This window comes from Centruroides vittatus, unplaced genomic scaffold (assembly GCF_030686945.1).
Source record: "Centruroides vittatus isolate TY-2023 unplaced genomic scaffold, ASM3068694v2 scaffold_769, whole genome shotgun sequence".
NCBI classification, from domain to species: domain Eukaryota; kingdom Metazoa; phylum Arthropoda; class Arachnida; order Scorpiones; family Buthidae; genus Centruroides; species Centruroides vittatus.
This window is the reverse complement of record NW_027122717.1, coordinates 436,626-703,286: the sequence shown is the minus strand read 5'-3', so window position 1 is coordinate 703,286 and position 266,661 is coordinate 436,626. Positions and strand designations below refer to the sequence as shown.

The 266,661-nt window shown below is 30.5% G+C and overlaps 1 protein-coding gene and 3 long non-coding RNA genes across 4 annotated transcripts; 2 read left to right on the top strand and 2 right to left on the bottom strand.

Annotated features, from left to right (window-relative positions):
* Positions 1-20,482: 20,482 nt before the first annotated feature.
* LOC136989945 (uncharacterized) lies at positions 20,483-20,861 on the bottom strand. Its single transcript, XR_010882980.1, has 2 exons — positions 20,832-20,861; positions 20,483-20,677 (listed from the first exon to the last, which is right to left on the bottom strand). It is a non-coding gene; the product is annotated as an uncharacterized lncRNA (long non-coding RNA).
* Positions 20,862-23,187: 2,326 nt separating this feature from the next.
* On the bottom strand, positions 23,188-253,004 carry LOC136989937 (low-density lipoprotein receptor-related protein 4-like). The gene is made up of 35 exons (XM_067288244.1): positions 252,823-253,004; positions 163,355-163,504; positions 153,570-153,686; positions 124,722-124,835; positions 123,629-123,745; positions 102,561-102,692; positions 99,561-99,680; positions 83,029-83,145; positions 80,391-80,516; positions 77,440-77,565; positions 66,444-66,569; positions 59,203-59,590; positions 55,237-55,454; positions 54,988-55,164; positions 54,799-54,921; positions 54,511-54,719; positions 52,560-52,747; positions 52,283-52,484; positions 50,404-50,593; positions 50,199-50,330; positions 45,602-45,739; positions 45,270-45,528; positions 45,032-45,194; positions 44,723-44,945; positions 44,524-44,652; positions 40,700-40,877; positions 40,402-40,620; positions 35,550-35,793; positions 35,319-35,463; positions 33,767-33,880; positions 28,197-28,278; positions 28,054-28,112; positions 27,897-27,987; positions 24,113-24,233; positions 23,188-24,044 (listed from the first exon to the last, which is right to left on the bottom strand). Exons 1-35 carry the CDS (start codon positions 252,866-252,868, stop codon positions 23,763-23,765), a joined length of 5,565 nt encoding a protein of 1,854 aa, XP_067144345.1. The 5' UTR covers positions 252,869-253,004; the 3' UTR covers positions 23,188-23,762.
* Positions 68,055-74,485, top strand: LOC136989943 (uncharacterized). The gene is made up of 2 exons (XR_010882978.1): positions 68,055-68,246; positions 73,995-74,485. It is a non-coding gene; the product is annotated as an uncharacterized lncRNA (long non-coding RNA).
* On the top strand, positions 193,471-221,951 carry LOC136989944 (uncharacterized). The gene is made up of 3 exons (XR_010882979.1): positions 193,471-193,501; positions 202,791-202,879; positions 221,548-221,951. It is a non-coding gene; the product is annotated as an uncharacterized lncRNA (long non-coding RNA).
* Positions 253,005-266,661: the final 13,657 nt, after the last annotated feature.

Genomic DNA, 266,661 nt, shown 5'->3' with positions numbered 1-266,661 from the left:
TACGATATACCCGGACCAGACCACTCAAGTATATTTTATGAATCGAACCGTGAATCGGAATCTAAGGAATCTGGATTAAATTCGGATCCCAATTTCCTCTTCCAAAGGAAAAAATATGCCTTACAAAATTTTTTATTATCTTAAGTAGTAAAAATATTATAAAGCATATAGTTTCTTTTCTGCACCCCCTCAAAAGATTTATGGATCCACTATTGGATGATACCTAATGGAATATGTTACATTATGATATGCAAAATATATGCACTATTTAACGATACGAATATCAATGTTAATTTTAAAAGTAATCGTGGTCTTTTTTAGACCATGATTACTCTTAAGACCATGATTATCAGGACTAAAAATAATAAATATTCGGTATAATGTATGCATAACATGTTTCTACAGAATGTCAGTATTGGTTCCTACGTAGAAGAATAAGATTGATTTTTTAAGGCTTGGCAACAGCATACTAACGCTAGGTACTGGCTACAATTTCGCCCATTATATGCAGACTCTTCAGCTTTCTCTAATTCTGAACATCGAAAATAGAGTAGATAAGAGTTAGAGAGTGAGTGATTGAGAACGACATCTCGACCTGTATTAACAACCCTTATTCCTCATGGCGGCGAGCAAGATATGATAGAAGTTCCTATATTGAGATGTTGAATATCATCAAATTCAACTTTGGCATAATCCTAAAAACAAAAATCTTGTAATAATTATATTTCACACAATTAAATATTATAGTACTTATTAATTTTAAAGAATTTTTTCAAAATTAATATATTTTTCGGCTTTTTCCGCCTTGTAGGCACTGAGACGGTCTTTTCTAAAATCCTATTCATCATAGGTTTGGCCCAAAATTGAGACGGGTGGTGAAAAACGAGGGCTCGAGAAATCTCTTACTCGCCTGGATTTGATCTCGGATCCTCCAGGACAGTAGGTTGAAACTTTAATCGCCTTGGCTATCCGGCTGTCGAAAATAACGAAAAAAGATATTAACTATAGTTGCTAGTAAAAATCAGTCGCTACAGTCAAATTCTTAAAATAGGAATTAATTATATGTCGGCTCCCGTCCCTCACCACCCGATGAGGGCCGTCCCATTATGAGCCTGGCCGAATCCATAATGGGCTTGCTAAAAGAGGTCCTCTTAGTATATTCCCAAAAGGCGGAGTGTTTAAAAAAAATAGGAATTATAATAACAATGTTTGAAACTAAGTATCGTTATACCGTATATGAGAACATTAGATATAGTTAATCAAATTTATTAAGTTTTTATGTAAACAAGTAGAATCTCGTTATACTTATCTGTATATTTCAGTTTCATTCGACATCAATTTAGAAATAATTACTTTAGTTAGTGTCGTTTTATATCAAAATGAAGGAATAAGTATCAGTACAGTTGTTCACTAATGAAGTATTTGGCGATTAAAGTGTGAAAAGTGACTGTTCCGTAAATAAAAATAATGTTGAAGGTGAAGCATAATTTATGTAGAGTATTATTATAATATCTTTGAAACTAAAATACATTTGAAGAAATTAGAAAAGTTAGAATGATACTCTTGGATGCTGTCAGTCTACTGGTTATAAGGAGAGTGTGTGACACAATTCACCACGTGCAACCTCCTCACCGAATTTTTCATATTGCATATAAAAATCCGTTTAAGGCGCTGTGACAAATAACAACTGGCACAGGAGAGCCGAAGCAGCTAATACCCAACAAGCCAGTCGAACATTAACAAGAGGGCAAGATTCTAAGACCGAATGACGCGGTGGGAAGGGGGGGGGCAAATTGCCGACCCCCTCGGGGAGCAAAAAAGTCAAAGGAACCATACCTGTATATGTGCGCGTTCGCGAGATATAGCCCTCGAAATTTGCGCCTACGTTATGCGGGTTCGCGAGCAAAAAAGCCGGGTCACGTGACCCAATACTTTTTTTACGATTTTACGGGAGTCCCGTCGCTTGCCGTTAAAATTGCCTTTAGTAGACGTTTCCCCCATTTTTTTTACTTTGTTCAAGAACTACCGTGAATCGATCACTAGTTTAGCACATGGCGGCGTGTGGTGGCGCCCGTACGGGAGGTCAGTCGAGCCGCCATGTTCGCTGCCATATAGTCATTTTGGGGGGCCTATATCTCGGAAGGCGCGCTCGTACACCCATGGTTCATTAGACTTTTTTTGTTCCTATCAGTATGTTCTACAGTTCGGTTAAAGTCCCAACCGCGTCATTCGGACCTAGAATTGTGCTGAAGTGAGGGTTTAAATTAAACTGGAATTTATTATTTATTATTATAATACCCAGTGCCCCTAGGCATTTGAGTCCCGGTAGTGCTGTGTGATGTGCGGAATTTTTGAAATCGATTTTATCATCAAAAGCATCGATGCAAATCGATAAAAGTATATTGTGTATATATATATAACGAGTTCAGTAAAATTGCTAATATCAGCTTTTGCAGATATTTGTTTGATATAGTCATTTACAGTAACTTCCAATTATTTCTTACTACATACTAATTAAAAATTTCAGCAACGAGTTGCTTAACTTTCTCGACAACATTTAAAACTATGCGGCGCCATCTGTTATGATATTTTATTATTAAAAATTTGTATATTTTTAATCACTATAAAATAGCAAAAAGCTTAATTTTTAGGGTAGGGGCGTATTTTATTTAAAAATAATTGTAAATGCTGCGGTAATAACGTGTAAAATCGTTATTAAGTCCGGCCCTAACGAAGATACGACACACGACCCCCTTTATCTCCTCACTCCTTCGATCTTTTACCACCAAAATTTGGTAGCATCAATCCCCTAATACACAAACCTCCCTGTAAAATTTCAGAAATTTTCGACAAAAGGCACAGGAATTATTAAACTTCGAAGAGGGTGAACAAAATTATGCCCCCCCCCCACACACACACACGCTAACATCCATACAAATAAAAAAAAACTGACTTTTTTTGCATTTCTGATCGTTTCAAGGTGCCTTGAGTCCAAAAAAATGTAAAAATCTTGAGGTTCACCTTTTTGACTATCGCCATACTTTCCCTCTTATACATAACAGAGCCGGAAAGTAAAAATGAGAATCTCCGGAATTCTCATTTTTAAAATTGTACGGTTACTGGATTCTAATATAGGCTCCCTATATATATATATATATATATATAGTGAATATTTTAGGCTATATTATACTGTTTATATAATATGATTCTTTTCAGTTTTTAATTACACTTTTGGATTCCTCATAGAAATTACTGGAATAAGTCAAAGTTTAATCCAAATCGAATAATCAAATTTTAGGAACGAATACAATTCTGTAAGCCACATAGAAGAGGCCAACGCTTTTCTTCAATTATACAGTTATATAGTAAATTGAATATATATGAGTCACATCTTATACGGTATAAAATTGTTACATATTTATTTTTGATAAACTGAATAAGATGAACAAATTACTTTTGAATCACAAAATCTTTCAAAAAAAAAGGGCAAATCCAGATAGATATCACTCGCCAAATTGTGTAGAAATAGATAGCCCATTTGATGAGAGCTATAACGTCAAATCTGGCATTATATGACTGGTTTTCTAAAACATCACGGGCATGTCATGCCATCATATGGTCCTAAACACTGAATATAGTGTTCCTGTTCCTATTTACCGTATATAACTTTAGACACCGCCAATTAATTAAGTGTACAGTTTAAGGGAGATGGAAAGTCGAGAAAAGTATCATTGTATAAATGGGGCGAGGCGTTGTTTACATGGACTTTTTAGTTATATTTGTGGCGTACGAATTTGTTCTTATAAGTCTACTTACTAGTCATGAGTAAATAAAGTATCAAAAAATATTTGCGGAACTTCGTCTCGTTTCGTTACATCGAGACAAAGAACAAATTCGTTTCGTTATAACGAAACAAATTTTTAATCATTTACGATTATTGTCATTAAATTTTCGTTACAAACAGTAAAATCAATTCTTTGAGATGGAAAATAAATGCTGGAGGTCGCATACCAGCCCCAAATAGAATAATATTAACCGAATTATTTCATGTTTATGTTATTTAGCCTGTGGTAAAATTGGTTTCGTTATACGCCCTCCGGTTTAACGTCTGATTTCCAAAAATCTATCGATGTCATTTGAGAACTTGCTGTATATTTACCAGTCAGATTAATTTTACTTCTTCCCAAAAAATACAATGAGAGGCTTAAGTGATATGAACATACTTGCTCTAAAATTTCTGAATGCTCTGTAATGGAACATACTGTACTTATTTGTTTTTATACTGTATCTCTTGAAAGTATCTGGTCGGTAATCACTTCTTGCATAGTCCATCTCGAAATGTGATCTTCGCTATTTGTCCATGTACATTTTATATGATACCTTTTTAAATGTTATGTTATGTTGTTAAGTTATGGCAACGCAACACTTAAGCGATCTGCCAAGGGGAAGGCCTTCCGGGAGGAATTTTTAAGGGTATCTAGCCCCTATTCAGGCGTTACAGACGTGGAGAAAACCCGGAAAACTCCAAGTGGCCATCCCGTTCTGTCGAGGCTCAAACCTACGACTGAACTCCCAGTGTGTTCAGGGAACGAAACCGCTTGGCTGCTGGCAGCTTTAAATATGTAGGCTAATTTCTTCTCGCAGGTCCAGTAAAAGGCTTAATTTGAGATTAGAAATGAGTTTTTATTTAAAAAAAAAAAAAAAAAAAAAACGCAAATGCCAATAACGAGTAAAATTTTCGACCCCACGAGAGAGACGATCCTCTAAGTCAAGGGAGTGGGACATAAGATACGTCCCCACTCCCTTCACTTATAATCTCGAAAATTTAATAGCATTAATTCCCCATATATTGTATAAAAATAACCCTGCCAAGTTTCAAAATTTTAGGTTCATCCAGTTCTGATATATTTAATGCAAAATAAGTTCAACACATGCGCGCAAACTTGCAGAATTTTATAAGGTATTTTCTGAAAGTTTTGGCTCCTGGAGAGTCAAAACTTCGATAAATGCTCAAAGACCGAGCACATATGGCAATTAAACTATTAGGACCTACTAGGACGACAAAAGTTAAAGCACTTTTGTCGAAATTTCTCTCGAAAGGGATCTATTCTAATTAGAAAGAAATAAAAGCAATTTTACCGTTGCATTTGTATATAATAATTTATAAATAATTTTACAGCTACAGTTACATGTTATCTATTTATGACGTCATAAAATTATGTAGAACATTTGGGAATTCCTCTAAAAAAACTGGCCAATTGCTAAGGCATCAGTCTATTGTTTTGTAGGATCCGGAACAGAATCCGGACGGTTGAAAAACCCCAGGAATTTTTCGGAAGAATATTTTCTGACACATCAAATCATCCCTTACCAACCTGTTTCTTTATTGAGGGCTTGGGCATACCCATGATGAGTACAATTAAAGGTCCTCTTAGTGTCCACACAGCGAAGAGATCCTAAAACAGACATATGCAGGCACTATACTATTTAAAAGGCTTCAAAGTTTTATACAATAATTGGAGTAATAAAATAAAATAATTATAATTGACTTTTAATATAATACTCCTTTTACAATTTAATTAAATTATTTGTTTTTATTAATCCAATCAACGAAACTCTAGTTATAGAGTATTTTGTAATTTGCAAAATAATTATGGAAAAATATTATTATTAAAAAATTAAAATTTAAATTAATTATTGTTATCATCTATTTTTATTACTTTTATGTATCTTTATAACTACGAACGAATTTTTCTATTTGAGGTTAATTCATTTAAAATGTGCTAATGCTTCTCATAATTGCAAGGTCGTATGATATATTATACAGCTTTAAACAAAAATGCTCTTCATATAAGCAATATTTAATAAAATTCTTCTCTTTCTTTGTTATAACTAGATATATATTTATTCAAGGGACAATTATATAACGTTCTGATTATTTATCTTTATAGAGAAGTGTTTAATAAATGATAGATCATTCATCTTTATTTTATATCTTAATGCACTCCTCCTCAATCAAACGGTTTTTTTTACTCGATGATGATGAAAAACCTTACGTAATGACTTGCAAACAACTCTTGTAAATGTTTACTTAACGTTTATAAGATTTATCTCAAGGCTGTTATTGTTAATGCTTCTTTCATTAATAATTTAGAACTTTTTTCCAAATAGATTCTCTTCGTTGTTTAACGATTTATCTCTCAATTCTTTACTTTTATCTGTCTTTTTTTTTGCTTTATAAAACAAATCGTTTTTAATTTTTTCTCTCTAGAAAGTTTCGATCCTCAATTTTATCGTCATTTATCTTATTTTTACGTTGTTCTGTATAAAGAAAGGCACTTTTAAAATCGAGAAGATGGGTGTGTTAAAAGTTGTATTAAACAAAGTGTTGTAATTAAGATTTATCGCATGACATACAAAAATTAAAAACATCATATATATTATTTATAACAGAAATGGGGTGGCCCAAAAGTCATTGTAAAACTATAGGAGGCACATTTCTCTTTGGCATATTGTCCACGTGTTGTCTTGCCTTCCTCCATAAATTCAATTCAATTACCTGGCATTTCTTATATGTACAGTAAATAGGCCTACTCTTCCCCGTTGTCCACGGTAAGAGGACTTTTCATCATCTGTGTCCATTTTAAATTAGCCATATTATAAAACTTAAAGAGACGGGTCTATCTATGAACCACTAAGGTCATCACTATCGAACGTATCTGAGAGGACTCGAACTCAAACGCGGTTTTTCTCAGAGCGGAATATTATCTGTTTTAATATATATTATAGTCTTGTAAACGTTAACGAACAATTATTTATTGTGACATCGTCACAATTCCGCCGGGCTGCGATTTTTAATTATATTATTTAAAATATATGCTCTCTCCATTTTAGTAGAGCCTTGCCCCTGTACAGTATATCATACTTTTCCTGTTAGCAACAGAGACGTGCCGTCCATCTATCTAACTACTCTCAGCGAAAAAAATTTTTGAATTGAAGTAATGTGACTTCCGGAGCCAACCGGAAGTTCCTGCACTTAAGCTTAAGTGCAATCGGGGCTTCCTGCACTTAAGCTTTCCATATCTGGTCTCATATTTTATCTATCTAACTCTGTTCTTGAGATTATGGAAGAACAGACAAACAGACGACAGTGGTGATTTATAGGTCTACAATTTTTACAAATTGCAGCCCAATAATTAATTTTACTGCGGATGACGCAAGTATGCTGCATGTAAGTTCTGCAAGATGATGTGAGGCAAGTTTCCGTATATATACTTCTATATGATGAATATAGAGCAGACATACTGTGTTACGTTATTGATCTGTAGCTTTGTTCAGAAAGTAACTGTGATTCCAGGCATGCCACGGAATATTTTACAAAAACTATCTAAAACTCGCTATAATTTATATGCAACTAGGTTTAAAACAGAACTCGCCTTTTTTCTTTTATTATTGCTTAAATTTTAATAATACAATAGTAAATATATGAAAGGCGGTTATATTATCTTGCACAATTTTTATGAAACTTAGAATCTTATTGGGCTATAATATGGCTAATTTATTTTATTTTTATTAAGATACTGTATTATCTTATTTGGGCTAGAGATGGCAGCTTAATCGTCCACCCCTTGCCCAAATTAAATATAATTCTCAGAAATCAATTAATTTAGAATATTCAGGAAGAAATAACTGGCAATTCATCTGAATGGTAAGCAGGAGTTGCGGTTTCGAGTGCCGTTCCGGTCTGTCTTCGCTTCCAGAATATTCTAAATTAAATTATTTTACTTCTAATGACTAAATTGAATGCGAGATAGGCTGTTAAGCCGCCATCTCGTATTCAATTTAGTCATTTAAATGCCATACTCGTTCATAACAAGATTCAGCAATAATCAACATACTATATTTTGTAGTTTATATATTCAAAATATTGTATATGTTAACATTTAATTATATACATTATAATTGTTACTATAATCTTGTTTATGCTAAGATAATTTTGTATCTTTGTTATCATTCAAAACTGTGATTATCCACTGTCGTTTCAACTTTCAAATATCAAGTTTCATCATATTTGGGCTGCAATTTGAAAATTGTGGACTTATACATCGTTCGTCTGTCTGTCTATCCTTTGTTAATTTCGAAACGGAGTTAGATAGATGAAAATAGACCAGATATGGAAAGCTTAGGGTCCTGAAAACTCGATTGTTTTCAGGAGAAGTATTATGTACAGGCGCATGACACCACTAAAATCCAGATCAGGTATGGAAAGCTTAGGATCGGAAACCCGATTAAATGTATAAGAACTTCCGGTCTGGGCGGGAAGTTACGTGTTTTTTTAAATTAAAAGATAACTAAAAATTGCAGTTTTATATTGTGACGATGTCACATAAATTACTTTGTGTTATTACTTTTGCTGGTATTACTTTGTGTTATTCTTTGACCCACCAATGATCAAGTGGATAAAACCATTGAACACTGGTAGTCGGGGCGGGTCCGCGCCTGACTCTATGAAATTTTACGGGTTTCTGTGTCTGACACAAAAATAGGGATTAGTTTCCCCATAGAAAGTCTTTCTAAGAGCACCCTCTCTTTGGCAGATCGCTATGCGTATATAGTGATCTGCCAAAGAGAGGGTGCTCTTAGGAAGACTTTCTATAGGGAAACCAATATATATAGCAGGTTTTGTACAAATAACTTATAACCTAAATTTTGCCTACTGTAGCCTTATAGGGCTCGGGCGCAATATATGCTTGATATTCAATTTTAGTCTAAATGTAGGATTCTAGACGTACAGTACAGTATCAAATATCGTGAATGGGCATTGAATTGAGGTCTCCTTTACGTTGGTTTGCATAAATTATGTTTACCTAAGGCCTCTACTGTTTGAGGCTAAAGCGCGTAAATAATGAACAATATTGAACTATTAAGAGGTTTGTTTTGCTCATTAACTACAGAGCGATCCAATCGTTCTGTAGTTAACGAGTTTCCAGAATTCTGAATCCAGATCAACATTTAAGCTTTCTAGCAAAATGTTTTATTTTATTCTTCATAAAAGTTATATTTTTGGCCGTCGTATTTGTATCATTTTATTCTAAGTTTACTCTAAAACGTAAGATAAAAAAGAAAAATCTACTAGCAGATTAATTGTGTCGGTTTTTTACTTACAAATGACATTTGCTCTTTACTTGTTATTAATGCGTGTCGATGTTTAAAGATGATTTTCTGTTCCGTTAAATATCAATTTTCGAACCTGTAATTGAAAATAACAGAAGGGAAATTGCCTGAGCTCGGTTGATCGATTTATCATGTGACATTTCTCAGCGTATTTATCAAAAATAAATGTACTTCTACACAATAGAACAAGTGAGATTTCAAGTAAAGTATTATCATTATCCTTCAATTTTGTGACCATATTTCAAAAATATAAATGTGACACTGAATTTATAACTTATAACAAGACTTAGAAGAGATAAATTTCAAAATATAAATCATAAAAAGTATTAAATTTATTTTAAAATCTCGATGTATATGAATTTCTTATATGCTATTATTTTCTGCATAAATTTAAATTTTATAATTTTTAAACAAATTTTGCTTTTCGTGTGTAAGCTTAAATTAAATTAAATGAAAATTAAATTTTCGTATCTATATATTAATTTGGCAAGCTTCGATACTGTCCAGCTCGTTTAAGAGAAAGACTGAGGGTAGAAACATGTATCAAAATAAATCTCTTGCTCTGTAGATGAGTCCATTGCAAACAAATGAAATTAACCGTTCGGGCTTGGCGAAGTGGCAAAAGTACAATGTTAAAAAAGCCCTTTCACAGTCATTGGGACTATTGTTAGTTGCTATTGTCAGTACCATAAACTTTAGATCGCTCTGGTCGCTATATTTTTTTTTTTATCAATTTTGATTAGTTTTAGGTTCTATCGTTGCTCCAACTTCTTTTCTATCATCCAATGTACATTTTAGTCATAAATATAAACATTTTAGAGCCGTAGCGAAGTTTTTTCTTCAATCACTGTAGTAGTTGATGTCACTCATTGTCTACGACCTCATTTAATCGCCGTCGGTTTTTACTAACAAAATACAACTAAAACCCTCTTTTCTGGACGGTATTCTTGATTGGATATCTTGGCAACTCTAACGTTATTCTTCCAAGTGATATTAAATTTTACCTGGAGTCATCCTAACGACTATTTATACAGCCTTTGTGCCAAAGGCTGGCTATAGTCAGCCGTTATATTTATATATGTAGTTTTTGTGTTATTTGAAGTACACTATTAACTGTCTATCGTATATAAGTATTAGTTCATAAAAACTAGTGAGTATATTTTTTATTTTAATTTTAATTTACGTCTTTAATTCTTTCTTTGTTTATCAAAACATCGATCATGCTGCCACATACATTTAATATTACATTTACCTAAATTGTTTTATCCTACACTAGATTTAGTGTAACTTTTAATTTATAAAATGAAATGGTAATTATTTTTATAAATTAGGTATTTTTATAAATATTTTAATATTTTATTAAATAAATTCTGTAACGTTATATTTTGTTTTATATTATTTAATTAATATATTATCATTCTGGAGCATTATTAATTTTGTATTTCTATATTGTTATAGAAAATTTTAAGTTTATAACTGTCGTTGTGAAACTTTCCTTTGTCCTTTTAAACGTCCATTTAAAATCCAGTGGTCTTAGAGGAAAAATCTGTTCACGTTTGCTTATGCTTTTTTGTAGTTTTATAAAAATAACCTAAATTTTAAAAAAATTCATTTGACAAACAAAAGATATTAATTGCTTTTCATCAAAGAACAATATAATATAAATTTATTTTATTTTTTTTAAACTACTTTCATAAATGAAATATTTCAACTATTTAAACATTGAAACACTATTGTTTTTGTCATAGTTAAATTTATTGTTAATTTACAAGAATTTTAGCAAAATTTTCGTTAAAAATACATTTTATTTACGTCTTTTTAAAAATACATTTAAAGATGCAAGTTATTTGCAACAGATGGCGCAGCGTGATTCTAACGGAAAACTTTAAATTAACAAACCATACTGACAGCTTTTATCAAGTTTTATATCTATTTTTATTTATTTATTTAGTTAATATTTTAAATAAACAGAAAGGTAAAGTTTTTATAATACACGTATGAAAAGATCACGTTCATTTACAACTATTAGTAGTAGTTTTGTGTGGAATATATTTTAGGTACAGTAGAGCGTTGTTTATCCGAAAGCCGGTTAACCGAAAGCTTTCCGGTCGGACTGTGTCGTGCTGAATCGAACGTTTTTGATACTAGATTAACTTCTAAAGTATAATTTTTGTTTGTACAAAATAAAGAAATAATCTTTTTAATGACACAATAGCCTCGATTATTATTATAAAAATTTTCGTTAGGCTTAAAATCGACGAAAATTCGACACGAAGCGACACGCAACGGAGAAAAATTTCAACATGGGATAGGTTAATATATTTTTTCGTATATAATCGGTTATCCGAACAAACCCAGTCCCCAATTGATTCGGATAAACGGCGCTCTACTGTACTTGTATTTTAGATTTTTCAAAAAAAAATTTGACTGTTTTTATTTTACTTCTTGTAAATTTGAAGTAACTTTGAACTAATATAACATTAACCATATTGTTTAGATGCTCAGACTGATAGTTTTCGTTTTAAAACTTGACTCTACTAGCACCGAAATGAACGTTTCGTGGAAATGCGCCATCTGTTGAACAGTTCTGTAATTGTCGTAGAGTCAACATGGACGACGCTACGGATTTTGGCATGCTTTCTCTACATTTATTAACAAGGAAATTGTTAATAATCTTTGAATTATTTACATTTTTTGTCGTACAGACATCTGTATTTTCTAACTTCGACGAATAATTCCAAATCTATTGATTTGGAATTACTGTATTCGTCGAATTAATATTTGTTCTCTCATTCTTTTCCCTACACTTTACTCCGTTACGACAAACTACACGTGACTAGTACACGGTGCGTTTTTATTGGTTGCAGCACGACAGAAGCGCGGAACGAAAACGGAAAAGTTAAATAATTTTTAACTCTGCTTTCAGTCTTGTTTCTGTCCAACTGAACGTTTCAAACCTGAAAGTTTCGTTCAGTTATACGATTACGTCGCGGATTCAGGTAATGTGGAGTCCAGGCTTAATTTGAATGGATCCCGAAAAAATCTATGTTCATCATGAGTACTTGAACGTTGATGAAACCCTCACAGCAGATCTGTACAATGAACCGCTACAGGGTACATAACAAATTAAAAAACAGCCTTTGGCGAATCGACGATGTGTTTGTTTTTCAAGATAACGCTCATCTACACATTGCAGCAATTATAAGAATCAAAATAACGCAATTGGAATGGAAACTCTTACCTTATCCTTCCTATTCTTCTGGCTTACCTCTGTCGAATTAGCAAATTTTTTTTTAATCTTTGGATAATCATATGCGTGGAAAACAATTTACAAATCGCGCAGCCATAAAAAAGGAATTAATTCAATTTTTAATGCTAAAAGTAGCATTTTCAAACTGCCTTCCAATTGGGAAAGTGTAATTGAAGTGAAAGTGAATATTTTGATGAATAATATCATTAAAAGCTTTAAAATTTAAACTTTTTTCCCACATTTGAAAAAACGGCAGCATTTATTTGTTTACCTGATGATTAATTTAAATTATTAACGGAAAATTTACTTTTTTATTGGCGGATGATAAAATTTTATCAAGAGAAACTGAGAAGTTAATGATTCACATCCGTGCCCATTCGTAGAATGAGCGTACAGTACATGTCTAAAGTTAGGTTCACACTATGCGATTTTCGTGCAATTTTTGTTGTTCGATAATTGATCCAATGAATGTCGAGATCGTAAAACACGTAATGATCTACTATATTTCCAGTTCCTTAGTCTCGACATTTTTTTAAGGTACAGAAAATTTATTAAAACCAGATTGTTTTACGTTTTCATATGTTATATCCTCACAAGTATTCTGTAACTTTTACGTACAATATATGCAGTAAAAAGTAGGATACCTACTGCAAAGAGAAATAAAATGTTCGAAAATTTGATTATTTTATTTAGTAATGTTTAAAAACCAGTGCACACCAGAGAAATTATAAGAAGACCCTGAGCTCGGGGACGAGATGCAAAAACCCGAAAATTCCTTGTCAATACCGGAAACAGGGTCACTCTACTTCTGCGGGAGAATGGAATTGAATTATAATAGCCATGCGATGACGGCGATTCAAATTTTACTATATTGCTGTATATATAAAATTTAAGTTTATAAGTAAATTTCTAAAAATTCTTTCACAATTCTTTTTATTTCTTTTTTATTTGGACAGGTTTGCTGAAAAGACCCTTGTAGTATTCACGGGACAGAAAAGGTTTTAAAAACTTTTGCTATGTGTGTATATAGACCAATTGTCAAAATTGTTAGCGAGGTTGAGGCCGAAGTTTTAAACGCGAAAACGTGTACGTCGGACGTTTGGCGCCGCTTTCCCGTAAGCCTAGAAGTTTGACAATGGCGTTTGGAAAGTCAGTGGAATCATACTCGACATTCTAAACGCCATTGTCCAACTTCTAGGCTTACAAGAAAGCGGCGCCAAACGTCCGACGTACACGTTTTCGCGTTTAAAACTTCGGTCTCAACCTCGCTGTTATCTCCATCAAACATTAATCTTTGGAAGTGTTTGCGTGAACGTGAGGATATAAAATGACTTCTAATTTGATATTTATGATGCCAATAGTCTGTTTTAATCAGGAGACAGATCAATTCGTTTAAAACACTTTAATCACGCTTGTTATAGCAGCCGCTATAACAAGTATGATTAAAGTGTTATATAAGACGAAACTTAGGTTATTAGTCTCAGCGTATACTTTGGAAAATTTCCGCATATGTTCAAATATTTTTTCTTTTGAAGGCTTGAATTAGTCCAGACTTGATTTAGTTGCGTCGTAGAATAGTTCTGTCGTGTATTCCACATATTTTACTTCATTTAATCTCTTCGGGAATTCTTTCTTTTCTTTATTCCGATCTAACAAATTTCACATGGGATGTATATAATAGTTAAGCTATTGGTTATTTGAACTTCGCCAAGATGCGCGTTTTTTATACATGGCAAAACCGAAAATAGCCCTCTAGTGTATTTATTAATTTTACCATTGTGCCACCGCTAGAGCAGCATTTCTCAACCTTTTTTGGTCCGCGGACCGGTAAAATTTGTGAAAAACGTTTCGCGAACCGGTGGATTTTTAACAAAAAACTTTTACTAGATATTAATAATAATTTTACAATTTACTTCTGTAGTAATTTTTTATCATTTACTATTTATGAATGGTGATAATAGTTTATAAATGATGATAATTATATTTACATTTTAAAAATTATTGTAAAATATTATTTTATATAAATAAATCTTTGACAAAAATCACAGGAAACCATAATAAATTCACAAAAAACATTGCATATAGGACATAATAAAAAATCAGTTAGGATTACTAAAAAATTAAATTAATAGTATTTACTAAAAGCATAATTTTTATTGTTATTTTTAATTATACAGTAATTATTAATAAATAACAAACCCTTGACAAAAATTACAACAAAAAAATCGTAAAAAATTATTTAAAAAATCACAAATTTATTGCATATAGGTACAGTACACAACAAAAAAATCAATCCTTTGATTACTAAAAACTATAAATTTAAAATCTTTGTTTATTTGCTATACATTGCTATAATGAGAAGATTGTTGCTGCTCTTCTTCAATTAACTTTTCAATTATGGGTTCTAAATTAGTCAAGCCGAGTCAGAGCGAAATACTTGAAAGTCGATTTCTAAATTTATTTTTTATTACAGTCAGTTGAAAATCCTGCTTCACATAAATATGTTGTTGCCAATAGAACTAACATTCTCATCGCTTTCTCGTATGGAGATGGATATTCATTTTTCGTTTTAACCCAAAATTTATCTATAGACATGTTGAAAACCTAATTTTTAACATAATATCTGAAGTAATCTCAAGGATGGACTCGTATTCTCTGTTAATTAAATCTAATTTACTGCTATCATATATTATGAAAGGGTTTGTTACCCACAAATTCCTTTCACGTGTGGTTTTTTTCAGAGGGGAAATACTTAAAGATAATAAGTGTTGCTCAACGATTATATTTAATTTTGATAAGTTTATATCTTGCTGAGAAGTAACAAACTCAGAATAATTATTAAATATATCAATATTATTGTTTTTTGCCTTATCCATTCAAAAATTAATTATTTTTCTTAAATCCACCTATTTTATTAAATAAATGAAACGCATTTATTGTAGTCGCTTGTAAACTTAAGTTTAAATCGTTAATGCATGAAAATATAACACTTAAATATGCTAGTTTTGCAACCCATTCTAAATTAGACAAGTGAATTCTTAAAGGACTTTTTTTTTTTTTTTCTACTTCCGTCCTTAATTCAAAAAGCATGGCTTAAAATCTTAATAATCAGCAATAATTGTTCATATTCCTCACCAACCTCCCTACAAAATATTGCAAATAATTTACTGTTTAAACTGCTATTTTTTTAAAAAAATAAAATTAATAACGTTTATAGATTTCGCTAAAACCTCATTTAATTCTGTGGTTAAACTTTTCACTGTTAAATGTCTGTGAATCGCACAGTGGGTAATCAGTAAATCTGAATTAGTTACTTGCTGAATTCTTGTAGTAACACTGCAATATCTGCCAACCATACTAGCCGCCCCATCGGTACATACACCTACGCAGATTTTCCATTCTAAAGAGTGTTTAATAAAATAAGAATGAAGTGCGTTAAAAATCTCATCACTTGTTGTGTAGAATTGAATTCATACACAACACAAGAATTATTCTTTAATTTCTTCCAAAATTAAATCAATATATCTGACGTAGCAAAAATTAATATGACCTTTTGAGAAATATCGCACGATTCATCAATTTGTATGGCAAAAAAAATTTGATTCCTTTATCTTGTGTAGTAACTGATGATCTACCTTCAATTCTTCTTCCTATACTATCATTAGATAAGGGAATAGACCTAATTTTATCAGCAGCCGAGGATCCAAACATCTCTGAACAAACGTCTATTAAAACTGGTTTTATGAAATTTTCCCCAGTGAGTAAATGATTTTTTGGCTTTAGCAATTCGAAGTGCAGCTAGATATGAGCGTTTTAGCAATGACTTATTCTGAACAAAGTTTTGTTTAAAAGTTTTTCTGTATACTAATTCTTGTTTTTTTACGCTCAAAATATTCATACGGCTTATTTTCTAGCTCGAAATGTTTAGACTTCAAATGTCGTAACATTTTCGATGGTTTCATAGCATCGTTTACTAAAACTTCGTGGCAAATGATACACATCGGACGTAAATCTTCTGTAGATATGGACCAAAGAATAAAACCACATTTTAAATATTCATTGATGTAGTGCCTGATAAAATGTTTTTTTTTTTTTTTTTTTTCTGGTGGACATCCAAGTTCTGTTTCAGTCATTTTTCTGAGACTTTGAACTGGTATTCAAAAAGTGAAAGAGCGAGCCTTGTTTACGGTTCATGTTATTAAGGACTAAAAATTTTTTTATTAGCGCATAAAAAGCATTAAAAATTATGAATAAACTTACTTTTATATTTGCCAAATCCAGTTAAGCATATTGTAACGAACGTCTACTAATAAATGGCATCACACCATTGCGAGATATAAACAGGTGATGTGTGTACTTTGTACAAAATATCTTTTTTTCATGATTTAATAAATGAAAATTCTATTATCGTCATTATTTTTTTGGATAAGAAAATTTTTTACCGCTCTGCGTTAAAAATTCTCGGCGGACCGGCGGTTGAGAAACATTGAGCTAGAGGACTATTAACTTTTTTGCATTTGGAGGAGGACGAGTAACATACATAACATACAGTAAAAGGTCGACTCCAACGTGGAATCGTTATTACCTCAAAAGAGTGTGAAAGGACCGAATGAAACTAACTCATCCTGTAGGTATAGTCTATCAAGAAATATATTTTTTTTTTTGTAAAAGTAAATTCGTCCTGGCAATTTTTTAAAAAGTATTCTTCTTAATCCCCCTCGATTACGATTGAAATCTAGAAATCCTTTCTGGTTGGTTCCTGATCAATACCACATAGTTATAGAATGGAACGATTTATCCCTTCCCAATAAAGATTTGAAGATTGTAGCCAGACCTCCTGGTTTCAACCTGCAATGCCTTACCTGGTCCACCATTAATAAAATCCGGACCTCAGTCGGTAGATGCAACCATATTCTCGATAGATGGAATATGTTCAGAAATGCATGCTGCGACTGCGGTCAGATTCAAACCATTAAGTATATAGTTCAAGACTGCCCTCGGCGATCCTATGGTGGAGACTTGTTGGATATCCACCAGTGTAATAGAGAAGCACTGGAATGGATAGATCGCCTGGACGTTAGACTAACCTTTTGCTGTTCATTTTTGTGTTCGCTTGTTCCATTTTTGTGCTGTACTGACTACCATACACAATCTTATAATCGAGATGGGTTAATGATGATAATAATAATAATATTAAGCGCAGAGCCCAAACGGTTAGGGGTTGAAAATTGAAATTTGGTACACAGGGTATGTCATGAGAAGGGATTTTCCGAAATTCATCCCCCGCGGGAGAGAGGGAGAAAGAATTACCCTGAACTCTGATTTTACTGTACTATTTTAGATGCAGGGTTTCTTTTTTTGCAGGAAATCGAACATATTTTTAGACCAATCTAAAAATTTTCTAATTAGTCTCGGAAGAGGATGAATCTAATTCTTGCACCCGGTAAAAACGGGTAAGATTGGCTATAATCTAATAATCTTAATCTTCGCTATCGTTACTTTTTGCCGAGCAACGCCGGGCTCATCTGCTAGTATATAACATATATATATATATATATTCGGGAATTCTCTTTTTTTTTTTTTTTTTTCTTTATTCCGATCTGACAAATATTTCTTGTGGATTCACTTGTGGAATGGATCATAGTTAAACTATTAGTTATTTAAACTTCGCCAAGATTTTCGTACATGACAAAACCCAAAATAAAACTACTGATTTTCTTGTGGTGAGCTCCTTGATAGGTATCGGATTTTGCATTCTACATGAAAGAATATGAGATGTCTTTAATTACAATAGGCCTACTCTGAAAGTACTAAGCTCTACTATATGAAAACTTTGCTTTGTCTTCAGAGCAAAATTTTCATGTAATGGCTACTACGTCAATATATTTATTTTTGTTCGTCCAAATGTTGGATATTCTTTTCTTTCGTAATTTGATTTAAATTGAGCAGAAAACCATTCTTCCTAAGTTGTTATAAGTAAAGTCCAAGTAGACAATTAATAGGACTTTATACTGGTGTTTAAAGATTGGCACAGTAATGAGAGTTATTTCAGGAAAGAAAATTTCTTTATTATATCACCTGTAGTAATTATTACTACAGGTGATATAATAAAGGACTTTCTGGTCACTGAAATCATTATCTTCAGAACTTAGCAAGGGATAACTATAATCAAGCTGATCAAGAACACATTCTTCTTCAATTTCGCTAAAACTCAACATTATTGAAATCAATAAACAAATTTTGAAGAGAGATTTGATTACACTATCAGATTTTGACGTGTTTCCCGCCTCGCCAGTGTTGACACGTAGTTTTCGGGTTTTTGTATCTTTGTCCCTGGGTTCCAGGTCTTCTGATATGCGCTGGTTTTTAAGTTTTTTTCCGTTAACAATGGAGTAATCTGTCTAACTCTTTTCAGGAAAAAAGTTTTGAATTGAAATAACGTGACTTCCGGTTTGCATCAGAAGTTTATATCATCTAATCTTGACTTTCATGTATCTAACCGTGCTCGAGATTAAGGAAGGATAGATAGTAGAAATTTATAGGTCCACAATTTTGTCAAATTGCAGCCCAAAAGTTAATAGAATTTGTATGTCAGTATTCAGAACTTTATGACGGCTTATCCAATGTATAGCGCTAAAAGTCGAAAAGAAAACCTCTGGTTAGAAAGTCTGATATTCTCCCTCTATTTTGCGTTTATTCTACATTTTGTGTACAAAATATTTTCTTTTGTTTTGGGGTTCATCTCATCGAGTTATACCGAGTCATTGATAGAAAAATTTCTGAACATGCTTAAGAATTGATATGTAACTTAAACTGGCAAATTGTTTTGTTGCGTTGTGTCGTTACTAGGGATCCCTCATCCAGCAATCCAGCGCATTCTTCGGCCTGCTGGATCCAGTGCTGCGGATCCGCAAATACTCAATTAACTTTCTAAATAATGGCGAAAAAGTCTACGTTGTCGGCGTTGCCGCTTTACTGCGTGCGCTATCGTTCGGCGGCGAGAGTGATGTTGCCGTTCAGTGCAGCATGTGCTACACCCCCCTCTCTACACCGCACCTCCCGCCCTTTTATCTCTGCTGATCTAATTGCCAGTTGACTTTCCGCTCTCGCTAAATAAAATAAGTAACTCCTCTACTAGTGCTGGTGTATAATTCTAATTTACGATCGGTTGTGACGTCAATGAATCACGTGACGGAACGATTTATGATTATTTGATGACCCTGAAATCAACTAGCGTAGAGGCAGAAAGGGCCTTCTCCGAAGCGGAATATATATGCAATTAATTAAGAAGTAGGTTGGGAGACACCATCAATCATCAATACCATTTGTTTCTTGAGATCTTACTTCCAGAAAAGTAAAAAAAAAAATAACAGAAGTGATTGATTTAATTTTATTTAATCCTTTAAAATATTTTATTCAAGACAAGACTAATATTTTATAACTTCTACTCTAATTCTATTAAGTAAGAGTTTTTAACTTTTATTCTATAAGTGGTTAGTGGGCTAGGCTAGGCAATTTTATTGTGAAAATTAGTGAGAAACTGAGACTACCCAGTTAGTTAAATTGTTAATTAAATGAATGAGTATCTGTATCTTGGATATATGATATGAATGTATGTGATTCATGATTGTGATAATAATAACTAACTACCAGACTACTGCTAATTATTTACTCACTACTTTACTAACACTAATAATTAAATTACTTATAAATAACTACAGACTGATATGTAGAGCCTATATAAGAAAACTGGTAAGACTGATAGCCACTTAGTCACTGATTATCTGTCCTTACATTATCATAATATATTAATACAAATTAATTAGTAGAATTACCTTTGCTATTATTTAACTTAGATTAGTTAAAGATTACATTATAATTATAAACATTTAAAGTTAATTATCTCTATCTCAAGTGTTAAACGGAACCAAAGTTAACTTTACTACCTAAATGTGTAAGAAGTTTTACTGATTTATAGTGACCAGTCTAAATAATAAAAGCTTCTTAAGTATTTTTAAAAAATGTTTTATTTCTTTAAAAAAATCATTAATTGCTGGATAGATAGATAGATAACACTTTATTGCATAAAAAATACATCCGCGCTGGATCCAGCTGGAATGATGTTGGTCCAGCAAAAATCCAGCTGGATTGCAATCCCTAGTCCTTACATGGGTGATAATGTGAATATTCCATAATTTGTTGTCTTTGCCAAGATGTGACGTGTGGTTTTCTTGTCTGATAGTGTGAATTCCGCTTAATATGTTGGAATTTGTTAAATTATTATTACTGCAATTATAGCTAGTGGATATTCAGTAGTTTACATTCAAATTGATGGTACATCTTCAGCTTTAATTTATTTCTGCATTAAAACAAAATAACATGCAGGTGGCATAGAAAACTACTATACCTTCTAAAGGAAATGATTGGATCATGAATATGCAACTGCCCATACTGGTTCTAATGGTAGTATGAAAATATCTCCGCTATCTGAATTTGGGCCAACCTGTATAAAATACATGGATACCACATAAAAGCTTACGTTTTACTTAAAGATAAATACTTAAATGGCTAAATAAACAAAATATTTATATAAATTGTTTTATTGAATGAGATTTAATGTACAAATTGATATGTTTTCTTTTCCCCAATTGTACAAAGTATTTACAATTCTTAAATGTTTTTCAGTTTTTTTATAATGAGCAATTTTTATCAGCATAAAAACACCATTCCATATTTTTTCATATACAAAACACCAATGCTGAATATTTGGTTATACAGTATTATGGATTGTAGGATTGATTTTTATAGGGAAATATATTGCACATCATATATTAAATTGAATTAAAAAATAAAACAATGGCATTGGAGGTAATTGCGAGACATTGAATTACGTCAATGAATCTGAACATGCATTTGGAAACACAATCTATGGTGTAGAGCCGCCAGGAACGGGATTGAATAAATCAAGTTTTTTTTTTGTATTTTATAAAAATATTATCGCAGAATTGATTCAAATTCTACAAGCAATCACAGATATGGTCTACATATACATATATAAATTTGATCAAAGAACTCAACCGAATATCATGTTTATCACTGTTGAGTTAAATGGACATTGATCACAATGGAAAGTTCGAAAACACACTTATTTACAATTTACAATAAACACGCAAAATATTTACAGTCGTGCAGATAATTACAATCACAATAAAATAATCAGAATTAATCCATCCTAGTATTTTCCATCATATTTTTGATACTTTTCCTAAGAAAAATACCATTTTAAAAGAAACAATTAAATACATTTTGTGCCTTGTCTAATGTTAAAAGTTATAAATGATCAAGTTTATATATAAAATAAGAAATAAATTGTTCTAGCTTCGAATACACAATGGAACTTGCTTATAATAATGGGAGAGAATTTGTCATTCTGCAGAACCAACTTTATACAGTACTTATTGGATAACCATTTTAGCATGTTTCGTTTTATTTGAATACAAATAAATTATAATGTTTTAATAAAAGGCACTCTTGATGTATAGTTTTTAATTTTATACAAAAAATATTTCTTCTTAATTTTGATGAATTTTAACAATTCTTCGAAATGATTAAAATTCAATACACTGTAAAGTAAGTTCTTATAATATATAGTAAAATACCTCTATTTTCTAGGTAACAAATGAGCTAAGAATAACAACTGTTATTTAGAATTTTAAAAGTATGATTAAATAGATCGGTACAAATAGAAGAATCTAATGTGCATTGTAAACAGATTTGTTTTCAAAAGTATTTGCTATGTTTTGATATATTTATGACCGTAAATTCTTTAAATGAACTATTTGTCATATATCTGCATCTTTATTTTCCATTCTGCAGGCACTAAACTACAGCCTTTTTTGTACCGTGTTACAGGTGTTAGCTAGGTCTATATTGAGAGTTTGGGTGATGACAAATGGGAATCAACATATCCAGGTCTCTGTTGTGAAATTTTCAGGCTTATTGACCAAACACAAAAACATAGGTGCCTCGAAATGCCCCATTGCCTTTGCCATCTAGGCCATCTCACCATCCCCATTTTTATATAAAAAATGAATGCTGTGAATTGTTGATAGATCTACACCAGGGGTGGCCAACTTTTTTGCACATAAGATCTACTTTTTATCGTAAAAATGTGTCGCGATCGACTTGTGGTCATAGGCATAGTCTAAGTGGGGAGGGGAAAGTGTGAAATACATACTATGTTTATACACTGTTTCAGTACGAAGTGCACACACTGCTTATGAGTCAAATCATAATACAAATATAATACATTAAGTCAAGACATCGCTAGCGATCAACCAAAATTGGCTTGGCGATCGACCGGTCGATCACGATCGACTTGTTGGCCACCCCTGATCTACACCATGTGTGCATTTCTATTTACTATTGACAGTATATACTAGCAAATACGTTAAATTATCTTTATAGAGAATATCAAAATTGTTTCATGAGTTTAAAAAACAAAAACAGATCTGTCCACATTACAAATAAGTCTTCTATATTTGTACTGAACTATTAAACAAATTATTCATATATTTACAGATAACATAGCAAAATTGGAATGATTGAGATTTAGACAATTGATAATTGCTGATGTAAAAAGACTTCATAAAATCTTTCAAAGTGTTAATATAGTTATTTTCATTTTCTTTATTTAGAAGCATTGTGTGTAAATTTTGGAATGTAAAATATTTTTGAATGTGTTATCAAATTCGTACATTATTCAAAGTACACAAAATTTTGTTTATATGATTCTAGAAATTTGAATTTTGTTTAATAAACTATTATTAATCAAACTGATTTTTAAAGGCCCTATAAACTTGAACCAATTGCACTAGTGAATTCAATATTATAAAAATAATTAAATATTTATTTTACAAAAGATTTGATGATTTTTATGTAAATATATAGAATTTAATGAAGCTGATTCTATATAAAATTGATAAAATATGAATAATTTTTTGTAAATTATTTCTAAAATGGATTGGGGTTGGCCTCTTAGCAAAGAATGTGACTTCCCAAGGTGGGAAATAACAACAATGCTACTGAATGTATGTTCTCATTAGTAAGTAATCTATTTTTTAATTACAATGGGTGTGTCAAATGATTCACTAGAATCACAGTATCTTTGAAAATTCCCCCAGGGTCATTCAAATGGATTACATTTAGAGCAGAAAATAATAAAATCCATAAAACAACTTTTGTGCGATTTTATTTTAGTTTCCACCAGCAAACTAAATACTGAGCAATTGTTTTCTCTGATTGAATTTTAGCACCCTATTTACATTTGGCACAAATTTCAGATATCTGTTTCAATGGGATGATAACTAACTTTAGGGTGATCTAAATATGGAGATGAATGTTGGGATTGATTACGTATAGATGATGGAGAATTTGTATGAGAAGAAAGATGTGGAAGTTTAGATGAATACAGACATTCATGTTGACTGTCTATTCGTTGTGGAGGTAGAGGCGGAGGAGCTAAATTATCTACCTCTAGATCTCCAAATTTTTTGCTTACGAGTGCTGCCACTTCCAAATTATTTAATTTTTCTTCCACAGGCATATCAAATAATCTTTCCTGTAAAAAAGAAAAATTTATTTAATTTCCTTTGTCTAATTAAAAATATTGATCAAAAATAAACATACCTCATTTCTATTGTAACGTATATGTTTTCCCCAAGTTTTCTTATCCACTTCACCTGTTGAAGCACTATAAGTAGGATTGGAAAATGTCAAGGTATGATCTATATCTTGTCCTCGTCGTCTTCTAAAAAATTAAAAAACGGGATTAGTTAGTATTCTATTAAATATAATTGGTAAAAATCTGTGTTGGCTGTCTAATGTTAACTTTTTCCAGACTATTACTACTCAATTTAACGTTAAGGATTAATTTTTTTTAATGTGATATCAAGTGAGAAATAACAGAACACTAAAACAATTATTCTCATTTATGTGTATTAAAAAGACATCCTTTACAGATATATTTTAAATTCATATTGTTTAAATGCTGTCTGGAATTTAGTTTTGAAACAATAAGAATTGTAATCAATACTTTAAAATGAATTATTTTACACTAATAGTATACTATCTACTAGTGGCATAAATATACATGACTGCATCATTTCTGAAATATATATATATTTAAAACACACCTGACTTATGAAAACCCTGTATGAAAACATAGCATTTTTCATTTCACAAGTCATGTGCCATATGAGAATATGCAGAGAAACATCAGGTGATTGTAGCTAAGGTGACCAACCATACTCCAAAAATACTTGTTTTGGGTCTCCTTGGGTCCTTTTGGGTCATATCAATAATTTTTATTTCAATAATCTAAATTTAGTACTATTTTGCTGGATTACAGTAGGTCAAGACTATTTGCTAGATGGCAGTAAGTTCAGGTTTTCCTGTTTTCATATTATTGCTGAATGTATGTACTTTATTGTCCACAACAGTTTTTTGTTTTGTTTTTAAATTTGTTTTACATAATAATCATTTAAATTGATTCTTTTAAAAAAATAGTGATTTTTAATTATTTAATTTTAGTATTAGAATTTGTTTTACACAATTATACTTACTTTTTGAATACTTTGCATGACAATAATTATGTAAATCATATAAAACCTTTAAAAACAATGTGTCTCTAATAAGATCATTTAATAATAATTATCTCACAATCTATCAATTAATAGAACTAGTAAAAAATAAAAAATAAGGTTAAATTCTTGAATTATTGATGTATAAAAAAATAATGGTAATTTAACAAAACTTAAATTTGATGTCTCTATGGGTGCGTTTACTTCTGAGCTAATAGTGCTACTTCTGAACACCGGAATTGACATCATTGGTATGTGTATTCGTGCTTACATGTCCAGTTCAAAAGTAAATGCAAATGCTAACAAGAAATATGGTGATTTCCTGCAAATAATATTGTTAAAGCTGCTATTTTAAATGTTACATTATAGATAGAACTACTAGATTCTGAATTGGATGAGGATGATCTTATTGTGGATATAATTGTAGAAAAAATGAAAGAAGAAAAAAGAAAAGTAAGGTCAAATAAAAAAGATAGAAACTTTCATTGAAGAGACTATCTTTTTTATATGCCAACCAATTTTAAACAACTTTAGACTTACAAGAGAATGTTGCCCACTAGTGGCCAAGTGGTCTTTGTACCCTGAACACTAGGAGTTTGGTCATGGGTTCGTGCCTTGCTTGGATGGGCTGGCCAAGTGGAGTTTTCCGGGATTTCTCCACGTCTGTAATGCCTAAATAGGGACCAGTTTCCCTTAAAAGACCTCCCAGAAGGCATTCCCGCTAGCTAGGCAGATCGCCCAAGTGTTGTGTTGCCGTAATAAACAAACAAACGAGAATGTTTTGAAAGTCTCTTTTAAAAAAATAAGCCCAATTATAGACACAGAAAAATTACTTCTCTGGAAGACAACCTGTGTCTCCTCAAAAGCATCTTTTATGCTGCCTATGGACATTGGCTAATCAAGAATCATTCAGGTTTGTTTATATGAAGTAATATATGAAATTAGATGCAGTATATAAGAGAATAGCAGATTATACATATATATAATACATAATTAAGGCAATTGTTTACCCAGTGAATGGATGTGACATTGTTCTTTTATGATGTAACTGAGTTCAAATTAACAAATAATTGATATTAAATACAAAACATTTTTTTTCTTTCTTTTCTCTAAGGGTCTGATCATTTCTTTACGATTTATTTAATGCCCTGAACATAACACTACTGAAGTTTCCAAACGCATGCAAGGTAAACTTCACTTTTAATCATAAACAATGAATCAAACTTAATTTTTTCAAATTAACTATCTGTTTATGAAAAAAGTAATCTAAAGCTATTGAACCTTACAATGAAAAAAGATCATTGTAAACATTTTACAAACAAATAATTGAAATTTACCAATAAAAATACTTTCTGCCATTTATTTTTCCAAAACTAATTCCATTTTCATTGCTTTCTGTACAAAGTAATTTTTTTATGGAAGCAACCATATTGAATTTGCACAAAGCTCGACAACGTACTAGCTAGCACTTCGAGCTTATCAATGTCGCTAAACATGTCACATAGCTCTAAAGTAAACGCCAATGAGCATGGTGCTCGGATGAAAGTATACAGGCTGAGCATGCTGACAATAAAATTAGCTCAGAAGTAAACACACCCTATGAAATACGTCACATCTGTTTTTCAAGGTCTTATTTAACAAAGATTAAACTTTGCTACAAGTTTAATCTTTGTTAAAAGTTGTAATTATATTTATTATATTATTAAATATAAATTACTGTTGGCCATGTTAAATTTATTTTTAATTTTACTGATAATATAGATATTGACAAGATTTCGAAGTGTGCTTATTTGTAACATCCTTTACACTCTTGCCTTAACACAATGTTAGGAACAATTTGTTTGATCCTCGACACTACAGGCAATTGCATGGAGCCTGAACCAATCTTTTATAAACTCATTACTATAGTAAGAAAATTTAAATTTGAATATGGTGCTTTATCAGGCAACCTTACATTGCAAGTGTGGTGCAAACACAGCAAAGAACTTAATACATTCATGTGCATAGAGGATCACAGTATTAATGACATGGCATCAACAGATAAACTATATTGTATTGAGACAAGTTTTTTAAGAAGAGGTTAGGCTATCTGATCAGTTCCAAACCCCCTTTTCCCATTATAGAGGTTTAAAGTAGTCACTAACTTATCTCCTATCACCTTCAACTATTGTCTATATCCCTATAACCATTGTTGGTTACTACGGTGCTGGCTAGGGATGCATCGTTACACTATAACCATCATAGTAACCGACATTGGTTATAGCATAATGTTATATATACTGGAAGATAAGATTGGACCGGAGCATAATTGGCAATGCAACTGCAAAGTAAGTGGGAGTTGCAAGTTCAAGTCCTGCTCCGAGATGATTCTTTTCTTCCAGTAAATCAAAATTATTTAATTAAAATTATAATTATTAAATTTAGTAAGAGATTGCACCTAATGCCTCCCTCTAGTGTCAAATTGTTTGGTAATTTTATTAATATTATAGCTGTTATTAATATTATAGCCATATAATATAAAATAACCTGATAGCATATGACTTTGGTAGTACAATGTATCAGGTTTTAGTAGAGTTGTTTAATTTTATCTATAATATGTAGATGAATGACTAAATGTTTGCATTATGGTTCAAAGAACATTTATGTATATATATAAATACTCATAATAAACAAATATTTTTTAATATATTTCTACTAATTTAATATTTTTGAAAAATTTCTGATAGCTTGCATAATATAGGTTTGCAATTCAAATAATGCTATAAAGAAATTATGGATTAAAGAAAATAAATTTTATAGAGTAGAAATATTTATTAAATTCAGAAACATACCTTCTCCACATTACAAGGGCAACTATTAACAGAATTGCTAAAACCAATAAAATTACACTCAAAGCTATATAGGCACTCTGCAGAGCTGGATCTAGAAATAACATTAAAACTTTAATCATTATGATTTGAGATTTTATTAGTTTGAAAAAATTCTTACCAGATAAAGGGAATCCAACATAATGACATTTGCCATTTTGTACATCAGTTTTGGAGCACCTAAATTAAAATTTTTGTTACTTGAAAACAAATAAAAGTAAATTAAATAAATAATCAAAAATATTTATTTAGATATAAATATACCATGCCGTAGAATTCTTGCTATGTTGTAAATCATTTTCGTAATAATCGTCTTTTGAATCTTCGGATATTATTTCTGAAGGAACTGCATATAAAGAGTAATTAACCTTTTTATTTACAAACTCAATCTTTTAAAATAATGTTAAATAAGTATTTTTGACATGCTTTTCTTTTAAAAAGAAAAGAGAACCAATTTTGAGATTTGGAATTTTTTCAAAGTTTTATATTAGAATATATCACATAAGCAAGAAAGGATACAACACAATAGAGAAAATAAATTAAATTCTTTTCTTGTAACTTACTAGGTACTCTATCCTTACATGAAAGAATTGTGAAGTAATGCAAAATGTCTATATTGCAATTTAAAATTATTAGATTTTAAGCAATATTAGTTACATATTAATTAAATAAAGAAGAATCAATGGTAAGATAAAATGAAAATAACATTATTTAAAATAATATGAAGTAAACTTAAAAATAGACTGGTGATACTTAATCTTCCAGCAGATGTCATGACAAACTGAGGCATCAAAGGTCATATTTTCACATTTCATAGGACCTAAAATAGTTGAGGTTTGAGATTTCAGGTTTTCCTGGTAATATACTTATTATCTACTTTTGAATGTACTATTTCATTTTTCTGTAAGAAGTCTGCTTCTCTTCAAACATTTCAAGTGAGGTCAATGTAGCTTTATTATATATATGAGAAAAATATATTTTTTGTGTAAGACTATAAATTAAAGATATATAATCAAATGTGACTTAGATTCAATATAGGAAATCCTTAGCTTTCATATATTTTAATTTGAAACTTCTAATTTTTGTATGACAAATTTAGATTTTTTCACATCAACTGATGAACTACTTTTGCTTGAGCTTTTGCACAATGATGCTGCCTGCTAGAAAAATCAATAAACTTATCAAACACTTCAGTCTCAGTGGCACAAATGTAGATAATATTTCATTATCATTGTATTTATATTTCATTGCCATTTTATTCTGAAATATAGATGTTTATTGTCATAAACATATAGGAACTTAGAAATTTATTCAATATTTAAAGCATTGGAAACAAAATTCATATATACAAAGAGGTAGAGGGAGACAGAGTGTAGACAAAAACATTGCACAAGGGTATATCTTGCTTCTGTGTGCATATTATCTAAATATTGATACAAATGGGTAACAGTTGCTATCTGGAGCACACAAAACCAGGCAGATAATACAGTTTATCTATTATTTTTGAATAGTGTCCCGCAATTTTCCCTTTGAATATTTTAACAGGACAAAAAATATTTTGTACTAATTTTATGACATACTATGACTTTGTAACTGTGTGTCTATCTTTCATGGGAATCGAGACAGGAATTGGCCCATGGGAAGGAAGTTTGGAGGTTACAGCAACTAAGTCATTTGAATACCCACTGATTACCTACCTATACTCTCATGAACAATACTTTTTGTCTAAATTCTAAATGTACAAGGACAAACTGTATACATACAGTCCTTTTATATATATTTCAGGAATCTTATATACAGTAGAAACTCAATTTAACTTTTTTCAAGGAATCAGTGAAAAATTACATTAAATTCAAACATCCTTAAAAAACATGCCAGAACATACAAATACATGCACATATGCATTCAGAATGGATAAAATGACAAAAAATACATATATTACTAGTATAAACACTTCCATAAAATCCTGTATTTTGTGCAATATAATATATTACAATTGTCACCTCTAACATTTTTCAGATAAACATAATAAGCAGTTAAGCTTTTGAAAGTAGACAAGGATCCTTGTTTGTTTCCTGTTGAGGTTTTGACACGTCTTCTTCACTGCAGTTTCTAAGTTTGAAATATAAATAAATACATTTTTGTCAATATCATCACTGCTATTGTGCATTAAGTACTTTCTTTTGTATTTTGTACTTGCTTCCATAATCAAGGCCAGATTTCTAAATAGGCACAGTTTGGCAAATTTTGAGGAACAACAAAACTGGCAAGCAAAATATAAGAATTTCACAAGAAAGGTAATGACTATAAATATTGTAATATTTGGAATAATTTAAGTCATCAATTTAAATGGTTTAGCTATCGAATGTAATTAGATTATTTCATTTTGACAAATAATAATGTAAATCAGAGCTGCCTTGCAAAAATAATTTAATAAAAATGTCCAAAAACGTTTTAGTTATTAAGTTTTTGCTGTTTATTTAAGGTTATTTAAGTGTGTTTAATAATAATGTAATCATATATCAATATGCATGATGAAATTTCTAATTAAAACAAAAAGTACTCTGCAAAAAGTAACTATAAAAATGATACATTTTACTAAATAGTATACTTATATGAAAGTGTACCAAATTTGGTCCACTTTCTATATGAAAGTGCTATTCTATATTCTATAATTAAAGTCAAAAGCAGTGTCAGATGTATTTGTTTAGACTGTCAAAAAAAGTCAACATTCTAGAAATTTTTAGCCCATTCCTATAGTGGCAAAAGGGTTAAATTTGACACTGACCATAATGTCCTGACTGGTAACTGCACATATTTATTGAAATTATCTGGACTGTAGAATCTACAGTAACCTTTGAGACTGACATGATATTTCTTTACTCTAGTTGCTCTGAATCCAATATGGCTACCAAGATGCCAAAACTATAGAATGTGGCATCTTCTTATGATCATAAAGTAGTGAAACAATAATTCAATGAACTTTTCATAATTCTCTTGACTCATAACATGAAATGAAATATATATAATTTTTTTTTAATGTTACTTCAGATAAAAATTCATCTAGAAATAGTTTTTGATACATTAAAATTTGCATATTTTCAGGATTTAAAGATGCTAATGGGAGTAATGTTAACATTATAGTTTATGGAGAGATTTGAAGGGACAAGTAAAAATTATACTAAATGCAAAAATACATTAAATTGAGTTTCTATTGTGTAATGAACTAATTTCTATCAATCAATGAAATATAAATTTTCAAGTTCTATTTTATTTTGCAATTATTATTTATTGAAATTATGATAAGTATTTATTTTAGTTTCTTTGTTATCAATATAGTTATCAGAAATATATATACTTTTCACTGTTTTAGGAACTACTATATAATTACTGAATAATATAAATTCAATCTAGCTATGGAATTATTAATTAATTTATAATTTGAAATGGTCTAAAATAAACTCTGTGGAGCAGAATTTAAATTTGTAATGCTCATTCATATGATTCCAATAATTTATGTAGCAAAACTGGTGAAGCTTTGAATATCTATGAATTTAGATTTATAATGACATTTAATTCTTGTCATGTTGATAAGAGAGATGCTATTTTATCCAACAGTGGATATAGAAAGGAAATAATATGCTTTACAAAATTTTTTACTAACTGAGATAGTAAACGGTTTTGTTATAAAACAATTTTTTTGGAGTACAGAAAGGTAAGTTGTCTTGTACTTTTTCTATATTATTATTAGCCAAACTTCAACAAAAACTTATTATAATGAAACCTCTGTAAAAGATAAAGAACCACTTTTGCTTGAAACCATCAATGGTCACAAAGTAGCAGTTTTACAGTACTTATTTTATTGAGATCATCGACCTTCATATTGAACACTTCAGGAACTTTAGTCAAAATGGAATTTTTGTTGCCAACAATATAACTGAGTGGAAAAAAGGATGGCACCATTGAGCACTGATATATGATCAGTGTGCAATTGCCAGATTTCAGGAACTCTGTGGAATACAGATCAGATTTGTCTTTTACTCATGGTGGCAAATCATGTCTGCTTTTGTTCGGTACTTAAAAGAAGGGTCTTCTTTTGTGTGAGCAAGTTTGACAACTTCTTCACATTGCTGAAGTTAGTAGTCATCACATTACATCCCTTTCCAAAAAAGCTGTTAGATTAGAATGACACCTAACCACAAACCAAGTCTTGCAAAGCATTTAACTTATATTTTAAATTTATATCAGCCAAAATCCAAAATTTTATACCATACTTATCCAGTTTGTTTGCCATATATTGAGTAAACTAGCATCTTGCTTGATTAGAAACAACTGTTTGTCCACTGTCATATTTTCTCCAAAAACTGGAGAAAATAGAAGGTAGAAGCATAGAAGATAGTGCAGTTTGAGATTGTTCTAATCGATGGGATCCAGAAATGTCCATTGCCATTGCATGCTTATTCCATAGATGCTTGTGGTATATTTACCCCTCTTGGAGCAACTGCTCCAGTAGTATCACTGTCATCACCATCATTGATGCAACCATATCCATCTGCAACTGTCTTCCACTTCCATCTTGAGAAGAACTGTCAGAAATATTTATAGGATCCATAATTGACACATGGGAAAATGGGGAAGGGATTGATGCTGAATCTATGCTATAGCCATTCAGTGGAGATTGATGATGACAAATCTGAACGGTCAGGAAAGATATTAACAAAATGATTCTGGGTAAAGATGAAATTTTTCAATGTCTTAGTGTTCGTATTAGTGTGTATGACATACTAAACATACTCTGTTGCTGAATATCATCATGAGTCTTAAACACATAAATGTCAAAAATACAGGAATGTAAATATAACTGAAAACAAAATCAGTCTGTAATGAGCATAAAATCCTAAATACAGTAGAAAACCTAACCAGATGTTTTCCAGGCCATCAATGTAGGAAGAAGATATTTTTCTCAAAATCACCATGCGTAATTTTGATCCATAATTTTATGAAAGAAAATTTTTCCAAATGTCTTGTCCATGAAAAGCTAAGTAAAGTCAAACAACTTCAGGTCCCTCCTGATTATCATTATTGTATAAACATCATTCAAAAACCAAAATGGATAAAATAATCCATTCAGTCTTTCTAATGTTAATGGAGTAATCAAATGACAGTGCAGCCGTGGATGAGTTTATATTAGAAACTTCCTTAAAGTTTACTTTTTTTGAGTTTTGCATTTAGGTGACTTATCTAAAATCTCACCTGTATCAGTAGTGAATCAGTAGCAATTAATATAAAAGCAACAGTGATCTCTCATTTATTAAGATGATTTCATACACTCTTGGCTAAAAGCTAATGGTGTATGAAATTGTCTTAACTAAAAGAGCATCCCCAAAGCCAGATTACCACCAATTTGCAAGTCTGACAATTGCAAAAATCCATGTTACCAGACACCAACTCACTTCTAGTGCAATCTCTAAAAAATATAATAAGGCATGTGGTTCAATATTTGGCAAAAGTCTTCAATCAAAAAGGTGGTAAAAGTAGAAAAAAGTCACAAAAGGTGATTTGAGCCAAGGAATGCAGAAAGAGATTTTGCATTATTCAATTCCTGTCTAAGTTATTTAGAATCATATTATATTAGTATTGCTGTAGTAAATGTCTTGCCCATCAGTTTGTTATTATTTGAAGAAAATTAGAGTTTAATGTTCTCATAATTCAGGAGTCATGGAAAAATGATACATGTTGAAAAAAATGGTATCAAAACTTAAGCAAATTTCAAAACTACTCAAAAGCTATATCATGTACAGTACATTGAGTTATAGATATTCTGTAATACAGACCTGTAGAACATGGACGCAAATCTGGAGTTTTTGGACAAGCACAGATGTAACCTTGTGGACGGTAAAAACAAAGATGACTACATCCTCCATTCTGTATTCCACATGGATTAGTACCTACGTAATTGATTATTTTAAACTTAATATTTACGTTTTTATAAAATCATAATAGTGATTAAATATACTAAACAAAAAATTATATTTTATTAAAAGCTTATATTTCTTAAAATAGACAATATACTTTTGAAATATCCTGAATATAACAGAAATTTTTCTGCTATGCATGCTAGAATTAAGTAAGAATAAAAATTTAATGTTTCATTTAATTTGTAAGAGTCAATTAAGATCAAATGTCTAAAACGGATGCATATGCACAAGAGCAAATAATTTCAAACAGGCTAACAGCTGTTCGAAATTATTTGAAATAGTTGGAAAAATTCTGTAACTATGTTTACTTTCAAGTGTAGAATAACGAAGTGTAGTGCATTTTCTGATTACAGAAGGAATAGCTGGAAGAGAAATTAATTACAGAAAAAAATGCCTTATATGGCGATCACAAGAAATGGAACAAAAGTTGTCATGAAGCACACATCTCTGCATAATGTAAGGCAAGCTTGAATGAATGGATAAAGTGATTCATGAAAATAGAAATAGTGGGTATAAGCCAAGGAAAGGTTATAATACAGTGGATCAGTGGTTTTCATATTATCCAAGTAAAGAGTAGCAGATGGTTTATATGGGAACTATACTTAAACATTTGTTACTACATGGTAGAGTTCCTATAGAAACTCACCAGGTTCATCACCTATTAAGTATCATTTCAAGCCAAAGGAGTCAGTGAAACACTCCCATCACTGCTTTTCAAAAAATTCAAAACCATGCCCAGTGCTGGAAAATTAGTGTTAACAAGGGTCATTGCTTATTGACCTCATGGAGACTGATACCATTATTAAAACTGCAGATCTTGGCAGTCAAAAAGGTCAAGTTTACTGTCTGAGCTTTTTGAATCGCTCCTTCATGACAATACAAAGCATCACAAACAAAGATGAGATGGGTAATGCTCTGCTTATTATCTTGTGAGAGCTTAAAAAAAGTGCTAAACAGATGATGAATTAAAAGAAGCTGTTTGAGGTTGGTTGCACCAGCAGCCAAAGGAGTTCTATCAGAAAGCTATCTCCTACCAAGTAAAACAGTAGAATAATCACTTAAATTTCTGCAGAGAATGTTTAGGCAGCTTTGAAACTATGAGATTCATTTAAAAAGAAACTAATTACTTTTTTGACTAACCCTCAAATTCTTTTATTACTATGAAAGTATTAAGATGCATTACAAACAATACATACAGGGTGTATCAGTACAGTGGTTAAAAACTTTCAAGATACAAACTTTCAGGAGAGATTGTCTAGGTGTAACAGCTGTACTGATACATTCTGTATATAAATATAATACATTTTTCAAGTTCATTATTTCTAAAATAAAATATAAATCTATATAAAAAACATACAAATAACCTCTCACAGTTTTTATAAATTTAAATAAAGAAATTAAAATTTACCTGATTGGCGAAGAGATGACACCATTTTAATTTCCATTAAATATTCAATATTTTCAGCAATAATAATTCTATTCTGGCCAGTTTCTTTATCTGCTCTTTCAATTGCTTTTGTCTGCCAGTCAGTCCAATATATATATGGTCCAAACTTTCAAAATATGTGATTTATTTATTCATTATGCAAATTTGTAAGAGTTACAAAGACAAAAGAAAATAATCATAATAACAACTTACTTGAGTCAGACCAAATGGATGAGCAACGTCATGAATTATCTGAATGCGATTTTTGCCTGATAAATCAGAACACTCTATACGATCCAACTGGGCATCAACCCAGTACAAACGATGAGCATCATAATCGACAGTTAGTCCATTAGGCCAACCCAAATCTGAGGCTATGATAATTCTTCTACCTGATCCATCAAGAAAAGCTCTTTCAATCTTTGGTAATTTGCCCCAATCAGACCAATATAAATATCTGAAAAATACACATATATATATATATATATACTTCAATACATTTTAATAATAAAACTGTGGGACAGATAGATTTTCATTCTTTAATAAAAAATGAAATATGCTTTTTAGATTTATAATTTAAGCAAATTAATAAATTATAAATTTGTTATGATATATTTGATTGACTTTCCCATGCATTTGCTCATTACAGTTTTCAATCCATAAATCATAAATGAATCATCCAGAAAATCTATGCAGTTTATCACCAATTTTTTTTGCTGATAGTGGGAGAAATACCATGCCTACTGACAGACCTACAGGTCCTTCCATAGATAATGAGGTAGGAGAAATTACACAACCAAAACTGTCAGAAAATAATGCCACTCATTTAAGGACTAAAATTTAAACTGTCTTGGAAGTCAGAATTTCCATGGAACTATCTGTGAACAATGTTAATGTGGCCATTGGCCATGATATTGCATATTTTGTATATTTTATTTTGAATTAATCTTAGCTTTCCTTCCTGTTTCTTTGTTCCGAATTCTTTCTAGAACTTTCTTGTCTAACCCTTTTGCCCTTGGATAGGATTATCTTTTCCACGAAAATAAGAACAAAAGAGAAAGTGGGGCCCTGGGACCAAATGGACAGAAAAATAGTCATTCTGGGTGAGAATCCTGAAGAGATAGGTAGCAAAAAAGCAGTGCTCTAGAACTCGAGAAGGATGATCAAAGACTGCGAGTTGCCGAAGGATCATTGAGAAAAGACAAAGAAGTCAAAAAATAGACAAAAGGTCTACGACAAGAAAAGGGCCACAAATAAGAGGGAGATCCAAAGTTGTGTCCTACCCAAGAGCACATCGCTATGAAAACCCCGGGTATTTCTATTCCTTTCCTTAACCTTCCTTATTTCTTCTACTTTTCCATTTTCCTTAGTTTTAAGATAGTTAATTTGCACACGTGCGACAGTCAGACGAGGATCGTATTAACTTATACTAACTTATAACTATTTTGAGGACAAGTACTTTATGAATTTTATATACATAGACATTAAGTTGTAAAGAACCTGTTCAGAGAGAATTAAACTACTTTGTGCTGTGAATAATATCAAGTTTTGTACCATTTCGCTTGAGGAATTAAGTGCCTCTTGTTACGAACATCACAATATAACTTTTCATTGTGTTTTCCAGCTAGAACACAATATGTATATGTATTTACAACTGGATGTAGGTACTTTGTCAAAAAACATGCAAACTGAAAGAGCACAGAGATGATGTTCAAAATCCAACTACTCTGGGATATATATATAGGGTTACCAAATAACCAGATGTGAAAGGAGGACAATTCCTGTAGGAATAAGTCAAAAAGTAGGACACATGGAAGGACACACAAATTTTTGTAAAAAAAAATAAAAAGTAAGTTTTATGGAACCTTTACAAATACGAATGCCAATGAAACACACACTTAATTGTTTGTTTTAATTAAAATTGCTGCACAAAATAATATTTTTCTGATGTGCTGACTCTGTTTAGCAGTCGTTTGTTTTTCAAGATTTCATCATAAAATTCTAAACAATTACAATTGTTAAAGTTGAATTTCATAACCACATACAAATACCATAACCAGACTTTTTACTGTGTCAATTGCCATTCTGTTTCGTTCATCTGTCCACTGAGATTCCACCAGACTAAATATTCTTTCAGTGGTGGCATTGTGTCCGGGAATTAAAAACATATATTGGCAAATTTTAAGCAATTCAGAATGTAATTCTGGATTGTCTGTTGCCTGAAAGAAACCAAGCCATTTTTCACTTACTGATTTTTCATTTAAATTTGAAAAATTATTTAAAAGAAAATTCTAAGAACTACACTGAACAGTCCAATGATTTAAGTATTCCAGTCCAGTTTGATACATAATCAAGCAATTTCTTTTTATATTTTGGCATTCGTTTTCCATTTCTGCATTTTTCTTCAGAATTTTATTCACTGTCGATGGGAGAAAATTTGTTTCTAACCTAACTTTTAAAATATCAGAAACTTCTTCCAAAATAGACATTGTTTCTATAACACAATTAGATTCTTTTTCCATTTTTAAAAAACTTTGGTGAAAACTGTCGGCTAATGAATGTACAAACATTACTTATGCTTCATTTAATGGGTTTTCAAAGAATGATTTAAGCACAACTGGAGGCTTCTCAATAAATAAGAAATAACCTTTTAGTGGCTCATACATTTCTAATACTGGTGCAATTACTGGATATAAGGATAACCAATGGGTCTTGGAATGACTAAGAATTTGCTTACATTCAACTTCGACAAAAGAACAAAATTCTTTTAACTTTTCAACCTGGACAGTATAAATAGAGAAGTCTTTAAAAATCTTTACAAGAATGCTCTTAATATCAATGGGTAAAGAATCCACAGCATGTTGAATACAATTATTTAAAATATGCACTGTAAGCATTTAGAAGGAAGCAGATGTAATGTCTTGTCTTAGCAATGCAAACACATTATTTTTTCCGACATGTCCACATGACCCAAAATTTGTGTTGCAGTTGTCTCCTCCAAAAGCAACACATTTTTGTGAACAATTAATTTTTCTCAGTGTTTTTGTTAACAAGTCCTTAATGGTAGCTGCTTTTTCATTTGAGACTGTCATCTGGACAAGTTTATGTTCAATTCCAATAGTTTTGTGATTAAAATAATGAATTATAACTGGAAATATCTTTGCATCTTTGTGATTGCTACCATCAATTGCAATTCCTATGAATGGAATATTTTCTAACTCTTCTAATGTCTTTTCTAATGAATAGGGTGCCAAAACTCCTTTAATCAAAGCTTTTGTCTTGGTTCTGGCAGAAGAAATTTGGGTTGCTATCATTGAGTCATTGAAAATTTTGGAGTTCAATTTATTTGTGCAATCTACGGATTTAAAGCTGAAATGATGTATGGCTGTGTGGTTGGCTAATGTTAGTTCAGCAGCAGCAATCTTCTCCTCTAATTTGGAATTGTGTGGTGCAATAAATTTCTCAATCCGAACATTACTTCCAGTTGATGTAATATTTTCCTCATGACGATCTGTTTCTAAATGTTGCTCTAACAATGTCTTCCCTTTGTAAGCAATATTCAGAGTTAGGTTACAAATTGGACAAAATGCTTCATCATCCTTGTTAGTAGCTTTAAACATTTTAAAGCTTTTTTGAAGTTTTTCATTAAATTTACATTTTCACTTACTACTCATTCTGATTCTAAGATAATAAATATTTTGAATTAAAGTTTTAACGAGTGATGGGAATAAAAAAATTAAATTTCAGCTTACTTCTGCACTTCACTTGCAGCTGAACACGTCGTTTCACAGTGGAATCTGAGGAGGCCACTGAGCCGTACCTCTTGAGGAGATGGTCAGTTAAGTCGGTCATCGATTAGGCCTACATCCACGAGTAGTGTCGTAGTTGTGCCAGAGGAATGATACCGGACAGTGAAGGAGTCCAACGGTCATTGTCACGAGTTCATTTTACAGAAATATATACAAGGGTTTACAGTTACACCGACCGTGGAAAAAATGTTCGAAGTGTGCGGTGAGATGAAAGTCCAAACAGAAGTATGTCGAACCGCCATAAATCAAATAAAAAAACCAATAACTAACATGGTAATGAACATTTTACATTAAGTATTCAGATTTTAACTACTAAGTTTAATTTTAATTCTGTCATTTATGAAGTTATACAAAAGTATAGTGGTGACACATGGATCACCTCCAAAAGTAGGACATTTGCTGTTTTTGTTCAAAGGAGGGAGGATGGCAGACTGAAGGTCAAATTGCAGGACATGTCTTCCCAAAGTAGGACATTTGGTAACCCTATATATATATATTCCCTGAAGATGAATTTTTACCAGAATATAAAAGTACTTTATTAATTGGAAATATTTAAAAAGATAAAGATACTTTGATTAACTACTAACCTCTGCTTTATTATTGTGTAAACATTCATACTAATAATGTTATGCCATAAAAAAATTTTGTTTGTAGAAATACTCTACTTCTGTTATATTATACATATATGATGACTGCTGTAATCAGAGACAGGAATGAAAAACATTTCAGTCTTTTAAACACAAGGGAAACTGCTAACAATATTTGTTAAATCATATCCATAATCATATTTCACATTTATAACTTGAATCATTTTTATTTGGTATAATCAAACTTATTGAAGTGAAGAATGAGAATTATAATTGAAGAATAATTCTTTGGCCCTTTCTTCAATGAAAAGCATATTTAAAAAACTAGTAAAACCCTGTGCTTTTCACACTTCTCTTAAATCCACTCATGCTGATAAATTCAGGAAAAAATAAATAATTTAACAAATAACTGTTATGATAGCCTTATAAATAAACAGATACAACATTGTAACATTATATTTGGCATGAAGATCTCATGATGTTTTCAAATTTCAAGACTATGTATGTAAAATTTATTAATATTTACAGAAATGTCATTGAAATACAGACTACATTTAAGATGACATAATTAAAAATTTATTTTTTATTTATGTGTAATTCAATTATCTACTAAAAAATGTTAGTTAGTAAATTTGTATGCTGTTTTATGAATTTAATATGGCTATTTACCCTTTTCTTGGATATACAGCAACTGCACGTGGTTCATCTAAATCTAAATCAATAAGAATAGTTCTTGATGAACCATCTAGTCTTGCTACTTCAATAACATTTTGTCCAGTATCAGTCCAATATAAGTTTTTGGCAATCCAATCAACTGCTAGTCCATCTGCTATTTCTAAATTACTGCTTATAATAGTCTTCAAATTGCTACCATCCATATTTATGCTCCTGAAATTTGAATTGAATTGCAAATTAATAATAAAGATATTAATTCTAATAAAAAAGTTAGAACAGTGATTCACCAAACCTTATTACATCTAATCGCACGTCTGTATAGAATATCCTTTTGTTTTGATAATCATAATCGACTGCAACTGCATTGTATATATCGGGAATAGAAATAAATACATTTGAATTATCTGGTGTATCCATAGAAATACGACGGATGCTTTTTTGGCTTGCAAATAGTAAAAAAGTTGTAGGAACTGAAATACATAAAGGTTTACATTTATATACAAATTGTTTAAGTAAAATAATCTCTTAAATAATGAGTAAATCTTAAAATATTTTAAAATCAATACTGATTATATTATTATTATTATTAAATCTGTAAGATTCTCACTTTATCTTAATAAATAAAAAGGAATCAAATTTATTCCAAGTAAAGTATATAGAATTTTTAAAGTATTCTAACTTAATAATTTTCTATTTTTATTTTTGTATAAATGTTATAAATTTTATCTAACATATTATAAATTGATTTTGTTTCCTAATGCAACTTTTTCAACAAAGAGATAATCTTTATCATCAAAAGTAGGGGTTGCAAACTGGTGGCCCAATTAATCAGATATAGTCCATAAAGGCTTCATATTCTTTTCTAAAAACTTGTGGAATTAAAACAGAAAAAATTCAAATGTCTAACTGTTTATGTAAGTCATAAAGGTCTGGAAACAAAAGGGCATTTGTTAGAGCAATTTTTAAAAATTATAGTATATTTTGGTTTACTAAAGTGACCAGATTCTCTGAACTTCAACACAGGATGCTCTAAAAATTGAAGATAGGAAATGTAGGTTGTGAGGTTATTTGAATAATTTCACTTATTAATAATGTTTGGCCAGCATAACCATATTGATATCTATGAATTTTGAAATAACTGGAGGAAATAGTTTACGAAAAACTTGCACCTTTTATAAATCTAGTAACTCTTTTAATGAAAATAAAAATGTTTTTGATCTGTTTCATTGATTTTCCTCAGTTACAGAATATAATGAAATGGAAAAATAAAAAAATGTAGATACAAATTAAAAGAACAAGAATTTGAATTTAAGGATGTTGTCTTAAAAATAATAAAATATATGAAATAACAAGTACATGCAAAATTAATAAAATAAAAATAAACAAATAAATATCCGTTAATAAAATGAAGAAATAATTAGATTTCATAAATGGACTGTCATGCGTTAGACACATTGTCCACATCCCTATGGTTGATAGACCTGGATTTTTTTATGAGCCTTATAAATTTCTAGTTCTTCTAGGTATCCTATAGTATGTATATTAGATGTGGGTCTGATGATTTTTGCTTGCTCCCAGTTTACTTGTATGTCTTGGTGTTGCAAGTAAGCTGCCAGTGTCATTTATTGAGATTTTTTTTAAATTGCATACTTATGTTCCCTGAGTTGTTGTTGTAAATTATGTCCAGTGGCACCTACGTAGATTAGATTAGTTTTGATGGTATAAAACCATATATCCACAATTCAGCATCAGGGATTTACTCCATCCCAATACATGACCAACATTTCAAATCAAAACTAATTTATATAGATGCCACTGGATGTAGGAGATCAACGAAACTCCTCAGTTACAGAATATAATGGAACGGAGAAACGTTTTTACTTTTTATTAAAATAGTTGTTGGATTTATAAAAACATAAGTTTTTTGTTAAAATGTTGTTGTCTATATCAGAGGTGGTAAACCTACAGCACATGTGCCCAAAGTGGCCACATAAAGAGAAATCATCTGGCATGTAACATGTCATACAATTTAGATTTATCATCTGTCTTTTTCAATCATCCTTTTGGTTTATCACCTGATCATCTTTTTTTTAGCCAGCCTTCTTGCATTTGTTCTAATTAAAGCATATTCATATAATTTCTTTAAATGTTTGAAATCTAAAACTTTGGCATGCATAAACATCTTTAAAGCTAAGTATGCTTACAATAAGGCACACTGGTTCACCATCCCTGAGTCAATATTAATGACTAATATTGTGGGACATTCTTTTTGGCAGCACCATTTCACAGTATTCTTTTTTTAAATAAAAAAATGAATTAAAATTTGCTTATATTAAATTTTCATTTCTTTCACTTTTAAATATATATTAATTTTTTTCATTTTCATAAATTTAAAAAATTTAAAAAATAAATTACTTTTGGGCAAGATATCACAAACTCACCCATGAGTGAGTTTGCAGTGTACAATTTCACTTGTATTATGAAAATAACTTTAATATGTATTAAATAAAATGCTATAATTTTCTTTTTAAAAAATTGGCTGATGAATTTACACATATTTTTTATTAATGTAGAAAGTGAAGACATTTTAGTCTTTCTACGTATTTTTTATTAATATTAATTTTCATTGTATGAGATATGAAAACATGGCAAAAGTGTTTATACTTATTAATCTGATAAGTCCTAATTCTAGGCCAATATAATAGCCTTATTGGTCTGAAATCAAGACAGTTAGTGCTTAGTGTATGATTTATGCAACGGCACTATACTTAGCTGCATCTCTACATAAGAAACATTGTGGTAATTTACTAAGATAAAATATTCTATATATAGTAAATTTTAAAGAATTCTTCAAAGCAACTTTTAAAAATTTTAAATCTGTGAAAATCTGGGGTTAATAATTTAATTTGTCAACCAATATAACAAATTCTTGTTATAAGTATTTAAATAATTTTTACTTGTTTTTGAAAAAACTTGTATGAAGTTGAAAATGGAACATCCTGTTCAGTTGGAGAAAGATAACACAGTTCCTTCAAAACTGATAGTTTAGTGTGGGATTTTACACATCCTATTCATAAAACCACTCAATTTCCATCATGGGTCAGAAGAGTGGGCTTAATTCGATTGTTTTGATTAGAGGAGATTTTTGTTAAAAAGGGATAGGTCACCTCCAAAAGCTAGCTAGCTCAGATCAGTTCAGTTCAGGTTAGCTCACAACTCTCCTATAAAAACTCTGGCCTCAGTGTTCTCGTCCTCCTATGAGGCAAGTTGAGCGCATTCATTTACTCTCCAGAATAAATTAAAGATTCCTGTCATCTCTCATCTGTCAATTTAATAAAAATAGTTCATTTTAAAGTTCAAGGAGACCTACAGATGAAAAGAAACTGATAATCATCGAAGGTAATATGCATTGTAAACTCTCTCTCTCTACTGGAAACATTAGTGTTAGTTAGTAGGTCAAATTTTTGAATTCCTTTTTGGAAGAAAAAAATTTGTAATAAAATTTCAACTGTAATATCTAATTAATGTTTTTATATTGTTTTGAGTTTATATTTCATTTAAATTAAATATATATACAGTAGAGTATCGTTTATTGGAAAGCTGGTTAACTGAAAGCATTCCAGTCGGCAAATTTAAATTTCCACTAGTGCTGTGGCACTGCAATCTTTGGCATGTCTTGGGCTATTCCAATATTTTTTTGGTTGGTGTGTGTGTTTCATCTGGCATCACTGGCACTTTTATGTGGTGTTTTTCTGAGGACTGTGTGTCGGGGCGTGTGTCGTGCTGAATCAAAATCCATTTCCATCGGGGACATTAATTTTGGATCTGTGAATTTTATACTTGTAACAGGTCATGCTATAGGGTTTGTACCATTTGCAATGGCAACTGAACATAAATGCATTGTTCTCAGTGTTTCCAATAAACTTAAAAATCTACAAGAACATAGAGCATATATTTATGTATATAAACACTTTCTTTCTAAAAGATATTAAAAATTTTAGTTAAAATATGTGGATTATAAAATATAAGATGAAATATTATCAGTTCTTTGTATCAATTTTCATATTTAACATGAAAAAAATGTAAATTTTTACATCAAAACTTGAAAATATTTACCATCATCACAAGAGTATCCATCATCGTGTAATACTATGCCAGTTGGACAAGCACATGTATAACCATGAGGATTTCGTAAACAGAGATGAGAACATTTCCCATTATCATCACCACATTTATTATGACTTACTGTAAGATAAAGATTTTATTATATAATATCATTATTCAAATAGTTATATAATGTATAAAACAGCAATACTTTGATCATCTGGGTGAACTGCTCTAATATCCATTAGACCAGATAAATTATCACATACAGTTTCAATATTTTTATTATTTTTCTTTTTAATTCTTTGAATGGCACGAATTTCCCAATCTGTCCAATAAATGTAACCACCTGATACAGTCAAGCCATAAGGGTGAGGAACATGTTCGATAATAATTCGTCTATTTTTTCCATTTAAATCTGTTGCTTCAATTACCTGATATAAATATTTATAAAAATTAAACATGATTAATAAACTGATGTTAATTTTTAGTATCTTTTAATAATAATAATAAAACTCACATCTGTTTTAGCATCAGCCCAATATAATTGGTTACTTCTGCTGTCTACTGTCAAACCATTTGGCCAGCCTAAATTTTCTTTAATAATAACTATTCGATTATGGCCATCCATATCGGCTCTTTCAATACGAGGAATATTTCCCCAATCTGTCCAATACATATATCTAATGGAGAGTACATTTTAAACATCGTACAGAATTATAAATATAAATATATAACAATTTATGCAGTATACAGACCCCATTTGATATATTAGGGTAATTGCTCGAGGGCTATCTAAATTCTCCCATATGAGAACTTTCTGAAATTTTCCATTCAATTCACAAACTTCAATTGAGTTATGACCACTGTCAGTCCAATAAATTTTTCGTCCGTGGAAGTCTACAGCTAATCCATCAACTGTATCTAACCCATGAATAACAATATCTTCAACATGAGTTCCATCTAAGTTTGATCTTTGGATTTTATCTAATCCATTATCTGACCAATAAATCTTTTCTATAATAAGATATTAAAAATTTTTTAAATTCGTTCAATAGTATTTCAATACTAATGTTGAGTAATTTCTCACCTTCTACGCTATCAACATCAAGTGCAATAACATTATCTAAATTCTTTATGGGTAACACGACATCAGCCAAATAAGAAACGTCTAATGATATACGTCTTATATCAGTTCTTCGAGCTACAATAATGTATGATTGCATACCTATAATGTAAGCAAAAATATGATAATAAATTACAGCCAAACAGTTATACTGAAAGTAATTGGTTTCTTTAAATAAATTTTAGAATTTCACAGCCTAGAAATTACTAATGATCTATATAGAATTGAAGTAAACCTATTTCAATAAAATGGCAAAAGACATAAAAAAGTACATAGAATATTGTTAGTTTATTAATTTTAATATTTTGATATAATAAAAATAATTAGCTAAGATTTATAGCTCTTATAGTAAATGGCCTAGGCAGAAAGACAATCTGGAAGGCAAAAAAGGCAGTATTTTCCAGATATGTCAAGTTCTATTCCTCATTGCGGCCTGCAAAAATGTCCCACAGTGCCCACAGAGTGAAAATTAAAAACAAAAAAAGCTACATATTTCTCAGAAATTAACATCTTTTCAGAATTAATCAATTATAGAAATTTCACTAAATTGCTATAGCAAGTAAACAACAAATATTATGATTAAGACTTTTCTAAGATAGTAGCTTTGTGATTAATTCGAATGCCATTGCAAAGGCTGATAGGGCATTTTACATTAGAAAGGGACTACTATCACAAACCTAGAGACCTTCTCAATAAAGAACAACATTCAGATTAATCCAAACAAAGCTACCATCTTACAACCAACATGGGTTTTCCCTGTTTTTCATCTTGAAAAATTGGAATTATACAAGGTGACCAGAAGAGTGATGGTCATTAATTACAAGACATAGAGACCATCTGGAAATCTTTATACAAAGTATCTTAATCAAGATTCCTCCACCCCCTCAAAGGACAACACTTTTTAATCAATACCTTCACATCATACATTGATTTTCCTACATAGTTTCAATTTTTGTTACAAGTAATAATGCAAGCAGTTGTATCAATATTCTTCTTGTTTTTAAAAAGTACAGATAAACACACTGAAACACCAGAAACAAGAATTTTTGATGTAAAAACATAAAAACAAACATTTTCCAGCATATTAAATGGTCATTTTTTTAAATGGAACAAAATATAGAATACATATTTAAATTAAAACAAACCAAAAAACAATGTTAAAAACAATCATCATTTGTAAAGTCTTGCACATGTTTGATGTGGAAGGTGAGACAAGATTTAAATGAAATTAAGATACAAAAATTATTGAAGTTTGTAGAGTGCCTTCCATACAGATAAGACAGTGTGCCTCTTTGTAATTAATTGCAGTTCCTTTTCTAGAGACTCAATAACTTCCAAATATTTGATACATGCCAGGTTGAAAGAATGGTGTAAAAGGTATTCCTGATTGAAAGCAATATGGATATCATTGTCATAGGTAAAGGCAGCCAGGGCAGTTTGTGATGGAAAGACCTTTCTGATTGAGTATTCACAATTCATGTTCATTAATTTGAGTGTTTAGGCATCTAGCTGTTGCTACTGCATATGCTCAAGGATAGTTGACCTTGTTGTCCTGGATGGGGATAGTGTACTGTACATACATACGTATGTACAGTACACTATCCCCATCCAGGACAATACCCAGCATAAATTTTCTCTCAAATTGGGCCTTGGCATTCTTGATTATTGAAAAAAAAACAGTTGGACTTCTCCTGCAAGTGGTGTTATAATTACCTGTGTGGGTAATCTTGTAGATGTTAGAGAGGGTCTTATTTTAGGTAGCCACTTTATAGGACTTACAAGTTAGTGTGACAATTGGATCAGATCTAAAAAGTACGTTCTAATTATGATCACTGAATTTATTATGTTAAACCCAATGATGACTGTTTAAAGTGGTTGAAAACATTACTTTGTCTATTACAGTATGTTTTGATTTTGATCTACATCCAGTTTTACAATGATAGCAGGATAAGTTTCAATTCATCAACAATACTCAGAAATGATATTACAATTGATAAATAAATGCATTATCGTAAAGATTAGTGCTTGATGTGTTCATTATACCTTCCTCGGAGGCAAAAGTTTTACTTATTTATATATATGTGGTTTGCCAGTGCCAAAGTTTACAGGAAGACCATAATTCAAATTTTTCAAACTACATCAAAATTAGATTTCTTAATGGACTGTCATTCTGCAGGCCTTTTCCTTAAGTCCATATTCAGAATTTGTCTCTCCAAGTCTCTCCAAGGATTTTTATAGCTTTTTTCAAGAATGAGATTCCTTTGCCTCAGAAGAGCTGTCCACAGAAAAAAGTATTAATATGTGTCTTGGTCTTCTTGAAAGACATTTTTGAAGTCTATTATTCTATTTTAAAACAAGTTACATAATGAAAATCCCGAGTTACTACGTAAAATCAATGCTGACATTGTTATTCTAGTAGAATCTGTCGTCATCAGATTAAAATAAACCTACAATAAAAAGATCTGGTGGATTTCCAAGTTGCAAAATAAGCACATAGGCAAAAGATATGACAAAGGGCATATATGTTTGGATAACATCATACCATCAAAATAACTATTAGAGGTCATCAAATTTAGCCCAATGTATGATCCATCCCCTATATCAAATCCAAGTATTTCTTCCTGAATACAGTAAAACTCTTCAATGGAATGGATAATGACCACAAAGAGCAGTTTTCTATATGTGATACTCCAACCTTATGGAATAAAATCATCCAACCAGCCTGTAAGCCCATCTGGAACTCTATCTTCATGGATAAAAAGTAGTTAGCATCCAATGACAGTCACTGTTAAAGTGGTCAAATCTAAGGTTATAATCTTGTGACACTTGCTCATCATTTTTATGTCTGTATTATTCAGTTGTCTGTCGAAGCCTTTTGTTTGTAAGTTTCCTGAATGTTCCACTGCTCATTAGGCCTGAAGGGACAATAAACCCAGTGAGGGAACAAGAGGGGGTATATAAGGACTAAGGATGAACGAATGTGCTTTCTTTCCGACTCAGTGCTATTGGAAAAGAGACGAAGGTGATCGGCTACAACTGGAGATTATAATGGAAATGTCAAAAGCCAATGGATGGGATTTGAATCGACCCGATGGTTAGAAGACAGCAAATGTGTGACGAGCCTAAGGAACCCTTCTCTGTATTTTAATTGTATACAGTAGACTAATCTTGTAAATAATTTCATGGATCAGAAAATATATAATTGTTGCAAAAGCCGAATGAATGATTGATGGGAACAAAGAATACTGTAAAATTTGGATAGCCTTGTACATTGTACAAAAATCAGATTTTATGTTAACTCAACTTCGTGTTGAGGAAATAAAAGAAGACATTCCAAGAAGGTAAGTGTTTTGTTAAGAGTGTATCTTACAATACAGCAATGAAATGGAATGTGCACAGGTGCTCTCAGGGTTTCTCAGCATGCTACATAATATAGTGGTATGTTTCACCAATACAGAGTTCACACAAATTACATATGCTCAAGGCCAGCATCCTTGCACTGTCCACAAAAATCCAATACCTGGAACAAATATTCTTCAACAAGTCTGTCCCACTCACAATAAAAATCAAGAAGATCAGAAATTTATAACTAGTATATATAAGTTTATATAGAATGGAATGCAAAACAAAAGATAGAAGACAATTTGAAAATTAAAAAACACTAATGCATTATTTTTCATCCAATCAGATATAGTTGAGGTCATCACATTTAAGTGATACAGAAATGCATGTTAGACTAAAAATAATTTTTTGAACATATATATATGTGTGTATATATGTTATATATGTGTGCGTGTGTATATGATACAATGAAAGTAATCAAGATTTCACTCAAAGGAATACAATTAATTTATTATACAAGGGCGTCGCCAGCCAATGGGCCAGGGGGGGGCAAGATGATATAAATTGATAGAGGATATGAATTGTATGTAGGTAAAATAAAAACGATTCATAAATTTTAAGAAGCTTAAGATTATTTTAATTAAAACATAATCTTCTTGGGTTTTTCGTGCGGGAATTATAAATCGGGCAATAAATGACTTAGCATTTAAATAATTTTTTCGCATGTCTAGGGAGGGGCAACTGCCCCTCTGCCCCCCTCTGGCGACACCCTTGTTATTATATATAATAATATTTTCCAACATATATATGTATACTTCACCCTTCAACTTTGCCTATTAATTTTTACTGTTAACTTCTTGTTTAACAACAAAATAGTAGTAAAGGGATCAGCTTCCTATTCTAGAAGAGTTAGCTAAAATTTTGACCTGGACTTGCACTTATTTTCATAGGTGCTTTGACCTATATGTATTAAGGCCCCGTCTCACCACCTTGTTTCTCTCATTGTGGGAGTGATTAAAGTAAAAGACAAGCATGAATCTTCTAAACTACCAATGCCCAATATTTTTATCCTCTTTATCCAGAGAATAAAAATAATTAAATTAATATATTTATTTTACTATATCAATTTTTATCTGAAAGGATAATTAATTAAAATCTAAAGTACTTATACCAGTATATCATTTGTGATCATATTACAATTCAATAATTTTTTTCTTACTTTCTGAGCAAGTTTGCATATCTTCCTTAAGTAAAATTCCTGTAGGACAAGCACAGGTATGACCTATTGGAAGAGGAGCTATAAGGCATAGATGACTGCATCCACCATTTTGTGATTCACACATGCTACTAACTATAATATAAATAATTTCACATATATTTATTATTGACTTAATTAAAAATCAAAATATAGGAAGAATAAATACCAGCCAATCTGTTACTGTGAAAAACATGAATATCCATGAGACTATCAAGATCAGTCAAAAGAGTCACTCTCTCTTCTCCTGTCAGTTTGTTTGCACTCTGGATGCTTTGGTTTTCCCAATCTGTCCAATATACTTTATCTTCATACAAAGTCAATCCAAATGGATGTGGCAAATCAGTTGCTATAAGGATCTACCATTATTAATCAGAATCAGTTAAAAAATAAACTTTAAAACTTTATTACATTAATATTTAAAAAATTTTAAATGATAGAAAGTACTAAGTCTGAACTATCAAGGGACAAAATGGACCCTGATTTATCATTCTATTTAATCCATTCTCTACCATATATAATTAGAAATACAATTTTCAGATATTTAGGTAATAAATTCAAATTCATGATATTTATAATTTATCTTTTATGTAATTTTATTCAGGGTTGTAGAGAGGCAATCTGTATCACTCAAAGACAAAAGGCTCTATCTCCAAAAAAAATTTGAAAATCAAGTATGCACACTTGTTATTGTGCTTAATTAGTATTCTTTACTGATACCATCCAATGTTCTGTAATTATTATAGAACATTTTTCTGTAGAATATTGTAAACCTGCAATATCTATTTTAAAAATAGGAATTTAATAAATTATGTTTACAGCCCTGCATAAGACAGTCAATTAAAATTACAGAAACAAAATCAATTCATTAATTAATCTAATTCAAAATGTACTTAATATGTACTGTACAGTGTTCCAAGAAGGGCTAAGCCAGACTTATACAAGGTATGGTCAAAAAGTTTTTGGATTGTGCCCACAACTTTATAATATAAATAACCATTAAAAAAAATTATTTTAATAGTCTTCAAAATAGGATCCTTTTGCATTTAAACAACATCTCCAATCTTTATTCCCAGATCTGAAAACAGGAAAGAAAAATCATTCTTTTGCAGGTTTTTCAAAACTTCCAGCAAATTTTGATTGATCATTTCCTTCAAATCAAAATCTTTCAGTGTTACTTTTAATTTTGAAAAAAGGAAACATCATTTGGGGCTAAATCTGAAAACTAGAGTAGCTGAGAAAGTATGGGAGTCTTATTTCTGACTAGAAAGAAAGAATTGAATAGGCTTTAAGTGGCTGAGCATCATCTTTTGTCATACTTTGAAAGTCTTTTACCTCTCAAAGATAATATAAATAATAGTTTATCATTCTAGAAAGGGTTGCAGATATGTATGTTGCAATGTACACTAACATACCAGGCCTCTATAGACATTTGAAATCATTAAAAAACTGAAATAGCTATGAAAAGATTTGCTTCAATGTAGCTGTATGTCATATAGGGCTGTAGTGCTGTTATTCCCTGTAAGGAAGTTTTGGATGGAAAAAAAAACAAATTATATATGACATTTTTTAAATAAAACATTCAGTTTAATGATGAATTTTTATGGAGGTTTTGAAAAATTCAGCAGTGTGATTTCTCTTAAAAATTTCTCTAATTGTTGAAAAAAAAAAAAATGATTATTCATAATCAAAAATATATAATAAATAAATAAAATCAGCCCCAAACTTTTAAGGCTTCATCTAAACACATTTTTCCATTAACAGAAAAGCATGTGAATATTACTTTTTGATGTTCTACAATGTGTGTAAGAATCATTAATATTTGAAATGGAATACTTCATTTATGGGTGATGTTAGTTACATGTTTGTAATACAGAGTAATGAAATTGATTTATGGTATATGCTAAAATCAAACAGTTGTTGTAAAGTAAATTTAAATCTTAAAATAAATTTTTATTTAAAATTTGTTGTCAATATTTAAATTATCTTTTTTTACTAGTAATTTTTAATATAATATAAAAACAGAAGAATAACAATAATTTTTCTACCTGACGATTTTGTCCATTTAAATCGCTATATTCAATAGTTTTCATTCCTGCATCTGCCCAATATAATTTTTCTTTTTCATAATCAATGGCTAAACCATTGGGCCAAGTAAGATTATGGTCAATCAAAACAATTCTGCTTGATCCATCCATTCCTGCTCGTTCAATTTTTGGTGTCTGTCCCCAATCTGTCCAGTACATGAAACTAAAATATACTGCATGTAAATATGCTAAAAACTTTAATTAAAAAATTTTATAAAAATAATTAGCAATTTCTCACCCTCCAATTGGATCGACAATGATATCTCTTGGGCGGTCCAGGTTTGCCCAAATCAGAATAGTTCTCATGCTTCCATCTAGATAAGATACTTCGATGCGATCGGTACCAGAATCAGTCCAATATAATTTGTGACTGACCCAGTCAACAGCCAATCCTGCTGGACTTTCTAAATTTGTTCCAATCACAACCTAAAACACACAGTTACTTTTCAAACATTTTAGATATTACGTCATCATGATTTATAATTTGAAATTTGTGGAATATTTTCAAATTTTGCTAGTCAACATAATAAAATTTTTGTATTAGTTGACATTAAAAAGTGGATATTTGCATAAATAAAATTAACATGAACACCTTTTTTTCCTAGATCAATTTACTTAAACAAATTATGTTGCTTATTTCATAATAAAGATGCCAATCATCATATGATTTTAAAGACAATACAGTAGAGCATTAATTATCCGACCACCAATCAACTGTCACATTGGTTAACCGACCGCGTTCTGGTCGGCAAATTCAAATGTCCTCTAGTGATGTGGCACTACAATATTTGGCTGTCTTGGCTACTTTAAAATTACTTTTGTTAAATTTTTGCGTGTTTTAGCTGGAAACACTGGCTCGACCATGAAAGGGAGGCCAGTATTTAAACCAGGCTTAAATACAGAAATAAAGAAAAAATAGAAAATTATTTTGTGCAAAATAAAGAAATAATTTAATGATGATTATTATTTTTTAAAAAAATTGTTAGGCTTAACGTCAATGAAAATTCAATGCAAAGTAGGTTAATAGCGATATACTGTACTAATATGCTTATTACATGGGATATACTAATATACTATACTAATAATGTATTTTTCATACTTTTTGGTTATCCGTTTTTTCAGTTATCCGACCAACCTCAGTCCCCAATTGAGTCAGATAATCGATGCTCTACTGTATAACATAAATAAATAAAAATATATCATATATATTTATTTATTTATACATATAATGGAATGAATATTTGAATTTACAAGTTTTATATTTTATTGCATTTTACAAGGTGATTCAAAAGGTTGGTCTCAAACTTTGGGAGCATATAAAAAGGATAAAATAGAGGATCCTTCAAGTAGAAATTTGTGTTAATTGCTGATATATTCGTGGGTCAATACAAGCCATGGAAAGAAAGGAACTATAACACAGACTGCATGACAACATAAAACATACAAATGAATGAATGTTTAATACAGAAATAGAGTACATGAATGAAAATGTAGTGTATCTAAAATGGTGCTGCTATAAAAGTTGTTCAAATTGGTGACCCCCACTTGATCTTTGAAGGAAACTCTTCTGCCCTCTCTCAAATATCCCAGGTATCTCACAAACCACATCTGCCTCTGCAAGAATTCTGGTTAAGAGTTTCCTGGTTGCTCTGTGTCTTGTAAACAAGGCTTTTGATATGCCTCAAACAAAGTAATCCAAAGATGTCAAGTGTGGAGAGCTTTCCATGGTTTGTACTGACTCAGGATTATGTCAGCAAACACAAGATCTTATTCAAAAGTGACTCCATTTCAACCTCTTTATATGCTCTGAAGTCTAAGACCAAGTTTTTGAATCACTCTGTATAATTCATAAGTTTTAATAAAATATAATCTAAACATATACTTTATCATTTTCAACTTTATCTGTTTTCTAAAATAAATGTATACAATGAAGTGTCAAAAATCCAGACTAATTGGGGCTAGATGCATCTGATCTGGCCCCAATTAGTATATTTATATAACATGTATATTTAAAAATCCATGGATTTTTAAATATACAGTAGTGAATTAAATATTCTTTAATATAAAGTATATAATATAAACATTCTTCAAATAATACATTTTTATACAGTTATTTATTTTTTTAGTATTTTATTTGTAAATTCAGCATAAAAATCAAAAGTATATAAAATTATTTATAATAAATATACCTCTTGATTACTTCCATTGCAATTAGCTTTATTAATTGTATCACTGGTCAAATCTGACCAATAAATGTTGCCATGCTCATTTTCCCAATCCAATGCAACTGCACTACTGATATTTTTTAATGGAAGAACAATACTTATTCCTTCTTCACAATCCAAACATAAATAACGAATATCAATTCTTCGTGTGAATACTAAGAAAACATTTAAACCTAAAAAATATAACAAATTTGGAATAAAATTTTTAATAATTATCCAAAAATTAGTAAATAAAGTAACAAAGATATTTACTTTCTTTGCATGTCTTTCCATCTTCTTTAAGTGGTAATCCATAAGGACAAGAACAACTATAGCTGGAGTTATTAGGAAGACAGAGATGACTACATTCATTAACATCTTCACAATTATATTTAACTAGAAATTTTAATTTAAAAATTTAGTTATAAATAATAATAATTTATTAAAAAATATTAAACTCACCATCTGGTTGTCTTAATGAATGAATAACAATTAAATCCATTGGAAAATGTAATTTGGAATGAACAGTGGCTATGTTGCGTCCAGTAAATTTATTAGCACTATGGATGCTTTTTGTCCGCCAATCTGTCCAATAGATTGTATCTTCAAATACGGTTATGGCAAATGGGTGAGGTAATCCTAAACATAAAACATTTAAAATAATAATTTATTAATTTTATTTAATTTACAAGTAGTAATAAAATTACTTGCCCTGATCAATAACTCTTCTGCGTCCACTTCCATCTAGATTAGAACTTTCGATAACATGATGTTTTGCATCTGCCCAATATAATCTTTTAGTAGGATAATCAATTGTTAAACCATTTGGCCAGAAAAGTGAAGTATTGATAATAGGTTTTCGATAACTGCCATCAAGAAATGCTTGCTCAATTCTAGGTCTTAAACCCCAATCAGTCCAGTATAATGTCCTATAACAAGTATTAAAGTAAATTTCCAATTAAATTAGTCTGTATAAAAATATATTTTCAAAATTCAAATTTTTAAGCATGCATAATTAATTAATTGACACAAAAATATGGTAACTAAAAATACTTAGCTGATAAATACAATAATATCAAACTTAAGAAAGAATCTTTAGATATATCAAATAAAATGGGATTATAAATATAAAACAAAACAATTATTTATATAGAAATTTTTATGTATTTTATAAAATAAATTTAAATAAAATAGAGACATATTTGAATTTTTTTAACCAGTATTGTACTCAGTTATACATTTATATATTACATTTTTACAAAAATAATTATAATTTTGCACCATAATAAATCATCAAAATTATAGTTTGAGAACTTTCTTTAGTTACTGTATTCTATAATTATATCAAAATGACATGAAGTGTGCATAAGCAGGCAACTGTGGAGTGAGGGAGGTGTCATCATCACCAGATCAAAGAACCTAGCAAATGCAGGTAAAGAACAGTTCTTTCCAGCTTCATCAGCCATGAATTTTTGCTAGTTCAGAAAGCTACGCATTTGGAGGAATATCTTGCTGCTAAATCTTATTCAAAATATGTTTTGCATACGATTTATCAACTTTGATTTCCTGACAATAAAAAATCTTCAAAAAGTAGTGTTTATGAATTTATTTCAACTCTTCCAGAAAAAGAAGTGGATGCTCAAAACAATGGCATCAATATTTGTGGAATATGTTAAACATCATTTACTGCAATTACCACAAATCACTTCAATGTTTATCACAGCATTAAATGTTCTGCTAGACCCATGAAAGGTGTAAATTTATATAACTAGATATATGGCTATGATATATCAATCTGCTGTGATTGATATATCATAGCTATATATCTAGTTAAATAAATTTACGCCATTGATCATCTCCTGTTGGGGATCGAATTAAACTTTGATTTTGACCTCTCCCGCGATCTAAGTTGACATAGATTACACATAGTAATGACTAATCAACCACTTAGAAAGTGAAAAACAGAAAACGTGACCAATCAAAACCCTGGAAATTCAAGGACACAATGCCTTCTTCTCCTGAAAGTTCCAAGTATCGGACCAATTGTTGGGTGTGTGTCCCACACCCATCTTTGTCTCTGTCTCCGGACCTTGGATCGACATCTCCCCATCACCAGAAGTCAACTGCATTGTGCCAGAGTCATCGAGGGAACAGTCATTCATGAACCAGGGACAATCCTTCATTTGGAACTATCTTTGAAAGGAGAGGAAGATCCAGATGCCATTGCTAACTTAGACCTTCCAAGATTGCAGAAATCTTGTAAGTTTTTTTTTGTGTCAAATAAATGGTTTCTTGTAACTAGAGTTTCTCGGTACTGATCACCCATATACGACCCTCTTGACATTTCCACCGCTGTTGGCAATCTTACACAATTTAAAAAGTAGAACAACTTTTGTCCATTTTAAAATGGAAGAAAATACTTATTTGAGTAAAATGTTGGAGCTTATTTGCTGGTTTTGGGTGTCAATGTATAGTTTTTGAAGTTTTGACCATATTGGGCAATGATGAAACTACAATGAAAAAGTTGTTTGATTAAATGTGTCAAGCAAAAGTCTTAAGACCTATGAAAAACAGAATCACCAGATCCATGATTCTTTTTTCAGTCAAAGATTGAAGACTTACTGGACACTTTAAGGTTTCAACAATTCACATGTGACATTTCCATTTTGAATACTATGTATTTTACTAATGAGGTTCAGTTCCACCTTTGTGATTATATAAACTCTCAAACAACATGAATATCAGCAGCTGAAATTCCAAATGCATCACATCAAGTTCTAGTCCATACAAAAAAAAATTGACATGTGGTGCTCCAATTCCATAACAAAGATTAATCAACCAAAGTTTCTTTGAAACTACTATGATTGCTACTATGCAGACATTATGAAGCTACTGAACAAGATGGAGCAACATGCCATACACAAATGAATAACCAGATCACCAGCCCAAAATTTTTTTTCTTTAAGATTAACAATAACTGTTGGAGTACTGAAAGATGGTCTACAAGAACAATCTTTGTATTTTAAAAGATCTAAAGATCAATACTAAAAAAATAACCCAGGAAATCACTGCTGAAGCAATTCTGGATGTGTCCTGGAACATATCAGTGAGTGAACTTATATATTGAACAAAACAGAAGACACTTCCAACATCTGATATAAAGTTTTTAACAGGTGCAAGCAACAGATCTAATGTCATGAAATAAAAACTTTTAAAATTTGAGTCTGGAAACTTTTGTTATATACATTGATGTCCAAAATTAAGTGAACAAATAAAATTCAGAATTTTTTACCAAATATTTTATTAAAATTTATGAAATTTGGACACAAATAGTTTATTCAATGGGTAATCAACCTAGCTCTATGGAATTAAAAAAAAAAAAAATTTGATATAATTTGCATATTTCATATATATACAAAAATAAAGCAGTGGATCTCCCAAAAAGAAGGTGTTCAATAGGAACTATAGTCACCTCTAACTGTTACACAACTCTCTCAAGTTTTCATGCTGAATACCAGGTTGTGAAGGAGATCTTATGACAATAAATCCCATTCTTCCAAAAGAACAGATTTTAGCTCAGAGAAGGTTCTGGGAAGATGGAGATCCAACACATCTCCTTAGAGCATCCTGCTCTATCAGATTCAAATCAAGGATAGATGGCTGGTCAATCCATCCTTTGAATATCCTCACTCTTGAAGAATTCACTGATCAGCAATGCCCCACAAGGACAAGCATTATCATTCATAAAAATAAACTGGAGTCAATAGCACCCCTGAAAGTCTTACATAGGACTCAAGGATCTTGTCCCTGTATCTTTGAGCAATCAGGATAGCTCCCTTAAATACATGATATAGGTCCATTCAAAATAATGCCTATCCAGACAAAGTGACCCCTCCCCCAAAACAGTCTCTCTCCCTGATGTTAGTGGGATGGAAGTGGGTCCACATTCCCTCCGGATGGAGACTCATTGAAAATCAGTGTCTAGACTAAATCTCAACTTGGTCACTGAAGAGAACACAGGCCAATCAATTCTAGATCAATTAGTCTCTACTGTGAGGTGTAAGAGGGATACATGCCATTGGTTGTCTTGCATAAAGAGCACCATCCTGCAGCTTCCCAAGCTGAGAGACCACATTCTGTTAACATTTAGCCATTTTGCAAATTCAGCCTTGGATTGGCCTGTTTCCATTCTTCCAGTAGCTCTCCATCATAAATCACCTGTTAAAGATTATGTGGCACCATTATGTCAAAATTTATTCAAAAATGTGTGAAATTTTAAAGGAATAACAGAGGTACAATGCATCAACAGTGAGCGCTTATCAAGAATGATTAAAACTTTGCATATTTTCAATGTGTGCAAAAACAAATGATTATGATATATGGAAATTTATCTTGTAAATTTACCTATGTGCTAATTTGGTCTTTTTAGCTTAGATAATTTTAGTTTTATTCAAAAAAGCATTTATTCACTTAACTTTTGACACCAGTGTACAGTATTACTATATTTTAATGTTTCATTGTAATTCTAAGTATTTGGTTAATTAACATATAGTTTTTAATAATGCTTCAGTCAGATTGTTAAAAGTTTAACTTTCAACTGGTTATTAAAAATCATTCTACCACACAATCTTTTAACTATAATATTTAATTAAACAATAAAAATAAAAACATTCTTACGCTTCTTCTGGATTAACAATTATTGCCCTTGGTTTATCTAAATCCTTCCAAAACAGAACCTTTCTCATAGATCCATCTAAGTTAGAGATTTCTATACGAGATGTTCCAGAATCAGTCCAAAGAATTTTATTACCAATCCAATCAATTGCTAATCCTCCGGGACTAATCAAACCATTATTTATTATCTCTTTGACATCTGTACCATTCAAAAATGCTGAATGAATAGCATTTGCTGTGATATCAGACCAAAATATTCTTCCAAGAGTAAAATGAAAATCAATAGCAATGGCATTTTGCAAGCCAGCTAATACAGATGTATATTCTAAGTTATTAAGAGTGATCCGACGAATATCAGCACGGTTAGCAAACACCAAATATGGTTCTGAACCTAGAAAATTTAGAGTCGTCATTAAATTAATCCATATATAATAAATACTATTAGATAATAAAAATAATAAAATTACAATTAAAACTCTTATACAATAATAAATCTATTAGATTTTTTAAGCATTAATTGAATTTGTTCACATACCCTTTCCTATATTCTATGTGGATTGTCCAGTAGATATCCAAATTAATTTTATTTCAAATGAGCAATTATTTATTGTGACATTGTCACAATGCCAGTCTGCAATTTTTAATTTATTTAATTTAAAATATATGCTTTCCATCTCACATTGTTAGTAGTGGCTTGTCCCTGTACATCATACTTTTCCTTCAACAATGGGGTCATGCTGGTCATCTATTAATTAACTGCTTTCAAAAGAAAGTTTTGAATTGAAACAATGTGACTTCTGGTTTGCATCAAAACTTTGTATATAGTAATTGGGGCCTCTTGCCCCAAAAGTTTCCATATCTGGTCTCAGATTTCCTCTATCTGACTCCATTCTCGAGATTAAGGAAAGATGGACGGATGGATGGACAGAAGTGAATATTTATAGGTCTACAGTTTTTTCAAATTGTAGCAATGTAACTTAATCAAACATCACGTTCAAGTCATTGATTCATACTGGACAAAATATAATTTCCTGATTTTCTTTTCTGTCTTATTATTAAACACTACAACAGAATCAGAATATATTTGGAATATATAATTCCATATATATATTCCAGAATATACCAGAATATAATAATATAATATATATATATATATAATAAAATTTCCCATTAAAAAAATGTTAAACAGCATAAAAATTCCTCTTAGACTTAGCATTTGTGCAGTTAGCCTGCACACCTGTTGTTGACATTAATTTGGGATTATAATCATATAATGTATGTCAATTTTCTGAAGAAGGGAAAGATTTTCAATATAGCCACCTACTGTTCTAAATCACTAACTGGTAAAGTTCACAATGCCAAACAACAGAAAAGAATAGGAATGTTAAACAAAGATGTCATTTGATTGCAGGATAATGCAAGACTAAGCATGATTAAGATCTAAGTTCTTGTCAAAATAGAAGTATTGCCACATCCTCCCTACAATCTGGACCTATTGCTAAGCCATTGGCACACTAAGAATAAACTAAGGGCTAGTCCCCTAAATTCTTTGAAGTACTGTCTGAATATTACTTTAAATGCATTTGTATTTAAAATCTTTCACTTGAAAAATATGCATTTTTTTGCAAGCCCATCTGGTCTCCCCTCCTTTATGCTGATTTCAACTCTTTCACAAATCAACCTGAACATCCCTCAGGGCTCTTTAGTTGACTTGTCAACAGGCACACATGTTCCTGTTGACTGTCATACTGTTGTGTTTTGTGCATATCCAGGCAATTCTGTAATAATAGATTTTGTTTCCTGCGCTCATTGAAAACATTGCATTAGTGATTTCTGTATTTCTATTATCATAAAACACTTAAAGTTTTTGTCTAAAGTGTAAATCTACTTAAAAGAAGATATATGTGGTTAGAAAGCTTTGAATTCAACATGAAAGAGGACTTGTTAGGAGAAGCTGGTCCCTTGCATTGAAACATAACAAAGTTTGATTCTGTGATTGATGCAGCTGATATAGATGAATCATCACAGCAGAGTGAAGACAATCAACAATTTCCATGCTGTATTCTGGATTGCTTGCTTAGAACATCATTTGGAACCTTAAGTTTCCAAGAAAAAAAAACAATTTAGCAACAAGTTGCTTAACTTTCCCAGCAACATTTAAAATTGCATGCGGTACTATCTGTTATGATATTTTATTATTAAAATCTTTTTGTATTTTTAATTATTATAAAATGGCAAAAAGCTTAATTTTCAGGGTGGAGGTGGATTTTATAAAAATTTGTAACTGTCAACATCATGCCATCCATGGAAGCTGTGGAAGCACTGCTTTCCTTGTATTTTCTAAAATATAAATACATATTGCATGATTATTTTCATATTTTAATGTACTTTGAATTAATTAAAATTAATATTTTATTATAACAGCATTATGTATCTTATTACAAATTTCTGTACTACATGTGAAAACAATGCTATTGTATATTCCAATATAAATTCGTATATGCATATTTCCAATGGAAGCGCTGTATTGTTGAATATGGGATAATTTCCACAGCAAAAATATTTGAATTGTGTAAAGCAGCCAGATTACAGGCATTCGCACGTGTTTTACAGAGCACCAACCTCACATGGTTTAGCTCGTGGATACTACACACCAAAATATTGTATAACACTTTCAATAATTCTATTCAGGGCTGGCACAGCTCCTCTATCATCAAATGTCACTGCGTGCCACTGGTAAATGCCAATAACAAATAAAATCATCATTAAGTCTGACCCTACTGGAGATATGATACATGACCCCCCTTATCTTCCCACCCCCTCAACCTTTAACAACTAAAAGTATTAGCATCAATCCCCTAATAGACAAACCTCCCTGAAAAATTTCAGAAATTTTTGACAAAAGACACAGGAGTTATTAAGCTTCAGAAAGGGTGAATAAAATTGTGCCCCCACACACACTAACATCCATACATACAGAGAAAAAACTTTGAATTTTTGCAATTCTTAATGTTTCATAGTCCCTTGAATCCAAAATATAAAAATCTGGGGAGAGTCATTTTTTGACCAATTGCCATACTTTCCCTCTGTGATGTATAACAGAACCGGGAAAGTAAAATCTGTGCAAATAAAATGAGTTTTTCAGGTGTTTAAATAATAATTGTTATAATCCGTACATTTCTATATTCAACAGTTGACTCAACGGTGAGAAAACGATATTTCTAAATGGACCGTTGAGTTCTCCGTTGAGACTAGTGACGTCAGCACTGTTTCACCACTAAGCTCAATAATCTCAATGAGCTGATTGAGTATTCAACAAACTAACATGGCAGCTTCCATGAAAAAGTAAATTTCGCTTATAAAAACTATCCATTTGCTCTTGCTGTGGATGCTGTAATAGTGGACAGACTAATGAACGATCTGTATGTGATAAAATATGTTGCACGATTATGTTGGATAATTTGGTCAATAGTGAAATATTAATCTTTTTTTCATAAACAAACTACCTCCACAAATTTGTCCAAAATTGATTACAACCGATATTTGGCCCTCTTTGAGTCTTCCTAATGATATGCAAGAAATTCAAATTATTAAAGAAAGATCCAGTATACAAGAAAATGATACAGATAAGGGTTCATTTGAATAAAAGGATTTAACAATCTTCACTCCCTCAGCAGATTACTTACAATACCCAAACACCAAAACACTTGCTGAGCTTACTGCTATCTTTAATTTCTAACGTTTTCAACCTAATTTTTATAGGTCATCTTCAGGAAAAATTTATTACATTTCCACATTCGAACATAAAGCTTTCGAATGCTCGCGACATTTAAAATTTTTCGAATCTTTAAAAAATTTTTAACGGTTTAAATAATAAAGGATTAAATAATAAATATTAAACCAACCACAAACAAATTACTAATACACTACTAATCAACAAACATAAAAATAAATAAATAAATATTGCATCGAAAGTAGATTAAACTAGTTAAAGCTGCCATGTCCTTTCTACGGGTTTTTTAATCCCATTTCTTTTTCTATTATGTATTTCCAGGCCATTGAAAGAGTATTGGCGTCTTTTGCATCTAAACACTTGTCTTCTACCTTACTCTTATATATTTCTACTTTTTCCATCCCTAACGCAATCGTCGGGGAATGGACCGTCTTGACTATTCTCGCTTCATCCCATTTTACGTTCGCTCCTTCTGTTTGTCCCATGATCGCCAAAATGGTGTTATTATGCCCTTTTTTTACATCATATTTGTGTTCCTTTATACACGTTGCCAAATTTCTTATAGTGACTCCAACATAATCTTTTGTCACTCCTAATTGCTCATTCTCAAAGGGAATTCTATAAATTCCCGCCTTATCTTGCATTGTCATTATGTCCTTATCATTTCTAAGCAATCTGTATATGCTTGGTGCTCTTTTATATATCATTTTTGTGTTTTTATATTTACATAACTCTTCCATCACTCCTTCCATTTTCCTGTCGTATGTGAACTTGCCGATCCGATCCTCTCTATTAAATCCTCTGTCTCTATGCTGTTTGTAACTCTTAAGCAATCCTTTTATTACGTTCACTTTATATCCTAACTGCTTTGCCACTTTTTTAATTCTGCTAATCTCCTTAATTTGATCTTGTACGTTGGTGTAATATACGAACGCCCTTTTAATAAACGCCTTAAATGCTGACATCTTATACTTGAACGGATCATTTGACCATGCTGGTAATATATTATATATATATGAAGTAATAGAAGGATTGCTTAAGAGTTACAAACAGCATAGAGACAGAGGATTTAATAGAGAGGATCGGATCGGCAAGTTCACATACGACAGGAAAATGGAAGGAGTGATGGAAGAGTTATGTAAATATAAAAACACAAAAATGATATATAAAAGAGCACCAAGCATATACAGATTGCTTAGAAATGATAAGGACATAATGACAATGCTAGATAAGGTGGGAATTTATAGAATTCCCTTTGAGAATGAGCAATTAGGAGTGACAAAAGATTATGTTGGAGTCACTATAAGAAATTTGGCAACGTGTATAAAGGAACACAAATATGATGTAAAAAAAGGGCATAATAACACCATTTTGGCGATCATGGGACAAACAGAAGGAGCGAACGTAAAATGGGATGAAGCGAGAATAGTCAAGACGGTCCATTCCCCGACGATTGCGTTAGGGATGGAAAAAGTAGAAATATATAAGAGTAAGGTAGAAGACAAGTGTTTAGATGCAAAAGACGCCAATACTCTTCCAATGGCCTGGAAATACATAATAGAAAAAGAAATGGGATTAAAAAACCCGTAGAAAGGACATGGCAGCTTTAACTAGTTTAATCTACTTTCGATGCAATATTTATTTATTTATTTTTATGTTTGTTGATTAGTAGTGTATTAGTAATTTGTTTGTGGTTGGTTTAATATTTATTATTTAATCCTTTATTATTTAAACCGTTAAAAATTTTTTAAAGATTCGAAAAATTTTAAATGTCGCGAGCATTCGAAAGCTTTATGTTCGAATGTGGAAATGTAATAAATTTTTCCTGAAGATGACCTATAAAAATTAGGTTGAAAACGTTAGAAATTAAAGATAGCAGTAAGCTCAGCAAGTGTTTTGGTGTTTGGATATTGTTAAAAGGATTTATTCAAATAATGGTTAAGAGAGTTACTTTAATTATTTAGCAAAACAGTCACAATTGTTGCCTTCTCTTTAATTACGCTGGCCATCATGAAAAGTGCCCTTTCAATGGAAATGTTTCTTTTTTCTACAAAACATGACATCAGATTGTTCAACGGAGGTACTCAACAGAAAATTCACTGTTGAGTCAACTGCTGAATATAGAAATGTAAGGAATGTATGAAAAATGGGTTTTCTCACATCTGGTCCCTTTTGAAAATTGTCACCACACACTGCTGTGCCAAATAATTATTATTTGTTTTGTCCTGTAAAAGAATTTCTCAGTGAAAAAGTATGAGGACAATGATGAGATGATCAATGCAGTTCTTCAAATAATTTCAGGGTCAACCAAAATAATTCTATTGGAAGTAATCAAAGAATTGCTATGAAGAACTTATCACGGAGGAACACTGTTGACTGGATATGTTGTAACTTGATCTGGGCATCAAGTCAAAGGTTGAAATTCCAACATACTTTTCATTTGTCTGAGAGAGTCCTTGTGTAGTCATCACCTCAGTCAGTTGTATCTGAGAGTGAATAAAGTTAATTGTTAATTAACTATATGTTTTTATGTGAAACAGTGTTGAAAACAAAATCGATATAAAAGGTTATGTAGACTTTACTATATAAAAAGTAAATGCATTTCAGGCTATTTGCCCTCTTCAGTGCTTATTATACATATCGATGAAACAGAAATGATATATTTATTAGTGACAGGTAGAGTAACAAAAATTTTTTAAAACAAACCAGAGTAACACTGTAAAATATGAAAGTTTAAACTTGTTAAAAAATTGGCAACTAAAAAATCAACAAATAAAAACAGTAAAATGTACCAGTAAAATCCACTAAAATAAAAGGTGTAAAATTCTTCACTGTACTGCACATATATCAGATAATATAACTGCTGCTAATAAATATATCATTTCATCAGATACATATAATAAGAACTGAAGAGGGGCAAATAGCCTGAAATACATTTCATTTTAATATAATGAAGTCTGCATAACCAATCAACTGTGCTCCTGTATAACTTCTCCATAGCAATTCTGTGCTTCTTCCAAAGATCTAAATTGAGAACAAGAAGCAATCAACTACAAAAGAATTTTATGTTGTTAAAAATACAAAAATTAGTGGACCGATATAAAAAAAATGCCTGGAAATAACAAGCGACTGTTGAAAAATAGCATTCATAATTTCTTTCTATGCATAATATTTGTGTAGTAATAAAATCAGTACAGATATTTACAGGATAACCCTTATACTTTTAATATCTTCCTATGTTTACATCCACAAATTATCTGTATGCAATTTATGATAAAAATACAAAGTAGTTAAAAATAAAATATTTTTCAGCATTTCCTCTTAAACTGTTTGCATATAGTATGTAACAAAAGAAAGAATAAGCTTAATTAAGATTAAACATAAAAATCAGAAAAGTTTTTTTCTATTTCTTTTAATTATAAAAAAATTAAGTATGTTCAATAAATCTACAGCATAAAAGAAAAAATTAAACGTTTTAATCAATATTTAAAAAACTGAAATAATTATTTACCCATTGCTTTGCACCTGTGCCCATCTGCTCTCAATCTATAACCCTTTACACATGAGCAAAGGAAACTAGGCACAGTATTTTGACATTCTTGACTGCAGGTTCCTTCTTCTTCACATTCATCTATATCTGAAATTCGATAATTATTATTTAGTACAGTTTTATAAATTAATTTTTTTATTAAAATATTTTTAGTAAAACTTTATCATAAAGAATTATAAAATTTAGCTTAAAATTCTAACTGAACATATAATAAAATTCTTTTAGAAAATATACCTTTCTAATTCTGTTTTTGGAATATAAAAACAAATCAAACTATTTTTTTCAAATTAATTTAAAAGTCAATAATTATTTAACTGTCTTGTCTTGTCTTTTTATGTTGGGCAAGAGCTACTAAACTATATTGCCCCATGGTCAGTTGCAATGTACAATGTGACGTAGTTAATAATTATATATTTGTTATACTTGGAGAGCAGGGAATGATGCCTTCTGGGAGGTCTTTTAAGGGTAACTGATTCCTATTCTATAACTGAGTAACTGTTTTTTTTTAATCACTGCAGAACAGGCTATCTGCTCACTACACATAAATATGGCTATTGCCAAGTAAATTTGTAGCCTTTGTAAATAGTATATATTTTTTTTTCATCAGAAAGAGTTTTATTTCAAAACAAAATCAAAGAAATGTAAAAACAAGCAATTATTTATTGTGACAATGTCACAATGCTGGACTGCAATTTTATGTCACAATGTTCTCAACTTTTTAGTAGTGTTTTGCTAACAGAAAAAGTATGACTGTACTTTACCTGTTAGGAATAGAGTTGTAACAGTGATCTATCTAACTCTGTTCAAGGGAAAATTTTTGAATTGAAATAACATGACTTCCGGTTTGCACCAAAAGTTCATATATAGTTAATCAGGGCCTCCTGCCACTAAGCTTTCCATATCCGATCTCAACATTTTCAAATTGCAGCCCAATTAGCTTTCTTTGTGTTGGTTAAAATATTTGAAATGTTTAACTTCTGAATCAAAAGTTTGCCTTTAACTGTTTGATACGTTTAATCATTCTTAGTTATAATTATAAAATAACTAATAAATTATTCAGTAGCATACTAATATCATTGTAAGGGGACATTAAAAATAGATTTGTAAAAAATAGATTTTGTACAAAAAGTACAAAACATTTATGCACAAATAAATGTTTTTTACTTTTTGTACCTAAATCTAAAAGGATTTGTAAACACAGATACAGTGGAACCTCGCTTAATGAGCATAATTCATTCCAGAGTCTTACTTGTAATGCAAAACACTCATTAAGCGAAACAATTTTTCCCATAGAAATTAATGTAAAATACAATAATGTGTTCCACGCCAAAAATAATGTTCACATATTTTACGCAAATGTTGTATAATGTTCTGAGAGTTCACATGGATTTTTATATTTTAATAATAATATTTAAAAGAAAATATTATATTTCATAAATTTGGAAGAAAATTAGCCACAAAAATTAAAAGGAAAAGAAAGAGAAAGAAAGGAAGTTTACTTCCTTTCCAACAAGTTTACTTCCTTCAAAAGTAGTCAGTCATCCGATGACTACATGTTTAGTAACAATTAGATCATTGTCAGATAACAACATATTCCAATTTCCTTCGGAGGAGAAAATTTTTATAAATAGAGAGATATGCACTAAACTCTGTGCACAGCACATCACTATCACTGTATCCTCAAATTTAACTTAGTGCCATACTTTATAAGATTGAACTTCTGCCCAAAGGACAGAAAAGTTACAAGTCAAGAATAATATAGAGGTATTATAATCAGAACTTTTGTAAACTCTTTTTCTCAACCTTTAGGGACCTATCTAGTTTAAGGTGTAGTCATTAAGGTTTAATCTTAACTAGATGTTATTTAGTTTTGTTCATTTGTATTCTTTGTTATTCATTAAAGTTTTTGTTAATTTGTTAATGGGACTTAGGAGTTTGTGAGGAAACTAGAATTATCACTTACTCACATGTCTCCCCACTCAAAGGAGCTCTCCTAATCAAAATAATAGTACGAATTGCGAGTTAGGACGTGCATAATTATCCTAACTGGTGTCAATCCTGACGTGATTGAGATCACATGATCTTGATCTTGATCTTCACTTCCAATCAATTTAGCCCTCCTCTGACGTAGAGATCGGATCTCACAATCTTGTGCAGATTAAGTGGTCATTAAGATTCAACCTTGACGCCCTGCTTATCTCACACTCGTTTTTCAAGAGTGGGGTTTTTGTTCAAAAGATAGATTTGTCCTTCGTAAACCGGCTGTCCGTTTTAGACAGGTTTTGGCTCAGACAGGTTGTCCTTCTTAGACAGGTTTTGGCTCAGACAGGGCATATTCTCATAGAAGATAACCTATAAGTTAATTTTAAGTTAATTATAAGTAAATTGTAATTTTAAAAAAATGGCAAGGAAAATCCCAGAGCAACCTTGAGTAGTGTGGGCAGTTTTGTCCCACTCCTTCCTTCCTACTCAGGAAAATTCAAATGAACAAATAAAGGAATTTTTTGATTCCCTATAAGATGTATCTAAATTTGCCGATTAGACAAAGGCCCAAATGCCGTGGCCCGTCTCAAGCTGACAGGTATAGCTAGAGAATTTTCACACAAGGATAGGCGTATTAATGACAGATAATTACGACAAATTTAAAAAAATTATGATAGAACAATTTCAGAAAGTTCCATATTCATTCAGACTACAGAAATTTTACTCATGTGTGCAGCAGATAGATGAAGATGTCCAGACATAAGCAGTTAAACTTCAGTTTCTCACTTCTGAGATAGAAATAAACCATGTAGGAACAAATGCTGCAGAAGTAGCCATCATTAAGAGAATACAGAATAAAGAATTGGATGAAAGGTTAAAGGTACAATTTTTAAATGGAGTACATATAAGACTTAGACAGAGAGTTATGTCAAGGGAACCTTCAATGAAGTAGCCATAAGCGAAAAAAATATCAAAAGAATGATTTCTGGGTCCCATAGTCAAATTAGAATAGTTAGAGAAAATTTGCCTGACACATATTCCTCATTTCCAGATCCGTCTCCAGATAAAATACAGGAACTGCATACAGAAATAAGCAGATTAAAAAGGCTAGTAAAGAAATTAGAGAGGGATGATCCCATGGAAATTATAAACAGGATGTAGAGTATTTAAACTCCACTTTGGCGGAAAGTAGAAAATTTTAAATAATGTCGAAAAAACTCTCCGTACAAAAAGGAAACAACATTATAGGGAATCTGATAAAAATAATGTCCGCAATTATTGACCTGTTAAGCAGAAAGAAACAGATATTCAATGGAACGGTAGAATAGGCAAAGTAAGAATGCAACATAATCATGTAATCTTGGCTTATATCAATAATATACCTGCAAAATTGATCGTAGATCCTTGTTTAGAAACTACTGTCATATCAAAGGAAATAGCCAATAGATTAAAGGGCAAGATTCCTGCAAAATTCAGAATAAAATCAAAGTTAAATGTTGGTGGAAATCAGATTCATACTATTGGTATAATAGAACCAAATTTTAAAATTAGAGGAAACAAATTTACTTTACCATGCAGAATAGTGAGGTCTGAGAATACTTCCCCTTTGAAGGAATAATAGGTTGCAATTTCATCAACCATATAGGTTTAGTATTAGATTTTAATGATGGGAAAATAACTATGAAAAATGGAAAGATCATACACTTTTCTTCTCTAAAACCCCTCTTGTGACCGAAGAAACAACTGAAGAGGGAAGGAAAATCTAACCCAAGAGATGAACCTTAAACTCAAGCGACATTATCCGAAAGGTTGGACATCTCGTTAGTGAGATCGAGATGATCTATCTCTAAATTAGCATTATTCTCCTGAGTATCAGTTATACAACATTGGAACCTTCCTCTAAACCAATGGAGTTCACAAAAGGAGTAATTGTCATTCACTAGGGAAATTTTCTGATGAGCGCAAGTCATTGGACTTTGGTTAACGATCTCACTTTCGAACACTTGGAGTGACAAATTCAATTCATCTCACAATCTCTCTCTTATTTGGAAACTATGATTCAACAATGAGAACACACTCACCCAACAAACAGAAACACGCAAATGAAATGGAATCTCTCTACAGGAGGCTTCGAACTGATAAAAACATCTTTCCTTAATAACCACAGAGAATATCGAGAGCTTATTGCTCTAGTCACCCTAGCACATCTCAAAAAAGGAGAGGCATAATAGACCTAGGAGGAAAAGCTCTTAAATTCCTCTTCAGAACTGCTACGTCAGAAGATATTGAGGTTGTAAATACCAAAATCTCAAAAATTAAACAACGTAACAAGGGAATTATCCATTTATTACATTTGCAAACCACCCTACTAAATGATACCTTAAATATAAGTAGGAATAATCAACACCAAATCTATGTATTATTTAACCCTTTGTCCCCGAAAGTACCAATCGATCGTTACCCTGGCTTGTTTAGCAAAACTTTGAGGGTACCGATTCATCGTTACTTTGGGAATTATCGATTTTTGTAAAATTTATCAACAACAGATGTCAGCACTTGATGGCATCATCTTGTCTATCGTCTGTTTTACATATTTTAGTCCAGGTGGTGTTTTGTTGACTTAAAAAATTTTAATTAATGCCTTTTTTTCTTAATTAATTGTTTTCCGGTAATTTTTTATTTAATTTTTAGCATATTCATGCAATAATATTACTATAATAAGTTCATTTATGCTATAATAAATTTATTTAGCTATAATAAGTCAACGTGTTATAAATATTCAAGTTGTGGTCTTCAGTTTTGATATTTTATTTATTTTTTTATTTTTTATTTTAATCGAAAATATCTGCAAATGTTACATGTATTGCTATTGGTAATCATATGTTTACTACAAAAATATATAATTTCGTTCGATATGAAGTGAATAAAGTATATTAGTTCATTATATTAGTTGATAGCAGAATAAAATTTTGATTTCAAACACGTTTGATATAATGTGCGATAATTTTACAACGAATAAACGTACATGCATAAATTTTATATCGAATTGTACAAAACGATATTCTATGTCTTCCTGGCTCAGTGCCAGCAAACAACTAGGTAACTAGACAATGTTAATTTTCACAAAATGTTACAAATTATCAAGTTTGTGTGTCAGTTCTGATAGAAAAATTTATAAGAAAAAAAATAATATATAACAGAATGTATTGAAAAATATTGTATTTAAAACTAAAGATATTAATAAATGTACGTGATTTTTTTCATATAGATATAATAATAATTTGATTTTTGGTGAATATTTAAAATAATATCGCCTGACTGATCTATATTGCCTTAGGAGGGATCTCAAAATAAATGTAAACAAGATGTCGGGGGTAAAGGGTTAAATGACAAAAATCTTTTGGAGAGGTACTGAACGTATACCAGTATAACCTTGCTTTCGAAATAATTGCAACGAACAACAACCTGTATGGGCTAAGCGTTAAATTGGAACAAAAAAGCAACATCTCCGTGCATTTCCTCAACTTGGACATTCAAATAAGGAATAATAAGACCACTCATAGGGTATTTTATAAAAAATGCCATGTACCTTTGTTCATCTCAGCTATCTCAGAAGATCCATATTCGTATAAGATCGCGGCTTTTAGCGCACTAATTAAGCGCGCGTTCATGCACAACTCAAAATACAAAGACACATTGGCCGAGCTCAGCCATATCCAGGAAGTGACATCACAACACAGTTATGATAGGAACATAGCGTACAACATAGCCCACAAGTACACACAGGGAAATACTCGTAACAACCTAAACGCCAGGGTGGGATCCATTGATAATAATGTAAGAAAAATAGTAGAGCACAACCACCATCTGGATGCAATATACAGAGAAATCTCATCCATCACCCAAAATAAAGGATCGGAGGCCAAGGTCGACATACAGCTTACTTCGAAATGGGAAGGACAGTCTGGACATAAAACATGCACCGGGGTGTATATGCGGTTCCCCTTTGGGATGACAGATTTAATAGAAATTTGGTCTATGTGGGTTTGACCAAACGCTCTCTCCATCAGCGCCTCCAGGAGCACAAGTACGACATTTCCAACAATGAGCAATCTACCACACTGGCAACTTATGCCACAGAACCGAGAATCATAGCCGACCTCCAAAATGCTCGTATAATCAGAATGTCACACCGTACGGACCAACTCAGAACATTGGAGACTCTAGAGATATATAAGGCGGGATTGCAGAACACATGCATCAACTACAAGGACGCAATTAACATCTCGCACGCCTGGAAATATTGTTATGAGGGAAAGGCACACCCACAAATAACTTCACATTGATTTAATTCAATTTATATTCAAAGTTAGGCAAACGTAATAGTATGCATGCGTAAACAACATCCCAACACGAGCATAATGTTCCATCTTATCTTCCAATTCCATGATTCCAAATATGGAATAGAATTTGCTTCAGTTTTTTTGTTCCGTTCACTGGTATTTGAAATTTCTTATGAACTGTGCCTGAGGAAGACCCCAAAGGGGTTGAAAACATTAGCTGTTGTAGAAACACCTATCACTGGACTATAAAGGTTTTTTGTGGAGTGAAGAACTAGTTTATATTACTTTTTCCCGATAAGAAATATTAGAATTTCGCATATTTGTAAATTTAGAAGAGAAATATTAAATACCTTTAATTTACCTCTCCTTATCTATCCTCTTCTCCCTTTCAGACGAAAATGGCTTCCCCCGATCGGGATGCAGCTTTAATGGCATTATTGAGCTGCCCTATATGCTACAATTTAGTCCGACCACCGGTCTATCAATGTAGGAACGGACATATTGTCTGCTCCCAGTGCCAACCATGTATCTCCACATGTCACACCTGCCAGGAGAACCTTGGTCATATCCGAAGCTTAATCGTTGAACAGATCGCTTCGTCTTTAAGATTCCCCTGTGTGAACAAGCCATATGGATGCCCGGAAATGATGCAAGAAAATAGTAGAGAGGTGCACCAATGTAATTGCCCATTCCAGCCATTATCATGCCCCTTTGTAGAACTAGATTGCCCTTGGAAAGAAGAATTTACAACTCTCTCTTCCCACATATCCCGCTCATACCGCAGGTCTCAAAGCTACATAGATCCTCCCTACTCTTCCTTGGCGTCCACACAGAAAATCCCACACCCCAGATTTGGGCCACAATTCTAGTCTGTTACAACCAGCAATTTCTTCTCCAGGTCACGAAACAGGCCACCGAAAATCCAAGCTTTGTAATACAGGTTCACTTATTAACCACACCTCCCCCCCTCTACCACATTTACTTATTTCATTACTTTCAAAAAGAGCTCACACTCGCTTCAGTGGACTTCCTCTCATATCCCCTCATTTGGAGCCACAACTACCCCCAATCTCCATCCTCCGTTAAAACTATTTGCAGAAATCGTCTACTCCTTCAGTGCGCTCAATAATTTTAAATTCTTCCTGTCCATCACCTCCACTTAACCTCTATCTTCTGCTCGTTACAGATGACCGAACCCAAGGTCCCACCTCCACAACCTCCCCAGCCAGAAGTAGACCCGACATCGCTCCGAGCTGCCTTAGCCTTTGCCCGAACACAGAGACAGAATGGAACCACACCAGCTACACTCATTCTTCCTATTGGACATAGATGCCCCTCCGCACTGAAAGCTGCCTTCGAAGAAGAGACAAACCAAACAGAACAATATTATCAACAGCGGAACACCGTTCCCCCCTCACACATTTAGAATCCCTCTATTTTCCACCCCACCACTGCAAGGACAAGCCAGACCTTCTCATCCCCCCTCCAAACCCGTCACCCACCTCCTCGCTCGTAAGGCCTTAGAGCCCAAATTTTTCTTCTATTCTCTTCTTATATACAATGTAATCCATATATTGTTATCCAGTTATATTATAATCATCTGAAGTTTGTAATTATCCAGACATGGAAAATGTATTATTCCATAACTGTCTCTAATAAATGTTACTTTATTATCTATTAACGTTTACTTATTTGTTTCTACAAATCATGACTCAATTTTTAAAATTTGTAACCTTTTTTTTTTCTTTTTAGAAATTTTTGGCCTTAGTTATTGTAACAGTTAAAAATAAATTGCCAAGCAAGAGTATCTTAACTGCTTATGTGTAAAATTAGATACCTCTATTCCCACCCAAGTGATAAACTATGACCAAGATAACCTATTATTAACTCTTATTTTCCTTTGAATATAAGAACAGTACTCCCTTACGGAAGACTTCAAACTCACGTGACACTACAACCGTTCCACCAATTTTGAGTGCCAACAACCTCATCTAAGTCTTCACTTGTGAATTTTAAACCCATACTGCCTATAACAACGTGTTATCAACCTACTTGAGAATTCTTCAGCTGCTGAACAAGTTACATCCATAGATCCAACGGTATAACATCGTCCAACAAACCAACCTGCACCATATAGAACAAAGAACTGCGGATACACAGGCCCCACCTCAAACTCTGAACCATACCCTCATGCCAGGGCAACAAGACAGTCAACCAACCAATCAACTGACTGTGGATCTACACATCTAATGAGAGAGAGAGTACCTCTGATTGGTTTAACCTAAAACACATGCTTACATTGTAACTAATATTTGAAAAATTATAATTATTTTATCATAATTTCATTCTTATGTACACTAATCGTAATCTAACAAATTCTTTTGAATATGAACAAGATTAATTATCAGAAATTCATTGTCAGAATAAGAAATAATTGTACTGCATTACGATAGATAATTGTCGAAAGACGTTGGTTAAAGTGAAAATTGAACGATTTTCTGTTTTATGTTAAAGGTTATCCAATCAGGAAAAAAATAGAGCGCGAGCAACTTTTAGTGTACAAAAAGACTCCCACAACAACAGAACTGAAAATCAAACTTGTCCCTTTAAGAACAAGTACGATTTTAGAAAGCCCAATGTGATGTGAGTGTCGGTTTCACGAAAATGAGAAAAAAAACCTTCCATTTTCCCCCTCTTTCGAAATTTTTGTCAAGATCTTACAATCGGAAGATGATCGCATTTCCTTCTCCAGAGTCATTTCCTTTCCCCGGAACTCAGAAATGTAATCGGATCTAATTGCTAAATATTCATAATTGAAGAGAAAGGGTAACATGATTCGAAGTATAAAAGGGGGTTGACTCAAGAAGAGAGGGGGTCCAGTGTTGAAGATCGTAGAAAAGGTGTCAACCCTATCTATGGATGAAGCACAAAGAGTCTCTCTCAACCCAAGATACACCACTCCGTCCAAGCAACTGAAGAGGTATGACACCAAATTAATGTAAACTCTCTCTCGGCCCCCTCCCCTACGCGAATTAGGAACCTAGAGAGCCAAGTCGGACAATTCTCAATGTTAGCAGTTGTAATAGTTGCTTATGTTATCTAGTAAATTCTTGTTGCTTTGTTAAATGGTGTCATTTACTCATATATCGCCATCGCTTTACCGACGACCTCACCCACCTTCTCCATTTGACCTGACAAATTTAATCCCGACCCTTCGGGACTGTTAAAATTAAACATCAACCAGCCATTCCCTGACTAGCAGGTAGGTCTCACTGACCTGTTTGCCGACTTTGTCCTACCCCTTGGGCTACCCACAACGTTATTAAAAAAAATTGTACAATATACACTGTTAAGGAACATGAATCATCATTTTCTTCTAGCGTGGAATGAACCTCCTGGAATAAGAATTTGATTTGAAGAAACAAACAAACAAACAAAAAAAACACAAAATCACAGCTAAATATGTTTGATAAACACTCCAAACAATATGCCAAATTCTTAAGTTATGTAAAGGCTATAATTAAATATTAAAAATTAATTAATTTTACTAGAGGTAGGTAGTTATGTTTCCATCTTGTATTAAATTTAATAATTAATAATTATAAATAGTTAATTTTTAATTCAGACATTTCTAAAATTTAATTTGGAATCAATCATTAAATTTAATGACCCAAGAATTTGGCATATCGTTCAGCGTGTTCATTATATAACAGGCTATGGTTGTTGATGTTTATAAGTAATATGTGTGAACACAAGTTTGGAAAAATGTGTGATCATAAGCGACACTAAGATGCTAGCGGAACGAGTGTTAAACACAAACTGATGGAGCATGCTGCATGCACACAATTCGGGATTTCCCATCTCCTCATCACTCGTTATGCCAAACATTGCTCGTTAAGCAAGGAAAATTTTTACAATTTGTTTTGCTCGTTATGCGAAATATTTGTTGTGTGAGGTGCTCATTAAGCGAGGTTCCACTGTATACATAAATAAAATAGAGCAAAACAAAAATATTTTATTCATTCATTTTTAAGTTTTGGTTGAGGATATATGCCCTATGTCCTGCTCTAAATATACTTTTATTATATTACTGACCATCATTGAGAAAATTTATATATTAAAGGTTAAATTACTTCTTTCTAAAAGTAAGATTTTCTCTGAAAGAAATAATATAAGTAAAATAATAAATAATTATCAAGCAATGGGATCGGTTAGTGTATACGTTAAAAACAATAATCTTTAAAAATTGTAAAATTTTTAAAAATAAACGAGTTTCAAAAAATTAACTCTTTTTTATCCGATTTCGAATGAGCTAAGAACTGAGATGGACACTGAAAATTAACAAATAAAGTAAAGAATATTTGTTAATTTTCAGTGTCCATCTCAGTTCTTAGCTCATTCGAAATCGGATAAAAAAGAGTTAATTTTTTGAAACTCATTTATTTTTAAAAATTTTACAATTTTTAAAGATTATTATAATATAAGTAGTTAAAATTAGGCACTAGACTACTTAACATCTAAAAATTATTTGTTACTTTTATGCCAATTTCATATATTTTTATCAATCATTATGTTTAAGATTTATTCAACTAATAATCATTTCTTAAAACGATATAATAATTAATACATACCAATACAAGAGCGACCATCTGTAGCCAATCTATAACCATCTTTGCAAGCACATCTTTGTCCAGTTGTGGTCGTTAAACATAAATGCTGACAAGGAAAACCATCTTCTCTACAAGGTGAACCAGTTTCTATAAGAAATAATTAAAAGTTAAAATAACTGACAATGCCAATTTAGTTCTATTTTCAATTGTTGTTACAAAACTCTAAATAATGGTTAGGTGAAAACTGCTTAGGCGACCACCTGCATTCGACGGGCACCTATCAAAATGAGCAAATATTTCTGGCATGGAATACTTTATATATAAAGTCTTCGTTTAAGTTACCTGTATTAAACAACCATCTGTGTAACACGATTGCAAGCATCGATTTTTGGTCCAAAACAACATACAACTGTAATAAATGATCACTTCTGCAAATATATCTGGTCTAAACTCTTGTTCAAACCCACCTAGAGCACTTCTCCCATTCTTGAAATTAGGTGCAGATGTTAATGGATTAGTCCAGCTACATAGGAAATTCATTTCAGTTTGTTCGAAATTGTCCGAAAAATGAAAGAAATGCGAAGTGCTGTCGTTAGAAGATCATGTTAAAGTTATCAGAAAAAGTGAAAATCGTTTATCACAACAGCAATTAGAGGCAAAGTTTAACTGTGGAAAAACGCAATTTATTGTACTGTAGACCTACAGTATTTTCTTAGGAGTATAAAATATTGTGCACGATATAATTAATCGGCTGATCTCAACATTTGATATAATTTATTTTTTTATTTTATTTTTTGAAGCTCATATACACTACATGTGCGATAAACAGTTTCTGTATCAACCTACCTTATTTTTGCAATATTTAAAAAAAATAATATCCAAGTAATTTTTGCATGCAAAATATTCAAAAAAACAATAAACGCATTAATGCAAAAATCAGTTTTACAGGCAACTTCCTTTTTTGACTCTGCAATTGAATGAAATCGTATTATGAGAAGAAATAATAAAACTGTGAGATCGAGGGAGTAGAAGGAAGTCGTATCTCCCCTTTCTGGCAACAGGTCGTTGACCTTTCACTTGTCAAGATGGCTAAAGTTTCGATTTCGGTCCCAAGAGTCGGGACTCTTCTTGTTGGGCGAGTGGATAGGAGATGAGATGGGGTCGACGATAAGACGAAAGCGATATTCGAGTCAAAGAGGACACCATTTAACAATTAAAACAAGATTTATTGGTATTAACAAAGGACACAAATACAAATGTAGACTAAATTCCCTAATTCGCATAGGGTTTGAGAGAGAGAGCTTACAGTTTCAGGTCATACCTCATAATACGTTCCTTATTGAGTAAGCACTTTGATATCCAGAAAGTGGAAATCAGTATCCGAAAATGGCACAGTTTTATAAAGTCGCGACTGAGCGCGGAGACATTGGGACTGTAGGTCCAGAGCGGTGACGACCTGCGATGGCGTTTGTCCGGCAGATGATAAGAGACTCCCCTGAGGGGGGGGAAGAAGTGGCTTTTATAGCTTTAGGCTGGAAAAATTGGTCACGTGATCGATGGTTGATGGCGATTTGGGTCATAGGTGTTCCCGGGACTCAAAATATATGACGAATTTGGACGTTAACTATAAACTTAGGTTGCAAGATGATCTGTAGAAAGCTTAAGAACAATAGATAGTTGATAATTATATGGCCAGGGACGCATATTTTCTCGTCCAGGACCGTTTTTAAACAGGATGTTTATATCCAGGACCGTTTTTAGGCAGGATGTTTTTTATAGGAAAATTTTTCAATATAATAAAGGAAACAATTATTAAAAATTTTTACGTTTTTACGAATTTACGTTCAGGGGAATTTCCGGATCTCACAAAACGATTTTATTATTAATTAATAATTTTTCTTATTGTACTAAAGAAAATATTAAATATATAAAAAAATAATCTTATTTTAACTTAAAAATACTGTAAACTAACAAAAACCAAAGCCGAAGCGGTGGAGAGATACTGTGCACTTCTATATCGATAATGTAATACATGTAACTGAGGAGCGAAGGATCAAGTTGAATTAATTAAGTCGAAAAAAAGAAAGTGTGCATTATAATCGAGAAAATGCGAATACTGTATTAATCTTTAAAATATTGGTATTAAATCTGTCTTATAAAAGCATGATGATTCCTGTTAATTGAGTTATCCGATAAGAATGAAATACAATATCAATATAGCTCTGTCGTTGAAAAGATTCACTTATTTTTGCTCACCTCTAGTTTCGTTTAGTAGAAATGGCTAAAAACTGTACAGAAATACAATATTACAGCACTACTTGTATTGAACGGCCCCCAGTCTAAAAGACCAATTTTGAAAGGAACCCTGTGTGGTTGCTATAGACAGTTCTACTGTATTTTTAAACACAATAACACCAAAAATCCAGCAGTATATCACTAATATACAAACAAATACTTTCAACCATTCTAAATGATTCACATTATCATTAAATGCGACTGGATTTTTGATGTCAATATGTTTATTTGATCTTTATCCAGTTTTATAAGCTGTTTTATGACTAATTTTTTTACTAAATTAATCATGGATTGACTAGCGTAACATAAATCACTTGATAATTCATAAACACATTTACTAGCCTATATCAAAATACTTTCAGAATATGCTACCTGAGAAGATAAGTATTATGTATAAAAATTCAGAAAAACAACTAACTATATTAACTAACATATTACGACACAAAGAAATTAAATCAAAAATTTTTGCTTAATTTAGAAGAACAACCATTAATGAACCTTTAAATCCAGTAGCAAAAAATATTTAATAAAACATTTAAAGGTTTGTTAATGGTTGTCATTAGTTCTGGTAATTCAGTTAGAAGATATGTTTATTTAGAAAAGCACAAAAATTTTTCTATTTATTATTATATTTCAAAATATTATATAAAAGAATGTACATAAATGTAAAAACTTACTGCAAGTTTTATTAGCAAGTTCATCAGATCCATCTAGACAATCAAATTCTCCATTACAAAGCAATAATTGATTTATACATGTACCATCTGTGCAGCGGAATTCTCCTAACTTACAATCCATATTCTCTGAAAACATAAAAATAGTTTTAATTCACTGATATATAATGATATCATATATAAAATAAAACATAAAATTTTTTTTATGAAACTTAAATTATACAATTATAATACAAAATCTAACAATTTCATTATTTTGCCAATATTTAATCCATAATAACAACTTTTTCAAATGGAAATTGCTTTTAAGAGTGATAAAAACTATATTTAAATATTTTCTTGGCAAATAGAATAACTATAAGATAATGAGTATATTTAAAATCATTTCAGAACTCTTCGATATATTAATACACAACTTACTGGCTTCATCAAACATGTATAAAATCATTAAAAATTGAAAAATGATAAGTGTTAGTTGCCAATTTGAACCGTTAAACTTTAGAAAAATCTAAAACTCTATCAACTGAACTAATCTGATTTGATTCAAATTATTTGGCATTTTTTATTCCATACAATAACAACTACAGCAAAATTCTCAAAACATATCCATATCAAAATAAATGCTTTCTCCTTCTACAGTATCAAACGAAAAAATTTTTTAAATTCTAAAAAATTAGCCTCCCAATTTTAGGATTTTTTCTACTACCAAAAATGAGGATTCTGAATTAATTAAACATGCGTTCCTAAAAAAAATCATATAACCACAGTTTCTAATGCAAATGGCAATGTTAAGTTTGGGGCAATTTCCAGTGACCTTGAAAAGCACCAAACTATATTTCAAATTAAAGCTTATGATGAGAAGACAGTGGTATAGTTTGATGTTGGGGAAGTAGAAGAAATAGATTAGTCAGGGTCGGTTCTAGGGTTTTGAGCGCCCCGGGCAAAACAAAATTTGACGCCCTTTCATACAAGAATATACAAATTTACTGCAAATTAAAAAAAAAGTAAAAAAGGCAAAAAATCCAAATTACACAATAAAGAACTGTGTAAAAAATTTATTTATTTAAAGCACGGCAAGTGTTGTTAATGCAAAGTTTACAGAAAGACAAAGTTATTTAACCATTAAGGCGTATGACAGGCGCCAGTATCACTTTGATTATTCATAATTTTGCTGATATTTGTATTTTATAAATTTGATCTCGTCCATTTTTTGAGTAGATTGTTGTGATATGTGATACTGATTACAAATTATCTTTTCAAAATAAATAAAAATAAACGTTTTAGAGATTAAAAAGCATTTGTCTGCATCAATGTTGTGTGATAAAAGCCATAAAAATTCTTAGGTTTCATTATTTTAATTAGTAAATTTTTGTTTTTGTCTATTAATTTTTTTTTTGAGTTATTATGAATTCTGACTATACAAATAGTTTTCTTTGAATAATTATATTATTATTTATATCTGTTGACAATAATAAAATAATTAGCGTTGTGACCTTTATTTGGTATTATTAAAGAAAAAACAATTTATTGCTTGCTAAAAAAATCGATGTCTCATGAAAAATGATCAATTTTAATTTATAAAATCTAAAAAAATAATGAATGTAAAAAAATATTTTATTTTTATATCGGCGCCCCTCAAAATTTGGCGCCCCAGGCAGTTGCCCGGCTTGCCCGCCCCTTTATCCGGTGCTGAAAATAGTACTTTTCACATAAAACAGAAATTGCATCTTTGTGGCATGCACTTACACTTACTGTTACGCATACTACTTCAAATAAATGTAGACATTCATTACTGCTTACAACAGAGTGAAATTCAGGTTTTACATCTTCTACTATCAATTTAGTATAAGAATTTATAAGTTCAGTGCAAAATATTACAAGACTAATTATTATGATAGCTTTGAACAATCAAAATATCACATTCATTTACTACAGAACTAAGAAGGACACACTTAATTATTTATAAAATGTATGTTTTTGATAACATGAAAAATTTGGATAAATTACTTTAATTGTATTTACATAAAATTTCTACTTATTTTAACATTATTTTAAATAAGGATGATATAGCTCTCCAATAACCTTGATTATTAGTAAACTAATAAAAACTGAAAATAATGATTAAATTCTAAGAAAATTTTTCTTTTTCTGAAGCAATTGAGGAGTAAAAAAATAAAATAGTGTAATTTTCAAACTATTTCCTTGATTACCCAACTTGAAACTGATACCTTTGTTTTCCTTGGTAACCTTTAACAAATTTTTGATAATAAGTAGAAAATTACTGACTTGAAATAGTGTTTCATATTAGTTTCATGAAAATTACGGATTTTTTAAAATTTGAATTAATAATCAAAATTTATTATTGTATTTTTTCAAAATTTAAATAATATAGATCACATTTTGTATATTATTAAGAGATATATAAAAATACTGGTGAATAAATAGAAGTTAAGAAAAAACAGTGAAAAATTAGCTTTAATTTACTGAAAAACTAACAAAATCACTGATATTTATAATTTTAGAAATGAATAATTTATATTTGTTCAAAACTTTTCAAATTTTGATACAACTATAATATAATAAAATAGTTACTATTTTTCACAAAGCATTATATCAAATTATAAATTAATAATTAACTTACTACATGCTTCTTCATCACTATTATCTGAACAATCAACAGCACCATCACAACGCCAAGCTTTATGGATACACCGGCCAGATTTGCATTGAAACTCATCAGCTGCACATTCCACAGAACCTATTTTATTACAAATAGAACTTAATGTAATATTTTAAATTTTTCAGCTAAACTCTATTGTAGTAATTTTATGTAATATTTTTAAAAATTTAATGAAGTATAAAATAAATGTTTGAAATTTAAAAAATGATTAATTTTTGTGCATTACAGATCTTATATTTCATCTCTTTTTTTTTATGAGTTTTTAATTAAAGTAAACAAATTTGTATTTTGTATGAAATTTAATGTTCAACTTATAATATTGTTTTCATTCTCTTCAAATTGTAAAATATAAACTTAAACAAAGAATTTAAATTAAACTAATCTTGCAAATATTAATAATGTTTTATATATACAGGTAACCCTCATATAACATGGAAGTTACATTCCAAAAAATTGCTGTGTTATGCAAATCTGTGTTATACAAAACAAAGAACTAGTGCAAAAAGGGAGGGTTAGGTTCCAAAAATTAAAAAAACATGCTGTTAAATCCTTCTTTAAATTGGATTTATGCTTCACAAAAGGCCGATGCAGGCATCGGGGCATACAAAGTTACAAATAAAAATAATAATATACTGAATATTATACTGTAAAAATATAAAATATATATAAAATAATTTATATTGTTAATTTAAATAATTGCTAGGGCGCCCCTAGTGGCCATTTTTGGCATACAGTGATAGAATCCAGTTTTTCAGCTTTATATAGATTTTTTTATGGGTAAAATACTTATTTAAGTAATTATTCATCCTATATGATGATCTCAGCATGAGAATCATCAACTGGTAACAGTTTTTAATATATTTCATGTTGTACGAGGGTCTTACCTAATTCCCAAACCGTGTTAAAGTGAACCCGTGCTTTAAAAGCACCATGTTATATGGGGGATGTTCCCAATTCTCGAACCGTGTTAGAATGAATCTGTACTATAGAAGTGCCATGTTATACGGGGGGTTACCTATATACTAAAATTCAATAGATAAAAAGAAAAACTAACAGCTTCACATATGCTCAATTCCACAAGTTTAAAATAATTTGTATAATATTCACTTCATTATCAATTGCTTTTACATTTAATGTACAGTATATAAAAATTTAAAATTACAATGTATAAAAGATAAACCTTTATTTACATTATTTAAAAGTTAATTTAAAAACTACAATTTAAAATTAACATTAACATCATGTTTTAATTGAAACAGCTCAACTTTATTACTAATTATAAAAAATGTAGACAAATATTGTTTAAATTTTTTAATCTTATAAACCCTTAATTATAATTAATTCTCTTAATTTTTATTATTTTACTTTGATTATTTAAGAGTTTAATTTAATATAATTGCTACAAAGTCAATGATAATAACATGAAAATGTATCCTACATTGAAAAGCCAATAATAGAAAAGTTTTTATTCTAGCAATTATAAATAATAATAATAATGGTGGTAGCTAGATAATATATTAATTTTATTATTGATATGTTATTTATTAATTAAAACTAACTTGACTCTTTTGCAGACCAGACTCTTAAAAAAATTAAGTTACTTTAATTATAATTATGTAGTATACAGAATTTCATTCACAAAACTTTTAAAAAGAATTTAAATAAAACTATTATTAATGTCATATAAATCTTTATAAATCTACAAAATTACACTAATCACTAAATCACTAAAAATATAAATTTATACAAGTAATTGCAGATGATGATGATTCTAACAAGCATATGCTTACTACTTGTATTAAAATAACTTTCTATCACTACTACAAATATCAAGGTAGAGAAATATTTAAATGAATTTCATTTCACTTAAATCATTTATGTAAATTTGTAAGTTAAAATAGGTAGTTTTTAAAAGATTTGATCTCAAATGATCCTAAAACAGATATGGAATAAGGTTAGATAATTATATGGTGTAAGAAAGAGAATGTGGCTGAAGATTTTTGGATATGCTTTGCACTCATTTCACTTAAATAAAGGTAGAGTCAGTTCTACCTGAAGACAAAGATTAGGGCAACTGAAAGGGAAAGCTATGGATTTTTCCCTTTCACCCAAAGAAAACTGAGAGACCCATAATGGTTTCCACCCCTGTAAAATTAATGTTATTTTTACCCACAGAAATTAAATCTTTAAGATTGTTTTTATTGATAAAGAAACCTTCTATGTATTTCTTTGTTAAATTAAAAAGATTTCTAAAGGAGCATGCAAAGAGACCCACTATACCCCAAGCATCATACAAGTTCTTCACAGCTAAAATCTTTGTCAGGACAAAGATTTTAGCTTTATTGTTTTTGGTGTAACATGTTTTATGTTTGTACTGATGTAGAATAGTTAAACATGATCTAAAACTTTGTAAGCTCCTGCATGTGGAAAACCATTTACATAACTGGCACTTCCACAAAAATGCAATTTAGATTTTTAGCTATTCAAAGTAAAAAATTGCATTAATAAAAATATTCAATAAAACAGAAAATGGCATGTTCACTAAAATTTATAGTATTTAATACTTAAATTACAAATGAAATTCTAAAAATGTAGGCCATTTTTTTAAAAATAATTTTACTGAAAAATAAAATAAGAGTTTGGAGTCTTTCAAAAAACAATAATAATGAGATATATAAAATAAACATGAATATTCTAGTGAAAATTTTTCTTGCAGAACTTTCTTGATTATTATAACTAAGTTAAATACAGAAAAAAAGAAACCAAATTAAAATCATACAAATATATAATCAAAGTAAAAAAAATTCAAATATAACATAATTAGGTAATAAATAATGTTATTTACAACTTTTAGTGTTAATATTTTAATAATAATAATAATAATAATAGTAACAATAATAATAATAATAATAATAACTCTCCCACCTGGTCGTGGTGGGAGAGCCCAGTAATTTTACTGATCCATAGGGCAATGCAGGCTGGAGCACAAGCTCCTGGTAGGGACACCCATGCCAGTAAGGTCTATGGGGAGAAATGAAGCTAAGAGTGACCACACACCCACATTCTGTGGAGATATGTATCATGGTAGTAACCAGATCTAAATGTGATACCGGCTCGGACGTCGCCCGGATTAACAAGGTCCGCGTTCGTGAGTTAGGCAGAGGCTCACGTTCGAAAAATAGGCCACAGTCTCCCTTGGTTACCGGTGGCGAAAGCAGCACCGGCCCAAGCATGGCTACTGCAATGCCCTCAACAGATGTGAGAAACCAACCCAGCCTTGGTGTTTCTGTGGCAATGCATCCACAGACCACAAAGGCTGGAAAACCACGCCAACGAATGAAATGGACAGTAGAAATGAACGAGTTTATCATCCGTACTTACTACACGATCACAAAACTCGAAACAAACATGACAGCATACAGACAACAACTATACCATAGATTCACACAACAGTATCCTCATCTCACTGTCACCGAACAAAGGGTTGTTGATCAAAAACGAACGATTATACACAACAACCTTATTCCACAAACAACACTTAAACTTATCAAACAACAGGTTGCTGATCAAATACATCAACAGATAGAAACATCTGACATTAATGAAGATCATGTAACCTGTCAGGATAATCCAGTAACAAACATTGATAATAACACACATACAACAATTACCACTAATGATACTACAGACACTTCCTCATCCATCACTGATAACATAGACATGGATTTAGTTAATACGCTCTCACTTATATTTCAGGAAACACTCACTAAATATACAGGCACAGATCCCACACAACGACCACGAATACCAAAAATCAACACGTCGAAGGAAGTAGGAAAAACACTAAATTATGTAAACACTCACTTACTACCACACTACATCCATTCAATTTCTACACTCTCAGACATTCATACATTAGTTTATGCTGGGGCAGTCACAGTAGTGACACACCATGGACTGAAAGTACAATCACAGACAAATACACAGAAAACACAATTCTATCACAAGCCTGCCTGGCAGAGAAGAATAGAAACACAAATAAATGACATTAGACAGCAATTAGGCAGGCTGACACAATACACTAAAAACAACATAACACCCAAATTAAGGAAACAGCTCAAAAACATTTTCAAGAAAATAAAAACACACACAAAACATGAACGTCACAACACACACATTACAGAATACATTGATACACTAAAACAAAAACTTGCTGCCAAAGCACGTAGACTCAAACGATACAAAACATGTACACTACGAAAACAACAAAATAAATTATTTACAAACAATGAAAAACTCTTTTACAGACAAATTAATAACAAAGCAAACACTGATACACAGCACAGTGGCACACCAACAGAAGAAGAACTCACAACATATTGGTCTTCTCTTTGGTCCAGTGCTGTCACGCACAATGCTGAAGCAGGCTGGATCGAAGAGGAGAACAGAAACTTACACAACATACCAACTATGCCCTGTGTTGAAATAAGCATACATGATTTCCAGTACACTGTTAACAGAACACACAACTGCAAGACACCTGGTGTAGACAACATTCACAATTTCTGGTACAAAAAGTTTACATCACTACACCAGGAACTAGCTAAACACCTAACACACATCATCATCAATCCACAAGACATGCCAAATTTTCTTACTCAGGGCATCACCTACAAGAAACCTAAAAACAACAATACCACAGACCCCACACAATACAGACCAATTACATGTCTTCCAACACTCTACAAATTATTGACATCCTGTATTGCAAACAAAATATACAAACATGTTGAACAACACGACATTCTAACGGAACAACAAAAAGGTTGCCGTAGAAATCACAAGGGATGCAAAGAACAGTTACTCATAGATTCAGTCATTCTACGGCAAGCACACAAACAACACAGAAACATACACATGGCATATATAGACTACAGAAAAGCATTCGACAGTGTTCCACACAGTTGGCTGCTACATATTCTACACATGTACAAAATACATCCATCACTCATTACATTCTTCCAAAACACTATGCAGCACTGGAGAACAACACTACATCTCAGGGTTCATAACACTTCCATACAAACAAACCAAATCTTTATTAGGCGAGGAATTTTTCAAGGAGATTCCTTGAGTCCTCTCTGGTTCTGCCTAGCCTTGAATCCATTATCCAACATGTTAAACAACACACAATATGGCTACAATATCAGGCATGAAAAAACAACACAGTATACACTGTCACATCTCATGTACATGGATGACATAAAACTTTATGCATCCACACAAAAACAACTTCATCAACTCCTACAAATCACACATTCATACACCAAGGACATACAAATGGAATTTGGCCTAGATAAATGCAAAACACTTCACATAGAAAAAGGAATCCTGAAGAAAGAAGATTTTGCACTTGGAAATAGAGACATTGAATCCATGGAAGAGGGCGAGTTCTACAAGTATTTAGGATTCCAACAGGCCAAACTAACAGAACATGAACAAATAAAGCAAAGATTAATTAAAGAATACCAAACTAGGTTAAATGCTATTCTCAGAACACAGTTAAATGCAAAACACACAGTTAAAGCAATAAACACATATGTCATCCCAGTACTGACATATTCTTTTGGAGTTATACATTGGACTCACACAGATCTTGAGCAACTCCAAAGGAAAACAAGAACAACACTTACTAAGCATAAACAACATCATCCTAAATCCGCCACAGAAAGATTAACCCTTCCACGTAAAGATGGCGGACGTGGCCTGATTGACATAGTTAACCTTCACTACAAACAAATACAGTCACTGCGAGAGTTTTTCTACAAAAAACAAGAAACATCACAATTACATAAAGCAGTAACTCTAGCAGACTCAAATAACACACCATTAAACTTGCACTCACATCATATGGACACAACACAACATATAAAAAGCATAGACACCATTAAGCAATCGTGGGCTCGAAAGGCACTCCATGGCAGGCATCCTTATGATCTGGCCCATGATTTTGTTGACAAAACTGCATCAAACAGCTGGTTAGCTCGGGGATGCCTCTTTGGGGAGACGGAAGGATTCATGATTGCCATACAGGATCAGGTCATAAATACTAAAAACTACAGAAAACACATACTCAAAGATGCAACACTCACAAATGACACATGCAGAAAATGTCACATCATGCCAGAAACTATACAACACATCACCTCTGGTTGCAAGCTCTTGGCACAAACAGATTATTTACACAGACATAATCAAGTAGCAAATATAATACACCAAGAGCTTGCAAGGAAACACAAATTAGTAGACATCCACGAACCATATTACAAATACATTCCACAGACAGTATTGGAAAACAACACGCACAAAATGTACTACGACAGAGCCATAATCACAGATAAAACAATTTACCACAACAGACCAGACATCACACTCATTGACAAACACAATAAAATCACATACATTATAGACATATCCATTCCAAACACTCACAATATACAAAACGCATGCACTGAAAAAATTAGCAAGTACACAGAACTCGCCCAGGAAATAAGGCATCTGTGGAGGATGGATAGGGTGCTTATTGTACCTGTTGTTCTCTCCTCTACAGGTGTCATACCACACACACTACACAAAAGCCTGGGACATTACAATTGAATAGAAACACATACATCACACTACAGAAGGCCACTATATTGAATACATGTCAGTAGTAGTGGTTTGGGCCATACTGATCACAAAAATAATTTTCTAATTACAAATTTGAATTAAATTAATTTTATTTTAACAATAATGCAAAGTTTCTGTATTAATTATTAAATGTTTTTACAAATTTGAATAAATTATTTTTTTAATTATAAATATGACACAAATTTGAATTAAATTAATTTTATTTTAACAATATTGGGAAGCTTTGATCACAAAATTCATTTTTAAGATTTCTTTTAATATAAAATTAAGTTGCAGTGATAATTTAATTAAAATTTGTCAATTAAATTTAAAATATGACAATTTGAAATAATATTTTATTATTATAAAATTAAGTCGCACTGATCATTTTTAAAATAAAAATTTGTCGAATGGTATTATTTCAGATCACAAAATTAATTTTTCAGATAATAAATTTGTCAAGTAAATTAAATTAAGATCACAAATAAAGATTTGTCGAGTAATAGTTTTATCATCAATACCAGAATTAATTTTTTGAAATTATGTTTTTAAATTAATTATTTTCTCGATTGATATTTATTATAAAATTTATTGAGTAAATTAAATTAAGATTAGAAATAAAAATTTGTCGAATAGAATTATTTCAGATCACAAAATTAATTTTTCGACTAAGATTACAAATTATTATTTAAAATTATAAAAGTTTGTCGAGTAAATTAAGTTAAGATTACAAATAATTTTTGAGGATATAAATATTTTTTTAATAAAATTATTTTCAGATCAAACATTTGTCGAGTAAATTAAGATTACAAATAATTTGTCGAGTAATAGTTTTATTATCAATACTGAAATCAATTTTCTTGATTGATATTCGGGTACACAAATTAATATAACACCGAAATTATTTTGAGAAGGTTTTTACATTACAGTTTATTTAAGTGTTTCCACTTTTTCCTTCAGTTTATCTAAAGTAAGACATATTTCTGCAAGTAAATGCAGGAATGACTTCACGATTGCTGACGATAATTCTCGATTTAATTTTTGATATTTTAAAATGTGACACGAAGAAAGTTCGTTTTGAAAGTCGTCAATAAATTGCTGGTCAAGTATTTGGTAATGAGAAACATAATTCCAGTTTAGATAATCTTTTAATATGCGTAAAGTCATAGTTTTTAATCGTTGGTATTTTAAAATTTTTTTAATATCAAACGTATGTATGTATCGCCTAATAAAATTATCGGAAAGAATTTGAAATTCGGCGACTTTATTCCAATCAATTAATTTTTCAAGAGAAATCTTGTTCACAAAATTAAGATTACAAATAATTTGTTGTGTTTAATTTTCAAATTAATTTTTCGGGTTATAAATTATTTTCAGATCAGAAATTTATCGAGTAAATTACAATTATAAATAATTTTAATATTTAGAAAACTTCTCAATCCATACAATTTATTCTAATATAAAGGATAAATTAAAACACGACAACTTAAAATAATACTTTAACAATCAGGCAAAGTTTAATAATTTTTTTAATTATTAAATTATTAAATTAATTTGCAATAATAATTTTTACAATTTGTTCTAATATCCAAGTAAATTAAAACACGACAACTTAAAATAATATTTTAACAACAAGACAAAGTAAAATACGGAAATAGTTCAATATAATAATTATTTAAATTATGTTTCTTACTTATTTATTAAATACCTATACAGTGTATTCATTTTGAAAATATCTGGTTTTTGTTTAAGAACTGTTGGTAAGATAGCATATCGCAAAAGGAACATTTCTTTTTAATATTATCCAATCTTAAACACCCAAGAAGTTCGATGTCTAAATAATTGTAGTTCCATTAGTAAAATAAAAATTTCTATCTGTCCAATTTTTGAGGATTTAGGTACTCCCAACTTTTCAATGTCAAATGATGGAATTTTTATGTTATATATTGCTTCGGTTAAGTTTAAAAAATTAAATTCAATTTGCCCTCCCTTGTAATAAATTATATCGTACTTTTTTATATAAATTAAATAAAATTTCATATACCTTACTATGAATTTCTAACATCCAAAATTATGTTTTTTATATGATAAATACAGCTCATGTAAAGAAATTTCCAAATTTAACAGATTTTTTTTATTATCTCGTGGTGATAAATTATCGAAAGTAATGAATTGATTATAAAAATCTATCTTCCAAAAATTGTTTGTATGTCTTGCTTCAAACCCAATTTGTCTACATAAGATGTTGAATGGAAGATTTTCGTCTCGGATCGTGAAAGCTTCGAAGACATGGGTAACTCTTATATCAGAAACTATTACTCCATGAATGTTTCTTTTTTTCTTTTTTTGGTAGTAAAATTAACTTGCCATTGATCTTTCGCTCATAATTGATACTTTTTAACGGAATCCATATAAAGGTCTATTACAGTTCTATAGGAGTGTCTAATGTTTTTATGCCAACAGTCGATAAGTTGAAATGCTTGAAAATCTATTAACATCGCATTCTGTAATTTTATATAAATAAAAATTAGGATTACTATTATTTTATATTTAATAAGAAAATAACGAAAACATTTCATACATAAACATTTCTTACCGACCATATAGAATGTTCATTGATGTACCAAATGTTGTCTCGTCTTCCTATTTTTGATATTATATCGCGATTATATTCAATTATTTCATCCATTTTATCAAATTGTTAATGTGAAATCTATAAAAATATAATTTTTAAAATTTATATTGTAATTGAATTGAAATGAAACTTGTTTTTAAAATTTACAAAATTTAGTTACCATAATGAAATGAAAGTAAAAGATATATTACAAGAATTTTACTCAAATTGTACAGTAGCAATAATGATAATAATAATATTACAAAATGGTCTTTCTTCAAATCAAATTTGTACTGCGTGATTCAACCTATTAAACTTTGAATTACTATACGGTTTATACTAAACCATAATTTCTTTGAAATAATATTTATTTAACTGACAAACTCTAATTAAAGATATTAAATTTATAAAATGAAACTGTGATTACATACATTTTTTTTATTTATTATAAACTCATTTCACTTCAATGAAAATTATTATATATCAACGAACTTTAAGAATAAATTTTACAACAATAAGGTGGTTTATTTTAAAAACAACTTATTTAATTAAGCTAACTAAAAACAATAAAATTGTAACACTATCTGTATTAGTTATATATTATAGTACGTAAAATTTTGCAATAATATTATTATTGCAACTGATTTGCAATAATAATAATAATTTTTAAAACAGCAATTTAAAATAATATAACATTAAAGTTTCGTTGATTGTAACAAAAAATTACAGCTCTATTTGTACTTAAATTCAAAGGATATTGACAGGTTTTTTACTACAATAGTTATAGAATGAAGCTGATAAAATTTATAAAGCAAAATTTCAAAAATTGTTTGTGGAATAACATGGTTCATCTGAGTTTCATATTTTATAAACTCATCAATATAGTTTAAAATTCTACCACCTCCATAAATTGATGTTAAACTTGTGAATTTTCGAAATATTTACTTTTATCTAGAAAAATGTCTAACCCAAACTTTTGGTCTAAGGCAAACTTTTGCTTTTTCAACTCGTGATTTTCTATATTTCTAGGTTTGGCCTCGTTTATTACCGAAAATTGTAAACGAAGATAATGTCTATATCAAAAAACTATATTATAATACACTGTATTAATTTTAATGCAGGCTATTTGGGAATTTTTGAGAGTTGAAATCTAATTTATATTAAAGTATCTCAATTAAATATAGTCATACAAAGAAAAACGATATTTATTATAAATTATTTTAATACTTACTACAGGAGAATTTTATAGTACCAGAGTATATGTTGTCTAAAATTTAAAAAATGATAGATTCATTATAAAAATGAATTTCTGCAAGTAAGCGAAGTAATAAACTTTTGCTGACTTTAAGTAAATTATTCGTAATTCAGAAAATAAATTATATAGCATCTCGAAAACTCTATAACTCTCTAAAATTTTGTTTCTGATATGATAGATATAAACCATGCAAATAATTGTCAAATCTTACCGATTTTTTATGTCTAACTGTTAAATTAAAAAAAATAATAATAATAGACTCATTATAAAAATCAGTTTTCCCGAACTCTAGACTATCTTGTTACAAACCTAAACTCCCAGAACTATGTGTTAACAAAGATTTTCATTGTGAAGCGCAAATGCCTCAAAATCAATAATCACACATATTAAATAATAATAATAGTAATAAATACTTACCTTCAAAATTTATTAAAACAGAATTCAATATCACATGAAACTAATTCAGTAATATTTCAAAATAAAAAGTTATGCATATATTAAAATAATAAGTCAATGAACTTTACTAAACCTCTAAAAGACGTATTTTAAACATTTACACAATTGTCTAAATGGTCGTACATTGCATTAAATTTTACCACCTTACATTGATTCTCTTATATTTCTTGATGTTAAACTTGTGAATTTTTCGGAGATTTAGTTTTATCTAGAGTTAGGTCTAAGTCAAAGGCAAACTTTTAAATAAAAATACTTACTTTCGGAAGAGGATGATCTTGTATAAGAGGTTCTTGCAAAAGAAGTTATCGGCAAGGTATTGAACCAGTCTCTTATAACCAGTATTTATACCATCTCTTAATGCAAAAACAACGGAAAAAGGATATATCAAAATTAGCAACTTTGAAAAACAAAAGATATATATATATATAATATATTAATATTTTTAGATTATACCCTAAAAACAGGAAATATAAAAATGAATCGAAAACAGTTAATTTCCAATAATACACTATCTTTACACCATACCTTGAATAACAGAAATATAAAAACGGATCAAAAACAGTTAATTTCCAATAATAATTTAAAAATAAAACAATTTCATTTTTGTACTAATATATATATATCTTTTGTTTTTCAAAGTTGCTAATTTTGATATATCCTTTTTCCGTTGTTTTTGCATTAAGAGATGGTATAAATACTGGTTATAAGAGACTGGTTCAATACCTTGCCGATAACTTCTTTTGCAAGAACCTCTTATACAAGATCATCCTCTTCCGAAAGTAAGTATTTTTATTTAAAAGTTTGCCTTTGACTTAGACCTAACTCTAGATAAAACTAAATCTCCGAAAAATTCACAAGTTTAACATCAAGAAATATAAGAGAATCAATGTAAGGTGGTAAAATTTAATGCAATGTACGACCATTTAGACAATTGTGTAAATGTTTAAAATACGTCTTTTAGAGGTTTAGTAAAGTTCATTGACTTATTATTTTAATATATGCATAACTTTTTATTTTGAAATATTACTGAATTAGTTTCATGTGATATTGAATTCTGTTTTAATAAATTTTGAAGGTAAGTATTTATTACTATTATTATTATTTAATATGTGTGATTATTGATTTTGAGGCATTTGCGCTTCACAATGAAAATCTTTGTTAACACATAGTTCTGGGAGTTTAGGTTTGTAACAAGATAGTCTAGAGTTCGGGAAAACTGATTTTTATAATGAGTCTATTATTATTATTTTTTTTAATTTAACAGTTAGACATAAAAAATCGGTAAGATTTGACAATTATTTGCATGGTTTATATCTATCATATCAGAAACAAAATTTTAGAGAGTTATAGAGTTTTCGAGATGCTATATAATTTATTTTCTGAATTACGAATAATTTACTTAAAGTCAGCAAAAGTTTATTACTTCGCTTACTTGCAGAAATTCATTTTTATAATGAATCTATCATTTTTTAAATTTTAGACAACATATACTCTGGTACTATAAAATTCTCCTGTAGTAAGTATTAAAATAATTTATAATAAATATCGTTTTTCTTTGTATGACTATATTTAATTGAGATACTTTAATATAAATTAGATTTCAACTCTCAAAAATTCACAAATAGCCTGCATTAAAATTAATACAGTGTATTATAATATAGTTTTTTGATATAGACATTATCTTCGTTTACAATTTTCGGTAATAAACGAGGCCAAACCTAGAAATATAGAAAATCACGAGTTGAAAAAGCAAAAGTTTGCCTTAGACCAAAAGTTTGGGTTAGACATTTTTCTAGATAAAAGTAAATATTTCGAAAATTCACAAGTTTAACATCAATTTATGGAGGTGGTAGAATTTTAAACTATATTGATGAGTTTATAAAATATGAAACTCAGATGAACCATGTTATTCCACAAACAATTTTTGAAATTTTGCTTTATAAATTTTATCAGCTTCATTCTATAACTATTGTAGTAAAAAACCTGTCAATATCCTTTGAATTTAAGTACAAATAGAGCTGTAATTTTTTGTTACAATCAACGAAACTTTAATGTTATATTATTTTAAATTGCTGTTTTAAAAATTATTATTATTATTGCAAATCAGTTGCAATAATAATATTATTGCAAAATTTTACGTACTATAATATATAACTAATACAGATAGTGTTACAATTTTATTGTTTTTAGTTAGCTTAATTAAATAAGTTGTTTTTAAAATAAACCACCTTATTGTTGTAAAATTTATTCTTAAAGTTCGTTGATATATAATAATTTTCATTGAAGTGAAATGAGTTTATAATAAATAAAAAAAATGTATGTAATCACAGTTTCATTTTATAAATTTAATATCTTTAATTAGAGTTTGTCAGTTAAATAAATATTATTTCAAAGAAATTATGGTTTAGTATAAACCGTATAGTAATTCAAAGTTTAATAGGTTGAATCACGCAGTACAAATTTGATTTGAAGAAAGACCATTTTGTAATATTATTATTATCATTATTGCTACTGTACAATTTGAGTAAAATTCTTGTAATATATCTTTTACTTTCATTTCATTATGGTAACTAAATTTTGTAAATTTTAAAAACAAGTTTCATTTCAATTCAATTACAATATAAATTTTAAAAATTATATTTTTATAGATTTCACATTAACAATTTGATAAAATGGATGAAATAATTGAATATAATCGCGATATAATATCAAAAATAGGAAGACGAGACAACATTTGGTACATCAATGAACATTCTATATGGTCGGTAAGAAATGTTTATGTATGAAATGTTTTCGTTATTTTCTTATTAAATATAAAATAATAGTAATCCTAATTTTTATTTATATAAAATTACAGAATGCGATGTTAATAGATTTTCAAGCATTTCAACTTATCGACTGTTGGCATAAAAACATTAGACACTCCTATAGAACTGTAATAGACCTTTATATGGATTCCGTTAAAAAGTATCAATTATGAGCGAAAGATCAATGGCAAGTTAATTTTACTACCAAAAAAAGAAAAAAAGAAACATTCATGGAGTAATAGTTTCTGATATAAGAGTTACCCATGTCTTCGAAGCTTTCACGATCCGAGACGAAAATCTTCCATTCAACATCTTATGTAGACAAATTGGGTTTGAAGCAAGACATACAAACAATTTTTGGAAGATAGATTTTTATAATCAATTCATTACTTTCGATAATTTATCACCACGAGATAATAAAAAAATCTGTTAAATTTGGAAATTTCTTTACATGAGCTGTATTTATCATATAAAAAACATAATTTTGGATGTTAGAAATTCATAGTAAGGTATATGAAATTTTATTTAATTTATATAAAAAAGTACGATATAATTTATTACAAGGGAGGGCAAATTGAATTTAATTTTTTAAACTTAACCGAAGCAATATATAACATAAAAATTCCATCATTTGACATTGAAAAGTTGGGAGTACCTAAATCCTCAAAAATTGGACAGATAGAAATTTTTATTTTACTAATGGAACTACAATTATTTAGACATCGAACTTCTTGGGTGTTTAAGATTGGATAATATTAAAAAGAAATGTTCCTTTTGCGATATGCTATCTTACCAACAGTTCTTAAACAAAAACCAGATATTTTCAAAATGAATACACTGTATAGGTATTTAATAAATAAGTAAGAAACATAATTTAAATAATTATTATATTGAACTATTTCCGTATTTTACTTTGTCTTGTTGTTAAAATATTATTTTAAGTTGTCGTGTTTTAATTTACTTGGATATTAGAACAAATTGTAAAAATTATTATTGCAAATTAATTTAATAATTTAATAATTAAAAAAATTATTAAACTTTGCCTGATTGTTAAAGTATTATTTTAAGTTGTCGTGTTTTAATTTATCCTTTATATTAGAATAAATTGTATGGATTGAGAAGTTTTCTAAATATTAAAATTATTTATAATTGTAATTTACTCGATAAATTTCTGATCTGAAAATAATTTATAACCCGAAAAATTAATTTGAAAATTAAACACAACAAATTATTTGTAATCTTAATTTTGTGAACAAGATTTCTCTTGAAAAATTAATTGATTGGAATAAAGTCGCCGAATTTCAAATTCTTTCCGATAATTTTATTAGGCGATACATACATACGTTAGATATTAAAAAAATTTTAAAATACCAACGATTAAAAACTATGACTTTACGCATATTAAAAGATTATCTAAACTGGAATTATGTTTCTCATTACCAAATACTTGACCAGCAATTTATTGACGACTTTCAAAACGAACTTTCTTCGTGTCACATTTTAAAATATCAAAAATTAAATCGAGAATTATCGTCAGCAATCGTGAAGTCATTCCTGCATTTACTTGCAGAAATATGTCTTACTTTAGATAAACTGAAGGAAAAAGTGGAAACACTTAAATAAACTGTAATGTAAAAACCTTCTCAAAATAATTTCGGTGTTATATTAATTTGTGTACCCGAATATCAATCAAGAAAATTGATTTCAGTATTGATAATAAAACTATTACTCGACAAATTATTTGTAATCTTAATTTACTCGACAAATGTTTGATCTGAAAATAATTTTATTAAAAAAATATTTATATCCTCAAAAATTATTTGTAATCTTAACTTAATTTACTCGACAAACTTTTATAATTTTAAATAATAATTTGTAATCTTAGTCGAAAAATTAATTTTGTGATCTGAAATAATTCTATTCGACAAATTTTTATTTCTAATCTTAATTTAATTTACTCAATAAATTTTATAATAAATATCAATCGAGAAAATAATTAATTTAAAAACATAATTTCAAAAAATTAATTCTGGTATTGATGATAAAACTATTACTCGACAAATCTCTATTTGTGATCTTAATTTAATTTACTTGACAAATTTATTATCTGAAAAATTAATTTTGTGATCTGAAATAATACCATTCGACAAATTTTTATTTTAAAAATGATCAGTGCGACTTAATTTTATAATAATAAAATATTATTTCAAATTGTCATATTTTAAATTTAATTGACAAATTTTAATTAAATTATCACTGCAACTTAATTTTATATTAAAAGAAATCTTAAAAATGAATTTTGTGATCAAAGCTTCCCAATATTGTTAAAATAAAATTAATTTAATTCAAATTTGTGTCATATTTATAATTAAAAAAATAATTTAATTCAAATTTGTAAAAACATTTAATAATTAATACAGAAACTTTGCATTATTGTTAAAATAAAATTAATTTAATTCAAATTTGTAATTAGAAAATTATTTTTGTGATCAGTATGGCCCAAACCACTACTACTCATGTCATATTGTGAGAAAATTCCTGAATACAGACACACACACTGATACACTTCTTTAATTTCTGTTTTGGTTACTATGCCTTGACTTTGGTCCGGCATAGTACACAGCCACCAGTGTTAACCGAGTATATCTCACTTAACCCAACATAATAATAATAAAATTTTTGTTATATTTACCACAATCTTTTTCATCCGAATGGTCATCACAATCATTATCTCCATCACATTTCCAGTTCTTACTAATGCATATTCCATTTTCACATTGAAATTCTTCAGAGTTACATTTTATTTTTCTTTCTTTATAAAAATAAAATTCATATAATATAAATAATCAACATAATCAAATGCAAATTTTATTAAAGTTATATCATTGAATTCATTAGAAAAAGAAAATCATATTAATATTTATAATGTAAAACAGAATTTTATATTATTATAAATGTATTTAAAATAAATTCATTCTAATAAATATTAATAATATTTTCATTGAAATATTCCTTATTAATAAACATAAAAAAAACTTCATACATAATACAATTATTTCAAAATTATTGAGTTATTTTAACTTAGCTTTACAATTCCTAATAATTTAATTAAAAATACCAAATGATTCTTTCAGGATTCTTATAGTTTAAATTATTTATTTTTCCAAAGAAATAACTCTCTTCATTATTATTCTGGAGATAAAGCAATTTAGTAATTTGAAAACACTCAATAAATTTAAATATGCAAGACACTTGAAAGTAACAAAACTTGGCATTATATATAAATTCAAGGAAAATATACTACATGTTTAACAAAATTAAAAAATTACAATTTACTCAAGAAATATTTTCAGTCTACAATTAGACCTGCATCAACTAACTATAGGTGATGCAAGCCTAACTGTAGACTGAAAATATTTCTAGAATAAATTCTTTTGATTTATCTTAAATAAGTAGCATACTTTCCTTAAATTATATTATTAAATATTATTGCTATTTGTAGTATGATGATGTTATGAAATTAGTAACATACTAATATATTGATATCAATATCAGCTACAGTCATGAGCAACCTGCACTCTGAAAGGTTCTATACAGAGTTCTAAAATTGTTGTCAAAGTCCCTGAGGCTTGAACTTTTAGAACCCTGTATTAAATTTTCCTGTTTACTGTCTTGTGCCATTAGGAAACCCTAACTATTAAATTGATATCTGTGATGAAGAACATTCAAACTAAACTTGACTAGTGAAACCTTGAGAACAAACTATATATTATCAGTGTGCATATCATTAGCATTTATTATTTTAGTATCTAGTGTACTGACTAATTATGAAGTATATTGATATTAGGTAGGCTGAAAGCCTGCAACTCCTACAATTGAACTTTTGCAAAGTTCAATGTAGGATGTTGTCAGATGGCAATCTTATGTAAATTAATTTGCAAGACACAGCAAAGATTCATCACCAGGAAAATCTAAAACTCTACATTTACCAGTGCATTCTCCAGTGGATATAAAGCTCAAATATCCCTGAGTGGTATGGTAAAAATAAAAAAAGAAGATGTCTGTAAGACCTTCCAGTTCCAATTTTAAATTTGTAATTTTAATTGGATATTTTTCTGTTTTTAAAGCCATGAGCCTAAAAAGAAACGTCAGGTCGTCAAATGTTTTGTATTCTGGAATACAAGAAGTGAATAAATGGTGGTTCCCATTTTTAAACAGACTGTGTCTTCAAATTAATTTACATCATTTGTAGTGATAGCAGAGTAAGTGTATTCAGACCTCTGGCTGTGAATCAATACTATGCTTTCTTCAAATTTAGCAATTCACAATAAATAACTGTATATATCATAAGTTGCTAAATATAAGAAACTAACTTTAATAACTGTATTTATGCACTAAAGAATTGTGAATGAAACACTAATTAATAGCAAAAAATTGTTGGATACTTCAGTCATATAGTGATTACTACATAAAACTGAAACAATTCAAAAACAGTTTGGTATTATGAATATAAATTAATTCAGGATGTATCAGCTGGATAGAACAGCACATTTATGATGCTAGGAAAGCTATCAGATCTAAAAGTAATGACTATAAATTATTGTTTAAGCATACCAAATCTTCCTGTCTTTGATGCAAGTGAATGGGATTTAATTGTTAAGCTACTATGGTAAAATTGCTGAAAATTTTTCCAAAACAAAAACTGAAAGTGTATTTACTAAAATAGACATTAAACTTAAACATATTGTGGAGATTTTCAAAATATTAAAACAATTGGAAGACTGTCCTAACAACTTTTTTGATATTTTTTATTTTATTTCATCTCATGAATGCTTTTTAAATCATTAATGAATAAATTTTTAAAGTAAGTTTGATCTACCCTCAATCACTAATATTTAACAAATTATATAGTATAATATTCTAGCAAACAGTGAAAAAATTAATCTACACAAAATACAAATGGTAAAAGCAATTATTCCTTAATTTCTCCGATGGTGAAATTCTAATAAAGATGAAAGAAATGCTTGCCTTAAATTTATTGCTTGAAATGAAAATAGAGTTGTGATTGGCAAACACAAAAAAAAGCCAATGAATAATAAACTATAAAGAAAGAAATTGAAAGAAAGATATAGTTGCACTAAACCACACCAAAAAAAAAAAAAAATGATCTGTAAGAATGATAAAAATATCATTCAAGAGATTTTCCATTTTTAAATTTTATAATTAAAAAAAGCATTTAGCTGCTTCTCCTTTGTCAATTGGAACTGAAAAGTCATTTACCATTATAGATAATACATATAAAACCTTAAAAGAAATCAGATTTATTTTAAGGCTGAGAAACCTTGAGAACAGTAAAATTTACAAATTTATTTTTTCATTACTCACAGGTAATTTATTTTATGTTAAAATAAGTTTAATTTGGAATGTTAAAGGAGTATTATATGACAATGTTAATGTTTCTGATAAACTATAGAGTATTGGTATTGGTAAAGTTTTTGTACCTATGTATCACTAGTTATTTATAATTAAGATCAGTTTCTAGACTTTTGCATAGTAAGTGGCTTAATACTTACTATGCAAAAGACAAACAGAACTCCATAGCCAATAAATAACTTATTCATAGATTTTATTAATATAGATATTTTACATATTATGAGTATAATTTATTATTATTATTATTATATATATTTACCACATTTATCTTCATCTGACTTATCACCACAATCATTATCTCCATCACAGCGATATGAAGCTGAAATGCAACGTGCATTGGTACAACGAAATTGCCCAATAGGACAAGTGACAACTTCCAAAGGCTTAAGATCTATAAATAAATAATAAATAACTTTATCTGTATTTTTATCATTCATATCATTGCACTTGTTAATTTCAAGCAAACAATTATTAAAACATTATAATAAATTCTCAATAAAAATACTTGAATAGTTGATAAAAATTGTCAGGACAAAAATTTTGTAAAGTTGAATATTTAATATTTATTCTTGTCATTAAAGTTTAGCGTAAAAAGATCACTTTTCATCTAAACTGTTTAATATCTTTCATAGTTTTACAGTTTTGACAGAAAAAAAGTTAGTCAACATTAAAACTATGATAAACTAATGAAAATATTTTGAATATTTACTTCTGACTTTATAATTTGTCTTTAAATCATTTACAAAAGGTAACTCAGTATGTATATGTGCTTAATTCAATACCTACTCATATTTCAATTCACTTGTTATTTTTGTGGTATACATGAAGCAATATTCAGAATATTGATTCATGTACATAAATATAACAAGTAAAATCCAACATTTTAAATTCCAGCAAAAGGTTTTATTAGCATTATAACATCTCCAACCAGAACCTTTACTGGTCTTTTTCAGTTACAGAATATTCCAAAATACATATATACATACATACATATAAGAAAGACATAGGCCATACATGAGGTGTTTAGCCAGCAGAAAAGAGGGTAAGGGAAAGGGGGAAAGAAGGAGGGAGAGGAGATGGACAGTAGAGAAAGTAGGATCCCTCTGAATGGCATACATATGGCTACAGTACCCTCTATGTTTGATGTTGGCATGCAGTTTTTAGGCTGCAAGGCCAATAGTCCTCTGAGGGGTCTAAAAGAAAACCTGAGTGTAGCAAATTCCAATAATTGAGTGCTGCCACAAATAGCTAATTGCAGAAGTTAGTGCCAAGTGGCTGTTGGTAGGAAGACTTATATCTACTTAATACTAATAAACTGAACGCGATCACAAATCTAAATACTGCTTAACAGCTAGACAGACAGTGCGAAAAGCAAATGAACACAATGGCAAACTAGATGAAATGAAGGGGCCCACAGAGACAAACAAACAAGACCCCATTTTTTTGGTTTTATTTATTTATTTTTTATTTTATTTTTTTAATTTCTTATTATTATTTTTATTTTTTTTAAACATTAACTTACTCACTAACTAAACTAACCTACCATACCTAGGACAAACCTAACCAGATGACTAAAGCTAACAAAACCTAATCTAATTTCACTTAACCTATCATAACCTAACTGGAAGCCAAACTAAGAGTCCCTAATATAACTTACAACTAGGACTAACCAAATTTAGACTGAAAAAGATAGAAAATAAGAATTAAAATACAAAGTTGAAAAGCTGACAGTTGAAACAAAGCAAGAGAAAGCTAATTGCCATCCATGCTCTTGGAGTGAATGCTCTCAAGCGCCCCACTAAAAGATATGAATTCGAGTAGATGATGGAATATTGTACGTGTGTAAATGAGTTGGTGCAGGTTGCAAGGCCAATTGTACCTTTCAAGAATAGCAGCTCTCATTAAGCTATCCCTAATGTGATTGTACCTATTGCAGCAAAAAACTAAGTGAAGTGGTGTTTGATCCTCCTGAATACAGTAATACCCCAAACTTACGCGATAGGTGGGATCCAGCGATAACCGCGTAAGTCGAATTCGCGTAAGTTGGGGTATAATTTCGCATATAAATACATACAAATTATAAAATATATAAATAATGATAATGATAAAATGAACTGGTAATGATAAAATACTGAGGTCTTTTCTTTCATCATTGACTCATCCATTTAAAGTTGTATCGTTTCCTCGAAGTCAGAATAAGAAAGTAGTTTTTACTTGTTTTTAAAACTAAAGATAATTCCTTTATTTTTAGCAACATACAAATTATTTTTAATTGGGGCCGGAGACTAAAGAAAACAATAATTCATTAAAAACATGTTTAATAAAATCTTAGATAATACATATGTATAACAAATTATATTATTAAAATCGTAAACCGAAGTTCTTTTGATGTAGAAGGCTTCATAAAATCTAACAAATTCGTCTGACGGCTCAAAGATTTTCTTTCTCCCGCAAAATTTCCTCGTAGCGTGCAAATAATTTTTTATTTCTTGTTTTGTAGAAGAAATGCGCTCTTCGTTGGAGTCTATTTTCTAAAATCTGTAACCCCTTTTCAATTGAACTGAGGCCTTCTGTCAAGTTTTTGCAGCTTCAAGAATGTTTTCTTTACCTTTTATAATTGTTCTGACCGTCGATTCTGGTAGATCAAACTTTTTTGCCAATTCACAAATTTTCATTTTTGTATTGAAGTCTTTAATAATGTTAACTTTACATTCCAAAGATAAAGTTTTTCTTTTCTTGTTTGATGCAGAAGAATCAGTTCTACTTTGTTTGGATGACACAGTAGAGTCTCTCAAGTCTCCATAGATGTAACAAACACAGAAATAAATAACACAAAATAAATCGTAGCTATGCGTCGATTCCGCGCCCATGTCCGAACATGTAAGCCAAACAATAGTGGGGGGAAATGAGTAATCAAGAGTTGAGGGGCACTCAAACAAAAGACGAATCATCGAGATTTGAAAATCACGTAACTCCGGGTTTGCATAAGTCGGGGTATTACTGTACCACAATAGCATTGTGAATTGTCCTTAAGGTTAAATCTAAGCAAGTATTGCTTAAAGTTGCAGTGTCCTATAAGTAGCAGAGTGAGGGTGTAACTATGGTAAAAGTGGCAAAGAATCATAGTAGTGTCAACCTTGGGGATGAAAGTGTAGATGAGCCTACCAGTGGTGTCATGGTCCCACAGCTGTCTTGCCAGAGAATAAAGATTTGCTTCTTGATGTGATTGATGTACGAGGTAGGAATGTACCTGAAAGTACTAGTGACTAAAGACTTTGCAGCTTGTTTGGCAAGACGGTTAGCAGTCTCATTGCTGAGAACCCCCACATGACTCAGTACCCATTGGAAATCTATTCTAATGTTGTTGTCTGAAAATGTGGTGTATGAGATAAATGAGTTTTAAGCAGCTATCAGACTTTGCATCCTGTGTAAAGCTACCCTACTATCAGAATACATGCAATAGTTGTCATTCCTACACCTAATGTGAATTAAACTCATATAAATAGCTAAAGTTTCCACCTGTGCTATTGAGCAGTGTTGCAAGCGTTGCAAGATGGAAGCAAGCATTGTGAAGCTTGAGGCTTAAGTCAAAGTAAACTAAAAAAGCGGCACCCACGTTGTCACCCATCTTGGAACCGTCAGTGTAAATCCTAAACATGGGATGATCACCTGGATCTTTGAACTAAATGTCAGGGGCAAGCTGATGGGAGAGGTGGTAATCATAAGTCGGGAGGGTATTTTTGCCGATGCTGAATTTTTTGATATCATCGATCAAGATTCAATATTCAAAAATAGCATTTTAATGTTAAAGATCAAAAGATAAAAATTTAAATAACATATGTAAAAGAATATATGATATCAAGTTCAAAAAATTAAATACATAAGGTTTATAATAAAGAGAACATAAAAATAAAAAAAAATTTAAAATATAAATATAATATATATGAATAGAAAATAATCATGAAATAATATATGAAGTAATATTTAAAGCAAAAACAGAACCAGTTACAGTTCATAAAGTGATCAACATGCATTCGAGTGTGTTTGCATTTCAATGATTGATGCAAACAAATCTCTTAATGTGCTGCAATTTGAAAAAATTGTAGACCTATAAATTCCCAGTCATCTGTCAGTCTGCTCTGTCTGTCTTTCCTTCATCTTGAGAAAAGAGTTAGATAGATATATAAAAGACAAGACCAGATATGGAAACTTTAAGGGCAGGAGACCCTGATTAACTATATATGACCTTCTGATGCAACCAGAAGTCATGTTATTTCAATTCAAAAATTTTCCATGAATGGAGTTAGCTGTCTTGATTCAATCACTGAAGGAAAAATATGATGTACAGGGGCAAGACACTACTAATTTGAATATGAATAGCATATATTTTAAATTAAATAAATTAAAAAAATGTGATTAAAAATTGCAATGCAGCTTGTGATGATGGCACAATAAAATAATTACTCATAAGTTTTATAAATCACCAATTTTTCTATGTAGTTAATAGTACTGATATTGAATGTAGGGTTAATGATTCTCACTTGTTGCTAGTACACATGTATGTCATGATAGTGAGCTGCTAATATCATAGATAGTTCTATTAAATTGTGTATTTGTGTTCATTGATTTTTTGTCCCAGATTACATTTAATAGTGCCAACTAGTTTTGCCAGATTATACTGGCCTTTTATAATTTATGAAATTATAAAATGTCAGCTCTAAACTTAGTAGAATATTGCATCTTTAGTCTTTACCTATCTTTAGTTTTAACTATTCAAAAATTTAAACTTGTAATAAAACTATGAAATGTTTAAAAAAAAAAAAAAAACAGAAAATTAAATGATTTCCTGTTAACCACTCAGCAGTGAGGACATACATAAATGTTGAGGGCAATCGTGTGGCAGTGGTGAGGGACGTATATATATCTGCTAAATTCTTTTGAGGGTATCGCCAAAAACTATTGCAAAAAAAAATTCACATAAAAAATGAATTATGTAACAATAAAAAAAGACTTTTGTTTACTAGACATAACTGTTTACAAATACTTTTTCTGAAACAGAAATGAGAAAAATTGTGTGAAAAAATACTTTAAAAATTTTCCAGGTATATTCTCCACTACTAAGGGATAGAACCATACCTGACTCTCCCACTGCTGAAAGGTTAATAGAAATGTTCTTAGTTAAGATGATAAGATGTTCTGAATTATAAGTCCATGTCCACAGTGTCCCATTGTCCCACCAAAATGCCTCAATTTCTCATTTTCTGCTCAGAGAATAAAAATACAAGGCAACAAGTTTAGGCTAAATTTTAAAAATTGATTTGATCAGTGAACAAATGTGCAGATAACACTTGCCTCACTAAAACAACGTTCCCCTTGTGAAAATATGTTATTTTCTTTGTTAAAAGAGATACACGTGAAACCAAAATAAAAATGAAAAAGGAAACTTTTAATTAAGGTAAAAATTTAGCTACAGGTTTTTTTAAGGATGCCAGTATATTTTCTATCTCGACAGATGGAAATAATCATATAAGCAAACAATATTGTACAAAAAAAATCCCCAACTCATATATATTTTGTGACAAAGGGAAAATCATTAAAACTAATCTTACGCTAATATTATACTATCACAAATACAAATAAAAATGAAAATTAAAACTAATATTAAACTAAAGGAGGAGAATAAAGGACAGGTAAGAAAATGTTAGAAATTAGGAAAGGGGTACCCAGTGTTGGTCTTTGAGGTCTTCGAAAAATCGGTCTCTTTTATAACGTCCTTAGTGAGGGTCTTACACAAAATATATGGAGGGGATTTCTCTTCTTTCCAATTCAATCACTCATCAACAGATCGGATGCAAAAATTCACAGTTAATTATCATGAATCAATCGCAAATAAAATGGATCAATCACAACAAAATCCTTAGTCTGTCTATGAAACGCTACCCTTTCTCTTCTGCATGCTGCCAGAACGCACCAGAAGCTCGTCTCACTACTTTCTCCTCTCGAGTCCGAATCCCCTCTCTTCTCAAGTTCATGATCCTTCTGCCCCTGGTTTCGGACTTGTCCTCTCAGGGGTCATGCACCCTTCCATTGTTTTAGAGGATATATGATGACCATATCAGGAGAGGAATTTTGGAAAGAGACATTCCATAGAGGAATGACAATAGACAAAAGAAAGAAAGGGGAGAAAAGCACGTGGAAGCGAAAATAAAACTAAAAAATAAAATATAATATAAATTATATACAAACACGTGGCGTACAGCCACACCCTACCTCTGCCTTCCCAGAACAAAAATTCTAATGCCATTACTACTCAGATACCAAGTAGCCTGATAGTTCAATCAATGTTAACTCACTTATAATTAAAATTTTAAATAATTTTTAAAACTCAGGCAAATTTATAAAACATAAATAATAAAATTATTAAAAATAAATATAAATTTGATTATATGTTGTGCAAAACAACACAAACAATTTCTATAGTTATGTTGCAAAAGGAAAATAATTGTAATTAAGGTTCAAAAAAATGCAGGCAAAATTAATGCAAAATTAAAAATAATAATAATAAATGAATAAAAATTACTAAAAAACAATTATAAAAACTAAAACTAAATTAATACTAAATAAAATAAACTTTAAAATTAATTAAAACTAAAAATAATAAAATAATAATTAAAACTCTAGCCTTTACACCAAAATCAAAATTAAAATAAAATCAATTGAAAAATAAAGCATTATTTTTAAAAGCTGCTTAAAAGTTATTTTGAAATTTTAAAAATTAATTTGATTTACAATTTGAAATTTATGTTATTTGTATGCAGTGGTGACGAAACATTTTGCTTTTAATGTACTATACTGTACATACAGATTAGAAGTTATATTTAGCAATATGTAAAGTTATAAACTGCATCACTGAATCATTTTGATATTTTTGTAAATAGAAAATTTGTTAAAATTTACTGAATTAATCAATGCATCTTTAACAGTGAGTTACTATTAAAGGTGCATTGATCAATTCAGCAAATTAACTATAGCAACTAGTATCTTTGTTAAAATTTATATAAATTCAATTTCATAAGTTTGAAAATAAATAAACAACAAATGTTACATTTTAACTACATATTAATAAACTGTTAACAAGTTTAATAAAAGTTTATAAATATTGATTATTTATTTTATTGAAATTAATAAATTTTGACATTAATTACTGAATAAATCAACAAAGCTGTTTACCAATATATTAATTACATTTCTGTATTTAATTGTTAATTAAATACAGAAATAGTCAATTACTAATGAGTTTTTATTAAAAATTGTTAAAATTAGTCTAATTTTATATTCAAATACTATTAAAACTGTTTAAATATATTAAAATCTTAAAATTATTTAAAAGTTTTACTTTAATTTTGAATCTAAATCTGTTTATAGTCAGTAGAATTATAAGAAACAAAGTCCATTTAAAATCCATAAAGAAACAAAATTTTTTGTTTGTTATGTACAATTATAAGCTGTTTATATATAATAACTTTAATACTGAAAATAATGAAAATCTAGAAAGAAAATTGCATTATTCATACTTACTTTGTCTAAGACAAAATGTATAAGAATTACATTTTTATCATTTTTCTATGAAGTTTTCCCATAAAACATAAAACATCTTAAATTAAGTAGTAAGAATATAATTTTTTAATGTTCTTCAACATTAGAATACACAAGACTTTGTACTCAAACAGTAAAAAGAACAAATTTTTTAAATTACATTCATAATACCACAGTATGTTGTTATAAATTAAATTTTACTAAAGAATAAATAAACTATAATAAAAGAATTAATTAATAATAGAATATATATTTGTAAAACCAAAGTATAAATATTAAATAAAAGTCATTAATAAAAAATAAATGTTGAGAACTAAAAATCAGACAAAATGAACATTAAATGAAACAGATTAATTAATAACATAAATAATTCTAAGCTTGTGTATAACAAAAAAAAACACACACACACAGTAAATATCTGCACTAATTAAATGTTCACTTTTTGAAGTTGGTTCTATTCTCTATTTATTTAAACAATAAAGAAGAAAATGAATTAAATCGAGGTTTACTTTTAATTGATTTAAAAAGTAAAATCAGAAAAAAATATATAACTAAAAGCAATTTCTTGAATTTCATCCAATATAAAAATAAAAAGTTGTAAAAAGATCAATCACTAAAACTAGCTGAGCTTCAAAGTATGATTGAGCCCACAAGTTTTTTAAAATATTTTTTAAATAATTCAATAAATCTAAATATATATTAACTAGTTTCTTTTTATTAAACAAATTATTTTCTCCTTTAATTAAAAACAAATTCTTACAACTTTAATAATTATTTTTTTTCTTGGCAAACACCTTGTCATCCTAATAGATTAGTTCTAAATAGTATCTAACATTTTCTGACTTTTGTTATTAGATAATACAAATTTGACATATTTTTTCTTCTTTTATGCTCTTAAATCTTAATAAGTTAGATAATTTTTCTAATTTTTTAGCATATTTCTTTTGTGCCTCTTTGCTTTTAATTAAACTTCTACATCATAAATTTAGAATTTTTTAATAATGGAAATTTTTCATTCCTCATCAAATCAAAAATATTCGTGTTTTATTGAGCAAAACATCTCTTAATTCTCTTATCTAACTCTTCTACCATTTTAATTACAAAACCTCCAGATATGCCTATGTTCCTATGATTTTTATCTATCCAAACTTCTATATATTAAATATTAAGGAAACCAAATCTTTAACAAATCTCTCCAATGTAGCTACATTTTATTATTTTCATCCATAAAGTATTTGTAAGCTTTGTTAAATAAAACCATCAACAATGTTAATTTATTAGTCACTTAATCTAATAAGATTTATACATTAACACATACTGTATATCTTTTAAAAATCCAGAATGAAATACACTTTAAAACATTAAAGACTAAATACATATAAAAATTTGATGTCTTCATACATCCTTCACAACCACAGGAACACAACATGAGCAGAGTCAAGAAAGGTCAACTCTGCTCGTATATTCCTGTGGTTGTGAATGATGTATGAAGACATCAAATTTTTATTTGTATTTAGTCTTCAATTTTTTTAAAATACTGTATTTCTCTTTCTTATAACTCTATGAACTATCATCATTTAATCTCATTAAAATATCTAAAATGTAAGGCCTGTAAAAGTAATTCTTGTGTCTTCTTCATTGTCATTAATTACTGTTTCCACAAACTTATAAATCATAGTTTAACCTTTCATACTACAATTAAAATCTAGAATGGATGTTATATCTTAATACCTTAATTAAAATTCTTATCATAGCTTAACTAAAATATTAATGTTACACTGTTGGAATATTGACTTCTCAATACATTCTACTGATAAAACTGATAACTATCTACAGAGAATCTAGAAAAGCATCTCTCCTTTTAACATAATATTTGTTGTTTTGAAACAAAAGTAATAACCATGCATAATCATTCTTAAAGTCTTAAGAATAAGCTCAGATTATTCAAATATCTTCTTATTGTTAAAACTGAAAGAGTGTAAATATTTTTCAATTTCTATAATGAGAAGAAACTTTCATAATTGAGATTGTTACTACAATTCTGTGTAGAAATATCACTGCTTTCAAAATTACTTTTTGAATATTTTTCAGTTCAAATTGTAATTTTAAGTTTTAGGATATATTTTCATTATATTTTTAATTGCTTATACCTTAGTAAAAATGTTACTTGACATTATTTGTACGGTTAATATACATCTGTATTTAGTATGAACAGTCCATGCTTTAAAGGCTCTGTCCATGTCTGTACTGTACTTAGAAAAAATAAACAAAATGTCTGTACTTTTCAACTGATTGTACAGTGTGTGGCTGCAGCCGTCTGTCATATGTATATATATATATATTTTTATTTTTGTATTTTTTTTGGGCTATTTTCGGTTGTGGGGGTATGATGGTTGGCAACCCGTCGTGTACACGAAAAAGGGGTATTTAAGGCGGCACCAACCGGTTATTGGGCTTTTTGTCCTTCCTTGAGAAGACTGGTGAATCATACGGACCCGTGCGGTAAGCTTTTTCACGAGGACAGTTTTTACAGGCGAATAAGGGACAATTCGTAATCGTGATCCATCGACCATTCTACGCCTCGGACAAGTACGTGTGCTCCATATGTGTGTTATCCCCCAAGTGTCGTGTGTCACTCAATATTTATAGACAAACGTTAATATATTGTGAAATATTCATCTTTACTGTGATTTCTTTGTTCCCAGGACGAACTGAGTTACGGCAGGTTGAACCATCTATACTATAACTTTGTAACGGTGAGACTTCAGGTGCTCGTGAAATCGTATTTTTGTAAACCTAACCATATATATATATATATATCTTTAATTGTATCATCATCTCTAATATATATATATAAACTTATTGTCAACTTGTCTCTTTGTGTCTCTTCCCCACGTGGTAATTCACCTACACTCACAAATAGCGTGAACACTTGTTCCTGCAATTTTCCACATCTGGCGTCCGCGACAGGATTACCACGTGGTCTATAATGGAGACAAAGACTGTCGAGCACTTGAGTGACGGCACGCAACCTGAGTCGACCACGAACGTTACAGGAAACCACGACCCAGCAGCGGCAACCCCAGTAGTTACGGGATACCTGGGGATGATTCCAACATTCTCAGGCACTTCAGCAGATAATGTATCCATCAAGCAGTTTTTTGATATTCTGGAGGAGGTGTCAACAATCGCCGGGTGGACAAGCGGAACTCGCTTAGTGGTAGCCCAATCACGCCTGAAAGGAGAGCCATTCAGCCTGTTGTTGGACTTACGGGAAGTGTACCGAAATGACTACAACAGAATTAAGACATCCCTGCTAGGTAGCTTCCACAGACAGAAGTCAACTGAAGGAAGCACATTGAAGGACTTCATCAACATAAGACAAAGACGTAATGAGTCGGTAGGTGAGTACAAAGTTAGATTGTGTATATCGTTTGAAAAGATGGTCTGTGCAAACCCGCACATGGCCACGTTGAGAAATGAGATGTTAAGCAATCAATTTATCCAAGGGATAAACCCAGACTTAAGAATGAAACTGTTAGAGCGCGAACCAAAATCATTTGATGAGGCGGTCGAACTAGCCGAGAAATTAGCCAAGATCGAGCAAGCCTGCGGACTCAAGGAAGTTCAGGTAGGTGGTGTTGTTGTACCACCTCGCAAAGAATCAACTTCTCCCGATAAGAGTAACGTAACTGGATCGGAAGTTACGACTCGTTTAGCTAAGTTGGAAGAGACCGTACTACAGCTGTCTCAGGCTGTCATGGGATTAGCATGTGGGCCGGATAAATGCAACCCAAATAAACCTAAGGTCATACCTGGTCGGGTTAGGAGATGTTTCGCCTGCGGAAGTAGGGACCATCTATGTGCTAATTGCCCGAAAAATTTAAACTAGAATGGGACTATCGTGGCAGCCAGGACGGTGGTTCCGAAGTGAATATTCAACTGGCAAATGAACCGGGCATTAATAACCACAACCTCCCCTTCATTTCCGGTGAAATCAACGGCCATGCTGTGAACTTGTTATTAGACACCGGTGCGGAAAGGTCACTTATAAATCGTCATGAACTGGACTACTTAAAGGGTAATTCCCTTAATACCAGCACGGTCAATGTACGGGTGAAAGGGGTGTCAGGCGGTGTAATGAAAAGCAACATAGAATTATTAACTAATGTAGTGTTGAACGATAGGGCGTTCCCCGTGAAATTTATTGTGGTGGATTCGGTAATTTTGGTGGGTAATCAGGGCATCCTTGGTATGGATTTCCTGCGTGCTTACCCGGAAATGCTAGTTAAAGTAGCACGCCTCATGGATAGAGGGGACCCTCTGGCCGAACAAAATGCGGCCTTTGCAATTGCTTCTCTTCGTGAAGTACCCACACCACCAAGCGCCACTGCCCAAATTGACTTAACTCACCTTCCGCCAGAGCAGGCTGTAGAGGTACAGCAGATCATCAATGACTTCACTGATATCTTCAACGAAGCGGTCGAAGGGCTAACAGGTACAACTAAATACATCCATGACTTCGAACTGTGCACTAGCACCCCGATATATACTCGGCAATATCGCATTCCGCATGCCTTCCTATCGAAATTAAAGGAAAAAATCCAGCAGTATTTGGAAGCTGGCATCATTGAACCGTCGATTTCTGAGTGGAACTCCCCTATGCACATCGTCCCAAAGAGTAATGGAGACATCCGGATCACCCTGGACTTGCGGAAGGTCAACGAGGTCACTAAGGGACAAGACTTTCCCTTGATGAGAATAGATGACATTTTAGCACAGCTGAAAGGGGGCAGGGTGTTTTCTGTCCTGGATTTGAACTCCGGCTATTTTCAGATACCGGTGGCTCCCCATCTACGTGAGGTGTTTGCCTTCACGACCCCTTGGGGTAAATATCAATTGTGTCGGATGCCCCAAGGGGGGAAGAACTCGGGGCGCTATTTCCAGCGTGTAATGAACTCTATACTCTCCAAACATGTGGGTGTAAATTGCTTTGTGTTTCAAGACGATGTAGTCTTATTTTCTGAAAATATGCACGATCATATAGAATTGTTAAGGGAGGTACTCGACCTTATTAGGGAAGCCGAGTTAGTCTTGCGGCCCTCAAAGTGTAAGTTCGCCGTGACCTCGGTCCGGTATCTGGGTCACATGATTGACGAGGAAGGGGTGAGGCCGGATCCAGATAACGTAAGTGCCTTCTTAAAGATACCACAACCCAGGACTGTGAAAGAAGTGAGATCCTTCTTGGGAGCCTTAAGCTTCTACCGCCCTTTTATACAAAACTTCGCACACATAGCCTTGCCGCTCACCGAGCTAACAAAGAAAGGGCGTCGGTTCCAGTGGTCGAGCGAATGCGAGGATAGTTTTCTTAAGTTAAAAGAAACTATCACCACTCCTCCAACGCTGAAGCACCCGGATTTTTCCTCTGTGTTTCACCTTCACACCGATGCGTCTGAACTTGCCGTGGGAGCTGCTCTACATCAAGGGTATGGGGACCAACTCGCACCAGTTGGTTTCTTTAGCAAGAAACTCCACGGTGCGGAACTTAACTATTCCATCGTGGAGAAGGAGTGCCTCGCCTTACTAGCAGCTCTCCGTCATTTCCGGTTTCTGGTCCTAGGCAGACCAATAATCGTGTATTCAGACCATAAGCCACTTGTGTTCCTAAGGGACATGAATAATCATAATCGGCGTCTCATGCGGTGGGCTATTGAATTGACGGAGTACGATCTTAAGATGGTGCATATAAAAGGGAGTGAAAACAAGGTGGCGGATTTGCTATCCCGCGCTCGTAACAGTCGCAAAGATCAACCTGAGGAGGTGGGAGTAAGTATTAACGCTGTGTCACCACTGCCGAATAATAATGAGCAAAGTATAAGTGATTTGGTAATTGCATCTCAAGAAAGTGATGATCACATTTGTTCGACAAAGGGCAAGTTATTAAGTAGAGGGGCGATTGAAGCCCCCACCCACCTACATGACTTTAAGGTAAGGAACGGGATCCTAGTCAAGAGCGGGGTGAACCGACGGGGCGAACGTGTCAATTGCATTTGTGTAGGTGACGCTGCCCAGATCCCGGTGATAAAACACCACCATGAAATAGGGGGGCATATGGGGATCGAAAAAACACTAAGAAAACTTAGAGACAACTACTTTTTCCCTGATATGAGAACTAAAGTCAAGAACTATATAACATCATGTGGAACATGTCAGCGCTTTAACCGGGTCACCCATAAGGCCCCCGTCCAGGAGGTAACCCACCCCAATAATCCGATGCAGGTGCTTGCGGTTGATGTGGTTGGACCGGTGCCCGAGTCCCGGAAGGGGAACCGTTACATTCTTGTGTTCGTTGACATGTTCACAAGATTCGTCGAAGCTATCCCAGTACCTGAAATATCATCCAAGACAATAGCCGACTCGTTATTTGAGAACATTGTGTGTCGCTACGGTGGGGGGCAGACCCTCATCTCCGACCGTGGGACAAACTTGACTTCACAACTCATGACTGACGCATGCAGGTTACTTGGGATCGACCGTAAAACAACCACTGCATATAGACCCACATCTAACGGGACTTGTGAAAGAGCCAACAAGACAATTATCGAGATGATCGCAAAGATCTCGAATGGTGATAACGCCAACTGGGATGAGTACATCCCTGCCGCATTATTGGCATACCGGAATACCATCCATGGGTCAACAGGGGAAACCCCGGCTTTCTTAATGTACGGTTTCGATCCAGTTCTACCCGGAGAATTGAGGGTCGAAGATCCGAAAACAGGAAGTGGAGGGATCGTGGAATATCGAGAGAGGCTGATGAGCAAACTTAGGGTCTGCCGCAGGGCTGCTGACGAGTTTAATAAGGTGCAATTAAGAACCAAACGGGGGTACTGGAACAAGAACCGGAAGTTGAGAAGCTTTCAAGTGGGAGACTTGGTGCTGGTGAGAAGACCATCAAAAGTTCATCATAAAAAGTTCTCCCCGTGGTACTTGGGCCCTTTCCGTGTGCAGCGCATACTTAGTGACGTAGTAGTCCAAGTCAAAGGAATAAAAAAGAAGGATGAACAGACCATCCATATTGACCGTTTAAAACTGTTCTTTGGACCAAGAGACAAAGTTACACCATCTAGAAAGGAGAAAAGGTCAAGCAAATGGACTCAGGGTGATTGTGATGATGAGGATAATGAGGAAGTCGACCCTCGCCAAACCAGTCAACCAACTCGGTACTACTGCCCCTCTACAGGTGACCCACCTCAGACCTTGGAAGACCCGCACGACACATCGGAGAGTCGTGATCAAGTTCATGTGACGCAGCAACGGAATTATCCCTATAACTTAAGACGGCGACGGGTTGATTATGTCACCCTGAATCGAGGGTACTAGTGTTATAAAAAAAAAAAAATTTATAAGGGTGTTTCCTTTTTTCTTTTTTTTTTCCTCTCTTTAAGGGGGGGCATATGTGTGGCTGCAGCCGTCTGTCATATGTATATATATATATATATTTTTATTTTTGTATTTTTTTTTGGGCTATTTTCGGTTGTGGGGGTATGATGGTTGGCAACCCGTCGTGTACACGAAAAAGGGGTATTTAAGGCGGCACCAACCGGTTATTGGGCTTTTTGTCCTTCCTTGAGAAGACTGGTGAATCATACGGACCCGTGCGGTAAGCTTTTTCACGAGGACAGTTTTTACAGGCGAATAAGGGACAATTCGTAATCGTGATCCATCGACCATTCTACGCCTCGGACAAGTACGTGTGCTCCATATGTGTGTTATTCCCCCAAGTGTCGTGTGTCACTCAATATTTATAGACAAACGTTAATATATTGTGAAATATTCATCTTTACTGTGATTTCTTTGTTCCCAGGACGAACTGAGTTACGGCAGGTTGAACCATCTATACTATAACTTTGTAACGGTGAGACTTCAGGTGCTCGTGAAATCGTATTTTTGTAAACCTAACCATATATATATATATATATCTTTAATTGTATCATCATCTCTAATATATATATATAAACTTATTGTCAACTTGTCTCTTTGTGTCTCTTCCCCACGTGGTAATTCACCTACACTCACAAATAGCGTGAACACTTGTTCCTGCAATTTTCCACAACAGTTAATAGTTAAATCATAACCACTTAGATTTAAATCTGACAAAAGGTGCAAATTTTTGATAATTACAGTATTATTGTATTTGTTGGCTAGGTGACAACATTGTATAAGCAAATTGCTCTGTTGCTTGGAGAACATGTGCACATTCATTGTAACGCTTTTTTAATTCGATAGTACTTGTTGTTTAAATGATAAAACGCAGTAGTTTTCTTATACTGTATTTAAAATTTCATTCTGTGCTTCAAACGAAAGTGTAAATTGAAACTTTATATTATATGCATATATTTATTAGATTGAAAAATATGAATAAATTCCTTTCACTTTGCCTCACTGTCTGATTACTTTTAATGCTAATCTGTCCATATTTTGCTTTCAATTGTTATGGTAACCCTACTGTTTGACACATTAAAATGATTCAAAATGGTAGGAATAGACATTAGATGATACAAGAGAATTTGTCAATAAAACAAATTTGAACTGATTCATCATTCTTGCCATTTTTAGTGTTTGTTATGAAGTGAATAACTCAAATAAAAAAAAGATTAAATTAGTTAACACATATCTTCCTTGACTATGTCTTAAGGGAAACTCTCCTTGTGACTTTGTCTCTCTTATTTAGTACAGAATATCTTGGGTTACAGGTATTCTCTGAACTTCAGGAATCTAGTTATGACATCTATTGTCCATTATAATTTCCTAATTTCTAAAAAGTTTCATAATGGACATTAATGCTTGAGTTGTAACATAATTAATTAACAAGACTTTTTATCCAAATAATACTTAATATCATATATATGACAAACTATTATTCACAGGGGAGGACGGGGCAACTTCGGCATGTTAAGAATGAGTTAAATTTTTTGTAACAAATACCGCTGTAAACTGAAAGAAAAGCATTGTTTATTGTCTACTGGAATTTTACCTTACTATAAAACTGGTTAAAATCAGTTTGGAAATAAAAATAATCATAATAATAATAACTTTATAAAAAGATATCAATTGCCGAAGATGCCCCTGGTATAGGGGCAAGATAGATAGGTATATAAATTTGTGTTATTAACAATGTATAAGTTGGAATTCACTATTAAAACAAAGAAATACAAGCCCAAAAACTGATTTAATATTATTACAACAAAATGCAAGTTCAAAGACATATATAAATAAATAAATAATTAATTACAAAAAAAAATCAAACATAATAAATGAAAACATCCTAAAAAGCAATATAAAAGCATATTGTTTACTCTCTTATTCTCTACACATATCACAAATAAATTGAACATACTCATTTTCTACATCCATACAGTCCACGAGCCCACAGTTTGCATTTACAGCACATAATCCACTCCTCCTGAGCAATGCCATAGTCTTCATTACAATATGTACAATAAGTATTTTTACCATCATTTTCAGGTTCTTTACGACTTTTCTGCCTCTTTCTTTTAGTTAACTTCAAATCCGGATTCTCTAAAACTGTTGCCTTTCTGCAAGATCCAGATTTTTCATCCTTGGCTTCTAATGTGGCTTTATATGGAGATCCAGTTATTTCTTCTGCTTGTTGTTTGTGTCTCCAATTGGAAACCATTTCTTTGGGTTTCGGAAGTGGAGATATATCAGAAACTTTCAATATCGTTTCATTTTCTGTACAACTATTGCTTTCACCTGTGGGCATGGTAATTTGAGATGAAGAGGAAGATGGCAACGGCTCAGAAAAAGAGGAAGGAATCAGTTCAGAATTAGAAGACACTGCAATAGAAAATGCTGCATTTTGAGAATTCAATATAGCACTTGCACCCATAAAGTTGTCATCTTGGAAGATGTAAGGATTATATGGGGAGATTCCAGAACACTGAAACCCCTTCATTATGTTTTGTGGGATAAATGCCCTAATGTATGCCTCCTTTATGAGAGGTCCCATTGTAAAGTCGGTGATTCTTACACCAGGATTGTTTGTCATGTATTTGTCCATTTCCTGATAAAGGTAGGTTTTGAAAGGACTGTAAATAGCAACATCTAATGGTTGTATTTTATTGCTGGTGTGTGGAGGCAATGTTATTAATTTGATCCCATTGTCTCTGCATAGGGTAATTGCTCCTAGTGATTTATGACTTGTGTGGCCGTCCAATATTAGCATCACGGGAGCTTTTTTTGAAGGTCGGACACATTTGATGAAGTGCCTGACGTATTCTAAAAATAAATCAACATCCATCCAGCCAAGAAGGAGTGGCATAAGCAGCAGTTCCTGGAAATGAACCGAAGAGCAAATTCTGATTCATTCTTGTCCTTGGATAAATGACCATGGGTGGAAGGAATGTACCAGCAGCACTAATGGTTCCTACAACAGTTATGTTCCTACCTTTATCAGTAGAAGTTATTCTTCCTATTTGTTTTAATCCCCTCGTTGCAAGGATTTTCTTTGGTGTCTGGACATTTGACACACCTGTTTCGTCCATGTTAAAAAAAACCTTTCCTTGGAGATACTGTTATCAATCTTAACTTGCTGAAAGATTTTGAAGAATCTGTTTACCTTTTCTCTAGTAAAGCCCATTATTCTTGATATGCTCGTACCCTCTGGCATTCTCAGTGAGAGGTTTTCTTCCTTCATAAAATTAGCTAGCCAATCTGGACCGGCCATCTTCTTTTCTTCATTAAAGGGATGTTGGAAATTACTGGCCTCTGCATAATGAAATGCTAATCTTCTAAAATCAACTGTCAAAATGCCATAAAACATTTCCTGTAACATCACTACATGTTGTTTCAGCTGAGTTGTATGTTTGGAAGTGAACACAGCTTTAAATCGGCCTTTATTTTGAATATCAGGCACGGGAAATTCCTTGTTCATCCATTATTGTAACGTAGTCCGAGAAATTCCATATATCTTTGAGACAGAATTTAGACTTACTTTTTCATCCCAGTAGTATTGGATTGCTTGCCTTAAAGTTTCTTGGTCGTATTTATCATCCTTTTTTCTTTTATAATTCCTAACCATTTTTGGTAGAGTTCTGCAGAAATAAAATTAGTGTGTTTCAATAATTGGACCTAATTATTCTTTGAAAATTTAATCAAACCATAGCAAAACACGATCAGGGGCAAGATCAGCAGTGTTGTCGATCTTGCCCCACTAGTCATGATTTCAAAACATTAAGTAGAACCCTGAGAACAGGGTACCAAGCCATGATCTGGCCACGTGAATAAGTTGAAGTTCTATCCTTCTAACAGGAAAAGTAACTTTCATTATTATGGAATTATAACAAAACTTGCCAATTCTATATAAATGGAAGCAAAATATTATAAGAAATTAAATGAAACAGACAACTTACTTGATAATTCAACTACGCTTGTTGGAGAACAATACAAACACCACACTCAACAAGCCACCAATAAAACTCAACTGCCTAACCTCTAACCAGAGTCTCCTTTTATTTTGTTTCTAAGAAAATGCAATTGATGAATTTGCCCTGTATGCCAAAGTTACCCTGTTCTCCCCTACTTCATTTGTAAAGCTGATTTAGAAATGTCAATAATAAAGATTTGAATATATCATAAAACCAGTACATATCATCTAAAATGTTATAAATAACAAAAACCATTCACAAAATATAAAAAAATGATACAATAATTTAATAATAAAAGATCAAATTGACACTGCTTTTATTGCTTGATACTACCATGAATTATAACACTGTTATAAAAAGATAATTAGAGAGTTAATTTGAGAAATTATATATCAGATTTCATTATCTTGATTTATCAGTAAAAAGACTGATATAAAGGATAATTCTTTTACAATTTTCTTAATAGCTTCATTTAGAATGTTGCTTCTCAAATGAAATCAAAATCAAATTTTGCATTAAATTATATATTTCATACTTCTTTTGGAAAATATATTTTCTTATATTTTATTTTGATTAGAAATTTATATCTTCATTTTAAAAATGTCCTCAATGTGGGCCTAAATAATTGAAAACAAACAAGTTCTTTCTAAGCTACTTCGAAGGATTTAATAATATAGATGCATCACTATTTTCTGGTATCTGGTATCTGATAGCTCAGCATCTGTTTTAATCCAAACAGATTTATAAGCCCTTAAAATTCTGCTAAATCTTATTCACTGAATGGCCGCAGATGCATGTAGAGCACATTAATGGATTTCTACTGTGTATTGCAGTTATGGTAATATCTCTGTTTTATATGATTTTTTTGTTCTTTTTACTTAATTAAACTTTAGTTATGGCTTTTAAAATAAAGTAAGACTCCACTGAATGCAGGGGATGCATTCTTAGACGACAAAGCACTAAACGAAACAGAGTTAAATGAGGTCATTTTAACATAGAGTAAATAGGGATAAAGGAACACGTGACCAAAAATAAACAGATTTTACTTTAATTTTAAGTTATTTTTATATTAATTTGTATAATAATATATGTTAAATAGCACATAAACATATGCACACAGAAATGTAAAGTTCATTTTTTATGACGAAGGTCCTGACTTTTCTAAAATTCTTCTTTTTTTTACAATAAAGTCATGTGAAGTTTCATTTGTTGCTTTTTTCTTTCCTTAAGCAAATGTTGGTAGCAGAATATCGCATCCAAAATGCCTTGTTTTGCTTTTGCACTCCTTTCAAAATCTGGATCATTCACTACAAATTTGATCAACGATTTTGGTTATCGTTACCAAACTTTTACCAAGGAAATGTGTAGAGAAATTCTTTGGGTTCTTCATTTTCAGAATCTCTATTTTCCAGTTGTACATGAATTCCTCATTCTGTCAGTTCTTGAAAGTTGTCGTTGGTAAGACTCTCACCAGAAACCTGCGGTAACTCCTCAATATCCTGCTCGTCTAGATCTCCTAGTCCTGCTGTATCGATTAGGTTGGCTTTGGTCAACTTAACGATACAACAATAGGCTCTTCTTATTGAGAATTCTTGGATACCTTCAGCCATAACTTCTCCTACACTTCGTTCGTGCATTTATCAGTTAATTCCTGCCAAGGTAAACCGATATTACCTATGGCATCTATTATGTTATATTTTTTTTCCAAAGTTACACCAAATGAACATAGGTTTAAAGAAAGTACATCTTTTGGCCACCTTTTGATGATCAGTTCATGTTTGTAAATAATTGTATTATATATGAATCAATAAAATGCCGTGATAATTTAAATCAGTGTAAATTTTGAGCTTTTTTTTTAGGCTTCAAGCAGACCACGTTATATCAAATCAATGTTAAGTGAGGCAGCGTTAAGCAGGATCTTACTGTAAATGCAAATGTCAATGATATAAAGCATAAACACCAGTCCAAATTTAATATATATATTTAGTTAAGGTTCTAATATTCTGTAGTGCTGTAGAAACATAGAGGCATACACTGTAATTAGTGATCCAGAATGCTCTAGCAAAACCATTAATTCAGCAAGGTTTTGGAACCAGGAATGCTAGGAAATTGGTGGTGGATCGGAAAATTGGTGATATTATATATTATTTCCTAATCATCATTGGTAATGAAGCCAATGAGAAATTATGATAATTTATAATTTATTATCATAAGTTTAAAATTTCGTAATTATAAAAATATAAGGAATGATTACTATAAATTATCAACTAAATATACATACCACAACCATTTTCATCAGAGCCATCACGACAATCAACATCACGATCGCATTTCCAAGCAATAGATATACATTCACCATTTGAACATTGAAATTCATTATTAGCACATGGTCTTGTAGCTGAAATAAAATATTTATTTTTTAATTCTTAACATTATATTTTAGAATATATTTAAATATTTATTTATATTATACAAATTAAAAAAACAAGATATTTTTATAATGTTTTCTATTAAAAGTATTTTTTATATTGATATAATTATTAAATATTTAATATGTCAATACATAATGCTCATTTATATTATTAATGAATTTTTTAATCAAACACAAATCCGTGTTAATAACAACACTTGGCTTTATTTCACCTTTATTTAGTCAAACTAAATAAAGGTGGAAAAAAGCCAAGTGGTTTTCTATTAAAAGTATTTTTTATATTGATATAATTATTAAATATTTAATATGTCAATACATAATGCTCATTTATATTATTAATGAATTTTTTAATTGTATCAGTTAATCTAAATTACCAAAATTACAATAATTGTGTCATTGATATTACCTAATATGAATTATTAATTATAGTTATTTTATATTGTATCTGTTATTTAGGGGTATAACTATTAAATGGGGGTTTTATTTCACGCAAAAGCAAAATAATACTGCTTAGTATTTTTTGCATGAAAATATTTAGTCACAGTAAGAGTAAATGAACAAAAATAAACTTAAATAAGAGATATAGATGAACAGAACATTCTGAAAATGTGTTATAAATATATTGTATATTCAGTAAATACCAAAAGTAGGCCTATTTTCATCATTTACAAGTGATATGTCAATTATGTTTGTGAGACAGATTAATGGGTGCCATGGGGACCATAACCATAGTAGTGATCTCCAAACTAAAGTCCCCTAACCATATTTGGTTAGGGGTTACAGTGTGAACACCACTGTACTAATATATTCAATCTTGATTTGGACTAATAATAAATATTATAGGCTAATGTATTCCAATTTTACAAATCATTTACCCTTTTAATATTTGTTTTATTATTCATATTAATCTAATTGACAAAATTATGAAATAAAGATAACATACGACAGTCTTCATCACTATTATCTCCACAATCATTATGTCCATCACATTGCCATAAATCATTGATGCACCTTCCATTTTTACATTGAAATTCCTCTTTGGTACAATTTCTGGGAGCTGTAAAAATATTTTACATATATAAAGTTGTAGCATTTTTGTGATATATAAGATATATAAATAAAAAATATTTAAACAATATTAATAAAATTTTGAAAACTTAACAACATTGAAATCTCAAAAGTTATATTTCTATAAATACTTTGATGTAATTAAAAGTGGCAAATATATTAGTTTCATAACAATCATTCCTATATCCACATTAACTTCTAATCAACAACTTTCAATCTTTTTTGATTTATTTACTTTATTTTATTATTATTTTTAACCAAAACCTTAACAAGCTTACTTTGGCATGTATATATCTACTTTCGTATCCAATAATTTACTTAAACTTTATTTAAAGTATTGAGTATCTGGAATCTTGTGACAGCTTGTTGCAATCAGGGATAGATTTCGACAGAGGACAGAGTCAAACAACTTCTAATATTTTTATAAGGAGATTCATTATTTCTTTAAAACAATGTTTATATTTTAATATTTTTATCATTACTTTTTAATTTTACATATTTTTATTGTTTAAGTTTATGTAGTAAACATGTTAATTACATAAAAATATAAACATCTAAATCCAATAGTTATATTAATTAGTCAAATGATTGCCGAATTATATCGGACTATATTACTACTACTAGTACAGTATTAATTAAATGCTAAGAAATTTGGCACTAGAGGCAAACATTAGGTGTCATCTCTTGCTAAATTTAATAATTATAATTAAATTAATTTAGAAGGTTTTGGAAAAAAGAATCGGCCCGAAACGGATCTGAACCCACAACTCCCGCTTCATTTAGTTTCATTTTGCTTACTTAGAATTTAATTAATAATAGTAGTAGTAACATAGTCCGATATAATTCACCTGAATCCACCTCTGGTTGCAACATTCTGCATTGTCCTTAAAGCAAAACTGAAAACCTGTTCTAATAAATCATATGATCCTGATTGTCAAGATGACTTGAATCCTGCATAGACTTTGCATAATAAAATTTTACCCAAAACCAGAAGAAAAAGTCAAATTTTATATTTAAGATTATATCACATTTAACTTACTATCAAAATCAGTGCAAACTCGGGACAAGATACAAACACGTTGTATCGTAAGTTACGATAAAATTCCTAATAATTTGCCAGATATAAGTTACCAGATGTAAATGTTGTATTCACAAAGCTCATGGTAAGTTACGATATCGTAAAAAGCCTCGTAAAATATTACAATATCTAATAGCCGTCGTATGTTGAGGTACAGTATTTAGGCTTTGTCGTTATTAAGGTTTCTAAAAATCTGCCGGGAACAGGAAACGTCACTGAATACCCCCCCGAGTCTGGGCGTCTGCAGAAAATCTTACAGGGGTGGACAAAGCTTGGACAAATAATTACATCAATAAATTTTTATTTAATTGCTTAATTTTGGAGTTTTCCATGTTGGCCGAGTATATGAAATAACAAGACCCTGAGAGTCGCTCGGCTTTGATAGAATTAAAAAAAAGAGGTTTATTAATTTCAGCGAACATAAATAATTTACAAAGAAACGATTACACACACTTACTAATTACTAATACAAATACATTTGGGACTGCGCGTAACAATGTCATCAATTAGTCCCCGCGTGCCGACAAGACAAAGAACTTATTCTAACTTATATCTAGCTTAACTAAGTACAGGGCCCTAGAGAAAGATAAGGTGGAAGAGAATTAAACAGAGATGATAAGACTGAAAATTGGTTCGAAGGGGTGACTGGCGGTAATAAATAAGAAAAAAAAAACCTCGGATCCGTTCCTTAATAACTTTCTTTGTTTCTGTTCGTCCCGTTTTTCTCTCTCTCCGAAAAATCTTCCTTCCTCTCGCTCCTGTCCTCCTATCTCCTCTGACGTAACCCCTCGACCCCTCGGTGTCACACCCTTTTTGTTTTTATTACCGTCCAGGCCACATGTGTCGACTAACTACCGCGTGGTTAAGTAAATAGAAAACGGAAGTAAAATTGTTACTACAGGAAGATAGTATAAGGAAAGTAAAGAAAAGAAAATAAATAAGGTTTAATAAAGCCACATACGTCCCCACCAAAAGACATATTAACAATTAACAGAAACATTAATATGGAGATACACAACCATTAATGGATGATGAACTACAGTTCATCTTCCAAAGTGAAGCCGGCGATAGTCCACTTTCTGCCCCCGTAAGTTATACGGGTGGGAGATATTACCCCTCTGTTCCAGCATGGTCTCATTACCCGAATCCTTGCGGTCTCCTTGATGCTGCTGGTTATGTTGATTATACCTATTGTAGCTCGCCCGTTGCGCAGTGGGTAGGTGAGGGATGTCTTCTTCCTCTTCAATCTCCTCGATCTCTCCGGATTGTGATCCTTCGTGTCCAATTGGGATGTTACGCTTCCGTCTAGGCTCACGGAAGTTTGAGAAGCACGGTTTTAGTCTGTCTATGTGTACAACAAGTTTTTCCTTTTTATTACAATTTTCGATTTCCGCGTTAACAGGCCCCAGGAGGCGAGAGACACGGAAAGGACCTAAATATTTTGGAGAAAACTTGCCTTGCTTCTTCCCTTTCCTTAACATCCAAACTTTCTGCCCTACCTCAAAGCTCCTCACCTTCCTCCCTGTGTTGATGCGGTTACGGTTAAGTTTGTTACGGTTGCGACTTAATTCGTATGCCGATTCACGGATGCATCGTAGCTTATCCATAAGGAAATCACGATACTCCCGAATACCCGGGTAGTCATTTGTCTGTTCAACAGGGAACGCATGAGGGAATTTAGGATCAAATCCGTAAAGAAGAAATGAAGGTGACTCACTAGTAGAGGAGTGTGTAGCATTATTATAAGCGAACACAGCAGTCTGTAAGAAGGTATCCCAATTGTTGTTGCTGCCGCCTGATATTCTGGCCAAAAGGTTACTGATGGATTTGTTCACACGTTCACAAACTGAGTTCGAACAAGGGCGATATGATGTCGTAACATTGTGCTTGACGGTAAGGATGTTGCACATTTCATTAAAGATGGAGGACGTAAAATTCGTGCCCCGGTCAGAGATGATGATCTCGGGACTGCCATATCTGCAGACTATCCTTTCGAAAAACACATTGGCTACAGAGGCCGCAGATTGGTCCCTTAAAGGGACGGCTTCTGTGTATCGAGTAAACATGTCAATTATGGTGAGAATATAACGATTACCCTTATGTGTTTGATTTAAAGGGCCAATTATGTCGATTGACACCTTTTGAAACGGATAATTAGCGACTTCCGTTTCTTGAAAGGGGGCTCTTCCTTGATGTAAGTTATGTTGTTGGCAAACTTTGCAGAACTTCACGAATCTATCGACGAGTTTTTTCATCTTCTTGAAGTAGTAGTAACGGTTGATCAGGTCACACGTTTTTTCTTTGCCGTAGTGTCCGGCTAATGGTGATTCATGGAATGCTTTAATTACGTCATTAATTGCTGTTTCCCCTACACAAACACGCCTCCATTGACGTATTCCAAACCGTCCCGGTCGTACGTGGACTAATACATCACCATCTACTTGATACTCAGGAAGTATGCCACTACTCGGGTAATCATTGTAAGAGGGTGGGAATTTAATTAAATGATTTCTCATTGGACCAAAAATTCTGTCCCCAATCTGGGACTTCTTTACCTTTTTCCACAACTCTTCACTGATGCAATTAATGACATCGCTGTTTGAGGGGGCTTCTTCTCTACTACCATGTGGTCGAGACAATAAATCAGCCACTGGGTTACTCTTCCCTTGAACATGCGTAATGACCAAATCAAAATTAGATAATTCTACGGCCCATCTCATGAGGCGGTTATTGTGATTTTTCATATTTTTCACAAAGGTTAAAGGTTTGTGGTCGGAAAGCACAGTGACCTTCTGACCAAGAATAAGATGTTTAAAGTGGCGGAGGGCTAAGATTATTGAGTAGCATTCCTTCTCGATAGTGGAATATTTTAGTTCGGGCCCACGGAACTTCCTACTAAAGTAGCCAATGGGAATGAGTTTCCCTTCGCTTTCCTGTTCTAAGACCGCACCAGCCCAGGTATCTGAAGCGTCCGAGTGCATGAAAAAAGGTATTTTAAAGTCGGGATGAGATAGCACAGGGGGTTTAGATAATAGTTCTTTAAATTTTTCGAAGCTTGATTGGCACTGGTCGTCCCATAAGAACTTTACATATTTTTTAGTCAGATATGTAAGAGGAAGAGCAATCTCGGCAAAGTTTGGGATAAAGTTGCGGAAGAATCCCACCATTCCGAGGAAACTCCTGACGTCTTTCACATTACGCGGGGGTTGGACTTCTTTAATCGCATCCACGTTGCAGGGATCAGGTCGTATCCCCTTACTATCGATGATGTGTCCCAGATACCGCACTTCTTTCACCATGAATTTCGATTTTTTTGGGTGCAATTTCAAGTTGGCTTTGTCTAATATAGAGATTACCTCCCTTAGGAGTTTCACGTGATCTTCAAAGGATTGGGAGAACAACACAATATCGTCTTGAAAGACGAAACAATTGATATCTATGAATCTCCCCAACAGCCTAGACATGGCGTATTGAAAATACCTCCCGCTATTCTTTCCACCTTGCGGGAGGCGGCACATCTGGAATTTTCCCCAAGGAGTAGAGAAAGCAAAGAAATGACGTGTTGATTCATGTATGGGTATCTGGAAATATCCAGACTTTAGGTCGATAACCGAGAAGAATTTGCTTCCCTGAAACTTCGTTAAGATCTCATCCACACGGGCTAGAGGGAACTCCTGGGACTGAGTTACTTCGTTAATTCTTCGTAGATCGAGAGTAACCCTTAACTCGCCGGACTCCTTCGGGACAATGTGAAGGGGGGAATTCCATTCAGAAGTACTCTCCTCGCAAATCCCCGCCTTCAGATATGAAACTATCATTTTCTTTAGTTCACTCAAATAACATTGCGGTATTCTATATTGTTTTGTATTAATTATTTGGTTACTTTTAATGATAGGTGTATGAAGAAATTCCTTAGTACCGGTCAGATCTTCTATTTTCCGTGCGAAACATCCGGGGTGTTCATTAAAGATACGCTCCACTTCCTTTTTTTCGTAGTCTTTCAAATGGGATAAATTAACCTCCATCGTATTATCGGATTCCTCCCTTCTGAATCCACAACACTGATAAAAGTCATCAATTTCGGTTCTATTCCAAGATGTTACATTCTCACCTGTTTCAATTAATACTTCCGGGAACCTGTTTAACACATCCATACCCAATACTCCTTCGTATTCGACTTCGGATGGCAAGTGCATGCAAGTCATTTGAACATTTTGAGTTCTCCCTCCTCTTTCGATCTTGATATTAGACTCCCATTCGCATTCGATAACCTCCCCACCGATTCCTCGTAGTCGTTTCCAACTCCTGTGAAGTGCACCGTTCGGTCCCCTACTCCATATCTCGCTCTGAGCGATCTTCAGGCTTAGCACGGACCTTTCCGCACCCGTATCGACCAGAAACTTGATACTGGTACCATAAGCATCACCAAGAATGAGGGGAAGGCCCTTTTTAGAGAAGAACACATTAGGGGCCAGGGTTAGCTCGATGCATGGGACGTGATACTGGCTATCATCACGCCCCGTAATTAGTTTAAATCATTTATATTCCGTTGAGGGCACTGGCGGGCCAGGTGGCGAGGATTCCCACAAATGTAACACCTTTTTAGGACAGATCGGTTCGGGCTATCCTTATTTTTATCTAGATTTCCACCCAGTCTTTCGACCAAACCATTAACAGTACTACATAACGACCCCACCATTTTTTCCAACCTTTCAAGTCTATCGTCTTCCTTTGTTTTCACAATATTCATCACACCATTCGGATCCTCATTAGCGGTTGGGTTCTTTATTTCAATGGTGTGTACAAATTTATTTTCTCTACTAACGTTACACTCGAGTTCGACCCGTTCTTCCCTCTCCGCTTCCTTAATTGCCTGATCTAAGGTCTGGGGTTCTCTCCTTAATACGTATCCCTTTAGCTGGGGCCTTAGGCCCTTTATAAATCTCTCTCTAATAATGTCATCCCTCAAGGCACCAATTTTTTCGTTATTGGAAGCGGCCTTCGACAACAGTGTATTCATGCGGATGACATAGTCACATACCGTCTCATCATGGTTCTGCTTAATACTTAAGAGTTGGTCGAGTGCATTCTTTTCCTTAAGTTCTCGCTTTTCGTAACATTGAATTAATTTTTGCCTAATTCCCTCAAAAGTACAAGGATCTTGGTCAGCCAAGCTGAAGAACGTCGATAATGGCCCCCCTTTTAACCGAGCTTGTAAGACAGCCAATTTCACTTCACTGTTCCACCCAGCCAGGCGAGATATATTATCTATGGTCTTGAAGAATTGGCGGACATTAACCAAATCACTGCCACTATTAGAAAAAATGGGAACCATTCCTAGAAACCCTGTGACTACTGGAGGGATCCCCTCACCCTCGCCTCCTGAGGATGTAGCAAGATTGTTCTGGTTACAATCATCCATAATTAATGATATAAAAATAATACAATTGATTACAAATTGTAGGGCCTTAAATCTACATGCACGATAATACAATGCTACGTTCTATACAATAAAAACCGTATCCCGTTACTAACAGAATCCTGTCGCGGACGCCATTGTTGGCCGAGTATATGAAATAACAAGACCCTGAGAGTCGCTCGGCTTTGATAGAATTAAAAAAAAGAGGTTTATTAATTTCAGCGAACATAAATAATTTACAAAGAAACGATTACACACACTTACTAATTACTAATACAAATACATTTGGGACTGCGCGTAACAATGTCATCAATTAGTCCCCGCGTGCCGACAAGACAAAGAACTTATTCTAACTTATATCTAGCTTAACTAAGTACAGGGCCCTAGAGAAAGATAAGGTGGAAGAGAATTAAACAGAGATGATAAGACTGAAAATTGGTTCGAAGGGGTGACTGGCGGTAATAAATAAGAAAAAAAAAACCTCGGATCCGTTCCTTAATAACTTTCTTTGTTTCTGTTCGTCCCGTTTTTCTTTCTCTCCGAAAAATCTTCCTTCCTCTCGCTCCTGTCCTCCTATCTCCTCTGACGTAACCCCTCGACCCCTCGGTGTCACACCCTTTTTGTTTTTATTACCGTCCAGGCCACATGTGTCGACTAACTACCGCGTGGTTCAGTAAATAGAAAACGGAAGTAAAATTGTTACTACAGGAAGATAGTATAAGGAAAGTAAAGAAAAGAAAATAAATAAGGTTTAATAAAGCCACATCCACAAGTGGCTTATAAAGTACAGTGTTGCATCAAAGCATCCGATGGTCGAGAGTGTAAAGTTACATATCTCAATCACTTATGATATGTGAAATTTTTCGATCCCAACGGACTGTGGGCTTTAGTTTTAATTTTAAAAGTATCTGTAAACTGAAATATCTACTACGTATAAAATACTTACTTGTTAGCTTAAAACGTAAGTAACGTTTATCTGTCACGAAAAATAAAAAAAGAAAGAGAAAAATAGAAGCGGCGACACTGGAAATCGATAAATCATCCCGAAAGTTTTGAACAAGTGGGCGAAGCGATGTATCATGAATATAAAATAGTAATCTGTTAAGAATTTTCAAATCGACTGTAAAATTTAAATACAAGTAAATATTTTTTGAAAAAAACAAAAAATCAACCGCTCCAGCAATTTTCCACGTGTCCAGCCTCTATGTTCGTCTTTGAATAACATTAATGTCCGCCAATAAAATTCAGCAAAATTATCGAATTTTTATTTTTTGTAAATTTATTACAAATGTAATGGATCAGTATGAAATAAAATTTTAATGCAAATAAAAATCGATTATAAAATGACTTTTTCTTATTATTATTAAACACATTACCTTAAATTCCACATTTTATGGAACTAAAAACATACTGTACTTAACATATTATGATTAATTAAAAAGTAACGACTTCTACAGTTTTATAAAAATAAGAAATCCTAAAATTTTGAAATATTTTGATTTAGATTTCGTAAATAAATTTAGTTCCAAAACTTTCTGATAGGTGGAAGTTAGCGCTAATGTCGCTGCAATTTGCATATTACGAAGTTGTGGAACAACTTTAGAATTTATAAAAGATTGCAAAGCGTGTTCGGGATTAGAGAGAAGTCATCGTGCTTACGTGATTGCACACTACTCGTTAAACTCTACTATCAAAGAAGCAACAATACTAGTGCTGCAACCAAGGAATCCCGACGTTTAAAGTCCTATCGAAAAGGTTCTCTGGCCGTTACTAATCTCAGAAAAGTGATTTTGTGTTTTGAGAAAACGAGAACTTTCAATGTGAAACCAGGAAACGGTTGCAAATCAATGAAATTGGCGAAAATGAAGGAAATTTCAATCGTCTTAGCCTTGAAGTGCAGAAAATTTTATGCGACTATTGCAGTTTTATTCCTACATGATAGTAACGAATTGCTTTCTGGTGATTATGCTTTGTGGAAATCATTGCATTCACGAACCCTGTAATCGCAACACTGAATTGCAACAAAATCATTGCACGTTGTGTCGCACTTATCAGCATTGCCTGAATTTCTTTGACAACATCGATATTAGTTGCCAAATTTCTTCCTGCTGAGAAATTTTGTAACTACGCTTTTTATTTGAGAAATTGAAATTTCGCGGTCAGGAAAGGTATGCATCAGGCCCCCACATCCTACAGAGGAGCTCCCAGACCAGGATCATTGGCAAGTCTCCCTTCCCCTCCTCACTCGAACCTAAGACCTAAGTGGTGTGAGGTGAGGGACCTAACCACTCGGCCTCCGCGGCCGCTTTGGAATATGATAAGGCAGCTAAAACCCCAAGAAACTATCGATTAAATTATTTCGCAGTAAATTTTCTGGCTTTTGCCGAAGCAAATTTTTCGATCAAGTCACTAAAATTTGTTTTTTTAGCTTAATCATTTTCAATGCACAAAATTGCTAGGTTATTTAGTCGCTCCTGACCAGCTGAGTTTCTTTGCCACGTCTTCAGTGAATTTGCCAGTTTACTAAGAGATCTCTGGCAAAATGACAAAAAGTCACGGAAGATATTGTTCGGCTGTCAATTCCCATAATTGTAAAACAGAAAAATTCTGATAAAAGTTTTTTCAGTTTTCCTTGTGACTCAGAAAGGTAATTTTTATACTTTTATGATTGTTATATTAAGTTAATAATAGTGGCCTAGAACAACGGTCGGCAACTGGTGGTCCGCAAGAAAATTTTGGTGGTCCGTGGAGAAATTTGGACATTGATCAACTGAAGGTTACGCGAAGTAATACGAAAGAAATGCAAAATGCTTAGTTGCTTTTTTCACTCATTGGGGGTTTCTATTCGAATCTAAAACCAAATACGAAGTGACTGCTATCAATAAATAATGAACAATAAACAATATTGTGAGTGCGATAGTCGTCTTTCGTAGAAAAGCGCTAAGAATCCATAAACTTATTTCAAACAAGCAGCAATGAACTTTAGGCTTGCGTTAATTTGTTATAATTAAACACGCGAGTTTCATATTGATATAATAAAATTGAACTTTTATCATCATTATTATACTACAAATTGTGTATCGTTTAAAACAATTCATGATAGTGGTCCGCGAGATTCAAAATTGTGAGTTTAGTGGTCAGTGGGGTCAGAAATGTTGCCGACCGCTGGCCTAGAATATTAAACTATGTCAAGAATTAAATACTCCAATTAAATTGAACTCAATATTCCACAAGAAAATCCAAGCAAGGCAAAAAATACAAACTAACCATCTTCATACCAGGCCCCCCGTGAACCTGGGCCCCTGACTAGAGTCCGGTCAGTCACTACCATGGTATGAATACCAAATTTGGTAGCATTTAGTACATTAGTTCTCTCTAACAGAGCCCTAAACATCCGTTTAATTATTATATAATCACTCTGCATTTTTTATTCAAAACTTCTAAGACGTTATCGAATGCCAAAAAAAATTTACTGAAGTCCTCATAATGCAAATAAAATGTGCTTAAAGACTGTCGTACGAAAGAATCTCATTCCTTATGATTTCACATTCTTTTACAAAAACTTTTACTTTATCCAATTCGTTTGAACTTTCTACCTTGTAAATTCTACATTTTTGTCATTGTATATTCATGATGCCGCTAAAAACTTGCAATGGAATCGGACGATTTTCGTTCTACACCTGGATAATGCAGTTTGCTGTTTTATTAGTTTTATCGATACCTCGCCATTCTTCTTACATCATCTAAGAAGCGTTTTAATTCTAACGAAATAAAATTTATCTTTTTTCTCATATATTGTGAACACTTCAAAATCGACAAATTTTTGAAACATTCTTTTCATTTCTATTTCCATCCTGCGAACACTAAGAGGGTCATTTTGATGATACCCATCCGATGACGGTGTGGCCGACAGATTAAGGTGGATTCTTACAGCTCTGAAAGGACCTAGGAACAAATCCGGGTGGGTAAAAAAAAACCAGGAATTTTTCGCAATATGTCGTCGGCTGGCATCCCTGAATTCGTATCGTGCATCTGGCCAAGCCCAATAATGGGCTTTCTGAAAGATCTTCTCAGCGTCCACAGGGCGAACAAAGACCTATCCCCACATCACATCACTGTATCCGAGACAGCGTGAGTTTTCTGACAGATTAAAAAAATTTTTTTTTGAAATATAATTATTTCAAAAGCTGGGATTAAACTGATAACAAAAATATTGTTTTCAAATTTATGTTAAATTCAGTAAATTTATTCTATTCAACAGATATAAATCATTTAAATGCAACATTAAGTGATAAATTTTAAAATTTAATTCACTAAAATGAAATAAATATATAATAATAAAAATAATTAAGTCAAATTCATTGAAATTTGCTATGTGTATATTTCTGAATGTCGACACAATATATGCAAGTATTCAAACAAGAATGTGTAAGACATTATACGTCTCAGATTCATTGTCCACGTATAATGACAAAATCGAATTTTAAATATGTTCATAATCAGATTTAAAGTTCAAATAACTACTCTATGACACCATTACTTTAAATTAAAGTTAATAGTTACATTTACAGCATTATTCCTACTACTACTACTACTACTACTTTGCTGCCTTTGTCCCTTTACAGGGGTAGGCCTCCTGGATCTTGCGTTGCCACTTTTCTCTATCCAAAGCGTCCCCTTTCTCCAGTCCTACCATTTTCATATCCTCCTCCACCACATCCACCCATCGCTTTCGCTGTCTTCCTCTACTTCTCTTCCCCTCCACTCTCAGGTCAAAAGCCCTCCTTGCCATATCATCCTCTCCTCTTCTCAGCATATGTCCGACCCACCTCAATCGAGATTTAGTTATCCTGTCCAAAATACATTCAACCCCAAGTTCTCTCCTGATCTCTTCACTTCTCCTTCTCTCCCTGAGCGAAATACCGGACAACCATCTCAGCATTCGCATCTCGGTCCTCGCCAACATCAACTCCTCTGTCTTTCGGAGGGTCCACGTTTCCGATCCATACAAAAGGACCGGTCTTATTATTGCCTCATAAATTTTGATTTTCAATTTCCTCGGCATCTTGGCATCACAAAGTACCCCTGTCAGTTCTCGCCATTTTAACCACCCCTTACTGATTCTACTTTTCACCTCCACGGTGCATCCTCCATTTTCATCTATCATCACTCCCAGGTACTTAACCTTAGCCTTTTGCGTGATGTCAAGTCCGTTTCTATCCGTTAACTTCAGATTTATCTTCTGATTTTTAACACTGGCCAAAACCTCTGTTTTGTTAATGTTTAATTTCATTCCTCCATTCTCCAGACATCTCTGCCAATCCCCCAACCTTTGTTGCAACTCTTCTTCACTGTTCGCTATCAGCATTATGTCGTCAGCATAAAGTAACTCCCACAGCCCCTGTCTGCCAATGGTTTTGCTCAACTCATCCATTACCGTTATAAACAGCAGAGGACTCAAAGCTGATCCTTGGTGTAACCCCACTCCAACTTCAAATTCTTCTGATCTACCATTAGGTGTTCTGATAGCAGTCCGTGCCCCTTTATACATTTCCTCTACCAGCCGAACTAGTTTTTCAGGCACTCCTTTCCTTCTTAAGCACCAGAACACCACCTCTCTAGGTACTCTATCATAGGCCTTTTCTAGATCCAAACAAGCATAGAACACTCCCTGGTTTCCCTCTAGCCTCTTCTCTTGTATCTGCCTTGCTATAAATATTGCATCGATGGCACTCCTTCCCTTCATGAATCCAAACTGTCTTTCATCTATCTCCACCTTTCCTCTCAGTCTGCTCTCCACCACCTTCTCCAATACTTTAAAGGCGTGTTCTAACAGCTTAATCCCTCTGTAGTTGTTGCACTGTAGTGGATCTCCCCGTTGCTTATAGATCGGCACCATATCACTTCTCTTCCACCCCTCCGGTATCTTCTCGGACACCCATACTCTTTTCATTATATTAAATAACCATTCTTTCCCTTCCAGCGCCAGAGCCTTAAGCATTTCCACTACCACTCCAGATGGTCCAGCCGCTTTACCGTTTTTCATAGTCTCCAAAGCCCGATTAACTTCTGCCCGTGTAATATCCTCCACCGGACTAAGGTTTACTTCTACGTTTATCAGGACACCTCTCTCATTTTCCTCATTTAAAAGGTTTTGGAAGTATTCTTTCCATCTGTGCAGTATCCTTTCCGCCTGTATTAACAGTTCTCCATTCTCACCCTTTAGCGCATTTATTTCTAATATATCCCTTCTAGCACTCGCTCTGTTTCTTGCTATTTTATATATAGTCTTCTCTCCTTCCTTGGTCTCAAGCTTTTCATACCACTTTTCCCACTCTCTTTCTTTAGCAATTCTCACTGCTCTTTTGACTGTCCTGTTACACTCCTTATATTTTTCTCTATCTTCTTGATTGTCTCCTTTCTGCCATACCCTAAATGCTTCCTTTTTCTTTCTTACTGCTTCTTTGACCTCCTCATTCCACCACCATGTCTCTCGCCAGAGCCGTTTCCCTTCTCTTGTTTTTCCACAAATCTGCTCCGCGGCTCCCTTCACAATATTCACGAAATCGTCCCATTCCTCATTCACTCCTACCTCCCCATTCAGCTTCCTGCCTTTCATCCTTTCCAATACTTCTCGTTGGAACTTATTGACATTCTCCCCTTTCAATTCCCATATCTTCACTCGAGACCGGCACTTTTTGTTTTCTCTTGGGGGTCTATCTTGTACCTTTATGTCCATAACCAAGAGCCTATGCTGCCTCACAGCCGCCTCTCCTACTATGACCTTACAGTCCTGTACTAGCCTGCTATCCTTTTTTGACATTAAGAAGTAATCAATTTGGCTACAGTTTCCTCCACTCTTGAAAGTAATCAGGTGTTCTACTTTCTTTAGGAACCAAGTGTTCATAATTTTAAGATCAAACGCTGTTGCTATTTCAATGATCTTTTTCCCTGCTTCATTTCTCTCTCCAAACCCTTTACCACCATGAACCTCTTCTGACCCTTCAGCGGTCTTTCCTAATTAAAGCATTATTCCTAATTAACAGTAATCATTAAGTTAATTTATTTATTATAATTAAATTTAATTACATATATTTTTAAGTTAAGATATTAAACTGTATTTGTGATAATATAATTAATAACTATTAACAACATTCAACAACAACTAATTCTCTACGAGAAATTACAGAACGTAAAATAAAATTTGTGATATATAAAAGGGTGCAACATATAAATTGGCATAGTCAGATTTTGGCCACATTTCGCTATAATAGATGTATTTTACCTATTGCTCCCGGCGTGAAAAAATGGATTAACTTTGATACTGAACCACTGATAAAAGCTGTAGAAGATGAGAAACTTCTTCAACCTGGTTCCTAACCTCCGATAAAAGATCAAGAATTGTACGGTGCGCGGTTGCGTCGCCTGATAAAATTGTTTTCTAGTTTTTCTAATCTCATCCAAGCACAAAATCATATCACAATCTATTTTCAATCTGTAGATGATACTACTATCAACCTTTTACATCGTGTTCTCGATAAAAATCTAGCTTGTTTTAACTGTATATAAAAGTTTTATCTTTGTTTCTTTTTAATTGACTCTATCAAACCCAGTGGTCAAGTAAATAAAACCACTGAATACTAACGATTGAAGGTTTGTGCCTAACCAATGCGCTGGCCACGTGGTGTTTTCCGGATATTTTTTACGTTTTTAACACCTAAATAGGAGTAAGCTTCTCATAGAAAGTCCTCCGGGGAGGAATTCCCATTTGGCAGATCGTCCATGCCTTGCGTTATCTTGTCCCATCAAACCAAGCCAAACCAATTTACTATATCATACAAGATGTTGTGTGGATATCATTCTGTATCTTAAAAGCGATACTCTTTCTTAATATTTGCACTCCACTAAAAACAGTTTTGGGCATAATCATGTTGGCTCTGTACTCTTACAAAATCATTATTTTCGAAATAAAAAAAAAAATGTAGAAACGAGTTGCGTAACTTTCCCGGCAGTTATGAGATTTTATTTAAAACATAACTTTTATATTATTAAACAGAAATAAAAATGTGTGTGACGCTGTTATAAAATTTTATTATTAATGACTTTTTATATTAATTATTATAAAATGACAAAAAGCTTAATTCTGGGGTAGAGATAAGATTTATAAAAAAAAAAAAAAAATTAAATTCAAATAACGTGTAAAATCTTCATTAAGTACGACCCTACTCGAGATATGACACACGACCCTCTATATCTCCCCATCCCCTCGATCTTTAACCATCAAAATTTAATAGCATCAACGCTTCTCATACACAAGATACCATGCCAAATTTCGTTTCTTAATCCTTACCCCATCTGAGATATTAAACGAAATAAACGCCAACACATACACACACGGATTTTTTCCGAGGCTTTTTACTTTTTTGGAGGATCAGGAAGACTCAAAATGTGGAAATTGCAGCAAAAACAAAAAAAAAAAAAACTCGAAGGGCAAATCTGACACGATTCCAATACTTTCCCTTGTTATGCATGCATAACAATCGAGAAAGTGAAACTGCGAATTGATAGTTTCTAATAGTTTCTCTTCTTCGATCATATTATCGGTTTAGATTCTAAGAATTAAAATTTTACATTTTCCAAAAGGTCTTCATTCAGAGCTTATATTATAGCTTAGAACAAATTAGAAAAAAATTAATGAATTATAGATGAATGATGATCTAACTGTACTGTACAGTACCTTAAATCTTGTTGATTAATCGCACCAGAGGTCGGGTGGAAGAAACCACTGAATACTGATCGCGCCTGACAGACAGGCTGGCCACGCGGAAGTTTTCTTGGTTTTCTTCACGTGTCTAACACCTAAATAGGGATCAGTTTCACCATACAAAGTCCTCGCGGTGGAAACCTCCCTTTGCAGAACGCCTATGTAATGCGCTTCCTTATTCCATTAATCCAATATTGTAGATTAGAATAATTGTCTTTCTTTCTCTTTTAATATGTAAAATAGGAATTATCCCAGATAACAAATAATTTCATTTCAGTAAAATATACATCTAAAAATTTTTGGTAATTAAGAAATAGTTCAAATTTTTATTTTTATTTTTACAGTTTTAGTTTTATTTTTACCTTATGGTCAAGTTCCTTTTATGGTCATTCAATTTAATTCAGTAGACGAAATAGCCCATTAAATATTTTATTGCTATCAACTTTAAGTCGACTAAAATATCTTGCAATAAGCAATCAATTCATTGCAACGGGCTGATTTCTTTCATGATTAATTCACAACAATGCATTGTTGAGAAAACTCTCGATTCTCAAAATTTATCGTAAATTATTTTGATTAAATGTCGGTTTCCATCATTCACGCTAAGCTCATTAATTCTATTGAGGATTCAACTCGTTTGCAATGAATTGAGAACGAATATCAAATCAAAAATAGAGCAGCAATCAAAACACCAACAATTGGGTAAACATTTCCAACACGATAATGAAATTAAACAGTAATGCTTATAAAAAAAAAAAAAAAAATGGCTGAAAAAAAAAATCGTTTAGAAAGGTGAATACGAATATTCACGTTTTGTCGAGTGCAATAAGTTTCAATAAGTTATTGAACACAAATTCGAATATTGAATGAAGAAGTAATTTATTTTTGCTGTATTGATTGAATATAGTCAATAGCGTCGTAAATAAACTTCATCGCGTTTAGCAATAGCGTTTAAATAAACTTCATCTAAACTAACAGTATTACAGAAATACAACGTATAAACAGTAACAATTGAAGAGTCTAATTTAAATGTGAATGTTCGCATTTACATTTGAAATATTTGGATGTTCACATTTAAATTGTTCTACAACTGTTACGTCCGTTTAATTAAAAATTTTCTTTTTCATGTGTAATTCTTTAGAATTTAATTATTTATTATTTTCTTCTGTTTACTATTGCATTTGATATTGGAGATGCATGGTAAAAATAAAATAGATTATAGGATTAATGGAATAAGGCAATGAAACATATGAACGATTTACCAAGGAATGTGCTTCTCTGGTGAACTTTCTGTGGCGAATGACCCCTATTTAGGTATCACACACATACATGAAGAAAACTTGGAAACATCAACGTAATCGAACCCGCAGAATCAGTGTTCAGTGGTTTTATCCATTTGGCCAGTGGTGACTCGTTCCATATTAAGTGATCTAACAAACAGAATACAAGATCAAAGAATTGAATGGCTAAGACCGACTTCGGTTGTGCCGGTAAAAGTTAGAAAGGACAGATAAAAGAGTCGGCAACTGGAAGATCGAGAATGTAAAGCGACATCTGACGTTCTGGAAAATCCAAATTCTATTCTGGGTCAAAAATTTCAGGAATTATTTGTGAGTGATCTATCCCGAATGTGATGGGCCTGTTCCTCACTACATGGTTGCTCTCAGTGTTTCTCAAACTATGGGTCGTGACCCAATATTGGATTGCGTTAAGATTTTAATGGATCAGAAAATAGTACTACCTCCCGCAGAAATACTTGTAAAACTTGTATTACTGAAATATTCTCTAAGAACTGGGAACAATAGATGCATCTGTTAAGTACTGAAAATTTCTAACAACTTTTTTCTTATAATTATTATTGTCATATAGTAATGAAATTAAGATTACAGAGTGTGTTTACGTGAAATTTATTTCTTTTTTCCATATTGAATAGCATCAAAATACATATTTTTTGTAAGGTATTTTTTGAAATGGTTTTGAAAATATTTCCTTGTTTATTCAAACTTTTAAGTTTATTATCCTACATAACAATAAATCATAAAATATAAATAACGGATGAATTTTGGTACAAGTGAATCAATAAATATTGTATATAGATTTATATTCATAGGGCTGCAGCAATGACAGGTAAGAATAGAGATTTAGTATCACGCATAAAGAAAATTTCTCATCCAGATTTAATAGTAACTCAGTTTTCTTCATCGGAAACAATTAGATAACAAAGATAGAAACGAAGATTTACATGACGTTTTAAATCAGTACAAATACTGAACCAAATTCGATAAAAAGTACAGTAAATAACCGCATCTCTAGCATAATGTGTGAAGAAATGGGTTCAGCCTGTAAGCAAGTATTGCTACATTCTCACATAACATGGCTTTAAGAGGAAAAGTTCTTAAACGATTATTCGAACTTCGAGTAGAGATTGAAATATTTTTAAATGATAGGAAGTCAACATTAAGCAAATATTTAAAAAATAATTTGTGGCTTATTAAAATTGTCTATTTAGCTGCTGGCATTATAAACTTTTGGGTCGCGGAACCATTACAAAATATATATATATTGGATCGCGCGAGAAAAAGCTTGAGAAATGCTGGTTACCCTCTTTCTGGACTCACCGAACTGATGACGGGGATACGGTTAAAATTCCGTCTTATTACTTTCAGAACGTAAAAAGTAAACAAAATCGAAAACTACGAAAAGTGTAATATAAAAATCATACCAGGAAATGAAAATTAAAGTACAAAAGAGGAACGGATTGTTCCGACTTAAAGAAGAATTAGTAATTCCAAAATAAATATACAAGAGAAGAAATATTGGATCGTCGTGTAGCTAACATTAGTCGCATGAAGTACTACAATCAATTTATACGAATCAGCTTACGAAGAAAATTTATTTAACAAATATGAAATAAAGTGAAAAAATTAACTGTAATTGAAAAATGCAGCTCATCTTGCGTTAAACGATAGCATTTTGTAAATCTGTATATTGCGAATTGCTACACATATACAGAGTGTATCAGTACAGCGGTTACAAACTTTCGGGAGAGATAGAGTACACCTAGACGATGGGAAATCACATAGCAATGCATGGTCGGAAACGCTTTCCTGGCGCGGTAGTGACGGCACAAAACACAAGAAAGGAAGGACACGAACAGGGTGAGAAAACATGTTTATTATTCTTAGTACAGCAAAAATGCTGGAACGTCTTTGGCTGGTGTACGCGATAGATGTCGCTACACCAGCCAAAGACGTTCCAGCATTTTTGCTGTACTAAGAATAATAAACATGTTTTCTCACCCTGTTCGTGTTCTTCCTTTCTTGTGTTTTGTGCCGTCACTACCGCGCCAGGAAAGCGTTTCCGACCATGCATTGCTATGTGATTTCCCATCGTCTAGGTGTACTCTATCTCTCCCGAAAGTTTGTAACCGCTGTACTGATACACTCTGTATACTGTATTTAAAAAATATCTGCACAAAATACTTAAAAATAAATTGAAAATACAATAAAATTGTATCTACAGAATAATAATAATGTTCATAAATGCATCATAAACAATAACCGTGAGTAAGAATTTAAAATAAAATCAAATATTCTCCATTTTTACAGAATGGATTTTTATCTGAACTTTTTATGACATTTAGGAGACTTTCTATAAACTTTGAATGACTGAATTATAATTTCCGAGTCATCTGTTTGTTATTTTGTATATGCTCTTTAATGGGCAATCGAGACATCTTCCAAACATATCCGTTGTCTTGTAAAGTATTAAAATATCCGTTATTTCACAAAGCATTTCCTCTACCGTGATCATTATTACAGAATAGCTGAGAGTGAAAAATTAATCCTCTTTTATTACTTCAAATATACTCGGGAGCCAAAATTTGAATTGGTTTTTGTTTTAAAAATGAAAACGTCTTTCGGAGATGATGATTATAAGTTATAAATATCATATTTTACACACATAAGAAGTTTTCTATTTGAAAAAAAAAAAAAAAAAAATGTAATTGTCGTTATGAGAAATTCTTATATCGCTAGTGCAGGATTATCCAAATCCACTAGGTACAGTACGTGAGGCACATGCGTAGCGAGCCCGCGTCTAGAGTGGAGCACGAAATTCGAAAAAATAAAACACTTTTACCGTTGCAGTTGTATATAATAATTTATAAATATTTTCCTATAGTTACAATTAATCGTTATTAGTTTATGATGTCGTAAAATTATGTATAGAATCCCCAATCTTCTGTGTCTAGAGGCTCCTGAAGGTCTTAATCCACCTACCGTATATTGCTATATACGTAGTACTAATGTGAATTTCATAAGAAAATAAAAATTACAATCAAACATCCAATAATGGCCACCTCTAAACAGCAGCTTTTTTCAGGTACATCGTTTATTTAATAAGTGCATATAAAATAACCTTCAAACAACGAGCATAATTTTTATGTTACAATAACTGGCCGTTTTTCAGAGGCATAGGCGCCCGCAAAGGGGGCAAACGGAGTACTTGTCCCTCCCTGGGATCAAGTAAAATACTGTATTTTATAAATTATAATCGTGAAAGTGATTGAGACATAACCTTACACCTTCGACCATGGGACGCTTTGTCTGTTTTTTTTTTTTTTCTTAATTAAATGTCTCCAAACTTTGCTGTCAATGTTCAGAGGTTTGACTGTATATATTTAATTACAATAAGTAAACATTACATTATATAATATAAAAGATATATTGATTATATTGCTGAATGATAAGATATGAATATAAAATCAAATAAACTGATATCTTGTCTTTTTCTGTATTCATGAAGTTGTATAAACATCTGATCATTTCTTACAGGTTTATCATATTCTGGTAATTTTATTCAACTATACATACATCACCAACAATATAATAGAACCTAGTCTTTTTATTATAATTTATAATAATACCGTAAAATCTTTTTAAAATTCTAGGGTTTTCCGTTTTAGCAGGTCTTTTTTTTACGTTTGAAGGAATATGACAACAACATGTGGCGATCTGTCAAGAGGTGATGTCTTTGGAGAGGACTTTCTGTGGGAACTGGCCCTAATTTAGGTGTTAGACAGGTGAGGAAAACCAGGAAAACTCCACGTTGGACAGGCACGAACCTACGATCAGTGTTCAGTGGTTTATTAATTTGAAAGAATTTAGAATTAATTAATTAGAAGAAAGAATTAATTTGAAAGAATTTAGCTGATGTTATGTGAAAAATTTCACTTTACGTTTTACAACTGATATCCAAACTATCTTCCATTTCCGTATTGAATAGACTTCCGGTTTATATTGGTAATGTTTCAAGATTTATTTACCGTTTAGGCAGATTTTTGTTTTGTAGAAAGTCCGGTTTAAGAAGGTTTTACTATATAAGGAGGTTCCAAAAACCAATGTTTGTTTTTTTTTAAATAAGTTATATTGTATATATTTTTTACAGTTCAACTACTTGTCGGCTTATTAATAGATAAATTATGGAATTGATTTATTGTAAAATAAATAGTAATTTTGATATTACAAAAGGCAATTTTCGATCGATATCTTCTACTTTTATTATATATGAAAAGTAGATTTACATTAAGATACCTTATCTATAACATAAAATCAAAATCACAATGTATGGAGAATCAGATTGATAGCTTTCTTACATCGTTTCCGATAGCACAATCTGATCTTTTCGACATTAAGTAAACTAAAAAATCATTGGTTAATATAATCTACTTCAATATACAAAATTATTGGACATTCTTTTATGTTTACAAATTTTTGTTGGAAAATTCCCAATAAATCTTCATTCTTAAATGAACAATTTCAGTTATCAGTGATCAATAAATTGAATTTATAAATGCAAAAAAACAAATTATGCGTGGCTTCTAGTTAATATTTTCATTTTATTACAAACTGACAAAACTCTTTCTTCAAATTTCCAATTTTTTTTACTTTTCCAGAAAAAAGGAGAAAGCTCATTATTGAATTTTCTGCAGAATAATTTAGTTTCTCCTGTAATATTGTATTGTATACTAATATAAATTTCGTTTTATCTTGCAAGTTATATAACCGAACATTTTATTGTATTTTACAGCGAATTTTATTTAAACTATGCTGATATCTGTTATAAATTATCTTCTTTCCCTTTTTTAAATACGGCCAATGGCCGAGTGGATAAAACCACAGAAACTGGGGTTCACGCTTCATCTACGGGCTGGGAACCGGTGCTTTCTTATTTCTTCTATATATCACTAAATAGGTGTCAATTTCCCACAGAAAGTCCTCCCGGGAGAAACCCCTTAGCAGATCTCCTGTGTGTTGCCTTATCCCATCAAACAAAAGCTTTTAAACTAAACGTTAGAGTTGGAAAAGAATAGAATTATGATTAATTAGATGATTTTTGAAGGTATTATATTCATTCTATGAAATTAATATATTAATTTTATATTATTATATTATATATTTTAATAATCATCATTCAACCTGTATAAGAAAGATTATCTTCAAACACGTTTAAATTACTACTCTAGAAATCGATAATCAACAACTCTTAATACTTCAGTAAGAACTATTTAGTTTAATTTAATTAACTAACTAATTTAATTTGCAATTACGTTCAAAACAATTTTTTACTATAGTTTAAAGAAGGAGCTTTGGCCATTTTCAAAGATTTTTATTATGCTGTAATTAGATAAAAGTTCGAAATTAATTTCTTTAATTTTAAGCATATTTTAAGGAAGTAACTTAAACTTTGTGTATAAATATAGAATTTTTTGTTAAATTTAATTAAAAAATGAAATATTTTTACAATTTTTCTTTAATGTTTATATCGAAATTCATTGAAAAAAATTTGTCAATGTAATCTATTGTAAGGAAATATAAAATAAATTAAATTAAACCTAATTAGATACGATAAAAGTTATTTTTATCACATTTTTTCATTTTGATTAATATTTTGCTATATTAAAAATATAAAAAAATCGCTTCTTCATATTCAACATAATCAATAAATTATTTGTAAAAATATACAAAGTAAAATCTGTATAAAACGGAATCTCACAGTATTGAATTTTATTTACCGTATTGAAAATATAGGATAAGCAGTTTATATTTTATATATATTTTAATGTTTTTACATAACAAATTATAAAAGATTTAAGTAAATATCAGTAGCATTGTTTATGAAGTATCTTTACTATTTACATTATTCATAATTAACTATTTTAGACTATTAAACTTTATAACTAACTAGATAACTGTAATAATCAATAACAGAATATTTTTTAAAATAATTTTATAGTATATGTAATAATAATCTGATTCTTTCTTCTCCTCTTTAGGCTTATTATTTTATTTTTAATTATTATTTTGAATTTTTTGTGTTCAGATTTTGTTTTTATACACCAGGAAAACAAAGGAAAGATTATCTTATTTATATCACAAAAATCATTAAACTAAAAATATAATAAAGCATGACAGTTGAGAAGATTAAATTTTGCCTCTGGAAATTGTATTAATCTTCAGACTGTTTCAATTAGTTTATTTTTAATATTTTTAAAAGTATTTATTATATAAGTACATTTGTATTTTATATTAAAATTATATGTTAAAATGGATTCTTTCTATTAACCATCATCTATTTTTACATGTTTCAAATGTTTTACATGTTTTATACACGGTATTAAATATGGAATAACAAAGAGAGGCCAGCGCCCAAAACGCATGTAAACAGCAGAATAAAGACAGATGTAAAGCCTGGTGTCTATTGAGAACGCTTCATTGTGTAATAAAGATAAATACTTAAAACATATTTTGTGCAGGCTGGTAACTTGCCATTATAGCGCTGGTCCTATAGAAAATAAGGACTGTTGCGGAAGGGGGTTGAAATAATTCGATCCAAATTAGTCGTTGACTTCCGGAAGAGAGAATGGTCAATGATTACTAATTAATACTGATCTACTATTAATATTTGAAAAGTGATTCGTGTTGAAAAGCTTGTGATGGTCCCGCATGTGATCGAAGTCGCTAGCCTTAATGTCCGAAAGACTTCATATGATTTGTTTAAATGGAAAAATCTTGTAAAAATGCTAGAATAATTCCTTTTGTGTGATAATAAAGTGTTTAAAGTTTGACAACAGATCGTATAAACTACGTGGGAAGTATGTTTCGTAAATATTGCGTTTATAGAAAACTTATCGGATTGCAATTTGAAAAAATTGTACACCTATAAATTCCCACTGTCGTCCTACTTTTGTCTGTCCGTCTGTCCTTCCTTAATCTCGAGAACGGAGTTGATAGATGAACGAAGAGACCAGATATGGAAAGCTTAAGAGCAGGAAGCTCAGATTAACTATATACGAACTCCAATGTAAATCGGAAGTCACGTTATTTCAATTCAAAACTTTCCCCCAAAGGAGTCAGCTAGATGACCAACACGGGTCGATTGCTAACAGGAAAAGTACGATGTACAAGGGCAAGAACACCACTAAAAGAATTGAGAACATTGTGACGAAAAGTTGCAGCTTGGCATTGTGACGATGTCGCTCATTAGAATTAAGTAGTAGTTTGGTTTATTTCCTTATAGCAACGCGACACACGAGCGATCTGCCGAGGGGATAATCTCAGGAAGACTATTTTGGAATCACGATCTATTTAGGTGTTACTAACGGAAAGAAAACCCGAAAACTCCAGGTAGCCGGCCTGTTGGCCATGTCCGAACCCACGACTAACTAACCATCAGTGTTAGGTGGTTTTATCCACTCCGCTACTGGAGAGCACTTATTAGAATTAAGAAGGTACCGTTCAGAAATAAAAGAACCCGAGTTGTTAGATGTATAAAATTAAATATTTATATACTTACTATAGACTTTCCACAAAGTAACAGGCTGAGACAGGCAAGTGTTATATGCCACTTGTCTCAGTAATGATATAGCTCGTCTATTTCGCGCTAAATTACTCTCGCAGTAATTAAGTGAATATAATATATATTTTTAAAATTATATTCTTTTTTGTAAGAATTAAAATTAGTTTATTATTTTAAATTTTTTGTTAATAGATGGCGCTACGTGTAAATCAGCAAATCGAATGCAGATGGAAATTAATTTATTTATAGAAATCTAATCGATATTTTGGGGTGGGATGTACGACATTATCTAAGTTAAAAGTGTGTAAATGTAACTGTCGAGTTTCGTAGCAATTGGTCGGACGGCCTAGAAGTGTGTAGCGAACAAAGAAACAAACAACCATTGTTATTTATATATGTTACAGTCAAAACCCGTTTTTAGTTAGAACGCGTTTTAACTAGTTGAAACTAGTTTATACTGGACGTCTTTGTTAAAACCTGTTTTGTCTGGTTAAAACTAGTTTTAACTCAAATTCATTTTTGACTAGCAGTAAATTCTAGTTTTAACTACACAAAACGGGTTTTGCCCCGTTTTGTCTAGTTAATTTACTGCTATACATGTTTTAATTTTAGATAAAACTAGTTTTAACTTTTAACATTAGCTAAAACTAATTTTAGCTACATAAATATGTTTGGAGGAAATAAATAAAGTTATGTGTAGTGATTCGGGGGAAGATGCCTAACATTTTGCTTATGAAGGAAATTATAGCGATAATTTGGGTTTTGGAGGCCTCTAACGAAAATATCATATTCTTGAGCATGTTTTTCAAATAAAAGTTTGGAGTATATGAAAAATAATTGTATATTGTGTTTGCAGTGACGACTTTTTTACTGTCTGGCATTTTAGGCATTTCACCCCAAGTATCCGGGTGAGATGCCAAATGCCATTAGGGTAAGATAACATAATATAATTGCATAAAATTAATTTTCGAATATCTTAACCAAATTTAATTTATTGCATATGTAGTACAAAGTACTTCATAGTAAGTATAACAGCGCAGTATAAGTATTGTTAAGTTTCCGCCCGTTCTAACGTGCTCTATAGCTAGCTGAAAGCTTTTTTCAGTCCAAAAACCTTTTTGAAAAGTCCTTATGTAATTTCTATGCATATCCTGCAATAAAAGGAAAAAACAATAATTTATTAAAAATAGGCATATTGGAATTCAATTAACAAAAAATAGGCATGTTACCCCAAGAAAAATGTGACATATTTTCCATTTGTCAGGGTAAGGTGCCTAGTGGAGTCACGTGTTCTAGCATGTCCGATCGAGATCGGCGGTAGCTCACAATGGAAACTTTAGAACCTTAACTCACACATTAATTGTTTTTAGCATTTTTTAATAAATTCTATTTTAACTTTTGGTTTTAAAATGATTTTAGAAACATTTCACAACAAAAACTTCGTTCTTATCTTGCTTTTATTCTTCTCAGATGTAGAAAATGAGGTAACGGTAGCCAACTACAGCTTTCCGCACTCAATATTGGCCCAACGATTCATCATACAAACACATGACAATATCTGACGTCACCGTTTGAAAATATCAAAAAGTAGGCATCTTCTCCCGCTTACCATCTTACTCCGAATCACTCTATGTTACAGTCAAAACCCATTTTTAGTTAGAACGCGTTTTAACTAGTTGAAACTAGTTTATACTGGCTGTCTTTGTTAAAACCCGTTTTGTCTAGTTAAAACTAGTTTTAACTCAAATTCATTTTTGACTAGTAGTAAATTCTAGTTTTAACTAGACAAAACGGGTTTTAACAAAGACAGCCAGTATAAACTAGTTTCAACTAGTTAAAACGCGTTCTAACTAAAAATGGGTTTTGACCGTAACATATATACAGATGCTATTTTCAACAACTCAACTAAAAAAAGGAAATTACAAACAGCATACAGCTTACACAAAATGCCCAAGGGAATTTCTAGTGTGTAAAATTGCATAATTGTTATCACAAAATAGTTTTTTAAATTTTCTAAAAGATTTCAATGAAAAATAAAAAAACTCATTATTACAGAGAAGAGCTTTCACCATATAGGAGGAAGTGCACGGTGAAAAGCTTTCACCATATAGGAGGAAGTGCACCAATGTAGATTGTCAACATAGTTTGACATTCTACATTGTCGAACTATGTTGTAGTAACTGAAAGAACAATTACTTGAATAAGATAAACAGATGATTTCACATAAACTCTCATAATGAAATCGTGTTGTATAAGTACTACACAGGAATTGCTACAATTTATGAACCGCGTTGTGCTCTGTTATACAATTACCTGTATAACACAAATTAACATCAAGAGCAAAATTTACTTTAAATTAAAAAGATTACATTACTTTATTCTTTATTCTGAATAAAGTAAAAAGTTAAACAAACTTCAAAAATTAATTCGCATCTATCTCGGCTCTTAATATATTTACTATAATTTAATAAACAATTACTTAAACACAATATAAGTTAATTGATTAAAATTAAAAATTTGGCTGACAGTATTTACATTAAAATATAAAACATAAATATACTGAAGCGACAAAATCTTCATTTTTCTAGCGCATAACTGGACAGAAAATGTGTAATGGAATTTTGAATTGTGCAGTGGGAATAGCCTACCATATTTGTGCAGTAATTCACCATTCGATTTCCGGATTTTGTAAGTATTTCTTTCTTCCGGTTATGTGAAAATTAAGACATTTACGTAAATTACACAGTGTACGATAAAACCTGTCCAAATCGGAACCTGAATGAAAAAACCAGCTTAAATGGAAAAAATTCTTCGAAACTGAAACCTGCCAAATTTTTTTAAGGTTAAAAAAAAATAAAAATCTGTTCAAAACCGGCCAAACCGGAAAAAAATAATCGGTATACCTGCGATTCCGGTTTACACAGGTTTTATTGTATATTTTATTCGGTCCGCAGAAAAGAGCTATGGAAGAAATGTTGGCAGGATTTACCATTTATATTGAATATATACAATAGATATTTTTTTATGCAGCCTCAACATTATCATTTAAACTATAATATACTACAACGTGCACTTATCGTATTGTAAATTATATCACTGTGCGGGCGCACAATGCATACTGCGCACGTCTAACGATTAAGATGGAACAGTAATTGAAATTAATAAATAATTATACAAATATAAGATTTGTTTTATTGTCCTTATTTTCCATTTATGTCTTTTAGAACAGCTTATTAACGCTAGGATTTATTGGTTTGGCAAGAACAAAACTGCTATTTGTGCAGTAGGAAGAAACTTAAGGCGTGCATTTTTCGTGATTTTTTATTTCTGTAAAGGCGCAGCCTCAAATAAAAGGTCATCTCTGTAAGTGAAAATCTGGTCACTAGTTACTGGTGTTTCTGAACGAAGAAAAATGAAGACATATATATATATATATATATATTGAAGCTAAAAGATTTCGTTCATTTTTCGTCGTCATATACAGATATATATATATATATAATATATACATATATACATACTGTATTTAAACAAAATAACCATTATTTTAAATTTTGTGATAAAAGTGGAATGATGTATTAAGGCAACGTCACACATGGTAAAGGGTTGCCTCCCGGGAAGACTTTCTTTGCGAAACCCCTAGTTAGGTGTTAGACACGGAAAGAAAACCCGGAAAATTTCATCCGACCAGCCCGTTCGACCAACTACTAATATTAGGTGGCTTTATCCACTGTCACTAATGGTAGGACTGGACTTAACCTTGTTGTGGCCCTAAGCTATAATACATTATATATTAATAAAATGTCCTTCCCCTCCACCAAATAATGATACAAGTAAAAATGTATAATTATTGGTGGAGCCAAATTCTGCTTCTGTTTGGTAGGCTCTCTGATCAAATTTCAAACTATTTTTCTGTTAAACGTTTTCACAGATACACAGATCTATCTGTTGGATAGATTCCCGTGATAAAGCGTTGTTAGCCTTCCACCGTAGAGGGAACCCGGTTCGAACCCAGTCCAAACCTCATAATTTATCTTGAGAAGAAGCCTGAGCTTCATCCGCGCTGGACGACCTCATGACGGATCAGGCTTATCCGTAATGAGCATAATTATGATCAGCCACATAGCTTAAACGAACCGATTATGTCATGTGCCAATTAATCGATCGATCAATAAAAATTAAACGATATTTAAAAATTAATCGGATTTTCTACAAACTTTACTTTGATTACTTTTTTACAAACTCTTAAACTTTCAGTAGGATTAAGGTCACAAGTTAAAAGTAATGCAGGTTAGAGAAATAATACGGATTAACTTAATCTTTTCTAACTTACCGAAATATAAACATTACTAATTGAAGTGGATTCATATCATCAAAATTAACAGTACGAAATATTAACTTAGATAGCATTTATAATGTAAATGACCTTTTTACTCTTTTTATTACAGATAAATATCCATTTAGAAAGTAATGTTCCGTTAATTCGAAAGGAAAAAAAAAACACTTACTTTCCATTCAGCATTATTACTAATGGTATTTTATAACGCAGAACATTTACAAGTAATTAATTATAATTAATTGGAGAAATGAAACATTAACTAACCACAATCCATCTCGTCGGAATTGTCTCCACAATCATTATCTCCATCACACCACCAAGACTTCAAAATGCATCGTCCAGTAGCACAAATGAATTGATCTTTAGAACAAACAGGAATATCTGAAATCAAATTAAAATTATTTTCGTAAATCCTCCAGATTCTAAAGCTTTTAAAAAAGAATTATATTTGTTATAAATTTGATAATCTTTTTACTGTCGAACTATTTTATTAAGCAAACAAAATGTCATTTCTGAAGAAATGTATGGAACTTACTCATGCCTTTGTATTAGGTTTTGATTTATAAAACATTTCCACTGATAAAAAATAAAATAAAATACAAATAAATTCCTCTCATTCTTCTTTAAGAATTTTATAAATAAATTTTTTACTTTTAAAATAATTATTTCAGAAGATTCAATAATTTTTTAAATTCAGAAAATAACGATTATAAAAAATCCGGAAAAATTTTTGACAAACAGAATCTTGCAAATACTGTCAAAGAGAACAAAATCCATCTTTATTTATTCTCTTGAGAGCACATCCTCACAGAATTTTTGATAAAAATTCCTTAAAAAGAATTATTTTACTGAATTTTGAACAGTTTTTCAATCTTTTAAGATTGCAAAATTGTATCTATTTCCAACATAATCAGCCTACTATATAGTTTTAAACATAAAACCAGTTTAACTATCTTCATTCCTTAATCTTTTCTGATCTTCTGGTAGACTGAATTTCAACTATTCTACTGCTATGTTTATCTTCTACAATTGTGAAACTTTCGAACAGATATACTATCTAACGACAGAGACGATTGTTTTCAAAAGAAATAAAAATTAAGTCATACATACACTCACATTATCCTTAAATAACCTTTCAAAAACTATCGATATCTTTACAGGATTACTTTTATAATTTATCCTACTGTCAACACAATTTTATGCAGTTTGTTGAACAACTGAAAATAAAAATAAAACGATATATACATAGCTCACCAGTGGCCGAGCGGATAAAATACTGAACACTGATCGCGGGTTCGAGCCTCTCCAACAGGTAGGCCATGTGAAGATTACTGGGTTTCTTCAAACAGGAACCAGTTTCCCGTAGAAAATCCTTCCGGAAGACCTAACCCCTCCACAGATTGTACTCTTGTCGAATTTCCGTACACAAACAAACAATATGTGACTCTTTCTGCGCTATAAGCACTGACAGGATCTCTTTTTCAGGCCAATCGTGAGTTCGTCCAGGCCCACAATCGGGAAAAATGGGGCCGTATCCGAATAAGGGACGAACCATTCCCGAAAAATTCTTGGGGATTGCTCACCCGGATTCGATCCCGGTTCTCCTGCAGAAGTACGCTGACAAATATTTGAATTTAATACTTATATCAATCGGATCAAGAGCTAAACATAATATAATTAAATAGTAAATAATTGTATAACTTAATTATTAATTAAATGTTGTGCTTTGCATCTCCTTAGTTGTCTGCTTTAAGCACAGATACAGTATCAATCTCAAAAGCTTAAAGTGATTTAAAATCCCACGTAATTGAGAAAATGAAATTTCCTTTTCTCAATTACTGTAATTACTATATATTCTTATAATTAAGGAAATTAAAATTTATTTTAAGAATGAATTCCATTTACTTAATTATTTGGGATTTTTGAACAATTTAAACAAAAATAATTAATTTTAGAAAATTGCCATGAATTTGATTGGATTAATGGGGTGAAACAACGCAACACATGGGCAATCGCTCATGTGTTGCGTTGTCTCATCCCATTAATCCAATCATGCCGACAGAACAATACTTCCTGGGAGGACTTTCTATACATTTTTTATACGTGTTAAATACGTAAACAAAGCTCGGAAAGCACTGGTTTGCCTGTTGCTGAGACACGAACCCACGACCAGTGTTCAGTGGCCCACTGATAAGCGCTTGTCTATGGATCACCGCATGTTATAATTTCAAAAATACTAAATTCGAATAAAATTTCGCTTTATTTATGAAACTGAATATATTTCATGCAAAAAAAAAATCTCGTACTTCATGCAAAATTTTCATTCCGAATATAAAAATTTCAGTAAAATAATCGTTCATAAAATTTAATTTTAACATTTAATTTCTAGATATATAAAAATTTCTGATAATGACAAATTTATTTATTTATGAGCTTTTAAAAAGAGATATTTTAATTTTTTAATAATGTAGATTACTTTATTATGTAATATTAATAACTAAAAGAAGTAAAGACATGCAAATTTTATGAAAATGATTAATACGTATGCACCAAATTCATCAGAGAATAGGTATTGATTATTTTTCCAAGTCCCGAAGAAAATTGAACTGAAAAGGAATTTCTTGGCTGATTAAAATAAAAATTGAATTTTTGGATAATAAGCATTGCTTTCGAATCGATACTGAGTAATTATAAAAAATAATGATTTCGTATAATTAATTTCTATATAAGAAATAACATATCCGTCAGATTTAATGAAAAATAAAGTACATTCAATCTTCACTACAAACAAGAAAAAATTACTTCGAAACTAATTTATGCGTCCTTATAGTTTTCTCTTCAAAATTAATAAATATTGAACGTGACCCACCGCACTAGGGATCCAGAATGAATCCAGGCGGTATAATAACTACAGAAATTTTTCGGGGGCCTGTTCCAAGTATGTCGTACCCCATCCCTCACCATCCGCTCGCCCCCAATATGGGCATAGTCGAATCCATGATGAGTATGATTTAAAAATGCTTTATTAGTATAGAATAAAATCAAAAATGAAAAAATATATATCTTATTTTAACTTTTCGTTCAGAAGAAATTTTATAATTTCGATAATAAATCAATTTAAATTCACATAAATACAAAAATGTTCACTCGTAATTTCACATTAATAATTACGTATTGAAACATCATAAACATTAAAATTTATTGTTATTACTGTTCTTGAGATACTTGAAAATAAATATTAAAAAAAGGAAACAATTTTTAGAGTAATAAAAATAAGAACTGCATTTCAAATTTGTCAGTCTGAGAGTATATCCGTTGAATAGCAAACGAAAACAGTATTTAGAAATGAAATTCTGTCTTTTTTTTCATATTTTGTTTTAAAATAACCAATCTTGAAAAATATATAACCACCATTGCGCGTATTTTTAATTTAAGAGAAATTATTAGAGTCATTTTGATTATATTTTTAATATGTCGTTATTTTTTGCTGCTACAACTGCTTGAATTACTAGAAAAGCTGGATGATTTTACATGTAAAGAAATGCACGATCACGTGACTTCATTCATCCTCGCATTAAAAGAAAACGATCTAGCAAGCCGGTGTGTGTTTTCATACAAGACCAAATTACAGTCTTAAGGTCATTGTATATAAAAAAAAAATCGCCAAAATGTAAAAAGTAGAGCGACATAAACTTAATCGATTTAATAATTTCATGGATATACTTGGATATGTGTATTTTACGTGAATACGGATAATTTATAGGAACTATAAAAAATTCTGTAAGGAAAGATAAATTTAAAGAATATCTCCTGGGATGCTGTAAACTCTGATCTAAGTCACGTGCTTCCAATGCACCTTAACGGCAGATTGGGTAAGGAGAAGCTGCGATGGAAAAAAATAGTACATTTTTTGAAACGCCGAAATTATGATACTTAATTAACCTTTTAATAAATAATTACAGTTATACTTTTTTTATCGATATAATTTCCGTTTTTCATTAACATATAATAATAAAATATCAATTTTATTATTATTACAGCCAGTTCGATTTTTGAATCGTCGTAGTGGTGTATTTCTCGCAAATGGCAGACCCCATCCTTCATCACCCGTCTGCCCCCATTGTGAACAGGCCGAACGCAGCGATGAGTCTGAAAACAGGCCCTCCTAGGAAGGAGAAACAAAAAGATGATTTTCTGCTGTAATTCAGGTTAATTATTGGTGAAATAATCTTTCATTTTCAAGAAAAGTAAACATTTCAAACAAATAGTTTAATTTATATAAGCTATATCATTTCAACTACGAAACATGAATGTGATGTTTCAACACGATTATTGAATTTTAAATAATAAAACTAGACTATACAATTTCGATATTTCAATGATTGTTGAAGATTGTTGAAATAGGAAAACTGCGGGGCAGGGTAAGTAGAACCTATGTTAGGGGGATCAAAACGTGCAAACATACATTCACCCCCGTATCAATGTGGATGTAGCCACCACCGTTGTGGATGAAGAATAAATTCTGAGTACTGTATGTATAGTACATGTATATATGTGTGTTTGTCACATTCAAATCTTTTTTCTGTACTTAGCTTTTTCTTTAATTTATTTACAAAAGGAAGGAGACCCGGTCCTCTGGGTTTCCTCCAAGCTACTGTTTAGCAATAAATAAAACTAAGGGAACACTGAGTTACCGTCATATTCTGCTTTGTATGGTGCTAAAACTTATCGGTGACTATTGGAACTATGTTCAAGCGTCCCGAAAGTCACGTTGCCGGCGAGATGGCATTTCCCGCGAGTCGTTTGCGTGATGTTGTGTAGCAGGAAATATTTTGGTTCAGCTTGTTTTCGTGAAGATAAGTGTATTAAATTCAACGCCTTCTACTCTAAACTTCCGAATTTATTTAAATGTAGTCAAAACTTTATTTTAATGTCATTAGATTGTAATTATAAAGCATTTGAGTATTCAACAGAAAATATAACATGGATGTTAACAGTTGGGGCAGAATGGATGTTAACAGTTGGGGCAGAATGGGGACGTCCTGTTTCATAATCGCATTTGTAATAGAACCTCTTTTATTTCATGTTTCCAGACGGTTCGAAAATATAAGAAGAAAGGTGAGGTACAAAAACGGAGTAAAGAAATCTATATAAGCGTCTGTTGATGCTTATATTGTTTAAAAAATTAAATTTTCATTATTTAGGTAAGTTTTGTACTGTACACTTCGCCTTATGTATGGAGTAAACTGGGGTACGGTATAGGTGGGGCAATCATTCCATACGAATCATTCCACTTTGCCCCATATATGAGGCAAAGTGGAGTGATTCGTATCCATCACATAAAATCCTGCCAAATTTTCAGGTTTTGAATACAATATTTTCAAATATTCACACAAGCATGTTATTCTTAACATAATTAATAAACTATAAATCTGTGAAAAATAAAATATTTGGGTAAGTTTATAAACCTACTGTTTAGGTAAAAACAATTAAAATATGTCGAAGCGAGGTAAACGCTTCGACATATTTTAATTGAATGCTCATGACACTTCCACCAGAAATTTCAGAATTTGAACACTTCTGAAAGCTTCCATCATCAATTTTTACCTCATAGTGATCTGAATAAAGAAAGATAATACATACTTATGTGTATTATCTTCCTTTATATATAAAGTATATGTACAGTACGTACGGGAACACACCCATAGAGATAGATACAAGTACCGTACATTAATAACATGTTTTTACATCCCTCGCGAGCATCTTTCGGAAATTATTCATGGGCGAATATATCCTGAATATGTCGAACCTCGTCCCTCACCACCCCAACTGGGATTAATTTGGTTTGACGGGACAAAACACGAGCGATCTGCCACGGGGATGCTTGCCGGAAACTGACCTCTATATAAGTGTTGTACACATGAAGAAAATTCCACCTGGTCAGTTAGCTGGTGAGGCCAAATCCGCCACCAATTACCAGTATTCGCTATTTCATCTACTCGACCACTAATGAGTGCCCCACTGAAAGTGTTGTCTAACCCATTATTAAAAAGACTTTTTTAGTGCCTACAGAGCAGAAAAAATTTTAAAAAAAAAATCTAAATCTATATTAAAACTTTCGTAAATCATTATTATATACCATGAAGAAGAAGAATTAACAAATTAAATTCGAAAAGCTAACTTTGAATTTCAGTTTTAATTAAATAATTATATTTAAACCAAAAGTCATTAATAATCTACTTACACAAAACTGCATTATACTGTAAGAAAAAAATAATCAAAGATAAAATATTTAATAAAATGTCAGATCTTACAGTTCTCTTAATTGATACTTGCAATTTAATTACTATTATCGTCGAATATACTGAACTTGTGCAATCGAACATGTCTTACAAAAAGTGAATTTTACATTAATCTCTTGGTTCTAAATTTCCCTAAAGTTAAAGAGAATAAAATTCGGCGTTTTTCGAATTTTCGTCTATAAACATCACAATAAATCCTTATATTCTTCATTTCTGATAATCTCTGATTCGATTCCGTTATAAGTAAGCACTCAAGCAGTTTGTATAGGAAGATCGGATCTCTTTTGTCACTATTTTGGACAAATGAAATACGTAGAATATTTCTTTATTAATAAAAAGCAGTCTTAAAATTTTATTTTTGTTACTAAAAATAACATTAATTCATAGAGTAGAAACTATTAAGGATCCCGGAAAAAATTTAGAAAAAAATCCCCAAAATTTTCTCCGAGCAGTCAAGAAGGGGCTTTCTCCTCTCGACTGCCCTGATTAAACGTGTACTAGAAAAACAGCATAATCAAATCTCTTTTTAATTAATAGCTGTCTCTACTTCAACATTTTCTTCCAAATAAAAATAATTTTTAATATAAAGTATTTTCTGTGTTTTGGCACTAATATAATTTGAATGATAATCGAGTTTCTTTGAAAACAAGTTTACGTTTCTTTATATTTTCATCCACAAAAGTTAAAAAATAAAGTTATTTAATTTTGCTTATGGAAAATTCTCTTATACAATACAGACAAAATATTTTATATTAATTTAATTTTATTGAATTATTAAAATAACTTTTGAAAACTTGTAGTTTGATGAAAAACCGAAATATCTGTAAGTACACAAAACAAGTCTGTAGTGACTTTCCCATTATAATTGATAATAATTTCCAGCTGATGCATGGAATATATTTAATTTTTAATTATTTATGAAGATTTTTGTTCAAAAATAAAGTAGTTTTATATACCTTTGAGAAATTATTTTTGAAAATAATTATATTTAATAATAAAACAACCACAAAAATTGCAAATCGAAAAGAACTGCTTTTATTCCATTCATATTCATATTTTAGAAAAGTAAACAACAAATTATGCAGGGATATTTTTACTCTTTCCACTCTGGAGAGTGTTTTAACCAAGCCCATCGTGGGTTCGACCGAGCCTAGATTGGAGGCAGCCGGATGATGAAGAACGGTCCACGCCTCCGAAAAATTCCCGAGGTTTTGCATGGATTCTTTTCTGGTTCCTTAGAAAGCTTAATCGTTTGGCCATCCGGCTATATAATACATTATACAGGATGTCCCGTAAAATGAAATTATAGGAGTTATGTTTATCTTTGTTTATTTTATCACAGCTAAAGCAGGTCGCTGCGTAAAGGGAACGATTTCAAGTTAATTTAATGCTTGGAACTCGCAGTCAGTGTGAAGTTATTGAAGAGTTTAATAGGCTGCATCCAGAAAGCAATGTTTGTAAAAAATCCACAGCATCTTTGCGGGTCCTCGCATCAAAATAATCTGAATTTGTTCCACATTATTCGGCGTCATGCTTTACCCGCAAAAGAATAAACAAGGATCAACCTAATTCCTATGGTTCCAGACTGAGACATCCTGAGGAATTTGGAAATTTTGGGAATTATTTAAAATGATAAGTTATACAGTACTTCTCTCAAAAGAAATTCAGCGAAAACTAGTAAAAGGAAAGGCTTAGAACAGAATGACATTAAGAAATCTTAATATGTGATTACACTGATGGCTATAAAAAAAAAAATTTTATGGAAGTAACATGCTGTCCATCAACATAGTAATTTAAATCACTAATACTAAATTAAAACTAGTAAAAATTGTACAATACAATAATAAAAACTAATCGATGGTTGTGCATAGTCTTGAACAGACAAATTAAGCTGTTGTCTTCTTTAAACATAACATTGGTTCTATCAATAAATCATTAGTTACATTTATGACTTAATTTTAACAATTACGTAAAATACTAAATTAATTTAACATTTTATGTAGTTGTATCACAGTGCACTAAGTTATTTATATCAGTCTGTAAACTTTGTTTTGCTACAATAATTTTAGATGTTTATTGTGTTTTCTGCTATTTGTATCTACTGTTTAAATGAGCTGGTGAGGGGTCTGTGCACCCAAAATGCATTTCCATATTAATAAAAGTTACATTTGAATAATTGAGTCTGGTTCCATCTCGTCTTAATGTGATAAGCTCATTTAGCTGTGTTTTGATAAGCTATTCGTTTTAACGTTACTTTTTCCCTTGAGTCGAAGAGAAAAAAAAAAATAAAAAAAATATATAAAATAAAGTCAAGAAATGCAATTAAATTATAATTTAAAATAATTATTAAGGTTCACAAAACCAAAATTATTCTGTACTAGATAACATTTTTAAGCTATTACGGCCATCTTCAGTTTACACCAACACAATTTTTATTTTGTGTTGTGTGTAAACTGATGACACATATACCATAAAACATTCTCTAGAATAAAGTGTTTATAATATAATTACTATAAAATGGAGAAAATTAATCTTAAAAGCGAGATTAAAGTAAACATTTCATTTTATTAAATAAATAATACAATTAAAATTAGATAAATGTAATTGAGCATTTAAAATTTCTCAATTTTAACTTGTGTAAAATTTTTTAAAAAATTACAATAATTTTCTGTTATTTTTATTTAAAATTTACTGTTCAACGTTGTAATTAATTAATTATACGAAGCAATTCATTAATAAATTTATTATCTTTAGCGAGTTAAACTAAAAATTGGTCACTTGCTATGTAAAATGAATAGAACAAAAATATTTTAATGAGAACTGTCAAGGTATCTTTTCCATAATTAGTCAAAGAAATAAAAATAATCAGAGATATAAAAAAAGTCACGTGAAAATATTTTTATATCAGTCCAATTATTGACAACAGTACTTCAACCAATTTCCTCCAAGTCATTTATCATTCATATCTGATAGACAACCTCCTTCGTCCGTAACAACTTTTATATTTAATTTTTCTCTTCTATCACTTCCTAAATTTATTTTATTCATCAATAATTCACTCTATATTTGAGATCAAGTGAACAATCCATAGATCGAGAATACAAAACGGGCTTAATTTAATTTGCAATAATAATTTAATCTTTCTTCAAAAGTAATAAGAATGAAATCATTTGGTGTAAATAATATTTTCTTTAGGTGAATAATTAATGTAGAATTAGACTATGTTTTGGTATTTTAGTACACATGAATTATACATTTTGAAAGGATTTAATTAGTACTATTTTGTTAATTCTACAAGAAAATTAAAAAAATGTATTATTTGTCACTCTTTCAATGGATTTCTATATTTCCAATACAGATTACGAAATCTTTTCATTTTTAATTTAATAAAAAGTTGTCTCTCTACAGATCGTTTATTTTTATACTTACGATGAAGCTTATAATCAATCATAAAGCTGTGTATTATAACATATCGGTTATAATATGCTTTTTTATGATTGATTATAAGCTCGCTACATGTGTAAAAATAAATGATCTTATGGCAAGAAGATCATTTTTGTCGAAAGACATTTATAAAAATGTTCTCTGGATTCGGTAAGACGAGAATAGCACCGAACATAAAAATTATTTTTCCATTAGACACGAAAACTGTATTTAATTTCTTCGGCAGACACATTTTTCTTTTTTCTTTTCTTTATTTTCAAGGGAAACTATTGGTTATTCTACTTGAGAAATGTCATAACTCACCACATCCTGTTTCATCACTTCCGTCTCCGCAATCGTCGTCAGAATCACATCTCCATCTAGAAGGGATGCACGTACAGTTGCCAAGAGGGCCTGGATTGCAAGCAATGTGATTTTTACTGCAGCTACATACAGTCGTGACTTTTACATCATCTACAAAGATAAAAGTAGTATGATTAAAAATATATGTTTTTATATTTCTAGAAAGCTTTATTTATAAAATTTAAAAACACGTTTGTTTATTTACATCCACAAAGTGATGTTATATAGCATACTAGCTGACCCGGCCACGCGTTGTTGTGGCTCAAAATGTATCTATTATAAATGTGTAACTCTTCCCCCGTGGGGGGAATATCGAAAAATCCCTTTTTAGTGTATATTCTGTTGACGTCACCTATTAAAACGCAATTAAAAACGCAAAAAAACCGCATGTAAAATAGTTTAAATAGAAGCCGAGTTCTTCACAGTAAGCCTTAATCCTGTCCCTTTCCCCGCTGGGGAATATCGAAAAATCCCTTTTTAGTGTATATTCTGTTGACGTCACCTATTAAAACGCAATTAAAAACGCAAAAAAACCGCATGTAAAATAGTTTAAATAGAAGCCGAGTTCTTCACAGTAAGCCTTAATCCTGTCCCTTTCCCCGCTGGGGAATATCGAAAAATCCCTTTTTAGTGTATATTCTGTTGACGTCACCTATTAAAACGCAATTAAAAACGCAAAAAACCGCATGTAAAATAGTATAAATAGAAGCCGAGTTCTTCACAGTAAGCCTTAATCCCGTCCATCTCCCCCCCCGTAGGGAGAATTTCGACATGTATATTATATAAAACCACGTGCATATTCGAATGCAACGTTGTGTCAAAATTTCAAAGGAATCGGTAAAAACAAACAAACGTTGTATTTTATTTATATAGATAGGTAGAAAATGATCTGCTTAGGTCCATTCTCACAGAAAAGCATAATGCCTCACAGAAAAGCAAACTTAGGTCGTCTGAAGTTAGCGCCATCTGTTGGACATAAAAGCCTTAATCCATATATAAATATATTTTTGAAAGGGGGGAAATGGTGATCTTCACATATGCCACAAACCTTCGCGGGAATGTATTAAACAACTTCCCAAAGTTTCATGGCAATCGGATAAATGGTGTGGTAATGCATGAAGGACAAACACACACACACACACACACACACACACACACACACAGACATACATTCGTTTTTATATATATAGATGATGACTACCCCAACAAAGCAAGTAGTTCGCCCATATAAACATCAAAACAATAAAATACATGTAAATAATTTATAACTCAACAAATACTTTAATATCAAAATATATTAATTAATTCGAATAATAAAAACAGTGGATGCGTTGTCTGATAGAGACACCACACAGTCCGTTTCAAATGAAATGGACTAGGCCACTGGCTTTCTTATCCTGCCATATTAAAGCCGCTTTACCAGGTAATGCACCTACTGTTTTACGCTTTGCCTATTTGCTAGATATAAAATTGAATTTCTTTTATATTTCTTCGATACATGTATTCGTTTCTTAAAGAAAAATTTGTAATTACAGAGTATTTTAAAAACATTACCAAAATTATGTATAATAATTTCAATCGTTCAGATAGCAAAAAAAGTGAAGGAATAATAAAATTAATTGTGAATTTCTATACTATTTTAAATCATATACACAAGTAATGTGCTATAAAATTAAATAAAAAATTTGCAGCACTTAAAAACTTCCATCTTATAATTAAATAAGAGTGATTCAGATGTCTGTATTCCCACCAGCAGGTAAAACCACTGAATACTGGAATTAATTGGTCGCAAATTTGTGCCTGAACAACGGGCTGGCCACATGGAGGTTTCCTGGCTTTCTTTATGTGTCTAACGCCTAAATAGAGGTCAGTTTCCTTATAGAAATTCCCTTCAACAGATCGTTCGTGTATAGCAACCAAACCAAATCAGAAGTTCCTATACACAGGTAAAAGACTCCTTTATTACATAGCCACCTCTAAGTCACAAAATATATGTATGAATGCTATTTAATTAATAGTATATATAAATGCATTCCCTCAACTCATTTCGAATGTATAATCATAAGCATTCGGGTGTCCGTTTTGCATGGAGACTTTCGAATCACTCTTTATAATATGTATTATTTATTTTAATTTCAAAAACCATAATTGTTCTTTCTGGTATGTGTTTTGATTTGATCATAAATTTAATTAAAAATATTCGTTTTATTAATAAAACTCAAATTTTAACTTCATTCATTTCGACAACTGAGAAGAAACATTTCTTTTGTTATTGCATTGTTTTATATATTTCTTTATGTCTTTTTGTTGCAGCAGCTGCTGCCAAAGTATCAAATAAAAATGCTTTTAACATTTTACACTATAAAAAGTTATGACAAGAGGGAATTTTATGCTGCGGGCTACAAAGGAAATCGTTAATCCTTTTGTAGAATATACGATTACTTTGTAAAACTGAACAAATTGTTCATTACAGTTAAATGCCGTGAAACAGATCAAAATTATTTCAAAGACGGAAAAAGTATCGTTCACAGGCCATAATTTACCCATCTTGGGTACTTGTTTAAGAGATAATCTGACAGATTTTATTCACCTTTAATTACATGTGACACAGTAACAGGATTTAAAATATATTCCAAAATTAAGATGTAAATGTAAATTTCATATAAATAAGACACATTTTTAAATAAATGTTAAGAGTAATCATTCTTAAAAATTCAATAAAATTATCCAATTCTCGTCCTGAATTAAAGCTTATGAAACGGCTAATCTCATTTATCATTCTGTTTTTCGCCAAAATTTACATAAAATTCATTGAAAATATTCAGAATTCAAATTATAGGTCGTTAAAACTGCTTAGATGTCGTATGTTCTGTACAGTACAGTATCTATCAACATACGTATAAATAAATGTACGAGTATATATATATATATATATATATATATATTTATTTATTTATTTATATAACTCTATTACCATAATCACTTAAGTCCTGAAATATTCATAAGATATTTGAAACTGACTTCGTTTCATGAGCGAAAATACAGACCATTCGCTGAAGAATACGACGTAAATTTGAGGGATAAGGATTGCGATCGCTGGTCTCAAAAGCCTTTTGATAAAAGTCACTTTAAGAACTATGAGTAATTATAAATAATATATGCATCCTAGCTCAAAATTCAATAATCTTCTCTGCTAATCTTAGGGGTAATAATATATCATCTCGTGCTCCTCGTAACTTCACCCACAGTTAAAGCGAATAGTAATAAGCAGTATATATCGTTATTAGTTTTATCCATTTACTTGAGGCGATATTTTCTACTCTTCTTTTCCCGTTCAATGTTTTTTTAGTCGTATCTATTGTCACTGCCCTTAACACTATTATTTTTATTTTTATTTATTTATTTTTTTTACTAGTTTCATTCCAAAACATCTTCGATTTTCTAGTCTTTAAGAATAAAACTGTTTATATCGAATTGAAAATTGTATAAAACTGTATCAGAATATTCATTTAATGAATGTCAAATGGACTGAATAAGAATACGCTCAGATATCAGCACCAAATTTCGCCCTAACGGCTGAATTTTAAAGTAACGTGTTATCTGAAGTATGTATACCAACTTTGGTCGAAATTTCTTTCTTCAGAGAGCTTTGAATGTCTACTCTCTAATTATAATCATCCAATATATAAAGAATTATTAAGATATAACAGTAATTGGGATACAATTTGAAAAAATTGTAGACCTATAAATTTTCACTGTGGCTGTCTATCTGTCCTTTCTTAAACTCTAAAACGGTTTTAGATAGACGAAACTTGAGACCAGATATGGAAAGCTAAGAGGGAGTAGGCCCCGATTAACTATACATCAATTTCTAATGCAAACCGGAAGTCATATTATTTCAATTCAAAACGTTTCCCCTGAAAGCAGTTAATGGTTGATTGGCACGACTCTATCGCTAACGAAAAAGTATGATGTACTGTACAGGTGCAAGATATTACAGTACTACTGATAATTTAAGGCGGAGAGCATATATTTTAAATTAAATAAATTTAAAATGTGATTAAAAATTGCAGCTCCTCATTGCGACGATGTCACAATAAATAATTGCTCGTATTATATAAATATTAAAAGATCTATTCTCATATTTAATTTTACAATAATCATAACTGCAAGATATAATTCAATTTTCAATATTAAAATAAAACCATATTATAAAATTCCTAAATATTATTTAAATCAATAAAATGTATAATCACAATGGACTTTGTCAAAATTAATAAATGTATAAATTTTAGTTGAAAATTTAATTCAATTATATTAAATTTATGTAACTTTCAAAATGTTATGTAACTTTAATAATTTTCTATTATAATATAATGATATTTTTTTATAATATTCTAGGAAACTGTTTGCAATATTATATTGTAAGGTTTCTGTTGCAGAACGATTGTAAACAATTCTAAATGATATATAAATGATTTTTCAAAGAACAATAATCAATATCTGTGAGAAACTAACTGGACTTTAATGTTATTCTTTCTTTAAACTTAGTTATAAAATTTCAAAAATTAAAAATATTTAAGGAAAATGAAAAAAACTGAATAGCAAACTCCGGCAGCAAATACAACAGTTTAGTTGAAAAAATATTTAAAAAATAGAAAAATTTGTAAAAACAAAGTCTGGAAGCCTCTAGAAAATATTTGCTAACAGGGCTGTTCGGTCGATGACCGAGAATTTTTTATACTTTAATAAAAAACATTTTAAGAAAATATGCAAAAATATTTTTTGTGTTTTTCTTATTGAATTACGCCCACCAGTGGTTGAGTGGATAAAACAACTGAACATTAGTAGTCGGTTGTGGGTTCGTGCCCGACCAACGTGCTGACACGTGGAGTTTTACGGATATACTTCATGTCTAACACTTAAACAGGGGCCATTTTCCTGTAATAAATCCTCCCGGGAGACACTCTTCCTTGTGTTGCATTGCCTTATCCCATTACATCCTAAATCATACATGTTTATTGAATTACAGTGATTTTACTGTTTAACCTTTTTGTAATTTTATGATTGAGTTATTATATCGTGTTAATAAGTTGTGATCTTTCTCCTGCAGGCAGTACCATAAAGGTATATAAAAATAAAAACTAAAATTAAAGACATACATAATGTAACATTTTCCTTCGATAAATGCTGGATAATTAAAACTATAAATAAGCTTCATAATTAAATATACAAAAATAGAAACAGATGTATTGATAGATAAAAAATATTAAGCATTATTTTTCTGGTATCGTGTGTCTGTATTCACGGATATAACAAAAATGAATAATTAATTTGATTTTATCATTGACATATATTAACAGTAAATGTAAGTGAAATAAATACCGTCAAATCTTGCCACTGATAAGAACATTAAAAAAATCGCCGTTCTTAGAAGGTGGCCGCTGTCTGGAGATTATTTTGTGCGCACTTTTTGTTCAAAAAAGAATTTCTGAAAAAAAAATGATCGCTGTTTACAGTGGCCGTTGCTGGAGGTTCGACTGTATTAAATATTTAAAAATCTCCAGAAGATAAGAAAAGAATTTTAGAAAATCTCAGTAAATCAGAAGTAAAATATAAAATTTATTTTAAAATAATTTAAAAAATTAAGTATTTGATGTAAAAAATTCACATAAAAAATTAAATTTTCATTGTTCGTTTTTAAAAATAAATTTTAACTTTTATTATTTTTGTTATCTTGGTATACATTTATTACATCTAAAAACTACAATAATGTATAACTACAAAATGTATATTTTAATTCTTTAATGAAATCATTTAAAAAATAAAAAAAAACCTTAAATTATATATATATATATATATATATGAAGTATAAATTATCTGTTTAAATATTTCAATGTAATCTCTCGTTTATAAAAGTATTGAAATTAATTAAATGAAAATTATAAAAACTATATAATTAGAAGTAATTAACATTTGTATTGTTAATAATGCAGCATTATCTGAACTGTTGGTCATTAAAAGCCAAATGCAACCTATTTTTAATTTAATTAAAATAAACATTAATACAAAGTGTGTAAAATATTGAAATTGTCAAATAAAATTATCGTGTCTGCTAATTAATCAAAATTAATTAATGAATGTTGGAAATGGTAAATAGTAAAATACAATGAAGATGAGTGAAGTTTTGAAACAATAAAATTAATTTTTTTTTAATATTATAATGAAAAATTACTATTTTGTACGCATATTTACTACATTTATGACACTAAAGCAACAGCGAAGACGTATGCATGCCCTTAAATACAAAAAATACATCTTGAAAGTTAAAAAATACCCCTGTTCATATTAAATAAAATTTAAAATGTAACAACTTAAAAACTAATGGAAAATAAATATACATTTTTTTCCTTTTTTTTTTACTAGTTAGTAATTAAAACGGTCTTTTAAATGATACTCATTGTGGGTTCGACCAGGTCCATAATGGACGTCCACAACGGGGCCTGGCATTCCGCACATGACAATCATGAAAAATTCTTAGTAATTTGGTAAAAAATTTCTATGTCCAGATTCGATCCCTGATCCCTAGAGTGGTAAGTTGATGCGACAGCGCTTCGTCCATCCTGAGGAGGCTAGCAGGACCATTTTCCCTAATCCTGGATACAGAAGTTGCCCAAAATTTAATTTCGTGTGTAAAAAAAATTTAAAAAAATATATATTAATGTTTCCTTTAAATTAATACAAAAAATGCATTTTTTCTTTTGTTATTATTATTCGTATGCATTTATGCCTTTTGTAGAAGGATGAGGTTACCACATTTGTGGCTGACTTTGTGCTGAATTTTACCTCTTCAAATCCCGTTTATTGAAAGATATCGATTGTGCCATTCAACTGATAAAATATATTCAGAACTTTTGAGTTTTTTCTTTACAAAATTAACATAAAATTACGTTCTTTTCTAAAAAAATATTTATCTACTAATCTTTCAGTTCGATGAATTATTCAATTTTTAATTTTTATTCATTCAGTAATCAATAATTTTTCTACATGTCGTTCATAATATTCTTGAATTTTTCATACTCTTTACTACTTTCATTATCGCAAATTTAAATAATCTTTTAAAATTATATGAAATATATATAACTCCATACTACTGTATTTGATAGACTATTTAATCATAAAATATTCATATGTAAAATTATATTTCGCATTCTAAAGATATTTTCTGGATTCTTCTCTGTGTATATTGCGGCTTATAAACAACTTTACACAATTCGCATCTCTAAAAATACTCCAAGAACTGACGCCAAGCAAAACGTAAAATTTATTGATATCGTTTTTATATGCCAAGAGTGAGATGAATTCCTGAAGGGGGAAAAAAAAAAAACATATTTTGATAAATGCAAAATTTTTGAGTGATTTGCTTGTGATCTTCGCTTGTACATTTATATATCCTAGAGTAAAAATTTTAGTTAAATAATTCTAAAATTTTGCAGAAAACAAACCTAAATATTACAAAAATTTTATATTTACTATCTTGCATATGGAAATTTTATAAACAATGCTTGATGGCGATTTGTTAAGTAGGATATCTTTCAGGAGGACTTTCTACGAAAAATTGGTCCCTGTTAAGCTGTTAGACATATGAAGAAAATCGGCAAACTCTCCGTCCCGTCAGTCAGGCGCGAATCCGCGACTTGATTATAACAATATGTCTGAATAAAATGTTTTATTTTATTAATGCTTTCCTGTAAAGAAACAAGATCGGACTCCCAAAATAATATCTTTTATTTTATAAGTATAGACAACCTAAATTTTTACTTGCACTTTTTTACTTAGAGTTACGCACTTTTAAAAGCCTCGTATACGAACAAATATACACTTTATCAATGGTCACTCTTGATACAAGTATACTCTTGGGCAGGGTCGGCAACCTTTCAGCGATGTTGTGCCGAACGTCAGGTATAGTATTATTCCGAGTGCCGACATGATTCTACCAAGTTTATTATACATGTTATTAAAATTAGTCCGGTTATAACTGACTTCAAAAATGTATATATAATTTTGAAGTTGTTAATTGAATTATATTCTTACGTGTAAAGCGCTTACATAACACGTAAATAGAGACACGGACGTAAACACATGCGCTGTAATAGAAATATACAAACAAGAGATTCGTTTTTAATATACCACGGCCTTCGCTGAACTATGACGTCCATTTAAATGTGTAATTAATAATTAAAATATAATTTTTGCTACGTTTCTATTCAATCAGAGTGCCACTGAAAATCGTCCCGCGTGCCACGTGCCATCAGTTGCCGACCTCTGCTCTAGGGCATTGTACAATATTGTATGGTATAGTTTTCTTAATATATAAATTTATATAAAAAGCGGTTCTGACAATCTAAGAATGCTACTGATATTTGCTGATAATTTTTTTATGTTCATAATCCCAAGAAAATACCTATTAATATTCTAAAAATCTAAAAATGCATACAAATACTATTTGCTATTATTTGCTATACAACTGCTATTTGCATACAAATACTCCTAAAACTATTCAGATATATTAAAAATACATGAAATTCAGCAACTATGTATATACTAGTATATCTATTAACATTCGTTTACTTTTACAATATTCACAATATAAATAACTTTATGCAAAAGATATTTTTTCGTATACAATTCTATGAATTTAAAATATACAAACGTATTAAAATTTTCTAAAAAACAAAATAACTTTCAATTTACAATTCAAAATTTCCAAGTTAAATTCTACACAGATAAGTTTTGTTTCAAATATGAATTTTCTACAAACATGCGAATATAAAAATAAATTTAATATTCTATATTAAAGTGACATATTGAGAAGAATAGAGGAAAAACGAAAATTCGTAGGAACAATTAAAACATAGGATAAGCAAAGTATGTTTGAATAGCTGCTAAATATGTTCAAAGATGATGAGAGGAAACTAGGAAGAGGAAGGAAAAATTAAAAGAAAAAAAAGGGGGAAGAAAAATTCCCAGAACAAAATATTTGAATGAAATCAAGGAAAAAATACCTTAATAGGTAATCAAACAGCTGATTACAAAAGGAAAATGAGCCATTTCTCCTCTTCAAACCATAGTTAAGAGAAAACAGGTCATACTTAACACGTTTTAAAGCAAGAAAAAAAATACAATCTATTAATATCAAAATTAGTTTTTTTTAATGAGCAAATTTACGTCTTTAGGGGGAAAAAGAAGATCAATTCCGCTTTGTGATTTTATGTTCCTACGCTGTAAGAAAGAAAGAATTGTAGAAACTTCAGTTCCTTTGTTTGTGTTTCCTAACTACAAATACATTTCAAGAGAATGTTTCATCCTGTTTTATTAATATACACTTCGAAGAACTGAACTACGAATTAAATAACTTACACATCCAAAAACACGTGTTCGAAGCATTTCTCAAAGCGAATTTCATTCGATTTTTCAATATTGATTGTACTTTCTTTTATTCAATAATTTAAAAAATCGAAAGTGAATAAATCACTACATTAAATCGGGGAGAATTGTTGATCAATTTTCTCTACACAATTTCTGACTAAAATATATATATAATTTCCATTTTTATGAACCCCCATTTTATCATTCATGAATTCAGAATACCAAAACGAACTTCTTGATTTGAGTAAAATACTAGTTTAAGTATTTATATTTACTTTCATCTAAATTGCTACTTCAACACATTTTTTATGGAATTACATTAGAAATGGGCAATCGATAGCTAGTTACATTCTATGTGAATTGATGGGGATAAGGTAACACAACACATGGGCTATCTGCCAAGAGAGGTGAATCCCGGGAGGACTTTCTATAGGAAAATTGATCCCTATTTAGGTGTTAGTCACGTAAATAAAACCCTGAAAACTCCACGTGCCCAGCCGTTGGTCGGTCGCAGATTCGCAGTGTTCGGTGATTTTTATTCATTCGGTTACTGCTGTTACATTCTATTGATATAATCAAAATTACATTTTGTAAGAAATTGTACACACTGATTTTTAAATTAATACTTCATAAATAATCTAAAAAGTAATCCATATTCTATTTCATTTATGTTATAAAATAGAACCTGGTTAAAGATAGAACTTATTTGTAATTTTAAAAAGCAATGTTTTCATTTATAGCTTAAAATTTAACTATTTCAAAAATTTAAAATGTCATTTTTCAGTATCAAGAAATAGAAAAGTCATGCGTAAAATCATAAATCTTTAAAATAACAATACGGTTTCAAAACAGATAAAACCTCCGCAGAACGCACACTGACGGAAACGTAAAAAATGGTCGTTATTTGAAGGTTATTTGGTGGTATGCAATTGAAAAAGAAATGTTCCTGAAAAGTGGCCGTCGTTTAGAGGTTGTTGTTGGAGGTTCGAGTGTAATTTGTAATTAAATACTGATCACTTATATTTTAATTAAGTAAAACTGAAATAGCATATAATTAATAACAAAATCTACTTTATTTTTAAAAGTTGTAAAAAGTAAGTTTATATTCGAACTTGAGATATAAAGGTAATAATTCTATAATATGACAGTAGAAAACAATATTTACAGTCAAACCTCAATCTAGCGCTACCATTTGACACTAAATCGAGTGTGGCGCAAAACTGAAGGCGGATAAACTCTATTCAAAAGTTTGAGTTTGAGGTTTGAATGTCACACGATTTGATGATAATTTCTGGACTTTTATTTAATATTTAGGGGACAATTCGTTCACAAGAATTCCTTGGCTCTTTGATATATTTTTACACTTCGAGGGGTCACTGTATTTAATAATTAAACAGATTAAGAATTAAATCAAATCTAGGACGTTTCAAAATATAATCATGAAATTTTTTTCCTCATCTTACACTAAAGAGATATGATATCGAGAAAGACACAATATAATGTAAATTTATTTTATGAAGATTCTATTTAGAATTGCGTGCAAGTTAATCTTCCTATTAGCGTCTGCCTTGTAAAGCAGCAACAAAATACTTGTGAACAGGTCTCCATAAATATTTAATACAGAACTTTTCAGCATTCATGAATTACTGAATGAAGAAGGATTTTGCATTGCAAACGACATTGTTATCACCAAATCACACGACACTCGAGCTCCAATCTAAAACCTGTGTGTAGACATCTAGATATATATATATAATAAATAATAAATATACACACGGATAATATATATGTACTGTCTGTATATATCAATTTTCCAACTTAACAATAGAATGTTTGCTGCATAATTCCGTATTTTCTACAACTTAGTAAAAATTTAGTAAAAAGTAAAACAAGAAATCGACTAACAGACACACATCAAAACTAATTTAAAACTATCAATGTTTAATATTAAACCAAATATTACATCCGTAATATATTACGGATGTAATATTTTGCGTTCACATTAATGGCAAAAGTCAAATTACGTACACTTATGTTAATTTATAATCATATATGAATTGCGATTTAACTGCATTTTTTACTCTTGTGAGCAGCCCGCGTCATTTCAAAAGTTTTATATAACACAGAATTTAATAGTAGTCTATATATAATAAAGGAATTTGGGGCAGATCGGTAAAAGCATTTAGAAGTATATAGAAGACGTACAGACAAACAGTGTACGTCCTCTATATACAGTATTTCAAAATCCTTTTACCGATCTGCACCAAATTTTTCCGTTATTCTCTAAGACCCCGCGGAAAATATAATACAGTACTGGACATCCCACTTCTCCCTGATTTCATCCCTTTGACACTTCGTGATAAACGTAACAATGGTATACTAAAATAAACAAACTTTTCATATGGTTAGCTTCTATACATACATATTGTTTAAAATCCTTCAGTTTAGCGCCAATTTTAGAAGAGAAAAAACGCTAATTGGGATTTGTCTGTAATTCTAATTTGACGTTCGTATATAAAGCTCTCCACACGTACCGTATTTTGTATAATTTTAATGCAATTTTTACTAACAAGATCTTCGATTTAACGTAAATCTATACGAAAAAATAATGAGTTAGTAATTATAATAGAAAATTTCAATATTCCTGTTCACAATTTAGCAAAAAGTAAAACATAAATGAACAAAACGATGCAAAAATTATTTGTTTTTTTCCGTTTTTAATAAACAGATCATCATATAAAAATAAAACTGAGTGTAACTTTTTATGTGGCTTCGCATCAATACATTATAACTATCTAAAGGTACCATCGTGACTTAAACATCATATAAAATAGATAGTGTCAGCCATGATAGGATATCTTGTCTGAAGTTTTTATTCACGAATACAAGTTATTCTGATGTAAACGACTCACAAAATATTTCTCTGAATATGAAAAACATCACTCTAGATTTTAATTTAATTGTATGATTTAATATACTAAATGGAAAAAGAATTTTGGAATTTAAAATTTAAATTTGACAGAAAATAATAAAATGGCTCTCAAGCGCTCAAATTTAAGAGAATTTTTTAAAACGATTCCTAAAATCGATCTAATATATAGAGTCTAAAATTATATTTGATAAATATTTATATTCTTAATTTGAATTTGCTTTTATGCATTTTTCTACTACATAAATTAAACTGCATTTTCTTGTCATTTGTATTCATTTATCTACTTATTTATTAAGTAACGATGTTACGAGGAAATAATTGCCGTTCCAAAATATAACAAAAAAGCAATTCAATTTATTAAAAGTAATTTTAAAAGTTGCGAATACATGCATTAAAATATAAAACATATAAAAGTTAAGATAAAATTATGGTAAAATATGGCCAAGTCTTGTAAAATGTTCTTTTACAAATAGATTTATATTTATTGTATTCTAAGTATCATATATGATAATCTAATATCATAATATTGCTAGTTTTATATTACAGTAAACTCTCGATTATCTGGACGAATAAGAAAAATATCTTCCGGTTAATCCAGACCGTTTAAATTCCCTATCCAGTAAACAAAACAGATAAATTTTCAAATAAAACAACGCATACAACTACCTCTCATAGTTATTCGTAATAAGCTAGATACTTTGGCAAAGTGTAACATTTCCCTTTCCCATTACACAGGTCCTACTCCTCCAAATAATAATACATACAAAAATGTGAGGCTCTAAGCTGTATAGTACATTCAATATATGAGGCCCAAGCTAAATAAGTTTCAGCTTGTGTAAATCTGTCTATGCCCGTAACCCACAAGTGGCCGTGTGAATAAAATCACTGGACACTGATAGTTAGTAGCGAGTTCGTGCCTGGCTAACGGCCAGGTCGATTTTCCAGGTCTTTTCACGTGCCTAACACGTAAACAGGGGATGTTTCCTACAGAAAGTCCTCCCGTGAGATACCCCTTGAAAGATCGCCAACGTGTTGCGTTACTTTACCCCATCAAATGTCTTAAATATCCTGATAATTTTCAAATATTCACGATAATTCTTAAATACAAATAACGATGTAACTAGTTTGCATCACTTGTTTTTAATGCAATTAACAATTGATGAATACTTTAACATTAAAACAGCATTTCATTGTGTTTACAAATAAAGTAATTATCACTACAATAGTAGAGTTTATATTGCTCTTAAAAATTTGCATAAATTCCCCTACAATGACAAATCTAATAGTTCTTCCCAGTCGAGCGATCGATTTTAAATTTCAATATTATTCAGATAATAGAAATATTATAAACTTTAAAAATAAATTAAATTTTGCTTTCATCAATACAGGATAATTCTAATTTATTTATTATTCGAGACGATGTGGATTAGGTTGATTTGATAGCATAAGGTAACGCAGGTTCAGTGACCAAGCGGTTCTGTTCCCTAAACACTGGGAGTTCGGTTGTGGGTTCGCGCCTCGCCAGGACGGGCTCGCCAGGTGGAGTTTTCCGGGTTTTCTCCACGTCTGTAACGCCTGAATAGAGGCCCTTGAAAACCGCCCGGAAGGCATTGTTCTCCGCGTAACGACCATCATAAACGCATACAACTACTATTACACATGACAATTACATCACATTTTACCACGGGACGATATAGCCTAAAAGCTCATGAGCAACTAGCTGATACAAGACAAAGTAACGCAACACATGGGCGATCTGTCAAAGAGGAGTGCCTCCGGGAAGGACTTTCTATGGGAAACTGGACCTTATTTAGGTGAAGAAAACCCGGAAAACTGCATGTGACAGTCCATTGGTCAGGTGCGAACCCGCGACTAATGTTCAATGATTTCATCCATTGTGCCATTGGTGAGCATCTGTGATATACGATTCAGCGTCTCATATAAATGCTATAAAAAATAATTTACCACAGCAAATTAAGTAAATTTACAAGCCTGTCCTACTAAATTAATATCATTATTTAAATAATATAAAGTTATATATTAATTTTTTATCGATGCAATATACACATTTTATTTAAATTAGTTTGATAATGGCTCAGAAAATCAAGTCCACTACAAATCCACATCATCATTTCGAGGTTAATCAAACGAGACACTGTATAAAAATGAATTTAAAAAAAGTACGACTAATCAGAAGAAATAATTATGAAATGGTTATTAACAGGCAAAACAAAGTAAATAGTTATCTGGAAGCAATCCAATTCCTTCGATACAGCTTGGAGATATGCCTAAAACATCAATCAATAAAATGAAATGAGTTCGTTGCCTCAAAAATGTTACATATTATTTAAATAAAATATGTAATTAGGTACGGTTAAACACTATTTTATAGAGAATATTAGTTTATTCTGTATTATATTGCAAAACATTAACATGGTAAATAATTATAACTATTTAAATATAAATTCTCTACCAATTTAAAGTGAAGCATCAGTTTTGGATACTTGATTTTAATATATATATTTAAAAAAAAAAACATTTTAATTATATATAATTGATTTATGTTAGTTTTTCTTTATGGTGGCCATTATTGGTGCGTTTTCATTTGTGACTATTTAAAATTAAAATCTGTTTAAAATGGTCAAAACTAGAGGTTGGTCCTAATTATAGAATACCCACGCCACAAATGGCCAGAAGGATAAAACCACTGGTAGTGTTTAGTGGTTCGGGTTGTGGTGCGCGCCGTTAGTGAGGCGCGAACCCACAACCGAACGGGCTATCCACGTGAACTTTTCCGATTTTTCTTCACGTATCTAACACCTAAATAGGGGTGTCTCCCATAGAAAGTCCTACCGGCGGTAGCCCCTTGGCAGATCGGGTGACCCATGTGTTGCGTTGCCTCATTCCGTTAATCCTAAAATCCTAATTATAAAGCATTGACTTGTAGAGAATCAATTTTCAATAACGAATTTCATTAAAAATATGCATATTCAAAGAATAATTTAAATATAGACGTAGTTTTATTTTATTTGTTCTTTTATAATGCATGATTTTATTTTAAAGAGAGAGAGAGAGAAAGAAAGGAAAAAAAAAAAAAACTAAAATTGCCTTTCGCATAAATAAGAATTTAAAATTCATTTTAAAATTCCTGAATACAATATTGTTTTCCATTGTTTAAAATGATTTTTATTATTAATAAAATTGTTCAAGTCTACTCGATTAAGAGATATTAAATTACAATGGAAAGAAAATATTTTTGTAATTTCTATATTTTATTATCAAAAAATTTATAAGTTTATCAAAAGAAGAAAAATATTTTTTAAATGAAAATTTATCTTAATAAAATCTATACAGACCTCTAAACAACGGCCACTAACGCGGACATAAAAAATGGCCGTTGTTCGAGGTGACTGTTGTTTTGAGTTCATTTTGTATATATTTTTGTACAAAAATAAGTTCCTAAAAAGGCCGTTGTTGGAGGTTCGAGTATACAAGATTTAGTGTGAAGAAGCTAGGAACGTTTCTTTAATCAGAAGACCATTGTAAGAGATCTCAAAAGACCACGTGTTGTATTGAAAGTTGCATACAGTACATTCAGCATTTATGATCAAACAATAAATATATAAAAGCCAATAATAGCAACCTCCCAATAACGGCCACTTCTACACAGTGGTCATTTTATCAGTAACTTTTCGAACAAAACAACATACAAATAACTTCGAAACAACGGCCACTGACGCGAACATAAAAAATTGCCGTTGCTCAGAAGTTTTAATGTACGAGTATTATACTTCGAAATTATTTTTATTGGAAAAAGAACAGAAAATATACGTTCATAACTCGAAATTCCTGGCAGAAAATTAAACTTGCACCATTTCATAATTTATCAGGTGGATTAGAAGCCATAAGAATGCAAAAGGCCAAAGATTCCCTACATCTACTTGAAATTTAAAGGTTTTAATGAAATTAAAGCATCTCTAAACATATGGCATATTTTAAAAGCAATGTACAAATCTGAAGTTACAACAGATTACTAGAGACAGAGTCGTTAAATTGCAGATAATGAGTCAATTTAAGGCATTCAAATCGATAAGAAATGTTGTTAAATTAACACGTAAGATAAAACTTAAATAACAATAGAATTTAATTAAATCCAATTAAATTCACAGCCAATAAAGTATGTAAGTAAACAGCATCATTATTCCGTAATAACGAGTTACGTTTCATTTACATTTCTACGTTAATTGAAGTAGAAGCTTACGTGTATGAGCCACCCTTATAAATATGTATTTACAATATATATGGCACCCGCTGAGTGGATAAAATCACTGAACACCGACAGCTGGTTGCAGGTTCGAATCTGACCAAAGGACTGCCCACATGGAGTTTTCAGAGTTTCTTCATGTGTTTGACGCCTAAATAGGAGCTAGTTTCTCATAGAGAGTCTTTTCGACAGGCACATCCTTTGGCAGTTACTTCTAACAATTTAATCCAATCCTATGGTGCCTCTTATTTTCAGGCCAAGAAGTCATTTAATGGATATATTTTTAAGCAGGCAGCACCACGTTATTGATGTGATTCAGTTGCTTCATATCTCCATTAACTGACTAAATTTGGAGCCACCACGTACGTATATATTAATAAATTTCGTGAGATATTTCATAAAGATTTATGAAATAAATTTCATAAACATAAGCCGAGATGACATTTTAAGCAATCTCATGAAATCCACATTAAACTGTGTTCAAATTAGCTTTAAGAAATCAAAAACAAAAACCAACATAAGAAAAACTGTTAACATTTTTTGAAGATTTTGAAAGATTCATCGTAATAAATTGTTAGATTTTACATGAAATTTATTGGAGAAATCTGTAACAAGAATACAAAAAGTGAAGCAGCGAAATGTTTATTAAAACACAAAAAATGCAATTTTAAATATTAGATTAGTTCGGAACAGGAATGGCAAGTAACGAGAAGGGTAACAATAAAGCGAACGATAATAAAAGCTAAGGAAAAGAATTTTAATGAGCACAAAATAAATATACTCTAATATAACTAGTTTTTATTTTATTTTATAATCCGAATGAATATAATAAAAAGAGACAGCTAAGTTTACAAAGGATTCATTATTTTACTTTTTAAATATAAAAGTTATATTTAATAAACGTCATAAAAATTACATAAAAGGGAAAAAAACATTTTCCGATGCTTAATATTTGAGGCGATGATAAAAAATTTAAAGTCTTAACTTAAAAAATGATAAAATCTGATACTATCTTCCAAAGTCGATGCAAATTTTAACATTTAAACGATACATTTCTATAGTAATTTGATTGTCGATCCGTAAAATATAATACAATAATGTGCTGTGAAATGATGGATACTAATTGAAATTTTGTATATTTGATTTGAAAATAATATTTTTTTTCTTTTATTTATATGAAAACAGAACAGATCTTTCTCTTCTCATTTTTTTCATATATAGGGAGTTGGAGCAGTTAGTTTTCTTCTTCCATCTATATCAAGGTGGAATCGTGTTCTTCTTCTATAATCTATATGGATATGTTTTCTTTTTCCATTCGTACAGAGGTGAAGCAGTTTTCTTCTTCTTCCTTTTATTTGAAGTTGGAATAGTTTTCTTCTTTCTTTTATATGAAAATGGAAGAGTTTTCCTCTTCCATCTATATGAAGGTGGAACAGTTTTCTTCTTCCATTTATAAAGTGGAATAGTTTTCTTTATCTTCTTCTTCTGTTTATATGGAGATAAAACAGCGTTTTTCTGTTCCATCTCCGTGGAACAGAAGTTAATGTGTTTATATGGAGGTAAAATCTCAGATAAATGTAAATTTATCAAGTAATCGAATAGGACTTTTCTTACATAAGTCACGAACGTATCAAATATCAATATTATTATTTTGTACAAAAACATATTAAAATATTAATTAAAATTAAGAATTCTTTCTTCATTTTCAAAGGTTTTATTCTTAAAAATTATCTTTTAATTCGAGTTAAATAGTTTTTAAGATTTCATATTATAAATGAAATAAGTTTAGATATTTAAACAATTTGCATATTAACAATTTGTTCAGTCTTATGGTTTAACAATTTTATTAAAATAATATTTATGTATATTTAATTTTGTTTAATCATCTGTTATATATGAATTTCTATCAGAATAATTAACTCAAATAATAAATTAAGCACATTGCTCCGAAATCAATTATTTTTAAACATAAAATAATTTTTTTTTTTAATAAATTTAAAATATATGAAAAATTAACGTTTTTTACGATAAATTAAGTATTTAGGTTTGAAATATTTTTTATCGATGGGTAGAATATTTTTGAATTTAAACTTAAAATCTTTAACATACTACGATCACAAAAGAATAAAGAAAATTAAATACAGTCCAACCTCCAAACAACGACCACCTCTAAACAGTGACCAATTTCTCAGAACGTTTCTTATTGAAATATATACAAAATAACCTCTAAACAACGGTTACTTTTTATGTTTCCGTCAGTGATTGTTTAGAAGTTTTATCATATAAATTGTCATTAGGTGTTTCAAAATATATATATAATTTTAACAACAATAGTATGAGAAAATTAAATTCTTAATTGAGCATTCCTAAGTTGATTAAACTCTTAATTAAGTTTAATATTAAATTCTTCATTTACATTTAATATTGATACTGATAATTATAATTAAATCATTCTGAAAGTATTTTGTTTATTTATTTATTATGAAATTTTAATATAATTTAATTGTAGAAGCGATATTTCGCTTATATTTGCATATCAAAAAGCAGCTTTTATCGAATTTCATAAATATTTTAATATAAAGAATTTCCAAAGATTGAAAAATGCATTTTATTTAAATTAAAAATATATCCGACCGTTCAAAATAATATGATTGCAATCATATTTGTTTGTATTCTTGGTTTATTTGAAAAAAGTTTATAATGCGAGGGGAAAAAAACAATCATACAAACAATTATTTAGAAATCTTCTATAAGTAATCAATTATATCTCAGAAAAATTCTGTTTTCTGTCTGTATAAACGGGAGAAGAAGAAAAACGAAACCATTGTTTTATTTCTACATAAACAGATGAAGAAGAAAAAGAATGAAACACTGTTTTATCTCTATATAAGCAGAAGAGAAAGTAAAAATGCGTAGGTTTTATTTTCGTGTAAGTGGAAAAAAGAAGGAAGTGAAAAATAATGTTTCATCTCTATATAAATAGGTAATGAAGAAAAGCATTGTTTCACCTGCATATTAAACAAATGATGAAGAATAACACTTTCTTCTTCTTATAAACAGAAGAATAAAGTAAAAATACTGATTCATCTCCGTATAAATGAAAAAGGGAAAATAAGAAAAGCACTGTTTCATCTCTATACAAATAAATGACGATGAAAAAATTCACTATTCTTTCTTCTTATAAACCGAAGGAAAACACTGTTCATTTCTATGTAAACAGAAGAGGAAGGAAACGAAAAGCAATGTATTCGAATCGAACATATAAAATTTCAATTAATTTTTATTTTACTTGAACAACTCTTGAAATGAAACTCTAACTTTTCGATACTATATGTGGAACATTTCCAATTTTCTAGAAATAATTTATCATATAACATTTTAACATTTCCTTGCATTCTACTCTTTAAACATTTATTTACATTCAGCTTGAGCAGATGACATATTATGATTAACAACCGTACTTGTTAGTAATCAATTTTCATTTAAATTAAGAAAGTTAAAGCTGTACATTTTCAGTTATTAACATACAACTCCAATCATAAAAGTAATTCGGTATTCCGTTCAAATGTGCATACAAATGATTAATAGCCGTAGTGTAAAAGAAAAGAAGAGTAATAGAAAAATTTAATTGAAAAAAATAAAAATAAAAGGAGAAACATTATTATTCGAATCATTAATTCCCAGGCTGGATACCATCTAAATTGAAAGAAGTTCAAGCTGAATTCCAAACAATAAAGTAGAAAAAAAGACATCTTATATTGGAAACCATACTCCTAAATATCGAATCATCTCTTTCTTTTTGTTTCTTCCTTCTAGACGTTTCAAAATATGTCTTATTGAAGTTTTTGTACGAGGAAAAAAGAAATACATTTTACTATTAACTGAATATTACATAAAATATTAAAGAAGTCGAAGTTCATTAACTACTACACTAGACTCGCGCTAATCCGGCCATTCCTTGTCATATTATTGAGAATGCCAGATTACTGAGAGAGTATACGCGTAAAGCTTGCCTAAAAATGACTTGACCCGTTTCCCTTCTTTACGGAACTGTAATGTTTTTTGTTACTGTCAAATTATGTAATGTGCAGAGATACAACAATTGTAAATTTAATTCTTTATTAAATTTAGCGTTACACATTTACTGTATGTATTTTAATACTTAATTAATACCCAGCTACAATGCTTCTTAACTCCACAACATCACTTTATCTCCTGAGAATTATTTATTAACTGTAACGAATGTTTTTAACCTGTTCTACATGTCATCTTCTGGTTTGTAAAAATCAAGGAATATTGATAACTGTTTTTTTTTTTTTGTATAGAACAGTTAAGAACACAGAATTCTTTGAAATATTGAGCTATTTGAATCCAAAGAATAAAATTTTAATAATATATATACAATTTAAAATAAAAAAATAAAATAGATAAAAAGAAAAAAAATAAAGAAAAAAATTACATTTACAATATCAGTTAATAAATAATTCTCAGCGAGATAAGATGTTGTTGTGGATTTTAAGATGTATGTATTTTAAAAAAACACACAAATAAAAGACATTGTAATGAGAAATATGCCTGATAATTGAGAAGCCGGATTAGCAAGAATGCACTGTACAGTACTTCTAAACGTTTTTAAATAATACAAATTGAAGATTAAATCTATATATAATCGAGATGAGTTGATGATGATGATGATGATAAGCGCAGAGCTCAAACGGTTAGGAGTTCAAAGTTGAAATTTGGTACACAGTTAGAGTACGACATGAGAATGCACATTAAGAAGGGATTTTTCGAAATTTTCCCCGTGGGGGAGAGGGAGAAGGTTAAGGATTGCCTGAAGAACTCAGTTTCTACTGTACTATTTTAGATGCGGTTTTTTGCGGGAAATCGAACGTATTTTTAGACCATCTAAAAGTTTCTCTAATTAGCCTCGGAAGAGAGGGGACCTAATTCTTCACCCGGTGTAAACGGGTAACATCAGCTATAATCTAATAATCTTAATCTTCGCTATCGTTACTTTTTGCCGAGCAACGCCGGGCTCATCTGCTGGTACAAATATAATTTGTTGTCTTCTTACATCCTTTCTACCACAGGAACACAATCAACACTGGCAGAGTCGACCTTTCTTTTGAGGCTTTACCCTGCCTACGATTATGTAAATTGATTAAAAGTCCTTCTAGATCGGATTCATGGAAAAAATTCTTGTAAAAGTTTAAAAATTCGAAGATCAAATATATTTTTAAAATTACTATTACTTTTTTCTAATTTGTTCTCTCTTGTATTGAGAGTTTAATCGATTTCATGTACAGGGCTGACCGAAAGTCAGTTAACCGTTCTAAATATTAAGAAATTACTTAAGAAGTTAAAATTTATTACAATCAATAAACTTTTTATTTACTCAAAATACTCGTCCTTTACAGAGACCATAGAGATACAGAGGATAGTGCTCAATATAGCCATTCTAAAGGTAATGAACGGGGCATGTACAGTACGACTTGATTTATCTTCTGTGAAACTTCTTACACGGAGTGTGATAGTCTTTCAAGGCTACAAATTTGTGACACGTCCTCCATAAACCACACATTTTAAGTTTCCCACAACCAAAAATCACACGGATTAAGATACAAAACTCCAAAAGTGCCATAGTGGCGAGTTTTGATATTAATTTTTTACAGAAATGTCTTCCGGCGTGTGCTGAAATGTCATCATACCAATTTATTTTACATCTTGACTCTAAATATCTCTCTAGACAGCATTGAATAGTGGTATTTTAATTACAGTCACTGATCTATATAATGCATAAATTTTAATTCCTCTGTTATTTTATCTAGATTCTAGATAATTTATGTATCTAGAATAAAAAAACAAGTTGTATAATTTTTATTTTCTTTTGAAAAGTTTTCAATAAAATTTAATGTATCTATAAAAATAATATAATATAGAGAATATTTTAATATATTTAATAAATTAAAAGGGTTTAAAATGCTAATATGTTAAATGAAATTTCTACATTTTAACTTAAAACATACAGTTTAGCTATAACATGAATTTTAAAATATGAATAAAAATGAATAAAATTCAATAAGAGTCAAAATTTTGTGAAGAAAATTAATACCATAAAGTAATTTAAATAAAATTTTGAATTTTATTTTACTACCTCGAGTGTATTTTTATGATGAATTAAACAGGGTGGTGTATTAAAATCATTTAAATTTTATTCAGAATATTTTAATGAAAAAAATTAATATACAATGCAAAATTGATAATAAATTTTTCAAGAATTTTATGTAAAATGGAGGTAAAAAAGAAAAACTCCTTACCATCTACAGATAAGTTTGAAAACTTTGCTTTTATCATCAATAGCTTAGTCCATCTTGGCGTCAGATAACTTCCCTGATGGATATAAACACGTTCTCCTCAATCGTTATCTTTTATAGAGAAAAGAAATAAGTTGGGGAAGAAAACTTCCCCAACTTATCTTCCTTCTTCCTTTCTCCAATACTAAAACTGCACTGTTTTTATGTTCTAAACATAATTCCGCCGAAAATATCACGTTCCATTTTATTTTCGTTATTTATAACATAAATATGTTTAAACTTATAACAATTTATTGTTCTCTGACGCCGTATTATATAACATTTATTATATCAGTATTTTATATACTAACCTGAGCTAATATAGCATTTAATTATATGTATAATAGTGAGTGTATATGTTACTCACTGAGAGTGAGTAACATTTGTAATAAATTTCTAGTGGCGGTTCTAGCGAGGTGCAGATAATGAAGTGCAGGGCTTTTAGGGACACGGTTAGTTAATAAAATTAACGAAAATATAAAATTTTGGGGTTCTATAAATAACTTTTGCACGTGAGTGACGATGGCTCCGTTTCTGCCTTCATACTTAGCTATAATTAAAGAGTATGGCTCAGAAGACGTTTTCTTATGAATTTGTAATGCCGGATTGAACACTAGGTATGTGAGGCATAAAGTCCTGGGTCTCGGAGGCACCGAAATTGGAAAAAAAAGGAAAATACAATTTTACCGCTGTAATTTGTATGTCATGATTTATAAATAATTCTACAGCTACAATTAGACTTATTACTTTATAATGTCGAAAAAATTATATAAAAGAGCCCTAATCTTGTATGCTATGGATCCGGAAGATCTTAAACCACCACTGTAAACCTATAACAAATTATAAACCTCCATATTAACATGTAACTAATGACGTTTAAGGACTCAGCCTACAGCTCTGGATAACCCGGAATCAAATCCAAACGAGAAACTTCTCAGGAATTTTTCATGGGCGTCCTCATCACCAGATACTCTATAAAATCATGATAAGTGCACCTCTCTTATAGATGAGATTTTTCGTCCCATGGCCCTAAGAGAGCCCAAGGGACCAAAAAATTGTTTATAAAAATAACTGATATATTTAATTATATCCATATTGAGAGGGAACATGATTCAGAAGACTTTTATTGTGAATCTGTGCACCCGCTAAACAGTATTTCTTATTTCCTTCATTTTCGCATAAGCCAAATTCTCTGAAACATCTCTCCAAACGTATCGTATTTCAATTTACTTACTGAAACGAATTTTAAAGACGTTGAAATTTTCAAAAATATTACTTCAATTTAAAAATAACAGATACTGTTACGGTATTTTAGTGAAAAAATAACAAAACGTAACTAACCAGCAAACAATGTAGTTGCAATTCATTTATCAATGTCTAACTCAGCTGACGACAGTCTCGTAAGAATCCATATCCAACTACACAGAGTCAGAAGAATTTTGCAAATAAAGGGACACATAAGCAAACATACTGATGAATAAAATATTAGATAAACAATTGTAATTATTAATAACATTCGCGCTGTATATTTTCTTGTTATTTATTCCAGCAACGATTATTATTTAACGAATTTGAATCCAGTTTCTTATTAAAAATTTACATTATAAATAAATTTTAACAGTTAAATGGTAAAGTTTTTACTATTTTTCAAGCTAAAAATTCAAAAAATTCTCGGAATGTCTTTATTAATTAGCATTAGAATAATATAGAATTGATAAGGCAACGCAACACATGGACGGTCTGTCAAGGGAGTGCCTCCCGGGAGGACTTGCTATAAGAAAGTGTCCTTCGATTGTTAGACACGCGAAGAAAACTCCAGATAGTCAGCCCATTGGTGACGCGTGAACCCACGACTGTGTTCACTAATGTTGTCCACAGGACTACTAGTAGTCTTTACGGAGTGAAAGCTTCTTAAAGATAAATGCTTATAATATCTTACGTAATATTTAATATCAAATGATTGATTTTTGACTCCATATGACTTCGAATAAATCTTTTCTAGAAGATTTAATAATAAAATATCTGAAGTGATAAAGCATGGAAATAAGCTAGACTACAATAACATTTCGTTTTTCATTTCAACTTCCACTATATTTTCATAGAGTTCTTCGCTGAATTTTAATAAGAAACAGGCTGCTCTAACCGTAAGCTAAATTATGACTTAAATCACTAATTTCTACAGAATAAATACTTTACTTAAATTAAATTTTCTAGAATTTAATTACTTTGATATAAACAAAATATTTCTTTTATAATTGTTATATGGTTAGATAATATGGCTAGATGTTTAATTATTCTAAACACATTTGAATATCTTTTTCTATTTACTTTTCGAATAGTCTCTTAATAATATTTAAATTTTAACAATTTTCAACAGAAAAAATGCTTAATTTAATTATGTTTTAAAACTATAACCTATTAGTTTTACTTACAAACACTCGTCCACTTGTATAAAATCTAAGTACATCGAAATTTGTTTCTTGGTAATGAATACTAGCTAAGTTAATTTCATATGAAGCATAATTTAATTAGAGTTTAGATTAATAAATTAGAGTAAGAGATAAGAAAAAATGGAAATACTATAAATATAAAAAGTAGCTTTAATTTAGTTTAGCGAGATATTCATCACCATTTCAGGATAATGCGGTCTGTTTCGGACTCTAGCCATCTTTCCTCTTGACTCCCTCCCTGCTCGTTGATAATTCAAGATCTTCCAAGCTCTATGGATTTCTATTTTTGTTCATTATTTTAAAATGTTCGTATTATTTTTTCTACACTTAGCAATTGTATTATTAATTAGAATAATTTTATTGTTTGGTATCCATTTGTTTGCTATCTTTGAGTTAGTTTGGTGGAATAAGACAACGCAACACAGTCTGCCAAGGGTTACAGGCCTCTCGAAAGGACTTTCTGGAAAACTGGCCCTATTTAGATGTTAAAACGTGAAGAAATCCGAAAAATTCCACGTAGTCTGCCCGTTGGTGAGGCACGAACCCACGACCAAATCCCAGCTCTATCAATCGACTACTGATAAATATATTTATTATCTTTGAGTCTTTGGACATTTATTTGGCGAAAAAAATCTCATTTCTTCACTCCCTATTCACTATCCAAATGCCCACCAGTCGCCGAGTGGATAAAAACACTGAACATCGATCGTTGGTCGCGGGTTCGTGCCTCACCAAAGAGCTGGCACATGGAATTTTCCAGGCTGTCTTCACTGTTTAACATCAAAATAGGGCCAGTTTCCTATAAAAGTCCTTCCGGGAGACAAACCTCCTTGGCAGATCGCCCATGTGTTGCGTTGACTTATACCAGCAATCCAATCCAATCCACTATCCAAGTTTCATATAATAAAGTAAACATCGCTATTATTTTTTTTTAAATATTTTATACTTGTATGTTTGCGATTCGAGTCCATGTATTATATTTATAAAATAAATTACAAAATTTAACATATTTTTGTGACAAAAGTCCGAATTTACATAAGTCGTGATACAACTGTACTGTACCTAATAATTAAAATTGAAATTTTGCTTCATTAATATAAGTATAAGTAAAATTTTTGTGTAAAAATAATGAATATGGCATGTCTTCGCTTTGATTCTCGTACTCGTATTTAACATTTAAGTTGTAATAGTAATTCAAAATGATCAATTAAGCAAGAGAATTTTCTCAATTATCTAATTGAGAACAAAACATTACTTAATTATAAAAGCAATAAAGTTAAATGATCGATTTTGTAAACTGTACACCTTATTATTGAGAGAGATATTTTCATTCCACTTTAACTTCAAATCGTCTTCATAAAATATATACTGTATTCTCATTTTTTTTTTTTTTTTTTTTTTTTTTTTTTTTTTTATACACTCTTTCTGCCGTGTGGGCACTAAGAAGGGGTTTCGTACCTATCGTGGGTTCGGTCAGGCCCATAATGAGATGGCCGATGGTGGGGAGAACTAAGACTAAGTATAAAAGGAATAAGAGTATTTTATTTTCACAAGATCAAAGCTAGTTGATAAGAAAGAACTGTTACGCTATATCGTAATATTTTATTTAATAAATATTTTAAAATATACATCTGAGGGATGTTTAATTTTTAAAATTTACATTAGCCTAAAACCTTTCTTCACGATAGTTAGCTTAGAGAAATCGATATATTTTTAATATTAAAAGAGCGAACTGATGACTAAAGTAGTGTACAGGTTCGAATTCGGATAGGAACCACACAAGTCTAATGCCTGTATTTACAACCGAAGATCAAAAGTTACAGTTAGAAATTAAGCAATAAGCGTTCGCGTACTTAAGGGGTTAAAGTCAATGGTAACTTATTAACTTCTAACTCTTGATCCTTGATAGTGAGTACGATCGTAAGAGGTGTGACTCAGAGATGTTGTACTCTGAAAATCAGGATTTGAGTTCGGATCGGAACCTTCGAAATATCAGGGAAGTGTAATTGGGATATGTCAGATTTTGTCCTACGCCACTTTGTCTCCACTGTAAGCTCGAAACTACGATGGTCATAAGAAAAAAGGCAGTCGGAGATTTAAAAGATAAATTGAAGAAAAAACTTTTATTTATGTTAAAAAATATATTCAACAATCAAATAATTAACGTCTTTATTAGTCGTGTTCATATATTTACTGCATATACTTAATGAGTGAAATAGACTTAAATTTACTCAGCTAAGAAAAATTCAGTTATTTAAGGATATTATCTTGATTCTAGTTTCGTTTTTAAAAATAGAATTGTAATTTTAATTTTCTGATAAACTAAATAATCCTATAAATATAAATTTATGAAAAATCATAAATGTTCGATTAGATTCAAATCCAAATCATTTCTAATTTTTAGCACCCAATTACCTAAAAGATTTATATTAGTTATCAGAAGAATAGGGGCAATTCATTATGTATAGTTTTTCAATCACTGTTGATCCCTTCTCTCCCCGTTGCGTCCAATGATGTACTTTTGGTAAATCACTTTCCATTTAATTACGCGTGTATAATAGTTCACAAACCCCTCAAAAATTGAAGGAATGACTTTATCAGAAAATATTTGCAAACGTTTTTAGTTTATTCACAAGACTAGTAAATAGATTTACAAAAACAAATTCTTAAGAAAAGCCTAGGTAGACAATGCCTCGCCCCTCTCCCATCGTGTGCAATGATGCATTTTCGCACTTACTTCCCTTTTTAAACTGTATACGTAATTAATGGACTACTCCATAATATTTTAACTAACGATCGCTTCTTAATAATGAGACTAATTGGATTAATATAATATAACAGTCCCAATAAATCCACTAATATAATCTGTTATTAAAACAGATTCTTAAGTCGTAAGAAATAAACTAAATATCGATCAGATTAAACCCGAAGAGAATAAATGATATGTTCTCATTCAAGAACAGAACATTAAACGATTTTTAAGTTATTGCATTGACTCATCAGTGTCATATCCTTACCACTACAATTTGTCATCTACTCCACAACAGATGGCGCCACTAATACTTAAGGATAAAATGTAATTAATTTTATCCCCCAGCGGCTCTATATCATTCAAGTTTACGAGATTTAAACAAGTAAGTCATTAATTTCACCAAGATATAATTTTAGATAAAATTTAAATTATTCTTTTAAATTTTTGAAAAACTCAAAACTTTCTCCGCCGTGTGATGTGGAGAACGCATTTACCAGAAGCATTTATAATAAATGACTCACGAAAGAATATCATATTACGAAAATAGCTTTTTTGCCTTATCATGTCCTTCGAACATCTGCAATTCGATACGTGAAGATAATAAATAAGTAACTGTTTGTAAGAAAAACATATTTTTCCCCTCTCTTCTATACTTAAATAACGGTTGCTTGCAGCTTTTTCCAAACAGAATCAACATCTGTTGAAAAGATCTGGTTCTGTTGGTGGGAATAAAAATCTCTCGTGAAATCCTACAAGTAGACCTTTGTCAACTTATTACCCTTAAAGGTGTTCCGAGTACCACATATAAACATTCTTTTGAGAATAAAAAATTACCTTGATATTGCGTAAAGAGTGCATCTGTTTAAAAAAATAAATGAATCTTTATTTGTTACTACTTGGTATAGACTAGCCAAAATGAATTGAAAATATACAAAGTTTAGCAACTAATTTTGAAGGTACACATTTTTTCGTATCTTGCTTACAAAAATACACTGTATACTTCAAAAACTTTTCCAGAAAAAGTAAAACTGTTAAGCTTTCCAAGTAATCGATACGCATTGAACAAATGGAAAAGATTTCTAACAGAAAATTCATTTAATTGGAAACTGAAAGATTATATAAAGTCAAATCTGTGAACAACGGCTACAAATCCTAACATAAAAAGTAGCTGTAGTTTGGAGGTAGCCATTATTTAGGGATTATTTTGTATGATTTACGAAAAGAAGCGTTCCTAAAAAATGGCTGCCAGTTAGACGTGGTCATTGTTTGCAGACTATTTTATATGCATTTTTGTTCAGCGCTTTTAAAAATGTTCGTTGTTAAAAGGAGTCCATTGTTTAGCGGTTATTTTGTGTACATTTAAAAACAAAAAAACGTTCCTGAAAAATGGCCGCCGTTTAGATGTGACTGTTATTGACGATTCCACTGTATTATAAATTATTTTGTTCCTCGATATATTTAACATTTTCAATTTTTTCAAAAGAAAATCATAGTAAAATCATCAATCGGAAGTTCGTTAGAAGTAGGTTAGGCCTATATGATCAAAACGAATTTTAAAAATATGCATAAACAACTTTTTCTTCTGTAATTCTCGTATCGAATTTCATCAAAATGTGTGCAGAAGTTTTTCTGCTTTTCGTGCATACAACTTAAGCACAAATTTAAAATATCGTTTAACATCGATGCTGAAGGTATCCAAACAGAACTTAAATTTTAATTATTCTACCTATAGACGTTATCCTGTACATAAAATTTATAGAAAGTTAAATGTAAGATAAATATCGTAATTGCAAACCTAAATAAATAAATAAATATAAAACCAATATAACGTAAAATCGTAACTATTTAACACAACGGCCCTTTTTACGTTCCCGTCTGTAACCGTTGTTCAGAAGTTTGATTGTATTTGATTTCAGTTACATCTGGTACTAAAATGATAAGTTTAAAGCATTCTTTAATTTGATTAAATGAATTTAAATGTTGTTTAAATGAGTTTGACACGGCTGATTAAAAACAATACAAATTATTATTATTATTATTATTAAAAGAAAATGTTGCATAAATAAACAAGCAATCATTTTCTGATATATTAAATTGCATACAAATTACATACCATGAAGATTCTATATACATAAGTATAAAATTGTATGTTGTATCTGTCGAAACTTTAACATAGACTACCTATGACTGTCACTTTTTGATAAAGTCATCCATCAGCCATGGCATTACGCATGACGTCCGATACGACTGTTATATTTTTATGACGTAATACGTGACTTCTATGATGGAGATGCAATTCGATATGAAATTCTACGAGGAAATTGTATCTTTCACAGTGATTCAAAATTTCAACTCTATTTCCCGATTTAGTTCCTTGGAAATCGTGCGAACGGACGAATAAAGAGACAAAATTAATATAAATGGATAATATAATAATTTTTGGTTACAAATATAAAAAATAATTATATTTTTGATTATTTGTTAATTTTACCATCAAGATAATACTTGTGGTATCGAAGATAGTGGAAGAAAGCAGAATGTCTTTCATTCCGAAAGAGATCCAAATGCAAAGTCTCCTGATAGAGTAGAGACATTATACTCCTTTCTAAAGGTCTTTCATATTTGAAGAGATGTCCCTTAATATACAAGTATGCAATAATTTGGTTTGATGAAATGAAGCAACGCAACAATTGGGCGATCTGCTGAGGGAATTGCCTCCAGAGAGAACTTTCTATGGAAAACTAGCTCCTATTTAGGTGCTAACACTTGAATGGAGCCAAGTTTCCATAGAAAGTCATCCCGGGAGGCATTTCGTTTTTGGCTGGTCACGTTGCCACATCCCATGAAACCAACCAATCCTCATAACGGTAGGGTGTTGGTTTTCCGCGTTATTTATTTAACCGACAATTTTCATTTATTTAATTTCTATCCATTGTGGATTGGAACCATCCTACGATGGATTACTGATCTTCTATGTTCTTTATAAAGAAATAAATCGTTAGAAAAGATTTTCCTTGGAAATTTACAGACTGTAACTTACTCTCTAGAACGATTATACTCTCTTAAAAGGCTCTCTTCTCAGAATTTAAATCGAATCAATCATTTAATTCTTGATACTTCTTTAATTTACTAATTTAATATCTCATTTATCCTGACTTCGTCGATTGCATTACCCTTAACAACAATGGATTGTCCTTAATACTACCGATAAATGCAATATATTTAATGCTTTTTGTGGTTGTTTCGAGTTTAAATAGCATTATTTATACTCGAATTTCGGTTTCCTTTAAATATTTATGATCGTTAGATTCACAGCAGTCAATATCCGAGCATAGATATAACGGTAGATATTTGTGCAAAATACCTGACTTGATAAAATGGCATTTGCGTTTTATCTCATGAAGCTTACAGCAAGAAAATCGAATATCCAAATAAATTTCTCGCAGTAATGCCATGTAATGGAGAATTGAGTAAATTTTTAATAAATTCCTTTGGTATTAACAATCCAAAATATGAAATGCAAAAGAAATTTTTATATCCTATCAGCAGTTTAGTCTGAAAGTCAATAAACCTTCGTAAAATCTTCAAAAGAATACATCGTCTCCTCAATAATACCTCGTTTTTAAAAATTACGATGATTCATTCCATCAAATGTTAATTTTATTTTTATAGAATATAATATATTCTGAAGCTTAAGAGGTATGAAATGTATTATCTAAATCACACACTATGAGAAATTCTGTAAATGCAGTGAATAATATCATCTTAATGTATGGAAATAAATATGATTTACGAACACGAAAATAGAACTGAACATAAAAGATAACAGAATATTTATATATTATAGCAAAGATTTTTATAGCATTCTGCACTGTGAATATTGAATATAAACATAAACATTGATGTTACGTCACTCGAATTATAGCTGTAATTTAAATTTTTCTGATTCCATTCTTCAATTTTATTTAGCCCACCAGTGAGCGAGTGGATAAAAATATATGTCGGTTAACCGACATTTCATCCACTTTGTGTATCTATTTTTAAGACGCAAACCAGATTTTCAAACAAATAAAATAAATAAAATATACTTGTGTGAAGAAATAAAAGCTTTATACTCTGTAATAATATTTTTAATTATAACTGAATAAAGATTATCTGATAACAGATAATTCAAAAAAATAACAAAATAGATATTCTTCTCGCTTGTTTCTTCATATAGTTTCATTTGCTTCAAATTCATGTCTCAAAATATCGTTACAAACGATTGCCGAAAAGTCAATTAATCCGTGTTTTGTTCTGAGTTCCACTTACGCATGTAAATACGAATCGTAAACTAGTTTTACATAGCATTTTTCTTTTATAAAACTGATGGAAACATGATTAAAACACAGATTCATTCTAATTTATAATTAACTGCAAGTCTTTACAATGAATAACCGACTTTTCGGCCATCCAGCATACACATATTGCATGTACAGTACTGTACTGTACATGTATGTGTATGCATATATGTACATACATGTATATATATACTGTACTGCATATATATATACATGTACTGTACGTATGTATATATAGACTATATAATTCTTAAAATATTACGAAACTGATAGAAAATTATAAAAGTATTATTTTTAAATTATTTATCCATTTCATATATTTATTAAATAATATAAAAGAATTTTACTTTATCCAATTAAATCAACAGAAAAAAAAATAATTACGTGTACAAAATAAATAAATAATTGTATAGAAAACTAAAGAAAACTTTTAGGTTTGGCTGTTTATTGTCAAAAAATAACTTCAAAGCAGCTAAAGCTGATGGAGTTTGGAAGATGTTCTCTAGAGAAATGAAACGGTGACTTGATCAATGCTGTCTGATTTACAGAGATGATGGAAAAGGTGGATAAAGGTTTCAATATACAACCGACGGTTTATGGTACTGTACATCCATGCATAGGCTGCAAGCTTTTCTACAAATGAAAATCGAACATTTTTTAATCGACTCACCTATATATCTACTGTACAGGGGCAGATTTAGGAGATTCGCGGGACGCAGCTGCACTCCTTTCTGGGGGTTTTCCCCGAGTAAAGTCGGGTACTAGAGGTAGTAAAAAAATTTGTACGGCATATTGTTTCCTTTCTGCACCCCTTTAAAAATTTCTATGCCCGCTATTGGTACTGTATAACACAGTATAATCTAATCGATATTACATAATACTGTCTACTATATTGATAGTTATTCCTAAGTATAGATGTAATTTTTATTATAGTGTTATAGTATTAAGGAATAACGAATGTTGATTTAATCAGTAGTATCTGTATAATTTAATCAATTCTAAGATATTGTAATGCATAATATTGGGGAAAAAATTAGTTCAAAATCCATCTAACCTCTTTCAAAATGAGAATTGAAGCGATTTAGATTTCTTGTAAAATTAGAATATCGATTACTATTATGGATATCCATAAAATCATTCAGTGTTCGATAATAAATAAGCATTTCAAGTATCTGAAATAATTAATAATATACCGGTGATGGTAATTAAAGTATCCCTCTGTCTGGAAGAAGCAGTCCAAATGGAACCATATTTGGTAAATTTCAGGACAAGCGGATAACATTTCCGTAAATAAAAAATTAGTAACAAAACTTGCCACTGTGGCATTTTTGGCGCTGCAAGCAACGAACATTTTATTTGTACAAGTCATTCCTGCTGTAGAGACTTTAGCGATGCAAGGGATACTGCTTAATGTTGTCCCCATTTGAAGTTGATGAACTGTGTTCGACTTGATTGATTCTCTCTGATGCTTCTCAAGTGCAGTATGAAACTGTCTTTCATGGCTGTAAATTCGTAAAACATCCTCGATAAATCACACTTTTTAAGTGCCCCATAACCAAAGATCACACAATTAAGCGCTAAAAGTGCTGTAATAGAGAGTTTTGGTATTAATGATATTAATTTTTCATTTACGGAAATGTCTTCCGAGTGTCCTGAAATGTCACTCCGACAAATTTGGTTCAGTTTGAACTTCCAAATATTTCTCTGTGCAGCGTTAAATAGGTATATTTAAATACGAGCATTCGGTATATTTTCAGAGAAATTTTCTATTCAGACATGCATGATGAGATCATCTCTCTTAGTATATTATTATTTACATGAAAAGTAAACAAAAAATGATCTAAAGCATCATTTTAAGGAAACAAAACTAATTATCCTGTCTCATAGTCACTGAAATAAACTGACAATTAATAAATGATATTCGTTTAACAAATCTAAGTCAAAAAATAAACGATATTTACAATTTTCTAGATAGGCTAATATCCATTTTTAAAATCTAAATTATATATAAGCATACATAATAATTACATTTGTAATTTACATTTATTAAATTAAAATATTTTACGTAAATATTAATGTAATCTGCACAAAAAAAAATCAAGCATATTTATTACGTTTTGTTGCATTTAAGCAATCAATTTACTTCTAAAAATATTTTCTTTGAAGAAAATCCTTTGAAAATTACATCGAAAATTTCTTTAATTAAAAAAAATTCTTAAAACTTGAATGGGAGGTTATTATATTAATTAATGCATTTTTAATTAATTTTTTATTAATTAAAAATTAATAAAAAATTAATTAAAAATTAAAATATTTATAAATTTAATAAATGATATAAATTAATATTTATATATTTTTTGTTGATATTTAAATTTAATTAAAATTTTAAATGTTTGATTAAATTATTTAATACTTGAAATGATTAAAGTATGGTTGTCGGAGGATTTTTTGTATTTTGCTATTTTAATAATCGATATTTCTGTAGACATATACATTTTATCGAAATATTACCGAGAAATTTTTTTCTAGAAGGAATGAAAGTGAGTAACAATAAATTGTACCAAATTAACGTAATCAATACACTAGGAAAGATGTATTTTGGCTTTATTTAAAGCTATATTTATTCGTATACTTAGAAAGCAATTTAAGAGGAATACTTAAAGGACTACTTAGAGGAAATACTTAGAGTGGAATTACAGAATGAAAAATAAGGCTCATCTATATTCTTATTTTTCATTCTGTAATTCCTCTATCTAGGTATTTCCTCTAAGTAGTCCTCTATCTAACAAGGAGAGTACCCAAGAAATTAATCGAACTTCTAGAAGTTCAGGAACTTATTTGAAAGATTACTTCCTATCTTAAATATCGGGTAACGATTTCACGTCCTGAGGTGTACTAAATTTTAAGTTTTAAGGCTGATTGTGACCTCTTTAGTTTATGCATATGATATCCTAACGATATTTCTATAGAAATATCGTTAGGATAGGAAAAAGGTAGAGCTTTTCATAAGCCACGTATGCTCTCAATCAGTAGAAATTTCTATCATAAAGGGATACAGAATATAAGAAAAATGCAAAATACAAGTCAACTTACAATTTGTTAATAGTTACTTGTTATGTTTGTTGATTATTACTTTAAAAATTAGCCTTTGTTATCTCAAAATTTAGTGCGTTTAAGGAAACGATTTGGTGTGATTTGATGCGATACGACAACGTAATATGTGGACGACCTGCTAAGAGTAGATCGCGGGAGACTTACTATAGAAATTGGTCCCTATTTAAGTGTTTGACGGGAGAAGAAAACCCGGTAAACTCCACTTGGGCATTCCATTGATCGGGCACGAACCCGCAATCAACTGCTAATGATAGGCTAAGTGGTTCTATCTATTCGACAACTGGCGGATATTCAAGATAGAAAGTAATCTTTCAATTAAGTTACTTAACTTCTAGAGGTTATTTCGTGAATACTTCCCTTGTAAGTATCCAATTCCTCTATATTCTCAAATTTCATTCTGTAATTCTTCCATCTAGACATTCCTCCTAAACGGATCTTTATTTTTCCATTATGTAAATTACAATATAAAAATAAAGATCATTTCTATACTTAGTAAATCTCCTTGAAAGCTATAAATTTCAAACCTTTAATAACATTTAATTAGGAGTAATCAAAATATATTAAGCCAATGTTACGGATATTAAACAGAACTTGAATAAAGTAGTTCGAACTTTATCTTTTGATAAATTATCTTTAAATAGTCTAAGAATTAAACTAAATGAAATAATTTCATACAAAAGTTACTTTGTAACAAAATTAAATTAGCAAATAGATGAAAGGAAATTTATCTCCTAACACTTTTAAAATGATAATCTCTCAACATTTATTCCAAAATATAATATATTTTGATAAAATGATAATCTCTCAACATTTATTCCAAAATATTAGGTTTGAAATAACTAACAAAATGAAACTTTAAATCTAACTATTAAAAATCTGTTGGTAGTTTTGCCTAACTGTAAATAGGATGGCCAAAATTCATTTAGCCATTGTAAAAACTGAAAGTTATGTCTTATGCGAATATTTTAATATTTGTAAAGTTTACAGAAAATATTCAAAATGAGATTCTTATCAATGCACGATACAATTCTTTGAGTCAAATAACTTGCCAACTTTCTTAGAAAAATCACTGACTTGTTTGAAAAAAAACAGTATGGTTAACAGACTTTTGGATCACACTATATATAATAACACATTAAAAAAAGTAATACAGCCAAACTTCGATACAGCGCCATATTTCTTTATCGTCGAAACTGGCACTAATTCGAAGGATCTCAAACATATAATTGTATAAAATAATAAACTCTACACACAAGTTTAAAGTTTGAAAGTTATGTAATAAGGTGACAGCAACGCGTTTTGCAATGCAAAATCGTACATTTAGTAACTCACAGAGACGGAAGCGTTCTCTATTTAATATTTAAGAGGAAGGTCATTCGTGAGTGTTCATTTGCGTTCTATGAGGGTGACACCACATCGAGATTTGACTGCATTTGATTCCTAAAAATTCTACTGTTTGTGAATATATCTGCTTTATGAAGATTAATGAAATTATCTTATATATAAAATACTTCATAATTAGTTTCAAAATAAAAATAAAATATTAAATGATATCAATAACGGTATATAAATGAAAAGATTATTTTTTGTTTCATAGAATAGAATCGTATTTTGAAAATGACGAAATAATGGATCAATATCCTTCGTTCATAACTATAATTAATACTGAAAGTAAAACAATAGGAATGCATCGAATTGTTTGTATATAATGTTAATACGGCAGCGAATTCGATGTCGTATCTCAGACTACAGTTGTTTGATCCTAAATGGGAGGACAATGAGTAAAAGGTCACGAGGCAAACCAACGAGAAACCGAATGCAATCACTGAAAGATCTGAAGTCTCTAGCTGCAGGGCAATAGAGAATTTTCTCAGCAACATGAAAGGTCAGCGCATCTTTATTCACCGGGGACTCAACCCATCTAATGATGAAAGAGATTGACGATTGAAGAACACGAAAAATGTTCGAAAAACAATTCTATCTATGTCGATTCTTTTTTTCAAACGATGAAAGTTTAACCCTTCTGAGTCCATCATTTGCTCAAGCAAAATAATTAAAATTAATTTATCTGTGAAAGCCCTCTACTTCTTACATCTATATCATGTCTCATTTTAGAGGCTTGTCATATAGTGGAAGTGATTAGAATAGAATATGAAAAAATAAGTTTTAATCCTAATAAACCATGAAAACTCATCCCGTTCGAAGCCAAATTTAATTTAATGTGATGATAAATCTTCTTACTCTACAGACATGCGATTGATGTTGTCGACTTATAATCAATGGCTGATTGATGAGCAAGTGTTTTTTTTTAAATAATAATAAATATATTATTACTATATAAAATAGTACAATAATACATGCTAAATCAATCGCATTTAGTCCAACAAGACATTGCTGAATCATTAAAAAATCAATTTAACACTGCATAAATCAATAAAAATCTTTAAATGCGATCTTAATTTTTATATATTTCAAAATCTTTTATTACAGTGAACCTCCATTAACGGCCATCTTTAAACGACCGCCATTTTTTATGTTATCGTCAGTAGCTGTTTAGAGATTTGAATATGTAGATTATCATTGTTTTTTTTAATATCGTTAAATTGGAGAAAAGAAGACTTAAGTTATAATTTTTAATAGTAAAAACTACAATTTTCACAATATTCTATGAAAAATGTTAAAATTATATTGAATATTTCATATAATAGATTTTGTTCAACTTCATTAAATAAATTTTAAAAGTCTCTCTTATGAAGCAACGAACCTACTACATTCTTATACTGGAAGGTTAAATTAAAATTATTCTACTCATAACTGTACACAGTGACATAAAAATATATTAAATAACACGCTTCCAAGTATGTAGAAAAGGATTTTACTGAGAAAGAACGTAGCATCAAGTCACAATCAAGGATGAAAATGGTGTTAGAATTGGCGAGAAGTTCTACAACAAAATTAGCATATTGCTGCATATGGCCAACATACGAAATGCGAAATGATGGAAATATACTTCAATAGGTCTGTCAACGTGCAAAAATTACCATATTTGAACTATATCAATGCAATTCAACTACTCTTACAGATATCTGTAAGAGTATTTGACAATTTGTTAACTCTCAGAAGCACGACCGATTAGTGACAGACCAGGTCACATCATCCGTTAGTTTTCACTTGAAAGGATCTGTGACCTGGTCTGTTACTGAGTAAATACACCAAAATGTGCAGAATAATTTTGTCATTTCATAACTGTAGAACGTCTTGACACGTAGATTTTTATGTAAATCCACATGCATAAAAATATATTCTGAAACCTTTAAATCACTTTGACTATCTGAATTAATATTATCGGAGGATCTTATATTATTTTAAAAATTATAAGAATATGTTGATATATATATATATATATTCTTAAAGTTTGCATATGAATTAAATTTCTCTATGAATTAGACAAAATAAATATATACAATATATCATCTAAAAGAAGTATTTATTATGAAAATAAAGTGCAGTCAACCCTCGTTTTAACACTTTCGATAACGCCAACTTCTCTTAATGCTGTGGCGTTATATTGATTATTGTCATAAAAAAATAGAAATTTTAAAACATTAATTGAGTGAGAAGTAAAAATGGAATTTTTGTTTGGCTGAAATTATATTTAAATTTACGGCTGAAATAATATTATTTAAAAAATAATGGAAAATTTGATAGAAATTTCATTAATATAATTTAATTACAAATTTTAAAATGTATTTTTAAATAGATTCCATGGAAGAGACAAGTTTATACAACGGCGAAGCTGCTCAAAAATTAAATTAATGTACTGGAAATTCTACCAAGGAAATTAATTAAGTAAAATTATTTAAAAATTTCATTTTAGAATTAATATATTCCTAGTTATGAATAATTATAAGCTTTATATTTAAGTGGATATGAATTTCGCATTATCCTATTCTGTGAACTGAAATTACCGTAATCTTTATGTTTATATTCAGAAAATTATTATGTAATTAAGTTGCAGCTTAAAAGGCTCGTGGCAATACCTGTCAATATATTCTAATTAGCTCATTAGCTTAATCCTGTTATAAATCATATTTACGAACAAAAGATTAAGAACACGATATTAAAATTGAAAATCTGGGATTTAAGAAAATTAAATACGACAATCATAAAAGAAAATTTAAATTTAATTGTGACATCGTTAATATATATATATATATATATATATACGAATATTCATTGTTTTAAGTACAGTCAAACCTGTTTTTATGCGCTCTTTTTATCTGCGATTTTTATTTGTGCGATTTTTTTAATGCGAATTTTTAATTTGTGCGGTATAGTTGGCGACTAGTCTCGTGCGATTCGTCATGTCTTACGTTGACTTATTATAGCTAAATAAACTTATTATAGCATAAATGCACTTATTATAGTAATATTATTGCATGAATATGCGAAAAATGAAATAATTTACTTTTTAAGTCAACAAAACACCACCTGGACAAAAATATGTAAAACAGACGATAGACCAGACGATGCAGTCAAGTGCTGACATCTGTTGTCAATAAATTCTATTTCGTACGGTTTTGAGTTATTTTCTATGTGAGACTTTTTTTATGCGGTCCCTGTTGACCGCATAAAAAAAATATTTTTTAATTGTGTCGCGAAAACTATTATTTACAGCCATTCGTGAAGTTTCGTGAGATTTTTTTTATGCGTTTTTTTTAATGCGGTCCCTATCCCCCGCATAAAAACAGGTTTGACTGTACTTTTAGTTAAATAATACAAGTATAGAGCATCACTCTATTTGTTTGAAATAATTAAATGCTTATTTGTTTTAACTACTCTGCATAGCATCGCACGCTGAAGACAGCGCGCGAGACCATGCAGAGAAGTGTCGCATAATTTCACCAATTTTTTAATTAACAGCTTCAGTCGCTTTCTCTTTGAGTATTTTAACCGGACTAAAACATTTTGTATTAATGTTGAAAAGCTCTACGACTTTTTAATTTAAATTGTGTCGCTATTTTTCATAGGAAAAGAAATAGAATTTGATCTCGTGAGAAGGGGGAATGGATGCAGATGGCTACGCAATCGAATAGCCCACTACAGATTACTTATAGTCTCGCACACTTGTATTTAGTTAATAAATATCAGCAGAAGCAAGATATACGAGTAGCCTGATGCAATGTTTTTGTTATACATATATACTTTACGTTTAGCATTTATATGTAAATTAAATGCAAAATTTAATAAATATTCATAAAAAATTACTAAATTTTATTATAATTTAGTCTATTAAAGCTAACAACTGTATTTAAAAAACTTTATTTCAAGAGCTAAACGATTTGGCAATTAACTATTGTAGGTCGGTTAATGGGAAATAAAAACAACTCTAACTCATTGTATTATTCTATTTTTGATAAAAATGAATATTTTAGCAACAATATTAACAATAACAAATCCTGTTTTTCTTTTAAAGAAACTAATGCCAGAAAAGTAAAGAAACTTGCAGTGTAAACATGAAAGAAAGACTTACTTTATTTTATCATTCAAATTAAGGTTTTTTAAAAAAAAGGTGAAAAAGTATTAGGTTTCTTTAAAATGAGGAAAAAAATATCCAGGAGATTACCACATGTTTCAAAGGCATAGAAGCCTATTTTATGAGAGAATAATTTAATTATAATTTCAGTGAGAATGATGCAAAATTATAGCAAATTAAAATCAAAAGCAAGAGTATTGTCTTAATTGAATGATTTAAGCTATTTAAACAATATCATTTCATTTGAATCGGAAATTTAATCATTTGATATTAACAATCCTAACACAAACAAGAGCTTACCAGTCAAGTTGGTTAGACTATAATTAATTTTACTTAGAGCCTTTTCTGAATTACTCAATTTACATATTTCCGCCATTTGTCGGTGAAGACAGTTATTTTACATCTGTAAGGAATTAGAAGCACGTAATTCCTTTGAAATTTAGTAAAGGAAACCAAAATGTTACTATAAGTATATTGACACAGTTGCAGCATCTGCGATACCATCCATAACTAGGCAGATGCAACGGGGTGCACGGGAACAGGGCCCAAAACAAAGAGAGCCTTGAAATGGGTATAAAAAATTATCATTATTATATTTTTATTTTCAAATTTTAAATTTTGCTGCAGTGGGAACCGATTCTGTAACGTTTTTGATTAAAGTTAAAAAGTAACGGACCATTTCTATCGTATTTGTTTTATCCAAAACGGTGTAGTGAAAAATAAAATCTTGCAGAGAGCCCTTGAAAAGCTAGCTACAACACTGGGTTACAGTCTCAAAACTTAATGTCAGGCTAACTGAAACGGTCGGTCATAAATTTAAAATTCTAAGTGAGCCAGAAATTACAGAAGAATGAAATTGTGTATAAAAATTCACTTAAAAACTATATTTATATAAACAAAATTAATGTTATAATATATCTATACCCACATTTAATATATTTCTAATGATCATCGGTCAGACAACCCAATAAAACATTCAGTTTGTACGTTGTTATAGTCAATGAACAGTACTGAATACAATTATTCCTCACATTGACAAACTGAAATGCTTTCGCTATATTAAATGCATTGTCGTTAAGGCAGTGATTATTATTAAATGATTAGCTGAATGAAACTTTCATTTATTAACTACATATACACAACGTTCACTGGAAATTATTAATTTAAATATGCAAATGGCCCAAAGCATAACTTCTATCGTATACACAAATGTCTAATTGAAGAGGCGAAAAGATGTATTTATATTTGGTATTTTTCGAATATAAACTATATTTTCACTTAGAATATTATATACCTATAACTGTGATCACTAGAGCAGATATTTTTGAATTTATAGAATTTATAGGGGGAAAAAAATAGGTTAATTGGGCTTGTATAATTTCCATCAAATTAAGAATAGAGGGAATTTTTAACATATTTAGTATACTCGGAAAGATAATACGCTTAGCATGTCCAGATGGCAAGCGATTATATGCGCAAACCAATGACAGTCCATTATATGAAACGGGCGATATCTTGCTTTGCTTACCTGTAAATGCCCTTTGTATAATCTATTTTCATCTCAGTTCTCTCGTCAATAAAAATTTCAGATGTTCAGAATCAAGTGATTTAAATATTGTATAAATCAATTAGAGTCATTCAGTCTTCCTTATGGATCTCATAGCTTTCGGAAAAGTCTTTCTAGTTCTGTTGATCTAGAGTTCAGAATAACGTTTAATTAATTAATTAATTAAATGAAATATTTTTATGCATTTATGAAATTTTGGTATTCTTTGTAATCGTTTACCTTGAAGTTTACTTCAAAAAGCATTCTAACCTATTTTAACCCGAAAACCAATCGAAATATTGGATTGGATTTGATTGATGTAAATAAGATAACGCAACATATGGACGACGATCTGTCAAAAAGAGGAGCGCCTCCCGGAAAGCCTTTCTATGGAAAACTGACCCCTGTTTAGGTGTTAGACACGTAAAGATAGCTCCACGTAGCCAGCCCGTTGACGAAGCGCGAATTCAGTATTCAATGGTTTTATTCACTCGTCCACTAGTGAGTCCAAAGTATTACATAAAAGGTATTATTTATAAAATTAATATTACAAATAATCTCATAATTGGTATCTGTTAAATCGTATAATTTGATAAATTAAAGACCTAATTTTAAATAGTCATTACGAAGAATGCATTACGGATCTTAGACCCGTTTTCAGCTGCATGCTATTTCGTAAGATAACACTGGTTTTGAGTGATATATTTATCTTAATGGTTATAATATAGAACTATTACTAAAATTTAAAATAAAAGCAAAAAGTAAAAATCAATTTTAAACTATAAGAACTAAGTAAGATAGAATAATAATGGAATAAATTTGGATAAATTTAACAATACATAAAACAAGAAAATTAATTAGTTTATTTATAACTTTACTAATTTTATAACAAAAAAAAATTCTGAAAAATTTTAATACATTTTTCTTATTAAATAATTAAATATAATACTCTTAAAAGATTGATCATCTCGTGAATGAATAAGCATAGCATATCTCACAGAATATAAATGAACATCATTATGTACAATCTTTCAATTTAGTCAACATGTCAGAATGTTATATTGAATTTTAAAAATTCAAATTATTATATAATTTCTAAATAATACATTAAGATTTTTCATTTGATTTGTTATCGTGCCAGAAAATCTAATCTAATATAATTTGATTTGCTGGCACGTTAATGTGAAACGAAAGATTAAATGTAATGAATCATTTATATTTTCTGTATTAATAAATGATATTTGCTAATTCACTACATAATCAACGTTTATAAATGTGATCCACAATATGTAGCTAACAAAATGAGAAATGGAAACCACGTCACTAGCCAAACTACAATAAATCATGAAGGTCCCGAATCCAATCCGGGTTATTAAGACAGTAAAAAAAATATGAATTGAAGTGATAGAATAAAGCAAAACAATATTTGGGCAATCTGCCAAGGGAAGGGATGTCTCCCGAGAGTACTTCTATGGGAAACGCCTCTAGACAGGTGGTATTAAACACGTGCAAAAAACCTGAAAAACTCCACGCGACAGCCCGTTAGTGAGATTGGGTGTACAGGTTTTATTCACACGATTACTGGTGGGCACGAGAACATATTTTACCGCACGATTATCCTTCCGAACAATAATGTGTTTAATTTATTTCTGCAGTCCACCAGTAAGAATATCAATCGAAAGCTTCGAATCTTAGAAAATTTTTTGCAGTTTTAGGCTTCTAAGCTTCGGGAAAAAATGAGTCAAAGTTGCGAAGATTTTAATTAATATTCAAACAATAATAGAAGTAAATTTCAAAGCAGAAGAAATTAAAATGTCGGTGTGGCACGCAAACGTAGTGAAGATGTACAAAAACTTTACTTAGCGCTCAAAACCATCAATACCTATAGTGAAAGGGTTTTCTCGATTTGTGGTAACATTTTACTAAAAAAAAATAACAAAAGTAAAGAATCGATTGTCTCCTCGTCTTTTAAAGTTTTTGTAAACTTAATTTACATTTCAAAGAATATCCCAAATAGGTTTAATAATCAAACACATTTGAAATTCTAAATTAAACTTTAATAAAGTTTGTATCTAAAATTTCTGGTCTGTATTTATGAGTTTAATAAGAATTTTCTATATAGTTATCTAACCAATTCATAATAGATTGAATTGGTTCATTTCTAGTAACGATAAATTACGGCAAAAATGCTGTCATTAAAACTTTTATAACTTAGACGTTCTGAAAATCATGTTTCAAGGCTTCTAAGATTTAAAAAGACGAAAATTTGATATCTCTGCTCATCAATGATCTAACAGATAAAGCCATTGAACACTGGTAGTTGATCGCGAGTTCGCGCCTCGTTAAAGGACTGGAGTTTTTGGGGAGTTTCCTTGAGCCACATGGTTTTCCGGGTTATATTCACGTTTGTGACACCTAAATAGGGTGTTTCCCCCATAAAAAGTCTTCCCAGGAAACAATCCCCTTGGCAAATTGTCTTTGAGTTACATTGCCCTATCCAAACTAATTTGTTCCTGTTACTCGAATCTTAAAACGAAGATCCAAAATTCGAGTATTTCATATATTGCCTGATATTGAAATTTGTCCGAATAATGAAAAACTAATGATAATTTAAAAATTATTATTGTTATTATATTTATTCAGAAATATTTAAGAGTAAATTAAACAATTCATCATTCTATCCTATCTCATCACAAATAGAGTAAGATTCACCTTGATTGAAGATCTAAACTATTGCAATTTTCTCACTAATTTCTGACTTCAACAAACCTTTTCTGTACAATTGGAATATTAAAATATCAAATGTTGACAACTTGACAAATGTAAAGCAGGAAAAATACTCTAAAAATGTAATAAGATTTGTATATTTATATACATCATTTATATAGCCTAAAGATATCTCAATTTTGTCATAAAAAATCTAAAAGTCATGGGAGACTTCCATACCAGTTTCCATAGAAAATCTGCCAAGGGAGACTTGCTATGGAAACTGGTGCCTATCTAGATATTAGACACACGAAAAAACTTGAAAACTCCACGCGGTCAGTCCGTTGGTCAGGCGCGAACCCACGATCAGTTTTCAATTAATTATCTGTAAAAAAAATGAAATTTCATACTAAATCATTTTTATTGCTATAATTGTTTTATGAGAATCGAATGATAGCAAAACCAATTAAATGCAATAAACCAATAAAATGCATTAAATTTTCTAAAGAATTTAATGCATTTTATCAAACGTTATAAGAATTTAAATCGATTATCAACAATTGATTGTAATTGTAAAAGCCTTACTGTCCTTAAATTCTAATATTATTGTTAATTGTCTACTTGGACTTTACTTATTAATAGGACTTTATACTGGTGTTTAAAGATTGGCACAGTAATGAGAGTTAGTACAGAAAAGAACAAAATTTCTTTATTATATCTTTATTTCTTTATTTCTTTTATTATATCACCTGTAGTAATAATTTCTGTTATCGATTATCAACACTTTAATTGTAAAAAAACAAAAACATATTATTATTTTTCTTAACTTATAACGGGATAAATTGTTTTATCTCTTTTTCCAAAAAGGAAAAAAATTCGATTTATATTGTTTGTAGCAGGAAAATTGCAGTGAGTCTGATATTGTTTTATTTTGTTTCTTTTACATATATTTCCCAAAGCAATTGAATTTTTATTGTGATTCTTCTGTCTCACATAAATTCAGTTCCTATCACTTTTATCAGATTGAAATTTTATAATGGCGGTAGCAATATTATGCGCAAATCCCCCCCAAAAAATGTAATTATAGGTTTAATGTTTTTCAATAAATTATACTTAATCGAAAGATAATGTAATAAACTACAAATCCAAATTACACAATCTTAATGACAAGCGGAAATTCGCCAGTATTTATTGCAAATTCTCACAAAATTAACAAAATAAATGTTTAATGAAAAAACTGCATTATAAATAATTAATATTCGAAAAACACTATTGTAAAACATATATTAAGTAAAAATTAGTAATTATTGTTGATACGAAACAATTGTCTAGTTATATAGGGTGGCCCAAAGTTAGCTAACCAAGATATTTTTTGATAACAGTTAAAACTGGATTTTGTGTATTCCGTTTTTGAATCGCTTGTTAACACGTTGCTGCTGCAAAATGATTTTAATAACTGTGAAAAAAATATATCTCGGTTAACCGATTTTTAGCTACTCTTTATATTTTTTACAGTAACCTATTCAAAATGAAACATGAATAAAACTGAAATCTGCCAAACCGGAAAAATTCGGTACCGTGCGATTCCAGTTTATACAAGTTTTACTGTATTACATAACTGAATCTATGTATATACTGTAACTTCAATTTCCTGAATCCGAATTACAAATACAATACATCTAAATTATCATATTATACCATATTAAAATATGAAGCAAAATACTTCACCAGTTTATCAGTGACGGATTTCCCACTAGGCACTCGAAGCACATGCCTAGGTACTGTACTCCGGTTCTCGAGGCCCCAAACAGGAAAAAATTAAGCACTTTTACAGTTGCAATTGTATATCCCAATTTATAAATAATTCTATAGGTATAATTGGACCTAATTAGTTTATGATTTCATTAAGTTATGTAGAGGGACCTCAATCTTCTGTATCTAGGGAGGGGTCCTGAGGGTCTTAATCCACCACTACAGCTTACTAATTCTTATTATCTTAATTTTGTGACAAAATACAAAATTTAAATTAAGCATTTATTTTCTATCCACTAAAGATCTAATAGGTGTTTTTTACAGAAAATATTTTTGTGGGTGATTAAACATACTAACAAATGAATCGAATTTTATCAAATTACTCATCTATTTTTGTGATTATTGATTTTTCTTATATAACGACATATTTAAAGCGGTATCATTATATATAAGAAAAATCAATAATTACGTTATGAATTTCTAATCAACGTAACGATAAGAATCATATACATTACTAACCAAATTTAGAAATGCATCATTATATAAGAAAGATCAATTATTACATTATACCATTATCGTTCTATAATCATTACATTTTACATTACTTTTCTTAAGAAAAAATTTGTTTGTTATTTCAATTATTTAATGTTTTACTATAATTAACATTTTGTTCATTTTTAAAATGTTATATATCTTCAAGGACTATATGTACTGTACTTCTGCAGTGTATAAATGTCATTTTGAATTTTCCTTAATTTCGTAAATTATAGCTCACAAGACGAAGGTAACAACGTGATCATTACAGTTTCAATAATATTGTTTGTGTGGATACACAAGTCTTGGTATGAACTTTTTCAGCAAGGGAGAAAGCGCGCTTCTGAAATGTTTTCAAGAAAATCGAAGTAAAAAAACTCCCGAGTGACTTAAGAATTTGCTTTGTGAAATGTTTCAGCAAAGATGTCATATCCCTGAGCAGTGACGGACTCAGGATTTAAACTTGGGGAAGCCAAGCTGAACTAATAAAAAAATTTCTAATGCGAATTCAATAAAATTCTCGCCTTATGTGACCGCTAATTCATTACTACTATAGAAATTGAATATAAATATATTTTTAAAAAACTGGATTTTAATTAGGAAAAGATTTTTGAAAAATCTAGTTTCTTCCGTTTTGTTTAGGGTGCCAAGGCTCCTTGGTCCCCCATGGGTGCGCCACTGTCCCGGAGGTAGCGTATCTGATGGTAATTGAGTGATCGCTGATTCGCGTCTCTACGAACAACCTTTTTCTTCAAATCAATGCAATTTTTACATGAAACATTTGTAAATTACATAGGTTCATACATTTTGTCTATTTATTTTCTATTAAAAAATGTGTATTTTCTCTTCTTTGAAAATTCATTTTTGGAATATGGTCCGTTAAATATATATTTAAAGTTTTATATTTGGGAATGTAAGAACATTATGAACAATTTGACATCTTAAGTAATTAGATAAACTCAAAAAATGATTAGTTATAACTCAATCTCAATATCAAATTAAATTATTTTCTGTGACAGTAAATAATCATCTTTCAATGTGTACTTTCCTTCTTTGGTTTCCTTTTGTTTATATCGTAAGTATTTTCTCTTTTCATAGCTAATAAAACAAGCAAAAGGTAAAAATGAATTAAAATTATAAATTAAAAATAATAAAATCATGAACTATAAAATAATTAATTATTCAATTTAAAAACAAACTTTAAATTTATTGTAAATAATTCCGAAAAAACGAATTTTCAAGGAATAGAAAATGCCTATTTTAATAGAAAATAAATGGACAAAATGTATAAACCCATGTAATTTACATTTTTTTATGTAAAAATTACATTTATTTGAAAATGTTTGCTCACAGAAACGAACCAGCGACTCGCGACTACAAGTCAGGCACACTACCGCCGGGATACGAAATCTTCGCTGAAAGATTTCACAAAGCATACTCGTAAGTCGCTCGGGATTTCTTGACTTCAATTTTCTTGAAAACATTTCAGAAGTGCACTTTCTCCCTTTACTCAGAAAGATTCGTTACTAAAGCTTATCCACACAAACAATATCATTCAGAAAACAATTTTAACTCAAAATTATAATTAAAAGAAAAATGAATTTTTAAGTAAACTATATAAAAAATTTTAAAAGCCAAGGATGAAATATATTTAAAAATAATATAAAATAGTCTAAATAAAAATAAAAATGTGCTGCCTTCTTACATCCTTTCCAAACACAAGAATACAATTAATATTTGCAGAGTATTTTTTGTATTATTTTTAAATTTTTTGTATAATTTAGTTAAAAATTAACTTCTGTTTCAATTATAAAGTCTCATAGAAAAGGCTGACTCTGCCAGTGTTAATTTTGTTCCTTTGGTTGAAAAGGATGTAAGACAGCAAATTTTACCTGTAGTCTTCATTTTATATTATTATTGAATTATTATAACATCATTACAATACCAGGCTGCAATTTTTAATCATATACTTAATCTATTCAATTTAAAATGTGTTCTCCATCTCAAATTTGTAGTGTTTTGCCCTTGTACAACATGCTTTTCCTGATAACAACAGAGTCGGAATCAACTGAAGATAACAACTGATCATCTATGTAACTTCATTCAGGAAAAAATTTTTGAATTGAATTCACATGACTTTCCGTTTAGAACGGAAGTTCGTATATAGTTAATCGAGGCATCCTGTCCGTACGCGTTCCATATCTGGTCTTGACTTTCATCTGTCTAACATCGTTCTTGATAATAAAGGACAGCCAGACAGAGGCAAAAATTCCCGAAGGCAAAAATGGCGGTGGCAAGATTGCGACGGCAAAATGATGTAAAAGCATTATAATAACCTTACTTAATTTTCTCTTTCTCCTTTCTTCTTAAAATATAATACACAGGAAAAATATATAAAAAGATATAATTTACGTCCAAAAATAAATGTATCATTCTCTAAGTTGCAATGATACATGGCAACATAGAAAGAAATGTGAAATCATCAAGCATAATAGTACGATATATCAGGTTTACAAACCTGATATATCGTACTATTATAGTATCGTAAAGGTGAAATTTGGACATTTCGATTTTTTCTAGAAACAACTAGGGAAAAAATATTTTAGGAGGTTCGATGTGGATATATATAAGTAGAGTAATCAGGAGATATTTCATCATATATTTTATTGGAAATAGACGCATCAGCAATGTCTGACAATATGAAACTTTTGAAAGAACACATTCGTGTACTGTTGCTCTGTCATTTCAAAAGTGGCCACAACGCAAAGAAAGATCACTATCTCGTATGCAAAGAATTTGGCGAGGATACAATAAACAGGCAGACCTGCTATAATTGGTTCAAGAAATTCAAGGATGGAGATTTCTCGCTTCGAAATAAACTCCATACGGGTAGAGATTCCACCACTGATGGTGACATTCCCTTGCAACTGATTGATAATAATCCACGGTTAATCACCAGAGAATTGGCACAACTCGAGTATTCCCATAAATTCCAAAAACTGACAAAGTCCAATATCACCACGACAATGCGCTAATACATAAAGCAAGATGACTTTACAGTCCAGACTTGGTGTCAACCGACTACCATCTATTTTGCACCCTTCAGATGAATCATGTCAATATATAGTTCTATAACAACACCCGACCCTCGAAATTTTCTTCAAAGAAAAACTAGTCATTCTATGCTCAAGGGATTAAAAGTTTGCAGCAAAGATGTGATTGATATTGATTGTGATTACCTATTAATTAAATTAAACTGTAGTTGTTGAGTCAACTATCAATAAAGTTGTTTTTAATGTCTAAACTTTACCTTTATAACCTGATATAATTAAATGCATGCATATAGTTATTACAACATATAAAGGATGTAGACGAAAATATTGCCAGGCTGTATATGTCTTCTGCTGTGTATTATCTAAATACAAGGTCATGAGAGTATAGGTAATTTGTAGTGGGCTATACAATGGCGTACTTACCACGCACCTTCAATTTCCTTTCTCCTATGGCTAAATTCTATCTCGGCTCCAACATCAGATAACGGTACAGTTTAATTACAAGGTCGTAGAGCGTCTCAGAATTAGTACAAAATGTTTAGTTCAATTAAAATACTCAAAGGGAAAGCGGCTGAATACTGTCAAACAAATCGGTAAGGGAAATTGTGTAAGGCTTCTCTACATCGTCTCGGATGCTCAAGGTTTTCCGCACGGTTTTCGTCATTCATTTTTTGACTGTATCCAGCCGAGTATTCGACTCTTTGAGTATTTTAACCAAATGAAAACTTTTTGTACTGATCCTAAGACTTTCTACGACTTTGTAATTTAAACTATGCCGTTATCTTTCATAGAAGCAGAGATAGGATTTGATCCCAGGAGAAAGGAGGTTAGGAGGACTACACCATAGAATAGCCTACTACCAATTACCCATACTCTCATGCACTTGTATTCAATTAATATGTAGCAGAAGCAAGATATAACCTAGTGTAATTTTTCGTCTATACCGGTATACTCAAATACAAATTCCTAATATTTATTTACATACTCAATATGTATCTAAACATAATAATTTTTAATACTGATATATACCAATATATTTTACAACACGGTAAGCAAATTACATAAAGTAATTTCTAATTATCTGTGTAATATTGAATCATTTTATACGAGAAAAAATTATACATAGATAAATCAATTAAAAAAACCGTTAACACAACACAATACATGCATAAATTGTAGAAATATAAAATTGAAATATTCAAAATAAATATAAAGTGAGATAAGTTAAATACTTGAGAAAGAAATTTACACAAAAAAATATATTAACACAAACAAACAGTTTCATTAGGAGAGATGTAATAGTTAAAAATCTGTTGAATATAACGTTAAAAATAAGAAAACGCTTCAAGATCGCTTAAGTAAATATAAACAAGATATGATTTTCACAAGCTTTCTAATATAAAATTATCAAAATTTACCGAGACTGAAAAAAATACTAAATTTAATATACAATTTTAAATAAAATGAATATTTTATTTCTAATTTACGTTAAATTACAGTTCATCTTTTAAATTTCTTAAAGAAAAAAATTTAGCAAATAATGACAAAAGATGTAAACAAGATAATAAAGTTATGAAAGTGGAAAAAATATAGCTTTCATATTTAAAAAAGTAATTCACGTTTAAATTTAATTGTTTTTACATAAAAAAAGAAAAAAGTTAAAATTATAACAATATTATACAGTATAGGTATAATATACAAAGTTTTAGAATTCACTTTACAAAAGAATTTATTCATCAATATTTCTCATCTGTAACTAATTAACAACATGCAATAGAGTGAAATGGACAAGCACATGTAAGTTCTCATCATCTGAACACAATAATTAGTGAAAACCAAAATTTGAAACCATGAAAACCAAAACTTCATGCTTAGAATTTAAACTGTAGATATATAGGTATTAATATATTACAGTCGAACCTCCAATGACAGTCACCTCTAAACTGTGGCTATTTTTTCAAGAACGTGAACAAAAATGCATATAAAATAACCTCCAAACAATGGCCACTTTTTATGTTCCCGTCGTCGTTAATAAGAGATTTGACTGATTACTTTTTCGGCTGTTATATATGACCCGCTCACTTGCCAAATCGATTAACTCCACAAAACAAAATGTATAAAAATTGATAATATAAACTATTTTTTAAAATTCCCTTTAAACTTAAATTTAAATAAACATTGCATAATGTATTTTTATATATTGTTATATTAAAAATATATTAAATATAAGCTATGCTTTAATATAACGACATATTGTTATATTAAATTTTATATTATTACATTAAATTTTACATATTGTTAATATTAATTTTATATGTCGTTATATTAAAGCATAACTTTAATAATAACAACATATAAAATTAATTACGCGAAAAATTTGAAAATAATAACGATTATACTAAGGATTTACAATTGCAGTTAGTCGATTTGGTCTGTGAATGGCTCATATAATAAAAGAAAAATATGACGATCGGAAAAAAATGACCTCCCAATGTTTTTACATTTATGTACTCGGAGCTTTGAAACGTCGAGAAATGCAAAATAATGGGGCTTATTTTTCTATATATGGATGTTAGTATGCATATGGGAATGCACGATTTTGTTCACCCACTTTGAGCTTAATTCTTGTACATTTTCCGGAAAATTTTTGAAATTTTGGGAGATTTGTATATTAGGAGGATTGATCCCATAACAGGCGCGCCATTCAATTTTAACTTTTTTGCGGGAGTTACGCAACTCGTTGCTGGATTATTTTTAAAATCTAAACAGCTAGAGATAAAACTTAAGGAATTTAAAATCTCTTCTTAGTACAGATTATACTGATAGGCACTACAGTACAGACACTTCAATGATGTTTAACTATCGGAAAATATTAATATGCAAAGAAAATTGAACCTGTTGATAAAATATTCGAATGAAAATGATTTAAAATTAACCAGTATAAAGCATAAAGCATTATTTTCAGTACAGTAATGTTAATTAGTGTTATAATATTATTTTACTAGTAGTTTTTATAATATTTTACACTAAAAATAAAACACGTGGTTATTACAGACGTAACGTAGTCGACAACTAAATGAAACATACAATAAAGGATTTCCGACAGCATTTTATAGCTTGCCAAATTTTCTAGAGGATTCTCTAAGATTAGAGAAAATTGAAATGGATGCGAAGAGTGCACAACCAGAGACTAGTTAAATGGACAGAAACTTTTTAAAAGAGAAATAAAAATAAGAGTTAAGTGGTAAAGTTTGTCTATTTTTGTAAAAATTTTCAATTACTTACATAATTATTTATCTATTTATGTACAGTATAATTAAATCAACCTAAAAATATTATTCAAAATAGATGGTAATATATTTTTTCCTGTGAAAATTATACTCTGAGTCTTTTTATTAGTATTTTATTTGATATAGAAACCTAAAAATTAAACAATTATATAGTTTTCAGTTTGTTTTTCAGTATATGTATTATTTCAAGAAATATATCAAGAAAAATCACCTAGAAAATCCAATATTTTTTCTTGTGTTATTAAAATACAAGATGTCAAAAGCCACTTAACCGCGGAAATCTGTCAAATATTTTTTTAAATTCATAATTTGAAAATGTTGCAATTTATATATGTTGAACAAGGAATTCATTCTGAGCAATTTTTATAAATTTTTTATTTGAATAAGACAGAAATTGCCTTTATGTAGATTAACTTTAAGATTTTGAGATTTTATTTTAAAAATCTTTAATATTATTAATTATTATAAAAAGACGAAAAAGCTTATTTTTGAGGATACAGATGAATTTTATAAATTTGCGAATAATAATAACAATTAAAAATCTTCATTAAGTCCGACCCAATTCGAGATATGGCAATTAACCCCACCCTCTCTCTTCCCACCCCCTTGACCTTTAATCTCCAAAATCTAATAAAATCAATCTACTAATACACAAACCTCTCTGCAAAATTTCAGAAATTTTCAATAACAGAAACAGCTTTCTATGTCTTTTGTTTAAAGTTTTAAAGTAAATTTTGTCGAAAGTTAAATTGGCTGAACAAAATCGTGCCTTTCCCCACACACACAAACAAACAAACATCCATGCATACAGGGAAAAAACCGTCACTATTTTGCATTTCTCGACGATTCAAGGTGCTGAGTCCAAAAAATGTAAGTCTTGAGGTGTCATTTTTTGACCAATTGCCCCTCTGTTATGTATACAGCCAGGAAAGTAAATTCAAAACGCATTAATTTACATAATAAGTTACCAAGTGTCTCATTTTTATTTATTTATTTATTTTTCTTGCATTTATACTAATTACTGTTTCAAAAATAAATTTATTCTCTTTATTAAAGTCCATCAATGGCCGAGTGCATAAAACACTGGTCGCGGGTCCGGGCCTCGCAAATAGTCTGAGCCACGTGACGTTTTCCGGGTTTTCTTCGCTTGTATAACACTTGGGAAATAGGGGTCTGTTTCTCATAGACAAGTCCTTCAGGGAGATGCCTCCCTGAAGGACTTGTCTATGGGATGACAGATCATCCCTGTGTTGCATTGTCATACTCTATCGATCCATTATCAAGTATCCAAAAATCTAATCTATAACTAAACAGATATAATTGTACGAAAATATACTAAAATTTATTTGGTTTACTTACTAAAGCTAGCAACGAGTTTTCTGGCTGTTATGAGATTTTATTATAAAAAACTTTTTATATTTTAATTATTATAAAATGATAAATTTTATAATTATTAAAATATTAATTTAATTTACTTTGATTTATTAATTAATTTGTAAATTAATTAATTAATATTCATTTTAAGTATAGGGATGAGTTCATTGTAAATGATAGTAACGAACTACATCTTCATTAAGTCCTACCCCTCTCGAGATACGACATATGACACACATCTATCTCCTCACCCCATCGACATTTAATCACCAGAATTTAATAGCATCAATGCTCCTTATATATAAGTAACCATGCCAAATTTCGTCTTTACCCCATCCTGTGATATTGAACGAAATAACTCCAAGAAATACACAAACACACAAACAAACAAACAAACACAAACACTCCCCACACACGTTCACAGAATTTTTTGCCAGGGTTTATTTTTTCACTTTTTGGATTCAGCGGGGTATTAAACATAAAAATTTGCAAAAACTCAGACGGTCAAAATTGACACGATTCCAATACTTTCTCTTGTTATGTATACATAACAGCAGGGAAAGTAAAATCGAACAATGTGTTATAAATAATAAGCTAAAAGGCATTTCTTATAAATAAATAATAATCAGGTAAATAACGAACTTGTTTGCTGCTTCGATATTTTATATAATTTGTATATATATATATATTGTTACATTTACTATGAAAAGAGATAAAAGATAGATATCATAGTATCATATATCAAAATGACGTTATACTATTGATAGCGTTCCATTTTGGCAACTATTCTAAATTCCAGCAATACAAAATTATTGCCCTCCGGACAGCGACATGAAAATGTATCAACTTTCCACTAAAACATAAAAGTTTGATAAGTTTCAGAACACCTGGAAGCTATTTAATCATATCTTTGTGCTATTATTTAAGTAATTATAAAATGAATTCTCATAATTACTTAATTATAAAATAAATTTTCACACAATATAAGTAATTACACTTGTGTGACATAAATACGCAACTTTCATAACTTTATAATGTTTTAAAAAATTATAAAATTACGTAATATCGTAATTATTCAAATAGCTTTTAAATTATTTATGTTGCATATTTTAATATTATTTTAATCTTCATAGTTAAATTAACGAATTTTTAAGTTACAGGAAAAATAGTTTAGAACGAGTAGAAGATGAATATCGATCTTGTTCTAAATTCCTATTAGAACAGTCCATAACTCATTAACCGAAATGATGAATCACTTCAAAATACCAAAAAATATAACTGAAAGTTCATAATAACGAATTATATGTAAATTGTTTATTGAAGTTTGAGGAGCTCAGCTGAAACAATGTTTTTACACAAAATTAATATATACTATAATAGAAATCTTTTACTTTAATACACTTAATTAACTTTTTCATAACCCTATACCTTTACAGAGATGCTACTTATTTCTGTAGCCAATATCTTAGCTCTTTCGCCCTGTGGGTACTAAGAAACCTTTTTAACCATACCCATCGTGTGTACGGGCAGGTCCACAATGGAGGCGATGGAGACCAAAGACTACACATGAAAAATTCCTGAGGTTTTCGACCACTTGGATTCGATCCGGGGTCTCTAGAGCTGTAGGATGACATCTTAACCGCTTCTGTCATCTGGCCGACTCTATAAAAATATACGCCCATCAGTGACCGAGTGGGTATAGTGTAAGATCACTACATAGTAGTTGGTCGCGTTCTCCCACCTGACCAACAGCCTGGAGCGTGGAATTTTCCAGATTTTCTTCACACGTCACCTATATTAGGGCCAGTTTCCCAAAGAAAGTCCTCCCGCGACCTCTCGGCAGATTGCCCATATGTTGCGTTGTTTATTCCATCAATCTAATCCTATAGATACTGTACAGTACATGTAAGAATGTTCTTTCGTAATCATATAAAACATAGATTACAGAATGTAATTTATAATTCTATAATTTAATTAACACAAAATATAAAATCATGCGATTTTTACAAATCGATTCCATATAAAAACCCTATTACAGAAAAGATTAATATCATCAAACATTCGTAAGTGGTTGAAAAAATTAATCAAAACACACTGCAATCACGGACTATTTACAGAATTCTTGATATCTTTAAAACCAACAGACGACAGGCATCGCAACGCTATCATTATTATTCAACATTGCTACCTTATCGTTAATTAGAATGAAGAAACCTTGATGCAATTACAAACTAAAATAAAAATTTAAACAAATAGTAAACGAAAACTTAATTAACTTAAACTGGTACCCTAATATTTCTATTTTCATTAATACTTTAAAAATACATTACGAAGAAATCCATCAACTAATCAAAACGATACGAAAATGTAATGGACGTGTAACAAAATTATTTTGAAAACGCTGAACAAATTTACTGTGTCCTATTAATAAATAATAAAGTTACTACCTCACTTAGTTTCGTTGTAGCGCAGTTTAAACGTATCAAAACAACAATTTAGGTCTGAGTGGACGATTCAGCAGCCCGTTGACTGGATCAATCCATAATGACATGTCTGTCCAGATAACAAACAATTCCTAATAATTTTTATTATGTTTTTTATTTACAAACTTGTACTGTTTTACATTTCTTTGTTTAGATAATAAGATAAAAATTTACATATTAATTAATATTAAATCATTTCGCCCTAAAAGCATTACTAGAGCTATTTTTTCATACCCATCATAGATTTGCAGCATCACAAGAAGACTGGATGAGTGATGACGCAACACACCACATGGACTAATTGCCAAGAGAAGGTGCCTCCCGGAAGGACTTTCTGTAGAGAAAATAACATAAGAAGAAAGCCCAGAAAACTCCACGTGGCCAGCCCGTTGGTGAGGCGCGAATCCGCTACTACCAGCTTTCAGTAGTTTTTATCCAATTGGCCACTGATAGGCGTGAGTAATGAAGTATCCATGTCAAACCACCCATGAAAATTTCTTAGTCGTACTTGCTGGAACTCATATTTTTCTAGGACGACTAGCTTTATCGCCTTGACCATCCGACCATTTCTAAATTTTTGTTGTCTTCTTTCTTTAATTCCTAGGTCTAGAACGATGGCTAAAAATAGGAACATAACTTCCCGTCAATTATACGATCCATTCTCTAATAATTACTTTTATTTTCTTTTGAAAATTCTCGTAAGAATGAAAGTACAGTATTTAATAACAATTCCCATAGGATTTCGGTACGAAAATATAAAAATACTATGCTTCGTTATCTGTGTAACTTGATGAAGCAAATCGTTAAATACCGGCATTTTTTGTGAAATTAAATGTTTAACAACAAAATTTTTTAAAAAAAGAAAGACAATCTATAATCGATATGCGCAAATTACGTTAAAAAATAATTTGTTATCATTTTCAATTTAAATTAAATCAGATAGATATACATGTGCGTTTATTTTTATGCTTTCTATTTATAATACTTTCTATTTATAACACTTGAATAAGCTAATCTTACAAAATACTTTAGATTTTGCATTTTTTTAAAACATTTTTCTCTCTGCGGACATTATGAAGGACTTTTTCCATATCCATCATAATTAGGTCAGGCTCACAATGATAGACAGGCTAAGAAAAATTCTTGGGGCGTTGTAATATAGCATTAAGAAAGATTTGAATAAATATAAAAAGTTAATAGACTAATAAATATAACTTTAGTAGCATAAATACTCGTAGTAAATTAATAATAGTAATATATTACAGATACAGATAAAGATAGCAATATAAATAACAATAGATTAATAAATATAAATGCATTAATATAGACTAGTATATTTATATTTATTTATAAATATACATTTTATAGTGGAAAAAGTTATCAGGTGATCAAGATAAAATCAAGCTTTAACTTAAAGAAATGACTTGAGATCACGTCCCTCGTCATCCGGCTGTCCATTATGAACGTGAACAAATCCATAATTGATGTAAATAAAATGCCCTTTTAATGCCCTCAGGGCGGAAAGCAAAACAAAACGAAAAAAAATTGAAACATTTCCAAATTTCAGAGTGAAAGTATCAACGACAGGGTAGCTTGAAAGTCAGTTAACCATGTTTTGCTTCCTGTCTGACGTAATAGATATAAGACAAGTAGTTTGTGAAACTGTGTCAAAGCGTCACGATTTGTATACTAAACTTCTTTTTCAATATACAAATGTTAATGTTTTGACACAATTTCTCGAAGGATCTCAGAGAACAATACTTATAAGTAATAAAGTTTTTTGTCTCTTTCCGCCCTGTGGGCATCTTTTAGCAAACCCATTATGGATTCGGCCAGGCCCTCAATGAAAGAGGCGGCTGGGTGGTAAGGACGGAAGCCGACATATCCGATCGGAGCAATCCCCGAAAAATCACTGGAGATTTTTCGACCAGTCCGGATTCGATCTTAGGTCCCTCAAAATGATAGGCTGCCACTTTGACCGCTCAGCCATCCGGCCGTCTATAGTAATAGAATATTTAAACAAGACAGTTTAGTCTTTACAATAGTTAAGTGACATTTCTTTACGGAAGAACTAAGATAAATTTTAATTTTACTTTCCCGGTGCTATAAAATAGAGACAGACCTAGAAAAATATGGTTATTGGTCAAATTTCGACCCTCCCCCGGATTTTTGTATATCTGACATTTTTACGCTCCAGAAACACGAATACGTAAAGAAACGAAAAGAAAAATAAAAACCTTACAAAATTCTGTGGGAGGGTGCGTTTATTTTACATTACATATCAAGACTGGATAAACCAAAAATTTTGAAATTGCAGTTATATCTGTATACGAGGCATTAATGTTATTAAAATTTGATAGTTAAAGGTCAAGGAGATGCGAAAAAGCCTAGAGCCCTAGACTCACGTGTCGTTTCTTAAATGGGGTCAGTCTTAGTGAAAGTTTTACTCATTATTAGCATTTACAATCTTTAAAAACTCACTCCTACCTCCAAAATAAGCCTTTTTATCTTTTTATAATAATTAATAATAGGTTTCGGTTTTATTTTGTTACGGTAACTTGACACGTGGGCGATCTGCTGAGGAAAGTATGCATCCCGGAATGTCTTTTACGGGAAACTGGCACCTGTTTAGGTTGTTACAAACGTGAAGAAATCCCGGAAAATTCCACCTGGTCAGCCCTTTGGCGAGGCGCCAACTCACAACCAACTACTAGTGGTCAGTGCTGTTATCCATTCGGCTACTGGCGGGCTCAATTAATAATATAAAAATTATTTTTTAAATAAAATCTCATAACAGATGGCGCCATACATAACTTTAACTTTGTAAATGTTAGGAAAGAAGGGAAAGAACACTTGCCAGATTTCTTTCTTTTTTTAATTTCAGCATTTATTTCAAAAATAATCTTAAAAACATTTTCTCATTTCTTATTTCATAGCTGTGAAGACACGTTTCAATCACTAAATAATTAACTTACAAAGTCACTACAATAACTATTTAATATTAACCTAAAAGTTTTTGTAATTTACCCTCAATAATTTTAATTCACTTATTAAAATAATAATGTTTTGTTTACCAGCTATTAAATAATTTAATAAATAAGAAATCAATTATTAAACACACCCAACATTATTTAAAGTTAATATTAATTTGATTTAGTCACGGGATTACAATAAATTTCTCGATGAAATATATGTCGAAAATAGGAAATTTTGTGGAAAATTTCCTATAAAAATGGGAAACAGTAAAGGAGGGAAAAAAGAAAAATAGACTTTAAATCTTCTGAACAGCTATATTTAATTTGCTATAAATTTTAAGGACTTATCACATCACAGTTTTAATTGGAAAGCTCACTGAGATTTTATTAAACCAATATGTACATTTCGGGCCATATACCATTCCTCAGTTGGTTATAATTCAAGTGTTTTCGTATTTTCCAATTTGTATTTCACATTAAATTTTAATTTTAATTCACAATCTGTATCCTTCTAGTTATATTGTGACAGAATAGATATTTACATGTAAATATCTATTCTGTCACAATATAATTCAGGTATTTTTATATTTTCCAATTTGCATTTAACATTAAATTTTAATTCACAATTTATTGGTAAATTCCATTTTGAATAAGATTTTACCTCGATTTAAATCCAAAATCTAAATGCTAAATATTATCTTTATATCGGAGTTTATCGTGCAAAATAATTGTATAATTTACGAAAAGAATAACATTTTGAAATTACTTGATATCAATTTACATATTTAATAATTTTGAGATGTTACTAATGTGAATGAGGATGAGTAAAATTTTAATATATTGATATGAATTTCGAAATTATTATGCTTATTTTATTTGAATAACTTGGAAAATTTACAGTTCCAGTTCACAGAATAAAAACGTATCACAATGTTAACAATAACTTAGATTTAAATATATCTCAAAATTGTTAAAGAATTTTTTAATTTTTTTTTTATTTATTTATTATCAAAGCAATTTTAAAATTTTGGATTTAATATTGTCTTTATAACTTTCATATTTTATTACAGTAGGACCTCGATTTAAAAAATTAATTCGAGCGACGGAATGTCGTTAAAGCCGAAAGTCCGTTATATGATAAAGTAGGTTTCGCGAATGCGCATGTTAAAAAATTGACAAATTAGTTAGTTTATTTGTTTTTACTTATATAACAGTACATATGTTTGATTAATTAAAAATTAAGTATGTGTGAATAGTTTTATTCGCAGAAGTTTTCTATATGATTATTGCTTATGTAGGCCTACTCATATCGCAGTTCCGACACTTTTTTAAAATACTTTCCGTCCTGTGTGCCCTGAGAGGACCTTTTTAGCAAGCCCACTGTGGGTTTGCCCAGGCTGGATGGCGTAGGACGAGGCCCGACATATCCGGACGGACCACTCCCGAAAGATTTTTGACGCTTTTCGACCCGTCCGGATTCGATTCCGGCTGTCCCGAAGCAGTAGGCTGACCCCTTAGCCGCTCGACCAGCGGGCCACCAATAGTTGTAAGATTGTAATAAGCAAGTATACGGTCTAAATAGAAATAAATAAACAGTTTTTGGAAAATAAACATTATTTGTTTTAGTTAAATACAATTAAATAATATTCTTAAAAAGAAAACAATATTAAAATTTGACAAAAAAAATAAAAAATCCTATTTATTCGTCTTCTGATGATAATATATCGAGAAACTCTCGTTGGGGCGTAAAGATTTGATCTTAGATTTGAAAAAATAATCTGTTAATTTAATTACATCTAAAAAGCATTTTAAAATTTTAACACAACAAATGGACCTGAAATTCTGTTCGTTAAACCCGAAGTCTTAAATCGAAGTTTTACTGTATTATTTAAAATTAACATGATTGCCCATACACATACTATCAAAGAACACTTTTGTGATAAGGGTGAACAAAACAAACATATTTAGATAATTTTATTTTTTATTATTTATTTACTTACTTTTGATTCTTCCTGTCTTGTATACACTAAGATAGACTGGCCATAACATTCCATAATCAGTAAAAATCGGGTCTAAAACTGATTGATCTCCGGTTATTACTTCTCCGGCTGTTATATATAACAGGGAAAGTATGGAGATCGGTCAAAAAATGACTCCCCAAGATTTTTACATTTTTGGACTCGGGAGACCTTGAAATGTCGAGAAATGAAAACAAACTCGGGTTTTTTCTGTATAGGCCTATATAAATGTTAGTGTATGTGGGGGGGGCACGATTTTGTTCACCCTCTTTGAACTTAATAACTCTTGTGCTTTTTGTCGAAAACTTCTGAAATTTTGCTGCGAGGTTTGTTTATTCGGATACTGATGCTATTAAATTTTGGTTGTTAAAGGTCGAGGGGGTGGGGAGATAAAGGGGATCATGTATCATATCGCGAGTAAGGTCGGACTTATTGACGATTTTACTCGTTATTAGCATTTACAATATTTTATAAAACCCATCCTACCCTCAAAAATTCGCCGTTTTATAATAATTAAAAATATAAAAAGTTTTTAATAATAAATTATCATAACAGATGGCACCACACATGCAGTTTTAAATGTTTCAGGGAAAGTTAAGCAACTCGTTGCTGGATTTCTTTTAAAATTCACTTATTAATTGATCTATAAATTAGTGATATTATATTGGCGTGATGATAAAATTGCTCTATTCAAAGATTAATCTTTGATCAAAGATTAATCTACAATCAAGCACTAAAAACAGGCAAATCCGAGATAGTTCCCGGAAGTCGAAGACGTCTGTTCATGCTAACTAAGGTGGTCTTTTTTCAAGCCCATCGTGGATTGACAGAGGATGACCGAATGGTTATGGTAGCAGCTTACCGCTCTGGGACAGCCGAGGTCGAATCCGGACGGGTCAACAGCGACAAGAATTTTTCGGGGTGATTCAACCGAATATGTCGGACTTTGTCCCTCGCCATCATCCCATTGTGGGACTGGCTGAACCCATAACAGACTTGCTAAAAAGGCTATCTTAGTGCCCATAGGGCGGGAAAAGTTTTCTTTAAAAAAAAAAAAACATTGTGCAAACAAACCCACAACAGGGACGACCGACTGGTGAGAATAGAACCCGATATATATTCGGGATGGATCAGCCCTCCCCCAAATATTCTTGGGGTCCACGACTGCCCGGAATTAATCCCGGGTCCTTCCAAGTGATAGACTGATGCCAATCGACTTGTCCATCAGACAGTTCCCAAGTAGGATTACGTATAGTATAGAAAAAGAGTATTTTTTCCAAAATGAGAACATGTCCTTCATTTTGATTTATGTCTGGAGGCACGATTTTGTTCACCCTCTTTGAACTTAATAACTGCTGTGTTTCCTGTGTAAAAAAAAAAAAAAAAAAAAAAAAGAAAAAATACATGTTCCCTCTATTCAAGCACGTTTCCCTTTTTCAAAACAATTTGTAATTTTTCATTTGGTAGAACTACTCTCAAAACGCTTCATTTATTTTAATGCGCAGCACATTTTTCAATGTGCTGCGCTTTAAAATAATGCGCAGCACATTGAAAAATGCGTGCCCCCAATTAAAAATATATAGGAATAGACTAAATTTTGTTTTCTTTAGTCCAGTCTTATGTACAGTACAAGGTTAACATAATAGGCAACGTCTACTCATATTTAAATGATTAAAAAATAATAATTCGGAGAACAAAAAAAGGGGCAAAATACCTCGAAGAAAAAGTTAGAACAATAGATACGAACATTAACGGAAAAAACAAAAGAAATTCCGATTACGGATCAAAGTATGAAATTGGAAACTCGACAGTTACAGGATAAATGGTTCAAAATATATAGCTAGAGTGAAAGTTTGAAACAATATAACATCGTAAATACACTTATAACCAGAAAAGGTGATAAAATTCCAAAATAATGTGTCATAATACAGGGTGATTCAAGTCACAGAAATTTTAAAAAATTAATAACTCACAAACTATTTACAGTAAGATGATGCGGTTTTCACAGAAATGCTTAGAAAGAAGCGGGATTTTTTTAGGTGTAATAAAAATTTTAGAACCAAAATAGTTACATTTCTTGTCATAGATGATGCTTGATAAGATTACATAATTTGTGTAGTTGTTACTAGAGCTTACACTAAGAACAGTTTTTTTTTTTTTTTTTTTTCTTATTTTAACAAATTTACAAATTCTACAGCGCCATCTATGGCAAGAAATGTAACTATTTTGGTACCAAAATTTTTATTACACCTAAAAAAATCTCGCTTCTTTCTAAGCATTTCTGTGAAAACCGCATCATCTTACTGTAAATAGTTTGTGAGTTATTAATTTTTTAAAATTTTTGTGACTTTTGAATCACCCTGTACTATCGAACTTTGCACAAAAGGCTTTTTCTTAACACACTTCTGTAATTATAAATGGATCTTGAATGTATCGAAACTTACGTACAGATGAAATCCATTAAAATTTAGTCTGCTTTAACACAAAAGTTTCGATTTTAAAGGTGTAAATCGTGTACGTCGCAAACTTCGACATATAGTAATTTTAATGTAATCACTAATGAGACTACATTAATTAATTTAAATTCAATAATAATAATATTTAAAGGATTTCAAAAGTTGGAAAAAGAAAATTTACAAGTAAATTTGTCATTACTGAATCTTTTATTTCATTAATTTATTGGAGTAAATAAATAATTCTATAATATCGGATATAATTTTAAATTTAGAATTAAGTTCGGAACTTAATTCTAAAACAATTTTTAAAGTAAATTTTGGTTGTTAAAGGTCGAGGGGGTGGGGAGATAAAGGGAATTATGTATCATATCGCGAGTAGGGTCAGATATTATTTAAAGTAAAAACTTTAAATAATATTGCAATACTACAAATTCCATTAAAACTAACGCACTTAAAATTTTTGGAACAGAACGTCCTGATGCCAGAAACGCTCCAGGAACCCGAGTTCGAGTCTGGGTGAGGAATCTGAGGAATTCTTCATGGGTTTGTTCTGGATATGTCCGGTCTTATCCCTATAGCCTGCCGAACCGACAAGCATTAAAAAAGGCGAAGAAAGTTAAAATAAATTATTAAAAATTCAAAACAAACTGAGTCCACAATGGCCGAGTGAATAAAACCATTAAATGAATTTGCACCTCATGAACGATCCCATACGAAGTTTTCCGGGTTTTCTTCACGTCCAACACCTAAGTATGGGCCAGTTTCCCTAAAAAAAGTCTCTTGTCTCTTGGGAGAAACCTCCCTTGATAGGTAGTTTGTGTTATGTTGCCTTATTTCATTAACACAAATCCAATCAAGACAAACTTTATTGCCCTTTCAGTCCCACACATTTATGTCTTCACAAAAAATAATAATAATAATAAATACTCGTGATAAACTGTAAAATATAAAATCATAATAAATTAACTACAAGCTTGTAATTTCTGCAAAATAATTATAGTATGTAAAAACAATACATTTGTTCAATATACCCTACGTACCAGCAATTGTTTCACATTGATAAAAATATGTCAAATTATTCAAACTAAGTTATATTTCATTCTAAGATCTCGACATCCATTGGAAACAGCAAAAAATGTGATAAATGTCACGATGTATTTTAAACTCCTTATAATTTCCTAATTGCACAATTTGGAACCAATATTCTATTACAGTATATCTACCGAAAAAAATGTTTAAAACTTGCAGGAATTCATTAGCTACAATTTGAAATAGCTTTAAAATAGTGAATTAACAAATAAATGATAATGACTGTGTTTCTTACGAGAAAATTGTCAAGTGAGTAACAAAAAGTTAGAAGATTCCATAAGAATTTATTAAATCGTTTCTAGAATGTCAACTAATTTATGAAAGTAATTTCAACGATTTCCATTATCGTTATAAATAATTGTAAAACAAAAATGATACAAATTCACCGACAACATTATGAAGATTCTTATCTTTACAGTTTTTGCTAGTAAATTAGCATACAGTACAAACCTCTTTAAGAAAGAATTGATGATTTAGAAATGATATATCATGTCATATGTATTATTTACTTAAATAAAATTCGTCGCCATTTAGTTTCCTGCTCAAATTGAATATTTATTCTATTTTAATGTATTAGAGAGCAGTAGAGCGTCGAAAATTGGCGTCAATTGGGGACTGGGGTTGTTCCAATTAGTCATTTGTTCCAATTTCCGACTTTGTACGAAAAAATACATTAACCTGTCCGATGTTCAAATTTTTCTCCGTTGCGGTGTCCGCTTCGTCGTTGAATTTTCGTCGATTTTAAGCCTAACGAAAATTTTTATAATAATAATCGAGGCTATCGTATCGTTAAAAATTATTTCTTTATTTTGTACAAACAAAATAAATATATTGAAGAATATAAAAAACATGAAAATTATACTTTAGAAGTAAATTTAGTATCAAAAACGTTCGATTCAGCACGACACAGTCCGACTGAAAATCGTTCCAATTTCCGGCCATTTCAATTACCGACGTTCCAATTTTCGACGCTCTACTGTAATTGCTTTTTAAAGTCTTTTTGTAGATTAACTTTTACTGTTTTCATGTGTTATTTTTCTTTTATATTTATCTTCTGAAGCTTTAATAGTATGTTTCTTTTGTTATTGTGGGGGTCATAATAAGATATTTGAAATTTCCGTAAAAATAAATAACATAAATAAATAAATAAACAATGCTGAATTATTTATTGTACTCATATATTCAAATTTGAATAAATTAATAAAATTTTTAAAAATTTAAAAGAATTGTCTTATATAACTAAATATAAGACAATGCTTGTAGAATGTCTGCCTGTTTGTCTGTCCTCTAAACCCTTCTAAATCCTTTCACCGATCTTCACCAAATTTTTCATAGATACTCTCTACGACCTTCTGAAAAATGTATGCTACCATGAAACTTGGACAACTCACTTCTTCCCATGACACTTCGTGATAAACATAGCAATAGTAAGCAAGAATAAACAAACGTAATGTGGTTTGCATTTTAATGTTTATCCTTATTACTTTTTGTCCGGGTGCGCCGGGTATATCTGCTAGTTAACATAATTTTACTTTCCAATCTAAATTAAAATTCCTCTTATTTTTTTCGCAAAATATAATTTGATTAGTAGGTTAAAATTATTAATAATTTGTCAAATAACTTATAAATATGCTAATTATTTAATAAAATCTTGTTTTTTAATCATTCCGTCGATCATTAATTTTTAATTTTTTTTTTTAATTTGACTTCATATATATAAAAGTTTTTACTTGACATTTATCTACCGGATGACTTAACGTCATCAAACGACTTCAAGCTTCTTGTAGCTTTTGTATAATAAAAAGAAAACCGCAAGTAAATCGATTTTCGAGAGCGTATTCATTTACACCATGTATAAAGCTTCCTTCTTTCAATTTAAAATAGCTTATCAGGTGAATAACTTAATTTCTTTTTTAATTTAGTTTACTGTATATAACTAACTATACACACTAATTCTAGTAATTTTCAAAATTTTAAAATGAATTGCGCATTTATTACACTGTATAAAATCAATGCATTAAGCAAGAAGTGAAAAAATTGTCCTATTTTTACAGGGCTATTTTAAAAGTTGTAGCATATTTACATTTATATTTCATTTCTTAATTATTTAAATGGACTTTGTATTTTGATGTATTTATCGATTAATTTAATGAATAAAGCTTCATTTTTAGGATAATTTTTGAAGTTTTTGTGATTCTACTAATGCCCTAAAATTGCCCCGACTGCTAAGTTGATCAGTTAAATAAATTTGATGTATGATGATCCTCAAATTTATTGGTATATTGTCCAATTCTAAGAAATGTGATGTTTAATTTATTAATTAAAAGTAGGATTAAATTAGACAAAAAGTTATTCGCACATTTGAAAGATTGTCTTAATAGGGGGTTTATATTATCTTGTTAATTTAATTTATCATTTTAATTTTGTAAAATTTTTAAATGGTTGGTTGATGCAATAAGATAACCAAACACATGTCTGATCTATCAAGAAGGAGGACTTTCTATGAAAAACTGGCACCCATTTAAGTGTTATACACGTGAATAAAACTCAGAAAACACCACCACATGGCCAACCTTCTGGTCTGGCATTATCCCGTGACCAGTGTTCAGTGGTTTTATCCACTCGGCCATTGATTGGATCAAATTTTTAAATATTAACCAATAAAAAAAAGTTCAATCATTCTTTCCTACTTTATTTCATAAAATAAAAATTCTACAGAAATATTTTATATGTTTTTAAATATATAAACGAAATCACATTGGAAACCGGAGCTCCATAATTTACTATTTTGAGTCTTGTCACGGTGAGATAGTTCAGAGTAAAATACAAATGTATTTTACTCTGGGGGTTTTTATTCTGTACTGTTTTCTCCGTGACTAAGAAAAGGCGTATCGCATGACAAAATTGTTCTACAATCATCAATGCTCTCGATAACAATACCTCGAACAAAAGAAGCATGCAACAACCTACATGGCAGATACATTCCGGAAATTTTATCTATCTTCGTCATACAAGAAAAGAAAGACATTGTCTTCTATTCTTTCTTTTAAAATTTATCAGAAAAATAGAGATTAAAATGTTTCGAAAATCTTATCAAACTGTCTTATTATTTTGATATTAAATTGAATTTTGGGGATTAGGTTTTTGTTAATGTCTCTATTTTCAAAAGAAAATAACTTTTGTCCATTAAATTTATTTTTTTTAAATAATCAAAATATGAAATACAATAATAAAATGTTAACAAATTTTCTTTAACTCTTACAATTCTGAGCTTAAATATAAAAATAATTTTCATATTCTGCGTTAAAAAATCGAAGGAAAATAATTTTAAAGTAAACAGATTTTAATTAATTTCAAGTATTAAAATTAATGGTTACTAAGTGCTAGATTTGCAAATTTAAAAATGAAAATGTGTGTTTTTTTCTCTATTTACATACATATACAGAATATCAGTTAGCCGTGTGAATCGCTCGAACAAACTATCAAATAATTTCCAATTTGCAAAGTCTCTAACAATTTTACCATATTTGTAAGTAATAAATACTTGAATAAGACGATAATTTAGTCTTTATAGAGTCACTATATACATTAGTTATTTTTTAAGTAATATTTTATATTGTAAGTACAGTAACCCGCCTAAACGGACACTGTGCAAACCGGAAATCTGTCTAAATGGAAAAGAAATCTCGAAACAAAATAATTTTCTATGAAAACTATTACTATAAAACGGATAACCTGTCTAACATGTAAACAGAAGATTCTTTGAGCATCAATTGCGTAACATAACCTGAGTAAAGCGGAATTTTTCAGCGTAAAAAATAGCTACATTCTAAATCATAATTAAAGCACATTGCAAGTCTATTGGGTTTTTCTCTGCGGACTGTATATACAAGTCTTTGAAACTTGTCTTTAAAACATAAAATAGTTAGATTAAACAGTTCTAAATATAACTGCAACGTTTTCAGCACATTTTTTTGCATCAATAAAAACAACTCCAAAAAACAGAAAGTTCTGTCTGGTACCGTCGCGTTCCGTTAAGCTGTATAAGCAGTATTCCTCCTAACAAAATAATTTATTTGGCATTTTAAAAAAAAGGAAAAGATTTGCAATATAATTAACAAAAATTGATATTCCTCTAAATTCTTTATCAAGAAATCGATTGCAAGTGGCATTAAACAACACTTGATTTAACACTTTCCTCTGTTTAGCATGCATTCTCCTTAACGCCTGTATGCACTTTGATGATCTCAGCTTTTCTATTTTCCTATTTTTATCGAAAGATAAATAAAAGCTGAAAAATCAAGAAAGTTTAATTAGTTGGGTTGAGCTGACTCGATTTATATATTGAATTCTGAATATTTACTTGACTTCAAACGTTAATTCTGTTCAATCGATTATCTAATGTATCTTAAACACAAAAATTTTAATAATAATTTCAGTTAACCATCGTAAAGACTGAATTGCTCTCTTATTAAAATATTTTACATTTTATAAACTTTATGTAAATGGTTCAGATTGTCCTTCTAGTTCAATAAACAAATTTTAATGTTATGTCATGTGTTTTAAATCTTTGCTGGCTTGGTTCGAAGGATCCCAGATTTGGTCGATGCCACGGTGGATTGACTTTTGACCACATCTACATTTTTCCTCTTAGTAAATGAAATTTCCTTTAAAAATATTACAGTATAATATAACAATGTAAGGATTCATTGAACACTTTTTAAGTTCGAATATAAATTGGATTGGATTGAATTGTATTGAGAGTGAATAATGTAACACGACACGTGGGCGATCAGCTAAGGGGAAGACTTTCTATGGAAAACTGGATTTATTTAGGTGTTAAACATGTGAAGAAAATCGGAAACTGTCCGTTGATCAGGTTCGAACCCACGATCAGTGTTCAGTAATTTAATTCACTAGATTGCTGGTGGACCATAATTGATTGACTTTCCTGAATAAATTTCTGAATAATTTTAATTAAACATGGTTAATTAATTTTTGGACATCCTATATTGGACATCCTTTAAAATTTAACAAAAAAAGTATTTTAATGATATGGGAATGAGTAAATTCAAATCTGTTATCTAAACAGCAGGCTTTCACGAATACCAGAAGTCAGAATTAATCAATTTTCTTTAAACTTAAGTAATTAACTTTTCTAGTGGTTGGAATAATTTTCATGAAATGTAAAGAGATTTCTCACGACACTGTTCGTGACTTAATAATTTTTTCCTTCACACAATGCCAATATTAGTTTTACAAAAGAAAAATATATATATAAATAGGTAATCATTAATTGGAAAGAAAATTGTTTTAAATTGTACGAGACAAAGCTCAAATTATCTTTCTCTATAAACAGTAAAAGCAAGTTTATGTTGTAAAAGATTTTTTATAGCCTTAATGAGTATAAAAAAAATTATAAGTATACTTGAGTGAAACAAAGGAACATTTCATTCCTTAAATCATGTATTCCTTCAAAACAAAAATGAATAATCACTATAATAGATAAATTTTCATCCAAAAAATATTACATTTAAAGCCTATAAATATGCATAAAAATAGTTTCCTATTTTCTGCTAATTTATATAGCCTATTATTATTTGTTTTGGGTAGGTAGGTTGAATTCATAAGATAAAGCAATGCAACACACTAGCGATCCGCCGTGGAGAAATGCTTTCATGGAGAATTTTCTATGGGGAAACTGGCCTCTATTTACGTATTATACACTCATGAAGAAAACCCAAAAAATTCCACGCGGCCAGACCGACGGTCATACTCGAACCCACGACCTTATTGCTTATTATTGTATTTGGTATTTTGATAAATAGTAACACAAATACTACGTTTTGCTAATATAATAATACATTATGAAACATTATATATACATATTACATAATGTACTATTTGTAACATTGTAGTATTTGTCGGATATTTATCCTAATACAATAAAGCAAATCGGATGATTATTATTATATTTAAAGCGCAAATTTAGTATTGCAAAATGTTTTTCGTAAAGTTTCCTTAACAATGTCTTCACACTGCATAATTCTCTTTTTTGATGTTTTATTTTGTAATATTTTGAATCAAAGCAACATACTTAACACACATTTAATCAATTTTAAAATAAAAATATACCAAATAATCGTATCTTAATTTTATTTATTGTTATTTTGATATCAAAATACGTATCCTATTAAACTGAGTACAAAAAAAATAGTCGATATAAAAATTTATATTAAAGCAGTTCCATATTGTATTACTGAAAAAATTTTGATCTTTCGTAAATTCTTCCCCATTGTATATCATATTTCCTGCTATATTCTTTACCCTGATCTGTTGTGTTCCACTACAAGGATCCTGATATACAGCATAATCCAGGTACTGTATCTTTTCTTATATAAAAATTTATTAAGCTACACAAGATTTTGTGAATATCAAATGTAAAAATATTTCCATATTTAAGCAATAATATATTGTATATACAACTATATACAGTATATTTTTTATCGGAATTATTTTTTGCTGTTGACAACAATTTCTAGAGCAGTTTCAGAATTCTCCGTAAGAAATTATTAAATATAAACCGGTATATATTTTCACAAGCTGAAATATAAAACTTGTTCAAAGCGAATTTATTAGTTCATGAGTTTCTGTTTTTTTTTTTTATTTATTTTTTTTTATCTGAATTTCAAAAAAAAAAAACGTTGATCATATACGAGATTCAGAAACTTGAAATCTAAAAACACGATAAACCACTTCTGAGAAGCCACTTCTTTGGAAAACATAAATTTGTTAAAGCTAAAGGCGAAATTTAAGCTTTTTTATTACTGAATTTTTATCAAACAGAAATAAAACGTTGTTTCTTTTTTTGCGTGAGAGTTGGAAGGAACTGAAATGAAATATTGATTGAAAAATGAATAATGTTTGTAAAATTGAAACATTTTCGAATATTTTATTGCAAATGAGACCTTCAGCTGTTTTAAAGATGAAATGATAAAGACGAATTGAAATGTAAATTAGTTTTAAACTAAATTATAAATGTAAATAAATACTCGTGCTCGAAATCGAGCAATTTATCTAATTAACATATAAAAATAAATAACAATAAATGAATATAATATATATTTTGAGAATAAATTTTATTTTAATGTTTCTCACTTCATTTCTAATAAGCTGAATTAAAAGTAAATTCATTTATAAACTCCCAGTGGCCGAGTGGATAACACCACTACAAACTGAGAGTTGGTAACGGATTCGCGCCTGACCAGCGGACTGACCACATGGAGTTTACAGTTTTCATATGTTTGACACCGAAATAAGGCCAATTTCCCATTTTTAAAAAAAATGTTCCCTAGAGGCACCATTCTTGGCAGATAACCTGTGTGTCGCCTTGCCTAATTCCATGAATCCAATCATTATTAGATTCAAAACTGCGTGATTTCATCATGTTAATGTGATATTTTCAATGTGAATTTGATCATTTATGTTAATTTTACTCAAATATATATAAAACTAAATAAATACGAAACAAATACTAATTCTAAACTAAATACTAAATTCAAATACTAAACAAACTATAATATATATATTATAGTTTGTTTAGTATTTGAATGAAAATTATTTGGAAATGTAACAATTTGACGAGATCGTCATTAAAATTTTCTGTATTGAACTGTTTTCAGTCGAATTAATAATAGCTTTCTTTGTTCTACTTCCAAATTGGTAGAGCGAACTCAGTCCACCATTGTTATTGTAGGAGTAACATAAAGGGAAGATTGAAGAAAACAGTGATAACAGCAGTTAACCCTAGAGTCAAATGACACTGTAAGACAATAACCTTCAAGGTTACAGGTTTATTCGACAGAAATTACGTCGCAAAATCTCAATTCCCAAGAAAAAGTGACTAAGTAAAGAAAAAAGAAGAATTTTTATTGTTTGGTTTCAAAAATGAAAGTTCAAGCAACAATCATTTCAGTGAACGTAATAAATTAAGAACTGGCGATTTGGAATTATAACCGGATAGGTTTATAGTACGTTCGCTTTTACATGGAATTTAGAAATTTTAGGCTTTAAATATAATAATTATAAATTTAAAGAATATAAATATATTAAACATAAATAATTAAATTTTTAATATATCAAATAAGTACTCAGTAAACAAATAATTCTTATCTTAGCAAAAAAAAAAAAAAATTTATATTCCTGACCAAATTATTTATTGATTAACTCTTTCCACCCTGCGAACACTAAGAAGAGTTTTTATTCCTAATAAATATAAATAAATAAATATATATATATATATATATTATTTATTTATTTATTTATTTATCAGGAATTTGGCCAGGCCCACTAAAGGAACGGCTGGATGATAAGATACAGACCCAAAGTATCCGAGTCAACATGAGACCTTCTGAAGGCTTATAAAATTCTGCTGATCGGATTCGAACCCGGAGTCATGCTGACTTCTTAAGCGTTTCCATTATCTGTGCATTAAGTAAATGTCAAATACCTAAAATGGCCAGTCAAACAATCAGTTGTTCAAAAAACAATTACAAAATTCAAACGTGCAAGTCATTGACAAAATCTTTAGTAGTAAAGTGAAATAAATTTTAATAGTATTGTATATGGTCGATAACTCTGAATTTCAGAGCAAAAATGAACGGCGGATGAATAATGTATCGTCACTTAACTCATTAATTTTAATTAAGATTATAAACGCATTAGATTTGAAAAGCACTATCATCTCCATACTAACAAGTATTATGCTTCAGGACTTTTTACGGTCTCCTCCCATCTTTTCAGGTATCTGCACCATCCCTTCAACCACAGTGTAATTTAAACTTTTTTTTTATATCTTCTTATAAACATGATGTTAAAGATAATTTACAATCAAGACTATTTTATTTTTAATCTGTTTTATTCATATTTGCTATATCAATATGATTTATACTTGTACACAATTGAATACTGAAACTTTCGATAAACTGTAGAAATAAAAGAATAAATGATGTACCGGTACATAAATCGGGTGTTTTATGATAAGATAACATGTATCGCTTTCTGATAAATAATTTAAATTCGTAGCTATACATTTAGAAACGCTCAAGTATAGGCCACTTACAAGGTTACAACGTCAGAATTAGTCTTGAGTTCTTCATTTAATGTTTTGCAAATAATCGTAAATAAATCTTGAAAAGTAATATAAATTATTAAGTAAAATACTAGAAAAAATACACTACATGTTTCAGAATAAATAAAATTCTCTGCATTACAATTACGTTATTGGATACATTTAGAGATAAATTTATGACTTCAATTTATGGCTAAACACCAAAGAAATATTTTTTCTTTCAGATTTCAAATACGAAAATAATTCATTATCTTCCTCTCTATTTTTAAAAAGTTTAATATGTTTAATAATAAAATTTTATTTTTCGAATTAAGATTCTCAGTAGCGTAACTAAAACAGATATTAGGAGGGGGCACATATTAAAACGTTCTAATCTACAGCTACGAATGAAGAGTACAGTCTTAGATATTGCATGTATACTATATAAGCAGGTTTGTCACATTCGAATGTTTTTCTTATACTTATTTAATTTTTTCCTTAATTTATTTATAAAGATAAGGGGCCCGGGCAATCAAAGCTTTTTCCTGGTTACGTTCCTGAAGATATTATATGTCAAATAAAAACCATAAACATTCTTAAAAATGCAGAAAAATGGTATTCTTTGTTTTAAAAAATATATAGATTATACAAATTTATAAAACAATTAAAATTTTTTTGGTGTTCTCTATCGTTTTTTATCTCAACTATGGCAGCATCGTTTGTGTAGTTTAAGCACTTTCTTTCCATAATAAATACGTTTTATGTACCAGATTGTACATAACAAGTATAATAAAGACATCAAAACAGGTTTTATTTCTAGTCCAGAAGTGAAGCACAGAATTTTATTTCACTAATCTTTTTTCCTCATAATAACGATAATTCCAATTATTCATACTGAAAAATTCAGAAAATGTTGAAGTGGAGATTAATGTTGAGAAATAGTGCATATTTGGTTTTATCATAAAGAAAAAATAAAGATTAATTTTCAGTAATTATAAATCTATGAATGCTGAACTCATAAATCCAACTAAATCTGAATTTGAATATTAAACTTTCCTGCAACATAATTGCTGCTTTTTAAAATTACTGCACTCATTCCCATAAAAAATTATTAAACCTGAATTAATATTTATATTTAGGCATTTTTCCTTTCAATCCATTTTAAATTAATCTGACAATTCAAAGAAAATAAAAACTGGCAAGGGCTCTTCACGATTTTCCCCGCACTCGAACAGATGATTAATCCTTATTTTTTGAATAGGGTATTCTTGCCGAATTCCAAAATTTCTGGTCCATATGGTCCTAGATATAAAGAAAACTATAGGGCAACACTTAAACACACACATCTATACACACAAATTTGAGCGGCTTTTTTAAAATATATTTTTGAAATCAGAATACCTTAAAACGTTGAAAAATTCATAAAACTCGGAGGGTCAACATTTGACCGATTACAATACAATTCTCTTTGTTCTATAACAGCCAGAAAAATAAAATAAAAAATTATTCGAATCATACTTTAGTTCTGAGTTATTGCATTGTAAATCATTGTGACGATTTGATAGTTTAGTGAAAACTTTACACTTAGATTTATATACGAAAACAGAAATAATGTATTGTAAACATGTAAATATAAGCCAAACATATAAAAGTTTGATTTCGCTATAAATTAAACTTTTATGCGTATGAGAACGATTACAAATTTATAGTTAAAGAACGATTACAAATTTATAGTTAAAGAACGATTACAAATTTACTATATCCTGAAAAGATGAATGAAAATATTATAAAAGTTAAACTAATTTCCGAATTAAATGAGCATTTTAACAACGTGAAAATTATTTATCTCGCATTCTATATAATCATATTAATATATAATGCACACGTTAAAACGAGTGATAAATTTATTAAAAGTTATGAATATCTGAATTTCTGTTACAATATTCTCGAAAAATTCAAGAAATTAAAAGAAATTCGGATTTCATACATTTTCAAATTTAATCTATTTTATTTTTTTATATATGCAAATTCCCGAAATCCACTTTTTATAAAAGTTAACACGATAAATTTGTATTTTGTTCTTTTTCTTGTTGTATTCATTAAATGCTTTATAAAGTTAATTCAACATAAATTATATGAATTAATACTAGGTAAATAAATCCGGGTTCGAATTCTGGTCTCGAGTTTTGCAAGCAATAATGCGAACGTGTTGAGGATACAAAGATGTCAGGTAAGTACAAAGTGAAGGTACCTGACATCTTGAGATTGAGGGTGTCAGGTAGTATAAGTATGCTCCTTGATCTTATTGAACAAGTTCGTAACACGTGACACGCTCAACACTGCTCGCATAACTGACTACTAGGTATCCTAGATGGATCCTCAGAAATTTTCACGGGTTGTTTGACCTACGTCTCATTGTAAACGTGACTGAACAAATGACAGAAGAAAAGAGGCCCTCTTAGTGCCTATAGAATAAGAAGAGTTAAAGAAAAAAATCAATTTTTTATTTTATTTTCAATATAGTAATAAATAAAATTTTAGTTACATTTGACAACACTAAAACTACATTAAAGTTATGTATCATTGTTAAGTGCTTATATGCCCTTCAATTGTTTTTTCTTTAGTGTGTAACAAGGATGTCGTTTAACTCAATAACAGAATTGTTGAAATCATAAATCATACGACTAATGGCATAAAATGATAACAACTATATTTTATATTTGAATCGTTTTATGGTATTCAGTAAAAATTCGTCCTATGTAAATATATCTTTCTTCGAATTTAATCAGAACAGTTTTGAACAAGGTATAATAATGTTAAAAATCTTGTTTAACATGAAAGAAATAATATACTTTTTTAAAGAAATTTTTTTAAATAACGTTGTTTTGGTCGTATTTTTCGAGACTGAGGGCGGGAAATGATGGGAGTGGATTCATCCCAACATATACGTCACTGTAGTGAATTTAAGCACATCATGATAAACATAGCTTTTGTTAAATAAGAGCATTTAATAATAATAAAATATACGTCTGAATTTTCAAGAATAGCTACTTATTTATCAGGAAATTGTAAATACTGTATACTCGTGTATCTGTTTTAACCCAATGAAAACGCATTTACTCACTCAGAAATTAATTTTAAAAAAGTGTCTTTTCACTTTAAAAATAAAGAACAAATAACCTCGCAATTTTGATAATTTAAAAAACAAAAGCGATCGTTTCCTACCATTTCTGATTCAAAAAGCATTGAGTGAGAATATGATAAATTGGTTTTTGAGATTGTTAAAATCTTGGTGACAATCTTATTCAATGTCATTTTGATTGTCTATGGATCAAAGAGCACAGAAAAAGCTATTCGTCGGACCTTATCTACTGGATTGCAGGAATCGAGATTGATTCGTGTCCTTCTTTACCTTGTTGACAAGAAAATATCAGATGGCTTAATTCTTAATGGTTATTTTCTATTTTTCTTCCTCCTTTTAATGCTCTTATTTTAATGTTTACATACGTAAAGTTATTTATAAATAATCCTGCTTTTCTGTAAGTTTATTAAATGATTAGAATATTTTTTTAAATGTCAGAATGAATGAATTTTGTAAATCTTAATATAAGATTATACATTTATTTATTAAGATAGATTAAAAATTAAATAAACAACGAAAATTTAATTTTTATCACTTTATATTTTTATTGCTTTATTTACTCGAAAAGCTAAGTTATAATCTAAGTATATTAGATAATTTCTAACACTAAAATTACAAAAATTTATATAATCGAACCTAGATATAGCGCTACTCACAGAGAGTCAATGAATATTCACGAACGGATCTTCTTCATAAATATTAAATAAAAATCACTTCATCTTCTGTGAATTACAAGAAGCGTTTTTATCATCAACTTACGTGACTTTCAAACTCTCAAACTTGTTTTATATAATTCTTACTATTCGAGGTCCTTCAGTTTAGTGCCAATTTCGGAGGCGAAGATGGCGCTATATACAGGTTTGATTGTACAATAATATTTATTAAACACTATGGCTATCGTATATAATTAAATTTTAAATTAGATTTTTTTAAATTATCAAAAAATATCATATATTAATCAAATTCGTTTCAATATTTATCAAAGTAATTAAGACAAAATTATAATGAAAAAAATAATATTTATACAAGAAGTTCTTCTTATGAGGTTAACATAAATTTTCCATTTCTCTCCTAATTAGAGAAAATAAAACAGTTAGAGAAATTATTGATTATTTATTAAGACAAAGCTAATTTTCTTTTAATTTATCTATTCGAAATGTCAAACCAAGAAAACATCTAATCATTCTCCGAGAGAAAGAAAACTAAAACTGTTGCAGCCTTATATTATTAAATGCAATTTTCTTTGCAGATCTACGGATGAAAGAGAAGTTTTCTCGAATTCTAAAAATTAACATTTAATTTCGCTTCAGTGTTTTATGTGTAATAATTTACAAGTTCAAACTTTCAAAGGCACCAATAACGGAATTCAATATAAATATACGATGGTTACATTTGTAGAAAGAAATATTTAATTAAATTTTAACGATAAAGGAATGCAAAACTCGAAATAACTGACACCTTTTGATACTCTTTATTGCTCTTCCAAGTCGAAAAATAGTAATAAAATCCACCAGACTGACAAGAAAATTAGTAAATATTCATTTAAATATTAGTTTTCAATTTAAATTATTAATTAAATACGCAATAATAATCTTATTTTAATGCCATTTTGATCTACAGAATATCTGTAGAAAATTGTATAATTTTCATGAATAAAAAATTCATCTTTAAATTCAATGTTTTTCTGAAAGCTTAAAAAAAATTTCTATTTAAATTTTTCTATAATATAAGCTACTTGAAGTATTGCTTATAAGATATGTGGAGATATATTTTCGGTTGCTGCTTTCATTCAATTTGTGGTGGTATTTTGTGTTTGCATGAGACTAGAGACCAAAAAGACAAAAAAATCCGAAAGCCAATTTTCTGCAACAATGAAAATCAGACAGCATGTCAGGGATTCCTTCGACGAATCTTGACAAGGTCAATTTTCGCCTTGTCAAAGTTCCTTCTATTATACTCTTACGTTATTTTTACCGTTTTAAAGAGAAATTTGATAATATTATCTCCAGAAAGATCGATAACTGAGAAAATGTTAAGTGACTGGTCAATAGGTACATTTCCACCTGATTGATCTTTATGTTGTAAGCTAGACTTACATTCCTGTGGTCACCCATTCACCAAAGGAAAGGGAGGAAATCTAGCTAAAGTTTATTGGAACTAACGAAAGCTTTGCTTTAAAATGGCTTCTAAAATTTCCTAAATATTCCGATCACGTCAATAAGTATTTTTTTACAAATGGATCGGAGTTAATCAAAAGGAACTAAGGAAATCTAATCAACAGTCAATGTAACTGTCTCAACTTCATTCACTCTCTCTTTCATATATAAATGAGTTTAAACATTCCAATTTTATTAGCACTGTTGAAACCACGCACGTATAGAGATAATCGATAAATTATTCTGGTTGAATCATGAGATAAAGTAATTTCCTAGATTATTTCTCCTACAAAAGATAATGATCAACTTGGACTCTTAAGAATATTAGCACTTTTTAAAATTTTCTAGAACATTAGCACTGAAAAATTGTTAAAATTTAAGTAATATTTGGAAAAAGCAGAATAAAAACTTATCTCAAATTTCTTCAATTTAAAAGCTTATATAAATAATCTTTAATGGTTCCAATATATAGTTTACAATAATATAAACTTTAAATCATGTACTGGTACCTCTTAAAACAAATTCATAGCTTATTACGCCCACCAATGGCTGAGTGGTTAAAAGCACTGAGCACTGTTCGCGGGTTCATGCTCTCAACCTAGCTAACCAGATATAGAGTTTTCCAGGTTTTCTTCACCTAAATAGGGCCAGTTTCCCATACAGTTTTCCCGGGAGGCATCCCCTTGGCAGATCGCCCGTATGTTGCGGTGCCGTATCCCACCAAACAAAACCATGCTTATTACTGTTCGAAGTGATTAAAATCAGTATTAGTGCATTTAATATAAACAAAAACTGCGAATTGATAAACATGCAGAAGTCTTGAGAATAATAGCTCGCATTAACACGTAGAAGAAACTTCATTTATCGCTTCTATCTCCATAAATCTTATTTATTGATTAGTATCTTGTTTTTTTTATAACTGGTGAGATTTAAACTGTTAAGAATTAAATATTTATTTGAGCTATTTATCGAATTATATGCGGTCTAATTGAAATAGTACAGACCAGTAAGACAAGGGTCAGACACATGACAGCCACTTCAGTCTATTAAAGGAAGCTTTGTTGATTCAGTCTGCTTGTGAGAATAATCATAAGGTCAAGAACCTAACTGAACTATTTTGTACTTTGAAATCGAAAATTTTGATTAAGTCATATGTAAAAGAAAATCGGCAATTTCCCGAAAAGATAAGAAAAAAATTCGCTACAATTTCTACTTTGATTATACTTATCCGAAAAAATTTCCATATAACATCTTTTTTTCAATTTAAAAGATGTCTTTTGCATAATTCACTACAGTAAACTCCAACTTCGGTATATAACGCTATTTTAGTCCATTGGTTCCAATATATTGCGAAACGCTAATCGAGTGAGTTGTACTAAATAAAAATATTTCAAATAAATTTATATTTATTCCTTAGGAGTTTGATTTAGAACGCTACATGTCAGTCATATATGTTCGTCTTTAATAATTTGGTTCCCCATTTCGCGGATGGAATGAGATGGTCCCGTATCTTAGCAACAATAATATTGATTTATCAAAAACATGATTTAGATTTAATGATTTGGAACGTGTAAGCAGAAGGCCTTTTATTCTTCTACAATCTAAATCATCTATGACAAAAAGGAAAAAAGCTTTCTCGTGTTTTATTTTTCTCTCTGTTTTTCTTTACTTTATAGAAAGATTTTCAGTAGCTATGGCCGCTGAGGAATTCTAAGCTGTTCCATTTTGAATAATATATTTCATTCATGATTGTGTTTTGACTAGATAAATGCACTTAACTTTTCTATTTTCTTTCACTGGGGAGATAATTTCGACACTATGATCGATATCTTTATTCAAAATCGATTAAATTCTTTAATTACATTATATTCTATTGCTATCGACCCATGAAATTATTTCTAATATTTTAAGGTGTAGACTTAATAGTATTTATAAATATTTATCTTATATAATCTTTACTGTATAAGTAATTTCACAGGCTTAATTGAAGTATAGCTTGTATACGTAAGTCAAGGTTTAACTAAGTTATTAAATTAAAAACAAAATTAGATCACTTATATGATCAATATCTTTACTCAAAATCAACTTTAATTACATTATATTCTTATATTATCGACCCATAAAAGTATTTATTCTATATCTTAAGTAATCAACCTAATAATGAATGCAAACTTCACTGAATTGGTAACGACGGGGTACATAGGCATAATTGAATTAATATACTAAGCAACTCCCCGATTTTCTTAAATGGACGCATTAAAAATATTATAATTATTCATGAATCAAAGAAAATATTGTTGTATTTTCTTAATATTGTTGTTGATAATTGTCAAACTATTTATTTTCCCAATGGTTCCATTTTATTCATTAACAATATTCAATAACACTTCATAATAAATGAAAATTTAAATCTGTGCATTCAATGCCGGGCTGTCCACTAGGTACAGTACGTGAGGAATAGGCCAATGGGCTCCGGATCTCGTGGCCATCGAAATTAAAAAATAAAAGCAATTTTACCGTTGCAATTGTATATCGTAAAAAATATACAAACAAACAAATAACATTACTCCAAAATTATGTAGAGGCCTCAAGTCTTCTGTTCGTAGGGGTCTCAAAAAGAGCAAGCTTTATCTAACAATGCAATCTTGCATTAAAGGTTAATAATCTAGAGAGGTTAAATTAGAAGAAATTAATAAGTTCAGAATAGAAACTTCTATGATACATCAACAGATACATACAAATCTACAAACTTAAAGCGTTTATTATGGTTTATTCGACAAGTAAAAGCAGTTAAAAGGTAAATATAACAGATTGTAACATAACTGATTTTGATAATCATCATTTACATATATCGATTTAGATCAAAATGTTTACATTTTAAAGGTTAAACGATCTATAATCTTCATATCTTGTGTAAGCTAGCAATTAGGTATAAGCTGTGTCATTTAAAATAATATATGCATTATAATTAATTAAGAAACTAATTATTAAAATTTCAAATGTTGCAATTAGTCTCCATTGATCGACCACAGCTGTTATTTTTAATTTTTCTACTTTTTTTAAAGCAATTGCTTTACTCTCGAATGCTTAAATATATGTTGTATTAACTAGTTAATTAAATTTTTTTAAATAAAAGCCTAAATTATTGAGCATATTATCATTTGCAATTTTACAAAATATTAAATCATAAATCAGACTCGAAAATAGTAAACAAACTGTTTATTTTAAAACAATATTTTTCATTTCCTCGTAAAAGTTAAAATCCGTAAAAATAGTAAAAATAGGAAAAAAAAAACTTGTTTTTAGATCAGAATTTTAAATCATTCTTTGGAAGTTCTTTAACTAAACAATGTTTTTTCTACAAATTTATTAATAATTGTGGTTATTTTGTACTTAATTATTAACAATTCAACTGTACAAAAATTTAATACTAAAAAATCTACTCGGTTTACGCTGTTTCATTGATTAGCCACTAAGAAAACCGGGCAATGTCAACTGAGTAAGTTAAGAAAGAATATTGAAAAATAATAAATCTCCGAAAATAAAGTAAGAGAAATAAAATTCAAAAAAAAGAAAATAAAATGAAATATACAAGAAACTTAGTAACATTTTCAATCATTTTGGCTGTAGACCAAACTCTTTCGATGAATATTAAAGTAAGAAACTGATCACATCATCTATATTCTTCAAAGCATGCCCACTCTTTAATATTTTAGGGAGCACAAAATGTTGATTTATTTATGTAAAATATTTAATAATAATTTTAAATTTTCTTCTACCCTCGAAAGTATTCTCTTATTATATACTCTATCAATTTTATGTAAAGAACTAGTTGATATACATTATGCTACTCTAGTGTTTTCATGTTTATCAATCTTATCTATGATAGTTACGCTATATTTTTAAGTAGTTCAACGACTGAATTAATTATATTTCTGGAATCGCGACACATCACAAATGAACAAGGATTTCTTAGAACTTCAACGACCTGAAGGGAAAGTAAGCCGACGTTGTTATTCTCATCATTAATGATGAAACAGCAAGTCAAGGTCGCCCAGCTTTCAGCTTATTATCCAGCCGAATAGAATATCAATTTATAACAAGTGTTGCTTTGCCTGACATCTTATTAGGATTTATAGATAGGGAATTGGGCTTTTACGGTAACTACAAGAGTTCATCTTCACTATATCACTTTAACAAGTTTCAATTTACATAATAGAATGTCACCGCCAAAATCAATCGTAATAAAGCATCTGAATCTTGTTCTCTTATCTATTTTGCAACACTATTTGAATCTTTAAAAACAAGTTTTGAACTTCTATACTCAAACTTAATTGTAATTAATTACGTTCATTAATTACGTGTACAGATTTTGAGTAAATTTTGATCCCCCCGTTGTGAAGAATGATGGACTTTTGGCAAAATCTATTCCCTTTAATTACATCTGCAATGGTTCATGGACTCCTGACATAAGAAATAACTTAAAGGTGTTCTGCAAATATTTTCTGACAGTTTATTCACATAACTAGTAAGTAGGCTTACAGAACAAATTCGTATGCCACTAATACCACGTACTTAAAAAGCCCACGTAGACAACGACTCGACCCCTCCCTCCCCGTCGTATACAAAGATCTGCTTTTCTAACCCCTCCCTCCCTTAAACTGTATACATAATTAATGGCGGTCCTTTATCTTGTTACCGAATAAAATTATGAATTAATCAGTAAGTTAAATGAACAATATTTCACTAAAAATAAAAAAAAAACACTGCCAAACATTATTTTAACGAGTGCCAGAATTATGACGTGTATATTTAGGAAATTTTTTCTCACCCTGCGGAATTCAGGACGCAAAAATGTTTTATTTTAACAATACTATATTAATATAAATATCATCTTAATTTGATGAAAATCCATCTTGGGTCTTCGTTGGAATTAAGTTTTCAACAAATTAAGCTGAATCAATATAATAAAACTTAAAAATCATTAACATTTGATTACGTTCATCCGTGAAGTCCTTCTCATTGTTTCATTCAAGACTAGATTCGTTTGACATTAATCGCCCTTATCGTTTATTACCCAGAAAACAAGAGAAATTTACATAGTCTGTTGATAAAACAGATTGAGTTTCAAGATTTAGTTTGATAAAATCTAGTACTTCATTTTTTATACACGTATAATCTATCTAAATTCAAATTTTGTTTTCAATTTAGGTTCTTTTTCTCCGTCATTCTTTTTTTTTTTGTATAAAACAACAACCTCGTATAAAAATCTAAATTATACTTTATATTTGGAATTTAAACAGAAATTTATTCTAAAATTAAAAGAAAATAAACTCGATAAGAAAATAGGAAAAAGTGAGGATAAAAGAAAGTGATAACCGAATATATTTCATTATTATAACTGTTGAATATAACGGTGTTTAGTCATTTTAGCTCTACAACCCTACTAATGTTCCATGAGTTGTCTTGGTGTTACATTACCTTAAAGGAAGTCCATTTTCCTAATGTTGAAACGTGGATAAGTACTGTACATACATTTGAAGGGGGGGAACAAAACTGTCAATACCAACTATGCATTATTAAAGCTATAGAATGGCATAGATTTAATGCTTTAGCGATAATTTTTCATCGATATTTCAATTTATAAATGATTAAACCTGTAAACTATTAATTTTAACTACATCACTACTTAAATTAATAATGTATATTAAAATAATTTCTAATATTAAATAGCGCTATGAACTTTGCTTATACTATACATAAGTTTGGATAAATTCGTTTCTTTTTTAATATTTTAAGATTTTTAAAACTGATTTCTATATTAAAACATGTGATAAATTCGCGTTTATTAATTAAAGTAATAATCGCAAAAAATATTTGCATATTATGACTTAAAATTTTACATTGAAAATTACAGAGTTTTGGTGAAGACGATATCCAGGACTGAACTTAGATTAGTTGTGGCCCTAAGCTATAACACATAACCGCCACCAAATAATGATACATGTAAAATGCGAGGCCCTAAAAAGGCCCTTGTTTAGCTTTTGTGCAAAACTGGCATTTATATCTGTTTATAAATACATATTTTACAAACCCATACGAAAAATAGCGTGAAAGAAATAATTATACAGAAAAATTAAATACATAAAAAAATATGAAAAATTTAAAACTTTTTCCATTTTATAAGTAATACAAAGAAAGTAAATTTCGAATATATTTAAACAGTTGGAGTTTGTAAGTTTACTTGTTTTCATTTTATAAACCGGCAATTTCCTCCAATCAGAGACAACACATATCGTTTGCTTGACGCCCCTATGTCGGGAATCCTTCTGAACTCAGATTTTCCCATAGGGATACAAACTGCCACATTTACAATAAATCAAAACAAAACTGTATTTATTTATGAAAATTATTTAAAATGTTATTTCATTATTTATAAATATAATTATTATATTTTAATCTACGTCGGTTCGTCTTTATTTGATGTTAATAAATTAACAATTAAAGCGACAACAGAAGAATAATTAATAAATTTAATAAGAGGAATACAATACTAATAATACTTAACGCTTTTTATGACTTTTAAGCTTTATGTTAAGCTTTAATTTTTAAACAAGTCGTATATTTATTAATTAAATACTTACCGTATTAATTTAAATTAACATAAATTTTATATGGTAAGATAACATTTTAAAGCTAATTTTTTGTATACCGTATTTTTCGGACTATAAGACGCTACGGACTATAAGACGCACCTTAATTTTGGAGGCAATTTTTCGAAGAAAAAAGTGCGTCTTATAGTCCGTAAAATACGGTAAATCAATCGTTCATTATTTTTTAAATTAATATAAATTTATTCTAGAACTAAATTATAATAGCTAAATATTCAAATTAGCAATTTAACTTTATAAATTTTTGAAAATTTCCTACATAAATCTATATATTTTTCTTAAAAAGGAAATGTTAGAAAGGAAGTAATAATAAATTTAAACTCCTAATTTAACATTAAATTAGATTTTAATTGGAAAAAACTTTTCGTATAAAGTTATATTTTTGTTAGAAAGGAAATAACTTATATTATGTAATTCGAATCTATAATAAGAAAAAAATAGATTTATGTTAACCATTCGCATAATATCGATAAGAACTTTGAAGAGATGTAATATAAATTTACACACAGTAATTCAATTCATAAAAATTACATTTATATATTTTTATTACGTCAATAAAATAATCTTTATCTGTTAAAATGAGGTTTCCCAAAATTTATTTTAAAATATACCATACGATCTCGGCTTATTAGCCATAACAATAAAAATAAATACATGCAAGGCTAAACTTTGACTTGTGGCCCTAAGTTACAGCATATAACAGGCTCTTCCCCTTTACTAAATAATGATACATAGAGAAATATGAGGCCCTAAGCTGCAACTCTTATATACAAATCCGGGCTTGAAATTATGGTAGAAATTACTTTTAGGTTTAGGCAAGACAGCGAAGAACTTGTATGAGGGCTCGGGAGTGGAGCCCTTCTGCAATATTTTTATCGAACAAATGAAATACGTAGAATGTTTCTTGTTAACAAAAATCAATCAAAAAAATTCTATTTTATTTTGTCCATAAAAATAACATTAATTTCTAGGGGTAAGAATGACTACGCTCCCCTAAGAAAAATCCCCAGCTCTTCCTCAAGATAGTCCTGAACTATTTAAATACAGTTTAATCCGATAAAAAATTATACATGTTAAATTTATTAAAAAAAGGTAAAAAGCCAAATCGTGATTTAAACAAGCATTTTTTAAACACGATTATATAAAAATCCATCTAAAAGAGTAAAATTTGTTTCTAAAAATTCCGATACTCTTCTATACATAAATAATTGCTTTAAGAAAAGAATTGTTATTATCAAAGAGAAGAATTAAAATCAATATCAATAAAATGTAGTTAAACGTAACGAGAGATAATTTTGTGTTACTGTTACGATGTCACAACCGATTCGATCAACTTTCCGTGCGACAAAAGTAATTATTTTATAACATTTCCGTACTTTAAACCTGTTAAATATAAAGAATTTAGAATAAAATATATAACAATAGTGTTCTGTTACGTATTTAAACGTATGCAGGGCCAGATTTGCATATAAACTAAAGTTTAGGGCCTCGCGTTTTTACACGTATCATATTAGATGGCGGGAATGTCCGTTATGCATTATAACTTAGGGCCACAATAAATCTAATTCCAGCCCTGACAGTATGTCATTGAATAGTAACAGATCGCGAGTCTCGTAAAGACATTATAAGTTGTATACGTAATAGGAAAGTTTGCGTAGGTATTTACGAAAAGTCATTAGAATAAGCGGTGAAATGTTTATAACTGATGACGTTTGTCGGGATGGTGAGAGCACGAGAGAGAGAAGAGAGAAAGAGAAGAGAAGAGAGGACGACAGGTCAAACCTGTCATTCAAGTCGAAGGCAATGATCGTTTGGCAGATGTGGAGGGTAAACACTTTCACTTTCCCTTACGAAATATCGCGATCGATGTTAGAAATTCGACATTAACGGTTGTAAACTCACCTGTTGCCGCGGTAAACGGAAGAAGGAAGAGTAATAGAGCAAACATGTCAGGACGTGAATCAATGAAACATTGCAGACGATCCCTGGCCAGACGACAGACGCTGACTGGAGAGAGAAACCTCGCTCTCGGCAACGTTATTAGACCACGTGACTCTTAATCTCGACCTACCAACCGAGTGAAGGAGAGGAGCGTAGGAAAAAGACTTTTTTCATATTCAGAGAGGGCAGCACTTTCGTTATGAGACAAATTTGATAAATTGGAAGGGTAGAAAGCCTTAAGGGATGATTAGAAGTCGTTGCTTAATTGCTTTCTGTCGCCATGCTTCTGATGTCGTTGGACTTGGAATTCTCTACTGCTCATATATATGATTTTTTTTCTCATTAATAGTCATAAATCATATTGCTTTCATAGATAAAGTTATTTAAATTAAATTCATACTTTGTGCAAGAGTTTGCTGTTTTTCTTTTTTATCATTAGTCAATTTAAAAAAGTAATGCACGTTTCACTTAAATTCTACTTTATTTCTTACATTTAATTGCGTTTTATCACTATTAAACTGCAATTTAAAATATTTTTTATATATAATATATATATAAATAATTTATCTCGAAGAGTATTTTAGAAGAATTTATATCAAAATTTTCAAGTTTTATAGATTTTATTATAAATTACATTGTGTCTAGATGCTGGGATATTATTGATTTATTACACAAGTCTATAGCAGAAGTGACTAATTTATGGTACGTATGCCCAAAATGGCACGTAGAAAGAATTTTCTTGGCACGTAACGTACTATAATATTTTATTTATTTATTTTTATTGTAAATGGCCACAAAAGATAATCGTTATTTATAATAATTCATTGTTATAATGGGCTAATATTTTGACATTCCGGTAATAGTGTAGTAAAAATCACAAGTAGTAATATGGCGTATAGAAAAACTATTCGAATTTTATTTCTGTATCTGAAATTCTAAAGAATTTTATTTATTTCACTTCTTTATAAACTATTTTTGACGTCTTAGATACAGCTAATTGTTTTTATTTATTTATTATTATTTTTTAAATTTATATATATATTTTGACTCTAATCTTTAACGTTTGTCACCACCACTTTAAATAGAATAGGGTCATTTTAATGCCAGTCAGCATGGTCTGGACCAAATATCCCTATTAGCTTTAAATGCTGAGACCAATTTGTCCAGACCCCAGTCACAGAGGACTCACAAAATTTAATCTGTTATAATTATAACGGAGTGCCAGTATATAGGAGTACCAACAAGATTATTTGTCTTAGACCCTGTTATAGAAGTTCTCCCAAACAACGTAAAAACAAGACTTGGAAGTTGTGTAAATTAAATGTAATAAGTGAAAAAAAAAACCTGTTTTATTGATTTTATTCGCATATTTTTATGGCTGTCGGAGAGAGATGGGGTCTCGTCTCAATGTATTATATTCTATTATATATAGTATTGATATATAAGACAATATAATATATAGATATTAAGGAAAAATTATATCAGTATACAGAATTTTGTCTTTCTATAACAAAAATTAATAGCACTGACAAAAAATTCATTTACTTTATTTTTTAATCTCACGTAATTCGCTTATTTTCAACATAAACTGGTTGCTTTAAAATAGAAAATATAAACAACTGATATAAAACACATCACTATATCTAGAGCCGGATTTACGTATAACTAAACAGCTTAGCGCCTCACGTTAAAAGTGGCCTCGTTCTCTTCTCGAAAACAGTTTATATTAATACATAGTTTCCATTAGTATTTGGTGGAGGAGAAAGGGCCTCTTGTATGTTATAGCGCAGGACCACAAATTTAAATCCAGCTCTACCTATATTATGCATATCCTTCTCTTTTCAATAATAATTTATCTATCTTAACAATTAAGCTTTCAATGATAATTTTATTAATAAATAAATTTAAGAAAATTTTATTTTCCAATTTAGTTGTAAAATTTAAACTATTTTACATTTAATAAATGTAAAAATACAGAGCATTCACAAAGATAAAATCTTTGTCGTTGCTTTTTCTTTTAGTCGTTGCATACCATCAGTAGTCCATCGAAAATTACAATAACGTCGGCCACAATTTTATTTTGCTTTTTTTCTTTTTTTTAAGTATTATTGTGATAGTGGCGAAACACCAGAGGACGTTTACCATTTTTGCATGTTTGTTGCAGAGGCAGTGGCCTATAAAGAAAGGTCGTCTTCGTAATTTTTTCTAATTTTCGATGGACTACTGATGGTATGCAACGACGAAAGGCAAAGGTTTTATCTTTGTGAATGCTCTGTATTTTTACATTTATTAAATGTTAAATAACGTCGGCCACGATTTTATTTTGCTATTTAAAAAAAAATTAATTTTATTATTTTAACATGTACAAGTATAATTTATTTATAATTATTTTAATATTTTAAAAACTCTTCAAAATGGTTCAAAAAATGTAAATACTTTTCTAAACTGTTTATTTTTAATGTTGTTTTTTGTTTTTAACAACAGTTTTTTCTCTAAATGAATTTAATCAGAAGACTTTTAGTTAGTTCATAACTGTTTTAATTTTAAAACGATTGTTTCAAATTTGAATACAATCGAATCTATAATACTAGTCACCTATAAACAGAGGCCATTTCTTATGTTCTGTCAGTGACCGTTGTTCGCCGATTTCATTATATTAATTTTAAACCAAGAACTTTTGAATCTATCGTATTAAGATACTATTGGCCCAGAAGTCAGTTAATTGAAATATATTTTTAAGATTAAGAACGAATAAACCCGAATAGTTGCTTCAAATCTCTTTAAACAAAATTTCAGATTTAAAAAAGGCACAAAATGGTTGTTTTATAACAAGAAGAAAAATGGCAGTCATTTTATTATTATTTTTTAAAATTTAACTTGCTTTGTATCATGTTCTTAAATCTTGCACATCAAATTTCATCTACATCTAATTAAAATAAAAAGCATATCAAATAAAATATTAAATTTAAATAATTAACGACATACCCAAATCTGATAAAAATGCATTTTAATGATGTTTTAGATGTTTTAGGGCAGTGGTCCCCAACCCTATGCCCGCGGGCACCATAGCGCCCGCCGATCGTTTTACGTGTGCCCGCCGCTGTGCGACCACGGTAAAAATAAAAATATTTCGGTTTTCTATAAAATGCTATGTAAAAGTTTTTTCGTTTTTAATGATTAACCACTCAAAAGTAGAAATGGCGTCCAACACAGATAAAAGCACAAAGCGAAATGCGACCGATCTCTTTTTCCCCTCCGCCAAATCTTCACCAACCAAATTTCCTATACCTGAAATGAAATAAACCGGTCCGTTCTGAATATCATAAAATCAAAGTACAGATCACGACTTACAGATGAACACCTTGACGATTGCTTACGAGCAGGAATATCATCATACTCTCCTAATTACGAAGCAATGGCCAATGAAATGCAATGCCAAAAATCACATTTTCTTTCAGATTTATATTTTTTAAAGAATTTTTATACTCTGTAGATTTTGTATGCATTGTTTAGTAATTACTTGTTTTGTAAAAATTATTGTTATAGTCTTGTGTATGTTTTATTACATTTTTGGAATTAAATGTTTTCTGTACATTATGTGTATGTATTATTAACTATGTCCAAGTATAAATTCACCTTGAAAAAATAAATGGTGCCCACCGTCCGGCCGGTATTCTAGAATGTGCTCTTAGGTACAAAAAGGTTGGGGACCCCTGTTTTAGGGGATGGCTCTATCCCACCATTCTGCCCACTCTGAAGCCCGATAAAGATAACCAAATGTAGAATTTGGTTATTATATATCTGTGTAAATGCACTGTAGTAATGTATATAGGATGAGACCATCTCTACCACCCCACCCAATCTCGAAAAGTACGACCAATAAAAATATTTTTATATTTTTTAAAAATATATTAAAAATTATTTTTTTAAAATTTATTTATTTTAAATTATTGAAAAAGTTGAATTGAATTTATTTTTTATGCAGGTTTATTAAGGAACGAATTTCTTACACCATTGTTTCACATACAAGAAAAAACATCGATGTTCAGTATCGATTGGACAACATCAAATCCAGCAATACATCCGATGTAAAACATCGATGTTTTTATAAGAAGAAACAAAATATATTTATTTAAAGATACTACTTTATAGAAGTATCATTAGTATAGTACACAATTAAAGGTGGAAAAATAGATGTCCGAGGCGGTTAAAACATCAGCTTACCTCTCTGGGGGATTCGAGATCGGATCCGGGCGAGCAACCCCAGGAAATTTTCGTGGTTGGTCTATCCTGAATTTGTCGGGCCTCATCCGTCACCATCATTGTGGACCTGGCCGAACCAAGGTGTATGATTAAAAAGGCCCTCTTTGTACTCAGGGAGGAAAGTACGAAAAATGAATAGGAAAAAAAAATATGGAAACAAATTATAAAATTTGTAATATTATAAACGTAAATTATTTATAATTATTAATATTATATTGTTATAAATTTTATAGGATTATTTAAGTTATACATATATTAATGAGCATACTTTTGATTTTCTTTGATACTTACTATACTTTGATAATCTTACAGTATATATGAGTTAAACATATAGTTATAATAGAATATTTTAGTAAGAGTTATGTTCTTTTCACGTTGGTAATAAATACTTAAGCAAAAGAGCTAACATAAATAAATGCATAAGTAGTAGCGTAATCATGGAGGGGCCCCTTAGCGTTTTAAATAAATAAATGAAAAAAAAATAAGTACAGGAAAAAGGATTGTAGGATTGATGAGATAAGGCAACGCAACACGAAGACATCTTCCAAAAGGGAATGCTTTCCGAAGGAGACTTTCTATCGCACGAACCCACGACCAACGGCATGTCCAGTGGTTTGTGGGAAAATGATTTGAATGTAAAAACGCGATTATGCATATATATATTCAATATCTAAGAATTTATTCTTCATTCACAACGCTTGTGGCAACGTTCACAGTGATGTAGGGGTTTATGTCGGTTTGCACGTTCTAATTCGGTTCCCCCTAACATCGGTACTAGTTTCGTTACTGTGCATAAACGTAAACAAAAACATTGTAAATCTGAATGAAGTAAACAAAATATTTTATATTCTTGTTCTTTTAAAGTGTTGTTTCATTATATATAAAAAGACCATCACGAAAAACAACGAAATTATCGTGACTTTCATTATCTAGTTGATTATTTTGTTTTCTTTTTCAACACTGAAAATTGTGAAATGTTTTCTTGTTTAATCTTTTAGATCATTATCTCAGTATTTATTTAAAAAAAAAAAAAAAAAAATAGAATTACTCGTATGCTATTAATAAGTTACGTCTTTAGATAATTACGTTAAATTTATCAGTCAAATTAATTCATTTAATGATAACTAATATAGATCAAATATATCGATGTAAGTAGAATATAGATACAAAGTTCACTTACATATTTGCATAATGTTGATATCTGTGAAATTCTAAGCCACATATTGTAATTTATATTGTCAAACCTCTGAACAACGGCAACTGACGATAACATAAAAGTTGACCGTTGTTCGGAGGTTGGAGGGTTTTTGGTATGTATTTGAAGTAAAAAGTTCCTGAAAAAATGTCTCTGTTTAGTGATGACTGAATTTGGGAAGAAGCCGTTATTGGAGGCTCGAATAAGCAAAATGTTTATTTATTTAATAGTTTTTAAACTTATTTTTATTAATTAAATATTTTACATTATTTTATCTTTTAATAATATAAATATTTTAACAATTTAAATTAAAAAATAATGAAAATATTGACAATTGTCATTTTTTAATGGGTTATTTTCAGAAATGCAAACAAGTTAATATAACATTTATAATTCATAGAATAAAATACAAACGATATCAATAAAATAGAAAACAAAAATTAACTAATTATAAGAAGTGTACATTAATCAAATTAATTTAACAGCTTGTAATATTAAAAGATGTTATCTTATATTAGCACAAATAATATTTTAATATTAGATAGATAATTGTTTTTGCCTGAAGGCATTTTAGAAGTTTAAATAAATAAAAAATGAATGAAGTCAAAATTATTTATCTCAATTTATCTGAAATCGTATTATAGAAATTCTGTTATTATTGATAAAGTACACGAAAAAGTTATTAATGTTTTTATTCTATTATTAAATATTTACATATTTTTATTTTTCATATTATATTATAAGACGAGTAGAATGCACGAGGCAGTTAAGGCGTGAACCTACCGCTCTGGGAGACCAGGGATTCAATTCGAACAATCGAAAAACACCAGGAATATTTTGTGGCGCGGTCTGTCCTGTCGCTCAGGTCGAAAAAGGACCTCTTAGTGACCAAAGAACGGAAAGAGTCAAAAATGATTTGGTTTGGTTTACTGCGTATGGCAACGTAACACGGAAGATCTGCTAGGGAGGATGACTTCCGAAAGGCCTCTATTTAGGTGTTAGACGCCGAAGAACTCCACGTGGCCAGCCCTCTAGTCAGGCAGTAACTCGTGACCAACTAGGCCGACCAGTGTATTAGCCATTCGGCCATTGGTGAACAAATCAAAAATGAAAAATATTATATTTTTCATTTTGCAGTATATACAATAGAACAACGATTATCCAAAAATGAATTAATCGAAATTGATTTTAGAAACTACTAATCAGACAAATTAGTAACTTTTTACGCTATAACGATTGTGGGCTTTCATGTGTCTGATTTCGAACTCGTTATTAACACTACTGTTAAGTCTTATTTATTGCAGTACAAATAGAAAACAGGTTTATAATGCATTAAACGCTTTACTGTGTATAGGTAGAGTGAAGCATTTGATGCATTAAAAACAGCGTTGACACAAGTAAGAAATGCAATCTGAAGCAGATTTTTCAACCCTTATAAAGATCAAGCGAGCCAAGGATTGAGCAGAGTTAAAAAGGAAAAGTGTTAAAGTGTAAAACGAAGCAAAATAAGTGACTTCTTCCAAAAAGTAAGTAAAGTAAATAATTTTTACATGGGTATTGAAGTTCATTTGATATTAATTTTCTGTTACTTTGAAGTCAAAGTTTCATTAGTACATTGTAGATTGCAATGAAAGACTAATGCATGTTTCTTTTAATAATTTAAGAAATAATGGTAAACATTGTTTGTCATTTGTGTTTATTAAATTTCTATATATTAAGCTTTTTTCACTATTGCACAAGTATTGTAAAGAATTCTGCCTTAAATAAAGCAAAAATATTACTTTTATCTTTTAATTCTTTCCCTATTATATGTGATCCGAGAATTCGGTTATCCTGAATTGTCTGGCTCCAAATATTTCGGATAATCGACGTCCTATTGTACAACCTATATATGTATATATACAGCATATATATATACAGAAATTAGTTTATATTCTTAAACAACCAGCCCACTAGTGATCGAATGAGGATAAAAACAACCTCATACTGGTAACTAGCCGTAAGTTCACGCCTCACTAAAGAGTTGGCCATGCAGAATATTGTTTTCTTCACGTGTCTAACACCTGAATAGGGTCCAGTTTCCCCATAAAAGTCCTCTTAGAAGGTATCCCCTTGGCAAATCTCCCATGTATATTGCTTTACCTAATTCCAATTCAAATATTTATTTATTCATTTATTTATTTATTTATTTATGCTTTATTTCCTTTCTAAATTGTTTATTTAAGATGTAAATAGAATATACGTTACGTAAATTTATATAAATCATATCTCTCTCCCTCTCTACATGCTACTTTCCTAACTTTTTCCTTTTTTGTAGTCAGCTATTTGATCTCACATTAAGATCTCTTTACGTATATCTGACTCAGAATCAAATATACACAATAGTGGATCCAGAAATCTTTAGAGAGTACAGGCATATTGCTTTAAAGGGTAAGGCATATTGTTTTCGAAAGAAAACAATATGCCTTACAAAATTTTTTTTATTACTTGAAGTATCAGATTTTACTCAGAAAACATTTCCAGAAGAGGGTGAAGATGCACCGTGCCCACCCCTTAAATCTGCCCTTGCATATACAAGAGTAACGTGCAATGTACAGATATCATTTTTATACTTCATGAAACATTTTATCTACTTCAATATATAGTATTTATGCTTGGTTGGCATGTTTCCGGATTCTACTGATGAATTATGATTCGATTGTCATCTGTATTTGAATACTTTCTTACGTCTAACAGGATTTGAAAAGGATAAAATAACTTCTGATATATAACATATCTTTTACAGAAGCGAGTATACATATTGTATATACAAAAAATACATATGTATATATATCTTAAATATTGATTAATGCTTTAAATATCTACTTATTGAATATTCAAATAAAATGTTTAATAAAACTTTTATTTAATGAAGAATATATACTTATATCGAGAGAGATCTGTTTGTAATGGCCGTAAAAAATATATGAGTAAAATTAAGAAATAAAAACAAATTTCTCACTAATTATCAAAATAAACTTTAATTTATATTAGTTCCTATCATATGTTTGCATAATGCATTATATTGTAGTTGTTCATTTAATCAGGAAATCGATCAAAAATACTTTCTGGCGTGTCCTGTTTTGCGGGCCTATTTATAATAAAATAGCATATAAAAAATATGTCAAAATAATTTTTATACACTATAGAATATCTCTTTTAATGAATATATAGATCGGACGCATTACAATTTATAATTATATAATAACAAGAGACGCATTATAAAGTGATTATTTTTTCCCGAGTTCTTCAGTAACTGAAGAGATAGACAATCAATAATTACAACAGGATTTCCCTGTAAATTTTAAGTAACATCAAAAATAAAAGTCAACAAACAAAATATGAAAAAAGTGATAAGCGAACCCGAATAAAGATCAATTTCTTCATAAAAGCCTGGAATAATAATTATAAAATTTGTTTTAAATGGATTTACATTATTTAATTTAATTATATTATAGATATTGCTTATAAATAATCACTTGTAAACCATTCCATATTTTTTTCTTTTTTAATCTCCGCCCTGCGTATACTAAAAGGGCCTTTTTCCATACTCACCAGGGAGTTACTTTTCATTTTTGACTCTTTCTATCCTGTAGGCATTAAGAGACTTTTCTCTCAAACTCATTGCGGGTTCGGGTAGTGAGGAACGGAGCCTGATATATCCGGGGCAGATCACTCCGAAGAATTCGACATATTTTTTGACCGCCCAGAGCGACAGACCGATTGTCTTAACCTCCTCGTCCAAAATACTAATACTTTATACTCAATTTCAACATATTAAAGCCCACTAGTGGCTGAACAGTGTAGTGTAGCGAGCCACTAGGCTTTCTTAATGTATCTAAATTCTTGATCAAAATCTATAAAGTAAAACTATAATACTTGATTTAGAGAAAGACACATTATTATTGCAATCATCAAATAATGAGTCAAAATATAAAAATAATAATTAAAAATTAAACTAATAGCTATTTTTTATTTATGAAATCTAATTAGCAAAAGAACAAACTTGCAGCATTCAATTTAGTAGAAGTATTAAATTTATAGAATATCAATATTGTAACAATTATATATTTTTAATATTGAAAGACTTTATTCATTTTTTAAAAAAGATCCAGGATAGGATAAAATAGAGCAGGATTAATGGAATAAAACAACCAATATAATATCGATCTGCTAAGGGGAGATGCCTCTCGGGAGGACTTTCGATAGGGAATTGACCTCTATTTACAGTAGGTGTAAGACACGTGAAGTCACGGTGTAGCCCTTTGGACGGGGTCGAATCCGCAACCCACTATCAGTGATTATCCACTCGGCGATTGGTGAACTAGAAAAGTCCAGAAACGATTGATATCTAATTTAAAATCATATCATGATAATATCGTTCCAAGTTGTATAATTTTCTAATACATGTAATTAGAGGCGTGTCGTAGGTTTGCGGCGCTCGGGGACATTATTTAGCTTTTTATTGACAATAATTTTAATTATTTACTGTCTATTGGAAGAGTTCATAGCGCTCTTTCTCATTTAGCGACTGGAGACACATCTTGCTTCTCGCTTGTTATGCCTCGGCATATAATTCAGACTTTTTCTAATATCTGTACGAGCGTAAACACATCTTAAGCGCGAAAAATAAATAGTTTCAATATATTTGTTTTTATTACTGTGAAGAACAGGATAAACTATATCGCCGAATTTTAATCGGGCTATAATATGTTAAGTATAAAGATACTACTTAATTAGGTCTAAGGTAGATGTTCAAGTCGCCATCTTGCATTTAATTTAACAATTAAAAATAAATTTATTTATTTAAAATATCCTGAAAAAACTACGTATCCGGACCGGAACTCGAACCCAGAAAGGTCCAAGTAGTGTAATTAGTAACGCATTTTCACTGTAAGTAGGATTCCAGTGAAATTGCATTACTAATTACACTACTTGAACCGCTCTTAAATTTTCCCTTGCAGACTAATTAATTTAAAATATATCACCGTAAAATAACCTTTAAGGTTATTATCCTTAAAGGTCACTTAAGTAATACTGTATTAACCTTAGATAACTTAGGTAACCTTAGATCACTCACGATGACCTTTAAGATTACATCGTGGGCGTATAATCGTCCCAGTCGGCGTGGATTTTATCCCCATGGTCCTCTATGGCACTTAGTCGACATCAGCTTTTTCATCGGCATGATATATGTATATATATTATATAATTACATATATCTTATTAATTATGTTTATAGAATTGTTAAGATTGTCATTGAAGTTGGATTGAAAAAAAAGCTGAAATAATTGATTAATAATACAACAGAAATTATTATTTTAATTAACTACAAGCATGTATTTAATTTGAAAATAATTATTTTAATCATATGTCTCTTTTGAATTAAATCACTAATTTCTTCGGCTTAATACTTTTTAACAAAAATAACAAAAGTTAGATTAATGATTGGATAAAGAAAAGCAACACGTGGGCAATCTGCCAGAAGGAAGTGCCTCATGGGAGGACTTTCTGTGAAAAGCTGGATCTTATTGTAGACCCTTGAAGTAAATCCGGAAAACACCACGTGGTCAGCCCTTTAATAAGATGCGAACCAACGTTCAGTGGTTTAATCATTCGACCACTGGTGGGCGTTAGATTAATCAATGAAGAACTTGTCTAATTCCAATGACGAAATGTAAATAAGGATTTTTTGTATTTAATAAAAATTATTTAAAATAACTTTTATTTTTAGAACAATAACCATAAATTAATTTAATTTAAGTACAGTAATTCAAAGAATTTGTTCAAAAATTTTCTTCTGCAAATTTAATGGTTATTGTTTATAAATACGTTTTTAAATTTTTTGGTATAGATTATCTATTGTTCTGTTTGTTTTCAATTTTATTTATAAATGGTTTCCAGGTTTACTTCACATTTGTAACACCTGAATAGAGACCAATTTCCCATAGAAAGTCCTTTCGAGATTAGTGAAATAAGGATACTCAACACTTGGATAATCTGCCAAAAGGATGCCTCCTGAAAGTCTTTCTACAGGAAACTGACCCCTATTTAGGTGTTAGATACGTGAATATACAGTACATGGAGAATTTTACATGATCAGCCTGTGGGTAGGCTGGAACTTGCTACTAACTACCAGTATTAAGTGATTTTAGGCAGTCTAGGTTAAATACATTTTCACTAGAACGTACTATATAGCTCAAAAGTCAATTAAGTTTTCGGTCATCTAATATATAATATTATCTAATATTTTTGATATATAACACGAATTTCTAAAAAATTAAAAAACTTGTTTCTATAAAAATAAAAATATTTTATACACCTCCAAAATTTCAAAAATTCTTTATAATTAAAATATTTCTAATGAAATTTAGAAAGTAGTGTGCTCTATAATTCTTATTAATAAAAGTTTTTAATATATATTAGGTTCTTTCTATACAAAGTAAAAATTGAAATTTTTTGCTAAATATTTAAATTTATTATGTTTGAGAATATTGACAATATAATTGTTAGAATCTTAAAACCATAGAAATTACAATTTCTATCCTTTCTATAAATGGGCGAATACCATTTTTCTCGAATTCAAACATTGACGACATCTCGAACCCTCGAATACACCGAAAACTTAGTGAACCTAATTGTTCGCACCTCACCAACGGGCTGGCCACGTGAAGTTTACCGGGTTTTCTTCATGTTAGTCACACCTAAATATAGTCCAGTTCCCTTTAAAAGATCTCCCGGGAGAATTCCCTCCTCGGCAGATCGGCCATGTGTCGCGTTGCTGTAATCGAAAAAACTAAACCTTAGTGAACCTAATTACCTATTATAATTCTTTAGTTAATGATTTATTAAATATTTATTATTTAACTTGTTTTGTTTGTTTCAATGTGTTAATAAATTAATAAACTAAATAAAAACCAAAAAGAAAAAGAATTTGCTAAATTTTAAGACGTGAAACTTCAAACTTTTAATTGGGCTGCAATTTGAAAAAATTGTAGACCTATAAATTTTCATTGCCGTCTGTTTGTCCGTCGTCTATCTTTCCTTAATCTCGAGAACGGAGTTAGATAGATGAAAGGCGAGACCCGATATGGAATTCTTAAACCTTAGGAGCAAGATGTCCCGATTATGAACTTCTGGTTTGCACCAGAAGTTACGCTATTTCAATTCAAAATCCTTCCCGAAAGATGTTAGATAGATGACTGGCACGACTCTATTGTTAATACACAAAAGCGCGCAAAAAAAGAAAAGAAAAAAATTTATTTTTTCGAACTTCAAAAAGTTGTTTTTAAAAACATTTACGATGATAAATATGGTTTATCAAACCATTCGCAATACAATCATCGTACATGTGTTAATAAAAGGTTTTTAATTTTTGACTTAGGCTGATTCAGAAGTACCCAAAGGGATACTTCTGGTTCCCCACTTTGACTGTACATATGGTGCAATATTGAAGATATTCGTAGTAATCGAATTTATTTTTTTATCCACGAAATATTCGAGATACTGTACTAGAAGGTATTCGAGATCTGGAAGCTCAGATACCTTCTAGTACAGTATTCGAGTATTCGCGTATTCGCAGATAGTATTCGGCCATCTCTAATTATTTCACAAATTTTATGTTTTGAATAATGTCCCGCCAACATTTTCAGGTATTTTTTTAAATCAATTGACCTACATCGTATATGTTTTGCTTCTCCTGCAGGTGGCTTTTGTTACAAACTTAAAGTGCAACATCAGTAAATAGAAAAAAAAAAACAGGATTTAAATTGGTACAGTATTTCCCAGAAGAATGGACTGGGATCATGAATGTGTATCACTCCGCTGAGATAACTAAGCAAAGAAAATTTTTCGAAACGTAATGTTTGAATTTTCCAAAATATTTCAAAATTTTAAATAGATCATACGCCTTCGAGTGATGTTTTTAAGATTTATATAAACTCAAATTTCTTGCAAACATGTCGAAAATTTAAGATAAGTTTAAACATGCTTTTTAATATATGTTCTATATAATTATATTAAGTTCTACTCTACTTCGTAATGAACACGGAACTATTTTATTTGGGTATAAAGACTAACGAACATAAACATCATTCTTATTATGGGAAAGATTATAATAGGTTTCATATATAAATATATATATATAATTTGGCACAAAATTAGACGAGATATATTTTAAGATCGTTTTAAGAACTATTAAAACCAGTTTAAAACAGTTACATTAATTCAAATCATAAATGATAACATTCTGCTACTTCAAATTAATTTTAATCGTTCTTAAAAATATATCTTCGTTAACTGAC

Coding starts and splice junctions, on each gene's coding strand:
- LOC136989937 (XM_067288244.1), bottom strand. CDS start 252,868: ATGTTTGCTCTATTACTCTTCCTTCTTCCGTTTACCGCGGCAACAG. Junction 45,529..45,601: donor TGATGTTGATAGCGTAGAAG/GTGAGAAATTAC, acceptor ATCTTATTATAG/AAAAGATTTATTGGTCAGAT. Junction 24,234..27,896: donor GCCCTTGTAATGTGGAGAAG/GTATGTTTCTGA, acceptor TTAATTTTTTAG/AAGACGACGAGGACAAGATA.